This window comes from Scyliorhinus torazame, chromosome 13 (assembly GCF_047496885.1).
Source record: "Scyliorhinus torazame isolate Kashiwa2021f chromosome 13, sScyTor2.1, whole genome shotgun sequence".
NCBI classification, from domain to species: domain Eukaryota; kingdom Metazoa; phylum Chordata; class Chondrichthyes; order Carcharhiniformes; family Scyliorhinidae; genus Scyliorhinus; species Scyliorhinus torazame.
The window spans coordinates 92,423,688-92,712,045 of NC_092719.1; the positions used below are offsets into that span (position 1 = coordinate 92,423,688).

The following is a 288,358-nucleotide window of genomic DNA, read 5'->3' on the forward strand; positions in this document are numbered from 1 at the left end:
AGCATTATGAGTTTTGTGTGGGCTGGGAAGACCCCGAGAGTGAGGCGGGGATTCTTGCAGCGTAGTAGGGACACTACCGAGCCTAAGTGAGTACTACTGGGCCGCCAATGTTTCAATGGTGTGTAAGTGGATGGGAGAAGGGGAGGGAGCGGCGTGGAAGAGATTGGAGAGGGCGTCCTGCAGGGGGACTAGCCTGCAAGCAATGGTGACGGCGCCGTTGCCGTTCTCACCAAAGAAATACACCACAAGCCCGGTGGTGGTGGCTACATTGAAAATTTGGGGGCAGTGGAGATGGCATAGGGGAGGGACGGGAGCTTCGGTGCGGTCCCCGATAAGAAACAATCATAGGTTCGTCCCGGGGAGAATGGATGGGGGACTTGGAGCATGGCAAAGAGCTGGGTAGTACAATTAAGAGATCTATTTGTAGATGGGACGTTTGCGAGTCTGGGAGCGCTGACGGAGAAATATACGTTGCCCCAAGGGAATGCATTTCGGTATATGAATTGAGGGCTTTTGCGAGGCAACAGGTGAGGGAATTCCCGCAGCTCCCGACGCAGGAAGTGCAAGAAAGAGTGATCTCAGAGACATGGGTGGGGGACGGTAAGGTGGCGGACATATACAGGGAGATGAGGGACGAGGGGGAGATCATGGTAGATGAGCTGAAAGGGAAATGGGAAGAAGAACTGGGGGAGGAGATTGAGGAGGGACTGTGGGCGGATGCCCTACGTAGGGTAAACTCATCGTCCTCGTGTGCCAGGCTAAGCCTGATACAATTCAAGGTGCTACACAGGGCGCATATGACTGGAGCACGGCTTAGTAAATTTTTGGGGGTAGAGGATAGGTGTGCGAGATGCTCGAGAGGCCCAGCGAATCACACCCACATGTTCTGGTCATGCCCGGCACTACAGGGGTTCTGGGTGGGGGTGGCAAAGGTGCTTTCGAAGGTGGTGGGGGGTCCGGGTCGAACCAAGCTGGGGGTTGGCTATATTTGGGGTTGCAGAAGAGCCGGGAGTGCAGGAGGCGAGAGAGGCTGACGTGTTGGCCTTTGCGTCCCTTGTAGCCCGGCGCAGGATATTGTTAATGTGGAAGGATGCCAAACCCCTGGGTGTGGAGACCTGGATAAACGATATGGCAGGGTTCATAAAGTTAGAACGGATTAAGTTTGTGTTAAGCGGTTCGGCTCAGGGGTTCACCAGGCGGGGGCAACCGTTCGTCGACTACCTCACAGAAAGATAGAGGGAATGGAAAAGAAGTAGATAACAGCATCAACCCAGGGGGGGAGGAATCAGACGGACTCTCAGGGATGTTATTGTATATGTATAGGTATTTGGTATATGTTATTGTATATTGGATTGTTGGATTGTATTTTTGGAGTGTATTTATTTTGGACAAGGCAGTTGCCATTTAGTTTTGTTTTTTGCTTTTGTTTATATATTACTTATTTATTTGTTTAAAACTGGCCACGGTTATTTATACTGCTTTATTGTTGTGTAAAAGAAACACTACGTATTGTTATGTTTGGCCAAAAAACTTGAATAAAATATATTTTTTAAAAAAAGATTCCGGCCAGAGTGTGGAAACCAAACCATTAACTGGAACAATATTTATTTTACCTACTATAATACAGCTCCTGAAGGGTCTCCTACACCTGGCCCACACTTGGACCTGGGTATTTATGTCCCATGGGGCCCTTGACTTAAGGGTGTAGCTCTGCCCCCCAATCTGTGGCGATCAGATTCAGGTGAGCCACAAAGGCTCTGATGTTGCCGAAGCCGTAGCCTCTGGTCGGATATAACAGGGACCCTTCTCCTAACTTCCTTCTGAAAACGTATTTATTGAACAACTCATCTAAATTAGCAGCTTTAAATGAGGAGCACCTTGGCAACACCCCCCACCCCAAACCTCTCCTACCCACCACAAATGTTTTGTTGCCCCCTGCTGTTCTGGGTGGCACGGTGTGGAAGTCACCACTGTTGTATTATATTGTATATATGGGTATTACGGTAAGGCCCCTGTACTACAGGTACGGGGGTATATCCCTGCCTGCTGGCTCCGCCCAGTAGGCGGAGTATAAATGTGTGTGCTCTCTGAACAGCAGCCATTTTGTAAGCTGCTGTAGGAGGCCACACATCTCTGTGTAATATAGCCTTGATTACATTCTACTCTCGTCTCGTCATAATTGATAGTGCATCACATGGCAGCACAGTGGTTAGCACTGTTGCTTCACAGCGCCAGGTTCGATTCCTGGCTTGGGTCATTGTGGCTTCCCTGCTTGCGGAGTTTGCACGTTCTCTCTGTGTCTGCGTGGGTTCCTTCCCTGTGCTCTGGTTTCCCCCCTCACGTCCTGAAAGACACGCGGTTAGGTCATTTGGACATTCTGAATCTCCCTCCATGTACCCAAACAGACGTCGGAATGTGGTGACTAAGGGCTTTTCACAGAACCTTAATTGCAGTGTTAATGTAAGCGGACTCGTGACAATAAAGATTATTATTATTCTTAACCAATATAACCAATCTGACATTCAAACTATAGAATCCATCAATTAATCCAATTATCTCAAATAATTCCAGTACGTGGGAAACATGGGACGCGATTCTCCACTCCCACGCCGAAGTGGCCGCGCCGTCGTGAACGTCGTCGAGGTTCACGACGGCGCGGAACGGTCCCGGTCTCGACCGATCAGGCCCTGACAATGGGCCAGTATCGGGGCCGCGTCAGCTACACGCGCCCGGTCTTGTCGCCCGCGTAAAAGCGGCGCTGCATAGATGACGCGGCTGGCGCTGCATAACGGACATCATCTGCGCATGCGCGGGTTGGCCGGCGCCAACCCGCGCATGCGTGGTTGTCATCCTGTCTAAAGCCGCCCCGCAAGAAGATGGGGGACGGATCTTGCGGGGCCGCGGAAGGAAGGAGGTCCTCCTTCAGAGAGGACGGCCCGACGATCGGTGGGCACCGATCGCGGGCCACCCCACATTCCAGGTGAAGCCCGGTGCAGGATCCCCCCTCGCCCCCCCCACAGGCCGCCCCCCCAGCGTTCACGCACCGTCCACGACTGCAGCGACCAGGTGGGTGTGGATGGCGCCGGGGGGGAACCCGCCGTTTTGGCCTGGCCGCTCGGCCCATCCGGGCCTCAGAATAGCGGGGGTGCCGGAGAATCGCCATTTTGGGTGTCTCCGGCAATTCTCCGGCCTGCGGCCCGCGAAACTTGACCGGGCCGTTCCTGCCGCTTGGGAGAATTGCCGGAGGGCGTCGGACCGGTGTCCCTGGAAATTTTGGCGGCCCAGGCGATTTTCCCAACCGGCGTGGGAGTGGAGAATCGCGCCCAAGATTCTGCAATGTCTTTTCTGAAGCTTTCCAAGAACCAGGTTAACCAATTTTCACCCATATTTCACGATAATGTCAAAATGTGCTTTAATCCCATTGAAAATGGTAAAAAAATCTTGAAATTTGGACCTGATTGTTAACACAGTGTATAAAAGAGAAGCAAGAGCTGGATATCAAAACCTGCTCCTTCACAGAGTTACAACTAGTTACATAGCCACTCCATTGCCAAGACACAATCTCACAACCAATCGTATTCGCTCCATCACTTGAGTTGCTATCATTCACAGTTACATCCTGCCATAGACTGTTCTTTGATCACTGTGAACAAACGTCAGACTGGGCACTTCATTTTGCCAAGCCTCAACTTTATATCACTATTTTTATTACTTTTTTTAAAACCAGAAAACCATGCGCAAAGGTCACAGACTCATGTGGATTGACAATGAAGGCCTGTATAACTTTGATTTTCTGGGGCGAGATTCTCCGACCCCCCGCCAGGTCGGAGAATCGCCGGGGGCTGGCGTGAATCCCGCCCCCGCCGGTTGCCGAAGTCTCCGGCACCGGATATTCGGCAGGGGCGGGAGTCGCGCCGCGCCGGTTGGCGGGCCCCCCCCCGTGCGATTCTCCGGCCTGATGGGCCGAAGTCCTGCCGCGAAACAACAACAAAGAACAAAGAAATGTACAGCACAGGAACAGGCCCTCCGGCCCTCCAAGCCCGTGCCGACCATGCTGCACGACTAAACTACAATCTTCTACACTTCCTGGGTCCGTATCCCTCTATTCCCATCCTATTCATGTATTTGTCAAGATGCCCCTTAAATGTCACTATCGTCCCTGCTTCCACCACCTCCTCCGGTCGCGAGTTCCAGGCACCCACTACCCTCTGCGTAAAAACCTTGCCTCGTACATCTACTCTAAACCTTGCCCCTCTCACCTTAAACCTATGCTCCCTAGTAATTGACCCCTCTACCCCGGGGAAAAGCCTCTGACTATCCACTCTGTCTATGCCCCTCATAATTTTGTAGACCTCTATCAGGTCGCCCCTCAACCTTCTTCGTTCCAGTGAGAGCAAACTGAGTTTATTCAACCGCTCCTCATAGCTAATGCCCTCCATACCAGGCATCATTCTGGTAAATCTCTTCTGCACCCTCTCTAAAGCCTCCACATCCTTCTGGTAGTGTGGTGACCAGAATTGAACACTATACTCCAAGTGTGGCCTAACTAAGGTTCTATACAGCTGCAACATGACTTGCCAATTCTTATACTCAATGCCCTGGCCAATGAAGGCAAGCATGCTGTATGCCTTCTTGACTACCTTCTCCACCTGTGTTGCCCCTTTCCGTGACCTGTGGACCTGTACTCCTAGATCTCTTTGACTTTCAATACTCTTGAGGGTTCTACCATTCACTGTATATTCCCTGCATTTGACCTTCCAAAATGCATTACCTCACATTTGTCCGGATTAAACTCCATCTGCCATCTCTCCGCCCAAGTCTCCAAACAATCTAAATCCTGCTGTATCCTCTTACAGTCCTCATCGCTATCCGCAATTCCACCAACCTTTGTGTCGTCTGCAAACTTACTAATCAGACCAGTTACATTTTCCTCCAAATCATTTATATATACTACAAACAGCAAAGGTCCCAGCACTGATCCCTGTGGAACACCACTGGTCACAGCCCTCCAATTAGAAAAGCATCCTTCACTTGCTACTCTCTGCCTTCTATGACCTATCCAGTTCTGTATCCACCTTGCCAGCTCACCCCTGATCCCGTGTGACTTCACCTTTTGTATTAGTCTACCATGAGGGACCTTGTCAAAGGCCTTACTAAAGTCCACATAGACAACATCCACTGCTCTACCTGCATCAATCATCTTAGGGACCTCCTCGAAAAACTCTATCAAGTTAGTGAGACACGACCTCCCCTTCACAAAACCACGCTGCCTCTCACTAATACGTCCATTTGCTTCCAAATGGTAGTAGATCCTGTCTCGAAGAATTCTCTCCAGTCATTTCCCTACCACTGAAGTAAGGCTCACCGGCCTGTAGTTCCCTGCATTATCCTTGCTACCCTTCTTAAACAGAGGAACAACATTGGCTATTCTCCAGTCCTCCGTGACATCACCTGAAGACAGTGAGGATCCAAAGATTTCTGTCAAGGCATCAGCAATTTCCTCTCCAGCCTCCTTCAGTATTCTGGGGTAGATCCCATCAGGCCCTGGGGACTTATCTACCTTAATATTTTTTAAGACACCCAACACCTCGTCTTTTTGGATCTCCATGTGACCCAGGCTATCTACACACCCTTCTCCAGACTCAACATCTACCAAGTTCTTCTCTTTGGTGAATACTGATGCAAAGTATTAATTTAGTACCTCGCCCATTTCCTCTGGCTCCACACATAGATTCCCTTGCCTATCCATCAGTGGGCCAACCCTTTCCCTGGCTACCCTCTTGCTTTTTATGTACGTGTAAAAAGCCTTGGGATTTTCCTTAACCCTATTTGCCAATGACTTTTCGTGACCCCTTCTAGCCCGCCTGACTCCTTGCTTAAGTTCCTTCCTACTTTCCTTATATTCCACACAGGCTTCATCTGTTCCCAGTCTTTTAGCCCTGACAAATGCCTCCTTTTTCTTTTTGACGAGGCCTACAATATCTCTCGTTATCCAAGGGTCCCGAAAATTGCCGTATTTATCCTTCTTCCTCACAGGAACATGCCGGTCCTGAATTCCTTTCAACTGACACTTGAAAGCCTCCCACATGTCAGATGTTGATTTGCCCTCAAACATCCGCCCCCAATCTATGTTCTTCAGTTCCTGCCTAATATTGTTATAATTAGCCTTCCCCCAATTTAGCACATACATCCTAGGACCACTCTTATCCTTGTCCACCAGCACTTTAAAACTTACTGAATTGTGGTCACTGTTCCTGAAATGCTCCCCTACTGAAACATCTACCACCTGGCCGGGCTCATTCCCCAATACCAGGTCCAGTACCACCCCTTCCCTAGTTGGACTGTCCACATATTGTTTGAAGAAGCCCTCCTGGATGCTCCTTACAAACTCCGCCCCGTCTAAGCCCCTGGCACTAAGTGAGTCCCAGTCAATATTGGGGAAGTTGAAGTCCCCCATCACCACAACCCTGTTGTTTTTACTCTTTTCCAAAATCTGTCTACCTATCTGCTCCTCTATCTCCCGCTGGCTATTGGGAGGCCTGTAGTAAACCCCCAACATTGTGACTGCACCCTTCTTATTCCTGATCTCTACCCATATAGCCTCACTGCCCTCTGAGGTGTCCTCCCGCAGTACAGCTGTGATATTCTCCCTAACCAGTTGCGCAACTCCGCCACCCCTTTTACATCCCCCTCTATCCCGCCTGAAACATCTAAATCCTGGAACGTTTAGCTGCCAATCCTGCCCTTCCCTCAACCAGGTCTCTGTAATGGCAACAACATCATAGTTCCAAGTACTAATCCAAGCTCTAAGTTCATCTTACCCGTAATACTTCTTGCATTAAAACATATGCACTTCAGGCCACCAGACCCGCTGTGTATTGCAACTTCTCCCTATTCCCTAGTTCTCCCTCAATGCTCTCACCTTCTGACCTATTGCTCCCGTGCCCACCCCCCTGCCATACTAGTTTAAATCCTGTCTTTTAACTTTCTGCCTAGCTCCCTGAACTCCTGCTGCAGGACCTCATGCCCCTTCCTGCCTATGTCGTTAGTACCGATATGTACAACGACCTCTGCCTGTTTGCCCTCCCCCTTCAGGATGCCTTCTACCCGTTCGGAGACATCCTGGACCCTGGCACCAGGGAGGCAACATACCATCCTGGAGTCTCTTTCACGTCCACAGAAGCGCCTATCTGTGCCCCTGACTATAGAGTCCCCTATTACTATTGCTCTTCTGCGCTTTGACCCTCCCTTCTGAACATCAGAGCCAGCCGTGGTGCCACTGCTCTGGCTGCTGCTGTTTTCCCCTGATAGGCTATCCCCCCCAACAGTATCCAAAGGGGTATACCTGTTCGAGAGTGGGACAACACTGACTGCCTGCCCTTTCTGGTGGTCACCCATTTCTCTGCCTGCACCTTGGGTGTGACCACATTTATATAACTGCGATCTATGACGCTTTCCGCCACCTGCATGCTCCTAAGTGCATCCAATTGCTGCTCCAACCGAACCATGCGGTCTGTGAGGAGCTCCAGTTGGGTGCACTTTCTGCCGATGAAGCCATCCATGACGCTGGAAGCCTCCCGGACCTGCCACATCTCACAGTCAGAGCACTGCACCCCTCTAACTGACATTGCGTCAATTAATTAAAATTAATAGTTTAAAAAAATATTTTATATTATTAAAGACATTTTTTTTTTTTTAAATTACTGTTAACTATCTGTTTCCTCACACTAGATTTCTAATATAAATGCGAAAGCTAAATATAGTACTCTCCGATCTCTGGCTTAGATACCCCTCTAAATTATAATTAAGTAATTATGTTTAATTAGTTACCAATGCTTAATTTTTTTAATTTCGTGTAGATACCCAACCAGCCACTCAGGTCACAGCTTTTCTGTTTCCCCCGACACACACAATTTGAAAAAGGTGTAAAAGTAAAAATGAGTAAAAATCATTTACTTACCTTCTTACCTTCTTAGATGTTCTCAGGTTCTCTCCCTGACAGAGACTGCTCCTCCTCCTCCGAATGCCTGTCACGCCGGCGTAGATTAAACCACCTACCTTACCGGCGGGACAAGGCGGCGCGGGCGGGCTCCGGGGTCCTGGGGGGATGCGGGGCGATCAGGCCCCGGCGGGTGTCCCCACGGTGGCCTGGCCCGCGATCGGGGCCCACCGATCCGCGGGCGGGCCTGTGCCGTGGGGGCACTCTTTCCCTTCCGCCTCCACCACAGTCTCCACCATGGCGGAGGCGGAAGAGACCCCTCCACTGCGCATGCGTGGGAATGCCGTCAGCGGCTGCTGACGCTCCCGCGCATGCGCCGCCCGGAGATGTCATTTCCGCGCCAGCTGGCGGGGCACCAAAGGCCTTTTCCAACAGCTGGCGGGGCGCAAATTCGTCCGGCGCCGACCTAGCCCCTTAAGGTTGGGGCTCGGCCCCCAAAGATGCGGAGCATTCCGCACCTTTGGGGCGGCGCGATGCCCGACTGATTTGCGCCGTTTTGGGCGCCAGTCAGCGGACATCGCGCCGTTTCCGGAGAATTTCGCCCTGTTTCGCATTTGAATATTTACCATCCACACAGAACGCCGGAGTTGTTTGGTGTAAATTAGGACTTCCCAATTGATTAATTTTCGGAGTTGATGTGAATGTTGATGAAGTTGAAGTTGTCAATGAAGTTGACATCTTTCAGAATAGACTCTGAACTACTGTGATGTGTATTGTCAGTGCTTCTCAGTGGATCATTCAATGGAAAACAATGAAGTTTGAAAATAGCAATGTGAAGTTAAATTTTCACCCTTATCAGCAAGGCTCTTTCTAAGTTGTGTTACTAAATTTGCTGATTCTTTCTCACTCTCATTTAATCATCCTTTTTCCTCACTCCAGTCCAATCAAGATAATCAGTTTATTTTCTGTTTACTTAATCTGATTTCTTTCCCCTGTCATAAAACAATGGGTATTGCTGAGAGATAGTTCAATAAACGGTGACAAACTCCATCCTCACATTTTGAATAGCTAACCTCAAATCTCAATTGAAATATGTTTGCGGTTAATTATTACAATTTGAATGGAAAAGGTTTGTGCCTAAACACTATAAAAGAGTTTCACTTAAAGCCTCCTCAGAATGCATCCTCACCTGTACTGATTGGGAAACCACAGGTAACATCTTTTGATATACTATGGGATGATTTCAGTCTGCAGAATGTATATACCCCGATATATATATTATTACTTTAAACTGGATGTGAAACATTATTTTGTAGCAGAAATTTAAAATCTCACAGAATGTTATTTATTTACTTATATGCTGAATTCCTACCTGTTTGTTCTTCAAAGAGCCCGTTGTAAATGTAAACAAATGAAATGCTGACAGCACAAGTTTCAATGTGATTGAGTAGTATGGAGAAGGGCAAGGGAGGGTTCAGGATCAGAGTTGCCGTTGATATGGCCATGAGTGCCGGCACAGGTGAAGAGATGGCATGTGGAGGGAAATGGTAATAGGTTCTAGGGTATTCTGATCATTAACCACCCCCCCCCCCCCCCCCCCCCATTATCCTCCCACATGCTTTGGTTTGTTTCCATGACTCATCCCGTGAGAACTTCTAATATCCGACAATGACCTCTCGACCTACCCCCATACTGAATGCCACTTCGCCATTTGGCTGCGGCTATTCCCTCTGCTAGCCAGCACCCTCAATTTAATCTTCAGGACCTCCATCTCGGGGGGGCAGTGGTGTAGTGGTATTTTCACTGGACAAGTAATCCAGAGGTGATGCTCTGGGAATCGGGTTCAAATCTCACCATGGCAGTTGGTGAAATCTGAATTCAATGAAAATCTGGAATTAAAACTCTAATGATGACCATGAAACCATTGTTGATTGTCATAAAATCCCATCTGAATGTCCTTTCGGGAAGGAAATCTGCCATCTTTGCCTGGCCTACATGTGGCTCCAGACCCACAGCAATGTGGTTAACACCTAAATACCCTCTGAAATGGTCGAGCAAACTGCTCAATTCAAAGGCAATTAGGGATGAACAATAAATATTAGCCCAGCCAGCAAGTCGCACATCCTGTGAATGAATGAAAAAAATTGACAGTACTGACTCTGGCCTTTAGGCCCTTCACCTCCTTTCAGGATCACCGCAACCAGAATGTTAGGCCCTTCCCTCCTCCACACCTCCCTGTACGCAAGCTTCAACTTTCGAACACCCACTGCCTTGTGACATAGAAACATAGAGCATACGAGCAGGAGGAGGCCATTTGGCCCATTAAGCCTATTCCCCCATTCACTATGATCATGCCTGATCCTCTGTCTTGACACCCGCACGCTATTCATACCCCTTGACGCCTTTAGAGTCTAGAAATCCATATATTTCATTCTTAAATATATTCAGTGATTTGGTCTCCACAGATTTCTGTGGTAGAATATTCCACAGGTTCACCACCCTCTGAGCGAGGAGGTTTTTCCTCATCTCAATCCTAAATAGCCTACCTCGAGACCATGACCCCTTATTTTAGACCCCTCCCAGCCAGAGCAAACAACATCCCTTCATCCAGTCTGTCCAGCCCTGTCAGAATTTTATACATTTTAATTGGATCCCAGTGAATTCCAGTGAATACAGGCCCAGTCGACCCAATTTCTTCTCGTATGACAATCCTGCCATCTCAGGAACCAGTCTCATGAATCTTCGCTGCACTTACTCGATGACAAGTTTCTTAGGATACCTAAACTACACACAATACTCCAGGTGTGGTCTCATCCAAAATCCTGTACAGCTGCTATAAGACATCCTTACTCCTGTACTCAATTCCTCTTGTAATGAAGGCCAACAAACCATTTGCCTTCTTAAGTGCTTGCTGTGCCTGCATGCTTGCTTTCAGTGATTGGTGTAAAGGACACCCACATCCCTTTATACATCAACATTTCAATCTATCACCAATTAAATAATACTCTACCATTCTGCTTTTCCTACAGAAGTGGATAACTTAATATTTATGCATGTTTTGTTTAATCTATCATGTATTTGTCCACTTACTCAGCTTACTTAGGTCTGCTTTGGTCTGCTTTAAAAGCCAGCAATTTACCCAGTGAGCTAAACCAGCCCCTATAGCTTCAACTGAATGGGTCCAATCAATTTCTCACTTTTATTGAAAGTTTTTCCAATTTAGTTTTGGAGACAGGTGAGAGATTGTTTGTTCCAATTGCAGAGGCTAGAACAGTACCCTTCCCTGCTTTCATGGTTGGTTAATAAATGGTTTACACTCCAGCTATTTTGAAAGAGAAATGAAATATTTGAATGATGTTGAGCAATATGCAATCATTAAAACCACAAGAGTGATTTTCAGAACTGGGGCGAAATTCTCCGGAACGGCGCGATGTCCGCCGACTGGCGCCCAAAACGGCGCAAATCAGACGGGCATCGCGCCGCCCCAAAGGTGCGGAATGCTCCGCATCTTTGGGGGCCGAGCCCCAACCTAAAGAGTGCCCCCACGGCACAGGCCCGCCCGCGGATCGGTGGGCCCTGATCGCGGGCCAGGCCACCGTGGGGGCACCCCCCGGGGCCAGATCGCCCCGCACCCCCCCCCAGGACCCCGGAGCCTGCCTGCGCCGCCTTGTCCCGCCGGTAAGGTAGGTGGTTTAATTTACGCCGGCGGGACAGGCATTTTAGCGGCAGGACTTCGGCCCATCCAGGCCGGAGAATCGAGCGGGGGGCGCCCGCCAACTGGCGCGGCGCGATTCCCACCCCCGCCGAATATCCGGTGCCGGAGAATTCTGCAACCGGCGGGGGCTGGATTCACGCCAGCCCCCGGCGATTCTCCGACCCGGCGGGGGGTCGGAGAATCTCCCCCCTGATTTGTGATGGGCACTGTTATATAATTTGCTTAGGAATCAATTCCGTATTTTACAACTATGCAATTATTCAGCAGGACGAGGACTAAGGTTTCCTGTTTGTCAGTTTTTGGAGTATAGTGTTCTGTTTTTGGAGTATAGTGTTCAATTCTGGTCGCCACACTACCAGAAGGATGTGGTGGCTTTAGAGAGGGTGCAGAAGAGATTTACCAGAATATTGCCTGGTATGGAGGGCATTAGCTATGAGGGGCGGTTGAATAAACTCGGTTTGTTCTCACTGGAACGAAGAAGGTTGAGGTGCGACCTGATAGAGGTATACAAAATTATGAGGGGCATAGACAGAGTGGATAGTCAGAGACTTTTCCCCGGGGTAGAGGGGTCAATTACTAGGGGGCATAGGTTTAAGGTGAGAGGGGCAAGGTTTAGAGTAGATGTACGAGGCAAGTTTTTTACGCAGAGGGTAGTGGGTGCCTGGAACTCGCTACCGGAGGAGGTGGTGGAAGCAGGGACGATAGTGACATTTAAGGGGCATCTTGACAAATACATGAATAGGATGGGAATAGAGGGATACGGACCCAGGAAGTGTAGATGATTGTAGTTTAGTCGGGCAGCATGGTCGGCACGGGCTTGGAGGGCCGAAGTGCCTGTTCCTGTGCTGTACATTTCTTTGTTCTTTGTTCTTTGTTCTAACCTGGGGTTAAGCAGGTCATGGGACATTAATGAAACCTTAAGCAGGTCATGGGACACTTATGAGATGTGGAATGCCCCACTTAGGGTCAGGGTGCAGCCTTCACAGGAAGGCCATGAACTATGAGTGGCCTCCTGTAGTAAAGTAACTTCTCTATACTCTTGTTCTGCTGCATTATAAACCATTTCCTTTTGATTCAACCTGTCCGACTTGGTGTGGGCCCCTTTCTGACCTCATAATACTGTTAATAAGAGTAATTCTTTTCCATGTGTTGTTGAGTTATTCCCTCAGCCAGTAACTTGCTTTGCAGTAAATCAATTGGAATTGGTGAACAGGATCCTGCTCAGATTAAAACCTGTCACAGGTTACAGGTCAGAGGCCAACATGCATTCTGGGAACCAGCATTACATTGTAGCTCGACCAGCCTACTCTGAGGTCAGCTTCAAAGAACAAAATCAACAAGTGGAGAGGTGCCACAAAACAGCCCAGGACCATTTGAGGAGTTATTTTAGGTAAGTGATGTGAATTAACTGTACTGTCTTACAAAAAGGTCAATCCAATCTTGTATCATTTGCAGGTCATCAGAACACTTATAAAAAAGCACAGGAATTATTAGATAAGAAAAGACCAAAATTCAGTGATCAATTAGCAGTCATTTGCTATCAATTAATTTATAACAGATCCAGAAAGGGGTGAGGAAACAATCAATGATGGAAAACTTTGCTTACAGCTCGCAAGGGCCCCAACACTTGTAGATCATGTTAGGACACATATAAATCTATTTCCCTTCAGTTATCTGGTGCCATGATGCACGATCAATTGCACAGAGACGAGAGTTGAATACAACTGTGGCTTTATTACTCGAAGATGTGTGGCCTCCTACAGCAGCTGGCGAAATGGCTGCTGTACGAGGATCGCACATATTTATACTCCGCCTACTGGGCAGAGCCAGCAGGCAGGGACTACCACCGTACCTGTAGTACAGGATCTTATCACACATCTTCTAATATGTACAACAGTGGTGATTACCACATTCACCCCCTGTTAAAATTGAGTCCGGCGGGGGTGGTGGAGAACTACATACAGAGCAAGTTTAATATACAGAAGCGAAAAAAAAAAAAATCACATCGGGGCCTTGATGTGGTGTTGGGAGCGACGCAGTGGTGGCGGCGATTTACTGCAAAGCAAGTTGGTCTGGTCCTCGGTGACTCCGGGAGTGGGGCAAAATCCTCTTCATCCTCGGGCGTGGGCAGGGGGAGGACGGATGGTCCTGGGGGGGTTGCTGCTGGGTGCGCCGGGGGAGGGGGTGGTGGAGCCGGGCCGGAGGGGTGTGTGTGTGTGTGCAACCTGCTGGTGCCAGGTCCCTGAGGGAGACAGTGTCTTGGCGGCCGTCGGGGTATGCTACGTAGCCATACTAGGGGTTAGTGTGGAGTAACTGCACCTTTTCAACCAATGAGTCCGCCTTGTGCAGTCAGACGTGCCTACGGAGGAGTACAGTTCCAGGAGCTGAGAGCCAAGTCGGGAGCGACACCCCAATGTGGACTTCCTGGGGAAGGCAAAGAGACGTTCATGGGGTGTGTCGCTAGTGGCGGTGCATAGTAGCGACCGAATGGAGTGCAGCGCGTCGGGGAGGACCTCCTGCCAGCGGGAGGCCGGGAGATTTCTGGACAGTAGCGCCAGTTGGACGGCCCTCCAGACCGTCCCGTTCTCCCTCTCCACCTACCCGTTGCCCCGGGGGTTATAACTGGTCGTCCTGTTGGAGGCGATACCCCTGCTGAGCAGGAACTGATGCAGTTCATCACTCATGAATGAGGATCCCCTGTCACTGTGGATGTAGGCGGGGAAGCCAAACAGAATGAAGATTGGGTTGAGGGCTTTGATGACGGTGGCAGACGTCATGTCGGCGCATGGGATGGCGAAGGGGAATCTGGAGTATTCATCGACCACACTGAGGAAATACGTGTTACGGTCGGTGGAGAATCCACGCTGAGGCGTTCAAAGGGGCGGGAGGCCTTCACCAGACGTGCGTGGTCCGGCCGGTAGAAGTGCAGTTTGCACTCCGCACAGACCTGGCAGTCCCTGGTGATTGCCCTGACTTCCTCGACGGAGTAGGGCAGATTGCGGGCCTTAATGAAATGGTACAACTGTGTGACTCCCGGATGACAAAGACTGTCATGCAGGGTCCGGAGTCGGTCTACCTGTGTGCTGGCACATGTACCTCTGGATAGGGCCTCTGGGGGCTCGTTGAGCTTACCGGGGCGATACAAAATCTCGTAATTGTAGGTGGAGAGCTCGATCCTCCACCTCAAGATTTTATCATTTTTGATCTTACCCCTCTGTGTTATTGAACATGAAGGCAACCGACTGTTGGTCAGTGAGGAGAGTGAATCTCCTGCTGGCCAGGTAGTGCCTCCAATGACGCACAGCTTCAACGAAGGCTTGGGCCTCTTTTTCGATGGAGGAGTGCTGAATTTCGGAGGCATGAAGGATTCGTAAAAAGAATGCCACGGGCCTGCCTGCCTGATTGAACGTGGCGGCTAGGGTGACGTCTGATGCGTTGCTCTCTACTTGAAAGGGCAGCGTCTTGTCTACTGCGTGCATCCCGGCCTTGGCGATATTGGCTCTAATACAGTTGAAGGCCTGTTGAGCCTCGGCCGTCAGGGAGAAAAGGGTGGACTGGATGAGTGAACGGGCCTTGTCCGCATAGTTTGGGACCCACTGGGCGTAGCATGAAAAGAACCCCAGGCAGCGTTTGAGGGCCTTGGGGCAGTGGGGAATGGGGAGCTCCTTGAGGGGGCGCATGCGGTCGGGGTCGGGATCGGGCCCCAGAACTCCGTTCTGGACCACATAGCCGAGGATGGCTAAGCGGTTCATGCTGAATACGCACTTCTCCTTGTTATAGGTGAGGTTTAGGAGAGTGGCGGTGTGGAGAAATTTGGCAAGGTTGGCATCGTGGTCCTGCTGATCGTGGCTGCAGAAGGTGACATTGTCGAGGTACGGGAAGGTAGCCCGTAACCCGTACCAGTCGACCATTTGGTCCATTTCCCTTTGGAAGACCGAGACCCCGTTGGTGACACCGAAGGGAATCCTAAGAAAATGGTAGAGGCGGCCATCTGCCTCAAAGGCAGTGTATGGGCGGTCCGCCTTACGGATGGGGAGCTGGTGGTAGGTGGATTTGAGGTCTACAGTTGAGAAGACACGGTACTGTGCAATCTGATTGATCATATCAGATATGTGTGGGAGGGGGTACGCATCAAGCTGCGTGTACCTATTGATGGTCTGGCTGTAGTCCACGACCATTCTGTGTTTCTCCCCAGTTTTCACCACTACCACTTGGGCTCTCCAGGGACTGTTGCTGGCCTCGATGATGCCTTCCCGAAGCAGCCGCTGGACCTCGGACCTGATGAAGGTCCTGTCCTGGGTGCTGTACCGTCTGCTCCTGGTGGCAATGGGTTTGCAATCTGGGGTTAGGTTTACGAATAGGGAAGGTGGGTCGACCTTTAGGGTCATGAGGCCGCACACAGTAAGGGGTGGTAGGGGCCCGCCGTATTTCAAGGTTAGGCTCTGGAGGTTACACTGGAAGTCCAGGCCGAGTAGCAAGGCAGCGCAGAGGTTGGGGAGGACGTAGAGGCGGAATACGCTGAATTCTACGCCCTGCACCATGAGTGTGACTGTACAGTACTCCCGGATCGCCACGGATCCTTACCATATCTGGATGGATGAAGCTTTCAGTGCTCCCGGAGTTCAGCAGGTAAGAGGTCTCATGCCCATTGATCTTCACGCTTGTCGAGGCGGTGGCTAGATTGTGCGGGCGAGACTGGTCGATTGTGACCGAGGCGAGTCGTGGCTGGTCGTCGCTGGTGTCGAACAATGGGGTGCCTGGGGGTGCATGGGTCCTGGAACAATGGTAGTGCCCATGTGGCGGAGGGAAGACAAGATGGCGGCGCCTGATGATCTTGGGGTGGACAAGATGGCGGCACCCACGGGACGCACGTGGTGGGGATTGAAAAAGATGGCGGCGCCCATGGGCCGCACGTGGTCCGAGAAGGGAAAGATGGCGGCGCCCACTGGCCACGTGTGGTCTGCGGGGGAGAAGATGGTGGCGCCTACTGGCCACCCGTGGTCTGAGGGGGCGAAGATGGCAGCGCCCACTGGCCGTGCGTGGTCCCGGGAGGTGAAGATGGCAGTGCCCATTGTCCATACACGAAGGGGGTCGGGGCAATAGTGGTGACTGAGCGGGCTTGGCACACCACAGCGAAGTGACCCTTCTTGCCGCAGGCCTTGCAAAGGGCGATGTGGGCCAGGCAGCATTGGCGGGGGTGTTTCTGTTGCCCACAGAAGTCACATCGGGGGCCCTGGGGTTGGCTGGCTGGCGCCTGGCACAGGCGTATTGGCTGGGTGAGGCCCCCGGTGTGGCAGCCGTCTGTGGAGTCCACGATGTGTAGGAGGGGTGGGCTGCGCAGCTGGGGGTGTAGGCCTGAATATTGCGCGAGGCGACCATCATCGATAACGGCAGTTTTTTTGTTGCTGCGAGGTCGAGTGTGGCCCCCTCTAAAAGTCGCTGGCGTATGAGGTCTGACCCTATCCCCGTAACGAAGGCGTCCCGCATGAGGAGGTTCGAATGTTCCGTGGCCGTGACGGCCTGACAGTCACAGTCTCTGACCAGGGGAATTAAGGCATGCCAGAAATCTTCTATGGACTCACCAGGGAGTTGACTGCGAGTAGAGCGTCCGTGTCTGGTGAAGAGCATGTTCGTCTACTGGGCGTAATTCTCGTTCAGTAGCGCCATGGCTTCATCATAGTTCGGTGCATCCTGGATCAGAGGAAAGACGTTGGAGCTCAGCCGCAAGTAGAGTATCTGGATCTTCTGAGCTTCCGGGATCGGGTCTGGTACAGACCTGATGTAAACTTCGAAACAAGCTAGCCAGTGTTGAAAGTCCTTTTTGGTGTCTTTTGATTGCGGATCCAGCTGCAGGCGATCCGGCTTGATGCGGAGGTCTATCTTCTGAAAATCTTTGAGTAATAAATTGATGCACGATCAATTGCACAGAGACGAGAGTTGAATACAACCGAGGCTTTATAATCTAAGATGTGTGGCCTCCTACAGCAGCTGGCAAAATGGCTGCTGTATAGGGAGCGCACATATTTACACTCTGCCTACTGGGCGGAGCCAGCAGGCAGGGACTACCACCGTACCTGTAGTACAGGGTCTTACCACACATCTTCTAATATGTACAACAGTGGTGATTACCCCATGCCAATTTAGACAGGTTCCTGGAAGTGTCATCACATGACCTTCTGTCACAATATCCTCATAATTAGTCCCTCTGACATGCCTGCCTAGGACTCTTTAATATCTGTTTTAAACTAATTCCTGGGATGTGGACATGCCGGGCTAGGCCAGCATTTATTATCACTCCCCAGTTGTCGGTGAAAAGGTGGTGAGCTGCCTTCCAGAATGTCTGCGGTCCTTATGTAGGAACGTCTACAGTGCTGTTAAGAAGGAGTTCCAGGATTTTGACCCAACGACAGAATAGTGATATATTTCCAAGTCAGAATGGTGGTTAGTAGGATGGAGAGGAACTTGTGTTCCCACATGCCCCTTGCCAATCCACCTACCCTGTCCATCTTTGGGTTGTGGGGGCGAAACGCACACGAACACAGGGAGAATGTACAATGTGCAAACTCCACATGGACAGTGACCAGGGCCTGGATTGAACCTGGGACCTCAGCGTCGTGAGGCACCACCGTGCTGCCATTATTCCATCACGCTCCTGTCTTGTGCCTTATAGATGGTAGACAGGCTTTGGGAAGTCAGGAAGTAAGTTACTCTCTGCAAGATTCCTAGTCTCTGACATGTCCTTTAGCCACCATATTTATATGTCTGGTCCAGTTCAATTTCTGGGCAATAGTCCAGTTCAGTTTCTGGTCAATGGTCACCCTCAGGATGTTGATAATGTGGGATTCAATGATGGTAATATCAATGTTTGATGGTTAGATGCTCTCTACTTGTCTGATGTGAATGTTACTTTGCACTTTCAGCCCAAGCATATATGTTGGCCAGGTCTTGCTTCATTTGGACATAGACTCAGATATTGATCTGAGGAGTTGTGAATCGTGCTCAACATTGTGTAATCATTAGTGATTCTGCCCTTGTAAATGGAGGGAAGGTCATTGATGAATCAACTGAAGATGGTTGGGCCTAGGACACTGCCCTGAGGAACTCCTGCAGTGATGTCCTGAGACCGGAATGCTTGACCTACAACAAGCTATTGACCTTTCTGTCGGTATGGCTCCAACCAGTGGAGAGTTTTTTTTTCCAGTTTTCTCACAGCAATGTTCCAGAGATTGAATTTTAATTGCTGGAGACTTCCAGGCAATTCTGACGGGTTGGAGCCTTAGTTCAGGGGACATCAATTTGGTGAATGAGGTTTGAAACCCTTTTCTCGCTTAATTTCAGTAATGGAGCAAATTCTTTTTGATACTCGTCCACTATCTCACACTCAGTTTTAAAAAGAAGAAGCTGTCGCAATATCATGATAGGGCACACCTTGTTACAATGGTTACAACGTTGTGATCCTGAACTGGTTCACCTGCATTGCATATTTATCTACGTGCAATATATATATATGAATAAAGTACTTGATGTTCACGTAACCCCAAACATGTCACCAGACGAATGTGACAATTTGCTTCTGGTCATTGACAATGTGAGGTATGTGATAAGTCAAAAGGTTATACCTGAACAACAGGAAATTACAATGTCATCCACATTTTCATGAGGACTTTATTAATGCCATACAGATGGCAATGAAGATAAATCCCAATTATTGTATTCTTTGAATTATTGTGCCAGGACTGCTACTCATAGTTAAAGCTTCAGCAGACATTATTAAATGTAAACTGGCATAAAATTCATGCAATAATCCATACATAACTACATCAAAAGCTTTTACACGATCCTCCTCAAAAGCAGCTTCATGTTATTTCATACTTCAGACTATGTTGGTAATACAACTGTTTTAGTCAGACATAAATATTGGCATAAAATTATTTTATCAAAGAAAATATAAAGAATGAATCTTATGACGTTTTATTCAATGCAATGAGCAGTTTGCTTTTGGTTTTTGAGTAATCTTTTCTCCTCTTGTGACCCTTGTGGTAGGTAGCATAGAAGTGCCCATTTTTCACATGGCAACAGGATATTTGAGTTTTTGGGGACTATGAAACTTTGAGGGCCGTCGCTGCCTCACTCCATCCAACACCATAGACACACAAACTGCTAACAGAGCCTGCAGGGTAGACTCACAGCTGAATTGAGGGCAGTGAAGGTGATTGTAACTCACGATTACTGCCTATTCAGCACCGAACGAGAACTATATAAGAAAACTTTCTGTTTGGATACCTCACCGACTGAACTAAAATATGTTAGTACTTAATAAACAGCGGCCAGATCTGTTCACCACTCAGTCTTGAACTTGAAGTTGCCCAGTCATTAGCACTGCTGCCTATGACGCTGAGGACCCGGATCCGTCCCGGCCCTGGGTTCGATCTCGGCCCCAGGTCACTGTCCATGTGGAGTTTGCACATTCTCCCCATGTGTGCTTGGGTTTCGCCCCACAACCCAAAGATGTGCAGTTCAGGTGGATTGACCATGCTAAATTGCCCCTTAATTGGAAAACAATAATTGTGTACTCTAAATTTTAAAAAAAGTCTTGAACTTGAAGTGAAAGACAACTTAATTGCAGCAACACAGGTTTGTTTGAAAGAAACTTTGCTCTATAATGAGGATTAACCAAGCGGCACAGTGGTGCAGTGGTTATATATAATGAGGATTAAACCAATAACTAACTAGACTAACTCAGGATGGAGAACCTGAAAGTGAATCTGAAATAATTTCAATAATGTTACTGACCATACAAAATGTAATGTGGCTCAATTTATTTCTTGGTTTTCTAAGAGGCTGTCTCTCTTTCAGATGTTCAAAGGCAAAGGCAAAGAGGATCTTTTACACATTCCTTCCCATCGCATCTTGGCTGCCAGGGTATAATGTGAAAGAATGGCTTCTGAATGATATTGTGTCTGGTGTCAGTACTGGACTTGTGAGTGTTCTACAAGGTACTCCCTGCTGCAGATTAACCCAATTATAACTCAATCTACTGCAAATATTGTTGCAGAAAATAATATTTTAATACAATGTTCTCAAAATCTAGGTCTATTATTTCCAGTCCAATTGGAAAGGTGATGGTAAAGGGTTAAAATCCTTTCAACATGGTTAGTTTTATTTATATCATAAACTGATAAGCAATGACCTTCAAGGATCCACAAATTGTTCTTTGTCTTATCTCTTCAATATCTATATCTAAGTTTCAAAGATCACTTTGTCTTAAGTAAAAAACATTAAACAATGGATCTGGGATGACAGCAATAAAGTTAAACTGATAGGAAACTTCCTGAGTTATCTTTAGCCAGTCTATAATTAGGCTGCTCATGGAATCATGAAATCACATGCTACAGAATAGTGTGAGTGTGACAGTGAATGTGAGTGGCACATTGCCTCTGATTTGCCACGCTGCCTATCTGACCCTATATTAGAGGAGACAAAATTTTCCCCAACTAAATATTGAAAGGATCAATGGTCCCCACCAAAAACATTTTTCCTGAGCCACTGACTCCGTCCTTCCTCCTGGCCATTGCCTGACTGTTCGTAAACTTGGCATGCTATGTGACTCTGATCTGGACTACCACCAACCCATAACATCAGGCTTGCATCATCAAGGCCATCTATTTCCACTTCTGTTATCTGATTCTGCCCTATCTCAGCACATCTACTGCTGAACCCTTCACTCATGTCTTTCTTACCTCCAGGCTTGACCATTTTATTATACTCCTGGCTGATCTCTCACATTCTGCCTTCCATAAAGTTGAATACATCCAAAGTTTGATGCCCATATCTAACTTGCACATTTGCTTCTGGTCCAGAAGTTGCTCAATTTTGGAATTCTGATTCCTGTTTATAAACCCCTTCATGACCTTGCTCCTCTAACCCTCCAATCTTCGAACATATCTGCGTTCTTCGAATTACTCCATTATTTCCGATTGTGCCTACGTTGCCCACCCCCTAATGTCTGGAATTTCCTCCCTACCTTTCTTGCCTCTCTTTGATCACCTGTCATAAAGTTTAATTCCATCGTTCATTGCTCTGTGAAGTACCTTTAGGTGTTCTACTATGTTAAAGTAAAGGCATATCTAAATTCATATGATTATTGTTCATTCATCAGGTTAGCAGAGCAATTAACTGCAAAATGCTCATGTTAGCTGCATGACCTTGAGAACATGAGGGCATAATCTTAAAATGAGGTCATTTAGAGATGATGCTGGGAAAGATATTTCTCTGTTGCTTCACAGCGCCAGGGATCCGGGTTCGATTCTTGGCTTGGGTCACTGTCTGTGCAGAGTCTGCACGTTCTCCCTGTGTCTGCGTGGGTTTCCTCCGTGTGCTCCGGTTTCCTCCCACAAGTCCTGAAAGACGTGCTTGATAGATGAATTGGACATTCAGAATTCTCCCTTGCCTGAACAGGCGCCAGAATGTGGCGACTCGGGGCTTTTCACAGTAACTTCATTGAAGTGTTAAAGTAAGCCTACTTGTGACACTAATAAAGATTATTATTATTATTATTACAAAGGCTAATGGAATTCTGGAACTCTCTCCACCAAAAAGCTGCTGAGACTGAAAATCTCAATGTTGAGATTGATTGCTTTTTGGTCGGCTTGGGTAATAAGGATATGAAATCAAAGCGGACAGATGAATTTAAGATGGAGACCAGCCATGATCTAAGTGATTCGTGAACAGGATTCGAGGAGCTGAATGGCCTCCTCCTGTTATAGGCCCTCTGTAATTATTGACTCCTTTTTCCCCATGTTGTTTGTAAATAGTAAAATAAACAAAAAGAATGTTGCTCCAACCTGTGAATATGATCATTTTAAGTGCCATGATTTTAGCTCTTGTCTGGATAGAGAGGAGATGCAGCCTGACTCCATCAACTCCAAATTGACGCCAACCCACTCCAATTAATTCAACCTGATACCACTGATCACAAGTTAATTCCAGCAACTAGTAGCCAACGCTCTCAATCCAACCCTAAGCCTATCAATGCAAACCCAACCCCCTCAACAAAACCGCAACCCAAACCCAACCTTATCAACCCAAATCCCATCATCCCAGCCCCAGTCCTATCAATGCAAACTCAACCCTGTTATCCCATCCCAACTTCTATCATCTCAACACAACTTACCAACCCAACCCAACCCTACCAACCCAGACTCAACACCATCAGCCCAAACACAAGCCTATCAACTCAAATCAACAGCCCCGAACCCAACCTGACCAGCCAACCACAACCTTGTCAAACCAACTACAACAATTTCAACCAAACCACAACCATATCAGCCCAGCCCGATCAACCTTCTCAGGCATCAGCCCAACCAATCAATCCGAAGTCTACCCTATCAATCTAACTCCAAACTTATCAACCCAAATGCAACCTTATAACCCAAAATCAACACCATCAATCCAAACTCAACCGTAACATATCATCCTCAACCCTATTTGTCCAAATACAAGGCTTTCAACCCAAATGCCAACTCTATCAAGCCACAACATTATCAACCCAACCTGAGGCCTATGAACCCAAACCCAATCCTATCAATCCATACTCAACCCTATCAAACCAAACTCAGCACCAACAACCCAAAAACAACCCTATTATCCCTACCCCACTCTATCAGTCCAAAAATAACCATATTAACCCCAGCCCATCAACCCAACATCCATTTCAACCCAACTGCAACCCTAGTAACCCAACCGCAGCCATAGCTATCGAACCAAACCCCAACCCCAGCAACCTATGGTAATGATAAGGGGAGTGGGCGAGTTCACAGGGAGTTATTTATTCAGCTTTACTTTGGCACATACATTGGGCTCAGTTGGATTGGATTTGTTTATTGTCACGTGTACCGGGGTACAGTGAAAAGTATTTTTCTGTGAGCAGCTCATCAGATCATTAAATACATGGGAAGAAAAGGGAATAAAAGAAAATACATAATAGCGCAACACGTGGTATACAATGTAACTACATAAGCACCTGCATCGGGTGAAGCATACAGGGTGTAGTGTTAATGAGGTCAGTCCATAAGAGGGTCATTTCGGAGTCTGGTAACAGCGGGGAAGAAGCTGTTTTTGAGTCTGTTCGTGCGTGTTCTCAGACTTCTGTATCTCCTGCCCGATGGAAGAAGTTGGAAGAGTGAGTAAGCCGGGTGGGAGGGGTCTTTGATTATGCTGCCCGCTTTCCCCAGGCAGCGGGAGGTGTAGATGGAGTCAATGGATGGGAGGCAGGTTCGTGTGATGGACTGGGCGGTGTTCACGAGTCGTTCAGAGAGTCTCTGAAGTTTCTTGCGGTCCTGGGCCGAGCAATTGCCATACCAGGCTGTGATGCAGCCAGATAGGATGCTTTCTATGGTGCATCTGTAAAAGTTGGTAAGGGTTAATGTGGACGTGCCAAATTTCCTTAGTTTCCTGAGGAAGTAAAGTGCTTTCTTGGTGGTAGTGTCGACGTGGGTGGACAAGGATAGATTTTTGGAGATGTGCACCCCTAGGAATTTGAAACTGCTAACCATCTTCACCTCGGCCCCGTTGATGCTGACAGGGGTGTGTACAGTACTTTGCTTCCTGAAGTCAATTACCAGCTCTTTAGTTTTGCTGGCATTGAGGGAGAGATTGTTGTCGCTGCACCACTCCACTAGGTTCTCAATCTCCCTCCTGTATTCTGACTCGTCGTTATTCAAGATCCGGCCCACTATGGTCGTACATCAGCAAACTTGTAGATGGAGTTGGAACCAAATTTTGCCACGCAGTCGTGTGTGTACAGGGAGTAGAGTAGGGGGCTAAGCATGGAGGCCCCAGTATTGAGGACTATTGTGGAGGAGGTGTTGTTGTTCATTCTTACTGATTGTGGACTGTTGGTCAGAAAATCGAGGATCCAGTTGCAGAGTGGGGAGCCAAGTCCTAGGTTTTGGAACTTTGATATGAGCTTGGCTGGGATTATGGTATTGAAGGCGGAGCTGTAGTCAATAAATAGGAGTCTGATGTAGAGTCCTTGTTGACAAGATGCTCTAGGGATGATTGTAGGGCCAGGGAAATGGCGTCTGCTGTGCGCTGGTTGCAACGGTATGCGAATTGCAGTGGATCAACTCATTCTGGGAGTATGGAGGTGATGCGCTTCATGATCAACCTCTCAAAGCACTTCATTACAATTGAAATCAGGGCCACCGGACGGTGGTCATTGAGGCACGTTGCCTGGTACTTCTTTGGCACCGGTATCATGGTGGTCTTCTTGAAGCAGGTGGGTGTAGTGATCTCTATGTGTGTATGTACACAAGGGCTAATGTGTAATCAGTAGCACCACATGATCACTAGAGGGCCGGACCAACAGGGGTATAAAAGGCAGCCACATTGGGTCTCTCTCTCTCTCTCTTGGGTGCACTGTGATCAAAGCAACAGCAGACTAGTTTAGATGGGCAGTGGAGTTACGTATAGTTACCATAGTTAGATCTTGTTAACCTCATCACTAATATCAAAGTTAAAGTAAAGAACTCATATAAATATTGTTGTAGTTACTCAATAAACCTTTTGTTACTACTGGAAGAGTTCAAATCTTCTTCATCGGGATGCTGAATACCTCATCACTAACCAAGGATTGAGTAGCTCATGTTACCTACCACACAGGTAACAAAACATTGCGCTTCATGATCAACCTCTCAAAGCACTTCATTACAATTGAAGTCAGAGCCACCGGACGGTAGTCATTGAGGCATGTTGCCTGGTTGTTCTTTGGCACCGGTATGATGGTGGTCTTCTGGAAGCAAGTGGGGACCTCGGAGTGGAGTAGGGACAGTTTAAAGATGTCCGCGAACACTTCTACTAGCTGGTCCGCGCAGGCTCTGAGTGCACGATCCGGGATCCCGTCCAGGCCCGTCACCTTCCGAGGGTTCACTTTTAGGAAAGCCGATCTGACTTCGGAAGCTGTGATGGTGGGTATAGGTGAGTTCTGGGATGCTGGGGAACTCGACAGCGGATTGTGGGTTACCTGCTCGAACCGAGCATAGAATGCATTGAGTTCATCGGAGAGAGGTGCGCTGCTGCCAGAGATACTGCTCGGCTTCGCTTTGTAGCCCGTTATGTTGTTTTGTCCTTGCCACAATCGCCGAGAGTCTGTCTATGACTCTAGCTTAGTTTGATATTTTCTCTTGGCATCTCAGATGGCTTTGCGGAGGTCGTACCTGGATTTCTTGCATAAGTAAGGGTCGTCTGACTTGAATGCCTTAGATCTGTCCTTCAGTAGGGAGTCAATCTCGCGATTGAGCCATGGTTTCCGGTTGGGGAACGTATGCACTGCTTTCTTCGGCATGCAGTCGTCCACACATTTGCTGATGAAGTCTGTGGCGGTGGTGGCATACTCATTTAAGTTGGTCGCTGAGTTCTTAAATATGGACCAGTCCACTGTCTCTAAGCAGTCACGTAAGAGCTCTTCTGTTTCCTTGGACCAGCACTGCACAACCTTCTTAGCTGGATTCTCCCGCTTGAGTTTCTGCTTGTATGCCGGGAGAAGGAGCACTGTCTTATGGTCTGATTTCCCAAAGTGCGGTCGGGGGATGGAACGGTAGGCGCCCTTGATTTTTGAGTAGCAGTGGTCAAGAGTGTTGTCGCCCCTGGTGGCACAGGAGATGTGCTGGTGGAATTTTGGCAGTACACTTGAGGTTGGCCTTGTTGAAGTCTCCAGCCATGATGAACAAGGCCTCCGGGTATTCTGTTTTGTTTATAACTGTGTACAGTTCGTCCAGCGCCTTCCTCACTTCTGCTTGGGGTGGGATGTAGACCGCTGTGATAATGGCTGAAGTGAACTCCGTGGAAGATAGTATGGGCGGCACTTCACAGTCAGGTATTCCAGGTCTGGCGAGCAGTAGGTCGCCAGGGTCGCCACATCCAAGCACCAGGAGGAGTTGATGAGGAGGCAAACCCCTCCACCCTTCGCTTTGCCTGATGATGCCGTGCGGTCTGCCCGGTGAATTGAGAAGCCTTCAGGTTGTATGGCACAGTCCAGTGAGGCGGGGTTGAACCATGTCTCTGTGAAACAGAGCACACTGCAGTCTCTTACTTCCCTCTGAGGGGTAAGTCTGGCGTTATGTTCATCCAGCTTGTTTTTGAGCGCTTGGGCGTTTGTCAGGAGTCTGCTGGGGAGAGGAGTCTTGAAATCGCGTTGCTTCAGTTTAACCTGCAGACCACCGCGTTTCCCTCACTTCCTCAGTCGGCGGCTGCGGCTGGCTGATCCTGGGATCCAATAGGAGAAGTCTGACCTTGTGGAAGGTAGGTGGTTACGTCTGGCGGGGTCCAGGGTGCTGGCAGGGACCAGGGCACTGGTTACGTTTCCGGGGTCGCGTCTGACAGGGTCCCGGGCACTGGTTGAGGTAGACGGGTTGTTAGGGGGGCATGTTTGCGATCCGGGTTGGTCCCGGCGTTCTGCAGGCACGGGAATACCTGGCAGCGCGTTCGGGTCCTCGCGCGGGTCTCCGCCATTTCAGGGGTCCGGGATCATGGGCAGGGGCTTCCTGAGGCAGGTTGGGCTGAGTCCGTGGCCTATTCCCTCCCTGGACGCTCCTGGGGTCGGGCCTTGAAGTAGGCCCAGTCGGGCCTCCAAGTGGATTTTTCTTTCTTCCATCTCCCAGGTAGGTCGGGTTGCTGGGCGGGCCTCTCCGGGTCGGTCGCTGGGCGGGTCTCTCGAGGTCATGTTGGGCTGGGTCTCATCGTCGGGGGTTGGGTCGGGAGCTCCGGGGACTGGGCCGGGTGATTGAAGGACTGGTGTCGGTTGTTAGGCCGGGTTGGGAGCTTCGAGGTCCGGGTCTGCTCCAAATCGAGGTTGGGGCTTCACTTCCGGTTTGGGCCTGATCCACTTCCAGGTCGTGGAGGTCAGGTCGGGTCAGGTCAAAAGGTCTTCACTGACCGCAGAGGATGTTCAAGCCTGCAAGAAAAGATAAAAGAGAGAGTTTATTAATAATGTTAGTCTTAGAATTAAATTTTAAAAGATTAGAACGAGTATAAGTTAAGTAAAAAGTGGATCTGTTGGGGAGAGCTCGCAGAGAGTCACCTCGCTCCAGCGCCATCTTTTGCAAGTTGTACATTAGAGTATTGTTTGCAATTCTGGTCACCACATTATCAGAAGGACGTGGAAGCTTTGGAGAGAATGCAAAGAAGGTTCACTAGGATGTTGCCTGGTCTTGAGGGTGTTGGCTATGAGGATATGTTTTCACTCGAAAGATGGAGGCTGAGGGGAGATCTGATAGGGGTCGACAAAATTGAGAGGCATAGACCGGGTGGACAGTCAGAGGCTTTTTCCAAGGGTGGAAGTGTCAATTACAAGGGGGCACAGGTTCAAGGTGAGAGGGGCAAGTTTTAAGGGAGATGTGTGGAGTACGTTTTTCAGGCAGAGAGTGGTGGGTGCCTGGAATGCGCTGCCAGAGTGCGTGGTGGAAGCAGGTACATTAGCAACAGAGGCTCTGGATGGGTACATGAATAGGGAGGAAATAGAGGGAAACGGACCGTGTAATGGCATAAGTTTTTTTAAAACTCGGGTCAAAGGCTTGGAGGGCCAAGGGGCTTGTTCCTGTGCAGTACAGTTCTTTGTTCTTTGTTCTAACCCCAACCCCGTCGCCCCAACCCCGTCGCCCCAACCCTATGAAAAAAAAAATCAACCCTGTCATCCCAACCCAACAATATCTACCCAGACAGCCCGATCACCCCAAATCTTAAGCCTATCATCCCGAGGCCCAACCCTCCCATCACCCCAAGCCCAACCCTCTAATCACTTCGAGCCCAACCCTCCTATCATCCCGAGGCCCAACCCTCCCACCACCCCAAGCCCAACCCTCTAATCACCTCGAGCCCAACCCTCCTATCATCCCGAGGCCCAACCCTCCCATCACCTCGAGCCCAACCCTCCTATCATCCCGAGGCCCAACCCTCCCATCACCTCGAGCCCAACCCTCCTATCATCCCGAGGCCCAACCCTCCCATCACCACGTGCCCAACCCTCCCATCACCTCGAGCCCAACCTTCCTATCATCCCGAGGCCCAACCCTCCCATCACCCCGTGCCCAACCCTCCCATCACCTCGAGCCCAACCCTCCCATCATCCCGAGCCCAACCCTCCCATCATCCCGAGCCCAACCCTCCTATTATCCCGAGCCCAACCCTCTTATCATCCCGAGACCAACCCTCCATTTATCCCGAGCCTAACCCTGTCAACTCAACCCAAATGCAAACTTATAAACCCAACTTAAACCATATCAACCCAGCCCCAACCTTACCAACCCAAACTGGACCATAGCAGCCCAACCCTATCAACACAACCCTATCAACCAAAACCCAAACCTATCAAACCAAACGCCTGCCCGATCAACCAAGACCTAATAAAAACACTCTAAACCCAAACATACCAACCCAACCCAACACTATCTACCCAATTCTATCAACCAAGCCCCAAACATATTACTCCATCCTCAACGCTACACGCACAATCTCAACCCATTCAAACTATATCACTCCAACCACACCCCTACAAACACTATGACAACGCCAACATTTCAAGCCAACCCTATCGATCCAACCAGATCAATCCAACCCCAACTCTACGAATGCATCAGCTACCCAAAAGCAACCCCAGCATCTCCAACCCAACCCGATCAACCTAACTTTTGGCTGCAAATGAGACTCCAGGATGGTGTGTTGCATCCCTGGTGCTAGGTTAAAAGACGTTTCGGAGTGGTTATAGGACATTCTGGAGGGGCAGGGTGAACAGCCAGTGATCATGGTACACATTAGTACAAATGACATAGGTAGAAAAAGGAATGAGGTCCTGAAAGCAGAATGCAGGGATTTCGGAAGAAAGTTGAGAAGTCGGATCGCAAAGGTACTGATCTCAGGATTACTACTAGTGCCATTTCTAGTCAGAATAGTCAGAGGAATACGTGGCTGAAGAGATGGTGTGAGGGAGATGTTTCAGATTCCTGGGGCACTGGGACTGGTTCTGAGGGAGGTGGGACCTGTACAAACTGGACCAGAATTGAGATCCTTGCGGTGGGTACTTGCTCGAGCGATTGGGGAGGGTTTAAACCAATATGGTTGGGGGATGGGGGTATTCAGAGCAGATGAAATCAAGAACAAGAGAAAAAGACAGCGAGGAGAATAAGAAAATTGATAGGCAGAGAAACCAAGGGCCAGTATCCTATAATGACACTGAAAAATAGTAGGGACCAGTCAAGGAATGTTAAAAAGCCTAGCGTGTATGCTCGGAGCATTTGAAATAAAATGGATGAATTAGTTGTTTGGATACATATAAAGAGGTATGATATAGTTGGGATTACGGAGACATGGCTCCAAGGTGACCAAGGATGGGAACTATACATTGAGGGCTATTCAGTTTTTAGGAAGGACAAACAGCAAGGAAAAGTTGGTGAAGTTGCATTGTTGATTAAAGAAAATAAAGATACAGGAAAGATATTAGCACTGGTGGTGTGGAATCTCTATGGGCTGAGTTACAAGACACCATAGGGCAAAGGCATTCGTAGGGGTGGTATATATATATATACCACTAAATTGCAGTGGTAATGTTGGGAATAGCATTAGACAGGAAATCAGAGATGCATGTGTTCAAGGAACATCTGTGATTGTGGGTGACTTTAATCTATGTATAAATTGAGTGAGTCAAATTTGTTACCGTACAATAGAAGAGGAATTCCTGGAGTGTGTACGGGTTGGTTTTCTGGACCAGGGGGTGGGATTCTGTGATCCTGAGGGTAAGTGTTGACGCCGTCGGAAACGCCGTCGCGTTTCTTGACGGTGTCAACACGGCCTCAGGATCAGCAATTCTGCCCCCTACAGGAGGACTAACAAGGGAACAGGCCATCTGGGACTGGGTGTTGTGCAATGAGAAAGGATTAGTTGTCTGCCCAGTTGTGACAGAACCTTTGGGGGCGAGTGATCATAATATGATAGAATTCTTTATCATGGTGGATCGTGAGGTCGCTGATTCTAAGACAAGGGTCCTGAATCTCAATAAAGGTAACTATGATAATATGAGACATGAGCTGGCTATGACGGACTGTGAAACATTACTGAAAGGAAGGACAGCGACAGAAAATGGCAGGCATTCCAGTAACGAATGGGTGAACTCCAAAATATGTTTATCCCTATTTGCTGCAGGAGGAGAAAGGCTTACAAGGGAAATTAGGGACAGTATTAGATTCAAAGAAGAAGCATATAAGTTAGCCAGAAAATGCAATAGACCTGAGGAATGGGAACAGTTTAAAAGTCAGCAAAGGTTGATTAAGAAGGGAAAAATACAATGTGAAAGTAAGCTAACCGGGAACATAAAAACTGACTGTAAAAATTTCTACAGGCATGTAAAGAGAAAAAGATTGATAAAAACGAATGTAGGCCCCTTTCAGTCAGAAACAGGGGAATTCATAACGGCGAACAAAGAAATGGCTGAGGAACTAAATTCGTACTTTGCTTCTGTCTTCACAAAGCAAGACATGGATAATGTACTGGAGGTGCTGAGAAACACAAGTTTTCGTGAGGAGCTGAAGGAAATTAGTATGTGTAAGAAAAATGGCTTTTGAGAAATTAATGGGATTGAACAAAGAACAATACAGCACAGGAACAGGCCCTTCGGCCCTCCAAGCCTGCGACGACCATGGTACCTGCCGAAACTAAAACTGTCTGCACTTACGGAGTCCGGATCCTTCCATTCACACTCTATTCATATATTTGTCTAGATGTCCCTTAAATGCTACTATCGTACCTGCTCCCACCACCTCCCCAGGCAGCATTTTCCATATATTTACCACCCTCTGTGTAAAAAAAACTTGCCGCGCACATCCGTTCTAAACTTTTCCCCAAGCACTTTAAACCGATGTTCCCTAGTATTTGACTCTCCTACCCTTGGAAAGTCAATCTGACTGTCCACTCTGTCCATGCCACTCATAATCTTGTAGACCTCTATCAGGTTGTCTCCCAACCTCCTTCGTTCCAGTGAGAACAGACCAGGTTTATCTAACCTCTCCTCATAGCTAATGCCCTCCATACCAAGCATCATCCTAGTGAACCGTTTCTGTACTCTCTCCAAAGCAGTCACATCCTTCTGGTAGTGTGGCGACCAGAATTGTACACAATATTCCAGTTCTACCATTTATTGTGTGATTCCTACATGCATTGGACCTTCTAAAGAGCATTCCTCACACTTGCCCGGATTAAACTCCATCTGCCATTTTTCTCCGCCCAAGATCACTTTATATCTTACTGTATCCAATGGGTGTCAATAACCCCCCCTTAGCACCCTTCCAGACTGGGACTACAACCCCCCCCCATTTAGCATCCACCCAGACATGGTCAATCAATTTGCCCCCCCCCCCCCCATCCTTTCAGGGATGTTAATAGAGGTTTATAAGATAAACTAATGGCCACAACATCGTAGTCCCAAGTACCAATCCACGCTCCAAGTTCACCTACCTTATTCCGGATGCTCCTTGCATTGAAGTAGACACACTTCAACCCACCTTTCAGTCTGCCGGTACATTCCTGCGATCTTGATACCCTCCTCAGTACCTCAAGAATAGTCTTGACACTGGCTTCTGGACTACAGCTCGTTTTCCCAGCCCCCTGACAAATTAGTTTAAACCTGCCCGAAGAGCTGTAGCAAATTTCCCTCCCAGGATATTGGTGCCCCTCTGGTTCAGGTGCAAATCGTCCTGGCTGTACAGGTCCCACCTTCCCCAGAATGTGCTCCAATTATGCACGTACCTGAAACCCTCCCTTCTACACCATCCCTGCAGCCACGTGTTTATCTGCACTCCCTCCCTGTTCCTCACCTCACTAGCATGTGGCACCGGCAACAAACCAGAGATGACAACATGGTTTGTCCTGGCTCTCAGCTTCCACCCTAGCTCAAGCCATGTAATATGGGGTAAGCCATGGGGTACGTGCCTCTGGCACGGAGTCTGTCCCTCTTGCTCAGAAGGGAAGGGGGGAGAGGAGCAGAGCATTAGTAATTGGGGACTCGATAGTCAGGGGCACAGATAGGAGATTTTGTGGGAGCGTGAGAGACTCACGTTTGGTATGTTGCCTCCCAGGTGCAAGGGTACGTGATGTCTCGGATCGTGTTTTCCGGGTCCTTAGGGGGAGGGGGAGCAGCCCCAAGTCGTGGTCCACATTAGCACGAACGACATAGGTAGGAAAGGGGACAAGGATGTCAGGCAGGCTTTCAGGGAGCTAGGATGGAAGCTCAGAACTAGAACAAACAGAGTTGTTATCTCTGGGTTGTTGCCCGTGCCACGTGATAGTGTGATGAGGAATAGGGAGAGAGAGCAATTAAACACGTGGCTACAGGGATGGTGCAGGCGGGGGGGATTCAGATTTCTGGATAACTGGGGCTCTTTCTGGGGAAGGTGGGACCTCTACAGACAGGATGGTCTACATCTGAACCTGAGGGGCACAAATATCCTGGGGGGGAGATTTGTTACTGCTCTTTGGGGGGGTTTAAACTAATGCAGCAGGGGCATGGGAACCTGGATTGTAGTTTTAGGGTAAGGGAGAATGAGAGTATAGAGGTCAGGAGCACAGATTTGACGTCGCAGGAGGGGGCCAGTGTTCAGGTAGGTGGTTTGAAGTGTGTCTACTTCAATGCCAGGAGTATACGAAATAAGGTAGGGGAACTGGCAGCATGGGTTGGTACTTGGGACTTCGATGTTGTGGCCATTTCGGAGACATGGATAGAGCAGGGATAGGAATGGATGTTGCAGGTTCCGGGGTTTAGGTGTTTTAGTAAGCTCAGAGAAGGAGGCAAAAGAGGGGGAGGTGTGGCGCTGCTAGTCAAGAGCAGTATTACGGTGGCGGAGAGGATGCTAGATGGGGACTCATCTTCCGAGGTAGTATGGGCTGAGGTTAGAAACATGAAAGGAGAGGTCACCCTGTTGGGAGTCTTCTATAGGCCTCCAAATAGTTCTCGGGATGTAGAGGAAAGGGTGGCGAGGATGATCCTGGATAAGAGCGAAAGTAACAGGGTAGTTATTATGGGAGACTTTAACTTTCCAAATATTGACTGGAAAAGATATAGTTTGAGTACATTAGATGGGTCGTTTTTTGTACAGTGTGTGCAGGAGGGTTTCCTGACACAATATGTTGACAGGCCAACAAGAGGCGAGGCCACGTTGGATTTGGTTTTGGGTAATGAACCAGGCCAGGTGTTGGATTTGGAGGTAGGAGTGCACTTTGGGGACAGTGACCACAATTCGGTGACGTTTACGTTAATGATGGAAAGGGATAAGTATACACCGCAGGGCAAGAGTTATAGCTGGGGGAAGGGCAATTATGATGCCATTAGACGTGACTTGGGGGGGATAAGGAGGAGAAGTAGGCTGCAAGTGTTGGGCACACTGGATAAGTGGAGCTTGTTCAAGGATCAGCTACTGCGTGTTCTTGGTAAGTATGTACCGGTCAGGCAGGGAGGAAGGCGTCGAGCGAGGGAACCGTGGTTTACCAAACAAGTGGAATCTCTTGTTAAGAGGAAGAAGGAGGCCTATGTGAAGATGAGGTGTGAAGTTTCAGTTGGGGCAATGGATAGTTACAAGGTAGCGAGGACGGATCTAAAGAGAGAGCTAAGACGAGCAAGGAGGGGACATGAGAAGTATTTGGCAGGTAGGATCAAGGAAAACCCAAAAGCTTTCTATAGGTATGTCAGGAATAAGCGAATGACTAGGGAAAGAGTAGGACCAGTCAAGGACAGGGATGGGAAGTTGTGTGTGGAGTCTGAAGAGATAGGCGAGATACTAAATGAATATTTTTCGTCAGTATTCACTCAGGAAAAAGATAATGTTGTGGAGGAGAATGCTGAGCCCCAGGCTTATAGAATAGATGGCATTGAGGTACGTAGGGAAGAGGTGTTGGCAATTCTGGACAGGCTGAAAATAGATAAGTCCCCGGGTCCTGATGGGATTTATCCTAGGATTCTCTGGGAGGCCAGGGAAGAGATTGCTGGACCTTTGGCTTTGATTTTTATGTCATCATTGGCTACAGGAATAGTGCCAGAGGACTGGAGGATAGCAAATGTGGTGCCTTTGTTCAAAAAGGGGAGCAGAGACAACCCTGGCAACTATAGACCGGTGAGCCTCACGTCTGTTGTGGGTAAAGTCTTGGAGGGGATTATAAGAGACAAGATTTATAATCATCTAGATAGGAATAATATGATCAGGGATAGTCAGCATGGCTTTGTGAAGGGTAGGTCATGCCTCACAAACCTTATTGAGTTCTTTGAGAAGGTGACTGAACAGGTAGACGAGGGTAGAGCAGTCGATGTGGTGTATATGGATTTCAGCAAAGCGTTTGATAAGGTTCCCCACGGTAGGCTATTGCAGAAAATACGGAGGCTGGGGATTGAGGGTGATTTAGAGATGTGGATCAGAAATTGGCTAGCTGAAAGAAGACAGAGGGTGGTGGTTGATGGGAAATGTTCAGAATGGAGTTCAGTTACAAGTGGAGTACCACAAGGATCTGTTCTGGGGCCGTTGCTGTTTGTCATTTTTATCAATGACCTAGAGGAAGGCGCAGAAGGGTGGGTGAGTAAATTTGCAGACGATACTAAAGTCGGTGGTGTTGTCGATAGTGTGGAAGGATGTAGCAGGCCACAGAGGGATATAGATAAGCTGCAGAGCTGGGCTGAGAGGTGGCAAATGGAGTTTAATGTAGAGAAGTGTGAGGTGATTCACTTTGGAAGGAATAACAGGAATGCGGAATATTTGGCTAATGGTAAAGTTCTTGGAAGTGTGGATAAGCAGAGGGAACTAGGTATCCATGTACATAGATCCCTGAAAGTTGCCACCCAGGTTGATAGGGTTGTGAAGAAGGCCTATGGAGTGTTGGCCTTTATTGGTAGAGGGATTGAGTTCCGGAGTCAGGAGGTCATGTTGCAGCTGTACAAAACTCTGGTACGGCCGCATTTGGAGTATTGCATACAGTTCTGGTCACCGCATTATAGGAAGGACGTGGAGGCTTTGGAGAGGGTGCAGAGGAGATTTACCAGGATGTTGCCTGGTATGGAGGGAAAATCTTATGAGGAAAGGCTGATGGACTTGAGGTTGTTTTCGTTGGAGAGAAGAAGGTTAAGAGGAGACTTAATAGAGGCATACAAAATGATCAGGGGGTTAGATAGGGTGGACAGTGAGAGCCTTCTCCCGCAGATGGAAATGGCTGGCACAAGGGGACATAGCTTTAAACTGAGGGGGTAATAGATATAGGACAGAGGTCAGAGGTAGGTTCTTTACGCAAAGAGTAGTGAGGCCGTGGAATGCCCTACCTGCTACAGTAGTGAACTCGCCAACATTGAGGGCATTTAAAAGTTTATTGGATGAACATATGGATGATAATGGCATAGTGTAGGTTAGATGGCTTTTGTTTTGGTGCAACATCGTGGGCCGAAGGGCCTGTACTGCGTCTGTAATCCGTGAGTCTCTGTCGCTACCACAGAACCGTCTATTTGTCCCTTTAACTATCGAGTCCCCAATAACTATTGCTCTCCTGCTCTCCCTCTTTCCCTTCTGAGCCACGAGGATGGACTCAGTGCTGGAGATCCGTTCACCGTGACTTACCCCTGGTATGTCGTCCCCCTCAACAATATCCAAAACGGTATACTTGTTACTGAGGGGAACGACCACAGAGGATCCCTGCACTGACTACTTCCTCCCAGCCCCTCTCACCGTCACCCATCTACCTTGATTCTTCGGAGTAACTACATCCCTGAAGCTACTATCTATGACCACCTCTGCCTCCCGAATGATCCGAAGTTCATCCAGCTCCAGTTCCCTAACGCGGTTTCTGAGGTGCTGGAGATGGGTGCACATTTCACAGGTGAAATCAGCAGGGACACTGACGGCATCCCTCACCTCAAACATTCTGCAGGAGGTACATTGCACTGCCTTCCCTGCCATCCCCTCTAGATAAAAAAAGAAAGAACTCACCTGATATTCACTCAACCCCTTAGGTTGGAGGAGGTGGAAGGGTGGGAGACACTACAAGTGTAGTGTCTCGGGTTTAGCAACCGCCCAACTTATATACATGTACTAACAAATCTTCCCAGAAATCCCCACGGCCGACTTCCTGCAGCTATGGAGGTAAGTTTTTTAAAAATCTGAAGGCCGCTTCTCCTGCAAGGTAAGTTTTTAAAGGTTAAACTTACCTTCCCGACAGACCCCTGGCCACTACTCCCACCGGAAATCTGAAGGCCTCTTCTCCAGCAAGGTAAGTTTTTAAAGGTTAAACTTACCTTCCCGACAGACCCCTGGCCACTGCTCCCGCCGAAAATCTGAAGGCCGCTTCTCCTGCAAGGTAAGTTTTTAAAGGTTAAACTTACCTTCCCGACAATATAATACACTCTTGAATTAGATCTTCCAAAATGCATTAACTCGCATTTGCCTGGATTAAACTCCATCTGCCATTTCTCTGCCCAACTCTCCAATCTATCTATATTTTGCTGTATTCTCTGACAGTCCTCCTCGCTATCTGCTACTCCACCAATCTTAGTATCATCTGCAAACTTGCTAATCAGACCACCTATACCTTCGTCCAGATCATTTATGTGTATCACAAACAACAGTAGTCCGAGCACGGATCCCACTAGTCACCTTTCTCCATTTTGAGATACTCCCTTCCACCACTACTCTCTGTCATCTGTTGCCCAGCCAGTTCTTTATCCATCTAGCTAGTACACCCTGAACCCCATACGACTTCACTTTTTCCATCAACCTGCCATGGGAAACTTTATCAAACGCCTTACTGAAGTTAATGTATATGACATCTACAGCCCTTCCCTCATCAATTAACTTTGTCACTTCCTCAAAGAATTCTATTAGGTTTGTAAGACATGACCTTCCCTGCACAAAACCATGCTGCCTATCACTGATAAGTCTATTTTCTTCCAAATGTGAATAGATCCTATCCCTCAGTATCTTCTCCAACAGTTTGCCTGCCACTGACATCAAGCTCACAGGTCCATAATTACCTGGATTATCCCTGCTACCCTTCTTAAACAAAGGGACAACATTAGCAATTCTCCAGTCCTCCGGGACCACACCCGTGCTCAAGGATGCTGCAAGGATATCTGTTAAGGCCCCAGCTATTTCGTCCCTCCGCTTCCCTCAGTAACCTGGGATAGATCCCATCCGGACCTGGAGACCTGAATGCCTGTCCACCTGAATGCCTTTTAGAATACCCAAAACTTCCCCCTTCCTTATGCCGACTTGACCTAGATTATTTAAACATCCATCCCTAGCCTCAACATCCGTCATGTCCCTCTCCTTGGTGAATACCGATGCAAAGTATTCATTAAGAATCTCACCCATTTCCTCTGACTCCACGCATAAATTCCTTCTTTTGTCTTTGAGTGGGCCAATCCTTTCTCTAGTTACCCTCTTGCTCCTTATATACGAATAAAAGGCTTTGGGATTTTCCTTAACCCTGTTAGCCAAAGATATTTCATGACCCCTTTTAGCCCTCTTTATTGTACGTTTGAGATTTGTCCTACTTTCCCGATATTCCTCCAAAGCTTCATCAGTTTTAAGTCGCCTAGATCTTATGTATGCTTCCTTTTTCATCTTAGCTAGTCTCACAATTCCACTCGTCATCCATGGTTCCTAACCTTGCCATTTCTATCCCTCATTTTCACAGGGACATGTCTGTCCTGCACTCTAATCAACCTTTCCTTAAAAGACTGCCACATTTCAAATGTGGATTTACCCTTCAACAGTTGCTCCCAATCCACATTCCCTAGCTCCTGCCGAATTTTGTTATACTTGGCCTTTCCCCAATTTAGCACTCTTCCTTTAGGACCACTCTCGTCTTTGTCCATGAGTATTCTAAAACTTACGGAATTGTGATCGCTATTCCCAAAGTAATCACCGACTGAAACTTCAACCACCTGGCCGGGATTATTCCCCAATACCAGGTCCAGTATGGCCCCTTCCTGAGTTGGACTATTTACATACTGCTCTAAAAAACTCTCCTGGATGCTTCTTACAAATTCTGTTCCATCTACGCCTCCAACACTACATGAGTCACAGTACGAAGTCTTACAACAACAGGTTAAAGTCCAACAGGTTTGTTTCGATGTCACTAGCTTTCGGAGCGCTGCTCCTTCCTCAGGTGAATGCAGAGGTCTGTTCCAGAAACACATATATAGACCAATTCAAAGATGCCAAACAATGCTAGGAATGCGAGCATTAGCAGGTGATTAAATCTTTACAGATCCAGAGATGGGGTAACCCCAGGTTAAAGAGGTGTAAATTGTATCAAGCCAGGACAGTTGGTAGGATTTTGCAGGCCAGATGGTGGGGGATGAATGTAATGCGACATGAATCCCAGGTCCCGGTTGAGGCCGCACTCATGTGTGCGGAACTTGGCTATAAGTTTCTGCTCGGCGATTCTGCGTTGTCGCGGGTCCTGAAGGCCGCCTTGGAGAACGCTTACCCGGAGATCAGAGGCTGAATGCCCTTGACTGCTGAAGTGTTCCCCGACTGGAAGGGAACATTCCTGCCTGGTGATTGTTGCGCGATGTCCGTTCATTCGTTGTCGCAGCGTCTGCATGGTCTCGCCAATGTACCACGCTTCGGGATATCCTTTTCTGCAGCGTATGAGGTAGACAACGTTGGCCGAGTCGCACGAGTATGTACCGCGTACCTGGTGGGTAGTGTTCTCACGTGTAATAGTGGTATCCATGTCAATGATCTGGCACGTCTTGCAGAGATTGCCATGACAGGGTTCTGTGGTGTCGTGGTCACTGTTCTGAAGACTGGGTAGTTTGCTGCAAACAATGGTTCGTTTGAGGTTGCGCGGTTGTTTGAAGGCAAGTAGTGGGGGTGTGGGGATGACCTTGGCAAGATGTTCATCGTCATCAATGACGTGTTGAAGGCTGTGAAGAAGATGATGTAGTTTCTCTGCTCCGGGGAAGTACTGGACGACGAAGGGTATTCTGTCGGTTGTGTCCCATGTTTGTCTTCTGAGGAGGTCGGTCCGGTTTTTCGCTGTGGCGCATTGGAACTGTCGATCGATGAGTCGAGTGCCATATCCCGTTCGTACGAGGGCATCTTTCAACGTCTGTAGATGTCTGTTATGCTCCTCCTCGTCTGAGCAGGTCCTGTGTATACGGAGCGCTTGTCCATAGGGGATGGCTTCTTTAATGTGTTGAGGGTGGAAGCTGGAGAAGTGGAGCATCATGAGGTTATCCGTGGGTTTGCGGTAAAGGGGCAGCACGGTAGCACAAGTGATTAGCACTGTGGTTTCACAGCGCCAGGGCCCCAGGTTCGATTCCCCGCTGGGTCACTGTCTGTGCGGAGTTTGCACGTTCTCCCCGTGTGTGCGTGGGTTTTCTCCGGGTGCTCCGGTTTCCTCCCACAGTCCAAAGACGTGCAGGTTAGGTGGATTGGCCATGCTAAATTACCCGTAGTGTCCATAAGGGTTGGGAGGGGTTATTGGGTTGCGGGGAAAAGGTGGAAGTGAGGGATTAATGTGGGTCGGTGCAGACTCGATGGGCCGAATGGCCTCCTTCTGCACTGTATGTTCTATGTAATCTATGTAAAGCGACGTGCTGAGGTGACCGTCCTTGATGGAGACAAGTGTGTCCAAGAATGCAACTGATTTTGGAGAGTAGTCCATGGTGAGTCTGATGGTTGGATGGAACTTATTAATGTCATCGTGTAGTCGTTTCAGTGATTCTTCGCCGTGGGTCCAAAGGAAAAAAATGTCATCGATGTATCTGGTGTATAACATCGGTTGAAGGTCCTGTGCGGTGAGTAGGTCCTGTTCAAACTTGTGCATGAAGATGTTGGCGTATTGGGGTGCGAATTTGGTCCCCATGGCTGTTCCGTGCGTCTGGATGAAGAACTTGTTGTCGAAGGTGAAGACGTTGTGATCCAGAATGAAGCGGATGAGTTGCAGAATTGCGTCTGGAGATTGGCAGTTGTCGGTGTTGAGTACTGAGGCTGTTGCACCAATGCCGTCGTCATGGGGGATGCTGGTGTAGAGTGCCGAGACGTCCATTGTGACGAGGAATGTTCCTGGTTCAACTGGTCCATGGGTGCTGAGTTTCTAAAGGAAGTCTGTCGTGTCGCGACAGGAGCTGGGTGTACCTTGTACGATGGGTTTCAAGATGCCCTCGATGTAGCCAGAGAGGTTCTCATACAGGGTCCCATTGCCTGAAACGATAGGGCGGCCTGGTGTGTTGGCCTTATGTATTTTCGGGAGGCAGTAGAGATCTCCAATGCGGGGAGTACGTGGGATGAGAGCACGTAGGGTGCTCTGAAGATCTGGATCCAAGGTCTTGATCAGTCTGTTAAGTTGGCGGATGTGTTCCTTGGTCGGATCTGCGGGTAACTGTCTGTAGTGTTCTTGGTTGTTCAGTTGTCGGTATACTTCTTTGCAGTAGTCCGTTCTGTTCAGTACGACAGTGGCCCCCCTTTTGTCTGCTGGTTTGATGACGATGCTGCGGTTGGTCTTGAGAGCGCGGATGGCATTGCGTTGTGCTTGGGTGACGTTCGGGGCTGTCTTGTGAATGCGACTGATGAATCTGGCATTGACACGACTCCTGACGGCTTGAGCATACATGTCGAGTCTAAGGCAGCGGCCTTCCGGAGGGGTCCAATTCGACTCTTTCCTCTTCGGTTGCCGCACCGCAGATCTCTCGGTCTGCTGTTCCGGTTCATTGGTAGTCTGCTTGGGATCGCTGTTGACCTCTTGGGGTCTGTGGAAGAATTCCCGGAGCCTCATTCGCCTGATGAATTCCTCCGTGTCTGCCGCGAGACTGATGGGGTCCATTTTGGTGGTGGTGCAGAAATTGAGCCCTCTGCTGTTTTTAATTTTTAATAACAGGCATCTACAGATTAATTTCGATTTCGTCTGGTTGAAGGGTGTAGTCTGACAAGTTGACAATAGATTTCCCTGTATTGTTTTCTACTGTGACACCGGGGGTGGCTTGGTTGCTGCTGGTGGTGATGCCAAGTTTCTCAAGCTTTCTGTTCTTGGTATGCATATAGGTGGCATAGTATTGTTGTCTCATCTGTTTGGCAGTGTTCCGCAGCTGGTCTGCTGCATCCTAAGCGCAAGTTGAGAATATGGCCTCTATCTTGGTTTCCAGGTCATGGTTACATGAGTCACATTCAATGTTGGGGAAGTTAAAATCTCCCATCACGACCACCCTATTGCTCCTACACTTTTCTATAATCTGTCTACATATTTGTACCTCTACTTGACGCTCGCTTTTGGGAGGCCTGTATTAAAGTCCCAACAATGTTACTGCACCCTTCCTATTTCTTAGCTCTACCCATATTGCCTCAGTGCTCAAATCCTCCGTCGTGCCCTCCTTAATCACAGCTGTGATATCATCTCTGACCAGTAATGCAACTCCTCCACCTCTTTTACCTCCCTCTCTATCCCTCCTGAAGCATCTATACCCTGGGATATTTAGTTGCCAGTCTTGCCCTTCCCTCAACCAAGTCTCAGTAATACCAATAACATCATATTCCCAGGTACTAATTCAAGCTCTAAGTTCATTTGCCTTACCTGCTACACTTCTCGCATTAAAACACATGCACCTCAGACGTCCTGTCCCTTTGCATTCATCTTCTCTTCCCTGTCTACTCTTTCCCTTAGTCACATTGAGTTTATTCTCTAGTACCTTACTGGCTTTAGTTGCTGCCTCTTTACTGACCTCTAACTTCCTAATCTGGTTCCCATCCCCCTGCCACATTAGTTTAAAACCTCCCCAACAGTGTTAGCAAAAGCACCCCCAAGGTCTCCTAAGCAAACCCCAACACTTTGGTTACATCATGGGACTGCATATTGGAGTGAGACCAGCTGTCTCATTCTAATATGCATATTTGCCGAAAAGTGATCCGCCCACAATGTGCGGGATTCACATTGTGACGGTCTTGTGAGATTGCATTAGATCTTGCGAGGCGTGGCGAGCCAGTTAGACCCCGGAAGAGGGATCTACTGGCTGCACCATGCTACCTTTCACACGTAACGCGGCTGGTAGATAGCACCCTGGATTTATTAATTGAGTTTAAATTCCACCAGCTGCTGTGGTGGTATTTGAACCTATGTCCCCAGAGGATTAGCCTGGGCCTCTGGATTATTTGATCAGTAACATTACCAGTACGTCACTCTCTCCCCTCAAGTTCTTTCCAGAGCTCTGTCCTGAGCTTTATTAGACTGTTAGAAGTTAATTTTGTTAACCTATTCTTGGCTTCTGTGGTCCACCTAGATTGGATACTGGATGAGTGGCTATGGAGGATCCATGGGTGTGGTAGGCATGGAGCTGTCATGGGGTTATGAGGACATTGAGGTTGATGGCACATGGGAAATATAGGGAGTATAGGGTCATAGAGCAATCATCGGCGCACAGAGATGTTTTGCAGTATGAGGGGGCATAGAGGTCATATCGAGGGGTGAGTGATGTCAGGGGTGGGGCTGCAGGGTGAGGGTTTGACGATTTGACATTCATTGTTAAAACTGGGCTGGTGTCCCAGTAAATGGAGACTGTCGCCATGGTCATCCACCTGCCTCTGTTATTGCCTCAGGCATCCACTAGAGGCACAGACCTGACTCCCTGCACAGAATTAAAATATGGTGAACAGCTGCCTTTTCAAAGGAGTTTGATCTGTTGGGTAAGAAGGTGCTTCCTGACTTTTCCACAAAAATCTGATCCAGAATCTCTTTGCACCTCTACTCTTTCTAGGCTTTCACCATTTAAATAATATTTGGCTCAGAGTAAATCAACTCATGTGTTTAAATTGAAATCCATTTACCACTGCTTTATCCACTTTCTCAATCTATCAATGTCAGCTTTCAATTTTACATCTCATTTGGCTATTTTTAAGAATCAGTCATTGTGATTACCAATAAAATAATAAATTGCAACTATAACCACGACTAACACTATACTGTAATGCAAAAACTAGTTCATGCGGTGAAAATGATGCTATGTACAATCATTCAGATGTAATATCCAGTCTGATATGCTGACCTTGCTTGATCTTTATGTTTTTTTGTAGGGTTGGCCTTTGCTCTGCTAGTGTCAGTCCCTGCTGGCTATGGGCTATATGCAGCCTTTTTCCCCGTCTTGACATACTTTTTTTTGGGAACGTCAAAACATTTATCAGTTGGTGAGAATTTCAAATTTCAATAGATTTTCTGAATGACTAAAATTGTGAATTTAGTTTCCCACCATGAATATTTCTCATTGTCACCAGGTCCCTTTCCAGTGGTGAGTTTGATGGTAGGTACAGTGGTGAACAGGCTGGTGACTGATGGTGAAACCGATATGAATTCTACTCTTTTCCCGACTGAAATGAGTAAAGAGGACAGGCAAGTCTGGGTCGCAGCATCTGTTACTTTCCTCACTGGGATTTTTCAGGTTCGTATCATTCTAGGGTTGAAAAAGGAACGATTATTTTAAAAACACATACTCTTAAAAGTTACAAAGGATTTTTCCCATTTCCAGCTGGGTCTTGGATTACTTCAAGTTGGCTTTATTGTCATTTACCTGTCGGATCCAATGATTTCAGGCTTCACCACAGCTGCTGCCATTCACGTCCTTGTCTCTCAGCTCAAGTTTGTCTTGCAGTTGAGTGTCCCAGGATTCAGTGGGCCACTTTCCGTCATTTATGTAAGTCTAAGCAAAAGGCTATTTTCAGAAACTTGCATATCTAATCCTTAAAATCTAAACTTATAATTATTTGTGTTTTAAATATGAATTTGCTGTTTGTCTATTTATTTATTTATTCGTTAACAGGGTGTGGGCTTGGTAGGCTGGGCCAGCATTTATTGCCCATCTTTAATTGTCCTTGAGGGGGCAGTTAAGAGTCAACCACATTGCTGTAGACCTGGAGTCACATGTAGGCCAGACTGGGTAAGGACGGCAGATTTCCTTCCCTAAAGGACATTAGTGAACCAGATGGATCATTACAACAACCAGCAATGGTTTCATGGTCATCATTAGACTTTTCATTCCAGATTTTAATTGAATTCAAATTTCACCATCTGCCGTGGTGGGATTTGAACCTGGATTCCCACAGCATTACTTTGGGTCTCTGGTATACTAGTCCAGTGACAACCACTATGCCACCACCTCCCCATATTTAATCAAGTAGGAAGAGATGACTAAGTAAACAAATTATAATTGTAACTTAAAGCATTATGTTTGTAAATTAAACAAAATATATATGTTATGCTCTTTTAGACACTGAAGTACATTATCAATCATATAACGGAGACAAACATCGCTGACCTCGTCATTTCACTCATCATTATGGCAGTTGTATTTATTGTGAAAGAAATAAATGATCGATTCAAGTCAAAGCTCCCTGTGCCAATCCCTATTGAGGTTATAATGGTGAGTAGGGAGCATTTGATCCACAAATATGTTGTAATACAAAGGGACTCTTGATCCCATTGATAGGTATGAAAACGAGGAGATCACGCAGCATTCAAGACGTCTCATGGCACAGTAGGGAGCATCCCTGCCTCTGAGCCAGAAGCTCTGGTTCGAGTCCTTCCCCAGGACTTGATGGCCAAGGAATGTGCGCTTATAATGTGGACAAATAGGCTGTGTATCAACCTGAAAATCCTTCCAACAGACCAATGGCGGGTGGCAAGAATGGGAGAGACAACCGGTCACCTATGCTTGATCTGGAGATACGCCCCTCAAGCTGAGAGTCTCGAGTGACCTGTTCCAGGATTAATCAGTTGTGGAAAGATATCACAGTGGTGAGCACTGTTGCTTCACAATGCCAAAGTCCCAGGTTTGATTCCCGGCTTGGGTCACTATGTGTGTGGAGTCTGCACGTTCTCCCCGTTTCTGCATGGGTTTCCTTCGGGTTTCCTCCCACAGTCCAAAGCTGTGCTGTGAGGTAATTTGGACATTCTGAATTCTCCCTCAGTGTACCCGAACAGGCGCCGGAATGTGGCGACTAGTGACTTTTCACAGTAACTTCATTGCAGTGTTAATGTAAGCCTACTTGTGACAATAAAGATTGTTATTATTATTAAATGGACTAAACACTGCCTTAGTGAAACCACTAGGTACGAGAAGAGAATTGGATGGATTGGATACAGCATTCAGGACGATCATGGCTGATCTCTATCTTATTCCATTAACTTTCAAATGTTCTGTAACCTTTATTACTCTTGTTTAACAAAAATCGAGCTATTTCAATGTTGCAATTTTCAACTTGACCACCAGTTTTTTGGCAGGAGCTCGACTGACATTTCTGTGACAAAGTATTTTTTGATATCGCCCCTGAACTAACTAACCCCCAACGAGACAAGATAGCATCCACCCTATCAAATCCTTTAATCATCTTAGACATCTCAATTAAACCATCCCTTAACCATCTAATACTAAAGGGAATAGAAACATTATGCAATGTCTTCATAATTTGAATATTTAAAACACTGTATCATTCTGATCAATCTGCACACACTCCAAGGGCTTCCTGAGGTGCAGTGTTCCAGTTAGGGTTCAAATAGAGCTCTGTACGAATAGAATTAAACTCCCATCCCTTTGTACTCCAGCCCCCTTGAGATAGGTGAATCCGAGATTGATGGGGCTCTGACAGAGATGTTTAAATGTTCACTGGTGCCAGATGACTGAAGGATAGTTAATGTGGTACTTTTATTCAAGGAGGATATTGATCAGCTAGGGAAGTGGACTGAGAAATGGCAAATGGAGTTCAATATAGATAAGTATGCAGTGTTACATTTTGGAAAGTCAAATCAAGATAGGACTTTCATGGTGAATAACGGTAGGACCTTAGGGAGTATCGTGGAACAGAGGGATCTTGAAGTTCAGGTGCACGGTTCTCTAAAGGTGGAGTCACAGGTAGATCGAGCAGTGAAGAAGGCTTTTGACATGCTGGCCTTCATCAGACAGGGCATTGAGTATAGAAGTTGGGAAGTTATGTTGCAGTTGTACAAGACATTGGTGAGACTGCACCTGGAGTATTGTGTTCAGGTTTGGTCGCCTTGCTATAGAAAATATGTTATTAAGCTGGAGAGAGCAGAAGAGTTTTACAAGGATGTTGCCAGGACTCAAGGGACTGAGTTATAGGGAAAGATTGGACAGGCTGGGATCTTTTTTCTTTGGATCCTAGGAGATTGAGGGGTGATGTTATAGAGAAGTATAAGATCGTGAGAGGCATGGATAGAGTGAATGCACTCAGTCTTTTTCAAAGGGTTGGGGAATTGAGAACTAGAGGGCATTGGTTTAAGTTAAGGGGGAAAGAATTCATGGGAACCTGATGCGCAACATTTTATGTGGAATGTATGTGGAATGAGCTATCGGAGGAAGTAGTTGAGGCTGGGACATTGACAACATTTAAAAGGCATTTGGATAGGAAAGGTTTAGAGGGATATGGGCTAAATGCAGGCAAATGGGGTTGACTTAGATGGGCTTTTCGGTTGGCATGGACCAGTTTGGGCCGAAGGACCTGTCTCCGTGCCGTAGATTCTATAATGTGGAGATGCTGGCGTTGGACTAGGGTGGGCACAACACCAGGTTAAAGTCCAATAGGTTTCTTTGGAATCACTAGCTTTTGGAGTGCAGCTTCTTCCTCAGGTGAATCACCTGATGAAAGTGCTGCGTTCCGAAAGCTAGTGATTCCAAATAAACCTGGTAGATTCTATGATTCAATGAGGTCAGCAGGGATAAGCCAGGTAATTACAGACCAGTTAGTCTAATGTCAGTGATAGGGAAATTCTTGAAAACATTTATTTTTTAAAGTATTTTTCCAATTAAGGGGCAATTCATATCTTTGACACATCCAGAGTGGGAATTGGAACTTGGTAATTTGATGCAGTGAGGTAATTCGGTGTGGAGTGGGAGAAGGTGCTTTTTCCCTACCGTTTTGTTCTCTTTCTTCTGGGCTGTAACTGTTAATCTGCAGGGAGAGAACCAGAGAGCATCCTGAGAAGGTAAGTGATTTTTATTTTATTTTTATTACCGTTTTAAATTGTGCGTGTGTGTGGGGGGAGGGGGGACTGTAAGTGACATCACAGTAAAGCTGTGACCTGATTGGCTGGTTGGGAATCTGTTAAATTTGAAAAAAAAGTAATATTGCAAAAAAAAAAATCTAATTGATGAACTAGATAGGGGAGTAACTAAACCTGAGAGCAGAGATCGGTATTTAGCATTTAATGTTACAGTAAAAATCATCTAGCGTCAGGGCCATATAGTTAATTGTAACTCAATCTACCAATAATTCAAGTGTTTATTTTAAATTAATTAACTAATGCTTAAAATAAACACTTGAATTATTGGTAGATTGAGTTACAATTAACTATATGGCCAGCGGGAGACGGAGGAGCAGACAGATTTTGGAAAGGAGTAAAAGGTTGTTGTGATAGGAGACTTTAACTTCCCCAATATTGACTGGGACTCACTTAGTGCTAGGAGCTTGGATGGGGCAGAGTTTGTAAGGAGCATCCAGGAGGGCTTCTTAAAACAATATGTAGATAGTCCAACTAGGGAAGGGGCTATACTGGACCTGGTATTGGGGAATGAGCCTGGCCAGGTGGTAGAAGTTTCAGTAGGGGAGCATTTTGGGAACAGTGACCACAATTCAGTAAGTTTTAAAGTGCTGGTGGACAAGGATAAGAGTGGTCCTGGGTGAATGTTCTAAATTGGTGGAAGGCGGAGATTTAAAAAGAGCGGGAGCTGCGAGTCGGAGCGGAGATTTAAAAAGAGCGGGAGCTGCGAGTCGGAGCGGAGACTTAAAAAGCGCAGGAGCTGCGAGTCAGAGCGGAGATTTAAAAAGAGCGGGAGCTGCGAGTCTGAGCGGAGATTTAAAAAGCGCGGGAGCTGCGAGTCGGAGCGGAGATTTAAGAAGATCGCGGCCTCGTTTTGGGAGCCGTTCGGAGGAGGAGCAGTCTCTGTCAGGGCGAGAACCTGAGAACATCTAAGACCCTCAGAAGGTAAGAAGGTAAGTAAGTGATTTTTACTCATTTTTACTTTTATTACCTTTTCAAATTGTGTGTGTGGGGGGGGGGGGGAAACTGAAGTGACATCACAGAAAAGCTGTGACCTGAGTGGCTGGTTGGGAATCTACACTAAATTTAAAATATTAAGCATTGGTAACTAATTAAACATAATTAATTTAGAGGGGTATCTAAGCCAGAGATCGGAGAGTACTATATTTAGCTTTCACATTTATAGTAGAAATCTAGTGCTAGGAAACAGATAGTTAACAGTAACCTTTAAAACACATTGAGGACGGTGAACTTGACCTCATCCTGTGCGAGGCTGAGTCTCATCCAGCTGAAAATGGTGTTCCAGGTACACCTCGCGAAGGCTAAAATGAGTTTGATTTTTTGAAGGAGTGGATGATAGATGTGATCGGTGTCTGGGAGGCCTGGCACATCATGTTCTGGTCATGTTCGATGCTGGCCGACTTGTGGAGGTTTTTTTTGAGACAATGTCGGCAATCCTGAACATTGGGTAGGAGCCTTGCCCATTGGTGGCGGGTTTAGGGTTTTGGCTGTGCCGGAACTCCGGATGCGGCGGGGGACAGACATCCTGGCCTTTGCCTCACTAGTGGCAAGGAGGCGGATCCTCATGGGATGGAGGTTTGCTCCACTGCCAATCACTCTGGTGTGGCTGGGTGACTTAGAACATAGAACATAGAACGATACAGCGCAGTACAGGCCCTTCGGCCCACGAAGTTGCACCGAAACAAAAGCCATCTAACCTACACTATGCCATTATCATCCATATGTTTATCCAATAAACTTTTAAATGCCCTCAATGTTGGCGAGTTCACTACTGTTGCAGGTAGGGCATTCCACGGCCTCACTACTCTTTGCGTAAAGAACCTACCTCTGACCTCTGTCAAGAAGGCATACGGCATGCTTGCCTTCATTGGCCGGGGCATTGAGTATAAGAATTGGCAAGTCATGTTGCAGCTGTATAGAACCTTAGTTAGGCCACACTTGGAGTATAGTGTTCAATTCTGGTCGCCACACTACCAGAAGGATGTGGAGGCTTTAGAGAGGGTGCAGAAGAGATTTACCAGAATGTTGCCTGGTATGGAGGGCATAAGCTATGAGGAGCGATTGAATAAACTCGGTTTGTTCTCACTGGAACGAAGGAGGTTGAGGGGCGACCTGATAGAGGTATACAAAATTATGAGGGGCATAGACAGAGTGGATAGTCAGAGGCTTTTCCCCAGGGTAGAGGGGTCAATTACTAGGGGGCATAGGTTTAAGGTGAGAGGGGCAAAGTTTAGAGTAGATGTACGAGGCAAGTTTTTTACGCAGAGGGTAGTGGGTGCCTGGAACTCACTACCGGAGGAGGTAGTGGAGGCAGGGACGATAGGGACATTTAAGGGGCATCTTGACAAATATATGAATAGGATGGGAATAGAAGGATACGGACCCAGGAAGTGTAGAAGATTGTAGTTTAGTCGGGCAGTATGGTCGGCACGGGCTTGGAGGGCCGAAGGGCCTGTTCCTGTGCTGTACATTTCTTTGTTCTTTCTTTGTTCTTATATCTATTACCCCTCAGTAACTTGATAGGAGTTTTTGCACCGCAAAGGTTAAGTTTACCATGAGAGGGTCAGTGGAAGGGTTTTACCGCATTTGGATGCTATTTATATTGTACTTTAAAGGGCTGGTCACTGTCAGCTGTAGGAAATGGGGGAACAGGGTCGGTGGGTGGGATTCAGTAACTAAGTTTTATTGTTGTAAAGGAAGGGAGAGTGGGGAGGGACTCTTACTGTTTAATTATTATTCTGTGTTTTTATAGGTTTTGGGTTAAAATTGTTAAAGTTTTTTAATAAAAATATATTAAGGGGCGCTATCTGATGGAAACGTTTCTAAGTGTAATTCGTGGCTGGTTTTGTTGGGAGTTTCCCGCCCATTCTGCCGGCAATTTCCCCACCTCTATCTAATGACACTTGGCACGTGATTTAACGGCTGTGTTGCTTGAGTGAGAGCACAAAGCAGCCGTTAGATCACAGGTGAGGTCAAAATCAGGAACCGCGCCGGGCATCAATTGATTTGTGATCTAACCGGCCTGCTCCCGTTGACTAAATCAGGATCCCGCCATGGCTTGAAAACAATAATCACCATTTAAAGACAACCTCCATACAAATAACAGAACGCCTATCTAACAGCCTCCCATGATCTAACCGCCTCTCCAATTGCAGGCGCAAACTACAACTTTTAAAAAAAGGTGGACCTGGTGGAATGGCTGCTGCAGGGGTCCAAGGAGGTGAATAGCCATCTTCGCTCCCAGGCAATGAGCCCAGGGGCACTGGGGTTGCTGTCCCAGTGCTCGGGGTGGGGGCGGGGGAGAAGAGAGTGGGAGAGCCCGAGGGAAGGGGACACCCTCGGTCGGGGAGGGCCACAATTGGTGGGGGGTCACCCCTGGGTTGGGAGGGGGTGGGTGTCTTGGCGCCCGTGGGCCTGCCATGACAAGGGCAACCCCAGACCCTACCTGTCTGTCCCACCGACCACTCATAACTCCCACTGACCGTGGAGGCTTCTGGCTGTGTGACTGAAGGCAATTGCTCATAGGGAAGTGACAATTGTAGATAAGTGAGCACTTCACACATCCCAAGTGGATTCCCGTGGGTAGGCGTGCCATGTAGTATTTGAGGGTTATTGCTGGGCATCCCAAACAGACCGTGTTTGGGGTTTCCACTCCCTAAACATCCAGCTCCTGGGCGACCACCACATGAAGATCATGCACATGTGTGTGCGCTTCCCATGGAGTGTGCACGACAGCTACATCCTGGAGCAGTCAGACATCCCCGGCCTCTTCGAGGACCACCCCAGGATGGCCAGTTGACCGTTGGAGGATAAGGAGTACCCGCTGAGGACCTGGCAAATGTCGCTAGTATGGAGGACGGAGACCAATGCGGAGGCCAGGTACAACAAGGCCCATGTGGCCACCTGAGCTCTCATTGAGCAGTGCATCGGACTGCTCAGAATGCGGTTCCAATGTCTCGACTGCTCTGGTGGTGCCCTGCAGTACACCGCCCGGAGGTTCGCTCGCTTTGTGGTGGTCTGTGGTGCCCTCAACAACCTGGCGCAGCAGTGGGGCAACATGCTGGAGGTTCAAGAAGAGGAACTTGTGGCTATCTCCAATGAGGACGGGGAGGCGCCGGACCAGGAGGGGCTAGAGGACAAGCCCAGAGAGGATATGCAGGACCAGACAGAGGATGTGGCAGCGATTGAGGGTCCGGCAAGCCCAGAGGGCCAGGGAGGCCCTCATCCTTGTCTGCTTCACATAGGACGTGACCTCCATTCCCCTTCAACCCTGTTCCCATGGGTAGGCGTTCCATGTAGTATTTGGGGGTTATTGCTGGGCATCCCAAACAGACCGTGATGCCTGGACACTGCAGGAAGCAACATCACGGACGCAGCAGTCCATATCCGAACACCCAGGGGCTAGGCCTCAGGCTGGGGACATTTCCGCGGCCAGAGGGTGTATGTGTGCAGTGGGGAGGGGACCTGCGCCTGGTCTAGGTAACGTCACGTGCGGGTGTCTGGGGTCTGGTGACCAGGGTCCCCCGCTGCAGCTTGGTGTGTATGGGCAGGGCATGTTGGATGGTAGGAGATGGGGAGGGGGGGAGCAATGGGGGAATGGTGGGTCCAATGGTGGAAGGCACCATTGGTTGTCAGTCTCACACCCGCTCCAATTCTTGATAGATATTGCACAGGATGGATGGTATCCTGGACCCTGCAGAAAATGCCGTTGTGGTGCTGCTGGCAGGCCTGGTAGCCAGACGTCGGAGAAGTCTGCGGCAGCAGTATCAACAGAGACTCAAGGCGGCGGCCCATGTGCAGAGCCCTGCCCCACACACTGACGACCCAGCCACCCATCGGGCCAGGAAGGCTGGCGACAGCCAAAGGTGTATAGGTATCACCGGTCTTTCGAACAGACTACGGACAGTGTGTGCCGCAGGAGACTGCGCATCAACAAGGGAATGGTGCAGCACCTGTGCTATATCCTTGCAGATGTGGAGGAGAAGGATACCTGCTCCCGGTGGCCGTCAAAGTCACAGCAGCCCTGAACCGTTACACCTCTGGATCATTCCAGGACTCGAGTGGGGACTTGTGTGGCATTTCACAAGCTACAGCCCACAAGCGTATCCGAGAAGTCATGGACGCCCTTTTTGCCTGGGCAGCGAACCAAATAAACTTTGTAAGAAGTCTTACAACACCAGGTTAAAGTCCAAAAGGTTTGTTTCAAATCACTAGCTTTCGGAGCACTGCTCCTTCCTCAGGTGAATGAAGAGGTATGATCCAGAAACATACATATCGACAAAGTCAAAGATGCAAGACAATGATTTGAATGCGAGCATTTGCAGGTAATTAACTCTTTACAGATCCAGAGATAGGGGTAACCCCAGGTTAAAGAGGTGTCAATTGTCTCAAGCCAGGACAGTTGGTAGGATTTTGCAAGCCCAGGGCAGATGGTGGGAGGGTGAATGTAATGCGACATGAATCCAAGGTCCCGGTTGAGGCCGTACTCATGTGTGCGGAACTTGGCTGTAGGTTTCTGCTCGGCGATTTTGCGTTGTCGCGCGTGCTGAAGGCCGCCTTGGAGAACGCTTACCCGGAGATCAGAGGCTGAGTGCCCTTGACTGAACAAAGAACAAAGAAAAATTACAGCACAGGAACAGACCCTTCGGCCCTCCAAGCCTGCGCTGATCCAGATCCTCTAAAACTGTCGCCTATTTTCTAAGGATCTTTATCCCTCTGCTCCCTGCCAATTCATGTATCTGTCTAGATACCTCTTAAATGATGCTATCGTGCCCGCCTCTACCACCTCCGCTGGCAATGCGTTCCAGGCACCCACCACCCTCTGCTTCAAGAACTTTCTACACATATCTCCCTCAAACATTTCCCCTCTCACCTTGAAGACCCATTATTAAGACTCACGAGACCCCTAGTAATTGACCCCTCTACTCTGGGGAAAAGCCTCTGACTATCCACTCTATCTATGCCCCTCATAATTTTGTGGACCTCTATCAGGTCGCCCCTCAACCTCCGTCGTTCCAGTGAGAACAAACCGAGGTTATTCAACCGCTCCTCATAGCTAATGCCCTCCATACCAGGCAACATTCTGGTAAATCTCTTCTGCACCCTCTCTAAAGCCTCCACATCCTTCTGGTAGTGTGGCGACCAGAATTGAACACTATACTCCAAAAACAGAACACTATACTCCAAAAACTGACAAACAGGAAACCTTAGTCCTCGTCCTGCTGAATAATTGCATAGTTGTAAAATACGGAATTGATTCCTAAGCAAATTATATAACAGTGCCCATCACAAATCAGGGGCGAGATTCTCCGACCCCCCGCCGTGTCGGAGAATCGCCGGGGGCTGGCATGAATCCCGCCCCCGTCGGTTGCCGAATTCTCCGGCACCGGATATTCGGCGGGGGTGGGAATCGCGCCGCGCCAGATGGCGGGCCCCCCCCGCTCGATTCTCCGGCCTGGATGGGCCGAAGTCCCGCCGCTAAAATGCCTGTCCCGCTGGCGTAAATTAAACCACCGACCTTACCGGCGGGACAAGGCAGCGCGGGCAGGCTCCGGGGTCCTGGGGGGGTGCGGGGCGATCTGGCCCCGGGGGGTGCCCCCACGGTGGCCTGGCCCGCGATCGGGGCCCACCGATCCGCGGGCGGGCCTGTGCCGTGGGGACACTCTTTCCACCATGGCGGAGGCAGAAGAGACTCCCTCCACTGCGCATGCATGGGAAGCTGTCAGCGGCCGCTGATGCTCCCGCGCATGCGCCGCCCGGAGATGTCATTTCCGCGCCAGCTGGCGGGGCACCAAAGGCCTTTTTCGCCAGCTGGCGGGGCGGAAATTCGTTCGGCGCCGACCTAGCCCCTTAAGGTTGGGGCTCGGCCCCCAAAGATGCGGAGCATTCCGCACCTTTGGGGCAGCGCGATGCCCGTCTGATTTGCGCCGTTTTGGGCGCCAGATGGCGGACATCGCGGCGTTTCCGGAGAATTTCGCCCCAGTTCTGAAAATCACTCTTGTGGTTTTAATGATTGAATATTGCTCAACATCATTCAAATATTTCATTTCTCTTTCAAAATAGCTGGAGTGTAAACTATTTATTAACCAACCATGAAAGCAGGGAAGGGTACTGTTCTAGCCTCTACAATTGGAACAAACAATCTCTCACCTGTCTCCAAAACTAAATTGGAAAAACTTTCAATAAAAGTGAGCAAACATGCCCTTCCCTCAACCAAGTCTCTGTAATAGCAATAACATCATACTCCCAGGTACTAATCCAAGCCCTAAATTCATCTGCCTTACCTACTACACTTCTTGCATAAAACAAATGCACCTCGGACCACCAGTCCATTTGCGTTCATCATCTGCTCCCTGCCTACTCATCCCCTTAGTCACGCTGACTTCATGATCTAGTTCCTTACAGGCTTTAGCTATGAGGAGCGGTTGAATAAACTCAGTTTGTTCTCACTGGAACGAAGTAGGTTGAGGGGCGACCTGATAGAGGTCTACAAAATTATGAGGGGCATAGACAGAGTGGATAGTCAGAGGCTTTTCCCCGGGGTAGAGGGGTCAATTACTAGGGGGCATAGGTTTAAGGTGAGAGGGGCAAAGATGTAGATGTACGAGGCAAGTTTTTTACACAGAGGGTAGTGGGTGCCTGGAACTCGCTGCCGGAGGAGGTGGTGGAAGCAGGGACGATAGTGACATTTAAGGGGTGTGGTGGTATGTATTAGGGGTAATACGGTACATCATGAATGCCGAGGAGCTATTGGAGGACAGATGCTGGGTCCCGATTGGATCTGCCGCCTACTGGGCTCCACCCAGATAGGCGGGGTATAAGAACCCGTTTTACTCCCCGCAGCTGCATTCTGTGACTGAGCTGCTGGGGAACAAGTCTGAACAAGTCTGCTCAATAAAGCCTCGATTGAAGTTCTTTACGTCTCGCCTCGTGTGTGATCGATGGTGCTACAATTTATTGAGCAGACTTAAAAAGGAATATGGAGCTCCGGATCGCCCGGAGTGCCTGCAAATCGGCCCCCAAGCAGCTAACGCAACATCGGCGTTTAAGCACTGGCTGGCGTGCTTTGAGGGATACCTCCGAAAGGCCCCGGCAGACCAACAGAAGACCAGAATATGCAGGTCCTGCATTCCAGGGTGAGTCCCGAAATCTACTCACTCATCGAGGGCGCGGAAGGATTCCCAGCGGCGATCAACTTGCTGAAGGAGATCTACATTAGGCCCGTCAACCAGGTCTACGCATGCTACCAGCTCGCGACGATACGACAAATCCCCGGGGAATCGCTAGACAAATTCTTCAATGCTCTAACGATCCTTGGACAAAACTGCAACTGCCCAGCGGTTACGGCGAGCGAACATACGGACCTCCTGATCAGAGACGCTTACGTAGCAGGTTTGGCATCGTCACAAATTCGCCAGAGATTTTTAGAGAAAGACTCTCTCGGACTCACAGAGGTACGGGCCCTTGCAGCCTCCCTCGACGTGGTCTCCCAAAACACCCGCGCCCATGCCCCCGACCGCGCTGCAGCCCCTTGGGCTCCGTAGACCCCCGCTGCGACCGACCCCCCGGCACCCCCCACCCCACCGCAAGCGTGCGCAGCCAGAATCCCAGACCACCCGGGGGGGCCCCGCTGCTATTTTTGCGGGCAGCCAAAACACCCCCGCCAGTGCTGCGCGGCTCGCTCGGCCACCTGCAAAAGCTGCGGTAAAAAGGGGCACTACGCAGCGGTGTGCCAGTCCCGCTGGGTCGCTGCTATCTCCGGGGAAAAAACGGGACCACGGACTCAACCCCCCCAGCGACCCACGGGCGGCCAACGGGCGCCTCCATTTTGGGCCCCGGACACCACCAGGGGGGGGGGCGGGCGCTGCCATCTTACTACCCACGGGCCGCGTGCGATCCACGGGAGCGGCCATTTTGTCCACCTCCGGCCACGTGCGACCCATGGGAGCGGCCATTTTGTCCACCCCCGACCGCGTGCGATCCATGGACGCTGCTATCTTGGCTGACAGGCAAGGACCCCAGCATGGACGGCTCCACACTGCCTGAAGACAACGATCTGATGCACCAACCACGTTTGGCATCGGTGACCCTCGACCAGTCGCGGCCCCGGACGCTCCAGACGACAACGACAAAGGTGCTGGTGAATGGGCACGAGACGCCGTGTTTGATTGACTCGGGGAGCACGGAGAGTTTTATTCACCCGGACACGGTAAAACGCTGTTCCCTTGTAATTCGGCCAAGCACCCAAATATTTTTCCTGTCGGCGGTGTCCCACTCCGTTGCAATCAAAGGGTTCTGCATCGCAAACCTAACGGTGCAGGGGAGAGAGTTCAAAAATTACCGGCTGTATGTCCTTCCCCACCTCTGCGCTCCCACCCTCCTGGTGTTGGACTTCCAATGCAACCTCCAGAGCTTAACATTCAAATTTGGCGGCCCTATACCCCCACTGACTATCTGTGGCCTCGCGACGCTCAAGGTCGAACCACCCTCCTTGTTTGCGAACCTCACCCCGGATTGCAAACCCGTCGCCACTAGGAGTAGACGGTACAGCACCCAGGACCGGATGTTTATCAGGTCCGAAGTCCAGCGGCTGCTGAAGGAAGGCATAATCCAGGCCAGCAATAATCCCTGGAGAGCCCAGGTGGTAGTAGTGAAGACAGGGGAGAAGCAAAGGATGGTCGTAGACTACAGTCAGACCATCAACAGGTACACGCAGCTAGATGCGTACCCTCTTCCCCGCATATCCGACATGGTCAATCGGATTGCACAGCACAAGGTCTTCTCCACCGTGGACCTTAAGTCCGCCTACCACCAGCTCCCCATTCGCCCCGGTGACCGCAAGTACACTGCCTTCGAAGCAGACAGGCGGCTATACCACTTCTTAAGGGTTCCATTCGGTGTCACGAACGGAGTCTCGGTCTTCCAACGGGAGATGGACCAAATGGTCGACCAGCACGGTTTAGGGGCCACATTCCCGTACCTCGACAACGTCACCATCTGCGGCCACGATCAGCAGGACCACGACGCCAACCTCCGCAAATTCCTCCAGACCGCTAACACCCTCAACCTCACCTACAACGAGGAAAAATGCGTGTTTAGCACCGACCGTCTAGCCATCCTTGGCTACGTAGTGCGTAATGGAGTGATAGGCCCCGACCCTGAACGCATGCGCCCCCTCATGGAGTTCCCTCTCCCCCACTGTGCCAAAGCCCTGAAATGCTGCCTGGGCTTCTTTTCTTATTACGCCCAGTGGGTTCCTCAATACGCAGACAAGGCCCACCCACTAATCCAGTCCACTACTTTTCCCCTGTCGACAGAGGCCCGCCAGGCCTTCAGCCGCATCAAAGCGGATATCGCAAAGGCCACGATGCGCGCCATCGACGAGTCCCTCCCCTTCCAAGTCGAGAGCGACACTTCCGACGTAGCTCTGGCGGCCACTCTCAACCAAGCGGGCAGACCCGTGGTTTTTTTCTCCCGGACCCTCCACGCTTCAGAAATTCACCACTTCTCAGTAGAAAAGGAGGCCCAAGTCATAGTGGAAGATGTGCGACATTGGAGGCATTACCTGGCCGGTAGGAGATTCACTCTCCTCACTGACCAACTGTCGGTAGCCTTCATGTTCGATAATGCACAGCGGGGCAAGATAAAAAACGACAAGATCCTGCGGTGGAGGATCGAACTCTCCACCTACAATTATGAGATCTTGTATCGTCCCGGAAAGCAGAATGAGCCGCCCGATGCCCTATCTCACGGGACTTGTGCCAATACACAAGTGGACCGTCTCCAAGCCCTCCACGAGGATCTCTGCCACCCGGGGGTCACTCATTTCTATCACTTCATAAAGGCCCGCAACCTCCCGTACTCCGTTGAGGAGGTCTGTACAGTCACCAGGAACTGCCAAATCTGCGCAGAATGCAAACCGCATTTTTTCAGGCCAGATAGAGCGCACCTGATAAAGGCTTCCCGTCCCTTTGAACGCCTCAGTTTGGACTTCAAAGGCCCCCTCCCCTCCACCGATCGCAACACGTACTTTCTTAACGTCGTTGACGAATACTCTCGTTTCCCCTTCGCCATCCCCTGCCCCGACATGACCGCGGCCACGGTCATTAAAGCCCTATGCACCATCTTTACACTGTTCGGTTTCCCCGCCTACATCCATAGCAAGAGGGGGTCCTCCTTCATGAGTGACGAGCTGCGTCAATTCCTGCTCAGCAAGGGCATAGCCTCGAGCAGGACGACCAGCTACAACCCCCGGGGGAACGGGCAGGTCGAGAGGGAGAATGGAACGGTCTGGAAGACCGTCCTACTGGCCCTACGGTCTAGGAGTCTCCCAACTTCCCGCTGGCAGGAAGTACTCCCGGTTGCCCTTTATTCTATCCGGTCCCTGCTGTGCACCACCACGAACCAAACGCCGCACAAGCGCCTCCTTGTCTTCCCTAAGAGGTCTGCTTCTGGAACGTCACTTCCGACCTGGCTGGCAGCCCCTGGACCCATTCTGCTCCGGAAACATGTGCGGGCGCACAAATCAGACCCACTGGTGGAGAAGGTACATCTACTCCACGCAAACCCGCAGTACGCCTACGTGGCGTACCCAGACGGCTGACAGGACACGGTCTCTCTGCGGGACCTGGCGCCCGCCGGAGCTTCCCACACACCCCCAACACCACTCCCGCCGGTGCACCCCACAGCCACCCCCTTCCCGGGGGGATCGGTTCTCCTCCCAGGCCCGTCCAGGAGTAAGGAAACAGAAGGGGACAGCGCGATGCTCCCAGAGTCGACCGGACCCGAGCCAGCACCACCACCACCACCCGGGCTGAGACGATCGGAAAGGGCGACCAGAGCACCATCTCGACTCATCGAATCGACTAAGATGTATATAATTCAGTGGCCCAGTAAAGCGGCATTGTTGTAAATAGTTAACGCTGCTAATCGGGTGAAATGTGAATAATTCAGTGGCCCAGTAAAAGCGGCATGATTGTATACAGTTCAATGGTTAAGGCACCGACCCTGTAAACCCATACCATCCACCACCCCGCCGGGTTCTTTTTTAACAAGGGGAGAATGTGGTGGTATGTATTAGGGGTAATACGGTACACCATGAATGCCGAGGAGCTATTGGAGAACAAATGCTGGATCCCGATGGATCTGCCGCCTACTGGGCTCCACCCAGATAGGCGGGGTATAAGAACCCATTTTACTCACCGCAGCTGCATTCTGTGACTGAGCTGCTGGGGAACAAATCTGAACAAGTCTGCTCAATAAAGCCTCGATTGAAGTTCTTTACGTCTCGCCTCGTGTGTGATCGATGGTGCTACAACTGGCATCTTGACAAATACATGAATAGGATGTGAATAGAGGGATATGGACCCAGGAAGTGTAGAAGATTGTAGTTTAGTCGGGCAGCATGGTCGGCACAGGCTTGGAGGGCCTAAGGGCCTGTTCCTGTGCCGTACATTTCTTTGTTCTTTGTACTGTCCAATAACCTCCTGATTTGGTTCCCATCCCCCTGCCACATTAGTTTAAACCCTCCCCAACAGCGTTAGCAAGGACATTGTCAAGGACATTGGTCCCAGTCCGGCCCAGGGATAGACCATCCAATTTGTAGTAGTCCCACCTCCCCCAGAACCGGTCCCAATGTCCCAAAAATCTGAACCCCTCCCTCCTGCACCTTCTCTCAAGCCACGCATTCATCCTGCCTATTCTTTCATTTCTACTCTGACTACCACGTGGCACTGGTAGAAATCCTGAGATTACTAACTCTGAGGTCCGACTTTTTAACTTAGCTCCTAACTCCCTAAATTCTGTTTGTAGGACCTCATCGCATTTTTTACCTATATCATTAGTGCCTATATGCACCATGACAACTGGCTGTTCACCCTCCTCCTTCAGAATGTTCTGCAGCCTATCTGAGACATCCCTGACCCATGCACCTGGGAGGCAACATACCATTCGGGAGTCCCGTTTTCGACCACAGAACCACCTATCTACTCCCCGTGTGTGCTCGACTCATCGATCGACAGTTCCAACGCGCCACATCAATAAACCGCACCGACGTACTTAGAAGACAAACACTGGACACAACCGACAGAGTATCCTTCGTCGTCCAGTACTTCCCCGGAGCGGAGAAATTACAACATCTTCTTCGCAGCCTTCAACACATCATCGATGAAGATGAACATCTTGCCAAGATTATCCCCACACCCCCACTACTTGCCTTCAAACAACCACGCAACCTCAAACCATTGTTTGCAGCAAACTACCCAACCTTCAGAACAGCGACCACGACACCACACAACCCTGCCATGGCAATCTCTGCAAGACGTGCCAGATCATCGACATTGGGACATAAGAACATAAGAACTAGGAGCAGGAGTAGGCCATCTGGCCCCTCGAGCCTGCTCCGCCATTCAATGAGATCATGGCTGATCTTTTGTGGACCCAGCTCCACTTTCCGGCCCAAACACCATAACCCTTAATCCCTTTATTCTTCAAAAAACTATCTATCTTTATCTTAAAAACATTTAATGAAGGAGCCTCTACTGCTTCACTGGGCAAGGAACTCCATAGATTCATAACCCTTTGGGTGAAGAGGTTCCTCCGAAACTCAGTCCTAAATCTACTTCCCCTTATTTTGAGGCTCCCTAGTTCTGCTTTCACCTGCCAGTGGAAACAAACTGCCCGCATCTATCCTATCTATAAGATCCCCCCTCATCTTTCTAAATTCCAACGAGTACAATCCCAGTCTACTCAACCTCTCCTCATTATCCAACCCCTTCAGCTCTGGGATTAACCTTGTGAATCTCCTCTGCACACCCTCCAGTGCCAGTACGTCCTTTCTCAAGTAAGGAGACCAAAACTGAACACAATTCTCCAGTTTTGGGCTCACTGACACCTTATACAATTGCAGCATAACCTCCCTAGTCTTAAACTCCATCCCTCAAGCAATGAAGGACAAAATTCCATTCGCCTCCTTAATCACCTGTTGCACCTGTAAACCAACTTTTTGCGACTCATGCACTAGCACACCCAGGTCTCTCTGCACAGCAGCATGTTTTAATATTTTATCATTTAAATAATAATCCCTTTTGCTGTTATTCCTACCAAAATGGATAACCTCACATTGTATTCCATCTGCCAGACCCTAGCCCATTCACTTAGCCTATCCAAATCCCTCTGCAGACATCCAGTATCCTCTGCACTTTTTGCTTTACCACTCATCTTAGTGTTGTCTGCAAACTTGGACACATTGCCCTTTGTCCCCAACTCCAAATCATCTATGTAAATTGTGAACAATTGTGGGCCCAACACTGATCCCTGAGGGACACCACTAGCTACTGATTGCCAACCAGAGAAACACCCATTAATCCCCACTCTTTGCTTTCTATTAATTAACCAATCCTCTATCCATGCATCTTTATCTTATGCAGCAACCTTTTTTATGTGGCACCTTGTCAAAGGCTTTCTGGAAATCCAGATATACCATATCCATTGGCTCCCCGTTATCCACCACACTGCTAATGTCCTCAAAAAATTCCACTAAATTAGTTAGGCACGACCTGCCCTTTTTGAACCCATGCTGCGTCTGCCCAATGGGACAATTTCCATTCAGATGCCTCGCTATTTCTTCCTTGATGATAGATTCAAGCATCTTCCCTACTACCGACGTTACGCTCACTGGCCTATAATTACCCGCTTTCTGCCTACCTCCTTTTTTAAACAGTGGTGTCACGTTTGCTAATTTCCAATCCGCCGGGACCACCCCAGAGTCTAGTGCATTTTGGTGAATTATCACGAGTGCATTTGCAATTTCTCTAGCCATCTCTTTTCTGGGATGCATTCCATCAGGGCCAGGAGACTTGTCTACCTTTCGCCCCATGAGCTTGCCCATCACTACATCCTTAGTGATAACAACCCTCTCAAGGTCCTCACCTGTCATAGCCTCATTTCTATCAGTCACTGGCATGTTATTTGTGTCTTTCACTGTGAAGACTAACCCAAAAAACCTGTTCAGTTCCTCAGCCATTTCCTCATCTCCCATTATTAAATCGCCCTTCTCATCCTCTAAAGGACCAATATTTACCTTAGCCACTCTTTTTTGTTTTATATATTTGTAGAAACGTTTACTATCTGTTTTTATATTCTGAGCAAGTTTACTCTCATAATCTATCATACTCTTCTTTATAGCTTTTTTAGTAGCTTTCTGTTGCCCCCTAAAGATTTCTGAGTCCTCTAATCTCCCACTAATCTTTGCCACTTTGTATGCTTTTTCCTTCAATTTGATACTCTCCCTTATTTCCTTAGATATCCACGGTCGATTTTCCCTATCTCTACCGTCCTTCCTTTTTGTTGGTATAAACCTTTGCTGAGCACTGTGAAAAATCACTTGGAATGTTCTCCACTGTTCCTCAACTGTTTCACCATAAAGTCTTTGCTCCCAGTCTACCTTAGCTAGTTCTTCTCTCAACCCATTGTAATCTCCTTTGTTTAAGCACAAAACACTAGTGCTTGAATTTCCCTTCTCACTCTCCATCTGTATTTTAAATTCCACCATATTGTGATTGCTCCTTCCGAGAGGATCCCTAACTATGAGATCATGAATCAATCTTGTCTCATTACACAGGGCCAGATCTAGGACCGTTTGTTCCCTCGTAGGTTCCATTACATACTGTTCTAGGAAACTATCGCATATACATTCCATAAACTCCTCCTCAAAGCTGCCTTGACCGACCTGGTTAAACCAATCGACATGTAGATTAAAATCCCCCATGATAACTGCTGTACCATTTCTACATGCATCTGTTATTTCTTTGTTTATTGCCTGCCCCACCATAATGTTACTATTTGGTGGCCTATAGACTACTCCTATCAGTGACCTTTTCGCCTTACTATTCCTGATTTCCACCCAAATGTATTCAATCTTATCCTCCATAGCACCGATGTTATCCCTTACTATTGCCCGGATGTCATCCTTAAATAACATAGCTACACCACCTCCCTTACCATCCACTCTGTCCTTCCGAATAGTTTGATACCCGTGGATATTTAACTCCCAGTCGTAACCATCCTTTAACCATGTTTCAATAACGGCCACTAAATCATAGTCATTCACGATGATTTGCGCCAACAACCCATTTACCTTATTCCGAATACTACGAGCATTCAGGTAAAGTACACTTATGTTGGCTTTTTTACCTCTGTTTTGATTCTTAACACCTCGATCAGTAACCTCTCCTCAGTTATATTTCCTCTTAACTTTTCTCCTAATTTTCCTTGTCGTTGAACCAATATCTTCATGTAGCAACCTGCCATGTTGCTTACCATTAATGTTTTTACTTCCCGTTTTATTCCTTTTAGTATTCCTGGTCCTATTCACTGAGCTCCCCACAGTCACTGTACCTTGTACTGTCGCCCTTTTTGATTTTTGACGATGGCTTCTCTGCCTTACACTTTCCCCCTTACTGCCTTTTGTTTCTGTCCCTGTTTTGCTACCTTCCAACATCCTGCATCGGTTCCCATCCCCCTGCCACATTAGTTTAAACCCTCCCCAACAGCTCTAGCAAAACGCCCGCCTAGGACATCAGTCCCATTCCTGCCCAGGTGCAGACCGTCCGGTTTGTACTGGTCCCACCTCCCCAGAACATGTTCCAGTGCCCCAGGAATTTGAATCCCTCCCTCTTGCACCATCTCTCGAGCCACGCATTCATCCTATCTATCCTGACATTCCTATTCTGACTAGCTCGTGGCACTGGTAGCAATCCTGAGATTACTACCTTTGAGGTCTTACTTTTTAGTTTAACTCCTAACTCCCTGAATTCAGCTTGTAGGACCTCGTCCCCTTTTTTTACCTATGTGCACCACGACAGCTGGCTGTTCACCCTCCCCAGCCAGAGTGTTCTTCAGCCGTTCCGAGACATCCTTGACCCTTGCACCAGGGAGGCAACATACCATCCTGGAGTCTCGATTGTGTTCGCAGAACTGCCTGTTTTGCTACCTTCCAACATCCTGCATCGGTTCCCATCCCCCTGCCACATTAGTTTAAACCCTCCCCAGGTTCAATCTTAAGGGGAATAGTCCCCTTACGATTGAGTCCCCTATCACTATAGCCCTGCCATTCTTCTTCCTGCCCAGCTGCGCAGCAGAGCCAGCCACGGTTCCATGAACCTGGCTGCTGCTGCCTTCCCCTGGTGAGCCATCTCCCTCAACAGTATCCAAAGTAATATATCTGTTTTGCGGGGAGGTGACCGCAGGGGACACCTGCACTGCCTTCCTACTCTTGCTCTGTCACCCATTTTCTATCTCCCTCAGTACCTTTCACCTGCGGTGTGACCAACTCGCTAAACGTGCTATCCACGACGTCCTCAGCATCACGGATGCTCCAAAGTGAATCCATCCACAGCTCCAGAGCCGTCAAACGGTCTAACAGGAGCTGCAACTGGACACACTTCTTGCACGTGAAGGAGCCAGGGAGAGTGGATGTGTCCCTGAGCTCCCACATCGCACAAGAGGAGCATGACATGGGTCTGAGATCTCCTGCCATGTCTTAACCTAAGGTAAACTTATACAACTACAATTCCAAAAAACAAAAGAAAAAATCAATAAATTAGACAATTAAAAGAAAAACTACTTACCAGTCACTAACCAGAGATAAAAAACACCTCCTCCCCCCCCAAGCTTCGAATTCCCACCTAGATTCAAATTCCCAAACTCACTCTTTGCTGTCTCACTCTGGCTGTGTCTTCTCTGGCTCACTGGGAGAATTCCCCATTACACTTGAGAAGACCACCCACCAGGTACGCGGTACATACTCATGCGACTCGGCCAACGTTGTCTACCTCATACGCTGCAGGAAAGGATGTCCCGAAGCATGTTACATTGGCGAGACCATGCAGACGCTGTGACAAAGGGTGAACGGGCATCGCGCGACAATCTCCAGGCAGGAATGTTGCCTTCCAGTCAGGGAACACTTCAGCAGTCATGGGCATTCAGCCTCTGATCTCCGGGTAAGCATTCTCCAAGGCGGCCTACAGGACGCTCGACAACGCAAAATCGCCGAGCAGATACTTATAGCCAAGTTCCGCACACATGAGTAGGGCCTCAAGCGGGACCTTGGATTCATGTTGCATTACATTCACCCGTGACTCTCCAAGCTCCTCAGGGAAACAGGGCACTCCTTCTGCACTCAACTGCAGCCAAAAATCGGGCCAAGTCGCCATCCTCGAATTGTGGGGCTGGTCTACTCGGTGGCACGGCTGCGAGCTGTGTGGGGTTTGTGATGATAAGTAGATCATCATCTGTATTATCATCTGTGTGTAAATAATAATATATGTATAACTGTTGTAGTTCCAGCATCCGACCACCAGGTGGTGTGAGTTTGCAGACACATGGCCCGGACACATCATGTGTTCCAGGAGAAGGTGTTGGTAAGGAGTTTGTAGTAGTCGCACATTTGAGTAGCTCTGTAGTATCTTAGTGTACGTTAGTGTGAGACCATTATTTCCAACTGTATTTTAGTAATTTGTTGGTGTAGTGTTGTAATAAGTAACTTTGTTTATAAAACCAAGTGTAATGTTCTTTGTTCACACTACAATATCCAGATTCAACATTAGCCCAATCAAAGAACATTACAGGGTTTGCTCTGCAGGATCGGTTTATGTTCTGCTCCCCCTTGTTGGCGGGGAGCTGGCGGGCGTGGTCCCAGTGAATCAGTCGGCGGGACGATCATTTGCGGTGTGAAGCCCAAGGGGCCTCGTTTCTCTTGCTTCGCCTCTGGAGTTCAGCTCTTGGTCCATGTTTGGACCAAGGCTGTAATGAGGTCAGGAGCTGAGTAACCCTGGTGGAATCCAAACTGAGCATCAGTGAGCAGGATATTGTTGAGTAAATACTTTTTGATAGAACATAGAACATTACAGCGCAGTACAGGCCCTTCGGCCCTCGATGTTGCGCCGCCCTGTGAAACCACTCTAAAGCCCATCTACACTATTCCCTTATCGTCCATATGTTTATCCAATGACCATTTGAATGCCCGTAGTGTTGGCGAGTCCACTACTGTTGCAGGCAGGGCATTCCATGTCCTTACTACTCTCTGAGTAAAGAACCTACCTCTGACATCTGTCTTGTATCTACCTCCCCTCAATTTAAAGCTATGTCCCCTCGTGCTAGACATCACCATCCGAGGAAAAAGGCTCTCACTGTCCACCCTATCCAATCCTGTTGTTAATGACACCTTCCATCACTTTACTGTTGACCGAAAGGGTGGTAATTGTTTGTGTTTCAATTGTCCTGCTTTTGTGTACAGGACATGCCTGGGCAATTTTTCACACTGTTGGGTTGATGCCAGTGTTGTCATGGTACAGGAAAATACTTAAACTGTCCCTAATTGCCCTTTGAGGGTTGTTAAGAATTATTGCTGTGGGTCAAAACCGGAAGGAATTTCCTTCCCTCAAGGGCAAGATGGGGTTTTACAACAAATGACAATAATTTCATGGCCACCATTACTGTGACTAGCTTTATATTCCAGCTTTCTAAATTGAATACAAATTCCACCTGTTGTCAAGGTGGGAGTTGAACCTATTCCCCAGAGCATTAGTCTGGGCCTCTGGATTACTATTCCAGTGGTATTGCCAGAACATGATTATCTCCCAAAATTTATATATAATTTAAATTGAATATTGTTCGTTCTTCCCCTTGATTTATTTGTTTTTGTACTTCTATTTGATCCTCATTTCTACTGTCGAGAGAGCAGGCATTTTGGTTTGGGACAATCAATTCTTATTGAGGTTATTGGGAGTCAGGGCCACTCAATTGCATTGTAATAACTTCAAGGTGTGGTAGTTTCCTGGTGGTAGGTTCTTTTTGCGTTCGTAACTGATATATAAAAGTAGTATAATTATAAATAATGGTTACATAAGTTCACCACAATCAATTATTTTATAACAATTGGAATTGGCAATGCTGAAAATTGTTTTATTCAGTATCGACAAAGTACATTGTTCACACCACATTTCCCAATGCGGTTCATGTGATATTTTGCCTTGACTAACTTTGTGGGTACAAATTCCAATTGGAAATGAACGCACTTGGATTAAAATTCTCCCTCTGCTATCTGAGAGCTGCATTAACCCATTAATTTAATATTGTTTGGTGCCTCTGATAAAAGTGAGGAGAGGGGGAATCACTGTGGGCAGCATGGTGGCACTGCTGTCTCACAGCACCAGGGTCCTGGTTTAATTCCAGCCTTGGTGACTGTCTGTGTGACTGTCTGTGTGAAGTTTGCACTTTCTCCCCATGTCTGCGAGGGTTTCCACCGGTGCTCCGGTTTCCTTCCGCAGTCCAAAAATGTACAGGTTAGGTGGATTGGCCATGCTAAATTGCACTTTAGTGTACAAAGCTTAGGTAGGGTTAAGGTGGGGTGCTCTTTCAGGGGGTCGGTAGAGATTTGATGGGCCAAATGGCCTCCTACTGCACTGTAGGGATTCTATGGGTATTGAAGTGAAATATTCACTACCCCAATATAACACATTGAAAGCTCATATCTCAGCCATTGGGAACATTTTATTAGCTTCAAACAGTTGCCAAACCTGAGAGTATTGGACCAAATATGAGAACTCAAACACCTTTGATTGCCAATATTTGCTGTTTGTTGACTTTCTCTACAGCTGCTCTGTGCCTTGGTGATCAGAAGCCAGCGTCATTTTCTAGACACAAACTTAACAGAGTGTTATTTCCCAGTGGCCTCCTCACATTGCACCATCCCATCAGGTTTGCTATCAGTTTGGATTGAGTTTGGGGATTGGAGAGGGTGGGACTCTTCTCCTTGGAGAGAAGAAGGATAAGAGGAGATTTGATAGAGATGTTCAAAATCATGAAGGGGATGGACAGGGTAGATAGTGAAAATCTGTTGTCACTCATAAAAGAATCAGGGATGAGGGATGAGAGGGCACAGATACAAAGTGATTTGGGGGCCTTGGGGAGAAGCAAACGTGATGTGAGAAAACCTTTCCAAACAGCAAGTAGTTGGGTTTGGAATGCACGGCTTGTAAATGTGGTGGAGGCAGGATCATCGAGGCATTCACAAGGGCATAATATGATTGTTTTGTGCAGAGGTTCAAGGAAAAGGCAGGGGAATGGCACTAAGACATATTTTTCATTTTGAGAGCTAGTACCATCACGATGGGCCGAATACCTCCTTCTGCACCATAATAATTCTGTTTATGAATCCATGCCACAGATATAAAATGGAAGTAAACATGGGGCTGGATTCTCCATCAGCGGGATCCTCCGTTTTACCGGCAGCGCATTCACGCCGCGGATTTGCCAACGGCGTGGGGGTGTCCACAATGGGAAACCCCATTGGTCGGTTGCTGGTATAGAGAATCTCACTGCCGGCAGGGGCGTGTCACACCAGAAAACAGGTGCAGCGGGATGGAGAAACCTGCCCATTATCCTAATACTTTGCACTGGATTCTAGAAAGTGGAGAAATAGCCTTGAGCTTGTCTTGTTGCTCATACATTTGTTAACCCTTCTTCTAGTTCGATTATAGTTTATTGCTGAAATATAGTTATCTCTAACTTCACTTTTGTATTGCTTGACATGTTGTTATCAGAGGGGAGTTCATTTCAACACTCATTGTCTGCACTTCTTGTAGATTCATTTTCTATATAAATACATCAGAAACATTGGGCGTCATTCTCCGCCGGCGGGAGTCTCCGTTCTGCCGACGCCCGGGGGTTTCCCGACGGCGTGGGGCTGCCCCACAATGGGAAACCCCATTGACCGGCCGGTGTTACGGAGACTCCCGCCGGCCGGTCGGCGCAGAAATGTGGCGGGGCGGGTAGGAGAATTTCGCCCATTGTCTGTAACTTCAATAAACAATAAAGCTGTTGTACAACTTGTGGAGACTAAACTAGATATATCAATAAAACTAGAAGAGTAAATTAGAATTGTTGACTTTTCTTCATTATGTTCACAGACAATAATTGCAACAGGTGTCTCGTATGGATTCAACTTCAAAGAAAAATATAATGTTGACATTATTGGAAACCTAACGAGTGGGTTAGTGCTTTGTTTCTAACTTTTATTCCTCATTCTTTTAAGATTGAATCCTGACTTCCAAATTCAAGGATTCCTGCCTTGTGTGGGTCAGTTAGGTTTTTTGCCTCAAATATTACATAGAATTAACAGAACAACTATTTGGCCCAACTGGTCTCTTCTGGTGCTTATATGCTACACAGGCCAACTTAATTCATCTCACTTTTCTCACTCTCTAACCCAGGGGTCATTGGACTGTGACCAGGAATAGAAACCCTGGCTGCTTTCCCCTCTTATGATTCAGTGGTATTAGAACAAAGAAAGGTACAGCACAGGAGCAGGCCCTTCTGCCCCCCAAGCCTGTGTCGACCATGCTGCCCGTCTAAACTAAAATCTTCATTGTTACTGGATTGGTGATCCAGAGACCCAGGGTAATACTCTGGGGACCCAGGTTCAAATCCTGCCAGGCAGGTGGTGGAACTTGAATAAAATAATTATCTGGAATTAAAGGTCTAATGATGACCACAAAACTATTGTCGATTGCTGTAAAAAATACATAGCTGGTTCACTAATAATTCTGTTGTCCTCACCTGCTCTGGCCTACACGTGACTTCAAGCCCACAGTAATGTGGTTGACTCTTAAATGCACTCTGAAATGGCTTAGCAAGCCATTCAGTTGTGTGAAAGCACTACAAAGCCAATAAAAAGGTTGAGCAGGAATACTGGATAATTTCCCCTCTCTCTAAATCATGGGTCACTGAACAGTGACAGTAGCTAATTTACACCTTCCAAACCTGTATGAGGTCAATTCTTGCTCTTGACTCCCTAAACCTCATGGAAAACAGGCTCCTACTGTGGGGCAGCTTGCTCTGCAGATAAGCGTTTATAAATTAAAACTATAGGGTGCCAGAAACGCAAGTAAGCTTCATTGAATCATTAAGGTGCTTTGCAGACAAAGTTGAAGTCAAATGGTGAATTGCTCTTTGTATCTGTTTCAGCTATCAAAGCCCGCTCACTCCCAATACTGCTGTCCTACAGCAGAGCTTTGCTGATGCCTTCTCAATCGCTATTGTTGGCTTTGCTGTTGCATTCTCTGTGGCCAAGGTCTATGCCATCAAACATGATTACATTCTAAATGGGAACCAGGTAAGTAATGAATGTGCAAGTCATACAAAACAACTGCGTTAAGAGTGTTGTTGGGTGAGGGAGCATAGGGTATATGGGAACGGGAGTTTTAAGGGGGAAGGGGGTTTTGTGGAGGAAGGGGGCTTTGTGGGGGAGTGGAACTTGAGGGAGGGGAAGATGTAAGTAGCAGTGCTCAACGTTTAGAGAGGTGAGGCTGTTGAGGGACCTCGGGTAAGAACAAAGATTTGTGGCTGGATATAGTTGTCTGAATCACAGTGAAATTGTCAGCATCATCGTCATTGCTCCTCTAAAACTAACAGCAGGTTTTGGAGTTTGCACAAATGCATGTGGTAATTTTGCATATATAATGGGTGTCATTCTCCGACCCCCCGCCGGGTTGGAGAATCGACGGGGGCTGCCGTGAATCCCGCCCCCGCCGGTTGCCGAAGTCTCCGGTACCGGATATTGGGCGGGGGCGGGAATCGGGCCGCGCCAGTTGGCGGGCCCCCCCGCTGGATTCTCCGGCCGGATGGGCTGAAGTCCCGCCAATAAATTGCCTGTCCCGCCGGCGTGGATTAACCCACCTTTTGAACGGCGGGACAAGGCGGCGTGGGCAGGCTCCGGGGTCCTGGGGGGGGCGCGGGGTGATCTGGCCCCGGGGGGTGCCCCCACGGTGGTGTGGCCCGCGATCGGGGCCCACCAATCCGCGGGCGGGCCTGTGTCGTGGGGGCACTCTTTCCCTTCCGCCTCCACCATGGTCTCCACCATGGCGGAGGCGGAAGAGACTCCCTCCACTGAGCATGCGCGGGAAATTGTCAGCGGCCGCTGACGCTCCCGCGCATACGCCGCCCCGATATGTCATTTCCGCGACAGCTGGCGGGGCAACAAAGGCCGTTTCCGCCAGATGGCGGGGCGGAAATCCCTCCGGCGTCGGCCTAGCCCCTCAATGTTGGGGCTCGGCCCCCAAAGATGCGGAGCATTCCGCACCTTTGGGGCGGCGCGATGCCCGTCTGATTGGCGCCGTTTTGGGCGCCAGTCGGCGGACATCGCGCCGTTTGGGGAGAATTTCGCCCAATATTCGCTCAAAGGATGTTGGTGTTGCTAGAAGAGTCAGCATTTATTGTCCATCCCTAATTGTCCTGGAGAAGGTGGTGGTGAGCTGCCTTCTTGAACTGCCGCAGTCCCTGAGGTGTAGGTACTTTTAACACCCAACTCATCGTTGACTTCAAAGAAAGCTGCTGCCAAAAATCTGTGTGGTGTGGATTTCCCCTTTCCCATTTCCAGACATCCAGCAACAGTGGTATCATCAGCAGGGTAAGCAGCCAATCACATTGAAGTATTGTCACAGACAGGAATTAATAAAAAGTAATAAAAGGCAATTAAAATAGAAAATGCTGGAAATACTCAGTAGGTTTGACAGCATCTGTAGAGAGAGAAACAGAATTAATACTTTGGATCATAACCTTTCAACAGAATTCATTGCTTTTCCTGCATTTTTGTTACGATCCCAGCTGCTGTTAATATGGATAAGTCAGATCACAGAGCAAAACATGTATTTTATTTTTAAACTATGGAGGAACAACTTCATTGGAGTTGCTGATGAACCTATAATCCCCCAAAAATCTACAATATTTGTTAAAACAATAAAAGTGAATGATCTTATAGCAAGCAAAAAGGTTGGAAAGATCTCAAAACAGACACAAGAAAATGATTCCGATCACACTATTCCTTTACTCAGTTATGGACATATAAACCGGTGAAGAGTTACCACTAACTTGACACTTGGCTTCTTGCTTAGGATTGGCACAAGTGCAAATTATTTTATTCCGGGGAATTCCAGAGTATTCACTAGACGTTTTTCATCCAATTCCTATCTCTCCCCAAGACACCCAAGATGTCCAAGGCCTGGGACACTCTGTGCGGGCAGTGGTTGAGGCACATGACAGGGCAGTCCAGGGCCACCTGGACATTGCAGCAGCACTCCAGAGCTTGGCCCAGTCACAACGGGTCTTGGATGCAGGCGTCGACAGCATTGCCTGAGCGCTGGCTTACCTGAGCCAGTCAGAAAGGGACTTGGCACAGTCCCAGAAGGAGATGGCCCAGTCCCTGTGCTCCATGGCTGTGAACATTGAGACCTTGGTTGAGACGAGAGCTTGCTCCTGTTATACCCACACCCCAAGAACTAGCCCAGTTGCCATCGAGCACCCTAAAGGAGGAGGAGGTGATGGGGCCCTTGCTGGTGATTCCGCAGGGGAGGTGGTGGAACCTCAGACTTCCGACGCCTGTTCCTGGAGCATCCGATGGGCAACGGGCAGAACAGGTTGGCACCACACCACCTGGGACACCCGAGAGACTGCTGGGTCCATTCAGGCCCAGTTGCTCCAGAGGACAGCCACTAAAGGGGACCCAGGTCACAGGCCAGGAATAGCAGGTCTCCTCCATCCCTGATGCACTGCCTGGGGATCTACCTGGATGGAACATTACGGCCCGTAAGGCCAGAATGTTAGACATCAGTTAAGTTTACACGGGTGCAACGCATTGGATAGCGATAGGGGCTGGGGCACAAACTTGCAGAAACATGTTCACCTGTTCACAAACATTCCAACCTGCCTCTGTGCTCTGTCAGAAGGGTGTGAGGGATGGGCTGAGCTGGATGGGGGGGATGATGGGCAGCCGTTGGAGGTTGGCACGGGTCTGGGCCTCCAGGTCAGACACCGTACATTGCTCCCTCTCCCCGCCACCCCAAGGGTTAGGGTTCGGGTGGAATGGCCAGCTCACATGCAGGGATTACCCAGACGGACAATGGAAAGTGCTGCCTGTTATGTTTGTGTACTATGATAACAAATGAATCAGTGTACAACAAAACATCTAGTTCAACACTAGATAGTTTTTTAATGTTGAATAAACTGTGGGTGAACTAAACTATTGCTAACCAAACTGTGGAGCTTCTAACCATGATAATAACAGCTCCCGTTACGCTGATCAAGACTGTTTTTTTCCTATTCCGGTTCCACTGTCCTATTCCTCTTGGGCAGGCACGGTAGCACAGTGCTTAGCACAGTTGCTTCACAGCTCCAGGGTCCCAGGTTCAATTCCTGGCTTTGGTCACTGTATGTGCAGAGTCTGCGTGTTCTCCCCTTGTCTGCGTGGGTTTTCTCCGGGTTCTCCGATTTCCTCCCACGTTCCAAAGATGTGCAGGTTAGGTGGGTTGGCTGTGCTAAATTGCCCCTAGTGTCCAAAAGGTTTAGGTGGGGTTACGGGAATTGGGTGAAGGTGTGGGGAGAGGGTGGAGGGTGGCTTGGCTAGGGTGCTCTTTCCAAGCGTCGGTGCAGACTCGATGGGCCGAATGGCCTCCTTCAGCGCTGTAAATTCTATGATTCTCTTGCATGACATTTAGTGGTCAGAGGCCATATGCACGTGCTATATACACTTGTTATATACACTATTACTGCATATCATTACACTACCGTGGGCTGGAGTCAAACGTTGTCAAACAATGCAGAGCACCAGAGGCTCATCGCAGAGCAGGTTCTCCTCAACCTCCATCTCATGGACAAGACCTGCTGTCACTGCCAACTCAGGGCCTGCACCCTGTAGTGAGGCAGGTACGAATCATGGAGTGTGATGCAAGTGAAGAGAAACCGGGTCTGGGGGGAGTGGGGGAGGGTGCTGCAGGGTGCGTGGACATGGGAGGGTGTGATCGGCGACCGGGGTTGGGTGGGAAGGAGGGTTTGGGACAGGATGTTCATGTCACCATTGGTCAGTTCCCCTAGTCATTGAACATGGAGGCGATTAGAGTGTCCAGTGCGCGGCAGCCCTGGTTGCCCATGCAGCATGCCCTGAACATCCTTGCCCTCCTCTGCATCCTCCTCGTCGGATGAGACCTGGTGTTCATCCTCCTCCTCTAGCACGCCACCCCTCTACTGCGTGATTGTTTGGAGGACGCAGCAGGCCATCACAATGTGGAGCAGGCCATCACGATGTGGGACACTGTCCAGCACGGTGCAGGAACCTGAACTGCTTCTTCAGGTCACCGATGCATTCTTGATCATGGGTCTGGTCGCTGCATGGACGTCATTGTAGTAGGTCTCCACATTGGTTTGTGGTCTCCGGATACATGTCATCAGCCATGACCGCAGGGGATAATCCCTGGGATAATCACCCAAGAGACAAACTCTCACCTGGGGGTGTGCCTCGAATGAGTCAGGAACTGTTCAGTGTGCCAGGGTGAGGGCGTCGTGCAAGCTGCCTGGGTATCGGGTGCAAACATGCATGATGTGCAGTTCATGGTCACATGGTGGGGCAGCACGGTAGCATTGTGGATAGCACAATTGCTTCACAACTCCAGGGTCCCAGGTTCGATTCCGGCTTGGGTCACTGTCTGTGCGGAGTCTGCACATCCTCCCCGTGTGTGCGTGGGTTTCCTCCGGGTGCTCCGGTTTCCTCCCACAGTCCAAAGATGTGCAGGGTAGGTGGATTGGCCATGGTAAATTGCCCTTAGTGTCCAAAATTGCCCTTAGTGTTGGGTGGGGTTACTGGGTTATGGGGATAGGGTGGAGGTGTTGACCTTGGGTAGGGTGCTCTTTCCAAGAGCTGGTGCAGACTCGATGGGCCGAATGGCCTCCTTCTGCACTGTAAATTCTATGATAACACATCTGCATTTTGATGGGGTGGTACCCCTTTCTGTTTATGAAGGCCAGCCCCTCATGCACTGGTGATTGTAGGGGGATATGAGACCCGTTGATCACCGCTTGGACCTGGGGCACCCCACGATGGTGACGAACCCCACTGCCCGGACACCCTGGTGGGTTTAGTCCACATTGAAGCTGATATATTGTGCTGACCGGGCATACAGAGCCCCTGCGAGATCCCAGACAGGCCCCCACTCAACATCTGGAAGGAGCCTGTGGTGGAAAAGTTCAAGGCGACCATCACCTTGATGGCCACCGGGAACAGGTATCCTCTCCCATACCCCTGCGGTTCCAGGAGCGCCATGGTCTGGTAGGCATGCCGTATGGTTCATCTGCTCAGCTGGAGTCTTTGATGACACGCCCAGTCCGGCAGGCCCTCGAAACACAGGCACTAATGCGGCACCTCCTTCCCACCACCTCCTCAGGCTGTTGGGCAGCCGACTCTCTATCCTCATCAGCTGGTGCCTGTTCCTCTGTGGCAAACTCCACTGCTGCAGGGCCCTCCCCGAGCAGCTCCTGCTCATATAGCCTCAGTGTATTCGCCAAGGCTGATGCCAACCAATCCTGGTTGGATACCAAAATCCATTGTCTGCAGGGGTAAAAGGCAGACATGCTAGTATGGTGCATACCCCCGTGCCCAAACAAGTCCAATGGGCTAAACGGTGCACTGCAGCTGCTGTCCCCAACCATTCCCCCTGGCCGTCTACACCACACCCCTGCCAGCAGGGGTACCAGTGGCTGGCCCTATCCATGCCAGCGGTAAGCTGTGCGGCATCCATCCTGTGTCTTCGGGTGGGCTGGGGGAAGGCACATTTTGCAGAAATGAGAAGGAACTTAGCTGAGGTGGACAGGCCAGCACTTCTAGAGGATAAATCTGTGGAAACCAGTGTGAGACACTAAAAAGTGAGATCCTAAATGTACAAGTGAGACATGTCCCCTCCAAAAATAAGAGTGGCACTGCCAAATCTAGACCCATCCTGGTTGTCTAAAGGAATACAGGGGAAGATCAAATTGAAAAAGAAGGCATATGATAGGCAAAAAGAACTTAGTAGTGCAGATAGCCGAGACGAATGTAGGAAGTGCAGAGATGAAGTCAAAAAGAGAATAAGGAAATCGAAGAGAGGGCATGAAAAAGATTATCAAGTAAAGTTAAAGAAAACCCAAAGATGTTTTACCAATATATTAATGGTAAAAGGTTATTTAAGGAAAAAGTGGGACCTATCAGAGATGAAGAAGGGAATTTGTGTGCAGATGTAGAGGCTGTGGGAAGGGTTTTAAATGAACATTTTGTCTCCATGTTTGCAAAGGAAATGGATGATGCAGATATAGTAATCCAGGAGGAACACTGAGATGTTGGATGGGATAATCATAAAGAGGGAGGAAGTACTCAAAGGGTTGAAATCCTTGAAAGTTGGTAAATCGCCAGGGTCAGATAGATTGTTTCCAAGGCTACTGAAGGAGGTCAGGGAGGAAATAGCAGATGTCCCCTTCCTCTTCCCCTGGGTCTGCCTCGTACCGTAACACTCCCTAAATGTTTTGTTTATCTTCCCCGACTGCGACACCACACCCCCAGCCCCAGTCCGTATCTTCAATATTTCCCTGGCCAGCCTCCTCAGCTGGTGCGCCAGCATGTGGTTCACCTTTTCCCCATACTCGTATTGCACCCCTCTTGCTCTAGGCAGTTGCCCTACCGCCCTCCCCATTGTCAACCTGTCAAACTGCCCCTGCAACATTTTCCTTCTTGCCAGTCCCACCGCGGTGGGCACCCTCGAATACTCCCTGTCCGCCTCCATTATCTCGCTCACTAGACGGTCATGTTCCTCTGTCCTTTTACTATCCACACGAACCTTAAACAAAATAATTTCACCCGGACTACTGCCTTCAGTGCATCCCAAAAAATGGTCGCCGACACCTCCCCATTTTGATTCAACTCCTTAATCGCCGCCCACATCTTATCACAAAAACCTCCACCCATCAACAACCCTGAACCAAACCTCCACAACGGCCTCTGCTCTCGTCCCGATCTAAACCGAATCTCTAGCCAGTGGGGTGCATGGTCCGAGATAACTATCCCCGGGTCATAGATAGCAGCTTCAGGGAATTAGTTACACCAAAGATTGGAGATAGATGGGTAACTGTAAGAGGGACTGGGAAGAAGCAGTCAGTGCAGGGATCCACTGCGGTCGTTCCCCTGAGAAACAAGTATACCGCTTTGGATACTTGTGGGGGGGGAGGCTTAAGCCATGGGGTACGGGCCTCTGGCACGGAGTCTGTCCCTGTTGCTCAGAAGTGAAGGGGGGAGAGGAGCAGAGCATTAGTAATTGGGGACTTGATAGTCAGGGGCACAGATAGGAGATTTTGTGGGAGCGTGACAGATTCACGTTTGGTATGTTGCCTCCCAGGTGCAAGGGTACGTGATGTCTCGGATCGTGTTTTCCGGGTCCTTAAGGGGGAGGGGGAGCAGCCCCAAGTCGTGGTCCACATTGGCACTAACGACATAGGTAGGAAAGGGGACAAGGGCGTCAGGCAGGCTTTCAGGGAGCTAGGATGGAAGCTCAGAACTAGAACAAACAGAGTTGTTATCTCTGGGTTGTTCCCCGTGCCACGTGATAATGAGATGAGGAATAGGGAGAGAGAGCAATTAAACACGTGGCTACAGGGATGGTGCAGGTGGGAGGGATTCAGATTTCTGGATAACTGGGGCTCTTTCTGGGGAAGGTGGGACCTCTACAGGCAGGATGGTCTACATCTGAACCTGAGGGGCACAAATATCCTGGGGGGGAGATTTGTTAGTGCTCTCTGGGGGGGTTTCAATTAATGCAGCAGGGGCATGGGAACCTGGATTGTAGTTTTAGGGTACGGGAGAATGAGAGTATAGAGGTCAGGAGCACAGATTTGACGTCGCAGGAGGGGGCCAGTGTGCAGGTAGGTGGTTTGAAGTGTGTCTACTTCAATGCCAGGAGTATACGAAATAAGGTAGGGGAACTGGCAGCATGGGTTGGTACCTGGGACTTCGATGTTGTGGCCATTTCGGAGACATGGATAGAGCAAGGACAGGAATGGATGTTGCAGGTTCCGGGGTTTAGGTGTTTTAGTAAGCTCAGAGAAGGAGGCAAAAGAGGGGGAGGTGTGGCGCTGCTAGTCAAGAGCAGTATTACGGTGGCGGAGAGGATGCTAGATGGGGACTCATCTTCCGAGGTAGTATGGGCTGAGGTTAGAAACAGGAAAGGAGAGGTCACCCTGTTGGGAGTTTTCTATAGGCCTCCAAATAGTTCTAGGGATGTAGAGGAAAGGATGGCGGGGATGATCCTGGATAAGAGCGAAAGTAACAGGGTAGTTATTATGGGAGACTTTAACTTTCCAAATATTGACTGGAAAAGATATAGTTCGAGTACATTAGATGGGTCGTTTTTTGTACAGTGTGTGCAGGAGGGTTTCCTGACACAATATGTTGACAGGCCAACAAGAGGCGAGGCCACGTTGGATTTGGTTTTGGGTAATGAACCTGGCCAGGTGTTGGATTTGGAGGTAGGAGAGCACTTTGGGGACAGTGACCACAATTCGGTGGCGTTTACGCTAGTGATGGAAAGGGATAAGTATACACCCAGCAAGAGTTATAGCTGGGGGAAGGGCAATTATGATGCCATTAGACATGACTTGGGGGGGATAGGTTGGAGAAGTAGATTGCAAGTGTTGGGCACACTGTATAAGTGGAGCTTTATCAAGGATCAGCTACTGCGTGTTCTTGATAAGTACGTACCGGTCAGGCAGGGAGGAAGGCGTAGAGCGAGGGAACCGTGGTTTACCAAAGAAGTGGAATCTCTTGTTAAGAGGAAGAAGGAGGCCTATGTGAAGATGAGGTGTGAAGTTTCAGTTGGGGCAATGGATAGTTACAAGGTAGCGAGGACGGATCTAAAGAGAGAGCTAAGATGAGCAAGGAGGGTACATGAGAAGTATTTGGCAGGTAGGATCAAGGAAAACCCAAAAGCTTTCTATAGGTATGTCAGGAATAAGCGAATGACTAGGGTAAGAGTAGGACCAGTCAAGGACAGGGATGGGAAGTTGTGTGTGGAGTCTGAAGAGATAGGCGAGATACTAAATGAATATTTTTCGTCAGTATTCACTCAGGAAAAAGATAATGTTGTGGAGGAGAATGCTGAGACCCAGGCTATTAGAATAGATGGCATTGAGGTACGTAGGGAAGAGGTGTTGGCAATTCTGGACAGGCTGAAAATAGATAAGTCCCCGGGGCCTGATGGGATTTATCCTAGGATTCTCTGGGAGGCCAGGGAAGAGATTGCTGGACCTTTGGCTTTGATTTTTATGTCATCATTGGCTACAGGAATAGTGCCAGAGGACTGGAGGATAGCAAATGTGGTCCCGTTGTTCAAAAAGGGGAGCAGAGACAACCCCGGCAACTATAGACCGGTGAGCCTCACGTCTGTAGTGGGTAAAGTCTTGGAGGGGATTATAAGAGACAAGATTTATAATCCTCTGGATAGGAATAATATGATCAGGGATAGTCAGCATGGCTTTGTAAAGGGTAGGTCATGCCTCACAAACCTTATTGAGTTCTTTGAGAAGGTGACTGAACAGGTAGACGAGGGTAGAGCAGTTGATGTGGTGTATATGGCTTTCAGTAAAGTGTTTGATAAGGTTCCCCACGGTAGGCTATTGCAGAAAATACGGAGGCTGGGGATTAAGGGTGATTTAGAGATGTGGATCAGAAATTGGCTAGCTGAAAGAAGACAGAGGTGGTGGTTGATGGGAGATGTTCAGAATGGAGTTCAGTTGCAAGTGGAGTACCACAAGGATCTGTTCTGGGGCCGTTGCTGTTTGTCATTTTTATCAATGACCTAGAGGAGGGCGCAGAAGGGTGGGTGAGTAAATTTGCAGACGACACTAAAGTCGGTGGTATTGTCGACAGTGAGGAAGGATGTAGCAGGTTACAGAGGGACATAGATAAGCTGCAGAGCTGGGCTGAGAGGTGGCAAATGGAGTTTAATGTGGAGAAGTGTGAGGTGATTCACTTTGGAAGGAATAACAGGAATGCGGAATATTTGGCTAATGGTAAAGTTCTTGGAAGTGTGGATGAGCAGAGGGATCTAGGTGTCCATGTACATAGGTCCCTGAAAGTTGCCACCCAGGTTGATAGGGTTGTGAAGAAGGCCTATGGAGTGTTGGCCTTTATTGGTAGAGGGATTGAGTTCCGGAGTCAGGAGGTCATGTTGCAGCTGTACAGAATTCTGGTACGGCCGCATTTGGAGTATTGCGTACAGTTCTGGTCACCGCATTATAGGAAGGACGTGGAGGCTTTGGAGCGGGTGCAGAGGAGATTTACCAGGATGTTGCCTGGTATGGAGGGAAAATCTTATGAGGAAAGGCTGATGGACTTGAAGTTGTTTTCGTTGGAGAGAAGAAGGTTAAGAGGAGACTTAATAGAGGCATACAAAATGATCAGGGGGTTAGATAGGGTAGACAGTGAGAGCCTTCTCCCGCGGATGGAAATGGCTGGCACGAGGGGACATAGCTTTAAACTGAGGGGTAATTGATATAGGACAGAGGTCAGAGGTAGGTTCTTTACGCAAAGAGTGGTGAGGCCGTGGAATGCCCTCCCTGCAACAGTAGTGAACTCGCCAACATTGAGGGCATTTAAAAGTTTATTGGATAAACATATGGATGATAATGGCATAGTGTAGGTTAGATGGCTTTTGTTTCAGTGCAACATCGTGGGCCGAAGGGCCTGTACTGCGCTGTATCGTTCTATGTTTTATACACTGCCCCCTCCACCCGCACCAAAATCTCCTGACTCACTACAAAGTAATCAATCCTCGAATACACCTTTTAGACGTGTGAAAAGAAGGAATATTCCCTTCGCCTTGGGTTCTGAAAGCGCCATGGATCCACCATACCCATCCTCTCCATAAACCCCCCCAGCTCCCTTGCCATGCATACCCTACCCATGACCTCCATCTCGACCTATCCACCATCGGCTCTAGGACACAGTTAAAATCTCCTCCCATGACCAACTGGTGCATGGCCAAATCTGGAATCACTGCCAGCAACCCCCTCATAAAACCCACATCATCCCAATTTGGGGCATACATATTTACCAACACCACCGCCGCCCATCCCAATACCCCACTCATGATCACATGTCTGTCACCCTTCACCTCCTTCGCACTCACAAATCCCATATTCTTACTCATTCAAATCGGCATTCTATTCAATTTTGAATCAAACCCCGAGTGGAAAACCTGCCTGACCCACCCCTTCCTTAACCTAACTTGGTCCTTCACACGGAGATGCATCTCCTGCAGAAAGACCACCCGCGCTTTCAAACTTCTGAGGTGCATGAATACCTGCGGCCTTTTAACCAGCCCATTCAGTCCCCGGACGTTCCACGTTACCAGTTTACGCCTCCAGTCCCCTCTACTGTCAGTCATTTTCCCCACTTAACCCCAGATGGCCCCCTTCTCCGCCCCTGACCATGTCATCTCTCAACCCCTGCCACGTTGCAACAACCTCCCCCCCCCGCCCACGGCCACCCGTCTCAGCCTTCTCCCCCACCACTTAACTTCCGTTCGCCAGCATCTCCTGCTGGTGTGACAGCCCCTGTCCAAAGGCACCTCCCCAATGACCTCTCCTTCCTCAGCTCAAGGAAGATAGCTTCCCGCTGACCTTATCCTACCCCACCCAAAGACCTCTCAAAAGAAAACACACAAATGCTGAACACAAACAGTCCCATAAAACAGGAGGGGGAGATGGGAACATCCATCCTGATGTGCCATCAATTCTAACAAAGACGAGTTGTGGAATAAAACTGTGGCTTTAATAAGCTAAATGAGAATCTGCTGGCAACTGATCCCGAACTGGGGCAGGGCCAGAGGTCGGCCACCTTTATACAGAGCCTGAGGGGAGGAGCTACTGGCGGAGCCAGCAGAGGCAACAAACAATATATACAATACAGTAACAGTGGTTTCCCACAATATATATAATACAGTAAGTGGTTTACCACAATATATATAATGCAGTAACAGTGCTTTACCACAAATCCCCACATACATTTTTCAGCCCTACAACCGCTTACAATCCCAACAATAAACAGCAAACCCTCCCCCCTCCACAATGGGCCCCCTCCAAACCAGAGGGGGTGAAAATCCCCCAATCCCTACCCCCACTTCGACCATGTTCCCAACTATTACAAAGTGCCAGCTCCCTGGTTCCCAAGCATTGTCCACTTAGTTTACCCCCAGTCTATGCTCCTTAATGAAGTCTTCGGCCACTTCTGTGGTCTTGAAATAATACTCCCGACTTCCGAACGTCACCCATAATTTCGCCGGGTAGAGTACAAAGAACAAAGAACAAACAAATGTACAGCACAGGAACAGGCCCTTCGGCCCTCCAAGCCCGTGCCGACCATGCTGCCCGACTAAACTACAATCTTCTACACTTCCTGGGTCCGTATCCCTCTATTCCCATCCTATTCATGTATTTGTCAAGATGCCCCTTAAATGTCACTATCGTCCCTGCTTCCACCACCTCCTCCGGTAGCGAGTTCCAGGCACCCACTACCCTCTGCGTAAAAAAACTTGCCTCGTACATCTACTCTAAACCTTGCCCCTCTCACCTTAAACCTATGCCCCCTAGTAATTGACCCCTCTACCCCGGGGAAAAGCCTCTGACTATCCACTCTGTCTATGCCCCTCATAATTTTTTAGACCTCTATCAGGTCGCCCCTCAACCTCCTTCGTTCCAGTGAGAACAAACCAAGTTTATTCAACCGCTCCTCATAGCTAATGCCCTCCATACCAGGCAACATTCTGGTAAATCTCTTCTGCACCCTCTCTAAAGCCCCCACATCCTTCTGGTAGTGTGGCGACCAGAATTGAACACGATACTCCAAGTGTGGCCTAGCTAAGGTTCTATTACAGCTGCAACATGACTTGCCAATTCTTATACTCAATGCCCCGGCCAATGAAGGCAAGCATGCCGTATGCCTTCTTGACTACCTTCTCCACCTGTGTTGCCCCTTTCAGTGACCTGTGGTACTGTACTCCTAGATCTCTTTGACTTTCAATACTCTTGAGGGTTCTACCATTCACTGTATATTCCCTACCTGCATTAGACCTTCCAAAATGCATTACCTCACATTTGTCCGGATTAAACTCCATCTGCCATCTCTCCGCCCAAGTCTCCAAACAATCTAAATCCTGCTGTATCCTCTGACAGTCCTCATCGCTATCCGCAATTCCACCAACCTTTGTGTCGTCTGCAAACTTACTAATCAGACCAGTTACATTTTCCTCCAAATCATTTATATATACTACAAACAGCAAAGGTCCCAGCACTGATCCCTGTGGAACACCATGGGTCACAGCCCTCCAATTAGAAAAGCATCCTTCCATTGCTACTCTCTGCCTTCTATGGCCTAGCCAGTTCTGTATCCACCTTGCCAGCTCACCCCTGATCCCGTGTGACTTCACCTTTTGTAGTAGTCTACCAGGAGGGACCTTGTCAAAGGCCTTACAGAAGTCCATATAGACAATATCCACTGCCCTACCTGCATCAATCATCTTAGTGACCTCCTCGAAAAACTCTATCAAGTTGGTGAGACACGACCTCTCCTTCACAAAACCATGCTGCGTCTCACTAATACGTCCATTTGCTTCCAAATGGGAGTAGATCCTGTCTCGAAGAATTCTCTCCTTTAATTTCCCTACCACTGAAGTAAGGCTCACCGGCCTGTAGTTCCCTGGATTATCCTTGCTACCCTTCTTAAACAGAGGAACAACATTGGCTATTCTCCAGTCCTTCGGGACATCCCCTGAAGCCAGTGAGGATCCAAAGATTTCTGTCAAGGCCTCAGCAATTTCCTCTCCAGCCTCCTTCAGTATTCTGGGGTAGATCCCATCAGGCCCTGGGGACTTATCTACCTTAATATTTTTTAAGACACCCAACAGCTCGTCTTTTTGGATCTCAATGTGACCCAGGCTATCTACAGACCCTTCTCCAGACTCAACATCTACCAATTTCTTCTCTTTGGTGAATACTGATGCAAAGTATTAATTTAGTACCTCGCCCATTTCCTCTGGCTCCACACATAGATTCCCTTGCCTATCCTTCAGTGGGCCAACCCTTTCCCTGGCTACCCTCTTGCTTTTTATGTACGTGTAAAAAGCCTTGGTATTTTCCTTAACCCTATTTGCCAATGACGTTTCGTGACCCCTTCTGGCCCTCCTGACTCCTTGCTTAAGTTCCTTCCTACTTTCCTTATATTCCACGCAGGCTACGTCTGTTCCCAGCCTTTTATCCCTGACAAATGCCTCCTTTTTCTTTTTGACGAGGCCTACAATATCTCTCGTTATCCGAGGTTCCCCAAAATTGCCGTATTTATCCTTCTTCCTCACAGGAACATGCCGGTCCTGAATTCCTTTCAACTGACACTTGAAAGCCTCCCACATGTCAGATGTTGATTTGCCCTCAAACATCCGCCCCCAATCTAGGTTATTCAGTTCCCGCCTAATATTGTTATAATTAGCCTTCCCCCAATTTAGCACATTCATCCTAGGACCACTCTTATCCTTGTCCACCAGTACTTTAAAACTTACTGAATTGTGGTCACTGTTACCGAAATGCTCCCCTACTGAAACATCTGCCACCTGGCCATACCCCAAACCTGATCTGCCGCTGGTACAGCACCGGCTTGACCTTGTTGAACCCTGCCTGCCGCTTTGCCAACTCGGCTCCAATGTCCTGATAAATTCGGACCTTGTTCCCTTGCCACACACAGGTGCGCTTCTCCCTGGCCAAATGCAATATCTTCTCTTTCTCCACATATTTTTGGAGCCTCATGATCACCACCCGCAGCTTCTCCCCAGCTCTAGGCTTCTGCCTCAGGGACCTATGTGCTCGGTCCACTTCAGGGGCCTTATCTAGCACCCTTTCCACCACCAGCCCACCAGCATCTTCGAGACATATCTCGTGGCACTCATACCTTCCACTTCTTTAGGCAGGCCCACTATTCGCAGCTTCTGCCTTCTCTAGGTATTCTCCTGCTCCTCCACCTTTGCTCTCAACATTTTATAAAAGGTCCCCTAGGAGCTCCACCTACACCTCCAGAGCCACCACACAATCTCTGTGGTCCGATATCACTCCTTCGATCTCCCGAATCTGCGATCCCTGCACCTCCAAACACTTCTCCACCCGTTCCATCAAACTCTTCAGGGGTGCCACAGCTCCTTCGATGGCCTTCGAGCGATCCTACTTCGATGGCCTTCGAATGATCCTCCTGTATTTCCTTCCTCTGCTGGCAGAATTCCTCCTTAATAAAAGCCATCAACTGCTCTATCTGGGGCTTTCCGCCTTGTAGCAGTCCTTCCCTCGCAGCCATCCTTGCACTGGCTGCTGCTGCACCACAGGCCTCCTCCAACTCTTTCACCTGGTCTCTCACCGTCTTCTGCTGGGTTTGGTAACCAGCGGACATACTACTCTCAGGGAAACTACTCCTCCAGCCTTCACCTATGCCTTTTCATCAAAATTCCACCCAATATCAGGTAAAAAGAGCACTTTTCTGTGCCTTCAAGCAGGAGCTGCCGTATGTGCAACCATTCACACTATGGCTGCCACCAGAAGTCCACCATCATTTCAATGTCGTGGTTTATCCATGGCCAATAAACTGCATCCCTGGCTCTATGCTTGCACTTTTCCATTCCCAAGTGCCCTTCATGGAGTTTTGATAGGAGTATTAACTTTAATGCCTTTGGGATCACAATTTGTTGTTTCTGCAAAAATCCATTCACATCACTTAATTTTGCTCGTACATTGTAAAAAATTGAGCAGGAACCTTGGGGCCATCCGTCGTGGAGATATCTCCTCACCTTCTGCAAGACAGTGGGTGGGATTCTCCGACCCCCCACCGGGTCGGAGAATCGCCGGGGGGCGGCGTAAATCCCGCCCCCACCGGCCGCTGAATTCTCTGGCACTGAAAATTCGGCGGGGGGGAGGAATCGCGCCGCACCGGTCGGCCCCCCCCCCCCCCCCAAGCGATTCTCCGGCCCGGGATGGGCCGAAGTCCCACTGCTGTCATGCCAGTCCCGCCAAGGTGAATCAAACCACCTACCTTACCGGCGAGACTGACGGCACGGGCGGGCTCCGAGGTCTTGCGGGGCGATCTGGCCCCGGGGGGTGCCCCCACAGTGGCCTGGCCCGCGATCGGGGCCCACCGATCCGCGGGTGGGCCTGTGCCGTGGGGGCACTCTTTTCCTTCCGCCTCGGCCACAGCCTCCGCGATGGCCGATGCAGAAGTGACCCCCCTATGCGCATGCGCGGGGATGACGTCTGCAGCTGCTGACTCTCTCTCGCATGCACGGAGATCCGCCTCGACTGGCATGGCGCCAAAGGCTCTCCAAATGAGATTGTTGACGTAAAGTTGCCCCTTAGTCTGTCTGATTTCCAGTCCAATATATTTAAATGCACCTGAAGCGTGACTTCCAACCCTGAATTCTTTCCTCAACCTAGAGCTTACAATAGCTTCGAAATCACTAGTCCCACCCCACAAAACATCATCGACATGCATCATAAAAATACCAGAAAGATTTCCATTATGGTGCCAGTAAAACATTGCTGGATCTGCTTTCAACTGTCAACAGCCTTACTTCAACAAAACTGACCTTACTCTAGACGCATCATTTAATCCATATACACATTTGTTCAACTTCCAGAGTACCCCTTCTGTGTTAGCTGCCTCTTTAGGAGGGCGGAGAAAAATGTCTCTCTGAAGCTGATGCCCCTGTAAAAAGACAGCTTTTATATCTATAGATTTGCATTTCCGTGCCTTTGTGGCTAGCAGAGCCAAGAAGATCTTTAAAATAACCTTTCCTGCTGCAGGTGAATTTACCCTTAAATCCTTCTAAGTTTTCTTCAAATCCCCTTGCCATAAGCCTGGCCTTTGCATCTGGAAGAACCTTCTCCATGCAAATCCATCTGTGGGATGGAGCTCTTTGTCCCCTATCCGGTACTTCCGTGTATACCCCAAATTCACTCCAACTGTATACCCCAAATTCACTCCAACTATGCAGTTCTTGCTGTTTGGCATCTTTGATAACTTTTACATCTAATTTATTGGAGGCCTTCAAAATCTCACGTGCATGTGGACTTCTACTCCTAGTAGCATTCATAGTCTTACCCATGTTCCCAAGTCTTGACAAACTACGTTCCCTATCCCGCCTGGTAGCTCGTTCTGTACTGCTGCTGCTTGATCTTTCCCTTCTGCTGTGGGATGTCCTCTCAATAGTTCTCAACCTTTTCCTGTGAACCTGTTCACTATCCGATATACTATCTGAACTGGCACTGCGTTTCTGTGCCCTCCATTTTTGAACCTTGTGTTCCCAATCCATTGTCGTTACACCCTCCCCTGTGTGCTGTACATTCAACCAGTGTTTACACGGTCCAGTGACCTTCCCTGCTCTACTAATACCATTTGCATCCTTCCAATGACTAGACCCTTCAGGCAAGTATGTCACTTTTGTACTAACTATTGGCAGTTGTCCTTTTGGAAAAATGACCTGTTCTAATTCATCAGAAGTATTGTGTTCCTCTACAGAAACTCTGTCCATATCAGTTAACTGGTCCTCATAGTTCTATAACATGTGCGTACCAGATGACCCTGGTTCCTTATCATGTCCGTCTGCTCGGTCTAAACTTGAAAATTTGTAATCTGTACCTATTATCCTTGATGAATATACCCTAACAGTCTGATTGCCATGTTTGCCATCTATGCCTACGATCTTCCCTGGGCCTTTCCATTCATTAATATTGTCTCTGTTATAGTATACTATGTCTCCTTGCTGAAAAACGGTATTTGATGGCCGTACATTATGCCTTAAAGCTCTGCGAATTCTTTCAGAGATTTCTGCTTCCAAAAAAGCTTTTCTCCTGCTATGTTATGCATTTAAATGCTCAGCAAAGGCAGAGCTAATTGTAGTCCCTTCCCAAGCTGGAGGCTGGTCATCCAAAATGGATGGAATTTTAGGATTTCTACCAAACACTAATTGATAGGGAATATAGCCCCCAACCATCTGCAACAAATTCTTTGCATGTACCGCCCATGCTAAGGCTGAATTTAACTTGCAATCTGGTCCATCTGCCAAAGTTTTCCAGAGCATGTCATCTATTACAGCATGGTTTCTTTCACGCACACCATTACTAAATGGGCTTTCCACAGCCATATTCATAACTGTGATATTTATGTTTTCACATATATCCCTAAACTCATCATTAGCAAATTCTCCCCCATTGTCCATAAGGAATTTTGCCGTTGGGCCCATTCCTGTCCCTATCCATTTTTCCACAGATCGGATCCAGGGTTACTCTCTTTTCTTTACTTCGTACAATGGTTAACTGACTAAATCTGGTTGCTAAATCTACAAAATGCAAAACAAATATATTGTTAGCTTTACCCCAGTTCGGCAGCATGGTGGCACAGTGGGTTAGCCCTGTTGCCTCACGGTGCCGAGGTCCCAGGTTCGATCCCGGCTCTGGGTCACTGTGCGTATGGAGTTTGCACATTTTCCCCGTGTCTGCATGGGTTTCGCCCCCACAACCCAAAAGATGTGCAGGCTAGGTAGATTGGCCACGGTAAATTGCCCCTTAATTGGAAAAAATGAATTGGGCACTCTAAATTTATTTTTTAAAAACTTTACCCCAGATCTTAAGGTCCATGGCCACAATGTCGTTAAAATCCCTGACCAAAGGTAGTGTTACCTTCTGTACTTTCTACAAACCTCACAGCGATCACTAACCTGTTTATCAGCTTAGTATAGTCTTCATCCCTTACCTTCATCTAGGGTTGTAATCTTGGGATTACTCCCTGTGCCACGTGCCAGTGAGGCTAGAAATAGGAAGGTAGAGCAGCTAAACACGTGGCTAAACAGCTGGTGTAGGAGGGAGGGTTCCTGTTATCTGGACCACTGGGTGCTCTTCCGGAGCAGGTGTGATCTATATAAGAAGGACGGGTTGCATCTAAACTGGAGAGGCATACATATCCTGGCCGCGAGGTTTGTAGTGTCACACGGGACTCCTCTATCTTTGGGCAAAGATGTTGACTATCTACTTTATCTATGCTCCTCATTATTTTATAGACCTCCATAAGATCACCCCTAAGCCTTCTACGCTCCAGGGAAAAATGTCCCAGCCTATCCAGCCTCTCCTTTTAACTTAGGCCATCAAGTTCTGGTAGCATCCTCGTAAATCTCTTCTGCACTCTTTCTAGTTTAACAATATCCTTATTATAATAGGTAGCATTACTGAAAGCAAAAGTGAGGGTCCTGGCAACTTCTCAGCGATAATACTGGAGATGAGCACTCCAGAACTAGCCACGCCCCTCACCAAGTTGTACCTGTACAGCTGTCATCCACTGGCAATGTAGAAAATTGATCAAGTTTTGTTAAACTTCTTCCAGCCAGTTGGTGAAGGAAAAGATGTGGGCTGGGATTCTCCGAACTCCCGGCCAAGTGTTGACGCTGGCGTAAACACCGGAGTGTCCTGGCCCAGCAATTCAGCAGCACTCAGGGCCAGCATGGCGCTGGAGTGCTCCACGCTGTTCTGGTGCCGATACGCAGCCCTGCATTGCAGGCACAGGTCCTCGCATGCGCGCGACGGCTGTCTCCGCGACGGCGCAGGCGCGCGACGGCTGTCTCCGCGACGGCGCATGCTCGTGGTGGCCGTTTCCGCACCAGTGCCGTGCAACATGGCGGAGCCCTACAGTGGTCCTACGCGGCCCTGCATTGCAAGCGCGGGTCCTTGCATGCGCGCGTCGGCTGTCTCCGCGACGGCGAATTTGCGCGACAGCTGTCTCCGCACTGGTGCATGCGCGTGGTGGCCGTTTCCGCACCGGTGCCGTGCAACATGGCAGAGCCCTACAGTGGTCCCACGCGGAAGCAGGTAGGTCCCCTCCAGATCGCAGGCACCCACTGATCAGTTGCCCTCGATCGCAGGCCTGGACAATGTGGAGACCCCCCCCGGAGTCTGATCCCGCCACCCCCCCACCAGGACGGCCGCGGGTCCGAGCTCCCACCATGTGTTACCAGGTTGGAACCATGCCGGCGGAACTCGGCGGGAATTCAGACGGTCGACCGCGGAGAATCGCTGCAGGGGCCTTTTTCAGCGGCGGGAATTTCCCGCGTCACCGGCGATTCTCCGACCCGGCGCGGGCTCGGAGAATCCCAGCCGTGAAGCCAATTTTTTTTCAGCTTTATATTTATTGATGACAGTAGACATGACAAATGTGTCGCTCCAAATTCTATAATGAAGCATGTGTCAAAAATTGTCTCTTTGTACTCTTATGAGTGAAAGCAAATAAACTAATTAACTGATGAACCATCCCCTAAATGAGCACCTTAACAAAAGCACAAAACTTTAAAGAAACTTAAGAAAATTAACTGAAAATAATATTGGTGATACACTGCAGGCCCTGCAGCTTCCACCGTTCTTGGAAGGCCTCAATTGTAGCAAGGGATGCTGTTGCTCCCTCTCCAAGAAGCCTGTGTGCAGACGGAACCATGAAAGAGGCCGGCAGGTGGGTCGAACAACTCCCTTAACTACCTGGTGCCTGGACCTATTTATGGTCAGCTTGGCCAGGCCCAGAGGCAGACCCACAAGCAGATCCTCCACCCTGTCTGTCCCCCTCCACAACAGGTGGCCAAAGTTCAGGAGTGTGGCGTTAGAGTGCAACCAAAAAGGGCAGCACAGTGCTCACAGCATCAGGGACCCGGGTTCAATTCCAGCCTTGGGTCACTGTGTGGAGTTTGCACGTTCTCCCTGTGTCTGTGTGGGTTTCCTCCGGTTTCCTCCCACAGTCCAAAGATGTGCAGGTCAGGTGGATTGGCCATGCTAAATTGCCCCTCAGTGTCCAGGGATGTGCAGGTTAGGTTGTGGGGTTACAGGGATGGGGCGGGGTGGACGGTGGAGTGTAAATGGGTACCTCATTTGAAGGGTCGGTGCAGGGTCGGTTGGCCGAATGGCCTGCTTCTGCACTGTAGTGATTCTATGAAAACCTGAGGAGAAGTCCCCTTGGGTAATGAAACGGGCTGTAATCTCTCAAATTCTCTGTCAAAGTGGACTCCTCAAGGTTGCAGAAAATACAGGGAGCTTGGGAGCCACCTTTTTTACAAGGGACTGTTGTGTGCGACACCCTCACACTGGGGGTCTCCACCATCTCCAGACAGCAGGGTGGCATGCCATGGTGTGTCTGGACAGCCATGGAGGTGAGGACCATTGTGCAACATGAACCCGTACAGGAAATCTCACGGCACAGAGTAGAATGGCAGTGGGGAATTTCCATAAGACGTCTCAAATTCTGGAGGGAGGTTTCGGAACATGAGGCCGATATGAAATTCCATCTGAATCAGGCATCAGTTCAGATGGGGGTTCACTGCACATTTGAGCCAACTTCACCACTGTGAGTGCAGTCTGGCAGAGCACCATGGGTTTAAGGGTCTGAATGGCTTTGGCCACAAGCTGGAAATCCATAGATATATTCTATGTTCCAGACTTTGATCAGTTTCTTGCAAAAGACAAGAAGTTACTACAAGGAGGCACAGAGACCTTGCGAACCCACGCACCAGTCCCTTAAAGATCTTGCAGTCTTTTTACTTCTTCACTCCTCCACTTTGCCAGCATAAACCTGAGCACCAAACTGTTTATTGCATTTAGAATACTGCAAAGGCTATGCGCCATGACAATATCCTGGCAATAGTACTGAAGACTTGTGCTTCAGAACTGGCCACACCCGAGCCAAGCTGTTCCAGTACAGCTACAACATGTCTGGCATGTCCCCAGAAATGTGGAAAATTGCCCAGGTGTATCCTGTACACTAGAAACAGGACAAATCCAATCTAGCCAATTAAACAGTACAGCCCAGTACAGGCCCTTCGGCCCACGATGTTATGCCGACCACTTATCCTAATCTAAGATATAGAACATAGAACAGTACACAGCCATATCAACTCTCCATCATCAGCAAAGTGATGGAAGGAGTCATCAACAGTGCTATCAAGTGGCACTTACTCAGCAATAACCTGCTCACAGACGCTCAGTTTGGGTTCCGCCTGGGCCACCCAGCTCCAAACCTCATTACAACCTTGGTTCAAACATGGATAAAAGAGCTGAATGCCAGAGGTGAGGTTAGAGTGACTGGCCTTGACATCAAGGCAGCATTTGACCGAGTGTGGTATCAAGGAGCCCTAGCAAAACTGGAGTCAGTGGGATACAAGAGGAAAACTCTCCATTGGTTGGAGTCAAATCTGGCACAAAGGAAGATGGTTGTGGTGGTTGGAGGTCAATCTCCAGGACATCACTGCAGGAGTTCCACAAGGTAGGAGCCAATCTGGAGGAATTGGTGGCATGGTGGACTCCTAATCTCGTGCCCCAAGGTAATATTCTGGGGACCCAGATGAGAATTCCACCATGGCACGGGTTAGAATTCCACCAAGGCAGGTGATGAAATTGAAATCATAAAAATCGCTATTAAAAGTCTAATTATGACCATGAAACCATTGTTGATTGGCATTCAAAACCCATTTGGAATGTGTAACAAATGCTGGGCCACATCCCATGAATTGAGCCCATGGCCTCACTGAAAGATTTCCTCAGGGGAGGTCGAAGGTTGAATCATCTTCATTTGCTTCATCAATGACCTCCGGTCCATAATCAGGCCAGAAGTGAGGATAATTGCACAATTTATGACTCCTCGAGTACATATCCAGATGCAGCAAGACATGGGTAGCGTTGGCCTGATAAGTAACAAATAACATTTTTGGAACACAAGTGAATTTAATTGTCGCTTCTGACATTTAAGACCATTGCTGAATCCCCTACATCCTGGGGTTATCATTGACCAGAAACTGAACTGGACTAAATACTGTAGTTACAGGAGCAGCTCAGAGACTGAATTCTGTGGAAAGTAACTCACTTCCTGCCTTCCCATAGCCTGTGAACCATATCAAGGCACAAATGTGTTGGAATAATTACTTGCATGAGTGCAGCTCCAACAATACTCCAGATGCTAACCAGAATAAAGCAGCCTGCTCGATTGCACCGCACCTTAACTTTCCACTCTTTCCACCACTGGCACATATGGTAGCCATGTGTACCATCTACAAGATGCTGTGCAACATCTTTCCAAGGCTCCTTCAACAACACCTTCCAAACCCATGACCTCTGCCACCTTAAAGGACAGAAGACACATGGGAACATCACCCTCTGGAAGTTCCCCTCCAAGCCACTCACCATATATTGCCGTTCCTTCACTTGCTGAGTCAAAATCCTGGAACTTCCTGTCATACATTATGGGTGCACCTATACCAGATGGACTGCATAGTTCATGAACAGGGCTCACCATCCACTTTTTCAGGACTAGGCAATAAGAGCTCACCTTGCCAGTGTAGCCCACACTCAGTGAATGAAAAAAAAGGAAACTAGTATGGAGAAATGGGAAGTGTAGAATCACCAAATATTGTAAAGTATGTATGAATGTTTGCTGTTTTCTGAACAGGAATTAGTGGCTTTTGGAATCAGTAATATGTTTTGTGGAGCATTTCGTGGCTTTGCTGGAAGCACGGCACTGTCTCGAACCGCTGTTCAAGAAAGCACAGGAGGTAAAACACAGGTACGGTATTTAAAGTTTAGTAAGTTGTTATTAATCACCCGACCTGTACTATCCTGGGTGAGCTGACAGAACGTTTTAGAGGAATACAGCACACATGGGCAGCACGGTAGCACAGTGGTTAGCACTGTTGCTTCACAGTGCCAGGGTCCCAGGTTCGATTCCCAGCTTGGGTCACTGTCTGTGCGGAGTCTGCACGTTCTCCCCGTGTCTGCGTGGGTTTCCTCCCACAAGTCCCTAAGGATGTGCTTGTTAGGTGAATTGGACATTCTGAATTCTCCCTCAGTGCACCCGAACAGGCGCTTGAGTATGATGACTAGGGGTTTTTCACAGTAACTTCATTGTAGTGTTAATGTAAGCCTACATTTCACAATAAATGATTATTATATATCATTAAGACCCAATACCATCAGATCATTTGAATTATTGAAATCATCTTTTACCCACAATACTATGCAAATGCTTTTAATTTCAAGCTCAAGTCAGTTTTCAAATTCTAAATTTGATTTTGTTTGTGCGAATAGAGTATCTTTAATTGAGTGAAGTTGAAATCTGTGGAATTAATTTAAAAACTGAGTGTGGACAGCACAGTGGCACAGTGGTTAGCACTGCTGCCTCACAGTGCAGGGGACCGAGGTTCAATTCCGCCCCTGTGTGGAGTTTGCACTTTCTCCCTGTGTCTGCATGGATTTTCCGGGTGCTCTGGTTTCCTCCCACAGTCGAAAGATGTGTAGGTTAGGTGGATTGGCCATGCTACATTGCCCCTAAGTGTCCAAAAATGGATGTGTAAGTTAAGTTAACTGGATATTGGGATCTCGCGGGGCAGTGAGCTTGATGGAGCACTCTTCAGACAATTGGTGCAGACTTGATGGGCTGAATGGCCTCCTTCTGCACTGTAAAGATTCTATGATATAAAACTCATTGATGTAAAACTGTATATTACAGATATTTCCGCTCTGGTTTGTAATGATTGTTACTTTCATCTCTTACACCATTGGGAGAATAAGTAAGGAGAAAGACTAAAACATTGATAAAATAATTTGCCATCAACTGCTATTTACCATCATGCATAAAATCATCTTTCCAGGCTGTTGGGTCTCAGCCCACAATGCGTGACTCTTCCACCTGAACCATCAAGGTCACGGTGGCATTCAATTTTTATGTCTCCAGGTTATTCCAGGAATTAACTGTGGACCTGGATGTCACCTCTTCACAAATCAGGGGCGAAATTCTCCGTTATCGGCGGAAACTCCGCCGATCGGCGCAAAAAACGGCGCAAATCCCACTTGCGTCACGTCATAAAAATGGGCCGATAGTCTGCGGCCCGAAATGGGCTAGCAGCGACGTAACGGGATCCGCGCTTGCGCAGTGGTTCACGCCGTGCAGCGTCATACGCGCTGCACGGCGTGACGGCTCATAAGGCCGCGCAGCTCCCCCCCCACCCGACCGGAACAGCCGACCGCAACACCCGACTTGATGGCTGGCCGTCGCTCAGCCCCGAGGTTCGAGTCACGCGATGTGGAGGCGCTCCTGGATGCGGTGGAGCAGAGGAGGGACGCCCTGTATCCCGGGCACGGCCGCAGAGTTGCCCCACGCCACAGCCGGCGTCTGTGGAGGGAGGTGGCAGAGGCCGTCACCGCTGTGGCCCTGACACCACGGACAGGCACCCAGTGCCACAAGAAGGTGAACGACCTCGTCAGAGCAGGCAGGGTGAGCGTCCCCCATATCCCCCATATCCCCTCTCCCCCAAATCCCCCCCTCCCCCATATCCCCCATATCCCCCCTCCCCCATATCCCCCATATTCCCCCCTCCCCCATATCCCCCCCTCCCCCATATCCCCCATATTCCCCCCTCCCCCATATCCCCATATCCCCCCTCCCCCATATCCCCCCTCCCCCATATCCCCCCCTCCCACATATCCACCCTCCCCCATATCCCCCCTCCCCCATATCCCCCATATCCCCCCTCCCCCATATCCCCCCCTCCCCTATATCCCCCCTCCCCCATATCCCCCATATTCCCCCCTCCCCCATATCCCCCCTCCCCCATATCCCCCCTCCCCCATATCCCCCATATCCCCCCTCCCCCATATCCCCCCTCCCACATATCCCCCATATCCCCCCTCCCCCATATCCCCCATATCCCCCCTCCCCCATATCCCCCCTCCCCCATATCCCCCATATCCCCAAGTGAATCCAGCCCTAACCTTAACCTCTGCAATGCACGCGCAACCGATGGCGTGCATTCATATACCTGCCTAACACTGTTGCCTTTTACCCCTGCCACCACCCCCCCCCCCCCCCCCCCCAGGAGAAGCGCGCACACAACAATAGGGAGCATGTGAGGACTGGAGGAGGGCCCGCTGATGAGAGGCCACTGACCGTACACGAGGAAAGGGCCCTGGAACTGGCTGGCGGACCTGACGACCGGGAGGTTGCTGATGCAGAGGTCGGGGCCCCACGAGCAAGTGAGCCACCAACAGCCCGTCCCCATATCCCCCCTCCCCTATATCCCCCTCTCCCGTATCACCTGATCACTGCCTGATGTCTAACCATGCATGCTTCATTGTGTATCGCAGGACCAAACGTCCAGGCACCCATCCCCGCAGATGCAGACCGCCCGCAGGATGCCCCTCGGAGACCACGGGAGACGGAGAGACCCGAACCCTCCAGCATGCGACGCCCGCAGGATGCCCCTCGGAGACCACGGGAGACGGAGAGACCCGAACCCTCCAGCATGCGACGCCCGCAGGATGCCCCTCGGAGACCACGGGAGACGGAGAGACCCGAACCCTCCAGCATGCGACGCCCGCAGGATGCCCCTCGGAGACCACGGGAGACGGAGAGACCTGGAGCAACAGGGAGACGACACCCCCGTCACGTGCGGGAGCGACCACCCAGCGATGAGGGGGGCAGCCACAGGCCCCCGTCACATCCGAGCCAGGACACCACTACCCAGGACACCACTATCCAGGACACCCCTACCCGGGACACCACTACCCAGGACACCCCTACCCGGGACAGCACTACCCGGGACAGCACTACCCAGGACACCCCTACCCGGGAAGACGAAATACCGGACAGTGACTCAGAGTGGATGGGTGGAGACGAACCCCCACCCCAAAGTGCCATGGACTCAGAGTGGGACGAAGAGCACGACACAACGCCACTGCTGTCACCAACACCCTCCACCATCGCAGAAACACTCACCACGGTTGGGCACTTTAGTGATGAGGCGTCTGGTACACTCACTGGTGCGCACAACACAGCCGTCCCGGTACAGCAGGTGGAGGTAGGAGCAGCAGAGGGACCGGGCGGTCGGAGGGCAGCCCAGGCCAAGCGAACATCTGCCGCCCAGATGGATCCCGGGTTCCTGCAGTTACCACACCCACACATAGATCCGATGCAACCACCGACACGGAGACGAGCGAATAGGGTGACGGGTGGCTTGCGGCGGCTGCGGTCGCAGGTGGAGGAGTCCACCCGCGTCCAGGAGCTGGGAGTGGTCCCGGTCATGCGTGCCACCCAGGCTGACACCGCACGGGTGGCGTCCGCGGTGGAGGCAATGGGTGCGACGGTGTCAGACATGGGGAACGGTTTGCGAGGCCTGGGGCCTTCCGTGCAGGCGGCGTCTGTGGCCCAGGAAATGGCTGCCCTCTCACAGGAGGCCATGAGCCAGTGCCAGCGCCAGATGGCAGAGGCGCTCAACGCCATAGCCCAGTCTCAGCAGGCCATGGCCCAGTCTCAGCAGGCCATAGCCCAGTCTCTGCAGGCCATGGCCCAGTCTCTGCAGGCCATGGCCCAGTCTCAGCAGGCCATCGCTGAGGGCATCGGCGCCAGTGGCCATGTGCGAGCTGGCGTCGCACTGTCGCAGACAGGGTTCGACAACCCCCTGGGCTCCATGGCTGCAAACCTGCAGACCCCTGTCGATACCAGCACGGGCCTCCAGGACTGGCAGCGCCAGATGTCGGGGGCGCGTCGGATGGCCAGTCCGTTCGCATCCCCCACCCATGTAGAGGCCTGGGGGCCATCGGGCACCCCGAGGGAGGAGGAGGTGGTGTGGTCCATCCCGGCTCCCTCTGTAGGGGAGGTCCCGGTACACCGCGACACCTCGGACTCCCCCCCTTCCGTCCCAGGTGCATCGGGTGGGCAACGGGCAGGACAGGCTGGCAGCTCGCCATCCCAGTCGCCCGGGCCGCAGCCTGGCCCATCTAGGCCAGGACGCCCCAGGAAACGGCCGCCAAAGGGATCCAGTGTCAGAGGGCAGGAATCACAGGAGTCCACCTCCAGTTCTGCTGTACCGTCTGGGGAACCACGTAGACGTAGTCAAAGGGCCCGTAAGGCCAAACAATTAGACACTGAGTAAGTTGGCACGGGTGCAGGGCACAGATGAGTTTTAGGCGCTAGGGCACGTGCATGAACTCCTTTGGTTATTAAAGTCAATGTTACACCTACCGAAGCTGCCTTTATGCTCTGTCCAAAGTGTGCGGGGGTGTCATGTACGTTGAGCGCAAGTGTGTGTGTGAGGGGTGGTCTTACCTCAGCCCCAGGTGAGTCTGCCCCCTTCCCCCTGGGCCGCCATCAACATCCCCCGGGCAGAGGACGGGACCGTGCGCTGCAGTATCACAGCCGCATGCAGGGATGGTCCGGGTGGATGGTGGTACTGTGGCCATGGGTCAGACATAGTCCAACGATGTAGAGCCAGGAGCTCATCGGAGGCGGGCTGTCATCATTCTCCATGGCCTGCGATAGACACGCGTCCACCCGCAACTGGGTGAGCCCGGCCCGTTGTGCCGCCGGTGGATCGGCAATTGGGAGTGGGGGGGTGGTGTGCATGCGGGTGGGGTGTGTGGGGTTGGGGAGGGGGGTGATGGTGCTGGGTGGATGGATGGGTGGGGGGTGTGGGTGGTCGGCTGTTGTCATGGTGTGCGGTCTGTGGCCATACTACCCGATTCCCACGCCCATCTAGTCAGTGAAGCGGGCGTCTATCAGTCTGTCCCGTGCCCGCTGGGCCAGCCGGTAACGGTGGACAGCCACCCGTCTGTGTCTACCCCGTCTGCCCTGACCATTGCCCCCATCCCCCTCATCTGGGGAGGACTGGGCCTCTTCCTGCTGCTCCTCCACTCCGCCCTCCTCTGCCTGCGGCACATCGCCCCTCTGCTGGGCTATGTTGTGCAGGACGCAGCACACCACAATGATGCGGCCGACCCTATCTGACCGATACTGGAGGGCGCCCCCAGAGAGGTCCAGGCACCTGAAACGCATCTTCAGCACGCCAAAGCACCTCTCGATCACTCCCCTTGTCGCTACATGGGCATCATTGTAGCGGTTCTCCGCCTCATTGCGTGGCCTCCGTATAGGCGTCATCAGCCACGATCGCAATGGGTAGCCCCTGTCGCCCAGCAACCAGCCCCTCAGCCGGGGATGGCGTCCCTCGTACATGCCGGGGATGGATGACCGCGACAACACGAATGAGTCGTGTACACTGCCTGGGTAACGGGCGCAGACGTGCAGGATCATCATGCGGTGGTCGCAGACCACCTGTACGTTCATCGAATAGGTCCCCTTCCTATTAGTGAACACGGCCCTGTTATCTGCAGGTGGCCGCACGGCGACGTGCATCCCATCGATCGCGCCCTGGACCATGGGGAACCCGGCAATGGCAGAGAAGCCCACGGCCCGGGCATCTTGGCTGGCCCGGTCCACGGGGAAGCGGATGTAGCGGTGCGCCATGGCATAAAGGGCATCTGTCACTGCCCGGATGCACCGATGCACCGATGTCTGCGATATGCCGGACAGGTCCCCACTCGGTGCCTGGAATGACCCCGTTGCATAAAAGTTCAGGGCCACCGTAACCTTGACGGACACGGGGAGAGGGTGTCCCCCGCCAGTGCCACGCGGTGACAGGTGTGCCAGCAGGTGGCAGATGTGTGCCACGGTTTCCCGGCTCATCCGGAGTCTCCTCCTGCATTCCCGGTCCGTGAGGTCCTGGTATGACTGCCGGGGCCGGTACACACGGGGCGCCCTCGGGTGCCTCCGTTGCCGTGGGGCCGCGACGTCCTCCTCCCCCTCCTCGTCCTGTCGGTCAGGTGTCCCTCCAGCCTGGGCGGCTGCCGCCTGCCCCTCTGCGGCAGCCTGCGCCGCCTCTCTGGCACGCTCCTCCTCCTCCTCCTCCTCCTCCTCCTCCTCATCCAGGGCAACATAGACATGAGCGGCTGCCACCACGGCGGCCAACATCGCTGGATGATCTGAAAACATGACGACCTGGTGGGGGGGAGGGGAACGACGACATGTCATCATTGCCCATATCCCCTCCTCCCCCCAGCCAGGTGGCATGGACCGCATGGGTCCAACTGTTGGAGGCTGGCACCTGGCCAGGTGGACCAACTCATTTGCCCTCCCATCACCCACCCCGGCACGGACCCCCCCCCGCCCCAACCTCCACCCCAGCACGGACCCCCCCCCAACCTCCACCCCGGCACGGACCCCCTCCCCAACCCCCAACCTCCACCCCAGCACGGACCCCCCCCCCCCAACCTCCACCCCGGCACGGACCCCCTCCACAACCCCCAACCTCCACCCCGGCACGGACCCCCTCCACAACCCCCAACCTCCACCCCGGCACGGACCCCCTCCCCAACCCCCAACCTCCACCCCAGCACGGACCCCCCCCCCCCAACCTCCACCCCGGCACGGACCCCCTCCACAACCCCCAACCTCCACCCCGGCACGGACCCCCTCCACAACCTCCACCCCGGCACGGACCCCCTCCCGGCACTCCCCCGGAGCCCAGCCTACTCTAACCACCCCCCCCCCCCCCGCCGCACACACACACAAGCCGAGACACACCTCTTCTCAGGCAATCAGTCTGCGGCCACGCCATTTCCTGCCCAGAGCCAACCCCCCAGGCCGTCACTCACCTCCTCGCTGGTCGGCGTGAGCCTGGAGCACCGGGTCACGCCGATGAAAAGGAGGTTTGATTGACGTCGACGTGAACGGTCATCACGTCGACGGGACTTCGGCCCATCCGGAAGGGAGAATATCGGCAGGCCGAAAATCGGCTGCCTTGCGCAGGCCCGTGACATTCTCCGCGGCAGCGGCGCCATTAACGCCCCGCCGACTTTTCTCCCTTCGGAGACTTCGGCGGGGGCGGGGGCGGGATTCACGGCGGCCAACGGCCATTCTCCGACCCGGCGGGGGGTCGGAGAATGACGCCCCAGGAATCTGCTCTGAATGTCCTATCTGGAGGGTGTGGGATTACATCTATTCTGAAAGAAGTGGGCTATTGTGGGCAGCGAGGGCAATGGGGGTTTGCTGCCAACAATGGGTTTTCTCAGGTTCAGAGGATCATTGATTACACACACAAAGCCATTGACAAATCCATAGAATCCCTACAGTGCAGAAAGACCATTCGGCCCAACGTGTCTGCACCGATCCTCTGAAGGAGGGCCCACTCCCCCGCCCCTATCCCTGTAAACCCGCACACTAACCTGGCCAATCCAACGAACCTGGACATCCTTCGACTGTGGAAGGAAACTGGAGCACCTGGAGGAAACGCACGCAGACACAGGGTGAAGGTACAAACTCCACACAAATAGTCACCCAGATCCCTTGTACTATGAGGTAGCAGTGCTAACCAATGTACCACCGTGCTGCTCACAGCTATGAACTGGCCAGCCAGATTCCTGAACAGGAAAGGATATCACTCACTGAATGTGCAGTTTGTCTCTGGCCACAGCATGTGCATCTTACAGGGCTGTACTTGGTTCTTGAGCAGCTTGGTTCTGACCTAGGACATTAGACAATGCCAACACCAGCATGCCCTCATGTACCATCTCCTCAGCAAAACAGCACTTTTAAAAAGGCACTTTGTTATTAAATCCCACCTGCAGGCTGATCAAGCGTCAAATTCACCTATCGTCCAATGAGGGCCTTTGCATTTAAAAATCTCATTATATCGCTGACATAAATGCAACAAAGAGACAGGATCTGGAAATATTCTCCAGATGCAATAATAGAATCTTACAACATAGAAATCTATGCCTGCTCTTTGGTAGAATTAACGCTGTAAATCTTTCCCTTTCAAGAATTAATCCACTTTCCTTTAACATAGAAATATACATAGAAAATAGAAACAGGTGGAGGCCATTCGGCCCTTTGAGCCTGCTTCGCCGTTCATTATGATCATGACTGATAAATACCCTGATCCGGCCTCCCCTATCCCCAATCCCCACCCCCACCCATATCCCTTGGTCCCTTTAGCCCCAAGAGCTATATCTAATTCCTTCTTGAAATTACACACATTTTGGTCTTAACTCCATTCTGTGGTAGTGAACTCCTCAGATTCACCATTCTCAGGGCCATGAAATTTCTCCTCACCTCCGTCATAAAAAGATTGACCCTTGTCCTCAAACTATGATCCTCAGTTCTGGACTCCCCCACCATCAGGAACATTCTTTCTGAATTTACCATACCTAATCCTGTTAGAATTTTGTAAGTTTCTATGAGATTCCCTCTCACTCTTCTAAACATCAATGAATATAATCCTAGCCGATTTAATCTCTCCTCATATGACAGTCCCGCAATCTCAGGAATGACCTGGTAGACCTTCGCTGCACTCCCTCCATAGCATGAACATCCTTCCTCAGATAAGGACACCAAAACTGCACACAATACTCCAGGTGTGGCCTCACCAATGCCCTGTACAATGGCAATAAAACATCTCTGTTCCTACACTCAAATCCTCTTGCTATGAAGGTCAGCATATCATTTGCCTTCTTTATTGCCTGCTGTACCTACGAGCTTACTTTCAGCAACTGACGTACGAGGACACCAAGGTCTCACTGAGTATCCACTTCTCTCAATTTACACCAATTCAAATAATAATCTGCCTCCCTATTTTTGCTACCAAAGTGGATAACCTCACATTTATCCACATTATACTGCATCTGCCATGCCTATGCCCACTCACTAAGTTATTATTGATTCGCCATCCATCATCTTTTCAAGTTCATAACCACTCGCGTCATAAAAAAAAAATCATCCTCATCTTCTACCCCAGATTTCTTGACTTTTGAAAAAAAAAATCTATATCTAAGACACACAGTGATTTGACCTCGACAGCCTTCTGCGGCAAAGAGTTCCACAGATTCACCACCCTCTGGCTGAAGAAATTCTTCCTCATCTCTGTTTTAAAAGATCGTCTCCTTAGTCTGAGATTGTGTCCTCTGGTTCTAGTTTTTCCTACAAGCGGAAACATCCTTTCCATGTCCACTCTATCCAGGCCTCGCAGTATCCTGTAAGTTTTAATAAGATCCCCCCTCATCCTTCTAAACTCCAATGAGTACAGACCCAGAGTCCTCAACCATTCCTCATACGACAAGCTCTTCATTCCAGGTATCATCCTTGTGAACCTCCTCTGACCCTTTCCAATGCCAGCACATCCTTCCTTAGATACGGAGCCCAAAACTGCTCACAATACTCCAAATGGGGCCTGAGCCTTATATAACCTCAAAAGTGCATCCTTGGTCTTGTATTCTAGCCCCCTCGCCATGAATGCTAACATTGCATTTGTCTTCCTAACTGCTGACTGAACCTGCATGTTAACCTCGAGAATCTTGAACAAGGACTTCCAAGTCCTTCTGTGCTTCTGATTTCCTGAGCATTTACCCATTTAGAAAATAGTATATGCCTCCATTCCTCCTTCCAAAGTGCTTAACCTCACACTTTTCCACATTGTATTCCATCTGCCACTTCTTTGCCAACTCTCCTAGCCTGTCCGAGTCGTTCTGCAGCCCCCCTACTTCCTTGATACTACCTGTCCCTCTCCATATCTTTGTATAATCTGCAAACCTAGCAACAGTGCCTTCAGTTCCTTCTTCCAGATCGTTGATGTTTATTGTGAAAAATTGTGGTCCCAGTACTGACCCCTGAGGCACACCGCTAGTCACCGGCTGCCAAAAAGGGCTGAAAAATACCCCTTTATCTCCATTCTCTACCTTCTGCCAGTCAGCCGATCCTCTTTCCATGCCAGGATCTTACCCTAAACACCATGGGCTCTTAACTTATTTAACAGTCTCCATGCGGCGCCTTGTCAAAAGCCTTCTGGAAATCTAAATAAATCCCGTCCACTGGTTCTCCTTGGTCTAACTTCCTTGTTACCTCCTCAAAGAACTCTAACAGATTTGTCAGACATGACCTCCCTTTGACGAACCCAGGTTGACTCAGTCCTATTTTGTCATGCACTTCCAAGTACTCCGCGATCTCATCTTTAATAATGGACTCTAAAATCTCACCAATGACCAAAGTCAGGTTAACTGGCCTATAATTTTCTGTCTTCTGCCTCCCTCCCTTCTTAAACAGTGCTGTTACATTAGCCACTTTTCCACTTCCTGATTCAGGTGATTCCTGAAAGATCACCACCAATGCCTCCACAATCTCCTTAGCTTTCTCTTTTAGAACCCTGGGGTGTAGTCCATCCAGTCCAGGTGATTTATCCACCTTCAGACCTTTCAGTTTTCCCAGAACCTTCTCCTTAGTGATGGTCTCTGCACTCACTTCTGCCCCCTGATTCTCCTGGAGCTCTGGCATTCCACTGGTGTCTTCCACAGTGAAGACTGATACAAAGTAACTATTCAGTTCCTCTGGCATTTCTTGGTTTCCCATTATTACGTCTACAACCTCATTTTCCAGTGGTCCAATGTCTATATTTGCCTCTCTCTTACCTGTTATATATTGAAAAACTCCTCCTATCTTATTTTATATTACTAGCTAACTTACATTCATATTTCATCTTCTCCCCCTTATTGCTTTTTTAGTTGTCCTCTGCTCGCTTTTAAAGGCGTCCCAATCCTCTGGCTTCCCACTAATCCTCATTATGATCCCTTTAGCCACAGGGGCCACATCCAGCTCCGTCTTGAATATATCTAACAAACTGGCCTGAAATGCTTTCTGTGGTTTACATCAATTAAAGCTGAGAATGCCACAATTTCACAACTCTCTGAGAAAAGAAGTTCTTCCTCATCTCATTCCTGAATGGCTTACCCCTTATACTTATACTTAGAACCTCTAGTTCTTAATGTCCCCAACATTGGGAACATTTTCCCCACATCTAGACTGTTCAGTTCCATCAGGATTTTATTGTTTCTATGAGATCCCCTCTCATTCTTCTAAACTCCAGTGAGTACAAGCCCACTTGATCCAGTCTTTCTTCATATGTCAGTCCTGCCATCCCAGGAATTAGTCTGGTGAACCATCGCTGGACACCCTCGATGGCAAGAATGTCCTTCCTCAAACTAGGGGACCAAAACTGCACACAATACCCAAGTGCACAATACTGCACAATATCATTCAGAACAGTTCCTCCCTATCTATTCCATCAAATCCCTCTATTTTGAATATACAGTGGCACAGTGGGTAGCACTGCTGCCCCACAACATCAGAGTTCGACTCTGACCTTTGGTGACTGTCTGTGTGGAGTTTGCACGTTGTCCCCGAATCTGCTTGGGATTTCTCCGGCTGCTTCAGTTTCCTCCCTCAGTCCAAAGGTGTGCAGTTTAGGTGGATTAGCCATGATCAATTTCCCCTTAGTGTCCAAAAACGGATAAGTGAAGTTACTGGGTTACGGGGATAGAATGGAAACATGGGCCTAGGTAAGGTGCTCTTTCAGAAGGTCAGTGCAGACTCGATTGCCTGAATGGTCTCATTCTGCACTGTAGTGATCTTTCTATGATTCTATCTTCCTCTAATCTTTTCTGCTCTGAGGAGAACAATCCTAGCTTCTCTTCCCTCTTTCCTGGTCTCACCTCAGTAAATCTTCTCCGCACCCTCCAAGGCCTTGGTATCCTTCCTAAAAGTATGGTCAAGCATTCAGGAATTGATCAACCAGGCACTGGGTATTTGGGAACCTCACAACTATGAAATATGTTATTGCACAAATGAGGTGCTGAAAGGAGAGGGAAATAGGAAAGGGTATATAAGAGAACAGTTTTAATTGATGTAAACCATTCAATTTTGATGCAGGTTGCTAGTCTAATATCTGCCATAATGGTGATGATTGTAACATTGGCCATTGGGTTCCTGCTTGTCCCTCTACCCAAGGTAGGTAATCACATATCACTCCTTTGTCTGAGTATTCTGTACTTTAGTTATGTTCTTTTATTAACTGTTATGAACATGGCCACAGAATCATTGAAAGCTGCACATGTATTTGGTTGTTTTTCATGCACATATTACACTTCTCTATTTCAATGACAGTCAATTGTTTAACCAGATAGAAAAAAATAATACTTTGGTCTATCTTATAAAACCCATTTATTTAATTTTTGTCAATGGTCAATGAAGGGTCAGAAAGCCATTTGTTCCAAAAAATCTTGGAATTTTACAGAAGGAGGCCATTCAGCCCATCGGTTCTGTGGAGCCTCTTTGAAAGATCTGACCAATTATTTTCAAATTTGTTCTTTCCAATAAACCTGTATTTTTCCCTTCAAGTATTTTTGCCATTTATGGGATGTGGGCATCGCAGGTTAAGCCAGCATTTATTGCCCATCCTTAGTTAACCTTCAGAAGGTTGTGGTACGCTGCCTTCTTGAACCGCTGCATTCCCCGAGGGTAGGTACACTTACAATGCTGTGAGGGAGCAAGTTCCAGGATTTTGCCCCTGCATCAGCGAAGGAACGGCGATATATTTCCAAGTCAGGGTTCCAGGAGGTGGGGTTCCCAGGTATCTGTTACTCTTGTCCTTCTAGATGGAAAGAGTTGCTTGTGGGGAAATCTGCAGAAGAGCATTAGTTAAAAAAAAAATGGGGAGGGTACATGCCCAACATCTTCCCTCCAGGGTAATAGGAAAGAGTAATAAGCCCAGAGTGCCATGGATGACCAGAGACTTGCAGGATACGATGAGAAGTGAAAGAGAGCCTTTTAGCAAATACAGGGGGAGCAAATCAACGGAGGTATTAGTGGAGTACAAAAAGTGCAGGATGGAGTTTAAGAAAGCAATTAGGAGAGCAAAGAGGGTTATGAGAAAGTTCTGCTGTAAAATTGGGAAATTCCCAAGATATTCAATATAAATGGGGAGAGGATAACCACGGAAAGAGTAGGGTCCATTAGGGACAAACAGGGAAACCTGTGGGTGGAGCCAGAGGAGATTGGTATGGTTTGAACGGATACTTCATATCTCTCTTCATCCAAATGAAAGAGGAGGGAGATATAGAACTTGGGGAGAGAGACTGTGAGGTTCTTGAGCAAATTGTCATAGGCAGTGATAAGGTATTGGAGGCTTAAAAGTGGACAAATCACCAGGTCTGCATGAATTGTGTCCCAAGATGCTGTGGGAAGCAAGGGAGGGACTCTGACCCAGATTTTTAATTAACCGGGTGCTCCGGTTTCCTCCCACAGTCCAAAGATGTGCAGGTTAGGTGGATTGGCCATGCTAAATTGTCCTTGGTGTCCAAAAAAGATTAGGTGGGTTGACTGGATTATGGGGATAGTGTGGAGGTGTGGGCTTAAGTAGGGTGCTCTTTCCAAGGGCCGGTGCAGAGTCGATGGGCCAAATGGCCTCCTTCTGCACTGTAAATTCTATATCCATCTATAAGGAAGTGGAGAGTATTCCATTACACTCCTGACTTGTGCCTTGCAGATGGTGGACAGGCTTTGGGAAGGGGGAGTTAGGAGGTGAGTAACTCACCTTAGGAGTGAGAATTGGGCAAGGCCAATTTTGATGGTATCAGACAGGAACTTGCAGAGGTAGATTGGGGGAGACTGTTGGCAGGCAAAGGGACGGCTGGTAAATGGGAGGCTTTTAAAAATGTGTTAACCAGGGTGCAGGGTAAGCACATTCCCTTTAGAGTGAAGGGTAAGGCGGGTAGAAGTAGGGAACCCTGGATGACTCGAGATATTGAGACTCTGGTCAAAAAGAAGAAGGAGGCACATGACGTACATAAGCAACTGGGATCAAGTGGATCCCTTGAAGAGTATAGAGATTGTCGAAATAGAGTTAAGAGGGAAATCAGGAGGGCAAAAAGGGGACATGAAATTGCTTTGGCAAATAATGCAAGGGAGAATCCAAAGAGATTCTACAAATACATAAAGGGGAAAAGAGTAACTAGGGACAGAGTAGGGCCTCTTAAGGATCAACAAGGGCATCTATGTGCAGAGCCACAAGAGTTGGGTGAGATCCTGAATGAATATTTCTCATCGGTATTCACGGTGGAGAAAGGCCTGGATGTTAGGAAACTAGGGGAAATAAATAGTGATGTCTTGAGAAGTGTGCATATTACAGAGGAGGAGGTGCTGGAAGTCTTAAAGCGCATCAAGGTAGATAAATCCCCGGGCCCTGATGAAATGTATCCCAGGGTGTTGTGGGAGGCTAGGGAGGAAATTGCGGGTCCCCTAACAGAGATATTTGAATCATTGGCAGCCACAGGTGAGGTGCCTGAAGATTGGAGAGTGGCGAATGTTGTGCCCTTGTTTAAGAAGGGCAGCAGGGAAAAGCCTGGGAACTACAGACCGGTGAGCCTAACGTCTGTAGTAGGTAAGTTGCTAGAAGGTATTCTGAGAGACAGGATCTACAAGCATTTAGAGAGGCAAGGACTGATTCGGGGCAGTCAGCATGGCTTTGTGCGTGGAAAATCATGTCTCACAAATTTGATTGAGTTTTTTGAGGGGGTGACCAAGAAGGTAGATGAGGGCAGTGCAGTTGACGTTGTCTACATGGACTTTAGCAAAGCCTTTGACAAGGTACCGCATGGTAGGTTGTTGCAGAAGGTTAAAGCTCACGGGATCCAGGGTGAGGTTGCCAATTGGATTCAAAATTGGCTGGACGACAGAAGACAGAGGGTGGTTGTGGAGGGTTGTTTTTCAAACTGGAGGCCTGTGACCAGTGGTGTGCCTCAGGGATCGGTGCTGGGTCCACTGTTATTTGTGATTTATATTAATGATTTGGATGAGAATTTAGGAGGCATGGTTAGTAAGTTTGCAGATGACACCAAGATTGGTGGCACAGTGGATAGTGAAGAAGGTTATCTAGGATTGCAACGGGATCTTGATCAATTAGGCCAGTGGGCCGACGAATGGCAGATGGAGTTTAATTTAGGTAAATGTGAGGTGATGCATTTTGGCAGATCGAATCAGGCCAGGACCTACTCAGTTAATGGTATGGCGTTGGGGAGAGTTATAGAACAAAGAGATCTAGGAGTACAGGTTCATAGCTCCTTGAAGGTGGAGTCGCAGGTGGACAGGGTGGTGAAGAAGGCATTCGGCATGCTTGGTTTCATTGGTCAGAACATTGAATACAGGAGTTGGGACGTCTTGTTGAAGTTGTACAAGACACTGGTACGGCCACACTTGGAATACTGTGTGCAGTTCTGGTCACCCTATTATAGGAAGGATATTATTAAACTGGAAAGAGTGCAGAAAAGATTTACTAGGATGTTGCCGGGACTTGATGGTTTGAGTTATAAGGAGAGGCTGGATAGACTGGGACTTTTTTCCTTGGAGCGTAGGAGGCTTAGGGGTGATCTTATAGAGGTCTATAAAATAATGAGGGGCATAGATAAGGTAGATAGTCAACATCTTTTCCCAAAGGTAGGGGAGTCTAAAACTAGAGGGCATAGGTTTAAGGTGAGAGGGGAGAGATTCAGAAGGGCCCAGAGGGGCAATTTCTTCACTCAGAGGGTAGTGAGTGTCTGGAATGGGCTGCCAGAGGTAGTAGTAGAGGCGGGTACAATTGTGTCTTTTAAAAAACATTTAGATAGTTACATGGGTATAGAGGGTTATGGGCCAAGTGCGGGCAACTGGGACTAGCTTAATGGTAAAAACTGGGCGGCATGGACTGGTTGGGCCGAAGGGCCTGTTTCCATGCTGTAAACTTCTATGATTCTATGATTCTAAGTTCCACATTTCACTTGTGTCCTTCCCTGACAGCCTATGTTCCCAACTTTTGCACTTCAATTCTTGTCTGACAACATCATATTTACCCTTCCCCCTATTGTAAACCTTGCCCTGTTGCACGCACCTATCTCTCTCCATTACTAAAGTGAAAGTCACAGAATTGTGCTCACTATCTCCAAAATGCTCCCCCACTAACAAATCTATCACTTGGCCTGGTTCATTACCAAGTACTAAATCCAATATTGCCCCTCCTCTGGTCGGACAATCTACATACTGTGTTAGAAAAGCTTCCTGGACACACTGCATAAACACCACCCCATCCAAACTATTTGATCTAAAGAGTTTCCACTCAATATTTGGGAAGTTAAAGTCACCCATGACTACTACCTCTGCACCTTTCTAAAATCTGTTTCCCAATCTGTTCCTCCACATCTCTGCTACTATTGGGAGGCCTATAGAAAACTCCTAACAAGGTGACTAACCTAACCTACACCCCTTCAATTTACTGCTGTCCATGTGCCTGTCCAAGAGTCGCTTAAATGTGCCTAATGACTCTGACTCGACCACCTCTGCTGGCAGTGCATTCCACACACACACCAACCTCTGTGTAAAGAACCTACCTCTGACATCTCCCCTATACCTTCCTCCAATCACCTTAAAATGATGTCCCCTCGTGACAGCCATTTCCACCCTGGGGAAAAATCTCTGGCTATCCACTCCATCCATGCCTCTCATCACCTTGTATACCTCTATCAAGTCACCTCTCTTCCTTCTTTGCTCCAGTGAGAATGCCCTAGCTCCTTCAATCTTTCTTCATAAGTCATGCCCTCCAGTCCAGGCAGCAATCTGGCAAATCTCCTCTGCACCCTCACAAAGCATCCACATCCTTCCTTTAATGAGGCAACCAGAACTGGACACAATATTCCAAGTGTGGTCTAACCAGGGTTTTAAGAAGCTGCAGCAAAACCTGGCGGCTCTTCAACTCAATCCCCCTGTTGATGAAAGCCAACACACCATACGCCTTCTTAACAACCCTATCAACCTGGGTGGCAACTTTGAGGGATCTATGTACGTGGACCCAAGATCCCTCTGTTCCTCCACACTTCCAAGAATCCTGCCTTTAACCCTGTGTTCAGCATTCAAATTCGACCTTCCAAAATGAATCACTTCACATTTATCAAGGTTGAACTCCAGCTGCCATTCTCAGCACAGCTCTGCATCCTGTCAATGTCCTGTTGCAACCTGCAACAGCCCTCAACACTATCTACAACTCCACCAACCTTTGTGTCACCGACAATCTTACTAACCCACCCTTCCACTTCCTCATCCAAGTCATTTATAAAAAACACAAAGACAGACATCCCAGAATAGATCCTTGCGGGTCACCACTGGTTACCGACCTCCAAGCGGAATACTTTCCATCCACTACCGCTCGCTGTCGTCTTTCAGCCAGCCAATTCTGTATCCAAACAGCCAATTTTCCCTGTATCCCATGCCCCCTAACTTTCTGAATGAGCCTACCATGGGGAATCTTATCAAATGCCTTAATGAAATCCATATACACCACATCCACTGCCCGACATTCATCAATGTGTCTCGTCACATCCTCAAAGAATGCAATGTGGCTTGTGAGGCATGACCTGCCCCTCACAAAGCCATGCTGGCTGAAGTGTCTGTAATTCTCAGGGATTTTCCTATTCCCTTTCTTGAACAGGGGAACAACATTCGCCTCCCTCTAATCATCCGGTACTATTCCAGTGGAGAGTGAGGACGCAAAGATCATCGCCAACGGAGCATCAATCTCCTCCCTCGCTTCCCGTAGTACCCTTGGGTATATCCCGTCCAGCCCAGGACACTTATCTATCCTTTTCAAAATTTCCAGCACATCCCCCTCCTTAATATCAACCTGTTCGAGTCTATTAACCTAGTTCACACTGTTCTCGTGAGCAACAAGGTCCCTTTCGCGAGTGAATACTGAAGCAAAATATTCATTTAGGGCCCCCCTCATCTCTTCAGCCTCTAGGTACAAGTTCCCTCCACTGTCCCGACTCTCAATCTTATCATCCTCTTATTTCTCACATAAGTGTAGAACGCCTTGGGGTTTTCCCTAATCCTTCCCACCAGGACTTTTGCATGCCCCCTTCTAGCTCTCCTCAGTCCACTTTTGAGTTCCTTCCTGGCTACCTTGTAACCCTCTGGAGCCGAGTCAGATCCTTGCTTCCTCAACCTTATGTAAGCTTCCTTCATCCTCTTGACTAGAAGCTCCACTTCTCTTGTCATCCAAGGCTTCTTCACCTTACCAGTCCTTCCTTGTCTCAGTGGGACAAAACAATTCAGCACTCGCAGCAAGTGCTCCTTAAACAATCCCCACATTACTGTTGTGCATTTCCCCAAGAACAATTGTTCCCACTTTATGCTCTTCAGCTCCTGTCTAATAGCAGTATAATTTCTCCTCCCCCAATTAAATACGTTCCCATACTGTGTGTTCCTCTCCCTTTCCATGACGATGGTAAAGGTCAAGGAGTTGTGGTCACTGTCACCGAAATGCTCTCCCATCGAGACATCTGAAACTTGGCCTGGTTCGTTGCCGAGCACCAAGTCCAATATGGCCTCCCCCCTAGTCGGCCTATCTCCATATTGAGTCAGGAAACCTTCCTGTACACATCTGATAAAATCTGCTCCATTCAAACCATTTGCAGTAAGGAGGTTCCAGTCAATATTAGGGAAGTTGAAGTCACCCATGACAACAACTATGTTACTTCTGCACATTTCCAAGCTCTGCCGCTCAATCTGTTCCTCTATCTCGCTGCTGCTATTGGGAGGTCTATAGAAAACTCCCAATAAAGTGACTGCTCCTTTTTTGTTTCTGACTTCCACCCATGTCCAAATGTTCCAAATGTGCAAACTCAGGAGACAAACCATCCGCAACTACCTCCTTTTCTGTAGCTGTGATGCACTCCCTAATTAACAGTGCCACGGCCCCTGCTCTTTTACCTCCCTCCCTATTCTTCTGAAAACATCTAAACCCCGGAACATCTAACAACCATTCCTGCCCTTGTGAAATCCATGTCTCCATAATGGCCACAACATCGTAGTTCCCAGTGCTGATCCTTGTTCTAAGTTCACCTCCCTTATCCCTGAAACTCCTTGCATTGCAACAGACACACTTTAACCCATTCCACTGAGTGCAACTTTACCCTATCAACTGTCTATCCTTCCTCACAGACTCGCTGCATACCATTTCTGCCTGTTCAACTCCCTATCCTCTGATCCATAGTTCTGGTTCCCATCCCCCTGCCAAACTAGTTTAAACATTGTGACAACAGTTTTTTTTAGACAGAATCTGTGCAATATGTTCTTTCCTGCAATGGACCATCCACACAAATGACACATTGCTCTATCAGAATCAATGAAAATAGATTGGAATTTGTATAACAAACATGTTGACAGTTATTAACTTTATCTTTTTCTTCTCACAGTCAGTCCTCGGAGCTCTAGTTATCATTAATTTGAAAGGAATGTTATTGCAGTTCCGAGAAATTGGAATTCTCTGGAAGAAAGACAAGTATGATTGTGTAAGTGCCAATGAGATCCAGTCCATGTCAGCATCTTCACCATCCACTGTTACATAGAACATAGAACATAGAACAGTACAGCACAGTGCAGGCCCTTCGGCGCACGATGTTGTGCCGACCATTTATCCTAATCTAAGGTCAACCTAACCTTCAATTTACTGCTGTCCATGTGCCTGTCTAAGAGTTGCTTAAATGTCCTAATGACTCTGACTCCACCACCTCTGCTGGCAGTGCATTCCACACATCCACCACTCTCTGTGTAAAAAACCTACCTCTGACATCTCCCCTATATCTTCCTCCAATCACCTTAAAATTATGTCCCCTCATGACAGCCATTTCCACCCTGGGGAAAAGTCTCTGGCTATCCACTCTATCCATGCCTCTCATCACTTTGTACACCTCTAACAAGTCACCTCTCTGCCTTCTTCGCTCCAGTGGGAAAAGCCCTAGCTCCCTCAATCTTTCTTCATAAGACATGCCCTCCAGTCCAGGCAGCATCCTGGTAACTCTCCTCTGTACCCTCTCCAAAGCATCCACGTCCTTTCGATAATGAGGCGACCAGGACTGGACACAATATTCCAAGTGTGGTCTAACTAGAGTTTTATAAAGCTGCAGCAAAACCTGGCGGCTCTTAAACTCAATCCCCCTGTTGATGAAAGCCAACACACCATAGGCCTTCTTAACAACCCTATCAACCTGGGTGGCAACTTTGAGGGATTTATGTACGTGGACCCCAAGATCCCTCTGTTCCTCCACACTTCCAAGAACCCTGCCTTTAACCCTGTATTCAGCATTCAAATTTGACCTTCCAAAATGAATCACTTCACATTTATCAAGGTTGAACTCCACCTGCCAATTCTCAGCCCAGCTCTGCATCCTGTCAATGTCCTGTTGTAACCTGCAACAACCCTCAACACTATCTACAACTACACCAACCTTCATGTCATCGGCAAACTTACTAACCCACCTTTCCACTTCCTCATCCAAGTCATTTCTAAAAACCACAAAGAGCAGAGGACCCAGAACAGATCCTTGCGGGACACCACTGGTCACCGACCTCCAGGCGGAATACTTTCCATCCACTACCACTCGCTGTCTTCTTTCGGCCAGCCAATTCTGTATCCAGACGGTCAAATTTCCCTGTATCCCATGCCCCCTAACTTTCTGAATGAGCCAACCATTGGGAACCTTATCAAATGCCTTACTGAAATCCATATACACCACATCCACTGCCTGATCTTCATCAATGTGCCTCGTCACATCCTCAAAGCATTCAATGAGGTTTGTGAGGCATGACCTGCCCCTCACAACGCCACGCTGACTATATTTAATGTTTTTCTAAATGAATATTTTCATAAATCCTGGGCGGGATTCTCCGCAATCGGCGCGATGTCCGCCGACCGGCGCCAAAAACGGCGCGAATCAGTCTGGCATCGCTCCGCCCCAAAGGTGCGGAATCCTCTGCATCTTGACGGCCGAGCCCTAACCTTAAGGAGCTAGGCCCGCGCCGGACTGATTTCCGCCCCGCCAGTTGGCGGGAAAGGCCTTTGGTGCCCCGCCAGCTGGCGCGAAACTGACTTTGCCGTGCGCGCATGCGCGGGAGCGTCAGCGGCCGCTCACGGCACCCCGCGCATGTGCAGTGGAGGGGGTCTCTTCCGCCTCCGCCATAGTGGAGACCATGGTGAAGGCGGAAGGAAAAGAGTGCCCCCACGGCACAGGCCCGCCCATGGATCGGTGGGCCCTGATCGTGGGCCAGGCCACCGTGGGGGCACCCCCCGGGGCCAGATCGCCCCGCGCCCCCCCCCAGGACCCCGGAGCCCGCCCGCGCCGCCTTGTCCCGCCGTTCTAAAGGTGGTTTGATTCTATCCGGCGGGACAGGCATTCCAGCAGCGGGACTTCAGCCCATCGCAGGCCGGAGAATCGCCGGGGGGGGGGGGGGCCCGCCAACCGGCGCGGCACGATTCCCACCCCTGCCGAATATCCAGTGCTGGAGAATTCGGCAACCGGCGGGGGCGGGATTCACGACAGCCTCCGGCGATTCTCCGACCCGGCGGGGTTCGGAGAATCCCGCCCCCTATCTCTTAGAATTCTTTCTAATATTTTGTTCACCAGAGACGCAAGACTGATGGGTCTGTAATTCCCAGGGATTTCCCTATTCCCTTTCTTGAATAGGGGAACAACATTCAGCTCCCGCCAATCACCCGGTACTAATCCAGTGGAGAGTGAGGACGCAAAGACCATCGCCAACGGCGCAGCAGTCTCCTCCCTCGCTTCCCGTAGTAACCTTGGGTATATCCCGTCAGACCCAGGGGACTTATCTATCCTGATGCTTTTCAAAATTTCCAGCACATCCTCCTTCTTAATATCAACCTGTTCGAGTCTATTAACCTGGTTCACACTGTTCTCATGGGCAACAAGGTCCCTCTCTCTAGTGAATACTGAAGCAAAGCATTCATTTAGGGCGTCTCCCATCTCTTCAGACTCTAGGCGCAAGTTCCCTCCACTATCCCTGATCGGCCCTACTCTCACTCTGATCATCCTCTTATTTCTCACATAAGTGTAGAACACCTTGGGGTTTTCCCTAATCCTTCCCGCCTGGGCTTTTTCATGTCCCCTTCTAGTTCTCCTCAGTCCATTTTTGAGTTCCTTCCTGGCTACCTTGTAACCCTCTGGAACTGTGCCAGATCCATGCTTCCTCAACCTTACGTTAAGCTTCCTTCTTCCTCTTGACTAGAAGCTCCACTTTTCTTGTCGTCCAAGGCTCCTTCACCTTACCATTCCTTCCTCGCCTCAGTGGGACAAAACAATTCAGCACTCGCAGCAAGTGCTCCTTAAACAATCCCCACATTACTGTTGTGCATTTCCCCAAGAACAATTGTTCCCACTTTATGCTCCTGAGCTCCTTTTCCCCTCCCCCAATTAAATACGTTCCCATACTATGTGTTCTTATCCATGACTATAGTAAAGGTCAAGGAGTTGTGGTCACTGTCACCGAAATGCTCTCCCACCGAGACATCTGACACCTGGCCTGGTTCGTTGCCAAACACCAAATCCAATATGGCCTCCCCCCTAGTCGGCCTATCTACATATTGAGTCAGGAATCCTTCTTGTACACACCTGACAAAATCTGCTCCATCCAAACCATTTGCACTAAGGAGATTCCAGTCAATATTAGTGAAGTTTGAAGTCACCCATGCCAACAACTCTGTTACTTCTGCACTTTTCCAAGATTTGCCGCCCAATCTGTTCCACATCTCTCTGCTGCTGTTTTAAAGGATTTGACACCAGAAAAAAACCTGAACATCTTGGAAGCAGTTTTCCTGATTTGGGCCTTAGAGTGAGAGCAGAGGAGGCAAGATAGCAAAGAATAAGCTGAATATGCTCAAACAGCTCCTTCTGTCTTTTATTTCAAAGCAAAGTAATCCTGATGGGAACACATTTAAAAAAATTAAAAAAAAATTTTGAGTACCTAATTCATTTCTTCCAATCAGTGTGGCCAATCCACCTACCCTGCACATCTTTGGGTAGTGGGGGCGAAACCCGCACAAACACGCGGAGAATGTGCAAACTCCACGCAGACAGTGACCCAGAGCCGGGATCGAACCTGGTACCATGGCGCCATGAGGCAGCAGGGCTAACCACTGTGCCACCATGCTGCTCTCTGATGGGAACACATTACTGGGGAAAACTATACAGATTCAATTTCTGGGACTTGCCAGCCATTCAGGATATTGCTTAATATATTTCTTTATGAATATTTTCACTAATTGGCAGTTGGACTGGGATGAATTTTAAAGAAATTGATGAAGTTTCCTTGTAAAACACCTTTGATTGCTTCAACCAGCGTTTGGCACCTGAAGAACACTCCAAAATGATATAGCGTGATCATACAGCTATTTGCCTATTTGTTAATGGTGGGTTCTCTTTTTAAATATAGAACATAGAACATAGAACATATCATCCATATGCTTATCCAATAAAATTTTAAATGCCCCCAATGTTGGCGAGTTCACTACTGTTGCAGGTAGGGCATTCCACGGCCTCACCACTCTTTGCATAAAGAACCTACCTCTGACCTCTGTCCTATATCTATTACCCCTCAGTTTAAAGCTATGTCCCCTCGTGCTAGCCATTTCCATCGGCGGGAGAAGGCTCTCACTGTCCACCCTGATCATTTTGTATGCCTCGATTAAGTCTCCTCTTAACCTTCTTCTCTCTAACGAAAACAACCTCAAGTCCATCAGCCTTTCCTCATAAGATTTTCCCTCCATACCAGGCAACATCCTGGTAAATCTCCTCTGCACCCGCTCCAAAGCTTCCACGTCCTTCCTATAATGCGGTGACCAGAACTGTACTCAATACTCCAAATGCGGCCGTACCAGAGTTCTGTACAGCTGCAACATGACCTCATGACTCCGGAACTCAATCCCTCTACCAATAAAGGCCAACACTCCATAGGCCTTCTTCACAACCCTATCAACCTGGGTGGCAACTTTCAGGGATCTATGTACATGGACACCTAGATCCCTCTGCTTATCCACACTTCCAAGAACTTTACCATTGGCCAAATATTCCGCATTCCTATAATCTGAACGTGCGTAAGTTAAACACTTTTTCCAGTACATTTTATGGTGTCTCCCAGAAGTCTAAACAATCCTGAATAGCCTTTTATCAAATTCTTCATCAGTTATCAATATTTGTACCTTCCCATCAGCTCAGCTCTCTCTGTGATCTCTTCCATAGTCGCAAAGTTACTTCAAATAAATTTGGTTTCATCTTCAGTGTCAAACATCCCCTCTCACTTCAAAACTCTTAAAGCTCAAATTCCAGGCACAGCCTTTCCTTCCATTCTCTGGGAGACTGGTCCATCTTATGCTCAGACACTTGGATAAGAAACAGGATTTAGCTTTCCATCTTCAACACTCAATATATTGCTTCCTCTTCCTCTGTCATAGAGTCATGGGGCTGGATTCTCCGGTTGCCAATGCCGAAATCGTGTTCGCTGATTGGCCGGAGAATCAAAGTTCCTGACCAAATTGGGGACGGCGCCGCTTTCGCGGTGCTCCACTTATCCAAAGCAACGTATTCTAAGGGTATGCCATGCCACCTATCGACAGCCTCAGGACACTGCCTGAGGCCTGCCCCCGACCGGCCGGATTCCCGATGGTAAACCTTTGTGTGGTCTCATCCGTCGGGAACTCGGCGTGGACTCTGCCATAGATGGATTATTTATCACTCATTTTGCTCTTATGGCTTTGTGGGGCCCTTGTTAGTCTCTCCCTGGGTACCCTCCTGGCGTTTCCTTGGGCCTCTCCGCCATTCACCCCTCGCCCCCTTTCTATCTGTTAATAGCTTCAAACAGATCTTGGAACCGGCTGATGAATTGCCTCCATGCTTTGTGGAAGCCATCTTCTGACACTCGGATGGTGTATTTGATTTCTGCAGATGGAGAAATTCTGACAGGTCTGCCAGTAGTCTGCAGCGGTGGGTGGTAATGCTGATCGCCAGACGAGCAGGATTTTCCAGTGAGCGGTTAAGGAAGCAAATGCAAGGGCGTCGGCCCTCTTCCCCATATGAAGATCTGGATGGTCTGATACCCTGAAGACTGCCACTTTGAGGCACGGCTCCACCGTCACCTCCACAACCTTGCACATCACCTCAAAGAAGGCTGTCCTGAACCCAACAAGCCTAGGGCATGCCCAGAACATGTGGGTTTGTTGGCCGGGCCTCCTTGGCATCGTTCTCCACCTCTGGGAAGAACCTGCTCATTCGGGTTCTGGTTAGGTGTGCTCTGTGCACCACTTTAAACTGCATGAAGCATAATCTTGTGCAGGAGGAGGTGGAGTTGGCCCTACTTAGTGCTTCACTTCAGAGTTCCTACCCTACTTCCGTCTCTAGTTTATCCTCCCACTTCTGCCTTGCTCCATCCAGTGGTGCTCTCGCCCTCTCTAAAAGTAATCCGTCTGTATCCCTGCAGTTCCCTTTCTCCAAACTGTCTGCATCCAGTAGCTCCCCCAACATTGTGCCCTCCGGTACCTCGTCGTCTCCTTGTGGAGAAAGTTTTTGACTTGTAAACGTCAGAGTTCCTGTCCATTCGGTAGTTAGATGCATAGATACATATAAGATAGGAGGAGGCCTTTTGGCGCTTCTATGTATCTACGTAATTTGAAAAGGACCCATTAATTCCTACTCTTTCCTACTCTTCCCCCAATCCCATGCGCTTTAATTTTGCACAATAATCTCTTATACGGGACTTTGTCAAACGCCTTCTGAAAGTCCAAGATCGACTGGCTCCCCCTTGTCAACTGTACTGGTTACATCATCAAAGAATTCCAACAGATTTGTCAAGCATGATTTCCCCTTCATAATTCCATGCTGACTCTGACTGATACTGCCACTGCTTTCTAAATGTTCTGCTATAAATTCCTTGATAATGGATTCAAGAATTTTTCCCACTATCGATGTTGGGTTTACTGGTCTATAATTCCTTGTTTTCTCTCGACCTCCCTTTTTGTATATTGGAGTGACATTACCTACCCTCCAATCTGCAGGGACTGTTCCAGAATCTATAGAATCCTGGAAGATGATCATCAATGCAGCCACTATTTCCAGAGCCGCCACCTTAAGCACTCTGGGATACAGATTATCAGGCCCAGGGTATTTATCTGCCTTGAATCCTATCAATTTTCCTAGCACCATTCCTTACTAATATTGATCTGCCTCAGTTCTTCCCTCTCACTAAACTTTCATTTGCCAACATTTCTGGTATCTGATCTGTGTCCTCTTTTGTGAAGACAGAACAAAAGTTCTGTTGCTCAGCTATTTCTTTGTCCCTTATTATGCATTCCCCTCTTTCTGTCTGTAGGGGGCCTACATTTCTCTTTCCCAATATCTTTCTCTTTGCATATCTGTAGAAACGTTTAGTGTCAGTCTTTATGTTCACTGCAAGCTTACTTTCATACTGTATTATCCCCTTCTTAATCAATCCCTTTGGCCTTCTTCACTGAATTCTAAACTGCTACCAATCATCAGACCTATTATTTTTCTTGGCCAATCTGTATGCTTCTTCCTTGGATCAGTTACTAGTTCTAATTTCCTTTGTAAGCCATGGATTGGCCCTCTTACCCATTTTGCTTTTGTGCCAGACAGGAATGAGCAGTTGCTGCAGTTCCCCCATGTGTTCCTTGAATGTTTGCCACTATCATCCCTTTAAGTAACTCTCCCCATCTATCAAGGTCAACTCATGCCTCATATCTTCATAGTTTCCTTTATTAAGATTCAGCAAGGTAGTCTCCGAATCAACTACTTCACTCTCCACCTTGATAAAAAATTCTATCATGTTATGGTCGCTCATCCCCAAGGGGTCTCGCACAACCAGATTGGCAATGATTCCCTTCTCATTACACAGTACCCAGTCTAAGATGGCTTGCTCTCTAGTTGGTTCATCCACATATTGGTCAAGAAAACCATCCTGTATACACTCCAGGAATTCCTCCTCTACCACATTGTGGCGAATTTGATTTGCCCAATCTATGTGAAGATTAAAATCACCCATGGTCACTGATATTCCCTGATTACATGCATCTCTAATTTTGTTTTTAATGCCATTCCCAACATCAGCACTGCAGTTTGGGGGTCTATATATGACACCCACTAATATTTGTTGCTCCTTGGTATTTCTCAAATCTACCCATACAGATTCCACATTGACAGAGCTAATATCCTTTCTCACTATTGTGTTAATTTCCTCTTTAACCAGCAGTGCCACGCCACCACCTTTTCTTTTATGCCTGTCCTTCCGAAATACTGAATACTCTGGGACATTCAGTTCCCATCCCTGGTCACCCTGCAGCCATGTCTCCGCAATCCCAATTATATCATACCCATTTATATCTATCTGCGTGATTAGTTCATCCACTTTGTTGAAAATGCTCCGTGCATTAAAGCACAGAGCCTTTAAGTTTGTCTTTTTCACATGGTTTGTCTTGCTCCCAATATTTTTCTCTTTTATCCTGTTTGAATTTTGCCGTTGGTTTCTCCACCTTTCACTTTTCTTATTCCCTTTCTATCTTTTGTTTTTGTCCTTGCTCCCTCTTTCTCTGATTCCTTACATAGGTTCCCATCTCCCTGACATATTAATTTAAACCCTCCCCAACCATTCTCGCAAATACCCCTTAGGACATCAGTCCCAGTCCTGCTCAGGTATAGCTCATCCAGTTTGTACAGGTCCCACCTCCCCAGAACCGGTCCCAATGCCCCAGGAATCTGAAACCCTCCCCCTGACACTATCTCTTCAGCCACGTATTCATCCAATATATCCTGTCATTTCTGCTCTGACTAGCACATGGCACCGATAGTAATCCTGAGATCACTATCTTTGAGGTCCGATTTCTTAACTGCCTTCCTAGCTACATGTATTCTGCTGTTAGGACCTCATCCCTTTTTTTTACCTATGTCGTTTGTATCGCTGTGTACCACGACCACTGGCTGTTCACTCTCCCCCCTCCAGAATGTCTGTACCCGCTCCAAGACATCCTTGACCCTAGCACCAGGGAGGCAACATACCATCCTGGAGTCTTGTTTGCAGCCACAGAAACGCTTGTCAATTGAATCCCCTATAACTATTGCACTGTCACACTTATTACCCCTCCTCTCTGCAGCAGAACCAACCGTGGTGCCATGAGTTTGGCTGTTGCTATTTTCCCCTGGTAGGCTATTCCCCTAAACAGTATCCAAATCGGTATAGAGAAAATTCTGGAAAATCTCAGCAGGTCTGGCAGCATCTGTAGGGAGAGAAAATAGCTAACGTTTTGAGTCCAGATGACGGTCAAACCGTAATTTGCTTTTATCCAGTCCAAAATGGTATATCTGTTCTGCAGGGGAATGGCCACAGGAGATTCCTGCACTACCGGCCTCGCTCTCTTGTTCTGTCTGGTGGTAACCCATTCCCTTCCTGCCTGCGGAGCCTGAGCCTGCGGTGTGACCACCTCTCTATACGTGCTATCCACGATGCTCTCCGACTCGCGGATGCTCCATAGTGTCTCCAGCTGTTGCTCCAGCTCTGAAAGTAGAGCTTCCAGGAGCTGTAACTGGAGACACTTCCTGCACACATGCTGACCCTGGGGACTGTAACTGTTTCCAGCTTGACACATGGAGCAAGAGGAGGAAACTATGGCTTGGAGCCCTCCTGACGTATCTTATCCCCTTAAATTAAACTTCTAAAATTAAACTTTTGAAGGATGTTTTTGTGTCAGATTATATCTAAAGTCTCCTTTACTATTTATTTAGCTTTTTTAAAAAAATTGAGTATTTATCCTTCTTGATCTGAAATCAAATTAAAAATAGTAATTCAAATCAGTAACTCAATAGATTTTCAAATTTAGTCCAGTCTCCCTTTCAGCCAAGCGGCTCTTCTCCGCTCCCGGAAGGTAGTTCTTGTCTCTCTGTCAGCTCTTCTAAGGTCGCAAGTCTGTCCCCCGTGTAGAAGTTCCTAATCGCTAGTGTCCCCCCATCCTGTCTCCACCTCTTAAAGGTGGCATATAGCATGGCTGGTGGGAATCTGTGGTTGCCGCAGGTGGAGGCCATGGTGGACACATCGGTTAAGCTGAAGTGTTGTCTCATCTGGTTCCAGGTTCTTAGCATTGCTACCACCACTGGTCTGGATGTGTGTTTTGCTGGTAGTGTTGGAAGCGCTGTTGTGGCGAGGGCTTGGAGGGTTGTTCCCTTGCAGGAGGACTCCTCCAACCACACCATTCCGTGTTCGATTCCCTTACCAATCCCCTTACCCTCTCGGCTGTGGCTGCCCAGTGGTCGTATTGCAAGTTCGGGAGGTCCAGGCCGCCCATGCTTCTCCTCTGCAGTTTTGTCTTGGGGTTCTTGGATTCTTCACGCACACATGCACATGCACAAATCATAATCATTTAATCTATTCTTTGGAAAAAGGCCTTGGGGAAGAAGATCAGTCTAGATCCGAACTGGAAAAGGAACCTTGGCAGTACGTTCATATTGATCGCCTGCACCCTCCCCGTCAGGGAATGGGGGAGTGCATCTCATCTCGGCAGGTCCTTTTTAACTTCCTCCACCAGACCGGTGAGATTCCGCTTAGAACATAGAACATAGAAAATACAGCACAGAACAGGCCCTTCGGCCCACGATGTTGTGCCGAACCTTTGTCCTAGATTAATCATAGATTATCATTGAATTTACAGTGCAGAAGGAGGCCATTCGGCCCTTTGAGTCTGCACCGGCTCCTGGAAAGAGCACCCTACCCAAACTCAACACCTCCACCCAACACCAAGGGCAATTTTGGACATTAAGGGCAATTTATCATTGGCCAATTCACCTAACCTGCACATCTTTGGACTGTGGGAGGATTGTGGATCCGCTTGTGGATCCGTGTTCAGTCATGGGCTATCTGAATCCCCAGGTAGTGGAATTCGTTTTGGGCTATTTTAAATGGGTGACCGTCGAGCTCTGTGCTCCCCCTTCCACCTCCCCCCAACCCCCACCCCAGTACGGGTTCACCGGGAAACCTCACTTTTGCCCAGGTAGCCCCGAGAAGGATCCAAACTCTTCCAGGCACTTCATGATTTATTTTTAGCCGTTCTGCAGGTACGAAATGTAGAGGAGCAGATCATCTGCATTGAGTGTGACTCTGTGCTCTCTGCAGCCTCTTTGGATACCCTTCCAGCCCCTTGCACCTTGCAGGGTGATCACCTGGAGTTCAATTGCTAGTGCGAACAGGAGCGGGGACAGCGGGCATCACTGCCTGGTGCCTCTGTGCAACTGGAAATATTCCGAGCTCATGGTGTTGATCAAATGTTCGCCTTGGGGGCATTTACAGGAGTTTCACCCATGAGGTGAATCCCGTCCATAGCCCAAACCGCTCCAATACCTCAAAGAGGTACTTCCACTTGACTCTGTCGAAGGCCTTTTCTGCGTCCAGGGAGACGCTCACCTCTAGTGATCTGGTCAGTATCACATTCAGCAGCCGTCTGATGTCCGCAGTTAGCTCTCTACCCTTGAGAAAGCCTGTCTGGTTCACTGTGACCACCTCTGGTGCTCAGTGCTCCAGTCTGTTGGTCAGGACTTTCACGAGTATTTTTGCATTTATGTTCAGCAGCAAAATTAGTCTATTTGTTCAGCATTCCGTCAGGTCTTTATGTTTTTTGGGTATCAGCAATATGGTGGCCTGTGTTAGCGTTGGAGGTAGGGTGCCCCTCGCTAGTGAATCTGTGAATATATCCCTCAAGTGCAAGGCGAGAGCTAGTGCAAATTTTTTGTCAAAGTCCTTCAGGAACCTGTCTGGTCCCAGTGGCTTCCCCGCCTGCATGGAGTTGATACTCTCCATGGCCTCACCCAGTCCTATTGGTATTTCCAGCTCCCTCCGTCTATCATCCCCCACGACTGGCATGTCCAGTCCATCGAGGAACCGTTTCATCCCTAAGTCCCTGTTGGGGGCTCGGATGTGTACAGTCCCCGTTAGAAGGCCTCAAATGCTTTGTTGATTTTTTTTTGTTCGGCTACCTGTCTGCCTCTCTGTCCTTTACCTGTGCTATTTCCCTCGTGGGCTGCCTGCTTTCTCAGATGGTGAGCCAACAGGCAGCTAGCCTTCTCTCTGTGTACATAAAAGGTCCTCCGTGTCTGGAGAGTTGGTGCACTACCTTCCTGGTGGATAGCAGGTTAAAGTCCATTTGTAGCTTTTTCCTCTCTGCCAGCATCTCTATGGTCGGGGCCGCAGAGTATCTTCTGACGACCTCCAGGAAGGAGTTGATCAGTTTCTGTCTGGCTACCCTCTCTTCCTTGTCCCAACAAGCCTTGTAGGCTATCATATCTCCCCTAATCACCACCTTCATAGAATCATAAAATCCCTACAGTGCAGAAGGAGGCCATTCAGCCCATCAGGTCTGCACCGATCCTTTGAACAACCACACTACCTCGGTTCAAACCCCCGGCCTATTCCCACCCTAACGTGCAATTTAGCAAGGCCAACCAGCTAACTTGCACATCTTTAGACAGTGGAAGGAAACTGGAGCACCCAGAGAAAACCCACACAGGCACAGGGAGAATGTGCAAACACCGCACAGGCAGTGACCCGAGGTCGGAATCGAACCCAGGTCCCTGGCACTGTGAGGCAGCAGTACTAACCACTGTGCCACGGTGCTGCCTTCAGTGCCTCCTAGAATGTGGAAGGTGAGACTTTTCCATTCAGGTTGTTAGTGATGTACTCGCCTATGACCTGTGATGTTTTCTGAATGAAGTCCTTGTCAGCCAAGAGGTTTTGTCCAACCTCCATGTGGGACGTTGGGCACAGCCCGTCTCCAAATCTCAAGTCCATGTAATGTGGAGCGTGGTCGGAGATGACTATCATGGAGTATTCCGCTCTGATTATTTCTGGAAGCAGCGATTTCCCCACAGCAAAGAAGTGAGAAGAATGAGAATTCCTTCTCAATGGGTGCAGGAACCGCCATGGATCCACTGCCTCCATCTGTTCCATAAATGTTCCTATTTCCCTAGCCATGCCTGTCTTTTTCCTCGTTCTGGAGTTTGATTGGTCTGTCAATTGGTTCTGTACGCAGTTAAAGTCCCCCCATGATCAGTCGGTATGTGTCAATGTCGGGGATTTCGGCCATGGTCTTCTTTAAAAAATCCACGTTGTCCCAGGTGGGTATCAAATATCAGTCCCACCTTTGCCAGGACTACCAGTGCCCCGTCCAGACCACCGCTGACCATGACATACCGTCCCCCTTGGTCCGTAACCGTCTTTGTCGCCGTAAACACCGTCCTCTTGCTTATCAAAGTAGCTACCCCCCTAGCCCTCGTCCCATAGCAGGAATAGTAGGTCTGTACATCCAGCACTTCCTTACCTGCAGTCGGTCCTTCTCCCTCAGGTGTGTCTCTTAGAGGAAGATAATATCGGCTTTCCAACTTCTCAAATGGGCAAAGACTCTGGATCTTTCACCTAGGCCATTAAGTCCCCTGACATTCCAGGTTATAATCCCCCCCTTTTGTCCCCCCTTTCCTGCGGGATCAACCATACTTAGCTGGTGGACGCACCCCTGGGGTTTCCCTTTGTTAGGGGGTCGTCGAAAATGGCCGTGGTCACCGTTCTCACCATGAGGCTGGGCCCCTGCAATTCGGGGTTTCCCTTTGTCCAAGGGGAACCCAACATGGTCTCTACTGTATGTATGCCACGTGGGTACGCCCCTGCACAACAGGGTTTCGTTTTGTTTAGGGACCCTCCAAAGTGGATGCTAATGGTGCCCTCTTGTTCCCTCAACCTGAACCTTACCTGCTGAAGCCAATCTGAAATAATTCCCTTCCTTCTCATTGTGTTCCCCTCGTGGTTCCCTACCCTGCTCTGTCCCTCGTTCTACTCCCCCCCCACCGCCCCCCCCCACCCCACCCCCACCGTGCCGCCCTCCTAATTTCCGACCCTTATATTCTCCATCCCCATCCCTGTGGCTTCCCCTCCCCCCTTGCCAAATACTAACTCCTGCCGGGAGATGCGCCGCGGCCTCCCTTACTTTCATGCTTCCTAGCTCTAGCATTCCCCTCTATTACAGTCCCTCAGTATCAATGTGACTCTGTCCCTCAGTATTAATATGACGATGTCCCTCAATAATACACTGATTCAGTATTAATCTGACTCTGTCCCACAGCATTGCAGTGACTCTGTCCTGCAGTATGACAGTAATATTATAGTGACGGTGTTCCTCGGACCCTCAATATTACTGTGAATGTGTCACTCAGCATTGCACTGCCCCTGTACCTCTGTATCAAAGTGATTTTGTCCTTCAGCATTACTGTGACTCTGTCCCTCAGCGTTACACCGACTCTGTCCCTCAATTTTATTGAGGTTGTCCCTCAGTATTACAGTGACGTGTCCCTGAGTATTAGTGACTCTGTCCCTCACTGTTACTGTGCCTCTGTCCCTCAGTGTTCCTGTGATTTTCTCCCTCAGTAAACTGCTCACAGTGACTCTGTTCCTTGGTCCATTGGTATTACTGTGAATCTGTCGCTCTGCATTGCTGTGACTGTCCCTCGGTATTACTGTGACTGTCCCTCGGTATTACTGTGACTGTCCCTCGGTATTACTGTGACTGTCCCTCGGTATTACTGTGACTGTCCCCGGTATTACTGTGACTGTCCCTCGGTATTTTAGTGGCTCTGTCCCTGAGTATTAAAGTGACTCTCTCCCTAAGTACTAAAATGACTTTGTCCCTCAGTATTACTGTTACTCTGCCCCTCAATGTTACTGGGATTCTGTCCATAAGTATTGAAGTGGCTCTGTCGCACAGTTTACTGTGATTCTGTCCCACAGTATTACATTTACTCTATCCCTCAGTATTACAGTGAGGCTGTCCCTCGGTATTACAGTGACTCTGTCCTTAAGTATTGAAGTGATTCTGTTCTTAAGTATGGAAGTGATTCTGTCCCTCAGTATTACTTTGACTGCAGCATGGTAGCATTGTGGATAGCACAATTGCTTCACAGCTCCAGGATCCCAGGTTCGATTCCGGCTTGGGTCACTGTCTGTGCGGAGTCTGCACATCCTCCCCGTGTGTGCGTGGGTTTCCTCCGTGTGCTCCGGTTTCCTCCCACAGTTCAAAGATGTGCATGTTAGGTGGATTGGCCATGATAAATTGCCCTTAGTGTTGGGTGTGGTTACTGGGTTATGGGGATAGGATGGAGGTGTGGACCTTGGGTAGGGTGCTCTTTCCATGAACCGGTGCAGACTCGATGGGCCGAATGGCCTCCTTCTGCACTGTAAATTCTATGAAATCTATGTTCCTCAATATTACTGTGACTCTGTCCCTCAATATTACACTGACTCTGACCCTCAGTATTAATCTGACTCTGTCCAGCAGCATTACAGTGACTAAGTCCCACAGTATTACTGTTCCTGAGATCCTCAGTGTTAATGTCACTCTGTTCCTCAGTGTTACAGTGATTGTCCTTAAGACCATAAGGCATAAGAGCAGAATCAGGCCACTCGGCCCATCGAGTCTGTTCCGCCATTCAATCATGGCTGATATTTTTCACATCTCCATTCTCCTGCCTGTTCTGTGCTGTATTTTCTATGTTCTATGTTCTATGTTCTCCCCATATCCCCTGATCCCCTTATTGATCAAAAACCAATCTATCTCAGTCTGAAAGACACTCAGTGATTTGGCCTCCACAGCCTTCTGCGGCAAAGAGTTCCACAGTTACCACCCTCTGTCTGAAGAAGTTTCTCCTCATCTCTGTTTTAAAGGATCGTCCCTTTAGCTTGAGATTGCGTCCTCTGCTTCTAGTTTTTCCTACAAGTGGAAACATCCTCTCCACATTCACTCTCCACTCTAACCAGGCATCGCAGTATCCTGTAAATTTCAATAAGATCCCCCCTCATCCTTTGAAACTCCAACAAGTACAGACCCAGAATACTCGACCGTTCCTCATACGACAAGCTCTTCATTCCAGGGATCATTCTTGTGAACCTCCACTGGACCCTTTCCAAGGCCAGCACATCCTTCCTTAGATATGCTCACAATACTCCAAATGGGGTCTGATCAGAGCCTTATAGAAACATAGAAACATAGGCAGTAGGAGGCTATTCAGCCCATAGAGTCTGCACCAACCCACTTAAGCCCTCACTTACACCCTATCCCCGTAACCCAATAACCCCTCCTAACATTTTTGGTCACTAAGGGTGACCAAAATCATGGCCAATCCACCTAACCTGCACATCTTTGGACTGTGGGAGGAAACCGGAGCAGCCGGAGGAAACCCTCGCAGACATGAGGAGAACGTGCAAACTCCACACAGACAGTGACCCAGCAGGGAATCGAACCTGGGACCCTGGCACTGTGAAGCCACTGTGCGATTCACTTGTGCTACCGTGCTGCCCCAGAAGTACATTCCTGGTCTTGTATTCTAGCCCTCTCAACATGAATGCTAATATTGCACTTGCCTTCCTAACTGCTCACTGAACCTGCACATTATAAGAGAATCATGAACTAGGACTCCCAAGTCCCTTTGTGCTTCTGATTTCCTAAGCATTTCCCCATTTAGAAAATAGTCTATGTCTCCATTTTCCTTCCAAAGTGCATAACCTCACACTTTTCCACATTGTATTCCAACTGCCACTTCTTTGCTCACTTTCCTAACCTGTCCAAGTCCTTCTGCAACCCGCCTGCTTCCTCAATATTACCTGCACCTCTACAGATCTTTGTATCATCCGCAAACTTAGCAACAGTGCCTTCAGTTCCTTCTTCCAGATCATTAATGTATATTGTGAAAGTTGTGGTCCCAGCACAGACCCCTGAGGCACACCACTAGTCACTGGCTGCCATCCTGAAAAAGACCCCTTTAACCCCACTCTCTGCCTTCTGCCAGTCAGCCAATCCTCTATCCATGCCAGGATCTTACCCTAAACACCATGGGCTCTTAACTTATTTAACAGTTTCCTGTGCTGCACCTTGTCAAAGGCGTTCTGGAAATTTAAATAAATCACGTCCACTGGTTCTCCCTTGTCTAATTTCCTTGTTACTTCCTCAAATAACTCTAACAGATTTGACAGACATGACCTCCCCTTGATGAAGCCATGCTGACTCAGTCCTATTTTACCATGCACTTCCAAGTACTCATCTTTAATAATGGACTGTAAAATCTTACCAATGACCAAAGTCAGGCTAACCGGCCTAGAATTTCCAGTCTTCTGCCTCCCTCCCTTCTTAAACTTGGATATTACATTAGCCACTTTCCAGTCCTCTGGGACCCTTCCTGCCTCCAGTGATTCCTGAAAGACCACCACCAATACCTCCACAATCTCCAGCTATCTCTTTTAGAACTGTGGGGTGTAGTCTATCTGGTCCAGGTGATTTATCCACCTTCAGACCTTTCAGTTTCCCCAGGACCTTCTCCTTGGTAATGGTCACTGCACTCACCTCTACCCCCTGGTTATCGTGGAGCTCTGGTATCCCACTGGTGTCTTCCACAGTGAAGACTGATGCAAAGTTTCTATTCAGTTCATCTGCCATTTCTTTGTTTCCTATTATTACTTCTCCAGCCACATTTCCAGTGGTCCAATGACTATATTTGTACCTTTTATACATTGAAAAAAACTCTTCCTATCTTCCTTTATATTACTAGCTAGCTTGCACTCATACCTCATCTTCTCTCCCCTTATTGCTTTTTTAGTTGTCCTCTGCTTGCTTTTAAAAGCTTCCCAATTCTCTGGCTTCCCACTAATTAGCCTTCTGGATGCTTTGGATGATTTTTCTTCAGCTTTTATGCTGTCCTTGACTTCCCCTGTTAGCCATGGATGCCTTAGCATGTTTTCTCCTCATTGGGATGAATTTCTGTTGTGCCTCCAGAATAACCCCCAAAATCTGCTGCCGTTGCTGTTCCGCTGTCTTTTCTGCTAGGCTCCTTTTCCAATCAACTCTGGCCAGCTCCTCCCTCATGTCTTTGTAATACCATTTCATCTGATTGCAGCTTCTCCCTCTCAAACTGCAGGGATTTACCAATTCTATCACGTTGTGATCACTGCTCCCTAAGGGTTCCTTCACCTTAAGATCTCTAATCAAGTCTGCCTCATTATACATCACCAAATCCAGAATTGCCAGCTCCCTGTAGGCTCAGGCACAAGCTGCTCCAAAAAAATATCTCTTAGACATTCCACAAATTCCTTTTCTTGGGATCCACTACCAACCTGATTTTCCCAGTCCACCTGCATATTGATGTCCCCCATGATTATTGTAATATTGCCTTTTTTACATACATCGATACATAGAAGATAGGAGCAGGAGGAGGCCTTTTGGCCCTTCGAACCTGTTCCACCATTCATCACGATCATGGTTGATCATCCAACTCAATAGCCTAATCCTGCTTTCTCCCCATAGCCTTTGATCCCATTCTCCCCAAGTGCTATATCCAGCCGCCTCTTAAATATATTCAAAGTTTTAGCATCAACTACTTCCTGTGGTAATGAATTCCACAGGCTCACCACTCTTTGTGTGAAGAAATGTCTCATTATCTCTGTCCAAAATGGTTTACCCTGAATCCTTAGGCTGTGACCCCTGGTTCTGGACACACCCATCATTGGTAACATCTTCCCTGCATCTACCCTGTCTCATCCTGTTAGAATGTTATAAGTCTCTATGAGATCCCCCCCTCATTCTTCTGAACTCCAGCGAGGACAATCCCAACCTAGTCAATCTCGCCTCATATGATTGTCCCGCCATCCCTGGAATCAGTCTGGTAAACCTTCGCTGCACTCCCTCGAGAGCAAGAACACCCTTCCTCAGAGAAGGAGACCAAAACTGCACACAAGTTTTTACATTCCTTTTCTATCTCCTGATTTATTTTCTGCCCCACATCCTGACTGCTGCTAGGAGGCTTGTACATAATTCCCATCAGAGTCTTTTTACCTTTACGATTTCTCAACTCTACCTACAGAGATTCTATGCCTTCTGACCCTATATCGCTCCTTGCTGTTGATTTAACTTCATTCCTTTCTAACAATACAACCCCGCCCCCTTTGCCCATCTGCCTGTCCTTTCGATAGGACACATATCCTTGGATATTTAGCTACCAGCCCTGATCCCCTTGCAGCCACATCTCTGTGATGCCCACAACATCGTACCGGCCAATTTCAATGTGCGCAACAAGCTCAGTTACTTTGTTCTGTATACTGCGCGCATTTAGGTACAACACCCTCAATCCTGCATTGACCACCTCCCATTTCACACTTGTCACCTTTTTTGCTCTGACTGAGGGTGATGTTGTTCTTTTATTTTGGTTCTCTATTTCCCCTTCAGTTATTGCACCTTCTAATCTTATATTCTGGATCCCCCCACCACCTCGACCTCGCGCCCCTCCGCAGACATCATTATTACATTTAAGAGCCGCCTAATGTTGGATGTCCGGTGTCGTCCCTTCACAAATCCCATTTGGTCCTCCCCTATTATCACCGGAACACAATCCCCCATATGCATGGCCAAGATCTCATCTACATTTAACAGGGCGATTGGCCTATAAGACCCACAACTCTCCATATCCTTATCCCGCTTCAAAATAAGGGAGATCAATACCTGCGATAACGTTTGGGGGAGCACTCCCAGTTCCTTTTACCAGGAGAGGCAGCATGGTGGTTAGCACAATTGCTTCACAGCTCCAGGGTCCCAGGTTCGATTGTGACCCAATCTGTCTATAACCTCCCCAAGCCCAATTGGGGCTCCCAAATCCTCCACCAACTCCTCATCTATCCTCTAACTCCAGCCCCGCCAGAAATCACTTCATACCCTCCTCCCCGGTTGGGGGTTCCGATTTATACAATCCACTGTAAAATACCCGAAACACCTGCCGGATCCAAAACCACCTTCCCCCCTGTATCTCTTACTTTTCCAATCTCTCTCGCGCCTCCTGCTTCCTCAGCTGATGCTCCTGCTGGCTTTTCCCCCATATTCATAGAACGCCCCCTTTACCCGCCTCAGCTGTCCCTCCACCTTACCTGTGGACAGGAGCCCAAATTCCAGCTGCAGTCTCTGACACTCCTCCAGAAGCCCGTCATCTGGATACTCCGCATACCTCCTGCACACCTGTAAAATTTTGCCTACCAGCCTGTCTAACTCCGTCCACTCGGCCTTCTCCTTGTGGGCCTGAATTCCCCTCTAATAACCGCCTTCAGTGCCTCCCACACCACCCTGGCCGAAAACTCACCTGTAAAGGATCTTTCTTTATCCTCGAATGACCTCCCTCACTCACTCGCACACCTCCTCCTCTGCTAACAGCCCCACATCTAACCTCCACTGTGGGCCTTTCCTTTGTTAACTTGCAGGTTTACCCAGTGTGGGATGTGGGCTGACACCACAACTGCTGAATATTCACCTCAGCCAGCAGTGTTTTGTCCAACACAAAAATCTATCCGGGAATACTCCTTGTGCACATGGGAGTAGAATGAAAACTCCCCACTCCTTGGCCTCCCAAATCTCCACGGATCAACCCCCCCCCATGTGCTCCATAAGCCCTCGCAGGTATCGATCCTTGCTGTGATCTAATTAAGATTTTGCTCATTGTGAATTAAGTTTCTTTTTCTTTCAGTTGATTTGGATAATCGCTTTTGTTGCTGCCGTTCTACTTGGACTTGACATTGGACTTGGTGCAGGTGTAGGTTTTGAGCTGCTGACTATTGTTTTCAGAACACAGTTGTGAGTACAATAATACCTGCTGAGTGCCATTTAGCAGCTGGCTCGATTTGAGAACCGTAAAATCAAATGTTTGCAGGATTAAAGGGCAGTAAGTGGGGATGAGGCTGTGATGATATCAGTGATGATTGTATTGAATGGCAGAGCAGGCTTGAGGGGCTGAATTTCCTACTATTGCTCCTCTTATGTTCTGCAAGAACAACTCAGCTCAGTTGATTTGTTCACCTTTTCTCCATCCTCCAGCTATTTGTTTCTCTTCAGATAATTATGCAATTCAACCACCCCATTCCCAAGTTGTTTATTCCTGATCCTAACCACTCATTACATAAAACTATTTTTCAAAGAGCTGTTGGTATTATTGTCATTCTGTTGAAGTCCTCTAGATCTCAGCCCACCAATGGGAACAGTTTCTCCCTTTCTACTCTGTCCAGACCCCTCATGATTTTGCTTACTTCTATTAAAACTCCTCCCAGCCTTCCCTTCTCCAAGGAAAACAGCCCCAACATCTCCAAACTATCCGTGCCACTGAAGACCCTCATCCCTGGACCCATTCTTTTGAATTTTTTTTGGCACCTTCTCTAAATCCTTCACATCCTTCTTAATATGTGGTGCCCAGAATACTCCAGTTGAGGCAAAACCAGCGTGTCGTGGTGCAAGGTAACAGGATTCGGCCGGGTTAAATCACAACAGTGATTTATTAACTTTGGAAGAACCTTATATATACAGATCAACACATTCCAACACATGTCTAGACCCACTATCTCCAGGTTTACTCTGATGATTTCCCCAGCTCCGTGCCCTGGCACCCAATATGCCCAGGTTTGCACACCATCCCCATCGGTTCCGGGTGGATCTTTGGCCCATGAAGGATTGGCCCTGAAAAGGACCAAGCTATCAGACAGTTCTTTATAAAAGTTTTGCATAAATTCCTTGCTTTTATACCATATTCCGCTATTTATAAAACCTTTGTAACCACTTTCTCATCCTGCCACCTTTAATAATTTATGCACAGATATTCCAAGGCTCTCTGCTCCTGAACCCCCTTTAGAATTGTACCCTTTAGTTTATATTATCTCTCCATGATATTGCGACCAAAATTAATGGGTACATTTCTGAAGGGGTCAGGTGCAGAGGGATCCAGATGTATGTATGTATTGATCATTGAAGGTGGCAGGACAGGTGGAGAGAGCAGTTAATAAAACATAAAGTATTCTGAGCTTTATTATGAGGGGAATGTAGTTTATGTTGAATTTGTCAAGGTCACTAGTTTAACCTTAGCTGGAGTATTGTATCATCATGTAGAGGTGATGGCGCATTAGGATTATCATTAGTATTCCGGGAGCTCAGGACAATGCCCTGGGGACCCGGGTTCGAATCCTGCCATGGCAGATGATGACATTTTAATTCAATAAATGTCTGGAATTTTAAATAAGTCTAACTTCAATTGTTGTAAAAGCCCATCTGGTTCACTAATGACCTTAGGAAAGGAAATCTGCCATCCTTACCTGGTCTGGCCTGCATTTAACTCCAGACCACGGCAATATGATTGACTCCTAAATGCCCTCTGAAATTGCCGAGCAAGTCACTCAGTTCAAGGGCAATTAGGGATGGGTAATAAATGTTGCATCAGCCAGTGGCTTCCACATCCCGGAATGAATTAAAATCTAAATCAAGTTCTGGGCGGAGCACTTTAAGATGATGTGAAGGCATTAGAGACTGTGCAGAAAAGATTCACAAGATTCCAGGGATGAGGAACCTCAATTAAATCGACAAATTGGAGAAGTTAGGACTGTTTTCCTTGGAGAAAAGAAGGATAAGAGTTTTGATAGAGGTGCCTGGACAGAGTAGATAGAGAAAAACTGTTCCTGCTCATAAAAGAATTGCCAACAAGAGGAACGATTTATAATAATTAGTAAAATAAGTAATAGTGTTATGATGAGAACTCTTTTTATAGTGAGTGATGAATGAAAGCAAAAGATAAAAGCAAATTACTGCAGATGCTGGAATCTAAAACCAAAGAGAAAATGCTGGAAAATCTCAGCAGGTCTGGCAGCATCTGTAGGGAGAGAAAAGAGCTAACATTTCGAGTCCAGATGGCCCCTTGACAAAGCTTTTTTAAATTTAATGTACACAATTCTTTTTTCCAATTAAGGGGCAAGTCTTTCCCTATCTCAATAACCAACTCCAGCTCGACAACCCCCAAGACCTCAGTGCTTTTCCAATGTTGGCCTCTCATGCATCACAGATTTTCATCATTCGCTCTTGGCGACCACAATTTCAGCTGTTTGGGAATTCCCTCCCCAAACCTGTCTACCTCTCTAATTTTCCTGACTTTCAACTGCTCCTTAAAATCTACCTTGTTGATCAAAGTTTTGGTCATCTGTCCCTACATCTCCTTATGTAGCCTGTGTCACTCCTGTGAATACTTTGAGATGTCTCACTACATTCAGCCACCCACACCCCCTCTCATTGTGCCTACAAACTGAGGAGTATGGGCAGCACGATAGCACAAGTTGGTCGCACTGTGGCTTCACAGCACTAGGGTCCCAGGTTCGATTCCCCGCTGGGTCACTGTCTGTGCGGAATCTACACGTTCTCCCCGTGTCTGAGTGGGTTTCCTCCGGGTGCTCTGGTTTCCTCCCACAGTCCAAAGACATGCAGGTTAGGTGGATTGGCATGATAAATTGCCCTTAGTGACCAAAAAGGTTAGGAGGGGTTATTGGGTTACGGGTGATGTGTTGGGTAGGCTGGGTCGATGTGGACTGCACTTGATGCAGTATAGCGAGAGACAGACCTCCAACACTTGATAAGATACAACACGATTTTATTTAACATCTAAACTATTATACATGTTCAACTGTGGGTTGACACTATGCTGATTTGACTGGAGACCTGATACTAGCCTAACCAGACTTACTAGCTACCACATGGTGTTTGCACTGGCCAGCTCACTAACTCTGACTGTCTCAGAGGCTGGGTCCCGAGAGAGTGGGAAAACAGGTGCCCTCTGGCTTTATAGTGGTCATATCCTGTCTGGTGATTGGCTTCTCTGTTCTGTGTGCTTACTGGTCATCCTGTGTGTCAATCACTGCCTGTCTGCACTCCATTGTATACATAAATGACATCTCCCCCCCGTTTTTTTTGGTGGCCTCGTGGTAGGGCACGTCCGGAGGAAGCATTGTGTGAGGTGGGACATCATGGTTAGGTGGCGGGCGTGGAACTCTGCGCAGCGCCCATCTGTTGCGTTGTAGGAAGGAGCCATCAGCCATGCGGACGAGGAACAATCTCGGGGCCACTTGCTTGACCACCACAGCTGCGGCGGACCAGCTGCCGTCAGGCAACTGCACACGAACACAATCAGTTGGGACCAGCTCGGGGAGAGCCGTGGCATGAGCGTCGTGTGCTGATTTCTGTTGGGCCCGAGACTGCTGCATCTTTTGTGTGACCGTGAGGTGGTCAAGGTCTGGAACATGGATGGCTGGAACCGTGGTTCGCAGAGTGTGATTCATGAGCATCTGCGCGGGAGACAACCCAGTGGACAGTGGGGATGCTCTGTATGCCAGCAGCGCCAGGTTGATGTCGGAGCCTGAGTCTGCAGCCTTGCATAGTAATCTCTTGACGAATTGGACCCCTTTTTCGGCCTTCCCGTTTGACTGTGGGTGGTGGGGGCTGGAGGTTATGTGACGAAAGTTGTATAGGCGGGCAAAATCAGACCATTCCTAGCTGTAAAAACAGGGACTGTTGTCACTCATCACCGTGAGCGGTATCCCACGCCTGGCAAACATTTCTTTGCATGCTTTAATCACCGTTTTCGACGTGATGTCGGACAGTTTCACCACTTCAGGGTAATTGGAGAAGTAGTCGACCAGGAGGACATAGTCACGCCCCCTGGCGTGGAAGAGGTCGACACCGACTTTGGACCATGGGGAGGTCACTATCTCATGTTGCTGCAGAGTTTCTTTGGGTTGAGCTGGCTGAAACTTCTGACATGTGGGGCAGTTGAGGACCATGTTGGCAATGTCCTGGCTGATGCCCGGCCAATAGACTGCCTCTCGAGCTCTGCGTCAACATTTCTCGACCCACAGGTGACCCTCATGGAGTTGGCCGAGCACCATAGCTCGCATGCTCTGCGGAATCACAATCCTATCGAGCTTCATTAGGATGCCGTCCACCACCGTTAGGTCATCCTTGACGTTGTAAAACTGGGGACACTGTCCCTTCTGCCAGCCATTCATGAGGTGCTGCATCACACGCTGTAGCAGAGGATCCTTGGCCATTTCCTCACGAATTTGGATGACCCTCTCATCAGTGGCCGGAAGGTTGGAGGCACACAATTGCACCTGCGCATCGATTTGGCAGACAAAGTCAGTTTGTTCACACGGTGTGGTGATAGACCTGGAAAGGGCATCTGCAACAATGAGTTCTTTGCCTGGCGTGTAGACAAGTTCAAAGTCATAGCGGCGTAGCTTGAGAAGGAGTTGTTGTAACCGAGGCATCATGTCATTCAAATCCTTCTGGATTATGTGGACTGGTGGCCTGTGGTCCGTCTCAACCGTGAATTTTGGGAGGCCATACATATAGTCGCGAAATTTGTCGATTCCCATTAGGAGGCCCAGGCATTCCTTCTCGATACCCTCCATCATCTGTTCCACGATGCAGTGAAATACCTCTGAGGCAGAGATGATGCCAAAAGGCATCCGGTTGTAGCAGTAGCGACCGAACGGGGTATTGAATGTGCACAGCTTGCGACTGGATGCACCCAGCTGTATTTGCCAGAACCCCTTGGAGGCGTCCAGCTTCGTAAAGAGTTTGGCATGAGCCATCTCGCTGGTCAACTCCTCTCGTTTTGCTATCGGGTAATGTTCCCTCATGATGTTGCGGTTTAAATCCTTGGGGTCGATGCAGATTCGAAGCTCCCCTGACGGCTTCTTGACGCAGATCATCGAGCTGACCCAGTCCGTGGGTTCTGTGACCTTTGATATGATGCCCTGGTGCTGGAGGTCCTGTAACTGCTGCTTGAGGTGGTCCTTAAGGGGTGGCGGCACCAGACGTGGTGCGTGGATCACAGGGGTGGTGTTTGGTTTGAGCCGGATTTTGTATCGGTATGGGAGTGTGCCCATTCCATCGAACACGCTGTGGTACTGCGTGATAATGTCATCAATTTCAGCCTGGAAGTTCTCATCAGGTGAGGCCGTCGCCTGTGAGGATGACATGGTGTGGACTCACTGAACCAAGTTCAGGAGTTTGCAGGCCCGAGCACCGAGCAGGGATGCTCTGTCAGGTCCCACGATCTCAAATCGCTTTAAATGACTTATTGGAAACTCCGAGTTGGCATGAGCCACAGGCAGCTATGGCATTGCCATTGTAGTCAAGGAGCTGGCAGGCCGGTGGAAGAATGCGGTGGAAGATGGTGTCGAGATCGGATTTGGAGATGAGGTTCGCCGATGCGCCGGTGTCCAGTTTGAACCGGATGCGAGCCTTGTTGACTGTGAGGACAGCACACCACTCATCGTCAGGATCCACTCTGAGGATAGGGAGGTGTTTCGCTGCCTTGGAGAAAGGCAGCGCATGCTTCGTAATGATGCCCACCCGGTATGGAGATTTGAGGCACGCAGCATCAGGATTTTTGGGCTGTCGGAGTTTGGCATGGCCTGCTGTATTGAACGGACGCTTCTGCACCGTGGCTGGGATCGCTGGATGCTGGGCAGGGGAGCAGATCTGTAAAGGGCTGCGTAGTGGCCAAGCTTGCCACACTGTAGACACCGTAGTGATTTTGCAGGACATTGCCGCTTTAAATGGGCGGAGCCACAATTCGGACACGTCACGACGCCAATGTCAGCGAGTTCCGTGTGCCATCGCGCATGCGCAGTGCAGTTGAACGATGTACGCACCTGCGCAGTCTGGTCGTCGGTCTCGCCGTCCCCTCGGTCGTGGCGCGCATGCGCAGGGGCCCGGGAAAAGCGCGCAGAATGGCCACTCTCGTCGATACTTAGGCCCTGCATTTGTGCGATGGCCTGCACCCGTTCCACCTCGTGGGAGGTTAGCTTTGCCGTTTCTGCCGCCCTGATGTGGGAGTACCGATTGTTAGCATGTTCGTGGGGAACGCACGTTTCGATGGTGATGGTGAGGTGCTTGACTTTCAGGAGCTGCTGGCGAAGGGAATCGGAGTGGACCCTGAAAACGACCTTATCCCGGATCATAGTTACATGACTGCGCGAGGATGCGGAGATGGGTCAGAAAGGATTGAAAAGGTTCATCCTTACCCTGAAGCCTCTGCTGGAAAACGTACCGTTCAAAGCTCTCATTACCTCAATGTCGCAGTGGCTGTCGAACTTCAGTAGGACTGTTTTAAATGTCGTCGTCTTCGCCGTCAGCGAATGTAAGGGAGTTGTAGATGTGGATGGCGTGGTGCCCAGCTGTGGAGAGGAATAGTGCGATCTTCCTGGCGTCCAATGCGGCCTCGAGGTCGGTGGATAGAGTTGGAACTTTTGTTTGAAGATCTTCCAATTCCAGGTTGCCGGCGATGTGGAGCTGCAGAGGAGCGCAGACGTTTTCCATGTCACCGGATGGCTGTTTACTGGTCGACGCTGATTCACTCAAGGTAGGTCTGTCTGTTTGCTGGTCAACGCTGATTCACTCAAGGTAGGTCCGTCAATTTTCCGCATCACTCACTGGTACCATGATGTGTTGGGTAGGCTGGGTCGATGTGGATGTAGCAAGAGACAGACCTCCAACACTTGATAAGATGCAACACGATTTTATTTAACATCTAAACTATTATACATGTTCAACTGTAGGTTGAAACTATGCTGATTTGACTGGAGACCTGATACTAGCCTAACCAGACTTACTAGCTACCACATGGTGTTTGCACTGGCCAGCTCACTAACTCTGATTGTCTCAGAGGCTGGGTCCCGAGAGGGCGGGAAAACTGGTGCCCTCTGGCTTTATAGTGGTCATATCCTGTCTGGTGATTGGCTTCTCTGTTCTGTGTGCTTACTGGTCATCCTGTGTGTCAATCACTGCCTGTCTGCACTCCATTGTATACATAAATGTATATTATGACAACGGGGATAGGGTGAAAATACGGGTTTAAGTGGGTCGGTGCAGACTCGATGGGCCGAATGGCCTCCTTCTGCACTATATGTTCTATGTTCTAGTACACTGTAATTGTGATTATCTGTGTGCATCTGATATTGAGAAATATATTTCTGACACTAAACAAACAAGAAGGACACAGGAAGATTTTACCTGGTTCCCACACAAATGTTTGACTTGATGACATTGTGACTTTGCAGGTTGGAAGATCAATTGTCTGGATTTGAATTTTTGGCATGATTACATGAGTTGTTTGCATCCTCCACATTGTACAACTTTGTACTTGTGACTTTGTTTTATCTTGTGAATTGTGATAGATTGAAAGGGACAGTTTAGTGTTCAAGGCTTTGAGTGCTCTGTATCCACAATCAAGAATACAACCTTTCAGAAAATCAATCAATTACTCCTCCCCACTCAGCCTCCACCTGTAAGGAAACAAGGCAGAGAAAAACTTCAGCGATTGGAGGGGAAGTGGCTGAAAGTGAGGTTGTGTAGGACAGAATGTAATCGCAGTTTAATTTCTCCAATATCCAGCTGCCATGGGTGAATAAAGCTGATAGATCTAAACACTGAGGATGGGCTCTTCCTGCACTGCCGATGGCGATCCCACACAATGGGTTTCCTAGCGATGGGCGGACAAGCCACACACAATGCTGTAGACTTCGACAGGTCTGGAAGATACCGCTGGTAGTCAATGGTGACCCACCTCCGCCATGGGAAAACATGCAAGGGTGTGAAAAATCCAGGCCGAAGCTTCAGTTTGCATGTCTAATTGACCATTGGCTCCAGGGTCTGTTCCGGTCATGCTGTATATTCCAGACCCCAACCACTCGTGTGTTTTCTCACCACATTTGCTTCTTTTGTAAATCACATTAAATCTGTTCCCTCTTGTTCTTGAACCTTTTACAAGTTAAAACAGTTTCTCCCTATCTACTCTGTCCGGCCCCCTGCTCATTTTTAACATCGCTATCAAATTTCTTCTTAGCCTTCTTCTTTCCAAGGTGAGCCTCTCCAATCTATCCTTATAACTGACGTTTCTCAACCCTAGAACCATTCTTGTAAACCTCCTCTTCACTCTCTCCAATGTGTTCACATCCTTCTTATATTGTGGCACCCAGAACTGTACACAATACTCTAACTAGTGTCTTGCATAACTTCCTTGCTCTTATACTCTAAGCCCCTATTAATAAATCCCAGGATACTGTATTCTTTATTAACTGCTCTCTCCACCTGTCCTGCCACCATTAATGACAAGCTCATAGTCACCCAAGTCTCTTCACACCCGAACCCCTCTAGAGTTGTACAGCTGATTTGATCTATCTCCCCAATGTTCTTCCTACCAAAAGGAATTACCTCACACTACTCGGCATTGAAGTTCATCTGCTTTATTCGTTCATGGGATGTTGACTTCGCTGGCTGAGCAAGTATTTATTGCCCATCCCGAAGGGCATTTAAGAGTCAACCACATTGCTGTGGATGTGGGCCAGACCAGGTAAGGATGAGAGATTCCTTCCTTAAAGGACATTAATGAACCAGATGATTTTTTTAAACAATCAACACTGGTCACATTAAACTTTAAATTACAGATTTTTATTGAATTCAAATTTCACCATTCGTCATGGCAGGATTCGAACCCTGGTCCTCAGAGCATGACTCTGGGTCTCTGAATTACTAGTCCAGCAAAAATACCACTACACCACTGCCTCCCCCTGCTACCTATCTATCCACTCCACCAACTCGTCTCTGTCCTTTTGAAGTTCTACACTGCCCTCTTCACAGTTTACAATACTTCCAGGTTTTGTATCAGCTGAAAACTTTGAAACCAGCCCCTGCACACCAAGATCTGGATCATTAATATACTTCAGAAAATGCAACGGTCCCAATACCAGCCCCAAGGGAACACCAGGACAATCCTTTCTCCAGCCCGAAAAATATCCATTGAACTCTCTGCTCCCTATTATTCAGCCAATTTTGTATCCACATTGTTATTGTCACTTTTATTCCATGAACTATAACTATTCTTACAAGTCTGTTGTTGCATTATCCTCATTGACCCTTTCTGTTACCTCATCAAAAAACTCCAGCAAGTTAGTTAGGTTCTCCGGCCGTTGGGATTCTCTGTTCCCGTCAGCTGTGCAACCCGACCATGGATTCTCAGCAGCGTGGGGTGTCTTCAATGTAAAATTCCATTGAGAGCAGCGGGAACAGAGACTCCCACCACCAGAGAACGCCGTGCCGCCGGGAAACACACGGCTATGGGACTGAAGAATTACCTCCTCCAACAACGAGGAGGATGGTGTCACCGGAAACGTCGGGAAAATCTTCATTGCATAATCCCGCACCTGCATACAGGTTCTTGATTAATAAGGGGATCAGGGGTTATGGGGAGAAGGCAGGAGAATGGAGATGAGAAAAATATCAGCCATGATTGAATGGCGGACCAGACCTAATGGGCCGAGTGGCCTATTTGTGCTCCTATGTCTTATGGTCTTATGGCCCTACCCCAACCCCGCATCTTCTCGGCATTCATCGCCCAACAATAATACATCAGATTCAGCAGAGCCCTCTCTGAAGCACCATTTTCTGAATCTCCGCTACCTTATCTGCCCAGACAAATGACAATATCAACCATTCCTAACTGCCTTCCTCCGTGGAATCCCAAACTTCTTTGTCAACTTCACCAAGCTCGCAAACTGACCCTTCCAGAAATAAGTCCTTCATTTCCACCACCACCCCCTTCTCCTAGCCCCGAAACCTAGCATGCAATCTTGCTGGCTCAAACAAAATGATTATCTCGGATCGGCATCACCTTCATCCATGCCCCTAACTTAAAATGTTGCCAAATTTGCCTCCATATCTTCAGTGTGGCCACCACCACCGGACTACCCAAAAATTTCCCTGGGGCAAATGGGAGTGGCGCAGTTGCCAGCGCCCACAATCATGACCTCCTACCAGGACCTGCCTCCAACTTCACCCACATTGCCTCCGGCTCCCTACCCCAACCCCGCATCTTCTCGGCATTCGTCGCCCAACAATAATACATCAGATTCGGCAGAGCCCTCTCTGAAGCACCATTTTCTGAATCTCCGCTACCTTATCTGCCCAGACAAATGACAATATCAACCATTCCACCCCTACAAAAAATATTTTTGGCAAGAAAACCGGTAAACACTGGAAGAAAAATTTAAACTGTGGCAAAACATTCACCTTCCCTGACTGTACACGGCCTGCCACTGATAGAGGGAGGCTTTCCCACCTCAACAACCTTGACCCTACCCATCAGGCTCATAAAATTCAATTTACGGAGCTGGGCCCAATCCCAAGGCATACCCAAGTACCTGAAATGAGTAGTCGCCACACGAAACGGCAATTCCCCCAGGCCAGCTCGCTCCCCCGGAGAGGAAACCAAAAAGCACTTGCTCTTCTCCAAATTCAGTTTGTATCCCGACAAAGCCCCAAGTCGTATGAGCAGCCACGTTACATCCCCCACCGTTGGAACTGGGTTGGAAATATGCAACTATATGCTTCGGCATATAGGGACACCCTATGCTCAACCCTCATCCCCACTTATCCAAGCTCCTCGGCACAATGGCCAAGGGCTCTATCACCAGCACAAATAATAGGGGGGGCATGGGACATCCCTGTCTCGTTCCACTCTGCAGCTGGAAATATCCCGAATTCACCTCATTTGTCCAAACACTCGCTTTTGGATCCTTATGTAACAATTTGATCCATGCCACAATCTTAGGCCCAATCCCAAACCATTCCAACACCACAAATGGGTAACTCCACTCCCCTGATCAAACGCCTCTCTGCAACCAGTGCCACAACCACCACCTGCTCCCCCCTTCTGATGAGGAGAGCACACATTAAGCAAGCACCGCACATTCGAGGCCTACCCTTTCAAACCCGGTCTGATCCTCCCCAACCATCTGAGGGAGGCACTCCTCCAGCTTAAGCGGCAAAAGCTTGACACAAAGCTTGGCATCCACATTTAACAGGGATATTGGCTGGGATATTATCTTTTTTGAGCAAAAGCAAAATAGATGCCTGTCCCATCCTCTCTGGAAGTGCACTCTCAGCTATTGCATCCTCAAACATCTCCACCAACAACGATGCCAGCCTGTCCGAAAACTTCTTATAAAATTCCACCGTGAACCCATCCGGCCCTGGGCTTTAGCCATTTGCATTTTCCCAATCGCCGTCTGAACCTCCTCAATCCCCACTGGCTCCTCCAACTCTACCCTATCCTCCTCTTCCACTACGGGACTCTTCCACTCCAGCCCCTCCAAAAACACCCTCATATTTGACTTTTATAAAATTCATCAAAAGCCCTATTCACCTGCTCGGGCGCCGTCACTAGCCCCCTCAACCCCATCCTGGATCTGAACAATCTCCTGGGAGGCCACCTGTTGGTGGAACTGTCCTGGCAGCAAGCGATTGGTCTTCTCCCCACACTCATGCATCACTGCCTTTGCCCCTCAACTAGTGTACCACTTTTCCAGTGGACAAAAGATCAAACTGCATTTGCAGTTCCTCTCTATTGGCCCAAAGTTCCGGAGTGAGATCTTCCACATACTCCCCACAATTTCCAAAATGTTGTCTACCAGCCGTTGACGTTTCTCTCTTGCCTTCCTATCCACCTATGCCTTATACAAGGTGATCTTGCACCTTACCACCACCTTCAATGCTTCCCATACCTCTGACGGTGAGACCTCCCAATTTTTATTATACCCAAATAATCATCAATCACCTTTGCCATCCTCAGACAAAAACTAGGATCCGCAAGCAGCCCCACATCCAACCTCCACTCCGACTTCTGTGCAGGCCCCTTCTCCAAGACCACATCCACCAGGTTCAGTTGTGTAGGACATTGGTGAGGCTACACCTGGAGTATTGCGTGCAGTTTTGGTGTCCTTATCTGAGGAAGAATGTTCATGCTGTGTAGGGAGTGTAGCGAAGGTTTACCAGGCTGATACCTGGGATGGCGGGACTGTCACATGAGGAGAGGCTAAGTCGGTTAGGATTATTCTCACTGGAGTTTAGAAGAGTGAGAGGGGATCTCATAGAAACTTTAAAATTTTTAACAGTATTAGATAGGGGAGATTCAGAAAGAATGTTCCCGATGGTGGGGAAGCCCAGAACTAGGGGTAATAGGTTAAGGGGTAAAGAGGTGAAGAGAAATTTCTTCTCCCAGACAGTGGGGAATCTGTGGAGTGTGCTACCATTGAATGTAGTTGAGGCCAAACGTTGTGTAATTTCAGGAAGGAATTAGACACAGCTCTTGGGGCTAAAGGGATCAAGGAATATGGGGGGGGGGGGGGGGTAGGTGAGATCAGGATATTGAACTTGGTCAGCCATGAGCATAATTAATGCGGAGCAGGTTCAAAGGGCTGACTGGTCTCCTCCTGCTTATGATTTCTATGTTTTTATTGTTTTGGGAGAGGTGTTTTCAGAACCCCAAAATGTATCATGGAGTTCAACCAACCTCCCCCTTTAATGCAATTTGTTGCTTTTCCGAGCACACGGCTTGTTCTCCAGGTGTGATATTACAATTATGGACACGTGGGTTTTTAAACACAAAACAATCTTTATTCCATGAACTCAACTTAACCTCTTAAATAATCATTGGATCTCTTAACACCCCTTACTTCAAAGATAACCCTGAAAATATTACAACACTAAATAATCCTTCAGTTATTCCTTTCAACATCCATGAGAGTTAACACCTTTAAACAGAAACACATCAGGTTAAAGGCTTTACTATTATGAGTTTAAATGACCCAAATGATCCAGAGATAGTTTTTCATGGCAGAGATCACAGCAGATCCAGCTCACTGTAAACACAGACACACACCCAAGCTCTTTTCAAACTGAAACTAAAAAAAAACTGCAAAATGGCTGATCTAAAGCACAGCTCCACCCACACTCTGACATTTCTTAAAGGTACATTACTTAAACATCCATTTCTTAAAGGCACCTTCCCATGACACCTTCCCCCAAGAAAAAAAAATGAACCATCAACTTCAAGATGGTTTCATTTTTCACTTTTGCACCATCCACTAAGAAATGTACACAGTAAATATACCTTCTTGTTTTTAAAAAAAAAACAACACATGCAAACAGGTATAATAATATAGTCCATTTTTCTTTGTTCTTCTTCCTCCAACCGAAATCCTTCTCGATTGACAGTCTCTTTGAACAAAGTCTCTGCACGATCCATCCATTCCTCTACTCCTCAGCATTTCTCTTTAGAATCAGATACTTTAGTTCAATCTGACCACAGAGTCCCTTGCAATTCTCCAATACAGGAGCATTGGTGATCACAGCTTTCAAGCAGTCAAATGCCTGTTGAAAGTCCGCTGTCTATTGAATTTTTTTAGCAAGTTTCTTCAGCAAGTCCATCAGTGGAGCAACCACGCTACAAATCATTTGCACAAAGGGTCGATCAAATTCATTCATGCTAAGAGATTGGATTATTTCTCTTCGTCTTGAAGGTATCGGAAACTCCGCAAGGAAAGTGATTCGGGCTTCTCCAAATTCACTTTCGGCTAGGGTCATCGCTAAACCCGTCTCCTGAAGTCGATCGAAGAACTCCATACGATGTTTTAAATGTTCCTGCCATGTCTGGAAGTTGTAAATAAAAGCAGATTGTCCCAATTTCTCAATACAATCCTTCAAACGTGGGAGAGGATAAGAGTCCGTTCTTGTAACTGCATTCACCTTTCAATAGTCACACACAACCGTTTGGTACCATCTGGTTTAGGTACCATCACTATGGGTGAGTTCCATTGGCTGCAACCCACTTCAATTATGCCATTCTTCACCATACTCTCAATCTCTCTGTTAACCTGTGCCAATTTTAAAGGATTAAGTCTATATGGATGTTGTTTGATAGGAACAGCATTTCCCACATCTACATCATGTGTTAGGGGGATAGATAGGAGATTCTGTGGGAACGACAGAGACTCGCGGTTGGTGTGTTGCCTCCCAGGTGCCAGGGTGCGTGATGTATCGGATCGTGTTTTCGGGATCCTTAAGGGGGAGGGGGAGCAGCCCCAAGTCGTGGTCCACATAGGTACCAACGATATAGGTAGGAAAAGGGATAGGGATGCAAGGCAGGAATTCAGGGAGCTAGGGTGGAAACTTAGATCTAGGAAAAACAGAGTTATTATCTCTGGGTTGTTACCCGTGCCCCATGATAGCGAGACGCGAAATAGGGAGAGAGAGGAGTTGAACACGTGGCTACAGGGATGGTGCAGGAGGGAGGGTTTCAGATTTCTGGATAATTGGGGCTCATTCTGGGGTTGGTGGGACCTCTACAAACAGGATGGTCTACACTTGGACCAGAGGGGTACCAATATACTGGGGGGGAAATTTGCTAATGCTCTTCGGGAGGGTTTAAACTAGTTCAGCAGGGGCTTGGGAACCTGAATTGTAGCTCCAGTATACAGGAGGTTGAGAGTAGTGAAGTCATGAGTAAGGTTTCAAAGTTGCAGGAGTGTACCGGCAGGCAGGAAGGTGGTTTAAAGTGTGTCTTCTTCAATGCCAGGAGCATCCGGAATAAGGTGGGTGAACTTGCGGCATGGGTTGGTACCTGGGACTTCGATGTTGTGGCCATTTTGGAGACATGGATAGAGCAGGGACAGGAATGGTTGTTGCAGGTGCCGGGATTTAGATATTACAGTAAGCTCAGGGAAGGTGGTAAAAGAGGGGGAGGGGTGGCATTGTTAGTCAAGGACAGTATTACGGTGGCAGAAAGGACGTTTGATGAGGACTCGTCTACTGAGGTAGTATGGGCTGAGGTTAGAAACAGGAAAGGAGAGGTCACCTTGTTAGGGGTTTTCTATAGGCCTCCGAAAAGTTCCAGATATGTAGAGGAAAGGATTGTAAAGATGATTCTGGATAGGAACGAAAACATCAGGGTAGTTGTTATGGGGGACTTTAACTTTCCAAATAGTGACTGGAAACGCTATAGTTCGAGTACTTCAGATGGGTCCGTTTTTGTCCAATGTGTGCAGGAGGGTTTCCTGACACAGTATGTAGATAGGCCATCGAGAGGCGAGGCCATATTGGATATAGTACTGGGTAATGAACCAGGACAGGTGTTAGATTTGGAGGTAGGTGAGCACTTTGGTGATCGTGACCACAATTTGATTACGTTTACTTTAGTGATGGAAAGGGATAGGTATATATCGCGGGGCAAGAGTTATATCTGGGGAAAAGGCAATTATGATGCGATGAGGCAAGACTTAGGATGCATCGAATGGAGAGGAAAACTGCACGGGATGGGCACAATGGAAATGTGGAGCTTGGTCAAGGAACAGCTACTGCGTGTCCTTGATAAGTATCTAACTGTCAGGCTGGGAGGAAGTGGTCGAGCAAGGGAACCGTGGTTTACTAAAGCAGTCGAAACACTTGTCAAGAGGAAGAATGAGGCTTATGTAAAGATGAGACATGAAGGTTCAGTTAGGGCGCTCGATAGTTACAAGTTAGCTAGGAAGGACCTATCGAGAGAGCTAAGAAGAGCCAGAAGGGGACATGAGAAGTCTTTGGCAGGTAGGATCAAGGATAACCCTAAAGCTTTCTATAGATATGTCAGGAATAAAAGCATGACTAGGGTAAGAGTAGGGCCAGTCAAGGACAGTAGCGGGAAGTTGTGCGTGGAGTCCGAGGAGATAGGAGAGGTGCTAAATGAATATTTTTTGTCAGTATTCACACAGGAAAAAGATAATGTTGTCGAGGAGAATACTGAGATTCAGGCTACTAGACTAGAAGGGCTTGAGGTTCATAAGGAGGAGGTGTTAGCAATTCTGGAAAGTGTGAAAATTGATAAGTCTCCTGGGCCGGATGGGATTTATCCTAGGATTCTCTGGGAGCCGAGGGAGGAGATTGCTGAGCCTTTGGCTTTGATCTTTAAGTCATCTTTGTCGACAGGAATAGTGCCAGAAGACTGGAGGATAGCAAATGTTGTCCCCTTGTTCAAGAAGGGAAATAGAGACAACCCCGGTAACTATAGACCAGTGAGCCTTACTTCTGTTGTGGGCAAAATCTTGGAAAGGTTTATAAGAGATAGGATGTATAATCATTTGTAAAGGAATAATTTGGTTAGAGATAGTCAACACGGTGTTGTGAAGGGTAGGTCTATCCTCACAAACCTTATTGAGTTCTTTGAGAAGGTGACCAAACAGGTGGATGAAGGTAAAGCAGTTATGTGGTGTATATGGATTTCAGGAAAGTGTTTGATAAGGTTCTCCACGGTAGGCTACTGCGGAAAATACGGAGGCATGGGATTCAGGGTGATCTAGCCGTTTGGATCAGAATTTGGCTAGCTGGAAGAAGACAAAAGATGGTGGTTGATGGGAAATGTTCAGACTGGAATCCAGTTACTAGTGGTGTACCACAAGGATCTGTTTTGGGGCCATTGCTGTTTGTCATTTTTATAAATGACCTGAGTAAATTTGCAGATGACACTAAAGTCGGTGGAGTTGTGGACAGTGCGGAAGGATGTTACAAGTTACAGAGGGACATAGATAAGCTGCAGCGCTGGGCTGAGAGGTGGCAAATGGAGTTTAATGCAGAAAAGTGTGAGGTGATTCATTTTGGAAGGAATAACAGGAAGACAGAGTACTGGGCTAATGGTAAGATTCTTGGCAATGTGGATGAGCAGAGAGATCTCGGTGTCCATGTACATAGATCCCTGAAAGTTGCCACCCAGGTTGAGAGGGTTGTTAAGAAGGCGTATGGTGTGTTAGCTTTCATTGGTAGACGGATTGGGTTTCGGAGCCATGAGGTCATGTTGCAGCTGTACAAAACGCTGGTGCGGTCGCATTTGGAGTACTGTGTACAATTCTGGTCGCCACATTATAGGAAGGATGTGGAAGCATTGGAAAGGGTGCAGAGGAGATTTACCAGAATGTTGCCTGGTATGGAGGGAAGATCTTATGAGGAAAGGCTGAGGGACTTGAGGCTGTTTTTGTTAGAGAGAAGAAGGTTAAGAGGTGACTTAATTGAGGCATACAAGACGATCAGAGGATTGGATAGGGTGGACAGTGAAAGCCTTTTTCCTCGGATGGTGACGTCTAGCACGAGGGGACATAGCTTTAAATTGAGGGGAGATAGATATAAGACAGATGTCAGAGGTAGGTTCTTTACTCAGAGAGTAGTAAGGGCGTGGAATGCCCTGCCTGCAACAGTAGAGGACTCACCAACACTAAGGACATGCAAATGGTCATTGGATAGACATATGGATGATAAGGGAATAGTGTAAATGGGCTTTAGAGTGGTTTCACAGGTTGGCGCAACATCGAGGGCTGAAGGGCCTGTACTGCGCTGTAATGTTCTATGTTCTCTGGCCATTTTAGTACTTCACAATTTATCTCTACAAACTTGCCCATGTGATATCAGTAACTCTTTCAGGTCAGTTTGTTTTTTCTCTGGAAGGTAACTTAACAATTCATCCCAATTTTTAAGAACATCCTCATTTTCCAATTTAATTTGAGGTATGTCAAATTCAATCATCTGGATTTGGTTCGTCATTTTGAGTTAGAATCATTAAAACCTCCTTTTTCTCTCCTTCCCTTTCAAAGTACCTTTGAAGCATATTCACATGACACACTCGGTATGTCATGTGAATATGACACTTCCTTCTCTCTGGTGTTGTTACCACATAATTCACCTCACTTAATTTCCTTTCAATCTGATACGGTCACAAAACCTAGCTTTTAAAGGCTCACCTATCACTGGTAACACACTAAAACTTTATCTCCACTGGCAAAACTACGAACTTTGGATTTCTTGTCCGCTACCCGTTTCATCACATTTTGTGCAACTTTCAAATGTTGTCTAGCCAATTCACCTGCTCTATTTAATCGTTCCCTCAAATTTGACACATAATCCAATAGTGTAATTTCCGATTTCTCACCCACCAATTTTTCCTTAATCAATTTAAGTGGTCCTCTTACCTCATGACCAAAAATTAGTTCAAAAGGACTAAATTTGGTAGACTCATTAGGTGCATCCCTAATTGCAAAACAATACGAATGGGATTCCTTTAACACAATCCTCTGGATAATCTTGACAATACGCCCTCAACATTGTCTTTAATGTCTGATGCCACCTTTCTAACGCTCCCTGCGATTCTGGATGGTACACCGTTGATTTAAATTGTTTTATTCCTATGCTATCCATAACTTCTTTGAATAACTTTGAAGTAAAATTTGATCCTTGATCCGATTGAATTTCTGTGGGTAGTCCATATCGAGTAAAGAATTTAAGTAACTCCTCCACAATCCTTTTAACTGTAATATTCTGTACTGGAATGGCCTCTGGAAACCTAGTAGACACATCCATAATAGTCAAAAGATATTGATTCCCACTTTTTGTTTTCGGAAGCGGTCCTACACAATTAATTATGACCCCCGTAAAAGGTTCCTCAAATGCTGGAATAGGTATTAAGGGTGCTGGTTTTGTCACTGCTTGAGGTTTCCCTATCACTTGACATGTGTGACATGATTGACAAAATTTAACTACATCTTTATGTAGTCCAGGCCAATAAAAATGTTTCTGGATTTTAGCTTGAGTTTTCCTTATTCCCAAATGACCTCCCACTGGTACCTCATGTGCAACTCGCAACACCTCCTTTCTATACCCTACCGGCAATACTACTTGATGAACTTCTGCCCACTTTTCATCTGCCTGCATATGTACAGGTCTCCATTTTCTCATCAAGACATCCCATTTACGGTAATAACACTCCGGTATACTCTCAGATTCCTCTTCCGTATATGCTTTCTGATATATCCGTTTTATTTCTACATCTTTCTGTTGTAACTCCGTCAATTTTCGTGAGCTAAAAATATCCGCCTCATCCTCTACCTGTTCTTGTTCTTTTTCAACCATCTGATCAAAAATCGTTTCTGATAATTGCACTTCAACTTCATTTTCACTCTTTGGTTTCTCCTCTTGTCTTAACCTGTGACTTTGCGACCTTGTTACTACACAATCTGGAAAAACCTCAGGATATTCGTCCTTCAACACTTCAGTTGGCTGATTTTCCACTAGCTTATCAACCACAATAGGCATCACTCCCACCTGCGATTCAGCTATATCATTACCCAAGATAAACTGCATTCCTGGACAAGATAGTGTATCTATTATTCCTACTACCACTTCACAACTCTTCACTGGACTTTCCAACCTTACCTTATATAATGAAACGCTAATCCTCTCACCCTCAATTCCACATATCATCACCTTTTCTGGCAACATTCGTCCCAAACTACATAATTCCTCATCTCTTACCATTAAAGATTGACTAGTCCCTGTATCTCTTAAAATTGTGACTTCTTTACCTGCTCCTCCTGATACACATGAGTAAACTTTATCCACACAGGTAAATTCTTTAAAGACATCTGGCACCTTCTTAACAATTACTTCTTGAACAGGCTGTACAATCGTTTGCACCTCCTTCACTTCCCTTGGGCTTTCCTTTACCACTCTAACAAACCCCACTGTCTTATCCTGTTTTACCACATCAGCCTTTTCAGTGCTTTTCTTCAACCACCAGACTGGATTCGTTAAGGGCAGGCAACTTAATGCTAATGTGCGGAGGCTTTTAAATATTGTTATGATGCCCCCAGAAAGAGAGGAAGCCGAAGTTGTGGCAGCGATGGATGCAGAGAAAGCTTTTGACCGGGTGGAGTGGGAATACCTGTGGGAGGCACTGGTTGGGTTTGGGTTTGGTGAGGGCTTTATCCGGTGGGTGCGATTGTGTACCAGGCGCCTGTGGCAAGTGTGCGCATGAACCGGCTTGGGTCGGAGTATTTTAAATTGCACCGGGGGACAAGGCAAGGGTGTCCCCTTTCCCTGTTATGATTTGCTCTAGCCATTGAGCCACTGGCCATAGCGTTGAGAGCTTCAAGGAACTAACGCGGGTGGGGTGGAGCATCGGGTCTCGTTCTACACGGATGATCTCCTCCTGTATATCGCGGACCCACTGGAGGGAATGGGAGAGGTCATGCGGATCTTAAGGGAATTTGGCAGTTTCTCGGGGTATAAATTGAATGTGGGGAAGAGTGAGTTGTTTGTGATCCAGGCTAAAAGACAGGAGAAGAGACTGAGGGAGCTGCCGCTGAGGAGGGTAAAGAAGAGCTTTCGTTACCTGGGAATACAGGTGGCCCGGAAGTGGGATTTGTTGCAGAAGCTCAATCTGACCCGGCTGGTGGAACAAATGGAAGGGGACTTTAAAAGATGGGACATAATCCCGCTGTCACTGGCGGGGAGGGTACAGACCATGAAAATGACAGTCCTCCCCAGGTTCCTATTTGTATTTTAGTGCCTACCCATCTTCATCCCTAAGGCTTTTTTCAAGCGGGTTAATAAGATCACCTCGGGATTTGTGTGGGCGAACAAGACCCCGCGAGTGAAGTGAGTGCTGCTGGAACGCAGTCGGGGGGAGGGTGGGCTGGCGCTGCCGAACTTTTGCAACTACTACTGGGCGGCCAACATTGCCATGATCAGGAAGTGGGTATTGGGGGAGGGGTCGGCATGGAATGGTTGGAGGTGGCGTCATGCAAAGGCACCAGTTTGGGAGCGCTGGTAACGGCACCTCTGGCGTTCTCGCCGGCCTGCTACTCCATCACTATCGTCCCTGCTTCCACCACCTCCTCCGGCAGAGAGTTCCAGGCACCCACTACCCTCTATGTAAAAAAAACTTGCCTCGTACATCTACTCTAAACCTTGCCCCTCGCACCTTGCCCCCTACTAATTGACCCCTCTACCCTGGGGAAAAGCCTCTGACTATCCACTCTGTCTATGCCCCTCATAATTTTGTAGACCTCTATCAGGTCGCCCTTCAACCTCCTTCGTTCCAGTGAGAACAAACCGAGTTATTCAACCGCTCCTCATAGCTAATACCAGGCAACATTCTGGTAAATCTCTTCTGCACTCTCTCTAAATCCTCCACATCCTTCTGGTAGTGTGGTGACCAGAATTGAATGCTATACACCAAGTGTGGCCTAACTAAGGTTCTATACAGCTGCAACATGACTTGCCAATTCTTATACTCAATGCCCCGACCAATGAAGGCAAGCATGCCGTATGCCTTCTTCACTACCTTCTCCACCTGTGTTGCCCCTTTCAGTGACCTGTGGACCTGTACTCCTAGATTTCTTTGACTTTCAATACTCTTGAGGGTTCTACCATTCACTGTATATTCCCTATACATTGGCTCACTGGCCCAATTGACCAAGATCCCGTTGCAATCCAAGATAACTTTCTTCACTGTCGACTATGCCACCAAACCTGGTGTCATCTGCAAAATTCTAAATTCTCCTAAATGCCTCCTAAATTCTCATCGAAATCATTAATGTAAATAACAAATCACTGTGGACCCAGCGCAGATCCTGAGGCACACCGCTGGTCACAGGCCTCCAGTTTGAAAAACAACCCTCGACAACCAATCTTGACGTCTTCTGCCGTCAAGGCAATTTTGTATCCAATTGGCTACCTCACCCTGGATCCCGTCAGATTTAACCTTATGGAACAAACTACCATGCGGTACCTTGTCAAAGGTCTTGCTAACGTCCATGTTGACAACGTCGACCATACTGCTCTCATCTACCTTCTTGATTATCCCTTCAAAACACTCAATCAAATTCGTGAGACATGCGGCGGAATTCTCCGTTCCGCCGCGCCACATTTCTGCCTCACCCCAGCGGCGGGATGCTCCATTACGTTAGTTGGTCAATGGCGTTTCCAATTGTGGGGCAGCCCCACGCCTTCGGGAAACCCCAGGGCTGCCGGCAAAACGGAGCATCCGGCCGGCGGAGAATTCCACCCATGGTTTTCCACTAAAAGCCATGCTGACTGTCCCTAATCAGTCCTTGCCTCTCTAAATGCTTGCAGATCCTCTCTCTCAGAATACAGTTTGACAACTTGCCCACCACAGACCTTAAGCTCACTGGTCTGTAGTTCCCAGGCTTTTCTCTGTGGCCCCTCTTAAACAAAGGCACAACATTTGCTACCATCCAATCTTCAGGCACTTCACCTGTGGCTGTCGACAATTTAAATATCTCCGCAATTTTCTACCTAGCCTCCCACAATGTTCTGGGATACATTTCATCAGGTCCTGGGGATTTATCTACCTTGATGCGCTTTTAGACTTCCAGCACCTCCTTCTCTGTAATATGTACACTCCTCAAGACATCACTATTTATTTTACCAAGTTCCCTAACATCCATGCCTTTTTCAACAGTAATCACCAATGAGAAATATTCATTTAGGATCTCATCCATCTCTTTTGGATCTGCACATAGATGACTTTGTAGATCCTTAAGAGACCATACTCGCCCCTCGTCACTTGTTTGCCCTTTATGTATTTGTAGAAGCTCTTTGGATTCTCCTTTGCCTTATCTGCCAACACAATCTCTTGTCCCCTTTTTGCACTGCTGATTTATGCCTTAACTTTACTTTGACAACCTCTACACTCTTCAAGGGATCTACCTGATCCCAGCTGCTGATTTATGTCATATGCCTCCTTCTTCTTTTTGACCAGGACCTCAATATCCCAAGTCATCCATGGTTCCCTACTTCTACCAGTCTTGCCCTTCACTTTAAAGGAATATGCTTACCCTGAACCCTGGTCAAAACATTTTTGAAAGCCTCCCACTTATCAGCCATCCCTTTGCCTGCAAAAGACTCCCCCAATCAACTTTTGAAAGTTCCTGTCTAATACCATCAAAATTGGCGTTGCCCAATTTAGAATTTTAACTTTTAGGCCAGACCTATCATTATCCATAGCTATCTTAAAACAAATGGAATTATGGTCACTGGTCCCAAAGTGATCCCTTACTAACACTTCTGTCACCTGTCCTTACACATTTTCAAAGAGGAGGTCACGTTTTTCCTCCTCTCTAGTCGGGCCACCCACATACTGAATGTGAAATTCCTCCTGAATACACTCAACAAATTTCTCTCCATCAAAGCATCTAATGCTTTGGCTGAGTTTCCTGCCACAATCCAAAGATATACGTTTGGTGGGGTGGTCATGCTAAATTTCCCCTTCGTGTTCAAAGATGTGTAGGTTAGATGGGGTTATGGGGTCTAGGTAGGAGGTTCTTTCCGAGGGTTGGTGCAGACTCGATGGGCCGAACAGCCTCCTTCTGCATTGTAGGTATTATATAATATGGGATAAACTCCTGCTGAGCATCATGAACCAGCTGTTTAAATATCTGTCACTGCTGGTACATCTTAGGTTGTCTACCCAGTCTTCTTCTTGTCCAACCAATATACAGATTAAAATATCCCATGATAATCGTAGTTCCCTTCAAACGTGCCCTTACTATTCCACATTTAGTGCATCCTTTCTTTTTGGATTGGACACATATTGCTGCAGAAAATTCTCCTGAACACAATCTAAGAACATATGTCTCACTGTCTACTGACGTACATCTTAGGTTGTCTACCCAGTTCGCCTTAGACAGCTCCTCCGTCATACCATTACAATTGCCCTTATTACAACTCCCGTACCAGCTGAGAATTCTGAATTCTCCCTCTGTGTACCCGAACAGGCGCCAGAACGTGGCGACTAGGGGCTTTTCACAGTAACTTCATTGCACTGTTTAATGTAAGTCTACTTGTGACAATATTTTTTAAAAGATTATTAAGTTGAAGACACTGGTTATGGACCAATGGTATTCGCCCTCAAACTATACCTGGAATTCTATCATATTGTGGTCAGTACGCCGCAGGGGATCCTTAAACCCTATTAGTCCAAAGACTTGCAGGTCAGGTGGATTGGCCATGCTAAATTGCCCTTAGGTGGGATTTCTGGGTTACGGGGATAGGGTGGAGATGTGCGCTTAAGTAGAGTTCTCTTTCCAAGAGCCAGTGCAGACCCGATGGGCCGAATGGCCTCCTGCTGCACTGTAAATTCAATGTTTCTATGGATCCTTCTTTATTACTCAAAACAAAATCTAAAATAGCCCGTTACAGGGTAAGTTCCACAGCATGCTGCTCTAAAATGAAATCCCTGATGCACTCCATAAATTCTTCTTCTTCTTGTCCAACCAATATGCAGATTAAAATATCCCATGATAATCGTAGTTCCCTTCAAACGTGCCCTTACTATTCCACATTTAGTGCATCCTTTCTTTTTGGACTGGACACATATTGCTGCAGAAAATTCTCCTGAACACAATCTAAGAACATATGTCTCACTCCACCCCTTACACTACCACTGTCCCAGTCTACATTTGGGTAATTAAAGTTCTCCATTCAAACTACTCTATAATGTTTGCATCTCTCTGTAATTTCCCTGCAAAGTCTTCTTCTACATCCTTCTCACTAGTTGGCGGCCTATAGGTACAGCCGACAATATAATCACACTCTTTTTGTCCTTAGCGCCATGCAAATTGATTCTGTCCTTGAATTCTCTGGGATATTCTCTTTCTCAACTACTGGAATGTTCTCCCTTACAAGTACTGCCACCCCTCGCCCTCTTCTTCCTTTCCTTTTTCTTCCTTTCCTATCTTTTCTGAACAATTTGTACCCAGGAGTATTTAACATCCAGTCCTGCCCTTCCTTGAGCCAGGTCTCTGTTATCACCAAAATATCATGGGCAGGATTCTCCGTTGGCCGATGCCGAAAATGAGACGTATGATTGGGCGGAGAATAGCTCCCGACACCAGCAGGCGCCGGTTTGACATCCGCCTCCCCGAAAACAGCGTCAATGCGATGCATGCCGCGTGTAGTTGAAACACTGTTTGCATATCATTCGTGGGTCCACCCGCGATTCTCCGCCTCCGATGGGCGGAGTTCCCGACGGCGGGGTCCACGTGTGCTCTCACAAATTGTGAACCTGGCGTGGAGTCACAGTGGACGGGTATGCAACAACATTAGCGCAGCAAAGCAAGGCAACCATGAAATGAAATGAAATGAAAATCGCTTATTGTCACAAGTAGGCTTCAAATGAAGTTACTGTGAAAAGCCCCTAGTTGCCACATTCCGGCGCCTGTTCGGGGAGGCTGGTAGGGGAATTGAACCGTGCTGCTGGCCTGGTCTGCTTTCAAAGCCAGCGATTTAGCCCTGTGCTAAACAGCCCCTTGTTTAGCCCACTATGTTAAACTAGTCCCTGGTGGTTGTACATGCTGCTGACAGCCCACTTTAAACTTGGTGCCACGGGTCGTATAGGCGATCCCTCTCCCCCGGGGTACCCCCCTGGGTGCCCTCTGGCTCCAGTCGGCCCATCAGCCCTATAGGCGCTCCAGCACAACCTGTCCCATCTTTTCGGCCCCGATCAGTGTGTGTGTGGAGGGTGTATTGTTTAAGCATGGCTGCAGCTTGTCAGCCCTGCGACAGTCCATCATGGACCCGCGATTCCCGCACCGTTTTCGTGGGTTTCGATGGTGTTCCACATGGCGCCGGTGCTGGTCCTTCACGGGTAGCAGTATCGGTGCAGGTGTGGCATCAGCACCTAGACTCATCTGCCACCATATTTACGCATGACATTCTGCACCTGTAACTTCACTCGCAGTCAGGGGTCTGGGAACAGTGTCATCACAGTCAGCATCACAGTGAAGTGGTCTGGGAACAGTGACTTTGCAGTCATTGTTGCAGTGAAGTGGTTGTGATTTTAAAAAGTGTTTTACTTTTGGAAGAAAGGAATAATTGAGAAACAGCACAAATAAGTGGAAGCCACGGTAATTACAATAAAGTAATATAAGTAAGCAAAGTAGGGTAAGGGAAGTAAAGTTAGGAGGTAAGTTTAATAATATTCTTTAAAAAAATAATTTTTTGTTAAAAATGGGAGTAAATAAGGGGCTTAAGGGTAGTCATGGCAGGAGAGCTCACATCCATGATATGCTCCTCCTATGCTATGTGGCAAATCATGGAAGGTTCTGTTGTCCCTGGTGACTTACGTGTGCAGGTAGTGTGTTCAACTGCAGCTACTGGCTAACCACATTTCGGAGCTGGAGGTGAGGACGGGTTCACTGTGGAGCATCCACGATGCTGAGCAGCTCATGGATAGCGCATTCAGTGAGGTGGTTACACCGCAGGTGAGGATTGAGCAGGCAGAAAGGGTGACCACCAGGAACTGTTGGGAGAGATGACTGTGTAGGGGAAATCAGAGGCAGATACGTCATGGCACCATGAGTGAGTCTGCTGCACAAGAGAATTAACATAGAATTAACAGTGCAGAAGGAGGCCATTCGGCCCATCGGGTCTGCGCCAGCTCTTGGAAAGAGCACCCGACACAAGGTCCACCCTATCCCCATAACCCAGTAACCCCACCCAACACTAAGGGAAATTTTGGACACTAAGGGCAATTTATCATAGCCAATCCACCTAACCTGCTCATCTTTGGACTGTGGGAGGAAACCGGAGCACCCGGAGGAAACCCACGCACACACGGGGAGAACGTGCAGACTCCACACAGACAGTGAGCCAAGCCGGGAATCGAACCTGGGATCCTGGAGCTGTGAAGGAATTGTACTATCCACAGTGCTACCGTGCTGGTAGAGGAACAACAGCATGGCTATAGTGGTGGGGATTTCAATTGTAAGCACAGTAGCACAGTGGTTAGCACAGTTGCTTCACAGCTCCAGGGTCCCAGGTTCGATGCCTGGCTGTGTGGGGTCAGTACGTTCTCCCCGTATCTACGTGGGTTTCCTCCGGGTGCTCCAGTTCCCTCCCACAGTCCAAAGAGCTGCAGCTTAGGTGGATTGGCCATGATAAATTGCCCTTGGTGTCCAAAAAAGGTTGAGTGTGTTTACTGAGTTACGGGGATAGGGTGGAGGCGTGGGCTGAAGTGGGATTTTCTTTCCAAGGGCCAGTGCAGACTTGATGGGCTGAACAACCTCCTTCTGCACTGTAAATTCTATGAAATATTATGTAAGGGGAACAGAAGTTGTCTGTTGCCGTTGCAAATGAGACTCCAGGATGGTACGTTGCCTCCCTGGTGCCTAGGTCAGGGATGTCACTGAATGACAGCAGGGCATTCTGAAGGGGGAGGGCAAACAGACAGATATCATGGTACATATTGGTACCAATGATATAGGTTTAAAAAAAAAAGGATGAAGTCCTGCAAGCAGAATTTAGTGAGCTAGGAAGTAGATTAAAAAGTAGGACCCAGAAGGTCATAATCTCTGGATTACTTCCAGTGCCCAATGGTAGTGAATATAGAAATAGGAGGTTAGTCCAGATGAATGTCTAGCTGGAGGTATGGTGCAGCAAGGAGGGCTTTAGATTTCTGGGACATTGGGACCATATTTGGGGATGGTGGAACCTGTATCGACGGCCTCAGAATGTTGTCTGAGGCCCGCCCCCCGATGCTCCGCCCCCGACAGACTGCGTACCCGACTGCGTGGGTCTTTCATGGTCTCACCCGTTGGGAAGTTGGCGTGGCAGCTGCGGACTCAGCCCAGCGCCGCCACAGTCGGGGGAGGGCTGATCCGCAGGCATGGGGGACTTTATGTGGGGCTGGGAACACTGTTGGGGAGTGGTCCAGGGCGCGCGAGCCGGCCAAATAAATTTTTTGCAAGCCAGGTCCGCGAGTGGCCGCCACCATGTTACACGGACCCGTAGAGCCGGGTGCTAGCTCCCAGCTACACGGTGGATCGGTGGCTGTTTTGCGCTGAAGTGTCGGGTGTAAAATTCCATCGTTCCCATGCCGGCATGAGGACATAGCCTCACAATCGACGAATCCAGCCCAGGATCTTCAGGCAAGATAGGGAAGGGGGTAAAAGAGGAGCAATTGTGTCGCAGTTTTGATCAGGGAATCACTTCCTGCAGTAAGGAAGGACAACACTTCAGAAGGCTCTTCAACTGAGGCTATATGGGTAGAACGTAAGAACCAAAAAGGAGCAATCACAAAGCAGAAATGTGTGCAAATTTCTGAGCAGTGTAAAAGTAATAGGGTAGTGATAGTTGGGGATTTCCCTGCTCCAATATTAAATGGGGTAGTCAGAGTGTGAAAGGTTTAGAGGGCGGCACAATTGCACAGTGGTTAGCCAACTGCCTCACAGCGCCAGGGAACTGGGTTCGATTCTGGCCTTGGGTGACTGTGTGTGGTTTGTGCATTCTCCCCATATTTGCCTGGGTTTCCTCCGGGTGCTCTATTTTCCTCCCACAGTCCAAAGAAGTGCAGGTTTGGGGGATTGGCCATGCTAAATTTCCCCTTAGTGTTCAAAGATGTGAAGGTAGGGTTACGGGAATAAGGCAGGGGAGTGGGCCTAAGTAGGGGTCCTTTCAGAGGGTCAGTGCAGACTCGCTGGGCCGAATTGCCGCCTTCTGTAGAGATTGTATGAGTCATAGAATTTACAGTGCAGAAGGAGGCTCTGCACCGGCACTTGGAAAGAGCGCCCTACTTAAGCCCACACCTCCACCCTATCCCGGTAATCTAGTAATCCCATCTAACCTTTTGGACGCTAAGGGTCAATTTAACTTGGCCAATCCACCTAACTTGTACCTCTTTGGACTGTGGGAGGAAACCAGAGTACCCAGAGGAAACCCACGCAGACACTGGGAGAAATTGCAAACTTTCTTTGGATTCTATGGTTTCTTAAAATGTGTCCAGTACATAGAAGGACCTACAAGTGATGGGGTGGTCCTGGACTTGCCAGGCAAGTGGTTGAAGTATCATTGATTGAGCATTTAGCAGACAGTGATCATAACTGTCTTTGATCCAAGGTTTTTATAGAAAAGGACAAGGATAGGTCTGACTTGAAAGTTATGAACTGGGGGAAGGCCGATTTTAATGAGATCAGATATGATTTGGTCAGACTGGGGGCAGCCACCTTTTGGTAAATCTGTGACAGAACAGTGGGACGTATTCAAGAAGGAAATAGGGAGAATCCTGATCCTGCTAAAGTGTAACATGTACGGCTTAATGCCTCAAAAATCTGATGCCCTCCCTTCTACACCAATTCTTCAGCCACATGTTCAAACACACAATCCTCCTGTTGTTATGCTCACCAGCACATGGCACTGGGGGTAATTCTGAGATTACTACTCTTGAGGTCCTGCCTTTTAATTTCCTTCCTAACTCCCTAAAATGTGCTTTCAGGATCTCCTCCCTCTTACTACTGTTATGGGTGAGGCGTTTTCAGAACCCAAAAATGTATCATGGAGTTCAACCAACCTCCCTCTTTAATGCTACTGTTGCCTTTCCAGCACACGGCTTGTTCCCTAGGTGTGGGATTACAATTATGGACATGTGGGTTTTTAAACACAAAACAATGTTTATTCCATGAACTCAACTTAACATCTTAAACAAACATTGGATCTCTGAACACCCCTTACTTCAAAAATAACTCAGAAAATATTATCTTTTTCCCTGATCTGTATCTCACTTTCTTTTTCTTTTTGTTCTGCTGGGGCTATTTTTTCTTTTCTCCTTTCTTCCCTCTCCTTTTCTTTTTCCTCTCTCTCTCTTTCTCTTTCTTTTTCCTCTGTCTCTCTTTCTCTTTCTTTTTCCTCTTTCTCACTCTCATATTCAAGCCGCTTTAATTCTTTCTCATGTTCCATTTCTTTAATTTTCAACTGAATTTTTGCCATTTCCAATGAGTCAAACTCTATCTCAGGCAACTTTAAATGCTTAACCACTGCCATAATTACCTCACCTTTTCGCATTTTGTCAGGTAATGTTAACTGCAATGTCTTGCCAAATCTAACAGTCTGCTTTTTGTTTCTGTCCGTAAAGTGTGACATTCTCCACCCCCAAAAACTTCTGAGCCTCTGAAAGAGCCATTGTTCACAACACTCTCCCCACTTAAACTAAAATACCACACCGGAAAAGCAACAATCCTTCACTGTCTTTAAGTTCACAAAAGTCAATCCAATAGATAGACTTTAATTCCCCTCGTGCCCTCAATTGTTATGGGCGAGGCATTTTCAGAACCCCAAAATGTATCATAGAGTTCAACCAACCTCTCCCTTTAATGTATTTGTTGCTTTTCCTAGAACACGGCTTGTTCCTTAGGGGTGGGATTACAATTATGGACACGTGGGTTTTTAAACACAAAATAATGTTTATTCCATGAACTCAATTTAACATCTTAAATAAACATTGGATCTCTTAACACACTTCAAAGATAACTCAGAAAATATTGCAACAGTAAATAATTCCTTAAAATGTTCCTACAAACTTCCAAGAGACTTAACACCTTTAAACAAAATCACATCAGGATAAAGGCTTTACTATTATGAGTTTAAATCACCCAGAGATAGTCCAGAGATCCAGAGATAGTCTTTCAGCACGGTAGCATAGTGGATAGCACAATTGCTTCACAGCTCCAGGGTCCCAGGTTCGATTCCCGGCTTGGATCACTGTCTGTGCGGAGTCTGCATGTTCTCCCCGTGTGTGCGTGGTTTCCTCCGGGTGGCTCCGGTTTCCTCCCACAGCCCAAAGATGTGCAGGTTAGGTGGATTGGCCATGTTAAATTATCCTTAGTGTCCAAAATTGCCCTTAGTGTTGGGTGGGGTTACTGGGTTATGGGGATAGGGTGGAGGTGTGGGCTTCGGTAGGGTGCTCTTTCCAAGAGCCGGTGCAGACTCAATGGGCCGAATGGCCTCCTTCTGCACTGTAAATTCTATGAAATCTATTCATGGCAGATATCACAGCAAATCCAGCTCACTGCAAAACACAGACACTCCCCAAGCTCTTTTCAAACTGCAAAACTAAACTGTAAAATGGCTGATCTGACCTCAGCTCCACCCACTCTCTGACATCACTGTTTTCTTAAAGGTACATTGCTTAAACATCCATGTCTTAAGGTACTCACACATGACACCTCCCCCAAGAAAAAAAATAAACCATCAACTTCAAGATGGTTTCATTATTCACTTTTGCACCATCCACTAAGAAATGTACACGGTAAATATACCTTTTTGTTTAAAAAAAAAAACAACACATGCAAACAGGTATAATAATATAGTCCATTTTTCTTTGTTCTTTTTCCTCCAACCGAAATCCTTCTCGATTGACAGTCTTTTTGAACAAAGTCTCTGCACGATCCATCCAGTCCTCTACTCCTCGGCATTTCTCTTTAGAATCAGATACTTTAGTTCAATCTGACCACAGAGTCCCTTGCAATTCTCCAATACAGGAGCATTGGTGATCCCAGCTTTCTGGCAGTCAAATGCCTGTTGGAAGTCCGCTGTCCATTGAATTTTTTACGTTTCTTCAGCAATTCCATCAGTGGAGTAATCACGCCACAAAGCTTTTGCACAAATGTTCGATCAAGTCCACTCATGCTAAGAAATCGCATTATTTCCCTTCGTCTTGAGGATATCGGAAACTCCGCAAGGGAAGTGATTTGGGCTTCTCCAAATTCACTTTCGGCTAGGTTCATCACCAAACCCGCCTCTTGAAGTCGATCGAAGAACTCCATACAATGTTTTAAATGTTCTTTCCATCTCTGGAAGTTGGAAATAAAAGCAGATTGTCCCAATTTCTCAATGCAATCCCTCAAATGTGGGATAGGATAAGAGTCCGTTCTTGTAACTGCATTCCCCTTTCTGTAGTCCACACACAACTGTTGGGTACCGTCTGGTTTAGGTACCATCACTATGGGTGAGCTCCATTGGCTGCAACCCACTTCAATTATGCCATTCTTCAGCACACTCTCAATCTCTCTGTTAACCTGTGCCAATTTTAAAGGATTAAGTCTATATGGATGTTGTTTGATAGGAACAGCATTTCCCACATCTACATCATGTATAGCCATTTTAGTACTTCCCAATTTATCTCTACAAACTTGCCTATGTGATATCAACAACTCTTTCAGGTCAGTTCGTTTTTCCTCTGGAAGGTAACTTAACAATTCATCCCAATTTTTAAGAACATCCTCATTTTCCAATTTAATTTGAGGTATGTCAAATTCACAGTCATCTGGATTTGGTTTGTCACTTTGAGTTAGAATCAATAAAACCTCCTTTTTCTCTCCTTCCCTTTCAAAGAACCTTTTAAGCATATTCACATGACACACTCGGTGAGTCTCCCTTCTATCTGGTGTTTTTACCACATAATTCACCTCACTTAAATTTCCTTTCAATCTGATATGGTGCACAAAACCTAGCTTTTAAAGGCGCCCCTACCACTGGTAACACACTAAAACTTTATCCCCACTGGCAAAAAAACGAACTTTGGATTTCTTGTCCGCTACCCGTTTCATCAAATTTTGTGCAACTTTCAAATGTTGTCTAGCCAATTCACCTGCTCTATTTAATCATTCCCTAAAATTTGACACGTAATCCAATAATGTAATTTCCGATTTGTCACCCACCAATTTTTCCTTAATCAATTTAAGTGGTCCTGTTACCTCATGACCAAAAATTAGTTCAAAAGGACTAAATTTGGTAGACTCATTAGGTGCATCCCTAATTGCAAACAGTACGAATGGGATTCCTTTATCCCAATCCTCTGGATAATCTTGACAATACGCCCTCAACATTGTCTTTAATGTCTGATGCCACCTTTCAAACCTCCCTGCGATTCTGGATGGTACGCAGTTGATTTCAAGTGTTTTATTCCTAAGCTATCCATAACTTCTTTGAATAACTTTGAAGTAAAATTCGTTCCTTGATCCGATTGAATTTCTGTGGGTAGTCCATATCTCGTAAAGAATTTAAGTAACACCTCCACAATCCTTTTAGCTGTAATATTCCATGCTGGAATGGCCTCTGGAAAGCTAGTAGAAACATCCATTACAGTCAAAAGATATTGATTCCCACTTTTTGTTTTAGGAAGCGGTCCTACACAATTAATTATGACCCCCGTAAAAGGTTCCTCAAATGCTGGAATGGGTATTAAGGGCACTGGTTTTATCACTGCTTGAGGTTTCCCTATCACTTGACATGTGTGACATGACTGACAGAATTTAACTACATCTTTATGTAGTCCAATAAAAATGTTTCTGGATTTTAGCTTGAGTTTTCCTTATTCCCAAATGACCTCCCACTGGTATCTCATGTGCAACTCGCAACACCTCCTTTCTATACCCTACCGGCAATACTACTTGATGAACTTCTGCCCACTTTTCATCCACCTGCATATGTACAGGTCTCCATTTTCTCATCAAGACATCATTTTTACGGTAATAACACTCTGGTATACTCTCAGATTCCTCTTCTATATATGCTTTCCGATATATCCGTTTTATTTCTACATCTTTCTGTTGTAACTCCGCCACTTTTCCTGAACTAAAAATATCTGCCTCATCCTCCACCTGTTCTTGTTCTTTTTCAAACATCTGATCAAAAATCATTTCTGATAATTGCACTTCAACTTCATCTTCACTGTTTGATTTCTCCTCTTGTCTTAACCTCTGACTTTGCGATCTTGTTACTACACAATCCGGAAAAATCCCAGGATATTAGTCCTTCAACACTTCAGTTGACTGATTTTCCACTGGCTAATCAACCACAGTAGGCATCACTCCCACCTGAGATCCAGCTATATCATTACCCAAGATAAACTGAATTCCTGGACAAGATAGTTTAACTATTAGTCCTATTACCACTTCACCACTCTTCACTGGACTTTCCAACCTTACCTTATATAATGGAACGCTACTCCTCTCACCCTCAATTCCACATATCACCACCTTTTCTGGCAACATTCTTCCCAAACTACATAATTCCTCATCTCTTACCATTAAAGATTGACTTGCCCCTGTATCTCTTAAAATTGTGACTTCTTTACCTGCTCCTGCTGATACACATGAGTAAACTTTACCCACACAAGTAAATTATTTAAAGACATCTGGCACCTTCTTAACAATTACTTCTTGAACAGGCTGTACAATCGTTTGCACCTCCTTCGCTTCCCTTTGGCTTTCCTTTACCACTCTAACAAACCCCACTCTCTTATCCTATTTTACCACATCAGCCTTACCAGTGCTTTTCTTCAACCACCAACACTGTGACTTTACATGGCCTAGTTTATTACAGTGAAAACATCTGAAACGTTTCATTTCTTTTCCAACTTCCTGGATTTCTTTTTCAATCTGAGGTACACTCTCTTTATTGTCTCGCTTCAGATCACCTTTACCTTTACCACTTGAGTATTTCTCATGTCCCCAGTTTCTATCCCTCACTGGCTGAAACTGATGTCGGAAACCAATCATTGATTTATGAACTAATTCATAATCATCTGCCATTTCCGCTGCTAATTTCGCTCTGTTTTAACCCTCTGTTCTTCCACATGAGTTCTCACTCCATCAGGAATTGAATTTTTAAACTCCTCCAAAAGTATAATTTCTCTGAGAGCTTCATACGTTTGGTCTATTTACAAAGGCCTTATCCACCTATCAAAATTACTCTGTTTGAGCCTTTCAAATGCTTGACCAAATTCTTTCCTTAAATTTCTAAACCTTTGTCTGTAAGCTTCAGGCACTAGCTTATATGCACTTAAGATGGATTTCTTCACCTCCTCATACGTTCTAGATACCTCCTCCGGTAGTGACGCAAACACTTCACTAGCTCTTCCTACCAGCTTTGTTTGAATCAGTAACACCCACATGTCCTGTGGCCATTTCATCTGTTTAGCTACCTTCTCAAATGAAATGAAAAAGGCTTCCACTTCCTTCTCGTCAAACCTTGGCAATGCTTGGACATATTTAAATCGATTTGGGGCATAGACAGAGTGGATAGTCAGAGGCTTTTCCCCAGGGCAGAGGGGTCAATTACTAGGGGGCATAGGTTTAAGGTGAGAGGGGCAAGGTTTAGAGTAGATGTACGAGGCAAGTTTTTTACGCAGAGGGTAGTGGGTGCCTGGAACTCTCTACCGGAGGAGGTAGTGGAAGCAGGGACGATAGGGACATTTAAGGGGCATCTTGACAAATATATGAATAGGATGGGAATAGAAGGATACGGACCCAGGAAGTGTAGAAGATTGTAGTTTAGTCGGGCAGTATGGTCGGCGCGGGCTTGGAGGGCCGAAGGGCCTGTTCCTGTGCTGTACATTTCTTTGTTGTTTGTATTCCCACCAAGCCTTCGACTATGACGCTCTTTCTCACTATCCTCATCAGTATCATCCAACTGTACGTTTCCCTTTACGTCTGCCAATTTTAACTGATTGTCATGTTTCATGGCCATTTTCTGAAGTTCAACTTCCTCTCTTTATCTTTTTCCCTGATCTGTATCTCCCTTTCTTTTTCTTTTTGTTCTGCTGGGGCTATTCTTTCTTTTCTCCTTTCTTCCCTTTCCTTTTCTTTTTCCTCTCTCTCTCTTTCTCTTTCTTTTCCCTCTGTCTCTCTTTCTCTTTCTTTTTCCTCTTTCTCACTCTCATATTCAAGCCGCTTTAATTCTTTCTCATGTTCCATTTCTTTAATTTTCAACTGAATTTTTGCCATTTCCAATGAGTCAAACTCTATCTCAGGCAACCATAAATGCTTAACCACCGCCATAATTACCTCACCTTTTCGCATTTTGTCAGGTAATGTTAACTGCAATGTTCTTGCCAAATCTAACAGTCTGCTTTTCGTTTCTGTCCGTAAAGTGTGACATTCTCCACCCCCAAAAACTTCTGAGCCTCTGAAAGAGCCATTGTTCACAACACTCTCCCCACTTAAACTAAAATACCACACCGGAAAAGCAACAATCCTTCATTGTCTTTAAGTTCACAAAAGTCAATCCAATAGATAGACTTTAATCCCCCTCGTGCCCCCAATTGTTATGGGCGAGGCATTTTCAGAACCCCAAAATGTATCATGGAGTTCAACCAACCTCTCCCTTTAATGTATTTGTTGCTTTTCCTAGCACACGGCTTGTTCCTTAGGGGTGGGATTACAATTATGGACACGTGGGTTTTTAAACACAAAATAATGTTTATTCCATGAACTCAATTTAACATCTTAAATAAACATTGGATCTCTTAACACACTTCAAAGATAACTCAGAAAATATTGCAACAGTAAATAATTCCTTAAAATGTTCCTTCAAACTTCCAAGAGACTTAACACCTTTAAACAAAATCACATCAGGTTAAAGGCTTTACTATTATGAGTTTAAATCACCCAAATGATCCAGAGATAGTTTTTCATGGCAGATATCGCAGCAAATCCAGCTCATTGCAAAACACAGACACTCCCCATGCCCTTTTTAAACTGCAAAACTAAACTGCAAAATGGCTGATCTGACCTCAGCTCCACCCACTCTCTGACATCACTGTTTTCTTAAAGGTACATTGCTTAAACATCCATGTCTTAAAGGTACTCTCACATGACACTAGCTATGGCATTGGTATAAATGTGGGCCATGACCTCTGGCTATTCGCTCTCCCCCAGAAGAATATTGTGCAAATGCTCTGTGACATCCTTGGCATTCACACCAGGGAGGCAATACAGCATCATGGAGTCATGTTTACAATCACAGAAACACCTGTCTGACCCTGAAGGAATCTTAAATTTATCGGATCTTAACCTGTCGAACTACGCCAAGTTTGGGGGAAGCTTAGTTGATGAATCAAGTCCTGGCGCAATACGACAAGTTGTAAGATTTGTACTATTTGTAGACTGTGTTAAGTTGTTCGATTCCTTGTATTATTCGACTGTGTATAGTTGAAGGAATTTATATAATCTCTGCTATTCGGTTATCAGTAGCACTTTGCGAATACTGGAACTCAGCAGAAATTTGCAGTATAAACTCCTCAGGTGCCAAAAAGAATTGTTTTATTTGTAGTCGCTTGATTACAATTTGAAAGTCATTTAAAAGGCAATTCGTAGACAATTCGAAGCTTTCAGAGAATTACAGACATTATCTTTCTTTGCTTAGGCAGACAGCTCGAATGTAACTTTTAAAAGGTCAAAGTCTGGCAATGAAACATGAAGAGAGAGAGAAAGCTAATCTTCAGCTAAACTCAAACTCAAAGTCAAAAGTGGACTAATATCACTGACACAGACTGTTAGACTGACATAACCCCCAAAGACAATAACCTAAAAACTAAAATGGAGACTATAAAGGACAAAACTGACTAAACTAACAGAAAGACAACACACACCCCCAAAGACAATACACTAAAATGGCGGGCGGAAACTTTTCAGTTATACACTTTCATATCTGTCTTAAGTCATCTAATCACACCCCAATATAATCCTAATTGGTTTGGGTTAGACTCAAACACATTTGATTTGATGGCAAGCCGTCCATCTTCAATGTGCAACATCAGCTTTTCTGACCTAGCTGTTATCTGCATTGTGAACAATGGTGCCTTCATGTTGCTGTGTATTCAGCCCTTGGCCTTGACAATTAGCACAAGCAGTGTCAAATTGTTTTGCAACTGTGCTGTTTTAATGTCACACTGTCTTTGAAAATATGCATTTGCCAGAACAACGGATCTCAGTAAAAGTGAATTATGCTGTATAAATGGGTATTTAAAACTGGGGCTCAACATTTATGCTTAAACAGCTATCTTTTACCTATACTAGTTGTATTCGAAATACCTGGCTTCTACAGTCGGCCCTTTGATAAATCGAAAAATTAAGTGAGATATATCAGAAAAGATTAAAATACATCATTAATGCAATAGGATAGGTAAAAGCGCAAATAATAACTCATTCATTTTGTCATTACAGTTTTAAACAATAAAATGGACATTAACATTGCAACAGGCATTTCAAAATAATTATTATAATTAATAAATTAATCAAATTTGATCACATTGGTAATTAATAAAAACTTCATGTAAAATGATTATACAATAAAAGTTGAACATATGATCTAGTAATAAATGGTAAAATGATTATCAAAATGGACATCCTCTGGATTATACACAAAAGCTTGTTGAAAGGGTTAATTTTCTTACAGAGACAAAAAGAGGCGTATAGCTTGGAATGATGCCATTCGCATCTTTAAACTTTTTTTGTCACTCAAATGGACTGGGAGTAAAAGTTGGATTGCTGCCAAATTCCCGTTATCAAATTTCTTTGAACGATATGTTCTTTTGGCTTTTAATCAAAGATTGTTGGTTTTTTTTTAAACCAGCTTCCACATTGTTTGAAGTTTTAATTTCCAGGCTAATTCCAAACATTTATTTTAAAATATCAAATACAATAACTTATTAAATATATAACTGAACCAATCTTGTGCTGTATCTTGATTTTCTGTAGATGAATTTGTCGATTCTGTTAAAGGAAACACAGCTAACAAGATATGTTAATTTCTTTAAATTAATAAATGAACGTTCAGAATAATGACAGTTTTCTTAAGTTGACAGTTCTTGGCAACTTTTTAGCGATACATTGAGGTTTCTTTATCTGCTTTGATGGCAGCCGTTCTGTTCTGAGTAAGTTCTCTTTTTCGTTTGGAAATTTTCTGTCCCAAGTAAACATCTTTCTGGGCAATTTGTGCTTTGTGAAAGCTAGCTTTGTGACTGTTAGTACTGGGGTGGTTCAAGACCATCCGTAAATCTTTGTCATGATCATCTTTATTGATGGAGGTTATCAGAACATCATCTTCATATTGGATAATGGTGGAAGGCCGAACAGGCAGTTGCCTGAGATGATTCTATAAAGCCATGTGGTAAACAGTTGGGCTATTATGACACTGTTGTTGATTAACTGTAAAAGCAAACCATGGTTGTAGTTGCTTAGCCAGTGTTGCTGACCAGAAGCCAAACTGGGTGTGTCTTGTTGGTACGTGTTACATGGTTGACCACGAGGTGGAAATGTATTGTAGTGAACATTGTCTACTTCATTATCATCTCTTGAATCCATCCGTTGTTTTTGATAGCATTTTGCCACCAATGTGTCCTACTCTACCACAGAAAAGACATTGTGGTATTTTCTTACATGATTTTAATGGAGCAAGGGTACATGTTTGTTCTAGAGCTGGTGGTGAAATTGTAGTTACTGCTGATATTCCTGCAGGTGCTGCAACAGCCGCCACTGGAGCAGCAGGTAACATGAGCTGGATTTGAGCAATAGGCTGCATTTGAGCAGCTGCAGTGTTAAAAGTTGCCTGATTGTGCAAACCACGATCTAACTGAATGCATCGGTCAACTATGTCTCGGTATGTGCCAGTTGTGGCCCAAGCTGGTAAAACCAAATTCAAGGCAGCAGAAACTCCAGGTTTAACACCGGCTATAAAAGCCGTTTTTAATGGACTTAAAGTGCTTGCATCCCATGTGTCATTTTCCTGGTCGAGTGTCATCCCTGAATATTCCATCCAAGTATGTAAAAATCTTTCCTCAAAATCCTGAATATCTTCATCATTTTTTTGAAAGCAAGCTGTGATCTTAGACCAATTGGTCCTCGGGGGGCGAAATTGTAATAGCCAATTCTTGATTGTTAGCCAACCAGCTTCTAAATTTTGCAAATCGTCTCCAAGGGCAACTTCTACTTCATTTCTAAGGGTTGAAATTACACGAGTACCTAGCATGATGGTCAGAATTTGTACTCCATCAAATGGGTGGAGACTGTAAATGGCTTGTAATCTGTGAATTCCATCCCATGTGGTCATACCACCCTTTTTAGGGTGTGGAAGACCCTTGGACCATTCGTCAATTTTAGAAGGATCAATTTGTTCATGAACCCATTGGTGGTCAAATATGTTTCTAGTGATAGTTTCACCATCTTCTTCTATTTTTTTGCTTCCAACTCTAACCCGTTTGAGTTTTAAAGGGGCTAGTCGAATTGCTTTAGTGTTTTGTATTGTAGGAACACTATCTTCGTCTGATTCATCCGACAGAGAAAATGATTTATGTTTAACAATTGATCTCGGCTGTGCAATTGCCGATTGTGCCACTAGGTGGGTGGCTTGGACTGCTTTCTGAGTTTGTTCAATCTTTTGTACAGAAAGCCTGTTTGTCAAAGAATTGCAGTGTTCAGTCACGCTGTTTATATTTCTTTCTAAAACAAATCTTTCTTTCATTAACTTGCAATTTTCAAGTTCAATTTGCTCAGTTTTTAATTGCAATTGTCGGTATTTTGACTCCACTTCAAAGACTTGATTTTGGAATTCTGTTATTTGAAAAGATAACTGCTGGAGTTCAGAGGTTTTGTTTTGCAAATCTGTTTTAATTTCATCATAATGCTCAAGTTTGGATTTTGCAACTCGTAAACCTGTTTTAATTTCATCATAATGCTCAAGTTTGGATTTTGCATCTTGCAATTCTTCAACAACTGAAATTAGGTGCTTTTTAGTGGACCTATACTCATCATCACTTCGCTCAGTAGTTAATTGCAACTGTTGGTATTTTGACTCCACTTTAAAAACTTGGATTTGAAATTGCTGGAGTTCAGAGGTTTTGTTTTGCAAATCTGTTCTAATTTCATCATAATGCTCAAGTTTGGATTTTGCAACTTGCAAATCTGTTTTAATTTCATCAGAATGCCCAAGTTTGGATTTTGCATCTTGCAAATCTGTCTTGATTTCATCATAATGCTCAAGTTTGGATTTTGCAACTTGCAAATCTGTTTTGATTTCATCAGAATGCTCAAGTTTGGATTTTGCATCTTGCAATTCTGTTTCAAGTTTGGATTTTGCAACTTGCAAATCTGTTTTAATTTCATCAGAATGCTCAAGTTTGGATTTTGCATCTTGCAAATCTGTCTTGATTTCATCATAATGCTCAAGTTTGGATTTTGCAATTTGCAAATCTGTTTTAATTTCATCAGAATGCTCAAGTTTGGATATAGCATCTTGCAAATCTGCTTCAAGTTTGGATTTTGCATCTTGCAATTCTTCAACAACTGCAATTAGTTGCCTTTTAGTAGACCTATACTCATCATCACTTAGTTCAGTATTTAATTGCAACTGTTGGTATTTTGACTCCACTTTAAAAACTTGATTTTGGAATTCTGACTCCACTTTAAAAACTTGATTTTGAAATTCTGCGATTTGAACATTTAACTGCTGGAGTTCAGAGGTTTTATTTTGCAAATCTGTTCTAATTTCATCATAATGCTCAAGTTTGGATTTTGCATCTTGCAAATCTTCAAGAACTGCACTTAGTTGGCCTTTAGTGGACTGAAGCTGATGATCACTTTTATTTTTAACAATGATCTCTTGCTGACTGTGTATCTGTCCCGTAATTACCAGGGACCATTTTACACGTTCTGCACCGTGTAATTGTGTGCATTTTCCCCATGCTCTCTTGATATTATTGAAGGACCACTGTCCTCTGGGGATATCATACTTTGATTCAATTTTTTTTGAGGTTTCACATAGGTTAAAATGTCTACGAGTGAAAGATCTACAATCCCCCAACATATCTTCAACAGAAACATCTGGTATTCCAGCACCCCCCCCTTGGATGTAGTGGGGAGTAATTTTCTGTCTGCTAAAGGCTCTGAATCTACACTTTGATTTGGATCAGCCATAACTTTTCTTGATCGCTGACTGCCGTTTTATTTTAGTTACTGCAGTGACTCATCTTCCAGTCACGTCTAATAGTCTGAACGACTGGCACTTGATTTATTTAACACAGTCTATAAAAAATGTTCTTTTCAAGGGTCGAAGTACTGAAGTACTGCGGCTTTAAGACTTTTAATGGGTGAAAAAGATATTTCTTACCCTAGTCTAGCCGTGGGTTCCGGCTGTCTTCTGGGCCTCCTCCGATTATCTCCGAAGCTTCCCGAAGGTTCCCGACCTCCTCTGATTATCTTCTAAGCTTTCCGTCGTCACCTGGGCCTCCGAAGGTCGTCCTCAGTACTCCCCTCTTCTGCCTGACTACGCCAATAAAAGGAAACTTTAATTTATAGGGATCAGTAAAAGTGAATTATGCTGTATAAATGGGTATTTAAAACTGGGGCTCAACATTTATGCTTAAACAGCTATCTTTTACCTATACTAGTTGTATTTGAAATACCTGGCTTCTACAGACCCCCTGACCATGGGAACCCCAATCACTATTTATCTTCCACTCTTCTTCCTCCTGTCCTGTGCAGTGGAGTCACCCATGGTGCCACAGATTTGTCTCTGGCTGCACTCCGCTGAGGAACCATTGCCCTCGCCAGTGTCCAAAATGGAAAACCCGATTCATAAGCAAGACACACTCAGGTGACTCCTGCACTAGCCTGCCTGGATCTCTTGGACTGCCTGTCAGTCATCCATTCCTTTGCATGCTCTTAACCTGCAGTGTGACTATCTCCTTAAACATGCTATCCATGTTTTCTGACTCACAGATGTACAACAGTGACTCCAACCACCGCTCCAGTTCTGAAACGTGGAGCTGAACCTTCTTCAGCTGGTGACACTTCCTACAGATGTAGGGATTGTATGGATTCTTAAATCTAGGACACACGGTGCACTCATGACTTCCCACACACCATAGGATGCACATTGTTCTTAAAAACATTTTTCCAATTAAGAGGCAATTTTCGTGTGGCCAATCCACCTACCCTGCACATCTTTGGGTTGTGGGGGTGAAACCCACAGAAACAGGGAGAATGTGCAAACTCCATACAGGCAGTGGGCTGGAACCAAACACGGGTCCTCGGTGCCCAGAAGCAGAGTGCTAACCACTGTGCATCATGCTACCTTTAGGATGCACCTTCTACTTGGAATCAGCATCAGTGGAAAGATAAGCGCAGTTAATATTTAAGGTCTGGATTCTTAACTGGCAAAAGTAAGGATATATAGGGTGGAATCACCACCGGTGAAATTTTCCACTTCTGCCGAAATCAATTAACCTCTGAATGACTTGCCACATTTTCCAGCTCACTCCTTCCGTGACCAGGCCATAAAATTCAGCCCATAGTGGTAAAATGGAACAGAAGTAAAAGAAAAGGAGTGCACACTTGTCTATGTGTGGGTCTGGTGTGCATCCTGTCTGTGTGTGTGTCTAGGTACGCATCCTGTCTGTGTGTGTGGCTGGGTACGCATCCTTTCTGTGTGTGTGTCTGGGTGTGCATCCTGTCTGTGTGTGGGTCTAGGTGCGCATCCTGGGTGGGATCCTCTGATCCCAAGGCTAAGTGTTGACGCCATCGCGTTTCCCGATGGCGTCAACATGGACATAGCCTCAGGATCAGCAATCAGGATCAGCCCCCTACAGGGGGCCAGCAAGGCACTGGAGTGGCCCACGCCGCTCCAGCTGCTGATCCGGGCGACAACTGGTGCTGCGGGGTCCGTCAAAGCGCAGTGGCACAAGCACCAACGTGCATGCGCAGTGGCACCGGTGCCAACGCGCGCATGCGCAGTAGCTCCCTTCTCCGCACTGGCCCCAACACAACATGGCGTAGGGCTACAGGGGCCAGCGCGGAACAAAGGAGACCTTCAGCCCAAGAGGCCGTCTCGCCGCTTGGTGGGCACCGATCGCGGGCCAGGCCACAATGGAGGCTCCCCACCCCCCCCCCAAAGGTTGGACCCCCCCCCCCGCACAGACCGCTCCCGGACCCTTCCACGCCGAGGTCCCGCCGGCTAAGAGCAGGTTAGAACGGTGCCGGCGGGACTTGAGGGTTTTTGTTATGGCCGATTGGCCCATCCCAGGCTGAGATTCGCCGGGGGGGGGGGCCATAGAGCGGCCCCAGGCCGGCGCTGCGCCGACGCCAATGGTGCCGATTCAAATTGCGTCCCTATCTGTGTGTGGGTCTGGGTGTGCATCCTGTCTGTGTGTGGGTCTTGTTAGCTGCTGGCTCCTTTGAGTAAAGAGTCAAGAGTTCTGCTTCTTTCCCAAACACCTTTATTTTCCTTGAACATACTCGATACAAAACTCTATCACCACCACAAGTGCCTCCTGCAACCCTTTACATATCAGTGTCAATTATTGGATACTTAACATCAATTTGAATGTCTCTTAACCCATTCCTAACAGGTCTGGGTGTACATCCTGTCTTGCATGTGGGTCTGGGTGTGCATCCTGTCTGTATGCGGGTCTCAGTGTGCATCCTGTCTGTGTTATAAGAACATAAGAACATAAGAACTAAAAGCAGGAGTGGACCATTTGGCCCCTCGAACCTGCTCCACCATTCAATGAGATCATGGCTGATCTTTTGTGGACTCAGCTCCACTTTCCGGCCTGAACACACCCTTTATCCCTTTATTCTTCAAAAAACTATCTATCTTTATCTTAAAAACATTTAATGAAGGAGCCTCTACTGCTTCACTGGGCAAGGAATTCCATAGATTCACAACCCTTTGGGTGAAGAAGTTCCTCCTAAACTCAGTCCTAAATCTACTTCCCCTTATTTTGAGGCTATGCCCCCTAGTTCTGCTTTCACCCGCCAGTGGAAACAACCTGCCCGCATCTATCCTATCTATTCCCTTCATAATTTTATATGTTTCTATAAGATCCCGCCTCATCCTTTTAAATTCCAACGAGTACAGTCCCAGTCTACTCAACCTCTCCTCGTAATCCAACCCCTTCAGCTCTGGGATTAACCTGGTGAATCTCCTCTGCACACCCTCCAGTGCCAGTACGTCCTTTCTCAAGTAAGGAGACCAAAACTGAACACAATACTCCAGGTGTGGCCTCACTAACACCTTATACAATTGCAGCAGAACCTCCCTAGTCTTAAACTCCATCCCTCTAGCAATGAAGGACAAAATTCCATTTGCCTTCTTAATCACCTGTTGCACCTGTAAACCAACTTTTTGCGACTCATGCACTAGCACACCCAGGTCTCTCTGCACAGCAGCATGTTTTAATATTTTATCATTTAAATAATAATCCCTTTTGCTGTTATTCCTACCAAAATGGATAACCTCACATTTGTCAACATTGTATTCCATCTGCCAGACGCTAGCCCATTCACTTAGCCTATCCAAATCCCTCTGCAGACTTCCAGTATCCTCTGCACTTTTTGCTTTACCACTTATCTGAGTGTCGTCTGCAAACTTGGACACATTGCCCTTGGTCCCCAACTCCAAATCATCTATGTAAATTGTGAACAGTTGTGGGCCCAACACTGATCCCTGAGGGACACCACTAGCTACTGATTGCCAACCAGAGAAACACCCATTAATCCCCACTCTTTGCTTTCTATTAATTAACAAATCCTCTATCCATGCTACTACTTTCCCCTTAATGCCATGCATCTTTATCTTATGCAGCAACCTTTTGTGTGGCACCTTGTCAAAGACTTTCTGGAAATCCATATATACCACATCCATTGGCTCCCCGTTATCTACCGCACTGGTAATGTCCTCAAAAAATTCCACTAAATTAGTTAGGCACGACCTTTCTGAACCTATGCTGCGTCTGCCCAATGGGACAATTTCCATCCAGATGCCTCGTTATTTCTTCCTTGATGATAGATTCCAGCATCTTCCCTATTACAGAAGTTAAGCTCACTGGCCTATAATTACCCGCTTTCTGCCTACCTCCTTTTTTAAACAGTGGTGTCACGTTTGCTAATTTCCAATCCGCCGGGACCACCCCAGAGTCTAGTGAATTTTGGTAAATTATCACTAGTGCATTTGCAATTTCCCTAGCCACCTCTTTTAGCACTCTGGGATGCATTCCATCAGGGCCAGGAGACTTGTCTACCTTTAGCCCCATTAGCTTGCCCATCACTACCTCCTTGGTGATAACAATCTTCTCCAGGCCCTCACCTGTCATAGCCTCATTTCCATAAGTCACTGGCATGTTATTTGTGTCTTCCACTGTGAAGACCGACCCAAAAAACCTGTTCAGTTCCTCAGCCATTTCCTCATCTCCCATTATTAAATCTCCCTTCTCATCCTCTAAAGGACCAATATTTACCTTAGCCACTCTTTTTTGTTTTATATATTTGTAGAAACTTTTACTATCTGTTTTTATATTCTGAGCAAGTTTACTCTCATAATCTATCTTACTCTTCTTTATAGCTTTTTTAGTATCTTTCTTTTGCCCCCTAACGATTTCCCAGTCCTCTAGTCTCCCACTAATCTTTGCTACTTTGTATGCTTTTTCCTTTAATTTGATACTCTCCCTTATTTCCTTAGACGTCCACGGTCGATTTTCCCTCTTTCTACCGTCCTTCCTTTTTGTTGGTATAAACCTTTGCTGAGCACTGTGAAAAATCGCTTGGAAGGTTCTCCACTGTTCCTCTACTGTTTCACCATAAAGTCTTTGCTCCCAGTCTACCTTAGCTAGTTCTTCTCGCATCCCATTGTAATCTCCTTTGTTTAAGCACAAAACACTAGTGCTTGATTTGACCTTCTCACCCTCTATCTGTATTTTAAATTCCACCATACTGTGATCGCTCCTTGTTCATCTGTGTTATTCATTCCTCTTTGCTTTGTTCTGTTCTTTTAATGATCCTTATATTCCGCTATCATCTCTCACTGCAGATGCGTTCAGATTAGAAGAGTGTTTTCAAAGGTTTCTCCTGATTGGGTGGGGTTACTGGGTTACGGGGATAGGGTGGGGGTGTTGACCTTGGGTAGGGAGCTCTTTCCAAGAGCCAGTACAGACTCAATGGGCCGAATGGCCTCCTTCTGCACTGTAAATTCTATGATTATGGCGAATTATTGGTTTTGTCAGTTATTGACTGGTTGATTGATTATTGAGAGATTGAGTTCCGGAGTCATGAGGTCATGTTGCAGCTGTACAAAACTCTGGTACGGCCTCATTTGGAGTATTGCGTACAGTTCTGGTCACCGCATTATCGGAAGGACGTGGAGGCTTTGGACAGGGTGCAGAGGAGATTTACCAGGATGTTGCCTGGTATGGAGGGAAAATCTTATGAGGAAAGGCTGATGGACTTGAGGTTGTTTTCGTTGGAGAGAAGAAGGTTAAGAAGAGACTTAATAGAGGCATACAAAATGATCAGGGTGTTAGATAGGGTGGACAGTGAGAGCCTTCTCCCGCGGATGGAAATGGCTGGCACGAGGGGACATAGCTTTAAACTGAGGGGTAATAGATATAGGACAGAGGTCAGAGGTAGGTTCTTTACGCAAAGAGTGGTGAGGGCGTGGAATGCCCTACCTGCAACAGTAGTGAACTCGCCAACATTGAGGGCATTTAAAAGTTTATTGGATAAGCATATGGATGATAATGGCATAGTGTAGGTTAGATGGCTTTTGTTTCGGTGCAACATCGTGGGCCGAAGGGCCTGTACTGCGCTGTATCGTTCTATGTACCGATGTACAGCGAAAAGTATTTTTCTGCTGCCAAGGGAACGTACACAGTACGCACATAGTAGACAAAAGAATAATCGACAGGGTACATTGACAGTGGTACATCAACAAATAGTGATTGGTTACAGTGCAGAACATGAGCAAGAGCAGCATAGGACGTTGTGAATAGTGTTCTTACAGGGAACAGATCAGTCTGAGGGAGAGTTGTTGAGGAGTCTGGTAGCTCTGGGGAAGAAACTGTTCCTATGTCTGGATGTGCGGGTCTTCAGACTTCTGCATCTTCTGCCTGATGGAAGGATCTGGAAGAGGGGTCTCTGACAATGCTGTCTGCCTTCCTGAGGCAGCGGGAGGTGTAGATGGAAGGTGTAGTCGGTGAGAATCAATGGGAGGATGGCAAGCTTGTGTGATGCTTTGGACTGAATTCACCACACTGCAGTTTCTTGCGATCTTGGGCCGAACAGTTGCCATACCAAGGTGTGATGCAGCCGGATAGGATGCTCTCTGTGGCATTTCTGTTGAAGTTTGTGAGAGTCGATGCAGACATGCCAAATTTCTTTTGCTTCTGTCGGAAGGAGAGACGTTGTTGGGCTTTCTTGACTGTTGCATCAACGTGAGTGGAACAGGACAGACTGTTGGTGATGGTGACCCCCAGGAACTTTAAAGCTATCGACCATCTCCACTTCGGAGCCATTGGTTTGTGTCTTGCTACACTTCCTGAAGTCGATGATCAGTTCCTTGGCTTTTGAACATTTGGAGAGAAGTTGTTTTTGGTACACCATGCAGCCAAGTGATCTATCTCCCTTCTGTAGTCTGATTCGTCGTTATTTGAGATACGACCCACCACAGTCGTATCATCTGCAAATTTATAGATCGAATTGGAGTTTAATCTTGTTGCCAAACAGTTGTGTGTGTATAGGGAGTACAGTAGAGGACTGAGCACAGATCATTGCAGGGCCCCAGTGTTGAGGACTATTGTGGAGGAGGTGGTTGCGGTCTGTTGGTGAGGAAGTCAAGGATCCAGCTGCACAGGGAGTGTTGCAGAGTTTGGTTATTAGTCTTGTCGGGATAATGGAGTTTAAGGCTGAGCTGTAGTCTATGAACAGCATAGCTTGTAGGGCCAGAGAGATAGCATCTGCCGTGGATTGGTTGCCAAACTGCAATGGATCGAGACCGTCTGGGAGGCTGGCATTGATCAGTTTCATGACTAGCTGCTCGAAGCATTTCATGATAACAGACATCAGGGCCACTGGTCGGTAATCGTTGAGGCACACTACCTTGTTCTTCTTTGGTACTGGTATTATGGTGGTCTTCTTGAAAACAGGTGGGGACCTCGGAGCGGAGAAGTGAGGTGTTGAAGATATCTGCGAATACACTCACCAGCTGGTCAGCTCAGGCTCTGAGTGCTCGTCCACATGCTCTGTCCGGGCCCGTCGCTTTCCGTGGGTTTACTTTCAAGAAGGCAGCTCTTACCTCCGAGTAATAGTGGGTATGGGTGTGTCCAGGGCTGTTGGGGCATCTGGAAGTCTGCGTTTGAAACAAGATCTCTGGTAATGAAAGATGATCTCACAGCTGGAATTTGATTGGGTGACCATGGCCTGGACTTTCACCACCGAGGTTGGAAGTGCAGTCGAGAAAATTCCAAACTTGGGCTGGACCCCTCCGCAAGCAAAGTTGGAATCTCCATTGCCAGGGCCAATTGTGGGCTGGGGGCAGGCCAATCGAATCAGGGAAAAGGTCGGAGTCAGTCACAGAGGCACTGGGTGTGGAGGTGGGTTGTTTAAAAAGCCGACCCAGTTATCCGTGACCTCTCACACCCCTTCAACCCTCAAACACCTCAAAGCAATGCCAGCCCATGGAACGAACACAGGTGCTGAGGAGCATCAACTACGTAAATGAAATGAGAAAGGACGCTTCTACATTGCAAAATGTCGGCCAGAGTAGGCAAGATGAGCACACCAGTGCAACAGAAGAGAGGAAGATTCATTCTTCATCGATATCGGAATGATTCTACGAGATAGAAGAATTGGGAACAGGCTAGGTAGACAATTGGACAATGCAGTTAAGGATAAATCAAACCAGCACATTCATCAAAATGGATAGTGGTGCCTGAGCAAATTTAATAAATGAGGCAGACCTCAAGGAGATGTGCATTCAGCCACACATTCAGCCAGACAGTCTCACAGACTATCACGGTGCACGAATTAAGACGCTTGAAAAATACACTCTGAAAGTAGAGGTTAATGAACAATCATATTTGGTGGAATTTGCGATTGTAGAGGTGGAAAAGAGATCACTGCTAGGTGCAACAGCATGTGAAGCCCTACAACTAGTCCAGCGACTATACGATGAAGACAGCGATTTCTTTGAACTCGGCAAATTACTCAGCGACTATGCAATCGCTTCTTCAGAAATTCAAGACACTGACTGACTACGTATTGATAGTGCCAACGGCCATAGATGAAAAGATACAACAGATGCCGGAGAACAAATCCAAAGCTCAGGCCGCAGCTCTGCTCAGAATGAAGCACTGACAAGCTGCCACCGAAAGCATAATGGGCCCAGAAGACACGTTTGTCTCCGAGAACATGCAACAACACACTGACTGAAACCGTGAGTCAAATGAGATAATAAACACAATGCAACGCATATCTCAGCAAGAACAAGTAAACCAAAATGAAAGAATCATAGAAAACAATCAGCTAAGATAACATGCAACAACTGAGATAACTGCCCTTGCAGTACATGGACACCAGCCGACATTGAACAGCACAACGGTGAGCCCTGGTATAGCAAACAAATCCCTGCAGCTCACCACCCAGGTCCAGAAAGCTCCTCGTGTGGAACAAGCTATCGAAGTGTTAACACTATCAAGTCAGGCAGTTGAACTGATGGCAAAAGACCGTGAGATAATACAATTAGTTGGGGATGTACAGAGGTTGCAGGCACACCTAACCAAACTCAGTGAAACCTCAACAAGTTAGGTCTCACAACTAGAGCAGTTCACCGTCAAGAAAAATGTAGATCAAGATGCGTATAGATACCAAGCTTGTCTTAGAACATAGAACATTACAGCGCAGTTCAGGCCCTTCGGCCCTCGATGTTGCGCCGACCGGTGAAACCACTCTAAAGCCATCTACACTATTCCCTTATTGTCCATATGTCTATCCAATGACCATTTGAATGTCCTTAGTGTTGGCGAGTCCACTACTGTTGCAGGCAGGGCATTCCACGCCCTTACTACTCTCTGAGTAAAGAACCTACCTCTGACATCTGTCTTATATCTAACTCCCCCTCGTGCTAGACATCACCATCCAAGGAAAAAGGCTCTCACTGTCCACCCTATCCAATCCTCCGACCATCTTGTATGTCTCAATTAAGTCACCTCTTAACCTTCTTCTATCTAACGAAAACAGCCTCAAGTCCCTCAGCCTTTCCTCATAAGATCTTCCCTCAATACCAGGCAACATTCTGGTAAATCTCCTCTGCACCCTTTCCAATGCTTCCACATCCTTCCTATAATGCGGCGACCAGAATTGCACGCAATACTCCAAATGCGACCGCACCAGAGTTTTGTATAGCTGCAACATGACCTCATGGCTCCTAAACTCAATCCCTCCACCAATAAAAGCTAACACACTGTACGCCTTCTTAACAACCCTCTCAATCTGGGTGGCAACTTTCAGGGATCTATGTACATGGACACCGAGATCTCTCTGCTCATCCACAATGCCAAGAATCCTACCATTAGCCTAGTACTCAGTCTTCCTGTTATTCCTTCCAAAATGAATCACCTCACACTTTTCTGCATTAAACTCCATTTGCCACCTCTCAGCCCAGCGCTGCAGCTTATCTATGTCCCTCTGTAACTTGTAACATCCTTCCGCACTGTCCACAACTCCACCGACTTTAGTGTCATCTGCAAATTTACTCACCCATCCTTCTACGCCCTCCTCCAGGTCATTTATAAAAATGACAAACAGCAGTGTCCCCAAAACAGATCCTTGTGGTACACCACTAGTAACTGGACTCCAGTCTGAACATTTCCCATCAACCACCATCCTTTGTCTTCTTCCAGCAAGCCAATTTCTGATCCAAACTGCTAAATCACCCTAAATCCCAAGCCTCCGTATTTTCTGCAGTAGTCTACCGTGGGGAACCTTATCAAACGCTTTACTGAAATCCATATACACCACATCAACTGCTTTACCCTCATCCACCTGTTTGGTCACCTTCTCAAAGAACTCAATAAGGTTTGTGAAGCATGACCTACACTTCACAAAACCGCGTTGACTATCTCTAACCAAATTATTCCTTTCCTGATGATTATACATCCTATCTCTTATAAACCTTTCCAAGATTTTGCCCACAACAGAAGTAAGGCTCACTGGTCTATAGTTACCGGGGTTGTCTCTACTCCCCTTCTTGAACAAGGCGACAACATTTGCTATCCTCCAGTCTTCTGGCACTATTCCTGTAGACAAAGATGACTTAAAGATCAAGGCCAAAGGCTCAGCAATCTCCTCCCTAGCTTCCCAGAGAATCCTAGGATAAATCCCATCCGGCCCAGGTGACTTATCTATTTTCACACTTTCCAGAATTGCTAACACCTCCTCGTTATGAACCTCAAGCCCTTCTAGTCCAGTAGTCTGAATCTCAGTATTCTCCTCGACAACATTGTCTTTTTCCTGTGTGAATACTGACGAAAAATATTCATTTAGCACCTCTCCTATCTCCTCGGACTCCAAGCACAGCTTCCCACTACTGTCCTTGACTGGCCCTACTCTTACCCTGGTCATTCTTTTATTCCTGACATATCTATAGAAAGCTTTAGGATTATCCTTGATCCTACCTGCCAAAGACTTCTCATGTCCCCTCCTGGCTCTTCTTAGCTCTCACTTTAGGTCCTTCCTAGCTAACTTGTAACTCTCGAGCGCCCTAACTGAACCTTCATGCCTCATCTTTACATAAGTCTCCTTCTTCCTCTTGACAAGTGTTTCGACTGCTTTAGTAAACCACGGTTCCCTCACTCGACCACTTCCTCTCTGCCTGACAGGTACATACTTATCAAGGACACGCAGTAGCTGTTCCTTGAACAAGATCCACATTTTCATTGTGCCCATCCCCTGCAGTTTTCCTCTCCATCCGATGTATCCTAAGTCTTGCCTCATTGCATCATAATTGCCTTTCCCCCAGATATAATTCTTGCCCTGTGGTATATACCTATCCCTTTCCATCACTAAAGTAAACGTAATCGAATTGTGGTCACTATCACCAAAGTGCTCACCTACCTTCAAATCTCACACCTGTCCTGGTTCATTACCCAGTACGAAATCCAATATGGCCTTGCCTCTCATTGGCCTATCCTATATACTGTGTCAGGAAACCCTCCTGCACACATTGAAGAAAAACAGACCCATCTAATGTACTCGAACTATAGCGTTTGAATCCTATAGAGGATGAATACGTGCCTCGAGAGATGGTGCAAGAGGGAGGGATTCAAATTCCTGGGACATTGGAACCGATTCTGGGGGAGGTGGGACAAGTACAAACTGGACGGTCTGCACCTGGGCAGGACTGGAACCGATGTCCTAGGGGGGGTGTTTGCTAGAGCTGTTGGGGAGAGTTTAAACTAATGTGGCAGGGGGATGGGAACCAATGCAGGAAGTTGGAAGGTAGTAAAACAGGGACAGAAATAAAAGGCAGTAAGGGGGAAAGTGTAAGGCAGAGAAGCCATAGTCAAAAATCAAAAAGGGTGACAGTACAAGGTACAGTGACTGAGGGGAGCTCAGTGAATAGGACCAGGAATACTAAAAGAAATAAAACGGGAAGTAAAAACATTAATGGTAAGCGACGCGGCAGGTTGTTACAGGAAGATATGGGTTCGACGACAAGGAAAATTAGGAGAAAGGTTAAGAGGAAATATAACTTAGGAGAGGTTACTGATCGAGGTGTTAAGATTAAGAACAGAGGTAAAAAAGCCAACATAAGTGTACTTTACCTGAATGCTCGTAGTATTCGGAATAAGGTAAATGAGTTGATGGCGCAAATCATCGTGAATGACTATGATTTAGTGGCCATTACTGAAACATGGTTAAAGGATGGTCACGACTGGGAGTTAAATATCCGAGGGTATCATACTTTTTGGAAGGACAGAGTGGATGGTAAGGGAGGTGGTGTAGCTCTGTTATTTAAGGATGACATCCGGGCAACAGTAAGGGATGACATCGGTGCAATGGAGGATAAGGTTGAATCCATTTGGGTGGAAATCAGGAATAGTAAGGCGAAAAAGTCACTGATAGGAGTAATCTATAGGCCACCAAATAGTAACATTATGGTGGGGCAGGCAATAAACAAAGAAATAACAGATGCATGTAGAAATGGTACAGCAGTTATCATGGGGGATTTTAATCTACATGTTGATTGGTTTAACCAGGTCGGTCAAGGCAGCCTTGAGGAGGAGTTTATAGAATGTATCCGCGATAGTTTCCTCGAACAGTATGTAATGGAACCTACGAGGGAACAAGCGGTCCTAGATCTGGTCCTGTGTAATGAGACAGGATTGATTCAGGATCTCATAGTTAGGGATCCTCTCGGAAGGAGCGATCACAAAATGGGGGAATTTAAAATACAGATGGAGGGTGAGAAGGTAAAATGAAGCACTAGTGTTTTGTGCTTAAACAAAGGAGATTACAATGGGATGAGAGAAGAACTAGCTAAGGTAGACTGGGAGCAAAGACTTTATGGTGAAACAGTTGAGGAACAGTGGAGAACCTTCCAAGTGATTTTTCACAGTGCCCAGCAAAGGTTTATACCAACAAAAAGGAAGGACGGTAAAAAGAGGGAAAATCGACCCTGGATATCTAAGGAAATAAGGGAGAGTATCAAATTGAAGGAAAAAGCATACAAAGTAGCAAAGATCAGTGGGAGACTAGAGGACTGGGAAATCTTTAGGGGGCAACAGAAAGCTACTAAAAAAGCTATAAAGAAGAGTAAGATAGATTCTGAGAGTAAACTTGCTCAGAATATAAAAACAGATAGTAAAAGTTTCTACAAATACATACAACAAAAAAGAGTGGCTAAGGTAAATATTGGTCCTTTAGAGGATGAGAAGGGAGATTTAATAATGGGAGATGAGGAAATAGCTGAGGAACTGAACAGGTTTTTTGGGTCAGTCTTCACAGTGGAAGACACAAATAACATGCCAGTGACTGATGGAAATGAAGCTATGACAGGTGAGGACCTTGAGAAGATTGATATCACCAAGGAGGTAGTGATGGGCAAGCTAATGGGGCTAAAGGTAGATAAGTCTCCTAGCCCTGATGGAATGCATCCCAGAGTGCTAAAAGAGATGGCTAGGGAAATTGCAAATGCACTAGTGATAATTTACCAAAATTCACTAGACTCTGGGGTGGTCCCGGCGGATTGGAAATTAGCAAACGTGACACCACTGTTTAAAAAAGGAGGTAGGCAGAAAGTGGGTAATTATAGGCCAGTGAGCTTAACTTCGGTAGTAGGGAAGATGCTGGAATCTGTCATCAAGGAAGAAATAGCGAGGCATCTGGATGGAAATTGTCCCATTGGACATACGCAGCATGGGTTCATAAAGGGCAGGTCGTGCCTAACTAATTTAGTGGAATTTTTTGAGGACATTAACAGTGCGGTAGATAACGGGGAGCCAATGGATGTGGTATATCTGGATTTCCAGAAAGCCTTTGACAAGGTGCCACACAAAAGGTTGTTGCATAAGATAAAGATGCATGGCATTAAGGGGAAAGTAGTAGCATGGATAGAGGATAGGTTAATTAATAGAAAGCAAAGAGTGGGGATTAATGGGTGTTTCTCTGGTTGGCAATCAGTAGCTAGTGGTGTCCCTCAGGGATCAGTGTTGGGCCCACAACTGTTCACAATTTACATAGATGATTTGGAGTTGGGACTAAGGGCAATGTGTCCAAGTTTGCAGACGACACTAAGATAAGTGGTAAAGCAAAAAGTGCTGAGGATACTGGAAGTCTGCAGAGGGATTTGGATGGGCTAAGTGAATGGGCTAGCGTCTGGCAGATGGAATACAATGTTGACAAATGTGAGGTTATCCATTTTGGTAGGAATAACAGCAAAAGGGATTATTATTTAAATGATAAAATATTAAAACATGCTGCTGTGCAGAGAGACCTGGGTGTGCTAGTGCATGAGTCGCAGAAAGTTGGTTTTCAGGTGCAACAGGTGATTAAGAAGGCAAATGGAATTTTGTCCTTCATTGCTAGAGGGATGGAGTTTAAGACTAGGGAGGTTATGCTGCAATTGTATAAGGTGTTAGTGAGGCCACACCTGGAGTATTGTGTTCAGTTTTGATCTCCTTACTTGAGAAAGGACGTATTGGCACTGGAGGGTGTGCAGAGGAGATTCACTAGGTTAATCCCAGAGCTGAAGGGGTTGGATTACGAGGAGAGGTTGAGTAGACTGGGACTGTACTCGTTGGAATTTAGAAGGATGAGGGGGGATCTTATAGAAACATATAAGATTATGAAGGGAATAGATAGGATAGATGCGGGCAGGTTGTTTCCACTGGCGGGTGAAAGCAGAACTAGGGGGCATAGCCTCAAAATAAGGGGAAGTAGATTTAGGACTGAGTTTAGGAGGAACTTCTTCACCCAAAGGGTTGTGAATCTATGGAATTCCTTGCCCAGTGACGCAGTAGAGGCTCCTTCATTTAATGTTTTTAAGATAAAGTTAGATAGTTTTTTGAAGAATAAAGGGATAAAGGGTTATGGTGTTCGGGCCGGAAAGTGGAGCTGAGTCCACAAAAGATCAGCCATGATCTCATTGAATGGTGGAGCAGGCTCGAGGGGCCAGATGGCCTACTCCTGCTCCTAGTTCTTATGTTCTTATGTTCTTATGTTTCCAGTCAATATTTGGAAAGTTAAAGTCCCCCATAACAACTACCCTGTTGCTTTCGCTCCTATCCAGAATCATCTTTGCAATCATCTCTGGAACTTTTCAGAGGCCTATAGAAAACCCCTAACTCCTTTCCTGTTTCTAACCTCAGCCTATACTACCTCAGTAGACGAGTCCTCATCAAATGTCCTTTCTGTCCTTGACTAACAATGCCACCCCTCCCCCTCTTTTACCACCTTCCCTGATCTTACTGAAATATCTAAATCCCGGCACCTGCAACAACCATTCCTGTCCCTGCTCTATCCATGTCTCCAAAATGGCCACAACATCGAAGTCCCAGGTACCAACCCATGCCGCAAGTTCACCCACCTTATTCCGGATGCTCCTGGCATTGAAGAAGACACACTTTAAACCACCTTCCTGCCTGCCGGTACACTCCTGCAACTTTGAAACCCTACTCATGACCTCACAACTCTCAACCTCCTGTATACTGGAGCTACAATTCAGGTTCCCAAGTCCCTGCTGAACTAGTTTAAACCCTCCCGAAGAACATTAGCAAAGTTCCCCCCCCCCCAGAATATTGGTACCCCTCTGGTCCAGGTGTAGACCATCCCGTTTGTAGAGGTCCCACCGACCCCAGAATGAGCCCCAATTATCCAGAAATCTGAAACCCTCCCTCCTGCACCATCCCTGTAGCCACACGTTCAACTCCTCTCTTTCCCTATTCCTCGTCTCGCTATCACGTGGCACTGGTAACAACCCTGAGATAATAACTCTGTTTGCCCTCGATCTAAGTTTCCACCCTAGCTCCCTGAATTCCTGCCTTACATCCCCATCCCTTTTCCTACCTATGTCATTGGTAACTATGTGGACCACGACTTGGGGCTGCTCCCCTTCCCCCTTAAGGATCCTGAAAACACGATCCGAGACATCACGCACCCTGGCACCTGGGAGGCAACACACCAACCGTGAGTCTCTCTCGTTCCCACAGTATCTCCTATCTATCCCCCTAACTATGGAGTCTCCAATGACTAATGCTCTACTCCTCTCCCCCCTTCCCTTCTGAGCAACAGGGACAGACTCTGTGCCAGAGACCTGTACCCCATGGCTTAACCATGGTAAGTCCCCCCCCCCCAACAGTATCCAAAGCGGTATACTTGTTACTAACGGGAATGGCCACAGGGGATCCCTGTACTGACTGCTTCCTCCCAGCTCCTCTCACCGTCACCCATCGGAGTAACTACATCCCTGAAGCTTCTATCTATGACCAACTCTGCCTCCCGAATGATCCAAAATTCATCCAACTCCAGCTCCAGTTCCCTAACGCGGTTTCTGAGGAGCTGGAGATGGGTGCACTTCCCACAGATGAAATCAGCAGGGACTCAAACATTCTGCAGGAGGAACATTGCACTACCTTCCCTGTCATCCCCTCTAGATAAAAAAAAAGAAAGAAAGAGCTTACCTGTTATTCACTCCCCTTCTTAGTAAGCAGTCACTCAGCAACCTCTGTGCCCCACACGATAACACCTGAGGGAAAATAAAATAAAAACTACTGACCAATCACCAGCCAATCCCTTACCTGCAGGCTGTGACATCACGGTTCAACATTCCCCTTCTACCTGCCGTCGAGCCTTCCTCTTGATCCTTACAGCGGGTGTTTTTTTTTGGTTAGAGGAGGGGGTAGGGAGGGAAACACTGAAGAAGTGTTTCGGGTTTAAGTGTCACTTAACAAGAGCTCCTCCACAAACCACCTCCAAGTTAGGGTGAGCAAATTTGCATACGGACGTATGCAAATTTCCCCTGCAACGGCCAATCAGCAGCTCCGCTCTTCTGCGCTCTGCTGGATGCTTGTCTTCACTTGAACAGCTAGGGCTTCTTGTTCAGGTACACCTCCAAGTTAGGGTGAGCACACGGACGTATGCAAATTTCCCCTGCAATGGCCAATCAGCAGCTCCGCTCTACTGCCCTCTTGAGAGAGAAAACAGAAAAGAACAAGAGGATCTTTCAAGAAGCAAGAAGTCAAAGGTTCTTCAAAAATAGAGCAAAGAAAACAAGAAGTCAACACACATTTCAGGACAACAAACACAGGAAAAAGACCACTTAAGGCAACAAAGGCGGTTCAACAGCAGAATCAGTCGGAAGCCTGATCGATTAAATCCTGTGAACAGCACAAGCCTGATACAGACTTTTTAAAATGAAGGACATTTAAAATTTGCTTGCATACGATTTGATCAATTTAAAATTCATGTATCCTTAAATAGTTTATATGTGCATGTCAATGATTTAACAATCATCTTGAAAAAGAGGAGGATGTGATGATATGTGAACTATCACCTGTGTATATAACATAATAACCAAACTGGATATAAACATTAGTGGGTGTAGCGCACAAAGACTCACGAGAGACGAATAGAGAAGAAGTCGATGAGGCTTTATTAAGCGTGACTTGTTCCCCGCAGTTCAGTAACAGACTGGCCTGTGGGGGAGAACTCCTGGTTCTTATACTCCGCCTTCAGGGCGGAGCTAGAGGTCAACAGCCAACCAGGACCCGGGATCTGTCAGCCAATGACATCACGGCTTCACAGTCCCACATGACCCCTAATGCATACTACCACATTCACCCCTTGTTAAAAATGAACCCGGCGGGGTGGTGCTTCGCATGGTGGTAGAGGTTTACAAGGCTGGTCCTGGGAGGAAAAACTTTTGCATGTCATCACAGTATGTGCAGGGTTTTTTTTTGTTTTGAACTATTTACAGTATTCGTAAGAGGGAAAAAGGGGAAAAGAAAAAAATTCTCGTTAAAGTCCACAACATTCTAGTGTTACACCGATGTCACAAGTCGGTCGGGCGGTCTGGTCGTCCTTGTCAATCGCCTCAGCCCTGGTGGTGGTGGTGCTTGTTCCAGTGTTGTCGCCTCCGGGAGCTTTACGGTTTCTGCTTCAGCTTCACTTCTGGTCGGACCTGGGAGGAGGACCGATCCTCCCGGGAAGGGGGCTGTCGCGGGGTGCGCCGGTGGCAGGGAGGGGGTGATTGGTGTCGGGGGGGGTGTGCGTGTTGCCGGTGGGCGCCAGATCTCGCAGGGAGACCGTGTCCTGTCGGCCATCGGGGTACTCCACGTAGGCGTACTGCGGGTTCGCGTGGAGGAGGTGAACCCTCTCGACCAACGGGTCCGACTTGTGCGCCCGCACATGTTTCCGGAGCAAGATGGGTCCTGGGGCCGCCAGCCAGGTCGGCAGTGACGTTCCAGAGGAGGACTTCCTGGGGAAGACAAGGAGGCGCTCATGAGGCGTTTGGTTAGTAGTGGCCGGATGGAGTGGAGGGCGTCCGGGAGGACCTCCTGCCACCGTGAAACTGGGAGATCCCTGGACCGTAGGGCCAGTAGGACGGTCTTCCAGACCGTGCCGTTCTCCCTCTCTACTTGCCCGTTCCCCCGGGGGTTGTAGCTGGTCGTCCTGCTCGAGGCTATACCCTTGCTGAGCAGGAACTGGCGCAGCTCGTCACTCATGAAGGAGGACCCCCTGTCGCTATGGACGTATGCGGGGCAACCGAACAGTGTGAATATGGTGTTAAGGGCTTTAATGACTGTGGCCGCTGTCATGTCAGGGCAGGGGATGGCGAAGGGGAAACGGGAGTACTCGTCCACCACGTTCAGGAAGTACGTGTTGTGGTCGGTGGAGGGGAGGGGCACTTTGAAATCCAGACTGAGGCGTTCAAAGGGACGGGAGGCCTTGATCAGGTGCGCACTATCCGGCCTGAAAAAATGCGGTTTGCACTCTGCGCAGATGTGGCAGTTCCTTGTGACTGTACGGACCTCCTCCACGGAGTAGGGGAGGTTGCGGGACTTTATAAAATGGTAGAACCGAGTGACCAGAGGTCCTCGTGGAGGGTTTGGAGACGGTTAATTTGTGCGTTGGCACATGTGCCGCGGGATAGGGCATCGGACGGCTCGTTCAGCTTTCCGGGACGGTACAAGATCTCATAGTTGAAGGTGGAGAGTTCGATCCTCCACCTTAAGATCTTGTCATTTTTAATTTTGCCCCGCTCTGCATTATCGAACATGAAAGCTACTGACCGTTGGTCAGTGAGGAGAGTGAATCTCCTGCCGGCCAGGTAATGCCTCCAATGTCGCACAGCTTCCACTATGGCTTGGGCTTCCTTTTCCACTGAGGAGTGGCGGATTTCTGAGGCGTGGAGGGTTCGGGAGAAAAAGGCCAAGGGTCTGCCCGCTTGGTTAAGGTGGCCGCTAGAGCTACATCGGAGGCGTCGCTCTTGACCTGGAAGGAGAGGGACTCGTCGATGGCGCGCATCGTGGCCTTTGCGATATCCGCTTTGATGCGGCTGAAGGCCTGGCAAGCCTCTGTCGACAGAGGGAAGGTCGTGGTCTGTATTAGGGGGCGGGCCTTGTCTGCGTACTGGGGGACCCACTGGGCGTAATATGAAAAGAACCCCAGGCAGCGTTTTAGGGCTTTTGAGCAGTGAGGAAGGGGAAATTCCATGAGGGGGCGCATACGTTCGGGGTCGGGGCCTATTATCCCATTGTGCACTACATATCCCAAGATGGCTAGCCGGTTTGTGCTAAAAACGCACTTGTCCTCGTTGTGTGTGAGGTTCAAGGCTTTAGCGGTCTGGAGGAATTTTTGGAGGTTGGCGTCGTGGTCCTGCTAGTCGTGGCCGCAGATGGTTACATTGTCGAGATACGGGAACGTGGCCTGCAACCCGTGTTGATCAACCATTCGGTCCATCTCTCGTTGGAAGACCGAGACCCCGTTTGTGACGCCAAATGGGACCCTTAGGAAGTGGTATAATCGCCCGTCTGCCTCGAAGGCTGTGTACTTGCGGTCACTTGGGCGGATGGGGAGCTGATGGTAGGCGGACTTGAGGTCCACGGTGGAGAAGACCTTATATTGGGCAATCCGATTGACCATGTCGGATATGCGGGGGAGAGGGTACGCATCTAGCTGTGTGTACCTGTTGATGGTCTGGCTATAGACTATGACCATCCTTTGCTTCTCCCCTGTCTTTACTACTACCACCTGTGCTCTCCAGGGACTATTGCTGGCCTGGATTATGCCTTCCTTCAGTAGCCGCTGGACTTCGGACCGAATGAATGTCCGGTCCTGGGCGCTGTACCGTCTGCTCCTAGTGGCGACGGGTTTGCAATCCGGGGTGAGGTTTGCAAACAAGGATGGGGGCTCAACCTTGAGGGTTGCGAGGCCGCAGATAGTGAGTGGGGGTATTGGGCCGCCGAATTTGAAAGTTAGGCTCTGCAGGTCTAATCCCAGTAACGTGGGCGTGCAGAGTTGGGGAAGGACGTAGAGCCTGTAGTTTTTAAACTCCCTCCCTTGCACCGTTAGGGTCACTATGCAGAAGCCTTTGATCTGTACGGAGTGGGATCCTGCAGCTAGGGAAATCTTTTGCGCACTGGGACGGATGGTCAAAAAACAGCGTCTTATCGTGTCGGGGCGGATGAAGCTTTCTGTGCTCCCGGAGTCGACCAGGCATGGTGTCTCGTGCCCGTTGATCAGCACCGTTGTTGTCGTCGTCTGGAGCGTCCGGGGCCGTGCTTGGTCCAGCGTCATTGAGGCCAGACGTGGTCGTAGTGCTTCAGCGTCTTCCTCGAACCCCGTTGAGCCATCAATGCTGGGGTCCATTGTTGCCGTCCAAGATGGCGGCGGGGTTGAACAAAATGGCCGCCCCCATGCATCGCACATGGCTGGGGGCTCACAAGATGGCGGCGGGGGTGGACAAAATGGCCGCCCCCATGCGTCGCACAGGGCTGGGGTGTCCCAAGATGGCGGCGCTCCTCCTCCCCTTGTGGTGGCCGGGACCCAAAATGGCGGCGCCTGCGGGTCGCATATGGGGCGCTGGGGGTTTGGGGAGCGTTAGAAACGCGCAGGACTCCTTCCTCTCCTGGGACAGTGGCGACCTCCCGGGACCGGCACACAGCCGCGAAATGACCCTTTTTTCCGCAGCTCTTGCAAATCGCTGCGCGGGCCGGGCAGCGCTGCCGGGGGTGTTTCGCCTGGCCACAGAAATAGCAGCGGGCCCCCCCGGGACGACTTGGCGTCTGAACCACGCAAGCCTGTGGGGTGGGGGGGGGTATGCTTCGAAACAAGTCTGCCAGTGTTTAAAAACTGCTGCTGAGTTCACTGCGTGGGGCTGATCCTCAGGCATTCCGGGATGATCCTGAGCTCCATAGTCCTTTAAGCACGCTTAATAAATTGTAGCGCACAAAGACTCACGAGAGACGAATAGAGATGAAGTCGATGAGGCTTTATTAAGCGTGACTTGTTCCCTGCAGTTCAGTAACAGACTGGCCTGCGGGGCAGAACTCCTGGTTCTTATACTCCGCCTTCAGGGCGGAGCTAGAGGTCAACAGCCAACCAGGACCCGGGATCTGTCAGCCAATGACACCACGGCTCCACAGTCCCACATGACCCCTAATGCATACTACCACAGTGGGTTAGGATTTGTTTGCTATACTAGGGCTCACCGTTGTGGTGTTCAATGTTGGCTGGTGTCCATGCTGGTGTCTATACTGGATGTATAGATTACAATTCTAGCATCTGACTACAGGTGGTGTGGTGACAGGAGAACGTTACTGGAACACAGACACATGTGAGGCAGAATGTGGATAGCAGGTGTAGATTTCAGTGGCATATTGAGTAGCTCCTTAGTCAATAGTAATTAATACTAGTTAATCATAGTTATTTTTAACTAACCTAGTATCCAACTGTAATCATAGTAGACATCATATAAACCCTTTCGTGTTTTAGTTAGTTACTAAACAGTTTTGTTCATTTACAAACCCTTATGTTCTCAAAGACATTGTCATCCATGCATACACCACGTGGGCACCCTGGCAGTGTCATAGTTTGTTTAGAATCTTTATTAGTGTCATAAGTGGGCTTACATTAACACTGCAATTAAGTTACTGTGAAAATTCCCACACTACGGCACCTGTTGAGGTGCACTGAGGGAGAATTCAGAACGTCAAATTCACCTAACAAGCACATCTTTCGGGACTTGTGGGAGGAAACCGGAACACGCGGAGGAAACCCACGCAGACACAGGTAGAATGTGCAGACACCGCACAGACAGTGACTCAAGCCGGGAATCGAACCGGGGTCCCTGGCACTGTGAAGCAACAGTGCTAACCACTGTGCTACTGTGCCACCCTTAGAGTGGCCAATCCACCTAACCTGCACGTCTACCAGGACTTGAGTTATAAGGAGAGGCTGGATAGGCTGGGACTTTTTTCCCTGGAGCATAGTAGGCTTAGGGGTGAACATATAGAGGTTTTTAAAATAACGAGGTGCATAGATAAGGTAGATAGTCAACATCTTTTCCCAAATGTAGAGGAGTCAAAAGGGCATAGGTTTAAGGTGAGGGGGAGAGATACAAAAGAGACCAAGGTGAAATTTCTTCACACAGAGGGTGGTGAGCATCTGGAACAGGCTGCCAGAGGCAGTCGTAGAGGCAGGTACGATTTTGTCTTTTAAAAAGCAGTTAGACAGTTACATGGACAGGGTGGGTTTATAGGGATATGGGCCAAATGCGGGCAAGTGAGATTAGCTTAGTGATAGAAACTGGCGGCATGGACAAACTGGGACGAAGGGCCTGTTTCCATGCTGTAAACATCAATGACTCTATGACTATATCTTTGGTTTGTGGGAATGAAATCCATGCAGACAAGGGGTGAACTTGCAAACTCTTCACAGACACTGACCCGGGGCCGGGATCGAACCTAAGTCCCCCACTGCCATACACAGCTGTGCTAACCACTGCACCACCGTGCTGCCCTTGAGGATAAGGGGTAAAGCTTTTAGAACAAAATTGCAGCACAGGAACAGGCCCTTCGGCCCTCCCAGCCTGCGCAGATCCAGATCCTTTATCTAAACCTGTCACCTATTTTTCAAGGATCTACCACCTCCGCTGGCAAAGCATTCCAGGCACCCACCACCCTCTGCGTAAAAAGCTTTCCATGCGCATCTCCCTTCAACTTTCCCCCTCTCACCTTGAAATCGTGACCCCTTGTAATTGACACCCCCACTCTTGAAAAAAGCTGTCCATACCTCTCAGAATTTTGTAGACCTCAATCAGGTCCCGCCTCAACCTCCGTCTTTCCAACGAAAACAATCCTAATCTACTCAACCTTTCTTCATAGCTCGCACCCTCCATACCAGGCAACATCCTGGTGAACCTCCTCTGCACCCTCTCTAAAGCATTCACATCCTTCTGGTAATGTGGCGACCAGAACTGCACACAGTATTCCAAATGTGGCCTCACCAAAGTCCTATACAACTGTAACATGACCTGCCGACTCTTGTACTCCATACCCCGTCCGATGAAGGCAAGCATGCTGTATGCCTTCTTGGCCACTCTCTGCGTAACCTGTGTTGCCACCTTCAGGGTACAATGGACCTGAACTCCCAGATCTCTCTGTACATCAATTTTCCCCAGGACTCTTCTATTGACCGTATAGTCCGCTCTTGAATTAGATCTTCCAAAATGCATCACCTCGCATTTGCCTGGATTGAACTCCATCTGCCATTTCTCTTCCCAACTCTCCAATCTATCTATATTTTGCTGTATTCTCTGACAGTCCTCCTCGCTATATGCAACTCCACCAATCTTAGTATCATCTGCAAACTTGCTAATCAGACCACCTATACCTTCGTCCAGATCATTTATGTATATCACAAACAACAGTGGTCCAAGCACGGTTCCCTGTGGAACACCACTAGTCACCTTTCTCCATTTTGAGACACTCCCTTCCACCACTACTCTCTATCTCCTGTTGCCCAGCCAATTCTTTATCCATCTAGCTAGTACACCCTGAACCCCATACGACTTCACTTTTTCCATCAACCTGCCATGGGAAGCTTTATCAAACACCTTGTCCATGTATATGACATCTACAGCCCTTCCCTCATCAATTAACTTTGTCACTTCCTCAAAGAATTCTATTAGGTTTGTAAGACATGACCTTCCCTGCACAAAACCATGCTGCCTGTCCCTGATAAATCTATTTTCTTCCAAATGTGATTAGATCCTATCCCTCAGTCTCTTCTCCAACAGTTTGCCTACCACTGACGTCAAGCTCACAGGCCTATAATTCCCTGGATTATCCCTGGTACCCTTCTTAAACAAAGGGACAACATTAGCAATTCTCCAGTCCTCCGGGGCCTCACCCGTGCTCAAGGATGCTGCAAAGATATCTGTTAAGGCCCCAGCTATTTCGTCCCTCGCTTCCCTCAGAACCTGAGATAGATCCCATCTGGACCTGGGGACTTGTCCACCTTAATGCCTTTCAGAATACCCAAAACTTCCCCCTTCCTTATGCCGACTTGACCTAGAGTATTTAAACATCCATCCTTAGCCTCAACATCCGTCATGTCCCTCTCCTTGGTGAATACCGATGCAAAGTACTCATTAAGAATCTCACCCATTTCCTCTGACTCCACGGATAAATTCCCTCTTTTGTCTTTGAGTGGGCCAATCCTTTCTCTAGTTGCCCTCTTGCTCCTTATATACAAATAAAAGGCTTTGGGATTTTCCTTAACCCTGTTAGCCAAAGATATTTCATGACCCCTTTTAGCCCTCTTTATTGCGCGTTTGAGATTTGTCCTACTTTCCCAATATTCCTCCAAAGCTTCATCAGATTTAAGTCGCCTAAATCTTATGTATGCTTCCTTTTTCATCTCAGCTAGTCTCACAATTCCACCCGTCATCAATGGTTCCTAATCTTGCCATTTCTATCCCTCATTTTCACAGGGACATGTCTGTCCTGCACTTTAATCAACCTTTCCTTAAAAGACTCCCACATTTCAAATGTGGATTTACCCTTAAAGAGCTGCTCTCAATCCACATTCCCTAGCTCCTGCCGAATTTTGTTATACTTGGTCTTTCCCCAATTTATCACTCTTCCTTTCGGACCACTCTCGTCTTTGTCCATGAGTATTCTAAAACTTACGGAATTGTGCAAAATCTTGGAAAGGTTTATAAGAGATAGGATGTATAATCATCTGGAAAGGAATAATTTGATCAGAGATGGTCAACACAGTTTTGTGAAGGGTAGGTCGGGCCTCACAAACCTTATTGAGTTCTTTGAGAAGGTGACCAAACAGGTGGATGAGGGTAAAGCAGTTGATGTGGTGTATCTGGATTTCAGTAAAGCATTTGATAAGGTTCCCCACGGTAGGCTACTGCAGAAAATACATGGGATTCAGGGAGATTTAGCAATTTGGATCAGAAATTGGCTAGCTGTAAGAAGACAAAGGGTGGTGGTTGATGGGAAGTGTTCAGACTGGAGTCCCGTTACTAGTGGTGTGCCACAAGGATCTGTTTTGTGGCCACTGCTGTTTGTCATTTTTATAAATGACCTGGAGGAGGCCTAGAAGGATGGGTGAGTAAATTTGCAGATGACACTAAAGTCGGTGGAGTTGTGGACAGTGCGGAAGGATGATACAAGTTACAGAGGGACATAGATAAGCTGCAGTGCTGGGCTGAGAGGTGGCAAATGGAGTTTAATGCAGAAAAGTGTGAGGTGATTCATTTTGGAAGGAATAACAGGAAGACAGAGTACTGGGCTAATGGTAAGATTCTTGGCAGTGTGGATGAGCAGAGCGATCTCGGTGTCCATGTACATAGATCCCTGAAAGGTGCCACTCCGGTTGAGAGGGTTGTTAAGAAGGCATACGGTGTGTTTGCTTTTATTGGTAGAGGGATTGAGTTTCGGAGCCATGAGGTCATGTTGCAGCTGTACAAAACTCTGGTGCGGCCGCATTTGGAGTATTGCGTGCAATTCTGGTCACCGCATTATAGGAAGGATGTGGAAGCATTGGAAAGGGTGCAGAGGAGATTTACCAGAATGTTGCCTGGTATGGAGGGAAGATCTTATGAGGAAAGGCTGAGGGACTTGAGGCTGTTTTCGTTAGAGAGAAGAAGGTTAAGAGGTGACTTAATTGAGGCATACAAGATGATCAGAGGATTGGATAGGGTGGACAGTGAGAGCCTTTTCCCTTGGATGGTGATGTCTAGCACGAGGGGACATAGCTTTAAATTGAGGGGAGATAGATATAGGACAGATGTCAGAGGTAGGTTCTTTACTCTGAGAGTAGTAAGGGCGTGGAATGCCCTGCCTGCAACAGTAGTGGCAGTAGTGCCAACACTAAAGGCATTCAAATGGTCATTGGATAGATATATGGACGATAAGGGAATAGTGTAGATGGGCTTTAGAGTGGTTTCACAGGTCGGCGCAACATCGAGGGCCGAAGGGCCTGTACTGCGCTGTAATGTTCTATGTTCTATGTGATCACTATTCCCAAAGTAATCACCAACTGAAACTTCAACCACCTGGCTGGGATCATTCCCCAATACCAGGTCCAGTATGGCCCCGTCCCGAGTTGGACTATTTACATGCTGCTCTAAAAAACTCTCCTGGATACTCCTTACAAATTCTGCTCCTACAACCTCCAACACTACATGAGTCCCATTCAATGTTGGGGAAGTTAAAATCTCCCATCACGACCACCCTGTTGCTCCTACATTTTTCTATAATCTGTCTACATATTTGTACCTCTACTTCACGCTCGCTTTTGGGAGGCCTGTAGTAAAGTCCCAACAATGTTACTGCACCCTTCCTATTTCTTAGCTCTACCCATATTGTCTCAGTGCTCAAATCCTCCATCGTGCCCTCCTTAATCACAGCTGTGATATCATCTCTGACCAGTAATGCAACTTTTCCACCCCTTTTACCTCCCTCTCTATCCCTCCTGAAGCATCTATACCATGGGATATTTAGGTGAGGAGAAATTTCTTCACCCAAAGAATGGTGAATCTGTGGAATTCACTACCACAGAAATTAGTTGAGGCCAATACGCTGTGTGATTTCAAGAAGGAATTTGATATAAGACCATAAGCAGAATTAGGCCACTTGGCCCATCGAGTCTGCTCCACCATTCAATCATGGCTGATAATATAGCTCTTGGGGCTAAAGAGATCAAGGGATATGGGAGAAAGGCAGGGTCAGGGGATTGAAGTTGATGATCAGCCATGAGGACAAAGAATGTGGGAGCCGGCACGAATGTCTTAATCCTGCTTCTATTTTCTCTATATGTATGACACCCTGGCACTGCAAGGGTGTGCTGGTTACACTACCATGCTGACAGGGACACTGCCATGCTGCTAGTCTGGCAATGCCAAGGGGCCTGGTGCCAGGTTGCCCATGCCAGGGATCGAGCCCAGGGGTGGCTTGCCCTTAACAGGTGGGGTGAGGCAGGACTAGAAGAACCCGTAAGAGGTAAGTTGGGTGCAGTGGGGGAGTCCTGGGCTCGTGGTGGGGATGCTGAGGGGGTCGAAAGATCGGGGCGGCATTTAACAGTGTCGCCCGATCCTCAAATACTCTTCCTGCACTGGCAGGAAATCATGTCAGTGCAGCCTCAAATGGACGGAGGCTGGAAATAGCAGTGTCGTACTCGGCGCTGCAGACATCGAGAAACACCCCACTAAATATGCCCAATATTTCTGCCGCGTTAAAGGGTTCGATTTAATGGAAATGTTTCTAAGTGTCATTTCAGGCGGGTTTGGCTGGGACTTTCTCTCGGCTCTGTCAAAGAACACAGAACAGTACAGCACCTTCGGCCCTCCAAACCGGCACTGACCATGATGCCCGTCTAGACTAAAACCTTTTGCATTTCCCGGGTCCCTATACCTCTATTCCCATCCTATTCATGTATTTGTTAAGATGCTTCTTAAACATCACTAACGTCCCTGCTTCCACCACCTCCCCTGGCAGCACTTTCCAGGCACTCACTACCCTCTGCGTAAAAAACATGCCTCGCACATTTCCTCTAAACTTCCACCTTTGCACCTTGAACCTATTTCCCCTAGTAATTGTCTTTTCCACCCTGGGAAAAAGGTCTGACTATCCACTTGGTCTATGATACTCTTAATTTGGTAATTAGGCGGTGAGGTGTTTGAAGGAACCTGAACCTAGGGCCAAGGCAGGGGAATCAATTATGGAGCAATTAGGAACATAGAGAGGAACATAGGAACAGGCGTCGGCCAATCATCCCGTCGAGCCTGCTCTGTCATTCAATAAAATCATGGCTGACCATGATCATGGCCATTTTCCCTATGCACTCCCCGTAGCCCTTTAAGCTATTGTTAATCAAACATTTCTCAATCTCAGCTTTAAACACACTGAATGACTGAGCTTCCACAGCTGTCTGGGGTAGAGAATTGCAAAGATTCACAACCCTCTACATGATTGGCCAGGCTAAATTGCCCCCTCGTGTCCAAACGCTTGGTGTTGTTACAGGGATAGGGCAGGGAAGTGGGTCTGGGTAGGGGTCGGTGCAGACGTGATGGGCTAAATAGCCTCCATCTGCACTGTAGGGATTCTATGATTCTATGATGGAAGGTCCCAGTATATGGGAGGACTAGTATGTAGGAATAAATTGTACATAGAAGTGTGGGGATATCCGGTACATGGGTGCTTCCAGTATGTGGGGATATCCGGTACATGGGTGCTTCCAGTATGTGAAATATCTGGTACACAAGAGTTTCCAGTGTGTGGGAATATCTGATACTTGGGAGTGACTAGTATGTGGGAATATCCAGTATATGGGACTGACCAGTATGTGGGAATATGTGATATATGGAGTTTCCAGTATGTGGGAATATCTGGTAAATGGGAGTTTCCAGTATGTGGGAATATCTGGTGCATAGGAGTTTCCAGTATGTGGGAATATCTGGTGCATAGGAGTTTCCAGTATGTGGGAATATCTGGTAAATGAGAGTTTCCAGTATGTGGAACTATCTGGTGCATAGGAGTTTCCAGTATGTGGGAATACCTGGTACATAGGAGTTTCCAGTATGTGGGAATATCTGCTAAATGGGAGTTTCCAGTATGTGGGAATATCTGGTAAATGGGAGTTTCCAGTATGTGGGAATACCTGGTACATAGGAGTTTCCAGTATGTGGGAATATCTGCTAAATGGGAGTTTCCAGTATGTGGGAATATCTGGTACATAGGAGTTTCCAGTATATGGGAATATCTGGTACATAGGAGTTTCCAGTATGTGGGAATATCTGGTAAATGGGAGTTTCCAGTATGTGGGAATATCTGATACTTGGGAGTTTGCAGTATCTGGGACTATCTGATACTTGAGAGTGACCAGTACATTTTGCTTTATTTTCAGTCCATTATGTTCTGTTTTGGCAAATATTAGTGGAACAGACATCTACAGAAATAGGAAAGACTTTGTCAATGTAAGTAAATGACTTGATCTTCATTCAACACCATTGGGTTTTCTTTAATCGATCTGTACATTTACCAATCTAACTCGTTTTCACCACAGATTTATGAGCCGGAAGGAGTAAAAATCTTCAGATGCCCTTCACCAATTTTCTTTGCAAATGTAGACTTCCTTAGGAACAAGCTTATTGATGCTGTAAGTTGTCATTTATAATGTAATTTCTTACACCATCCTGGTTACCTTGTTTTATCAATGCAAGTCTGTTTAAAGCTGAAGTTTCTTAATTCCGTCTGATTATTTTTAATTTCAGTGAAATTAAAATTCCAAAGATTGAATATTTAAACAGTTCCATAAATTCTGGAGTCAACTGGAATCATTCACCAGTTGACAAGATTTAATTGATTCTATTTGACCAATTGTGAGATTTCATTCTGAAAACAAATGACCCTCTAATGGACTGAACTGATCGCTCGACGCATCTTCTCTACTGTTGTAGCACGACAGTCCGTATGCTTCACCCAATGTCTATGTATTTACATTGGGTATTTATTGTATCCTATGTTTTTTTCATATATGGAACAATCTGTCTGGACTGTATGCAGAACAACATTTTTCACTGTACCTCGGTACATGTGAAAAATCTAAATGAATTAAAAATTTAATAAAATCTGTTTCTACAGATTGGGTTTAATCCACTCCGAATCCTCCGTAAAAGGAATAAAGCTCTACAGAAGATTAAAAAAATGCTGCAAAAAGGAGAGTTGATGGTCACATCAGTAAGTTCAGTAAAAAGTCTAGAGTGTCGAAATGTAAAGTATTTCAAGTTACCCAAAGAGCAAAGAATGCAGTTACTATCAAAATAAATGAATCCGAATTTAAGAGAACCAGTACTCCAAACTCCTGCATTACTATATCCAAATGCAGTACAATACTATATAGTTTACACTGAGTGCTGAATTTGGATGCATTTGAGTGCTAAAGTGAGAGTTTGGTGACTGAGGGAGTTAGGTGAGGAGGGAGTAAAGTGCTCCTTTCATTTAATTTCCTATACTTCCTCAAAGAGCATGAAGGGAGCCAGGGGTTTACAGAGAGTGCAGCAGACTGGGAGCAAAGTCGGAGGGCAGAGTTCCAGTTGGTTCACAGCGCAGCTACATTCTGTAAGATCAGAGGAGATGGAGGCTTGGGCAGTTGCATGCTCCTCCTGTAGGATTTGGGTGGTGAGGGATACCACCGGTGTCACCGCTGACTACACCTGCGGGAAGTGCACCCAACTCCAGCTCCTTGGAGACCGCGTTAGGGAACTGGAGCTGGATGAACTTTGGATCACCTGGGAGGTAGAGGGGGTGATAGAAAAGAGTTCCAGGGAGGTAGCATTGTGGATAGCACAATTGCTTCACAGCTCCAGGTTCGATTCCACCTTGGGTCACTGTCTGTGCGGAGTCTGCACATCCTCCCTGTGTGTGCGTGGGTTTCCTCCCACAGTCCAAAGATGTGCAGGTTAGGTGGATTGGCCATGATAAATTGCCCTTAGTGTCCAAAATTGCCCTTAGTGTTGGGTGGGGTTACTGGGTTATGGGAATAGGGTGTTGACCTTGGGTAGGGTGCTCTTTCCAAGAGCCGGTGCAGACTCGATGGGCCAAATGGCCTCCTTCTGCACTGTAAATTGTATGTATGTATGTAGCCACATCCAGGAAAAGAGTAACTGGGTTACAGTCAGGGGAAGGAAAATGACGGGGCAGACAGTGCAGGGATCCCTCGTGGCCCACCCCTTCAAAACAAGTATACCGTTTTGGATGCTGTTGGGGGGGGGGTGACCTACTGGGGCAAGGCCCTAATGGCCAGGTCTCTGGCACTGTGCCTGGCTCTGTAGCTCAGAAGGGAAGGGGGGAGAATAGAAAAGCAATAGTGATCGGAGACTTAATGGTTAGGGGAATGAATGGGAGATTCTGTGGTCGCGAACGAGACTCCCAGAAGGTATGTTGCCTCTCGGGTGCCAGGACCAGGGATGTCTCGGATCGAGTCTGCAGGGTTCTTAAGGGGGAGGGAGAACAACCAGAACAACCAGAACTCGTGGTGCACATAGGCACTAATGACATCGTTAAGAAAAGGGATGAGGATCTAAAAAGTGATTTTAGGGAGTTAGGTTGGAAGCTAAAGAACAGGACAAGCAGAGTAATGATCTCTGGATTGCTACCGGTGCCACGTGCAAGTGAGGCAAGGAACAGAGAGCAAGTGCAGCTGTGAACGTGGCTACAGGGCTGGTGCAGGAGGGAAGGCTTCAGATATGTGGATCATTGGGATATCTTCTGGGGAAGGTGGGACCTGTGCACGAAGGACGGATTGCACCTAAACTGGAGGGGCACCAAAATCCTGGGTGGGAGGTTTGCTAGAGCTCTTTGGGAGGGTTTAAATTAGTTTGGCAGGGAGATGGGAACCAGAGTTATGGATCAGAGGATAGGGTAGCTGTTGAACATGCAGAAATAGTATGCAGCAAGTCTGTGAGGAAGGATAGACAGTTGATAGGGCAAAGTTGTACTCAGTGGAATGGGTTAAAGTGCATCAGTTTCAATGCAAGGAGTGCCAGGAATAAGGGAGATGAACTTAGAGCATGGATCAGTACTTGAAATTAAGATGTTGTGGCCATTACGGAGACATGGATTTCACAGGGGCAGGAATCATTGTTCGATGTTCCGGGGTTTAGATGTTTTCAGAATAGGGAGGGAGGTAAAAGAGGAGGGGGAGTGGCACTGTTAATTAGGGAGTGCACCACAGCTGCAGAAAAGGAGGGTTTGTCTACTGAGTCAATATGGGTGTACGTCAGAACCAAGAAAGGAGCTGTCACTTTATTGGACTCCCCAAGCAGCAGAGAGGTAGAGGAACAGATTGGGTGGCAGATCTTGGAAAAGTGCAGAAGTAACAGAGTTGATGTCATGGGTGACTTCAACTTCCCTAATATTGACTGGAACCTCCTTAGTGCAAATGGTTTGGATGGAGCAGATTTTGTCAGGTGTGTACAGGAAGGATTCCTGACTCAATATGTAGATAGGCCGACTAGGGGGAGGCCATATTTGACTTAGTGCTCGGCAACGAACTAGGCCAGGTGTCAGATATCTCGATGGGAGAGCATTTTGGTGACAGCGACCACAACTCCTTGACCTTTACCATAGTCATGGAGAGGGTTAGGAACAGACAGTATGGGAAGGTATTTAATTGGGGGAGGGGAAATTATACTGCCATTAGACAGGAGCTGAGGAGCATAAAGTGGGAACAATTGTTCTTGGGGAAATGCACAACAGTAATGTGGCGATTGTTTAAGGAGCATTTGCTGCCAGTGCTGGATAGTTTTGTCCCACTGAGACGAGGAAGGAATGGTAAGGTGAAGGAGCCTTGGATGACAAGAGAAGTGGAGCTTCTAGTCAAGAGGAAGAAGGAAGCTTACGTGAGGTTGAGGAAGCAAGGATCTGGCAGAGCTCTATAGCGTTACAAGGTAGCAGGAAGGAACTAAAAATGGACTGAGGGGAGCTAGACGGGAGCATGAAAAAGCCCTGGCGGGAAGGATTAGGGAAACTCCAAGGCGTTCTACACTTACGTGAGAAATAAGAGGATGATCAGAGTGAGAGTAGGGCTGATCAGAGACAGTGGAGGGAACTTGTGCCTAGAGTCTGAGGAAGTAGGGGAGGCCCTAAATAAATATTTTGCTTCAGTATTCACTAGAGAGAGGGACCTTGTTGCTCATGAGAACAGTGTGAACAGGTTAATAGATTCGAACAGGTTGATATTAAGGAGGATGTGCTGGAAATTTTGAAAAGCATCAGGATAGATAAGTCCCCTGGGCCTGACAGGATATACCCAAGGTTACTACGGGAAGCGTGGGAGGAGATTGCTGCGCCATTGGTGATGATCTTTGCGTCGCCATTCTCCACTGGAGTAGTACCGGATGATTGGAGGGAGGCAAATGTTGGGCGGGATTCTCCGACCCCCCCCGCCGGGTCGGAGAATCGCCGGGGGCTGGCGTGAATCCCGGCCCCGCCGGTTGCCGAATTCTTCGGCACCGGATATTCGGCGGGGGTGGGAATCGCGCTGGTTGGCGGGCCCCCCCGGCGATTCTTCGGCCCACGATGGGCCGAAGTCCCGCTGCTGGAATGCCTGACCCACCGGCGAGAATCAAACCACCTCTCTTACCGGCGGGACAAGGCAGCGCGGGCGGGCTCCGGGGTTCTGGCGATCTGGCCCCGGGGGGATGCCCCCACGGTGGCCTGGCCCGCGATCGGGGCCCACCGATCTGCGGGCGGGCCAGTGCCGTGAGGGCACTCTTTTCCTTCTGCCTTCGCCATGATCTCCACTATGGCGGAGGTGGAAGAGACCCCCTCCACTGTCCATGCGCGGGGATGCCGTGAGCGGCCGCTGACGCTCCCGCGCATGCGCCACATGGCAAAGTCATTTCCCACCAGCTGGCGGAGCGGAAATCAGTCCAGCGCGGGCCTAGCCCCTCAAGGTGAGGATTCGGCCCCTCAAGATGCGGAGAATTCCGCACCTTTGGGGAGGCGCGATGCCGGACTGATTCGCGCCGTTTTTGGCGCCGGTCGGCGGACATCACGCCGATTGCAGAGAATCCCACCCGTTGTTCCCTGTTCAAGGAAGGGAAATCCCTGGGAATTACAGACCCATCAGTCTAACGTCTATAGTGAGCAAAATATTGGAAAGAACATAAGAACATAAGAACATAAGAACTAGGAGCAGGAGTAGGCCATCTTGCCCCTCGAGCCTGCTCCGCCATTCAATGAGATCATGGCTGATCTTTTGTGGACTCAGCTCCACTTTCCGGCCCGAACACTATAACCCTTAATCCCTTTATTCTTCAAAAAACTATCTATCTTTATCTTAAAAACATTTAATGAAGGAGCCTCTACTGTTTCACTGGGCAAGGAATTCCATAGATTCACAACCCTTTGGGTGAAGAAGTTCCTCCTAAACTCAGTCCTAAATCTACTTCCCCTTATTTTGAGGCTATGCCCCCTAGTTCTGCTTTCACCCGCCAGTGGAAACAACCTGCCCGCAACTATCCTATCTATTCCCTTCATAATCTTATATGTTTCTATAAGATCCCCCCTCATCCTTCTAAATTCCAACGAGTACAGTCCCAGTCTACTCAACCTCTCCTCGTAATCCAACCCCTTCAGCTCTAGGATTAACCTAGTGAATCTCCTCTGCACACCCTCCAGTGCCAGTACGTCCTTTCTCAAGTAAGGAGACCAAAACTGAACACAATACTCCAGGTGTGGCCTCACTAACACCTTCTACAATTGCAGCATAAACTCCCTAGTCTTAAACTCCATCCCTCTAGCAATGAAGGACAAAATTCCATTTGCCTTCTTAATCACCTGTTGCACCTGAAACCAACTTTCTGCAACTCATGCACTAGCACACCCGGGTCTCTCTGCACAGCAGCATGTTTTAATATTTTATCGTTTAAATAATAATCCCTTTTGCCGTTATTCTTACCAAAATGGATAACCTCACATTTGTCAACATTGTATTCCATCTGCCAGACCCTAGCCCATTCACTTAGCCTATCCAAATCCCTCTGCAGACTTCCAGTATCCTCTGCACTTTTTGCTTTACCACTTATCTTAGTGTCGTCTGCAAACTTGGACACATTGCCCTTGGTCCCCAACTGCAAATCATCTATGTAAGGATGATTCTATCATATATTCTTATAGAAAGGATTCTGAAAGATAGAATTTATGATTATTTTGAAAAACAGTTTGATTAAACATAGTCAGCATGGCTTTGTGAGGGGCAGGTCATGCCTCACAAGCCTTATTGAATTCTTTGAGGATGTGACGAGACATATTGATGAAGGTCGGGCAGTGGATGTGGTATATATGGATTTCAGTCAGGCATTTGATAAGGTTCCTCATGGTAGGCTCATTCAGAAAGTTAGGGGGCATGGGAAACAGGGAAATTTGGCTGTCTGGACACAGAATTGGCTGGCCGAAAGAAGACAGCGAGTGGTAGTGGATGGAAAGTATTCCGCCTGGATGTCGGTGACCAGTGGTGTCCCGCAGGGATCTGTTCTGGGACCTCTGCTCTTTGTAGTTTTTATAAATGACAAGATGAGGAAGTTGAAGGGTGGGTTAGTAAGTTTGTCGACAACACAAAGGTTGGGGGAGTTGTAGATAGTGTTGAGGGTTATTGCACGTTACAACAGGAAATTGACAGGATGCAGAGCTGGGCTGAAAAGTGGGAAATTATCAACATTGATAAATGTGAAGTGATTCATTTTGGAAGGTCGAATTTGAATGCTGAATACAGGGTTAAAGGCAGGATTCTTGGAAGTGTGGATGAACGGGGAGATCTTGGGGTCCACGTACATAGATCCCTCAAAGTTGCCACCCAGGTTATTAGGTTTGTTAAGAAGGCATATGGTGTGTTGACTTTAAGTGTGAGTTTAAGAGCCGCGAGGTTTTGCTGCAGCTTTATAAAACCCTAGTTAGACCACACTTGGAATATTGTGTCCAGTTCTGGTCACCTCATTATAGGAAGGATGTGGATGCTTTGGAGAGGGTACAGAGGAGATTTACCAGGATGCTGCCTGGACTGGAGGGCATGTCTTATGAAGAAAGGTTGAGGGAGCTAGGGCTTTTCTCACTGGAGCGAAGAAGGCAGAGAGGTGACTTGATAGAGGTGTACAAGGTGATGAGAGGCATGGATGGAGTGGATAGCCAGAGACTTTTCCCCAGGGCGGAAATGGCTGTCACGGGGGGATATAATTTTAAGGTGATTGGAGGAAAGTATAGGGGAGATGTCAGAGGTAGGTTCTTTACACAGAGAGTGGTGGGTGTGTGGAATGCACTGCCAGCACTCCAGATGGAGTCAGAGTCGTTAGGGACACTTAAGCAACTCTTAGACAAGCACATGGACAGCAATAAATTAAAGGGGTGTAGGTTAGGTTGATCTTAGATTGGGATAAATGGTCGGCACAACATCGTGGGCTGAAGGACCTGTACTGTGCTGTACTGTTCTATGTTCTATGTTCTATACTTGCAAACCTTATACTACTGTACTCCAAACCCTTACAATATCATAGTTGCAAACCTTTACACTATTGTATCCCAAGCCCTTACACTGCCAAACCCAATCATATTCTTGTTTCTGTGCAGCAAGGCTATATTCAAACTACAGATGGAGGTCATGAGAGTGACTCAGAAAATGAAGATAACAACAGCATTGAAGACCTTGATAAAGCAACGGATATGAAAGAGATACCAATGAAGATAGATTGGAAATCTCTCCTTCCAGCTGGTGTTCACGTTCCCAGTGTGGAAATACATAGCATTGTCCTTGACTTTGCTGCAGTATCTTTCCTGGATGTGTCTGCTATGAAAGGCTTGAAATCGGTAAAAACTAGTTCTATTTGTAGAATAAGGGAAAAGGAAGGACGGAATGGAATGGAAAGAAAGGAAGGAGGAGGAAGAAAATTCTGCTCCTATAGCTTGTGGTCGTATGATGAAATGAAATGGAAATCGCTTATTGTCACAAGTAGGCTTCAAATGAAGTTACTGTGAAAAGCCCCTGGATCTGAAAGAAAGAAAGGAAAGAAAAGAAGAACAGAAAGGAGAAGAAGAAAGGAAATAATAGAATGGAAAGGAAGAAAAAGTGGCATTTATATAGCGCTTTCCATGACCACTCGATGTCTGAAAGCATTTACAGCCAATGAAGTACTTTCTGAAATGTAGTTACTTTTATAAAATGTAGGAAACACGGCAGGTATTTTGCGCTCAGCAACCCCCCACCCAAACAGCAATGTGATAATGTGATCATTTGTTTTTTGTGATTTCGATTGAGAAATAAATATTGACCAGGACACCGGGGATAACTCTTCCTGCTTTTCTTCAAAATAGTGCTGTGGGACAGCAGCAGGAATTCCCCGCCCATTGTGATTCACTGTTCCCACTGGCAGCCTGTGGGTTTTCCAGCCCATGTGGCTTCATTTGGAAATCCCATTGACGAGCGGGAGGATAGAATCCCGCCGCCAGAGAACAACGCGTCGCCGAGAAACACACAGTTGGGGGGACCGGAGTATCCCCTCCAGCACCTCCACCGGCGCATAGCTCCCTCAGTCAGCTTGATATTTGAGCCAAAGCCCTGGAGTGAGACTTAACCTTATCATTCAGAGGTGTGTGTCTTACTGAGACTGAGCCATGGCTAATATGTATGGAATATGGTCAGCAAAGTTTAGTAATCTGCACAGTTTATTCTCGTTGTTAATCTGGCAGTTCCAGTTGAGATTCACTTATGTTCTTTATGTAATTGACGTTGATGTATGATGCAGAATAGATGGTGTTCCGATATTCAATCACCCATGGTAGGGAGAGGGTATTATAGAATCATACAGTACAGAAGAGGCCATTCAGCCCATCAAGCCTGCACTGACAAAAGACTACTGTAATCTACATTAATCCCACCTCCCAGCACTTGACCCCATAGCCTTGCAGGTAATGACATTTCAAGTGTTCGTCCAAACACTTTTTAAAGATTGTGAGGTTTCCTGCCTCAAATACCCTCCCAGGCAGTGCATTCCAGACTCCCACCAACCTCTAGGTGAAAATAATTTTCCTCAAATCCTTTCCAAACCTCTTGCTTTTCACCTTAAAATTATGTCCCCTTGTTATTGAACCTTCAACTAAGGGGAACAGCTGTTATCTATCCACGATGTCCATGCCCCTCAATCTGAAACACCTCAATCAGGTCCCCCCTCTTCTCTAAAGAAAGCAATCTGAGTTTATCCAGCCTCTCTTCATAGCTCAATTGGTCCAACCGAGGCAACATCTTGGTCAACCTCCTCTGCATCCTCTCCAGTGCAATCACATCCTTCCTATAGTGTGGTGAGCAGAACTGAACACGGTAGTCCAGTTGTGGCCTAACCAAAGTCCTGTATAGCTCCTACATAATCTCCCTGCTCTTATAATCTATGATTCTGTCCTGACCAATATTCATGCAGTGAACCTTTTAGGTGTGTCAGTATACACTGACTGAAAGCAAGACTATTTTCGTCTTTGTACTCTGGAGACTGTAACTCTGTTCCCAGTGCTGCCAGTCAGATAGACTTCTCACAAATAGAGGATCGGTCATATCAGAATCATAAATTTTGCATGTTGCCATCACAATCTTAACAAGTTGCATCAGCGTTTGCCTGGCTTACTTGAAATAATTTGTCAAAATGTCTAAAATATACCGTATCACACCAATTACACACCATTCCTAATATTCAAACTTCTCTAGGAGAAACTACGAAGAAAATATAAATAATTTAAATCTAATTAACCATTTTAGAAAGTAATCTCTCTATCCTTCACTCACACAGATCTTGAAAGAATTTGTCAGGATTGAGATTGATGTCTACATTGCTGCTTGTGATAGTAAGTTTCCTTCTCATTAAACCTTTTACCAATTTTAAAAAAATAGACAATATCCATTTCAAGAATTTGTTATTCACAATGCACAAATCAGGAATGTGATGGATTATGATGTACCTGCCTGCATGGGTTCAACTACAACTGTCAAAGCTCAACAAATCCCAGAGGAAAACTTGATCAAGCTAACACTCATGCTAGAAATCTCATAAAACTTCCAGTTTTGTTGCAGGCACTGGGAATTTTATTACTTGCATTTCTCATGGGGCCACCTGATCATGTCCAATGGTGTGACCTAAATATGTAACTTACGCTTTCACAAATTCATGAGCTGATGAGCCGGCGTCGCTGAGATGCCCCGGTCCAGAGGGTGATCAATGGGATGCATGTCACCCCATGAGCACCAGCAGATGACAGGCCGATCTCCACAAACCGAAAGGAGTTCCACTCGATGAACGTGCAGCTGGTGCATCAGCTGTGCATCATGCACGTCTACGCCCAATACCTGGGCAGTGAACACGATGCCTTCATTCTGGCACACTCAATGGTTCCAGGCCTCTTTGAGGCACGCTGATGGCTAGGGGTTGGCTCCTGGGCAACAGGGGTTATCCACTCTGTCTGTGGCTGATGTCACGTATCTGGAGCCGCAGATCAATGCAGAGACCCGCTACAATGGCACCCATGACCAGGGGCGTGATCGAGTGGTGCTTTGGCATCCTGATGATGCACTTCAGATGCCTGGACCGTTCTGTAGGGGCCCTCCAGTAAAGTGCTGGGAGGGTTGTCCACATCATGGTGGCCTGCTGTGTCCTCCACAACATCGCGACGTGCTGGAGGAGGATGAATGTCAGTCCTCGTCCAACGAGGAGGATACGGAGGAGGGCAAGAATGGTCCATTGCGGAGGGGCACCAGACCTTGGTCCAGCCACAGAGGGCCATTAAAACAAATCCATCAGTGAGACCCTCAGTGACAGACATCCTGCAATGACTGCTCCACCACTCAAGGAACCCTTCACCGTGTCTCTGTTCCCCCCCTTTGGAGCTGTGAGACAAAGGCCTGGGTCCCGGATGCTCACTCAGACATGAGCCCCCGATCCTCACTCCGACATGAGCCTCTGACCCTCACTCAGATATGAGCCCCTGACACTTTCTCAGACATGAGCCCCTACACTCTCTCAGACATGAGCACCCGACCCTCACTCAGACATGAGCCCCTGACTCTCACTCAAACATGAGCCCCTGACACTCCCTCAGACATGAGCCCCTGACAATCCCTCAGACATGAGCCCCCGACCCTCACTCAGACATGAGCCCCCGACCCTCACTCAGACATGAGCCCCCGACCCTCACTCAGACATGAGCCCCTGACTCTCACTCAGACATGAGCACCTGACACTCCCTCAGGCATGAGCCCCCGACCCTCACTCAGATATGAGCCGCCGACCCTCACTCAGACATGAGCTCCCGACCCTCACTCAGACATGAGCTCCTGACCCTCACTCAGACATGAGCTCCCGACCCTCACTCAGCCATGAGCCCCCGACCCTCACTCAGACATGAGCTCCCGACCCTCACTGACATGAGCCCCCGACCCTCACTCAGACATGAGCCCCCGACCCTCACACAGACATGAGCACCCGACCCTCACTCAGACATGAGCTCCCGACCCTCACTCAGACATGAGCTCCCGACCCTCACTCAGACATGAGCTCCCGACCCTCACTGACATGAGCCCCCGACCCTCACTCAAACATGAGCTCCCGACCCTCACTCAGACATGAGCCCCCGACCCTCACTCAGACATGAGCCCCCGACCCTCACTCAGACATGAGCCCCCGACCCTCACTCAGACATGAGCCCCTGACTCTCACTCAGACATGAGCACCTGACACTCCCTCAGACATGAGCCCCCGACCCTCACTCAGATATGAGCCGCCGACCCTCACTCAGACATGAGCTCCCGACCCTCACTCAGACATGAGCTCCCGACCCTCACTCAGACATGAGCTCCTGACCCTCACTCAGACATGAGCTCCCGACCCTCACTCAGCCATGAGCCCCCGACCCTCACTCAGACATGAGCTCCCGACCCTCACTGACATGAGCCCCCGACCCTCACTCAGACATGAGCCCCCGATCCTCACTCAGACATGAGCACCCGACCCTCACTCAGACATGAGCTCCCGACCCTCACTCAGACATGAGCTCCCGACCCTCACTCAGACATGAGCTCCCGACCCTCACTGACATGAGCCCCCGACCCTCACTCAGACATGAGCTCCCGGCCCTCACTCAGACATGAGCCCCCGACCCTCACTCAGACATGAGCCCCCGACCCTCACTCAGACATGAGCCCCGACCCTCACTCAGACATGAGCCCCCGACCCTCACTCCAACAACAGCCACGGATCCTCACTCAGGCATGAGCCCCCGACCCTCACTCAGACATGAGCCCCCGAGCCTCACTCAGACATGAGCCACCGACCCTCACTCAGACAAGAGCCACGGATCCTCACTCAGACAAGAGCCACCGACCCTCACTCAGACATGAGCCCCCGACCCTCACTCAGACATGAGCCCCCGACCCTCACTCAGACATGAGCCCCTGACACTCTCTCAGACATGAGACCCCAGCCCTCACTGAGACATGAGCCCCCGAACCTCTCTCAGACATGAGCCCCCGATCCTCACTCAGACAATGACACCAGATCCTCACTCAGACATGAACCCCCGACCCTCACTCAGACATGGACCCCTGACTCTCACTCAGACATGAGCCCCTGGCACTCCCTCAGACATGAGCCCCTGACACTCCCTCAGACATGAGCCCCCGACCCTCACTCAGACATGAGCCCCCGACCCTCACTCAGACATGAGCACCTGACACTCCCTCAGACATGAGCCCCCGACCCTCACTCAGATATGAGCCGCCGACCCTCACTCAGACATGAGCTCCCGACCCTCACTCAGACATGAGCTCCCGACCCTCACTCAGACATGAGCTCCTGACCCTCACTCAGACATGAGCTCCCGACCCTCACTCAGCCATGAGCCCCCGACCCTCACTCAGACATGAGCTCCCGACCCTCACTGACATGAGCCCCCGACCCTCACTCAGACATGAACCCCCGACCCTCACTCAGACATGAGCACCCGACCCTCACTCAGACATGAGCTCCCGACCCTCACTCAGACATGAGCTCCCGACCCTCACTCAGACATGAGCTCCCGACCCTCACTGACATGAGCCCCCGACCCTCACTCAGACATGAGCTCCCGACCCTCACTCAGACATGAGCCCTCGACCCTCACTCAGACATGAGCCCCCGACCCTCACTCAGACATGAGCCCCCGACCCTCACTCAGACATGAGCCCCCGTCCCTCACTCCGACAACAGCCACGGATCCTCACTCAGACAGGAGCCCCCGACCCTCACTCAGACATGAGCCCCTGACCCTCACTCAGACATGAGCCACCGACCCTCACTCAGACAAGAGCCACGGATCCTCAATCAGACAAGAGCCACCGACCCTCACTCAGACATGAGCCCCCGACCCTCACTCAGACATGAGCCCCCGACCCTCATTCAGTCATGAGCCACCGACCCTCACTCAGACATGAGCCCCTGACACTCTCTCAGACATGAGACCCCAGCCCTCACTGAGACATGAGCCCCCGAACCTCTCTCAGACATGAGCCCCCGATCCTCACTCAGACAATGACACCAGATCCTCACTCAGACATGAACCCCCGACCCTCACTCAGACATGGACCCCTGACTCTCACTCAGACATGAGCCCCTGGCACTCCCTCAGACATGAGCCCCTGACACTCCCTCAGACATGAGCCCCCGACCCTCACTCAGACATGAGCCCCCGACCCTCACTCAGACATGAGCCCCCGACCCTCACTCAGACATGAGCCCCCGACCCTCACTCAGACATGAGCCCCTGACTCTCACTCAGACATGAGCACCTGACACTCCCTCAGACATGAGCCCCCGACCCTCACTCAGATATGAGCCGCCGACCCTCACTCAGACATGAGCTCCCGACCCTCACTCAGACATGAGCTCCTGACCCTCACTCAGACATGAGCTCCCGACCCTCACTCAGCCATGAGCCCCCGACCCTCACTCAGACATGAGCTCCCGACCCTCACTGACATGAGCCCCCGACTCTCACTCAGACATGAGCCCCCGACCCTCACTCAGACATGAGCACCCGACCCTCACTCAGACATGAGCTCCCGACCCTCACTCAGACATGAGCTCCCGACCCTCACTCAGACATGAGCTCCCGACCCTCACTCAGACATGAGCCCCCGACCCTCACTCAGACATGAGCCCCCGACCCTCACTGACATGAGCCCCCGACCCTCACTCAGACATGAGTTCCCGACCCTCACTCAGACATGAGCCCCCGACCCTCACTCAGACATGAGCCCCCGACCCTCACTCAGACATGAGCCCCGACCCTCACTCCGACAACAGCCACGGATCCTCACTCAGGCATGAGCCCCCGACCCTCACTCAGACATGAGCCCCCGACCCTCACTCAGACATGAGCCACCGACCCTCACTCAGACAAGAGCCACGGATCCTCACTCAGACATGAGCCCCCGACCCTCACTCAGACATGAGCCACCGACCCTCACTCAGACAAGAGCCACGGATCCTCACTCAGACATGAGACCCCAGCCCTCACTGAGACATGAGCCCCCGATCCTCTCTCAGACATGAGCCCCCGATCCTCACTCAGACAATGACACCAGATCCTCACTCAGACATGAACCCCCGACCCTCACTCAGACATGGACCCCTGATCCTCACTCAGACATGAACCCCTGACCCTAGCTCAGACATGGACCCCTGATCCTCACTCAGACATGAACCCCCGACCCTCACTCAGACATGAGCCACCGACCCTCACTCAGACATGGACCCCTGACCCTCACTCAGACATGGACTCCCGATCCTCACTCAGACATGAACCCCTGACCCTCACTCAGACATGAACCACTGACCTTCACTCAGACTTGAACCCCCGACCCTCATTCAGACATGAGCCCCCGACCCTCACTCAGATATGATCCCCCGATTATCCACGACCCCTCCGGATGTAAAGCCTGCCTTGCCAGCCAAGAGCAGCCGCTGACCCAGGAAGAGGGGAAAACACACTGGCCTGAAGGTGAAACATAAATTACGCGGCTTCAAGACTCCTCTCCCCAGCGTACTCCTGGCGAACGTCCAAGCGATTGAGAACAAGCTGGATGACCTCAGTGCTAGACTTACCTCCCAGAGGGAAGTGAAGAACTGCTGTGTGCTCTGCTTCACCGAGACATGCGGGATCAACGATACTTACCTGTTGGACGACCCTGTACACGGGGGTTTCCCTTTGTTAGGGGTCATCCAAAATGGCCACGGTCACCGCTCTTACCATGAGGCCGGGCCCCTATGCTCTGGGGTGTCCCTTTGTCCAGGGGGCACCCAACATGGCTGCCAACTATGTGTACGCCACGTGGGTGCGCTGCTGCACTCTGGGGACCCTCCAAAGTGGCTGTTTGTGGCGCCATCTTGATTTCTTGGCCTGTGTCTGTCTTGCTGCCAATCCTTTCCTATCTTTCTGCCACCTCTCCTGTGAGTACCCCCGTCCCTGTCCCAGTCCCCACTGTCATGATATGCAAACAATGAACACTCAGAATAGGACACAACCAATGGGCAGTCAGGACACTCAGAGGTGGCATCACCACAAGGGGGCATGACATAAACACTATAAAAGGGATGAGGCACTCACACCCTGCCTCTTTTCACAGACAGACATCTAGAGAGTTAGATTTAATTCTAAATTTGTAACCTTCTCTGTAATTTTGAAAATAATTTGTATGTATATAGTTTTCCACTACCCCTGCTGGACTCATTTTTAACAGGGGGTAAATGTGGTTGTCACCATAGAATCATAGAAGTTTACAGCATGGAAACAGGCCCTTCGGCCCAACCAGTCAATGCCGCCCAGTTTTTACCATTAAGCTAGTCCCAGTTGCCCGCACTTGGCCCATAACCCTCTATACCCATCTTACCCATGTAACTATCTAAATGCTTTTTAAAAGACACAATTGTACCCGCCTCTACTACTACCTCTGGCAGCCCATTCCAGACACTCACTACCCTTTGAGTGAAGAAATTGCCCCTCTGGGCCCTTCTGAATCTCTCCCCTCTCACCTTAAACCTATGCCCTCTAGTTTTAGACTCCCCTACCTTTGGGAAAAGATGTTGACTATCTACCTTATCGATGCCCCTCATTATTTTATAGATCTCTATAAAATCACCCCTAAGCCTCCTACGCTCCAGGGAAAAAAGTCCCAGTCTATCCAGCCTCTCCTTATAACTCAAACCATCAAGTCCCGGCAACATCCTAGTAAATCTTTTCTGCACTCTTTCCAGTTTAATAATATCCTTTCTATAATAGGGTGACCATAACTGCACACAGTATTCCAAGTGTGGCCGTACCAATGTCATGTACAACTTCAACAAGACGTCCCAACTCCTGTATTCAATGTTCTGACCAATGAAACCAAGCATGCCGAATGCCTTCTTCACCACCCTGTCCACCTGCGACTCCACCTTCAAGGAGCTATGAACCTGTACTCCTAGATCTCTTTGTTCTATAACTCTCCCCAACGCCACACCATTAACTGAGTAGGTCCTGGCCTGATTTGATCTGCCAAAATGCATCACCTCACATTTATCTAAATTAAACTCCATCTGCCATTCGTCAGCCCACTGGCCTAATTGATCAAGATCCCGTTGCAATCCTAGATAACCTTCTTCACTATCCACTGTGCCACCAATCTTGGTGTCATCTGCAAACTTACTAACCATGCCACTGTTGTATTATATTGTATATATGAGTATTACGGTAAGACCCCTGTACTACAGGTACGGGGGTAGATCCCTGCCTGCTGGTTCTGCCCAGGAGGTGGAGTATAAATGTGTGTGCACACCGAACAGCAGCCATTTCGTTAGCTGCTGTAGGAGGCAACACATGTCTGTGTAATAAAGCCTCGATTACATTCTACTCTCGTCTCATCGTAATTGTTAGTGCCGAAAACCGCACTGCGCAGGTGCAGACGTCCGAGAACCGCACCACGCATGCGCAACAACGCACTGAGCTTCATGATGCCGACGTCATGACTTGTGCGAACTGCAGCACCACCCATTTTTTATTTTAAAAAACTGCCCTGCAAGTGATAAATGCTGTTTAAACTGTGGGAAACAAAACCACTATGCAGCCCAGTGCAGATCTGCACCACCAGTCAGGAGCCAGCGCTCCCAATTCCGACAGCGGCGCATCAGAAGTGTGCAACACCGAATGCATGACTCTGATCTAGGCAGTGCGACGGATCCAGATGATGAATACCTGGACAACACTTACCGAGTGGGCATTATTACAAACTGCGAATACGCCACACCGGACACATCGCGAGTCCAATCAATCCTGGCCGTGGATTTCGAGGACGAATGGCATGCAGTGATGAAGGTCAACCACTGCCCCATCCAGTTCAAACTGGACACAGGTGCCTCCGCCAACCTGATTTTGCAGGTGGACTTCAAGAGAATCAAGAAGCCCCCCACAATCCTTCCAGCTGCTTGCAAACTCCTGGACTACAATGGAAACGCAATCAAGTCACTGGGGTCCTGCCATCTGTAGGTGTTCAGTCGACACACACAAGCAAGCTTACGCTTCGAGACTGTTAAACCAGACAGGGCATCCCTGCTAGGTGCGCACACCGGCAAGCAACTGAACCTCATTCAAAGGATCTACACCACAACGCCGTCCCATTCGGATCTTCAGGCCAACATCGACGACATCCGAACCCAGTACCCAGATGTATGAAATGAAAATCGCTTATTGTCACAAGTAGGCTTCGAATGAAGTTACTGTGAAAAGCCCCTAGTCGCCACATTCCGGCGCCTGTTCGGGGAGGCTGGTACGGGAATTTAGCGGTATTTAGCGGGATGGGCACGCTGCCGTACGAGTACAAGATTCTACTGCGGCCTGATGCCAAGCCAGTGGTCCACGCACCACGACGTGTCCCTGCTCCACTGAGAGAGCGCCTGAAGGCAGAGCTCACGAGTCTACAACAAAAAGGCATCATCTCCAAGGTCACTGAACCAACTGACAGGGTCAGCTCGATGATGTGCGTAAAGAAGCCTTCGGGGGACCTACGCATCTGCATTGACCCCAAGGATCTAAACAAAAACATTATGCGGGAACAATACCCCATCCCGAAGAGGGAAGAAATCACGAGTGAGATGGCACACGCGCGCTTCTTCACAAAATTGGAATCATCCCACGGATTTTGGCAAATCCAACTTGAAGAATCCAGCAGAAGGCTCTGCACCTTCAACACGCCTTTGGGCAGATTCTGCTACAACCGAATGCATTTGGCATCATCTCGGCATCAGAGATTTTCCATCGCATCATGGAGCCGATGATGGAGGGAATAGAAGGGGTTTGTGTCTACATTGACGATATTATAATCTGGTCCACAACCCCAGAGGAACATGTGTCGCGACTCAAGAAAGTATTCCTACGCATACATGAACATGGCCTCAAGCTAAACAGGTCCAAGTGCTGTTTTGGGACATCCACGCTGAAGTTCCTGGGCGATCAGATTTCGCAACACAGTGTGCGCCTGGACGCAGCCAAAATTAAAGCCATCTAGGCAATGAAAGTCCCCAAGGACAAGAAGGCAGTACTGCGCTTCCTGGGAATGGTCAATTTCCTTGGCAAGTTCATCCCGAATTTGGCCACATACACCACGGCCCTACGCAAGGTGAAAAAATCAACTGCCTTTGAGTGGAAGGCTATCCCCAGCAGACACGGTCAGGATCAAGATACCGGATGGTGAGTGGTCTGCTCCAGCTGTCGTTGTTCGATCCTATGTCATACGTATGGTTGATGGCTCCATTGTGCTAAAGAATCGAAGGGCACTGCGAAAGGTTGCTTGCCCACAACCACTTTCCCCTCCATTTCCACGTGTCGAATTGCCACCTCCAGACACCTCTGGGTATTACGGTAAGGCCCCTGTACTACAGGTATGGGGGTAGATCCCTGGCTGCTGGCTCCGCCCAGGAGGCAGAGTGTGCACTCTGAACAGCAGCCATTTCGTCAGCTGCTGTAGGAGGCAACACATCTCTGTGTAATAAAGCCTCGATTACATTCTACTCTCGTCTCATCGTAATTGATAGTGCATCATTAGACAGGCTTGATCAGCAGCATCACAGCCCAGCACGTGTTTCGAGCAAGCTGGTACAGTTAGACTGAGTTACTGCAGTTAGATTAGCAGAAAGTCGAACTCATTTGAGAACTGTGTTAATAGTTCAATAAACACGTTGAACTCATTTCAGAATCTGGAGCATCCTTTAGTTAAGACTGCATCAAGTGGACTTCCGGGTGCGGCGATGACCAGCTGAGTCGCATGTTTCGGCACCTCCCGTTGGAACGGACTTTTGGGCTCTTATTAGGAGCCCCAACGGCAATTTTAACGGCAAAAATCACTGTGCGGTGAAATAGAAGGGAATCCCCCCGGATATATATGGAAAAAGGAGAGGATAGCGGCCAGATTGCAGTGGATCCTTTGGAGCAGCGGCAAGGAAGGGAAGCTCGAAGCAAGATGGCGTCGGAAGGTGGCCGTTTGGTATGGGGCCCGGAGCAACAAGAGTTCCTGCGGCGCTGTGTGGAAGAGCTGAAGAAGGAGGTGTTGGCCCCGATGCTACAGGCGATTGAAGGGCTAAAGGAGGCGCAGAGGACCCAGGAGCTGGAGCTTCGGGTCGTGAAGGCAAAGGCTGCTGAAAATGAAGATGAAATACAGGGCCTGGTGGTGAAGACAGAGACGCACGAGGCACAGCACAAAAGGTGTGGAGAGGTTGGAAGCCCTGGAGAATAATTCGAGGAGGAAGAATTTAAGAGACCTGGGTCTTCCTGAAGGCGCAGAGGGGGCGGACGTCGGGGCATATGTGAGCACGATGCTTCACTCGCTAATGGGACCGGAGGCCCCGACGGGCCCTTTGGAGGTGGAGGGAGCTTATTGAGTTCTGGCGCGAAGACCAAAGGCTGGAGAAATACCTCGAGCCATAGTGGTGAGGTTCCACCGCTACAACGACAGAGAGATGGTCCTAAGATGGGCGAAGAAAACTCGGAGCTGTAGGTGGGAGAACGCGGTGATCCGCGTATACCAGGATTGGAGTGCGGAGGTGGCGAGAAGGAGGGCAAGTTTCAATCGGGCTAAGGCGGTGCTTCACAAAAAGGTTAAATTTGGAATGTTGCAACCGGCGAGACTGTGGGTCACACACCAAGGGAAGCACCACTACTTTGAGACGGCAGAAGAGGCGTGGACATTCATTGTGGACGAGAAGCCAGAATAGTCTGGCGAGAGAAAGAGCTTCTGGGATAAAGTGGTGGGGTGATTATGTGGGGTGAGGAGGGGGAAGGGGAAGGGAAGGGGGGGGGATGATTTTTCAATTTGTTAATTTTACAATCCTGTAACTTTTCTCTCTTCCCCTCATTGGGGGTGGGGGGGGGGAGTATGAGGAACTGTGGGCGCCGGTGGGAAGGAAAGGGGAAGGAGAAGGGAACTGCGCCATTAGGGGCAGGGCCGAGTGGGAAACGTGGGAGTTGCTCCCGCGCTAGGGTAATTATGGCAGGAACAGGGACGCAGGAAGGTGGGGGCCTCGCACAGTGAGAGGCCGAGGGCAAACGGGGAAGCCGAGGTCAGCCAGAGTTCGCTGACTTCTGGGAGTAACATGGGGGGTGTAGTTACGCTAGAGGGGGATCTAGCGGAGGGGGGGGAGGGAGTTAACTGGGTTGCTGCTGCTAAGGGGAAGGGGGAGCTGTTATGGGGCGGGGTGGTTGAGACGGGAGGGCACCGTCGGTGGGATATACGGGTATGTGGGAGCTGTAAGGAGCTGGTTAAAAAAGGGGATGGCTAGTCGACAAGGGGGAGGGGTAAAGAGCCCCCCAACCCGGCTGATCACGTGGAACGTGAGAGGGCTGAATGGGCCGATTAAAAGGGCACGGGTACTCGCACACCTAAAGAAATTAAAGGCAGATGTGGTTATGTTGCAGGAAACGCACCTGAAACGGACAGACCAGGTTAGACTATGTAAAGGATGGGTGGGACAGGTGTTTCATTCAGGTCTAGATACGAAGCATAGGGGGGTGGCTATTTTAGTGGGGAAATGGGTACTGTTTGAGGCAAAGACCATAGTGGCGGACAGTGGGGGTAGATACGCGATGGTGAGTGGCAGATTGCAAGGGGAGGCGGTGGTTCTGGTGAACGTATATGCCCCGAACTGGGATGATGCAAACTTCATGAGGCGTATGTTGGGGAGTATCCCGGACCTGGAGGCGGGAAAGTTGGTAATGGGGGGAGACTTCAATGCGGTGCTTGCTCCAGGGCTGGACCGGTCGAGGTCCAGGACCGGGAGGAGGCCGGCAGCAGCCAAGGTGCTTAAGGACTTCATGGAGCAGATGGGAGGAGTAGACCCCTGGAGATTTATTAGGCCTAGGAGTAAGGAGTTCTCATTTTTCTCCCATGTTCACAAGGTATATTCACGGATAGACTTTTTTGTCCTGGGAAGGGCACTGATCCCGAAGGTGACAGGGACGGAGTATACGGCCATAGCCATCTCGGACCATGCTCCACATTGGGTAGATCTGGAGGTAGGAGAGGAAAAAGAACAGCACCCACTCTGGAGAATGGATATGGGCTTATTGGCGGATGAGGGGGTATGTCTAAGGGTGAGGGGGTGTATCGAAAGGTACTTGGAGCTTAATGACAATGGAGAGGTTCAGGTGGGAGTGGTCTGGGAGGCGTTGAAGGCGGTGGTCAGAGGGGAACTGATATCCATAAGGGCACATAAAGGGAAGCAAGAGAGTAAAGAAAGGGAGCGATTGTTGAGAGAACTTCTGAGGGGGGACAGGCAATATGCAGAGGCACCGGAGGAGGGACTGTACAGGGAAAGACAAAGGTTACATGTGGAATTTGACCTGCTGACCACGGGTAAGGCAGAGGCACAGTGGAGGAGGGCACAGGGCGTACAGTATGAGTATGGAGAGAAGGCGAGCCGGCTACTGGCCCAACAATTGAGGAAGACGGGAGCGGCGAGGGAACAAAGAACAAAGAACAAAGAAATGTACAGCACAGGAACAGGCCCTTCGACCCTCCAAGCCCGTGCCGACCATGCTGCCCGACTAAACTACAATCTTCTACACTTCCTGGGTCCGTATCCCTCTATTCCCATCCTATTCATGTATTTGTCAAGATGCCCCTTAAATGTCACTATCGTCCCTGCTTCCACCACCTCCTCCGGTAGCGAGTTCCAGGCACCCACTACCCTCTGCGTAAAAAACTTGCCTCGTAAATCTACTCTAAACCTTGCCCCTCTCACCTTAAACCTATGCCCCCTAGTAATTGACCCCTCTACCCTGGGGAAAAGCCTCTGACTATCCACTCTGTCTATGCACCTCATAATTTTGTAGACCTCTATCAGGTCTCCCCTCAACCTCCTTCGTTCCAGTGAGAACAAACCGAGTTTATTCAACCGCTCCTCATAGCTAATGCCCTCCATACCAGGCAACATTCTGGTAAATCTCTTCTGCACCCTCTCTAAAGCCTCCACATCCTTCTGGTAGTGTGGCGACCAGAATTGAACACTATACTCCAAGTGTGGCCTAACTAAGGTTCTATACAGCTGCAACATGACTTGCCAATTCTTATACTCAATGCCCCGGCCAATGAAGGCAAGCATGCCGTTTGCCTTCTTGACTACCTTCTCCACCTGTGTTGCCCCTTTCAATGACCTGTGGACCTGTACTCCTAGATCTCTTTGACTTTCAATACTCTTGAGGGTTCTACCATTCACCGTATATTCCCTACCTGCATTAGACCTTCCAAAATGCATTACCTCACATTTGTCCGGATTAAACTCCATCTGCCATCTCTCTGCCCAAGTCTCCAAACAATCTAAATCCTGCTGTATCCTCCGACAGTCCTCATCGCTATCCGCAATTCCACCAACCTTTGTGTCGTCTGCAAACTTACTAATCAGACCAGTTACATTTTCCTCCAAATCATTTATATATACGACAAAGAGCAAAGGCCCCAGCACTGATCCCTGTGGAACACCACTGGTCACAGCCCTCCAATTAGAAAAGGGAGATAGGTGGGGTGAGAGATGAGGAGGGAGAGATGGAACGGGGAGTGAAAGGGGTGTTCAAGGCATTTTATGAGAGGTTGTATAAGGCACAGCCCCCGGAAGGGAAGGAGGGAATGATGCATTTCCTGGATCAGCTGGAATTCCCGAAGGTGGAGGAGCACGAGAGGGCGGGACTGGGAGCACAAATTGAGGTGGAGGAGGTGATAAAGAGGATTGGGAGCATGCAGGCGGGGAAGGCCCCGGGACCGGATGGGTTCCCGGTGGAATTTTATAGGAAATATATGGACCTACTGGCCCCGCTCTTGACGAGAACCTTTAATGAGGCCAGGGGAAGGGGGAGGAGAAGGGAACTGCGCCATTAGGGGCAGGGCCGAGTGGGAAACGCGGGAGATGATGACTATGTCGGAGGCGACGATATCGTTACTTTTGAAGAAGGAAAAAGACCCGCTGCAGTGTGGGTCCTACAGGCCCATTTCCCTTTTGAACGTAGATGCTAAGCTCCTGGCCAAGGTGATGGCGACGAGGATAGAGGATTGTGTCCCGGGGGTGGTCCACGAGGATCAAACTGGGTTCGTTAAGGGGAGACAGCTGAACACGAACATACGGAGGCTGCTAGGGGTGATGATGATGGGGGAGGCAGAGATAGTGGTGGCGATGGACGCCGAGAAAGCATTCGACAGAGTGGAGTGGGACTACCTGTTGAGGAGATTTGGTTTTGGAGAAGGGTTTATTGGATGGGTACAGCTGCTATATTGGGCCCCGGTGGCAAGTGTGATCACGAACAGGCAGAGGTCTGACTACTTCCGTCTTTATAGAGGGACGAGGCAGGGGTGTCCCCTGTCTCCATTACTGTTTGCATTGGCAATTGAGCCCCTGGCCATAGCATTGAGGGGCTCCAGGGAGTGGAGGGGAGTAATCAGGGGAGGAGAAGAACACCGTATCTTGTATGCAGATGATTTATTGCTGTATGTTGCGGACCCAGTGGAGGGGATGCCTGAGATAATGCAGACACTCAGGGAGTTTGGGGAATTCTCGGGGTACAAATTGAATATGGGGAAGAGTGCGTTGTTTGTGGTGCACCCGGGGGAGCAGTGTAGGGGAATAGATGATTTACCGCTGAGGAAGGTAACCAGAGATTTCCGGTACTTAGGGATTCAGATAGCCAGGAGTTGGGGAACCTTACATCGGCTAAATCTAACACGATTGGTGGAACAGATGGAGGAGGATTTTAAGAGATGGGACATGGTGCCCCTGTCACTAGTGGGTAGGGTGCAGGCGGTCAAAATGGTAGTCCTCCCGAGATTCCATTTTGTGTTTCAGTCACAAAGTCTTTTTGATGGTCACGAAGGCTTTTTTCAAGAAAATCGAGAAAAGTGTCATGAGTTTTGTGTGGGCTGGGAAGACCCCGAGAGTGAGGAGGGGGTTTTTGCAGCGTAGCAGGGATAGGGGGGGACTGGCACTACCGAGCTTAAGTGAGTACTATTGGGCCGCCAATATCTCAATGGTGTGTAAGTGGATGTGAGAAGGGGAGGGAGCGGCGTGGAAGAGATTGGAGATGGCGTTCTGCAAAGGAACCAGCCTACAAGCACTGGCGACGGCGCCGTTGCCGTTCTCCCCGAAGAAATACACCACAAGTCCAGTGGTGGTGGCAACACTGAAAATTTGGGGGCAGTGGAGACGGCATAGGGAAATGACGGGAGCCTCGGTGCGGTCCCCGATAAGAAATAATCATAGGTTTGTCCCAGGGAGAATAGATGGGGGATTTAGAGCATGGCAGAGAGCTGGGATTGTGCAACTGAGGGATCTGTTCCTAGACGGGACGTTTGCGAGTCTGGGAGCGCTGACGGAAAAATATGGGTTGCCCCAAGGGAATGCATTTCGGTACATGCAACTGAGGGCTTTTGCGAGGCAACAGGGGAGGGAATTCCCGCAGCTCCTGACGCAGGAGATTCAGGATAGAGTGATCTCAGGGACATGGGTGGGGGATGGTAGGGTGTCGGATATATACAGGGAAATGAGAGACGAGGGGGAGATCATGGTGGATGAGCTGAAGGGCAAATGGGAAGAAGAGCTGGGGGAAGAGATTGAAGAGGGGCTGTGGGCAGATGCCCTACGCAGGATAAACTCTTCGTCCTTGTGCGCCAGGCTTAGCCTGATACAATTCAAGGTTTTGCACAGGGCGCATATGACCGGAGCAAGGCTCAGTAAATTTTTCGGGGTAGAGGATAGGTGTGGGAGATGCTCGAGGAGCCCAGCAAACCACACCCATATGTTTTGGTCATGCCCGGCACTGCAGGGGTTCTGGGTGGGGGTGGCGAACGTGCTTTCGAAGGTGGTAGGGGTCCGGGTCGAGCCAGGCTGGGGGTTGGCTATATTTGGGGTTGCAGAAGAGCCGGGAGTGCAGGAGGCGAGAGAGGCTGATGTTTTGGCCTTTGCGACTCTAGTAGCCCGGCGAAGGATATAGCTTATGTGGAAGGAAGCCAAACCCCCAAGCGTGGAGACCTGGATAAACGACATGGCAGGGTTTATAAAACTAGAACGGATAAAGTTCGCACTAAGGGGTTCGGCTCAAGGGTTCACAGGTGGTGGCGGCCATTCATTAACTACCTCGCAGAACGCTAAAGGAAATGGGAAGGTAACAGCAGCAACCCGGGGGGGCAACCCGGGGGGGGGGGGGGGCAACCCGGGGGGGGGGGGGGCAACCCGGGGGGGGGGGGGGCAACCCGGGGGGGTGGGGAATTTGTACTTGGTTATGTATATTGGATTGCTTGATTTTATTATTTGGGAGAGTTATTATTTTTGTTATGGCAGTTGCCATTTAGTTTATATATTATTTATTTATTTGTTAAAAACGGTCACTGTTATTTATATTGTTTTATTGTTGTAAAAAGGAGAAAAACCTTTGTACTGTTTTGTTTGGCCGAAAAATTTGAATAAAATATATATTTTTTAAAAAGACTGCATCAAGTGGCAGCCTGTGTTATCCGAAGCAGCATAATGCAACACCTTCTACCTGTCCCCACCCTTCTCCCTACCTCCTGCCCTGCACCCCCCCCCCCCCCACCCCTTGTCCAGACGCTCCTTCTCCCCTGAGAGGTGTGCCGCAGCCCCCCTTACTGCTTGTCTTCCCGTGCTTGTCCTCCCTCCCTGGGCTGATTTAGCCTTGTCTCCGTTCTGTCTGCCAGTCTCCTTTCCGTTCCTCACCCCCTCACCTGCTTCCCCTGTTCTTGCTCCCTTCTCTCTGTCTTCGAGCTTTAAACTGAGGTCAAGGCAGCACAGTCCCGCGCAAACACCGAGTCCACACATCTGTTCCTGGTCCCATTCTGTCTTCCCCTTGCAATCCTTTTTTCCTGCTGCCCTCTCCAGATTGTTCGCTTTTATAAACTCGTCGGCTTCCGCTAGGGTGCCAAAGTAGTATTCCTACCCCTGGGAAGTAACCCAGAGTCTGGCCGGGAACAGCATGCCAAAACTCCCCCCATTCTTTTAGAGCGCTGATTTTGCCGTATTGAACTTGGCCCTCTTTTTAGCAAGGTCCGCCCCAATGCCCTGATAAATCCTGATTCTATGTCTTTCCATGAGCATGACTTTGTTTGTCGGGCCCACCTCAGGATCTTTTCCCAGTCCTCTTTTGGGACATCTCCCTTTTCACTCTTCCTCTCCCCTGAACTCTACTCCCGGGTTTTCCTGCCATTTTTCCACTTGCCCAGTCCCGTTATGCACATATACAAAAGGTCCAATGTCCATTGGGAATTGAAGCAGCTGATCTCACTCTCAATGTTAAGGCAAGTATAGCTTTCATTGCACATATGACCAGCAGACATTGTTCAGAGAAGCTTTCAGTTGAGCGAGAAGCATGTGGTGTGAAGAAGTTCCAGTGTAATTTCATGTTAACAATAGCTGTTGAATCTTATAGTAAATCTGTCTGCTAAGACATCCTATGTTATATCGTAAACTAAACCGAACCTACATTTAGTTTATCAGCCCTGTGTGGGTTGGGAATTTTGTATTTAGCAAACAGAAACACAACACTTTGAGCACAGGTTTTTTTATCTGAAGTAGAAGTTGCAACACGGTCAGAGATTGGGATTCAGAGATTCCTCAGCAAATAATGTGCTCTTTATGGTTGCTTCAAATTAAAGATTTGGAAATATAAATATTTGAACGTATAATTATTTTGTTTCCTATCAGATTTAATCCTGGAAAAATTAGGAAGATGTGGATTTTTTGATGATGAAATCACTCCAAAAATATTCTTCCTTACAATACATGATGCTATGCTCTGCATATTGAATAAACATGATCCCAGTAATTCTGTGAACTTCATATGTGACAAGGTATGTTTGTGAATATGGTATTTATAGAGCCAGAATCGTACCTAAAATATTTAAAGCACTTGGGTATAGAAAGGGACAATTAGAACAAGGACGGTCATAATTGCATTTATACAGCACCTTTCATGATTCAAGGATTGTTCAAAGTTTGCATAGCACCGTCGGTCATCATAAAATACTTTTAAGTGCTTTAAGTGTAGTCACTGCTGAAATGCACGAAATACAACAGCCAATTAACTCAGAGCAAGGTTTTACAAACAGTAGCGTGACGTTATCTGTTTCTGTGATGTTGGGATAATGTTGATCTGTACATGAGCCCGCAAAATATCTCTGTTCATGCATTGTTCTGACCTTCTGGTCATTTAGAAAATACCCTGATTTTAACTGTTCAGTCCAAAGTGATGAGCTTGCACTTCCCAAATTGAACTGCACCAACTACAGGTTTTCTCTTCACTTCATCTATCAATGTCCTTTTCTAATGTTTCCATCTGAACTGTTGACTGTGGTACGTTGTTGTGGTGGATGATTTTAACTTCCCCTATATTGACTGGGATTCACTTAGTCTAGGGGTGTGGATGGGGCAGAGTTTGTAAGGATCATTCAGGAGGGCTTCTTGAAACAGTATGTAGATAGTCCAACTAGAGAAGTGGCCACTGCAAAGAAGTCGATACGGGTGTATACCTTGTGTACTTGTGAAAAGAACGAGAATTCCTTTTCTCCCGGGGATAGGAACTTATCACGAGTGCATTTGCAATTTCCCTAGCTATCTCTTTTAGTACCCTAGGATGCATCAGGGCCAGGAGACTTGTCTACCTTTAGCCCCATTAGCTTGCCCATCACTACCTCCTTAGTGATAACAATCGTCCCAAGATCCTCACCTGTCATAGCCTCATTTCAATCAGTCACTGGCATGCTATTTGTGTCTTCCACTGTGAAGAGCGACCCACAAAAACTGTTGAGTTCCTCAGACATTTCCTCATCTCCCATTATTAAATCTGTCTTCTCATCCTCTAAAAGACCAATATTTACCTTAGCCATTCTTTTTTGTTTTATATATTTGTAGAAAATGTTGCTCTGTTTTTTTATTCTCAGCAAGTTTACTCTCAAAATCTATCTTACTCTTCTTTATAGCTTTCTGTTGCCCCCTAAAGATTTCCCAATCCTCTAGTCTCCCACTAATCTTTGCCACTTTGTATGCTTTTTCCTACAATTTGATACTCTCCCTTATTTCCTTAGATGTCCACGGTCGATTTTCCCTCTTTCTACCGTTTTCCCTTTTTCCCCGTGTTTGTTTGGATTTTATGGGATAAATCAGGGAAGAGTGAGACAGTAAGGAGAAATCCCCCTCCAGTGTATAGAGAATTGGACCAGAAGTGGCCGTGTGAGATGACAAAGTCCTATAAGGGAGACGCAAGCAGAGCTGGTAACACGGGACAGCATGGCGGGGCAGCAGGGGGGCCATGGGGAGACGACACAGTGGTCGACGGAGCAGCTGGTGAAGTTTTTCGAGGATTGCTTCGTCAAGCTGAAGAAGGACTTGCTGGACCTGATTAAGGCTTCGATTGATGAAGTGGCTCAGAATCAGGAAACCCACGGGAGAGCGATCCAGGAGGTGGAACAAATGTTGTCCAAGCACGAGGAGTATATAATCGTGGTGGAAAGCAAGGTGGGGATGATGAACGGCCGCCAGAAAAGAATGCAGGAGAAGCTGGAGGACCTGGAGAATAGGTCCAGGAGGCAGAATCTCAGAATTGTTGGCCTCCCTGAAGGCAGTGAGGGATTGGATGTGTTGGACATGTTGGAGACGTTGATGGGGGCTGGGGCGTTCCCTCGGCAAAATATGTGCAAAATATGTTTCCCTTCATGTAACTAAAATTAAATCTGCTTTAACTTGAAAGACCGGCATCAGTTTTACATCTTGAGCTGTCACAAGCTGTTTTCTTAACGCCTGTTTGATAAAGGCTATCTGCATTTCAAACTTCTTTTGCTGAATACTATTAACCCTTCATGTTTTTAGTGTGTTTTTAGCATGGATTTAGTAAGGGGAGGTCGTGCCTGACAAACCTGTTAGAGTTCTTTGAAGAGATAACAAATAGGTTAGACCAAGGAGAGCCAATGGATGTTATCTATCTTGACTTCCAAAAGGCCTTTGATAAGGTGCCTCACGGGAGACTGCTGAGTAAAATAAGGGCCCATGGTATTCGAGGCAAGGTACTAACATGGATTGACGATTGGCTGTCAGGCAGAAGGCAGAGAGTTGGGATTAAAGGTTCTTTTTCGGAATGGCAACCGGTGACGAGTGGTGTCCCGCAGGGTTCAGTGTTGGGGCCACAGCTGTTCTCCTTATATATTAACGATCTAGATGACGGGACTGGGGGCATTCTGGCTAAGTTTGCCGATGATACAAAGATAGGTGGAGGGGCAGGTAGTATGGAGGTGGTGGGGAGGGTGCAGAAAGATTTAGACAGTTTAGGAGAGTGGTCCAAGAAATGGCTGATGAAATTCAACGTGGGCAAGTGCGAGGTCTTGCACTTTGGAAAAAAGAATAGAGGCATGAACTATTTTCTAAACGGTGACAAAATTCATAATGCTGAAGTGCAAAGGGACTTGGGAGTCCTAGTCCAGGATTCTCTAAAGGTAAACTTGCAGGTTGAGTCTGTAATTACGAAAACAAATGCAATGTTGTCATTCATCTCAAGAGGCTTGGAATATAAAAGCAAGGATGTACTTCTGAAGCTTTATAAAGCATTAGTTAGGCCTCATTTAGAATACTGTGAGCAATTTTGGGCCCCACACCTCAGGAAGGACATACTGGCACTGGAGCGGGTCCAGCGGAGATTCACACGGATGATCCCAGGAATGGTAGGCCTAACATACGATGAACGTCTGAGGATCCTGGGATTATATTCATTGGAGTTTAGGAGGTTGAGGGGAGATCTAATAGAAACTTACAAGATAATGAATGGCTTAGATAGGATGGATGTAGGGAAGTTGTTTCCATTAGCAGGGGAGACTAGGACCCAGGGGCACAGCCTTAGAATAAAAGGGAGTCACTTTAGAACAGAGATGAGGAGAAATTTCTTCAGCCAGAGAGTGGTGGGTCTGTGGAATTCATTGCCACAGAGGGCGGTGGAGGCCGGGACGTTGAGTGTCTTTAAGACAGAAGTTGATAAATTCTTGATTTCTCGAGGAATTAAGGGCTATGGAGAGAGAGAGGGTAAATGGTGTTGAAATCAGCCATGATTGAATGGTGGAGTGGACTCGATGGGCCGAATGCCTTACTTCCGCTCCTATGTCTTATGGTCTTATGGTCTCCATGGGATTTTTTTCCCTACATTTTCTCATGTACCCTCAGGTTCTGCCAGACTTCCATGTTTCAAATGACATATTTTCCCATTTTTACTTTACAGGGACAATTTAAAAATCAATCAATTGCCTGTTGAAATAGTTAACTTCTGTGATCCAATTTATTTTTCTATATCCCTTTTTTTCCCTTTCAGCCGATTTCAATTTACTTAAATTGTTATTTATCAAAATTTGAAAGAAATCTTAACTTGTAACTTGTTCTGAAGAATTCAAATTGGATCACTGCCAAACTGCGAGCGATAATCCTGACCTTGACTAGACAATACAAGTTTGTATTTCTCTTGTCTGGATCTGTTTGGACAGTACTTTCAATTGGTCTTTCATCTGTGTTGTTTACCCCAGACCCTTTTAATATCTTCCAAGGATTTCCAGCTACCATTTCAATTCCGAAATAGTATTTTCTAACTCCGAGCATCAAGTCGTAGATTATTCTCTAGTCGAGGGAATTGTAATCTATATATCTATAACGCCGTATATACATATATACCATCTTCAGGCGCCTGTCTGTTACTGCAACTTGAGCAAATTTGAACCCGGACATGGTCATAAGGAGTACGTAGGAGGTCACTCGACTCGGCTGCAGATGTGAGGGTCTCGTTCCCGGTTCTGCCGATCTGCTGCCCGATGCTGCATTGTGGTGTTTGGTCTCTTCTTTTTAGCCGTTGTGGCTGACACACCAAATTGTAGGATCTCTTATTTTATCTTCTAATGAGAGCCGATAGTCCGATTGATTGGACGTGTCAAAAATACAACTTTATTGCTAATTATTCACTTGAAGACACTAGAATAAGAACTGAATCAAAACTTAGAAACTAAATATCAAACAATACACATAAGGGTCAAACACATGACAAAAAAAATCATTAAACATAAAAGCATAAAGAAATTACTTTAAACACAAACAAACAGATAGATGATTCAAGAATTCAGGAAGGCAGGAATTTAGGAACGGAAACTTGACCATGAGGTCTTACTTTTAAGGGAATTCCTATCTATGGTATAATCCCTCATTTACTCTCATTGGTTTCTGATTCTCAGCTGAGACCTGCTGATTTGTTCAAATAGATGTCTGTTACTTAAGAGTACAATTTATTAATCAAACATTGGCCATTACGTAAGATTGACTGGTATCAATCAGAAATAATTCAGTGTCTACATGCGCCACCTCATGTGAATAGGTTTTCTCAAGCCACTGCTGGCCACAGACCTTGCTGTAACTAATTATTTGATACATTCTTATTACTAAATGCACTGAAATACAATGGCCTACATTCATTGAAACAATGTCTGAATTGTTGTGTTCTCTATTTTGCTTTACCTGAATGGCTCGGATGCGTAGTGTTGAATAAAGAACACAAAGCTTTGTTAACAAACAAAACTATATATTTATTACACTACTAACTAAGATTCGATCACGTTCCTAAAGCAGAAAGTTTCTCGATGAAACTATGCTATCTCTAACTAGCAGGCTTTCTCAAATACAACTGCTCTCTCTCTCATGCCTCACTATCTCTCCTAACTCGTGATTCCCAGAATCCTTTCCCTCTAGTGGTAAGAAGCATTATCATTAACGTGTTAACTCTTTACATCCCAGTCACTACCATTACATTAATTTCTACAGACATGAACTTAAAGTTCAACAGTTAATTCAATATCTGAAACAATGACTATCTTTTCACAATCATGGCATACTCAATCAGTACCTAAAGACACCAATAAATCAATGAATCAACAAATCAATAACCTATCATAAAGCTACTGCAATAATGAACATTGAAAGTGTAACACTATAAAACAACAAGTTTTAGTCATCTTCATTGTTATTACAATATTGAGCACATGTGGAGTCATGCACTTAACAAAATGGAACAATAGAAGAGTGCTGATACAATCAGATTACAGTTTCCTTTAATATTGCCTGTAGGTAAACGAGACTAAGGAAATGTTAAATTCTGAAGGAGAGTTAAAAAAGAGGACCTGTTTGGTGAGTTGGAAACATATCCTTCATATGTTTTAGTAGACAAATATTATTTTTTCCAAGTTAATGCCTCCATTATCTGTTTTATCTTCAGGTGCAATTGGATACACAGTTCTGATTGGCTGAGTCTTTAAATATGAATAGAAAACTAATGCAACAAGTGTGTGAAGCACATTATTAAAAACTAAGCAATATCTGGAAAGGACCATCACTTCAGATTAATTTATGTGCTGAATTTGTTCCACATACACTGCTACAATGATGGATTAAATTGAAACTTTAGCTAATCAATGTATATTTGTAATTGTAAGACAAAGATTTGACATTGTTTCTTTATTGCTTTGTGATGTACAAGGACCTGATAAGGAATTTGTCTCCTACGAGTGACCCACCACAGCCCGTATGAGGTCGGTTCATAAAGATATCTGTAACAGTTCTAATATAATTGGACCCATTAATATGAGACTGGTCTACTCATACACTTCCTATTGTGCTCCAATATCTACATCAACTCCGTTTAGTAATGTCATTTTTTCATTCTTCCTCATCCATGCCGCATTGTAAAAAAACACACTACATACATTTGTAAGGTTAATCAACAGAAAGCTATTTATGGAAGGAATTTCTGTTGGTCGGAGATGGCCAATCATCTTTCTTGATCCAGGTCAAAATTCTAGGTAGGAAAGCTTCAAGGTAGGTTAGCTCTCCAGAGGCCAAAGGGCAACATGGCAAGATATAAAACTGAATTTAACTAATCTGAATATTATCCAGAAATTATCCTGAAATCTGACATTCATATCCTGTTTACAAATAATATCATCCTCTGTGGTTGATCATTGCCAACGGCTCTGCAATTTCATCTCTTTCTTCCCATAGAATCCTTGAATATATCCCGTCAGGCTCGGGGGACTTGTCTATCCTCAAGTTTTTCAAAATGCCCAACACATCTTCCTTCCTAACAATTATCTCCTTGAGCTTACCAGTTTGTTTCACACTGTCCTCTCCAACAATATCGCCCCTCTCATTTGTAAATATTGAAGAAAAGTACTCGTTCAAGACACCTCCTATCTCTTCAGACTCAAAACACAATCTCCCGCTACTGTCCTTGATCGGACCTACCCTCGCTCCAGTCATTCCGATATTTCTCACATATGTGTAAAAGGCCTTGGGGTTTTCCTTGATCCTATCCGCAAAATATTTTTCATGCCCTCTCTTAGCTCTCCTAACCCCTTTCTTCAGTTCCCTCCTGGCTATCTTGTATCCCTCCAGCGCCCCTGTCTGAACCTTGTTTCCTCAGCCTTACATAAGTCTCCTTCTTCCTCTTAACAAGACATTCAACCTCTCTTGTCAACCATGGTTCCCTCACTCGATCATCTCTTTCCTGCCTGTCAGGGACATACGTAGTATCTGTTCCTTGAACAAGTTCCACATTTCAATTGTGTCCTTCCCTGACAGCCTATGTTCCCAACTTATGCACTTCAGTTCTTGTCTGACAGCATCGTATTTCCCCTTCCCCCAATTGTCAACCTTGCCCTGTTGTACGCAGCTATCCCCCTCCATTATTAAAGTGAAAGTCACAGAATTGTGGTCACTATCTCCAAAATGCTCCCCCACTAACAAATCTATCACTTGCCCTGGTTCATTACCAAGTACCAAATCCAATATGGCCTCCCCTCTGGTCGGACAATCTACATACTGTGTTAGAAAAGCCTCCTGGTCACACTGCACAAACACCACCCCATCCAAACTATTTGATCTAAAGAGTTTCCACTCAATATTTGGGAAGTTGAAGTCACCCATGACTACTACCCTGTGACTTCTGCATCTTTCCAAAATCTGTTTCCCAATCTGTTCCTCCACATCTCTGCTGCTATTTGGGGGCCTATAGAAAACTCCCAACAAGGTGACTGCTCCTTTCCTATTTCTGCCTTCAACCCATACTACCTCAGTCGGCGGATCCTCCTCGAACTGCCTTTCTGCAGCTGTTATACTATCGCTAATTAACAATGCCACCACCCACCTCTTTTACCACCCTCCCTAATCTTATTGAAATATTTTTAACCAGGAACCTTCAGCAAACATTTCTGCCCTCTTCTATCCAAGTTTCCGTGATGGCCACCACATCGTAGTCCCAAGTACCGATCCATGCCTTACGTTCACCCACCTTATTCCTGATGCTTCTTGCATTGAAGTATACACACTTCAACCCATCTCCGTGCCTGAAAGTACTCTCCTTTGTCAGTGTTACCTTTCCCACTGCCTCACTACGTGCTTTGGCGTCCTGAACATCGGCTACCTTAGTTGCTGGACTAAGTTGGTTACAAATGCGGTTCCCATTCCCCTGCCAAATTATTTTAAACCCTCCCGAAGAGTACTAGAAAACCTCCCTCCCAGGATATTGCTGCCCCTCTGGTTCAGATGCAACCCGGCCTGCTTGTACACGTCCCATCTTCCCCAGAATGCCCCAGACATGTAGATTAAAATCCCCCATGATAACTGCTGTACCATTTCAGTTATTTCTTTGTTTATTGCCTGGCCCACCGTAATGTTACTATTTGGTGGCATAGAGAGTCCTTCTATCAGTGACATTTTTGCCTTACTATTCCTGATTTCCATCCAAATGGATTTAACCTTATCCTCCATAGCACCGATGTCATCCATCACCACTGCCCGGATGTCATCCTTAAATAACAGAGTTACACCACCTCCCTTACCATCCACTCTGTCCTTCCAAATAGTTTGATACCCTTGAATATTCAACTCCCAGTTGTTATCATCCTTTAAGCATGTTTCAGTAATGGCCACTAAACCATAGTCATTCATGATGATTTGGGCCATCAACTCATTTACCTTATTCCGAATACTATGAGCATTCAGGTAAAGTGGGTATGTTGGCTTTTCAACCTCCGCTTTCAATCTTAACACCTTGCCTTCATTGGCCGGGGCATTGAGTATAAGAATTGGCAAGTCATGTTGCAGCTGTATAGAACCTTAGTTAGGCCACACTTGGAGTATAGTGTTCAATTCTGGTCGCCACACTACCAGAAGGATGTGGAGGCTTTAGAGAGGGTGCAGAAGAGATTTACCAGAATGTTGCCTGGTATGGAGGGCATTAGCTATGAGGAGCGGTTGAATAAACTCGGTTTGTTCTCACTGGAACGAAGGAGGTTGAGGGGCGACCTGATAGAGGTCTACAAAATTATGAGGGTCATAGACAGAGTGGATAGTCAGAGGGGTCAATTACTAGGGGGCATAGGTTTAAGGTGAGAGGGGCAAGGTTTAGAGTAGATGTACGAGGCAAGTTTTTTACACAGAGGGTAGTGGGTGCCTGGAACTCGCTACCGGGGGAGGTGGTGGAAGCAGGGACGATAGTGACATTTAAGGGGCATCTTGACAAATAGAACATAGAACATAGAAAATACAGCACAGAACAGGCCCTTCGGCCCACGATGTTGTGCCGAACCTTTGTCCTAGATTAATCATAGATTATCATTGAATTTACAGTGCAGAAGGAGGCCATTCGGCCCTTTGAGTCTGCACCGGCTCTTGGAAAGAGCACCCTACCCAAACTCAACACCTTCACCCAACACCAAGGGCAATTTGGACATTGAGGGCAATTTATCATTGGCCAATTCACCTAACCTGCACATCTTTGGATTGTGGGAGGAAACCGGAGCACCCGGAGGAAACCCACGCAGACACGGGGAGGACGTGCAGACTCCGCACAGTCAGTGACCCAAGCCGGAATCGAACCTGGGACCCTGGAGCTGTGAAGCAATTGTGCTATCCACAATGCTACCGTGCTGCCCTTGAGAACAAATAAATCTACACTATATCATTTAACCGTAATCCATGTACCTATCCAATAGCTGCTTGAAGGTCCCTAATGTTTCCGACTCAACTACTTCCACAGGCAGTGCATTCCATGCCCCCACTACTCTCTGGGTAAAGAACCTACCTCTGATATCCCTCCTATATCTTCCACCTTTCACCTTAAATTTATGTCCCCTTGTAATGGTTTGTTCCACCCGGGGAACTGTCTACTCTATCTATTCCCCTGATCATCTTATAAACCTCTATCAAGTCGCCCCTCATCCTTCTCCGTTCTAATGAGAAAAGGCCTAGCACCCTCAACCTTTCCTCGTAAGACCTACTCTCCATTCCAGGCAACATCCTGGTAAATCTTCTTTGCACCTTTTCCAAAGCTTCCACATCCTTCCTAAAATGAGGCGACCAGAACTGTACACAGTACTCCAAATACATGAATAGGATGGGAATAGAGGGATACGGACCCAGGAAGTGTAGAAGATTGTACTTTAGTCAGGCAGCATGGTCGGCACGGGCTTGGAGGACCGAAGGCTGTACATTCCTGTGCTGTACATTTCTTTGTTCTTTGTTCTAGTAACCTCTCCTAAATTATTTTTCCTTTTAATCTTTCTCCTAATTTTCATTATCGTTGAACCCATATCTTCATGTAATAACCTGCCGCGTCGCTTTCCATTTATGTTTTTACTTCCCGTTTTATTCCTTTTAGTATTCCTGGTCCTATTCACTGAGCTCCCCTCAGTCACTGTACCTTGTACTGTCGCCCTTTTTGATTTTTGACTGTGGCTTCTCTGCCTTACACTTTCCCCTTACTGCCTTTTGTTTCTGTCCCTGTTTTACTTCCCTCCGACTTCCTGCATCGGTTCCCATCCTCCTGCCACATTAGTTTAAACTCTCCCCAACAGCACTAGCAAACCCCCCCCATATTCCATATTCCAGTCCTGCCCAGGCGCAAACCATCCGGTTTGTACTGGTCTACCTCCCCAGAACCGGTTCCAATGCACCAGGAATTTGAATCCCTCCCTCTTGCACCATTTCTCGAGCCACGCATTTCATCCTATCTATCCTGACATTCCTACTCTGACCAGCTTGTGGCACTGGTAGCAATCCTGAAATTACTATCTTTGAGGTCCTACTTTTTAGTTTGACTCCTAACTCCCTGAATTCAGCTTGTAGGATCTCATCCCATTTTGTACCGATACCGTTGGTGCCTATATGCACCATGACAGCTGGCTGTTCACCCCCCCCCCCCAACACACACACACACACACACACTCCCATACAATGTCCTGTAGCCGCTCCAAGACATTTCTGACCCTTGCACCAGGGAGGCAACATACTATCCTGGAGTCTCGATTGTGTCTTCAGAACCGGCTGTCTATTCCCCTTATGATTGAGTCCCCTATCACTATAGCCCTGCCGTTCTTCTTCCTTCCCTCAATTACAGCAGAGCCAGCCACGGTGCCATGAACCTGGCTGCTGCTGCCTTCCCGTGGCGAGCTATCTCCCTCAACAATATCCAAAACGGTATATCTGTTTTGCAGGGAGATGACCGCAGGGGACACCTCATTGCCTTCCTACTCTTGCTCTATCTTTTGGTCACCCATTTTCTATTTGCCCCAGTAATTTTCACCTGCGATTTGACCAACTTGCTGAATGCGCTATCAACGACATCCTCAGCATGCTCCAAAGTGAGTCCACTCAGAGCCGTCAAGCGATCTGACACGAGCTGCAGGTGGGCGCACTTCCTGCACGTGAAGAAGTCAGGGACACTGGAAGGGTCCCTGAAACCCCACATCGCACACGCGGGGCATGGCACAGTTCTGAGTTCTCCTGACATGTCTTAACCCTTAAATTAACTTATATATTATCATTATTATTTTATAAAACTTATTTTTATATCCCTCCTTATTATACCGATTTGGTTTTGAAACTTTAATTTTGAAACTTTAAATTCTTACCTTCACATACCACTTACCTTCACATTCACCACAGATGCCAAGGTAGGTTTATATATCACCTATCTTCCCAGGATGCTCCCTGGTTTTCTCGCTGCTGATGCAAAAGTTGCAAAACAGAAGGAGAAACAATGGGAAAAGCACATCTTTCCTGTCTACACCGAATTCTCGCTCTGCTTCAAATTCCTAAGGTTTGACTTCACTCTGGCTGTCTCACTCTGCATGTGTGCAAGCTCCTTTCTCTCTGACACTCCCCATTTGCAAATCATCTCACTCAAACATCATTCAAAATAACATCATGCATGGACTTAATATATTCTCCAGCTCTCCAAATTGTCTGTACCTGGTCCTTACTTGTTCTTATCCAAATAATTTACCTTGTCACATCAATTGTGCTCATTTCGACAGGTATTAGTGTGTTTGTTTCTATCCCAATTATTTTAAAGTCAGTTTCTCTATGGAATATGTGTCAGTACCTTGATCACTTCATGATGTTGCATCACTCTGTTGGCCCGATTGGCCATTTCCGGTCATGCTGTTTGTCAAGTAGTGTGCATGCATGGGGCCTGCTCTTCAATGCATAAAGGCAAGGAGTTTCAAACTTTAACAAGCATTTATTGTGAACTGGTTTCCTGTCTGCATGGTAACATAATGGTTAGTACTGTGCCTTCACAACTCCAGGGTCCTAGATTCGATTCCCGGCTTTGATCACTGTCGGTGTGGAGTCTGCACGTTCTCCCAATGTCTGCGTGGGTTTCCTCCGGGTGCTCCAGTTTCCTCCCTCAAGTCCCAAATGACATGCTTGTTAGGTGAATTGCACATTCTGAATTCCACTGTGTGTACGCAAACAGGCGCCGGAATGTGGCAACGAGGGGCTTTTCACAATAACTTCATTGCAGCGTTAATGTAAGCCTACTTGTGACAATAAAGATTATCATTATCTTCATTATTAGTTACTTCACACGTAACTCATTTGCACACATACGCAATGCCCCAATATCATACCGCACATTCTTGAACCTTGTGTGATCTTATCAAAAGATCTCAAAGTTTTTGCTTATCTCTCCACATATGGGACTTCCGCTGGTGGCCATGGAGGAGTAGGTCGCACATTTGATAGCTCCCGCCTGTAACGGACTTTTGGACCTTTTTCCCCTGTGTTTTTTGGATTTTATGGGATAAATCAGGGAAGAGTGAGACAGTAAGGAGAAATCCCCCTCCAGTGTATAGAGAATTGGACCAGAAGTGGCCGTGTGAGACGACAAAGTCCTATAAGGGAGACGCAAGCAGAGCTGATAACACGGGACAGCATGGCGGGGCAGCAGGGGGGCCATGGGGAGACGACACAGTGGTCGACGGAGCAGCTGGTGAAGTTTTTCGAGAATTGCTTCGTCAAGCTGAAGAAGGACTTGCTGGACCCGATTAAGGCTTTGATTGATGAAGTGGCTCAGAATCAGGAAACCCACGGGAGAGCAATCCAGGAGGTGGAACAAAAGTTGTCCAAGCACGAGGAGTATATAATCGTGGTGGAAAGCAAGGTGGGGATGATGAACAGCCGCCAGAAAAGAATGCAGGAGAAGCTGGAGGACCTGGAGAATAGGTCCAGGAGGCAGAATCTCAGAATTGTTGGCCTCCCTGAAGGCAGTGAGGGATTGGATGTGTTGGACATGTTGGAGACGTTGATGGGGGCTGGGGCGTTCCCTCGGCCCCTGGAATTGGACAGACAGAACGCACAGAGCCCTCGCGAGGAAGCCCAGAGCGAACGAGCCGCCGAGGGCCATGGTGGTACTTTGCACCGTTTCATGGACAAGGAACAACTTTTGCGGTGGGCCAAGAAAGTTTTGCGGTGGGCCGTAACAGCAAGTGGGAGAACTGTGAGTTGCGCATCTATCACGATCTGGGAGCGGATTTGGCCAAGAGGCTAGCTGGGTTCAATCGGGCAAAAACGACTATTTTAAGAAGGGGGTGAAGTTCGGGATGCTGTACGCAGCCCGTCTGTGGGTCACACATGAGTAACGGGACTTCTACTTTGAAACGCCAGACAAAGTATGGCGTTAGGTTATTAAAGTAATGAAGCTGGAGGTGAATTAAAAGACACTTAAGCCTTGGAGAAGTACTGTGGCGGCGATTTGTGGTGCTGGATTGTATAAATTTAAGTAGCTCTATGTGAAATAATGGGTTGTGTGGATGGTTAAAGGTTGGTTTGTCTTGCAGGGGATGGGCTTTGAATTTGGTTCTGCTTTTTGATGACTATTTTTCTAAAGTGACTGTTTCTTCACTGTTTTTTCTGATGTTTGTTTACAGGGGAATGTGATGCTTTTAAAATGTGTATTCATGTGGGGGGGAGAGAGGAGAGAACAATAGGGATACAGACAGCTTGGTGCCAGGGGCGGGAGCTACCGAGTCAGCATGGGTCAGCTAACTCTCGGAAGCGCAGTGGGGGGTGAGCAGGTGTTAAGCTGGAGCTTGACTTGGGGGATTGGGTTTCTAGTGTTATTGCTAGGGGGGGAGGGAGGGCGGGAGATGCTTTGCTGACAGCAGAGGAACGGTTACTAGGGGACAAATGGGAGGTCGGGAACGGCGACAGCCCGTGTGGCGACTCGAGAAAGCGGAGGGGGGGGGGGGCTGGTGGTGGTTAGAGGGGTTGGGCGGGGGGGGGGGGGGTTGGAAGCTCCCCGTCCAGGCTGATCACATGGAATGTGAAAGGACTGAATGGGCCGGTCAAGAGGTCTCGCGTGTTCGCGCATTTGAGGGAACTGAAGGCGGACATGGCAATGCTACAAGAGATGCACCTAAAGGTTACAGGCCAGATGAGACTGAGGAAAGGGTGGGTTAGCCAAGTGTTCCACTCAGGACTGCACTCAAAGGCCAGGGGGGCAGCGATCTTGATCAGCAAACGAGTGACATTCGAGGCAGGGAGAATCGTGTCAGACAAGGGGGGGTAGGTACATAATGGTGAGTGGGAAGTTGGAGGGGGTGCGAGTGGTACTTATGAACATATATGCTCCGAATTGGGACGATGTGGAATTTATAAGGCGGGTGTTAGGTAAGATCCCAGACTTAAAGTCACATAACCTGATTATGGGAGGGGACTTCAATACAGTCATTGATCCGGAATTGGACCGGTCAAAATCTAGGACAGGCAGCAGGCCAGCTGCGGCAAAGGAATTGAAGGGTTTTATGGAACAGATAGGGGGAGTAGACCAATGGAGGTTTGCAAGGCCGAGGACAAAGGAGTTTTCCTTTTTTTCACACGTCCACAAGGTATACTCTCGCATTGACTTTTTTGTTCTGAGCAGGGCGCTAATACCGAAGTTGTGGATACTGAGTACTCGGCAATTGCAGTGTCGGATCATGCCCCGCACTGGGTGGATCTACGGGTTAGTGTGGAGAGAGGGCAACGCTCGCTGTGGAAACTGGATGTGGGGTTGCTAGCAGACGAAGCGATCTGTGGGCAGGTTAACAAGTCCATCCAGAACTACCTGGAAACAAATGATACGAGGGAGGCCTCTGCAGCGACGGTCTGGGAAGCTTTGAAGGCAGTAGTCAGAGCGGAATTAATCTCGATACGGGCCCACAGGGTAAAGGTGGAACGGGCTGAGAGGGATAGATTAGTGGAGGAGATACTCCAGGTGGCCAGGAGATACTCAGAGGCCCTGGACGCGGGGCTACTGAGGGAGTGGCGGAGGTTACAGGTGGAGTTTGGGCTGTTGACCACGGGGAAAGCACTGGAACAGTTGAGGAAGACAAGGGGGGCGATCTAGGCGTAGGGGAAAAGACAAGCAGAATGTTAGCGCACCAGCTCAGGAAAAGAGAGGCGGCCAGAGAGATAGGTAAAGTAAAGAGTAGAGAGGGGAATACTGTCCTGGGCCCAGTGGGGGTGAATGAGGTGTTTAAGGACTTTTATAGTAAATTATATGAGTCGGAACCCCCGGCTGGGGTGGAGGGGATGAGGCAGTTTCTGGATCAGTTGAGGTTCCCGAGGGTGGAGGAGGAACTGGTGGAGGGGCTGGGAGCCCCAATTGAGATTGAGGAAATAATCAAGGGGCTGGAGGGCATGCAGTTGGGCAAGGCCCCGGGGCCTGACGGCTATCCGGTGGAATTCTATAAGGCGTTTTCAGAGATATTGAGCCCACTGCTGGTGAGGACATTTAACAAAGCGAAAGAGAAGGGAGTCTCTCCCCCCCCCCCCCAAGCAATACCACAAGCCTCGATTTCATTGATAGTGGAGGGCTTGAAGACCATGCAGTCGGTTAAGGCCCCGGGACCGGATGGGTACCCAGTTGAGTTCTATAAAAGGTTCTCCAGGATATTGGGACCGGTGCTGTTGAAGGTGTTTAACGAGGCAAGGGAAAGGAGGGGTTCTGCCCCAGGCCACGATTTCACGGAGCTATGTGGGTCTTACAGGCCGATTTCCCTGTTGAACGTAGACGCCAAACTGGTGGCCAAAATTTTGTCATCCCGGGTTGAGGACTGTGAACCGAACGTTATTGTGGAGGATCAGACGGGGTTCGTTAAGGGCAGGCAGCTGGTGGCCAATGTAAGAAGGTTGTTAAACATGATCATGATGCCCCCCGGAGAGTAGGGAGGCGGAGGTAGTGGCCGCGATGGATGCGGAGAAAGCTTTTGACCGGGTTGAGTGGGATTATTTATGGGAGGTTCTGGAGCGGTTCAGATTTGGAAGGGGCTTTATTGACTGGGTCAGGCTGTTGTACCAGGCTCCTATGGCAAGTGTACAGACGAACAGGACGCGTTTGGGCTATTTTAGACTGCACCGGGGGACGAGACAGGGATGCCCCCTCTCCCCACTGCTGTTTGCGCTGGCTATAGAGCCGCTGGCAATTGCTCTGAGGGCCTCAAGGGGATGGAAGGGGCTGGTCCGGGTGTGGGTGGAGCACAGAATCTCACTGTATGCGGACGACCTGTTTCAGATCCAATGGAGGGGATGGAAGAAATTATGGGAATTTTAGGGGAATTCGGCCGGTTTTTGGGGTATAAACTTGGGGAAGAGCGAGATGTTTGTGGTCCAGGCGAGGGGTCAGGAGAGGCGACTGGGGGAACTGCCGTTTAGAGTGATAGGGGACAGTTTCAGGTGTGAGGGCGCTGGAGGAGAAGTTTGCGTTGGCGGGGGGAAACAAAGTTTGATATCTGCAGGTGTGGGACTTTCTGCGTAGGCAGGTACCAAGCTTCCCAGGTGGTCACCCAGGGTGGTCACCCAGATCCCACGTCCCTTAACCTGGTCAACCCGGTCACACCTTGATGTCCCCCCCATTCTCATCTCCCCCCCCCCCCTCCCCCACCCCCTCTTGGGCCTGGCAGACATCTCTCCCTCCCCTCCACCAGCCAGTCCTGCCAATGGGGACCGCAGCCCATGCCTCTGCATGCCCGACCTCTCTCTCCCTCATCAGCCACGGCGCCTGTTTCCCGATGTTTGAAACCACAAGTGAAATTCCTCCGGGTGGAGGCGGGGTATACCGGGTCAGGCTCGCTAATGATGTGTGAATGCCGTTTACTGCACGTGCAGAGTAGAGCGCATTGACGCTGCTGTCGAGGCACTGGAGCATTGCATTCTGGTGTACATCCAGTGCCCACCATGATTTTGGCATCACGACTAAATGAATACTTTGCATCAGTATTCACCAAAGAGAAGGAATTGGTGGATGTTGAGTCAGGGATGTCTTGCTGCAATTATACAGTGCCTTGGTGAGGCCACATCTGGAATATTGTGTGCAGTCCCTATCTGACGAAGGATGCTCTTGCCCTAGAGGGAGTGTAGCGAAGGGTTATCAGACTGATTCCTGGGATGGAGGTGGCGGGACTGACATAGAGAACCATATCATAGAATATACCGTGCAGAAGGAAGCCTTTTGGCCCATTGAATCTTTACCGGCTCGGTATATGAAGAGAGATTGAATTGGTTAGGATTGTATTCGGTGGAGTTCAGAAGAATGAGGGAATCTCAGAAACCTAGAAAATTCTAACAGGAAAAGACAGGATATAGGCAGAAAGGATGTTCCCGATGGTGGGTGTGTCCAGAACCAGGGGAACGAAGAAGGGAAGTGGGTAAAGTGACAGCTGGCGACCATATCGGGGATAGTAATCACAATTCAGTTCGATTCAGTATTAGAACAAAGAACAATACAGCAGAGGAGCAGGCCCTTCGGCCCTCCAAGCCTGTACAGGTCATGATACCACCCTTGGTCAAAACCCTCACCACTTCCTAATGCAGTAACGATGCCATACCCATCGTATCGGTGTGTTTATCGAGATGCCTTTTGAACACCGTTAACGTATCTGCTTCCCCTGACAGCGCGTTCCAGGCATTCATCACCCTCTGTGTAAAACACCTGCTTCACACTTCTCCTCTAAATTATACCCCACTGACCTTAAAGCTGTGCCCTCTAGTGACCAATCCCTCCACCATGGGAAAGTGTGCCTGCCCATCCACGCTATCCATGTCTCTCATAATCTTGGAGACCTCTATCAGGTCACCCCTCAACCTCTGTTGTTCTAATGAAAACAGTCTGAGTTGCAATGCTACCAGAAGTTTGTGGAGGCTTTGCAGAGGGTGCAGAGGAGGTTTACCAGGATGTTGCCTGGTCTGGAGGGTGTTAGCTATGTGGAGAGGCTGAATAGACTCGGACTGTTTTCATTAGAACGATGGAGGTTGTGGAAACAGACACATTAACAGTGTTCAAAAGGCATCTTGACAAACACAGGATAGGATGGGTATAGAGGGAAATGACACAAGGAGGTGCTGAGGGTTTGGGAAAGGTTGGTATCATGACCAGTACAGGCTTGGAGGGCCAAAAGGGTATGTCCTGTGCTGTATTGTCTTTGTTTGTCCAAGCTTACAACCCCGTCAAGCCCGAAAAGTTTTAAAGGTTTGCTAACCTCCTTGCTCCTCTTCAACAGCAAAGACATCCAGCTTGTAAATACTTGCACCAAATCACACCCATGTGACTCCCACCTGTGAGGGCTGGGAGCATAACAGGGGGTGGGGGTGAGGGGGAGGGGGGGGGGGTGGTCCAGGCTTCCAGCCATTTGTCAGATTTAAGTACATGCAAATCATAGTTTTGCATGGTGCCAGGTTAACATCATAATATCTCCGCACAGTTAACATCCTCCAGACCTTCAAAATCCTGGTAAACCTCCACTGCAATCTTTCCAAAGTCTCCACGTATTTCTGGTAGTGTGGTATATAAATGACTTGGAAGAAAATGTAGCGGGTCTGATTAGCAAGTTTGCAGATGATACTAAGATTGCAGGAGTTGCGGATAGTGATGAAGTTTGTCAGAGAATACAACATGATATAGATCGGCTGCAAAATTGGGCAGAGCAATGGCAGGTGGAATTTAATCCGGACAAATGCAAAGTGATGCATTTTGGTAGATCCAATTCAGGTGGGAGCTATAAAATAAATGGCAGAACCATCAGGATCATCGAAATTCAGAGAGATCTTGGCGTGCAGGTCCACAGATCCTTAAAAGTGGCAGCACAGCTGGAAATCGGGATAAAGAAAGCATATGGCATGCTTGCCTTCATAGGATGGGGTATCGAGTATAAAAGCTCGAAAATTATGTTACAGTTATGTAGAACATTGGAAAGGCCACATTTGGAATACTGTGTCCAATTGTGGTCACCGCACTGCCAGAAGGACGTGGAGGCTTTGGAGAGAGTACAGAAAAGGTTTACCAGGATGTTGCCTGGTATGGAGGGTATTAGCTATGAGGAGATATTGAATAAACTGGGATTGTTCTCCCGAGAGAGATTGAGGCTGAGGGGCGACTTGATAGAAGTTTATAAAATTATTAGGGGTATAGATAGGGTGAACAGTTGGAGGCATTTTCCAATGCAGAAATAACAATTACAAGGGGGCACAAGTTCAAGATAATTGGGGAAAGGTTCAGTGGAGATGTGCGGGGGAAGTTATTACACAGAGGTGGCCTGGAATGCACTGCCAAGTGAGGGTGGTTGAGACAGATACATCAGTAACCTTTAAGACTTATCTGGATAGATACATGAACAGACAGGTGTAGAAGGATAGATAGTTGGTCTAGATAGAACACGTGATTGGCGCAGGCTGGGAGGGCTGAAGGGCCTGCTCCTCTACTGTATTATTCTTTGTTCTTTGTAGTGTGGCGACCAGAATTGTACACAATATTCCAAATGAGGCCTAACTAAGGTCCTGTACAGCTGCAACTTAACTTGCCAATTTTTCTATTCAATGCCCCGACCGATGAAGGCCAGCATGCCGTATGCCTTTTTGACCATCTTGCCACTTTCAGTGATCGGTGGGCATGCGCGCCCAGGCTCTCTGCCTGTCAGTACTCACATGAGTTCTACCATGCATTCCTACATGCATTGGACCTGATACGTGGTACCACTGTTTAAAAAAGGATCAAAGGAAATGCTAAACAATTATAAGCCAGTTAGACTTACGTCATTGGTAGGTAAATTAGTAGAATCAATCCTGAGAGATAGGATTAACTATCATGTAGAAAGGCATGGATCATTTGATTTCATTTCCTACATTTCCTCAAAGAGTGTGAAGGGAGCCGGGAGTTTACAGAGAATGCAGCTGACTGGGAGCAGAGTCGGAGGACGGAGTTCCAGTTGGTCCACAGGGCAGCTATATTCTGTAAGGTAAGAGGGGATGGAGGTTAGGCCAGTTGCATGCTCCTCCTGTAGGATGTGGGTGATGAGAGATACCACCGGTTTCCCCGCTGACTATACCTGCGGGAAGTGCACCCAACTCCAGCTCCTCAGAGACCGTGTTAGGGAACTGGAGCTGGAGCTGGATGAGCTTCGGATCATCCGAGAGGCAGAGGGGGTAATAGAGAAGAGTTACAGGGAGGTAGCCACATGCAAGGTACAGGACAAGAGTAGCTGGGTTACAGTGAGAGGAAGGAAAACAAACGGGCAGACAGTGCAGGGATCCCTCGTGGCCGTTCCCCTTCAAAACAAGTATACCGTTTTGGATGCTGTTGGGGGGGGGGGGGGGTGACCTACCGGGAGAAGGCCCTAGCGGCCAGGTCTCTGGCACTGAATCTGGCTCTGTGGCTCAGAAGGGAAGGCGGGAGAATAGAAAAGCAATAGCGATAGGAGACTCAATGGTTAGGGGAATAGATAGGAGATTCTGTGGTCGCGAGCGAGACTCCCAGAAGGTATGTTGCCTCCCGGGTGCCAGGGCCAGGGATGTCTTGGATCGAGTCTACAGGATTCTTAAGGGGGAGGGGGAGCAACCAGAAGTCGTGGTGCATATAGGCACCAACGACATAGCTAAGAAAAGGGATGAGGATCTAAAAAGTGATTTTAGGGAGTTAGGTTGGAAGCTAAAGAGCAGGACAAGCAGAGTAGTGATCCCAGGATTGCTCCCGGTGCCACGTGCAAGTGAGGCAAGGAACAGGGAGCGAGTGCAGCTGAACATGTGGCTACAGGGCTGGTGCAGGAGGGAAGGCTTCAGATATGTGGATCATTGGGATATCTTCTGGGAAGGTGGGACCTGTACATGAAGGATGGATTGCACTTAAGCTGGAGGGGCACCAATATCCTGGGTGGGAGGTTTGCTAGAGCTCTTCGGGAGGGTTTAAACTAGTTTGGCACGGGGGTGGAAACCAGAGCTATGGATCAGAGGATAGGGTAGCTGTTGAACAGGCAGAAATAGTATGCAGCAAGTCTGTGAGGAAGGATAGACAGTTGATAGGGCAAAGTTGCACTCAGTGGAATGGGTTAAAGTGTGTCTGTTTCAATGCAAGGAGTGTCAGGAATATGGGAGGTGAACTTAGAGCATGGATCAGTACTTGGAACTACGATGTTGTGGCCATTACGGAGTCATGGATTTCACAGGGGCAGGAACGGTTGTTAGCTGTTCCGGGATTTAGATGTTTTCAGAAGAATAGGGAGGAAGGTAAAAGAGGAGGGGGAGTGGCACTGTTAATTAGAGAGTGCATCACAGCTGCAGAAAAGAAGGTAGTTGAGGAGGGTTTGTCTACTGAGTCAGTATGGGTGGAAGTCAGAACCAAGAGCAGTCACTTTATTGGGAGTTTTCTATAGACCCCTCAATAGCAGCAGAGAGATAGAGGAACAGATTGGGCAGCAGATCTTGGAAAAGTGCAGAAATAACTGAGTCGTTGTCATGGATGACTTCAACTTCCCTGATAAGTTGGTCTGATGAGTAAGTTTGCGGAAGACACAATGGTTGGTGGAATTGCGGATAGCGATGAGGACTGTCAGAGGATACAGCAGGATTTAGATCGTTTGGAGACTTGGGCAACAAGATGGCAGATGGAGTTTAACTTGGACAAATGTGTGGTGATGCATTTTGGAAGGTCTAATACAGGAAGGGAATATACAGTGAATGGTAGAACCCTCAAGAGTACTGACAGTCTGAGAGATCTTGGTGTACAGGTCCACAGGTCACTGAAAGGGGAACACAGGTGGAGAAGGTAGTCAAGAAGGCATACAGCATGCTTGCCTCCATTGGCCAGGGCATTGAGTCTAAAAATTGGCAAGTCATGTTGCAGCTGTATAAAACCTTAGTTAGGCCACACTTGGAGTATAGTGTTCAATTCTGGTCGCCACACTACCAGAAGGATGTGGAGGCTTTAGAGAGGGTACAGAAGAGATTTACCAGGATGTTGCCTGGAGGGCTTTAGCTTTGAGGAGAGGTTGAATAAACTTGGTTTGTTCTCACTGGAACGAAGAAGGTTGATGGGCGACCTGATAGAGGTCTACAAAATTATGAGGGGCATAGACAGGGTGGATAGTCAGAGACTTTTTCCCAGGGTAGAGGGGTCAATCTCCTATCTATTCCCCTATTGACAAATACATGAATAGGATGGGAATAGAGGGATCCGGACCTCGGAAGTGTAGAAGATTTTAGTTTAGATGGGCAGCATGGTCGACGCAGGCTTGGAGGGCCGAAGGGCCTGTTCTTGTGCTGTACTTTTCTTTGTTCTTTGTTCTTTATTCTAAACTGGATAAACTATATTGACTGGAACCTCCTTAGTGCAAATGGAGCAGATTTTGTCAGGTGTGCACAGGAAGGATTCCTGACTCAATATGTAGATAGGCTGACTGGGGGGAGACCATATTGGACTTGGTGCTCGGCAACGAACTAGGCCAGGTGTCAGATGTCTCGGTGGGAGAGCGTTTCGGTGACAGTGACCACAACACCTTGACCTTTACCATAGTCATGGAGATGGATAGGAACACACAGTATGGGAAGGTATTTAATTGGGGGAGGGGAAATTATACTGCTATTAGACAGGAGCTGAGGAGCATAAAGTGGGAACAATTGTTCTTGGGGAAATGCACAACAGTAATGTGGGGATTGTTTAAGGAGCACTTGCTGCAAGTACTGAATAGTTTTGTCCCACTGAGACGAGGAAGGAATGGTAAGGTGAAGGAGCCTTGGGTGACAAGAGAAGTGGAGCTTCTCGTCAAGAGGAAGAAGGAAGCTTACGTAAGGTTGAGGAAGCAAGATCTGACTCGGTCTAGAGGGTTACAAGGTAGCCAGGAAGGAACTCAAAAATGGACTGAGGAGAGCTAGAAGGCGCATGAAAAAGCCCTGGTGGGAAGGATTAGGGAAAACCCCAAGGCGTCCTACACCTATGTGAGAAATAAGAGGATGATCAGAGTGAGAGTAGGGCCGATCAGGGATAGTGGAGGGAACTTGTGCCAAAAGTCTGAAGAGATGGGGGAGGCCCTAAATTAATATTTTGCTTCAGTATTCACTAGGGAGAGGGACCTTGTTGCCCATGAGAACAGTGTGAACCAGGTTAATAGACTCGAACAGGTTGATATTAAGAAGGAGGATGTGCTGGAAATTTTGAAAAGCGTCAGGATAGATAAGTCCCCTGGGCCTGACGGGATATACCCCAGGTTACTTTGGGAAGCGAGGGAGGAGATTGCTGCGCCATTGGCGATGATATTTGCGTCCTCACTCTCCACTAGAGTAGTACCGGATGATTGGAGGGAGGCAAATGTTGTTCCCCTATTCAAGAAAGGGAATAGGGAAATCCCTGGAATTACAGACCCATCAGTCTTATGATTGTGGTGAGAAAAATATTGGATAGGATTCTGAGAGATAGGATTGATGATTATTTAGAAAAGCATAGTTTGATTAAAGATAGTCAGCAATGCTTTGTGAGGGGCAGGTCATGCCTCATAAGCCTCATTGAATTCTTTGAGGATGTGACGAGACACATTGATGAAGGTCGGGCAGTGGATGTGGTGTATATGGATTTCAGTAAGACATTTGATAAGGTTCCCCATGGTAGGCTCATTCAGAAAGTTAGGGGGCATGGGATACAGGGAAATTTGGCTGTCTGGATACAGAATTGGCTGGCCGAAAGAAGACAGTGAGTGGTAGTAGATGGAAAGTATTCCGCCTGGAGGTCGGTGACCAGTGGTGTCCCGCAAGGATCTGTTCTGGGACCTCTGCTCTTTGTGGTTTTTATAAATGACTTGGATGAGAAAGTGGAAGGGTGGGTTAGTACGTTTGCCGATGACACGAAGGTTGGTGGAGTTGTAGATAGTGTTGAGGGTTGTTGCAGATTACAACAGGACATTGACAGGATGCAGAGCTGGGCTGAGAATTGGCAGATGGAGTTCAACCTTGATAAATGTGAAGTGATTCATTTTGGAAGGTCGAATTTGAATGCTGAATACAGGGTTAAAGGTGGGATTCTTGGAAGTGTAGAGGAATAGAGGGATCTTGGGGTCCACATACATAGATCCCTCAAAGTTGCCACCCAGGTTGATAGGGTTGTTAAGAAAGCATATGGTGTGTTGGCTTTCATTAACAGGGGGATTGAGTTTAAGAGCCGCCAGGTTTTGCTGCAGCTTTATAGAACTCTAGTTAGACCACACTTGGAATATTGTGTCCAGTTCTGGTCACCTCATTATAGGAAGGATGTGGATGCTTTGGAGAGGGTACAGAGGAGATTTACCAGGATGCTGCCTGGACTGAAGGGCATGTCTTATGAAGAAAGGTTGAGGGAGCTAGGACTTTTCTCACTGGAGCGAAGAAGGCAGAGGTGTACAAGGTGATGAGAGGCATGGATAGAGTGGATAGCCAGAGACTTTTCCCCAGGGTGGAAATAGCTGTCACGAGGGGACATACTTTTGGTGATTGGAGGAAGGTATAGGGGAGATGTCAGAGGTAGGTTCTTTACACAGAGAGTGGTGAGTGTGTGGAATGCACTGCCAGCAGAGGTGGTGGAGTCAGAGTCATTAGGGACATTTAAGCAACTCTTAGACAGGCACATGGACAGCAGTAAATTGAAGGGGTGTAGGTTAGGTTGATCTCCGATTAGGATAAATGGTCAGCACAACATCGTGGGCTGAAGGGCCTGTACTGTGCCCTATAGTTCTATGTTTTATGGATCAGGGATAGTCAGCATGGATTTGTTAAAGGAAGGTCACAAATTTGATTGACTTCTTTGAGGAAGTGACACGAAGGGTTGATGAAGGTAGATGTTGTGTGCATGGATGGGGCATTTGACAAAGTCCCACATGGCAGATTGAACAAGAAAGTGAAAGCCCATGGGGTCTGGCCCATGGTCTGTGCCCATGGGCAATGTGGCACACTGGGTAAAAAGTTGGCTTAGTAACTCGATGGCTGCCCTTGCAATTGGAAAGTTGTTTCAAGTGGGATTCCACTGAGCTTGATGTTGGTACCCTCACTGTTTGCGTCATATATGAACAATTTGGACGTGAACGTGGGGAGCATTGTTGGGAAATTTGCAGATGACACAAAGATTGGTCAAGTGGTGGACAGTGTAGAGGAAAGCTATAATCTCCAAAACGATATAGATGGATTTGTGGAATGGGCGATGTAGGAGTGTTTCAGGGACTGAGTATTGAGCTAGCTTTTATGTGGGCTTCCTCCCTCTTAGTTACAGCTCAGCTAAACACACAGACTGTAGACGCTCAACTTTGGTTAAGATGGCTTTATTTTTCCAAGCTTGGTCCACGTACATGGGAGAGAGATCTGAATAAATGCCAAAACCATTCTACCTGACACCTCAATTATACAGTTTTCCAAAAATCAGCAATAACACTGTCAGCTCATTAAACATTCTTATCAGCGGTGGAGCGGTTCATGCTGCTCCAGCCACCTTTTGCGCCAAATGGGCCACGCCAACCTGCGCATGCGCGGGGGACTTCTTTAGCGTGCCGGCCCCGACTCAACATGGCATCGGTGTTCAGGGGCCGGCCACGCCAGAAAGTAGGCCCGGGGGGGGGGGGAGAGGCCGGCCCACCGATCAGTGGGCCCCGATCATGGGCCAGACCCCATTGGAGGCCCACCCCCCTGTGAAAGAGCCCCCCTCCCCCCCCTACAGGCTGCCCCCGACCGTTCGCGCAGAGTTCCTGCCGGCAGCGACCAGGGTGAACGGCGCCGGCGGGTCTCTGTCATGTCGGCGCGGCTCTCGGCGCATCCGGCCGGAGAATCGGCGGCCCCGCCGATTCCAGTGGCCCACGGCCGTCGCTGCGCCAAATGCTGCGGCGCAAATGCTGCCGTTTCTCCGCACCTCGGAGAATCGCGCACCGGCGTCGGGGTGTCGTGGCACACTTGCAGCGATTCTCTGGCCCGGCGCGGAGCCCGGAGAATCGCCCTTCCTTTTTGTCTGAAAAACACGGGAAAGTTAGCTAGCTTAAATCCCATCATGGATTATGGCCACTGCTTGTAGCAAGAGTTTGAATGCTTATTACTGCTATGTCCTAAAAATAGATGTTTAATGGTTAATAATGATAACTGGGTATGTTTTGAGATGACCTGAGGTTATGAGAGTGTTGAAATCCTTAATTTATAATGGCCTAAATAACTATCCTCTACCTATTAGGTGTGTCAGGAAACAGTTGACCTCCACATATACCCATACGACCCGTGGCATTAAGTTCACAGTGGGTAGTCAGTGGCGTGCTGCATGGCTGCCTTGCTGGCTGCAGCAATGGTGCTCCCTGCCCATCCACTCCGGCCCCACAGCCCACCTTCTGGCCAACACCTGCTTCTCCCCGCAGCCCTGGCAGAAGTCTCCTGGCCAGCGACACGATTGTCAGCAAACTATGGCGATGTTGGACACTTTCCATACCCCCTCTCTCTCCCTCAACAGCCTGTTTCACCATTTTCCAAAGCACAAGTGAACCTCGCCATTGGGAATCCACCCCAGTGGAGGTGGAGCATCGCAGAGGCTCCAGAGAATACTTGGTCAGGTCCGCTAATGATATGCCAATGGCGTTTACTGTAAATACGTTCTGGAATGTATTGAAGCCACTATCGAGGCACTGGAGAATTGCGATATGGCGTGAAACCAGCGCATGCCACGATTTTGGCGTTAAAACCGATTCTCTGCCCAATCGCGTTTCCTGGTTCCAGTGTCAGCTGATGGAGAGTCCCGTCCTTAGTCTCTGCAACGAAGAATCCTGCCCTCTTTCTTTGGCTGATTTGCTCTGAATATTCTGCCACACTCTAAAGACAGACTGTAATGATATGGCGGCACGGTAGCACAGTGGTTAGCAAAGTTGCATCACAGCTCCAGGGTCTCAGGTTCGATTCCCGGCTTGGGTCACTGTCTGTCCGGAGTCTGCATGTTCTCCCCGTGAGTGCGTGGGTTTCCTGCAGGTCCAAAGATGTGCCGGTTAGGTGGATTGGCCATGATAAATTGCCCTTAGTGTCCATAAAGGGTTACTGGGTTACGGGGACAGGGTGCTTGTACCTTCCAGAGTGAAGTGGGAAACTGCTGTGTGCTCTGCTTCACTGAGACATGGCTCACTCCGGCCACAACGGACTGCGCCATCCAACCCGAAGGTTTTTCAATCCACCGAATGGACTGCACGATGGCCTCAGGTAAGTCGACGGGCGGGGGTGTTTGCCTCCTGATCAACACCTACTGGTGCTCGGATGTGGTGTCCCTAGCGTGCCACTGCTCCCAGACCTAGAATACCCAACCGTGAAGTGTCACCCCTTCTACCCCCCACATGAATTCACCTCTTTACTCATCACAGTAGTCTACGTCCCACTCCAGGCACAAGTGAAGAAAGCACTTGACGAACTACATTCCACCATCAACAACCAAGAAACAAATCACCCTGAAGCCTTGACAATCGTGGCTGGAGACTTCAACCAGGCCAACCTCAGGAATGTCCTACCCAAACTCCATCAACATATCTCCTGCCCCACCAGAGGTGCAAACACCCTGGACCACTGCTACACGAGCATCAAACATTCCCAACTCCCCATTCCCCGATCACACTTTGGCAAATCCGACCACAAGTCGGTATTCCTACTTCAGGCTTACAAACAGCAACTCAAGCGTGCTGAGCCATTCAAGACAACCGTGCAGTGCTGGTCCGAGGAATCTGAGGACATACTCCGCGACTGCTTGGAGTCTGATCCATATACAAGGCCGCGGCAACTAACCTGGATGAGTACGCAACCATCGTCACAGACTTCATCAGTAAGTGTGTCGAGGACTGTGTACCAAAGAAGACAATATAAGTATTCCCCAATCGGAAACCCTGGCTCAACCAAAGGATTCGCTCCCTGCTGAAGTTCCGGACAGGGGTGACCCTGACCTATATAAGAAATCCAGGTACGACGTACGGAAAGCCATCAGGGATGCAGAAAGCCAATACTGCATCAAACTAGAGTCCCAGGCCAATGACACTAACCCACGATGACTATGACAAGATCACAGGCTACAAAGCAAGGCCAGGCAGAATATTTGGGGCTGGAGCATCCCTACCCGATGATCTAAACAAGTTCTATGCCCTCTTTGAGCAGTCAACCAATGCATCAGTGCCACCTGCCCCAACAGCCCTGGACACACCCATACCCACTATTACAGCCTCAGAGGAAAGAGCTGCCTTCTTGAAAGTGAATCTGCGGAAAGCGACGGGTCTTGACGGAGTCCCTGGGTGAGCACTCAAAGCCTGCGCAGACCAGCTGGCGAGTGTATTCGCAGATATCTTCAACACCTCTCTCCTCCGCTCTGAGGTCCCCACCTCCTTCAAGAAGACCACCATAATACCAGTATCAAAGAAGAACAAGGTAGCCTGCCTCAATGACTACTGACTGGTGGCGTCCAGGACAGCAAAACTGGACTGGACCGATTCAGCGACCATTGAGGGGCCAGTTATCAGTGACGTCTGTTATCATGAAATGCTTCGAGCAGCTAGTCATGAGATGGATCAATGCCAGCCTCCCAGATGGTCTCAATCCACTGCAGTTTGCCTATTACCACAACTGGTCCACAGCAGATGCTGTCTCTCTGGCTCTACAATCAACACTCAAACACCTCGACAACAAGCGCACCTGTGTAAGACTGCTGTTCATAGACTACAGGTCAGCCTTCAACACCATTATCCCGACAAGACTAATAACCAAACTCTTCAATCTTGGACTTGATTCCTCCCTGTGCAGCTGGGTCCTGGACTTCCTCAACAACAGGCCACAATCTGTCGGGATAGGCAACAGCATCTCCTCCACAATAGTCCTCAACACCGGGGCGCCGCAAGGATGTGATAAGATAAAGATAAATATCCTTCATTGGTTAATGTCAGCCTACTTGTCCTCTACTGTACTCCCTATACACACATGACTGTGTGGCTAGATTTAACTCCAACTCAATCTATAAGTGTGCGGATGATACGACTGTGGTGGGCCGTATCTCAAACAAAGATGAATCAGACTACAGGAGGGAGATAGATCACTTGGTTGCATGGTGTATCGAAAACAACTTCTCTCTAAATGTCAGAAAGACCAAGGAACTGACCATCGACTTCAGGAAGCATAGCACGACACACACTCCCATCTGCATCAATGGCTCCGAAGTTCCTGGGGTCACCATCACCAACAGTCTGTCCTAGTCCACTCACGTTGATGCAACAGTCAAGAAAGCCCAACAACGTCTTTACTTCCTACGGAAGCTAAAGAAATTTGGCATGTCTGCATCGACTCTCACAAACTTCTACTGGCAACTGCTCGGTCCAAGATCGCAAGAAACTGCAGAGTGTGGTGAACTCAGCCCAACGCATCATACAAGCTTGCCACCCCCACATTGATTCTGTAAATACCTGTCTCTGCCTCAGGAAAGCAGACAGCATTATAGAGACCCCTCCCATCCAGGCATTGCCTTCTTCCAGAGCCTTCCATCAGGTAGAAGGTACAGAAGTCTGAAGACCAGAAAACCAGACATAGGAACAGCTTCTTCCCCACTGCTTCAAGACTCCTCAACGACTCCCCCTCGGACTGATCTGTTCCCTGTAAGAACACTATTCACACCCTATGCTGCTCTTGCTCATGTATTTGCTTTGTTTGGCCCCTTGTTCCGCACTGTAACCAATCACTGTTGATGTACCATTTGTCAATGTTCTCTGTTGATAAGTCTTTTTGTCTACTATGTACGTACTGTGTACGTTCCCTCAGCCACAGAAAAATACTTTAACCCATACTTCGGTACATGTGACAATAAATCAAATCAAATCAAATCAAAATCAAAATCAACAATCTTTCCAAGGGCCGGTGCAGACTCGATGAGCCGAATGGCCTCCTTCTGCACTGTAAATTCTATGATATTGACTGGGATGTAAAGAGTTAACAAGTTAATGATAATGATTCTTACCACTAGAGGGAACCACAGAAAAATCATATATATCATGTGACTTTGGTGATTCTGGGATTCGAAGATGATTAGATGATTAGGAGTTAAGAGTGAGGAGAGAGCTGGAAGAGTGTCAGGCGTAGAGAGTAGTTGTATACTTGAGAGTTCTGTAAGTCAGAGATAGCATAGTTTTATATAATAACCTTCTGCTTTAGGAATTTGACCAAATCTTAGTTAGTAGTGTAATAAATTTATAGTTTATTTGTTAACAAAACTTTGTGTTCTTTATTTAACACTACACATCCGAGTCATCCGGGTAAAGCAGAATAGAGAATACAACACAGACAACCTGCACTCCTTGTCCACAATTGTGTCCTTAAGTTTGACAATCTCCCTTTCACAATTTTGAAAATCATCAATCAGTCGGGTTCTCTTTTCCAAACAGCTCAAATTAAGCTGTTCTAGCTCATCATTTGTCTGTTTGAGTTCCTGCCATAGAGTTTCCAGTGCGATATCCTGAGTTCTTGTATGCAAACTTGTAGTTTCTTATACTCTTAATTCTCAACCATTTGAAACTCATCGAAGCATCTCAATCTCCCAACCTTATTCTTCCAGCAACAAATGGTTAGTCTCCGCTTGAGTCCAATTGGCTTCTTGGTCGGCCTGTATTGTTGGTCAAGTTGTTAGTATCAGGACTTCCACTATTGAACTGAGTTATCCATGATTACCCATAACCAAGCCCCACATTCTCTGCCAATGCAACGTCATCAGGGGCTGGGTGGTGCGATAGGTGGGGTGCCTTCTCTCAGTTCATTAACTCAGTTGTCCAGATACAATATAACAGTGAAGGTTTATTTACAGGTCTACAGACACACACCAAAACAGAATAATAGGTTCTCTACAGTGCAGAAGGAAGCCATTAGGGCCATCAAATCTTCACCAACCCTCTGAAAGAGCATCCAATCCCCACTCTATCAATGTAACCCCCCACCTAACCTTTGAACACTTAAGGGAATTTAGCATGGCGATTCATAAATTCAGAAGTTATAGGAACAGAATTGGGTCATTTGGCCCATTGAGTCCGCTCCGCCATTCAATCATGGCTGATCTCATCCTGGCCTTAACTCCACCGTTCTGCCTGTTCTCCATAACCCTTCAACCTGTTACCAAATAAAAATCTGCCGAACTCCTCCTTAAATTTACTCACTGTCCCAGAATCCACCATATTCTGATGTAGTGAATTCCACAGATTCACAACCCTTTGGGAGAAGTAGTTTCTCCTCAATTCTGTTTTAAATTTGCTACCTCTTATCCTCAGGTTCTAGAGAGCACCACAAGAGGAAGCATCTGCTACACGCCTACTTTATCCATATCTTTTACCATCTTCTATAACTTAATATGATCTCCCCCTCATTCTTCTAAACTCAGTATAGGCCTAAACTGTTCAATCTCTCTTCATACAACAAACTCCTCATCTCCAGACTCAACCCAGTGAACTTCCTCTGAACTGCCTCCAACATCTTTCCTCAAATAAGGGGACTAAAACTTTGCACAATTGGTGTGGTCCACCAATGCCTTGTACAGTTGCAACAACACCTCCTTACATTTACACTCTATTCCTTTAGCTATCAATTCCAACATTCCATTTGTTTCCTTTATTATCTACTGTACCTGCATGCTAGTTTTCTGTGATTCATGAACATGGACCCCAGATCCCTCTGCAAAGGAGCATCCTGAAATCTCTGCGCATTTAAATAATTGCTTTCCAATTTTTCTGACCAAAATGCATGATCTCACACTTACACCTAACCTGCATATCTTGGTGTGTGGGAGGAAATCGGAGCACCCGGAGGCATCCCTTGCAGAATGGGGAGAAAGTGCAAACTCCACGCAGACAGTCACCCAAGGCAGGAATTGAATCTGGGTCCCTGGGCGCTGTGCGGCAGCAATGCTAACCATTCTGCCACTGCGCCACCTTGGGAAATGAAAAGGGAAATGAACATCTAGCTCTTACTTGAGCTGAACTTTACACATAGTTCCACACACAGCTAGCCCCTCCACTCTCCAAGGCAGCCTCCTCTAATTCACACAGTGGCCTTCTCCTTCGCAAGAGTCAGTACTCTGCTTATATAGTCTGATCAGGCTGCCCAGTTGATCTTGATTGCATCAATTCACCATCAGTTTGTCATGTGACTTCCTATGACCATCTTGGTGGAAAGCTCTTGTCCAGAAACTGGAGAAAAGTCCTGTCCTTCCAGCACACAGCCCCTGATGACACCACAACACATTTATATTTCTTCCTGCCATCCGGCCTGGACACTTAAAAAAACCAAACTTACCAAATAATCCCAATGAAGAAACTTTTGGAACTTTATAACAAAACCATAAATTAAACATGAATTGGCAGACAAATTGTATTCAAGATAAACTATAAATTACATTTTAAACAACTGATGCAACAAATATATATCTCATGGGGCGTGGGCACTTCATGCTCGCATGGGCAGATGGGGGGAGGCAGGGAGTGTCAGCACTCGGTGGACTGCTGGAGACCAGAACGATGCTGATTCTGAGGCAGATGATAAGCCTCTGGAGTCGTCCATAAAGCAGCTAATACTGGATGTCCAGTGGCTTGGACAGGAAGATATGGAAGAGATCCTTGAGATTCTGCGTGCCACAGAGGAGACCTTGCAAAGCACTAGCGTGGCAGTGACCCTGAGCTCCAAGCGCACAGCATCATCCATTGAGGGATTGGTGACTCTCATGGAGAGGTAGCTCCAGAAACACAATGACACGCTACTGGGGTTGCAATCAGAGCTGCAAGCCCTCCCACAGGTATTGACCTCAGGGGCACTGCCAATGTGGGAGAAGAGGGTGTCAACCAGTGCTAGCCATGGTTGCGCTTACTTCATTGATGAGCCGGGAGGTGAGAACACACCTCAGAATGGTGGATGAGGTGGCTGTGGAGTCCTCTCATAGAGCCCAGGGCGAGGGCACACAGATTCCCTGAACAAAGGAATAAAGCAGGAATTATACTTTTAGTTCATTTACAAGTGATTTGCATACGGCAATTGAAATTGTACACTTTTTTGAAGATAATATCAAATCCCAACTAATAGTTTTAATTACTTCATCGGTTTTGCATGGTAGTATCTGACCAATTTTAGGAAAATCTACACCTGCCTAATTCCAGTATCTAATGGTTAACAAGGCACGTACACATAAAAAGATGTCTATGTTTCTTGAGTATTTGGCCCCTGAGGAGTGAGTTATTGCCTCTATTCACATTTGTAGTACTGTGTTGTTATCTGAAAGCAGTTATTACATGTGATTACAGCCCTTACGTGGGCCATCAAAAAGGCCCCTTGTTCATAGAATTTACAGTGCAGAAGGAGGCCATTTGGCCCATCGAGTCTGCACCGGCTCTTGGAAAGAGCACCCTACCTAAACCCACACCTCCACCCTATCCCCATTACCCAGTAACCCCACCCAACACTAAGGGCAATTTTGGACACTAAGGGCAATTTAGCATGGCTAATCCACTTAACCTTACTTCTGTTGTGGGCAAAATCTTGGAAAGGTTTATTAGAGATAGGATGTATAATCATCTGGAAAGGAATAATTTGATTAGAGATAGTCAACATGGTTTTGTGAAGGGTAGGTCGTGCCTCACAAACCTTATTGAGCTCTTTGAGAAGGTGACCAAACAGGTGGGTGAGGGTAAAGCAGTTGATGTGGTGTATATGGATTTCAGTAAAGTGTTTGATAAGGTTCCCCACGGTAGGCTACTGCAGAAAATACGGAGGCATGGGATTCAGGGTGATTTAGCAGTTTGGATCAGAAATTGGCTAGCTGGAAGAAGACAAAGGGTGGTGGTTGACGGGAAATGTTCAGACTGGAGTCCAGTTACTAGTGGTGTACCACAAGGATCTGTTTTGGGGCCACTGCTGTTTGTCATTTTTATAAATGACCTGGAGGAGGGCGTAGAAGGATGGGTGAATAAATTTGCAGATGACACGAAAGTCGGTGGAGTTGTGGACAGTGCGGAAGGTTGTTACAAGTTACAGAGGGACATACATAAGCTGCAGCGTTGGGCTGAGAGGTGGTAAATGGAGTTTAATGCAGAAAAGTGTGAGGTGATTCATTTTGGAAGGAATAACAGAAAGCCAGAGTACTGGGCTAATGGTAAGATTCTTGGCAGTGTGGATGAACAGAGAGATCTCGGTGTCCATGTACATAGATTCCTGAAAGTAGCCACCCAAGTTGAAAGGGTTGTTAAGAAGGCGTACGGTGTGTTAGCTTTTATTGGTAGAGGGATTGAGTTTCGAAGCCATGAGGTCATGTTGCAGCTATACAAAATTCTGGTGAGGCCGCATTTGGAGTATTGCGTGCAATTCTGGTCGCTGCATTATAGGAAGGATGTGGAAGCATTGGAAAGGGTGCAGAGGAGATTTACCAGAATGGTATGGAGGGAAGATCTTATGAGGAAAGGCTGAGGGACTTGAGGCTGTTTTCATTAGAAGAAGGTGAAGAGGTGACTTAATTGAGGCATACAAGGTGATCAGAGGATTGGATAGGGTGGACAGTGAGAGCCTTTTTCCTTGGATGGTGATGTCTAGCACGAGGGGACATAGCTTTAAATTGAGGGGAGATAGAGATAAGACTGATGTCAGAGGTAGGTTCTTTACTCAGAGAGTAGTAAGCGCGTGGAATGCCCTGCCTGCAACAGTAGTGGACTCGCCAACACTAAGGGCATTCAAATGGTCATTGGATAGACATGGACGATAAGGGAATAGTGTAGATGGGCTTTAGAGAGGTTTCACAGGTCGGCGCAACATCGAGGGCCGAAGGGCCTGAACATGTTCTAATGTTCTAACCAGCACATCTTTGGACTGTGGGAGGAAAACGGAGCACCCGGAGGAAACCCACGCATACACAGGGAGAACGTGTAGACTACGCACAGACAGTGACCCAACGAGGAATTGAAACTGAGACCCTGGAGCTGTGAAACAATTGGGCTAACCACAATGCTACCGTGCTGCACCTTGTTATTGTAGCTGTGGACCAGTTTCACAGGAATTTAGTTGCAGTCAATGATTTTTAATGCCATCAGGAACTGCTGAAAAATGTGTCTAGATCTTTGAAAATGATTCAGAAACAAAGGTAAAGTAGATATAGTAAGAATCTTACAACACCAGGTTAAACTCCAACAGGTTTGTTTCGAGTCACCAGCTTTCGGAGCGCAGCTCCTTCCTCAGGTTGCAATGCTTCGCTGCTTTGCTGCTGACCTCAGCGAACTACCCGCCCTGGCACCATGCAAAACCAAGATTTGCATGTATTTAAATCTGACAAATGGCTGGAAGCCTGAAATCTCCACCCCAGAAAAGGTGGTAATATGTGGAATTCAGGGTGAGAGGCGTAGTGTTCAATTATATAAGGTAAGGTTGGAAAGTCCAGTGAAGAGTGGTGAAGTGGTAGTAGGAGTAATAGAGAAACTATCTTGTCCAGGAATACAGTTTACCTTGGGTAATGATATAGCTGGATCTCAGGTGGGAGTGATGCCTACTGTGGTTGATAAGCCAGTGGAAAATTAGGCAACTGAAGTGTTGAAGGACGAATATCCTGGGATTTTTCCGGATTGTGTAGTGACAAGGTCGCAAAGTCACAGGTTAAGACAAGAGGAGAAATCAAAGAGTGAAGATGAAGTTGAACTGCAGTTATCAGAAACAAATTTTAATCAGATGGTTGAAAAAGAACAAGAACAGGTGGAGGATGAGGCGGATATTTTTAGTTCAGGAAAATTGGCGGAGTTGCAACAAAAAGATATAGAAATAAAATGGATGTATCAGAAAGCGTACACGGAAGAGGAATCTGAGTGTATACCAGAGTGTTATTACCGTAAAAGTAATGTCTTGATGAGAAAATGGAGACCTTTACATATGCAGGCGGATGAAAGGTGGCCAGAAGTTCATCAAGTAGTATTGCCGGTATGGTATAGAAAGGAGGTGTTGGTACCAGTGGGAGGTCATTTGGAGATAAGGAAAACTCAAGCTAAAATCCAGAAACATTTTTATTGGCCTGGACTACATAAAGATGTAGTTAAATTTTGTCAATCATGTCACACATGTCAAGTGATAGGGAAACCTCAAGCAGTGATAAGTCCAGTGCCCTTAATACCCATTCCAGCATTTGAGGAACCTTTTACAAGGGTTCTAATTGATTGCGTAGGACCGCTTCCAAAAACAAAAAGTGGGAATCAATATCTTTTGACCATAATCAATGTGACTACTAGGTTTCCAGAGACCATTCCAATATTACAGCTAAAAGGATTGTGGAGGAATTACTTCAATTCTTTACTAGATATGAACTACCCACACAAATACAATCGGATCAAGGATCAAATTTTACCTCCAGGTTATTCAAAGGAGTAATGGATAGCTTAGGAATAAAACAATTTAAATCAACTGCGCACCATCCAGAATCGCAGGGAGCATTAGAAAGGTGGCATCAGACATTAAAGACAATGTTGAGGGCCACCCCACCCAGGTTCCACACCTCCACCCTATCCCCATAACCCAGTAACCCCACACAACACGAAGGGCAATTTTGGACACTAAGGGCAATTTATCATGGCCAATCCACCTATCACATGGGCAAGTTTGTAGAGATAAATTGGGAAGTACTAAAATGGCTATACATGATGTAGATGTGGGAAATGCTGTTCCAATCAAACAACATCCATATAGACTTAACCCTTTAAAATTAGCACAGGTTAACAAAGAGATTGAGAGTATGCTTAAAAATGGCATAATTGAAGTGGGTTGCAGCCAATGGAGCTCACCCATAGTGATGGTACCAAAACCAGATGGTACCCAACAGTTGTGCATGGACTATAGAAAGTTTAATGCAGTTTCAAGAACGGACTCTTATCCTATCCCACGTTTGGAGGATTGCATTGGGAAATTGGCACAATCAGTTTTCATTTCAAAACTGGATTCACTTAAAGGTTACTGGCAGGTACATTTATCCTAAAGGGCGAAGGAGATTTCTGCTTTTGTGACTCCAGGTGGTATATACCAATTCAAAGTTAAGCCATTTGGCATGAAAAACATCCCAGCCACATTTCAACGGTTAACTAACAAAGTTGTTTCAGGATTACCCAATTGTGTGGTATACATCGACGATCTGGTAATTTTCAGCCAGACATGGAAAGACCATTTAAAACAACTGATGGAGTTATTCGATCGACCTCAGGAGGCGGGTTTGGTGATAAACCTAGCCAAAAGTGAATTTGGAAAAGCCCAAATCACTTTCCTTGAGGAGTTTTTGATACCCTCGAGACAAAGGGAAATGATGCGATTTCTTGGCACGAGTGGATTTGATCGAACATTTGTGCAAAAGTTTTGTAGCGTGATTGCTCCACTGATGGACTTGCGTAAGAAACGTCAAAAATTTCAATGGAGAGCGGACTTTCAACAGGCATTTGAAAGCCTGAAAGCTGTGATAACCAATGCTCCTGTATTGGAGAATTACAAGGGACTCTATGATCAGATTGAACTAAAGTATCTAAATTTAAAGAGAAATGCCGAGGCGTAGAGAAATGGATGGATCGTGCAAAGACCTTCTTGTTCAAAGCGTCTGTCAATCGAGACGAATTTCAGTTGGAGGAAGAAGAAAACAAATGGACTCTATTATTGTACCTGTTTGCGTGTGTTGTTTTTTGAAACAAAAAGTATATTTACTGTGTGCATTTCTTAAAGGATGGTGAAAAGGTGAAAAATGAAACCATCTTGAAGTTGATGGGGTTTTTTTTTTTAGGGGGGTGGGGGGAGAGGTGTCATGAGAGTACCCTTTCAGAAATGGGTGTTTAAGAAATGGAGCTGTTCATGTTACTGGAGTGATGTCAGAGTGTGGGTGGAGCTGAGCTCCACTTCTGCTTTTTAGTTTCAGTTTGAGAAAGCTTGGGGTGTGTTCTTTCAATGAGCTGCACTGCTGTTGATCTCTGCCACGCAAAGACTATCTGTGGATCATTTGGCGAACTCAGAATTGTAAAAAGGTCTCAGTATTAAATGCAACCCTAATGTGTTCCTGTTTGAAGGTTTGTTAAGTATTTTGGATGATAAAAGGACAGCATACAGGTTACTTGGTGTTGTAGTCTTTGGGGGGTGTATTTGATTTACTGGTTGCTAAGATATTCACTGTTTGTTTTACAAAGGTTAACATGAGTTCATAGAATAAACATTGTTTTGTTTTAAAAACCACTGGTCCATTTTCTGCTGTACCATACCTGTAGAGTAAACCGTGTGCTCCTCATACCACAATCTATTAAAAGTTGTGGGTCAGGTGAACTCCATGATACACTTTGGGATTCTCTAAACCCTGGCCCATAACACTATATATCCTGTCATTTCTACTCTGACTAGCACGTGGCACCGGTAGTAATCCTGAGATCACTACTTACGAGGTCTGATTTCTTAACTTCCTTCCTAGCTCCCTGTATTCTGCATTTAGGACCTAATCCCTTTTTTTACCTATGTCGTTTTTACCGATGTGTACCACGACCACTGGCTGTTCACCCTCCCCCTCCAGAATGTCCTGTACCCGCTCCGAGACATCCGTGACCCTAGCACCAGGGAGACCACATACCATCCTGGAGTCTCGTTTGCGGCTACAGAAATGCCTGTCTATTCCCCTTACAATTGAATCCCCTATAACTATTGCACTGTCACACTTATCACCCCTCCCCTCTGCAGCAGAATCAACCGTGGTGCCACAAGTTTGGCTGTTGCTGTTTTCCCCTGAGAGGCCATTCCCCTCAACAGTATCCAAAGCGGTATATCTGTTCTGCAGGGGAATGGCCACAGGAGATTCCTGCACTACCTGCCTCGCTCTCTCTGGTGGTCACCCATTCCCTTCCTGCCTGCGGAGCCTGAGCCTGCGGTGTGACCACCTCTCTATACGTGCTATCCACGATGCTCTCCGACTCGCGGATGCTCCACAGTGTCTCCAGCCGCCGCTCCAGCTCTGAAACCCGAGCTTCCAGGAGCTGTAACTGGAGACACTTCCTGCACACATGCTGACCCTGGGGACTAGAACAGTCCCCAGCCTGCCACATGGAGCAAGAGGAGCAGACCACACCTTGGAGCTGTCCTGCCATGAATTTTTCCTTTAAATTAAACCTTTAAAATTAAACTTAAGATGTTTTAGTGCCAGATTAAATCCAATCCCCATGTACTATTTAATTAGCTTTATCCCTGAGTATTTATCTTGCTTGATCTTACAATAAATTAAAGTTATTTAATTGAAATTTAAAAAGTTATTTAATTAATATTAAAAAAGGTATTTAAATCAACTTAAAAATAGTAATTTAAATCAACCAAAAATAGTTATTTAAATGAGATTTACAATTTAAGAAATAGTAATTCAAATCAATTTAAAAATAGTAATCCAAGTCAAATTTTAAAAAATAGTAATTCAAATCAACTTAAAAATAGTAATTTGAATCAAATTAAATCTAGTAACTCCACAAATATTCAAATTTAGTCCAGTCTGCCTTTCAGCCAATCAGGTCACAGTCTCCTGCGACGTCACTTTACCGTTTTTCCCCCCAATTTTGCAGCTGTCCTACCTGCAGTGCAGTGTCCCGCGCAGGTCCGCTCCTCTCTATGAAGGCTTGAGACAGAAGTGAGGAGTGGGGCTGGAAGAGAGATCATGGACTGTGATTGTGGAGCTGGAAAATGTATAAATGTTATAACTTTCTTTTCATTGACCTGTTTTGTAACTTACTTGACTTCACATTGTTATAGAGTTTAAGTTTTTGTTTGGTTTTATTGGCATTTTTGTTCCTTTTTTTTTGTTGCAACAGTTATATGTTATTTTATTGAATTATATGGGTTAGATTGTTTTCTTTTTTCTTCTGGGTTGGTGGGAGTGGACGGTATGCCTTTTGGGGGGCACCCGTGCTAGCTAACTAAAGTCGGCAAGTGAACGGAAGTGAGATGAGAAGAGAGCTGCGGAGCCTGGTTAGCTGGTTTCCATAGGCCTACGAGGCGAGCAAGGGGGAGGGAGAAGATCGATACTGGGTGAGATTTCTTCAAGAGGAAGCGCGGGGGGGAATATTGGGGGGGGGGAGGGGGTTCGATGGTAATGATGGAAAGGGACAGGTCAGGCTCATGGGGCCGGTGGTATGATGATGGTGGGTGAGAGACCCCCAGTAAGGATAGTCATGTGGAACGTGAGGGTGTTGGGAGGCCCAGTCAAGAGGTCAAGCGTGCTTGTGCATCTTAAAAGTTTGAAGGACGATGTAGCAATGCTGCAGGAGACTCACTTGTGGGTGAAGCATCAAGTGAGACTTAAAAAGGGCTGGGTTAGTCAAGTGTTTCACTCTGGATTTGAAGGAAGGGCTTGAGGGGTAGCGGTAATGGTCAGCAAATGGGTACCGTTCCAGATGGAGAAGGTGGTTGCAGATCAAGGGGGTAGGTATGTGATTGTGACAGGGACGCTGGAGGGGCGGCTAGTGGTTAGTGTACATGGTACCAATTGGAACGATGTGGGATTCACAAAGAAGGTGTGTGGGGCCATCCCCGACTTGGACACACATGAACTGATAGTGAGGGGGCACTGGAACTCGGTGCAGGAGCCAAGGTTGGACAGGACACAGCCACGGTCACGGGGGGTAAATGCGTTGGCTAGGCTAATGATGGAAATGGGAGAGGTGGATCTTGGCGGTTTCTGCCGAGGGAGCGGGGGTATTCGTTTTTCTCAGCAGTCCATAAGGTGTACTCGCGGATCGACCTTTTTCATGGTGGGGAAGGCGCTGCTGGCTGGGGTTATGGGGTCGGAGTACTCGGCAATTGCAATATCAGATCATGCTCCGCATTGGGTGGATGTGGTACTGGAGAAAGGGATGGTACAGAGACCAGGGTGGAAGTCAAATGTGGAACTGTTCGGGGACTGAGGGTTCTGTGACAAAATTGAAAAATTAATCGAGGAATATGTAGGTTTCAACTGCACAGGTGAGGTGTCGAAGGCGGTTGTCTGGGAGGCTTTAAAGGCGGTGGTGAGGTGTGAGGTGATCTCATTCAAGGTTAGGATAGACAAAGAGGAGAGCTTGGAGCATCAGAGGGTTATAGATGAGATGCTAGGGCAACACGATGCTAGGGCAGTGCTAACCACTAGGTGCAGTGGTTAGCACTGCTGCCTCACGGCGCCGAGGTATGATCAGGTTCGATCCCGGCTCTGGGTCACTGTCCGTGTGGAGTTTGCACATTCTCCCCGTGTTTGCGTGGGTTTCGCCCTCACAGCCCAAAGATCTGCAGGGTAGGTGGATTGGCCATGCTAAATTGCCCCTTAATTGGAAAAAATGAATTGGGCACTCTAAATTTATTTTAAAAATTGATGAGATGCTGGATAGGAGGTATGCAGAAGATGGGGACCCAGCGAAGTTGGAAAAGAGGAAGGAACTTCAGGTGAGCTTTGACCAATATCTACCAGGAAGGCGGTACGCCAATTGAGACGAGCAAGGGGGGCAGTTTACGAGCATGGCGAGAAGGCGGGTCAGCTCCGGAGGGAGGCCGTGGCAAGGGAAATCGTCCAGGTGTGGGACAGGGAAAGGAAGTTGGTGGTAGCTCCAGATCAGATTAACAAGGTCTTTAAGGAATTCTATGAGAGGTTGCGCAGGTCATAGCCACCTGGGGGAGGCCTGGAGATGCAGGAATTTCTAGATGGGCTGGAATACCCGAGGTTAGGGGAGGGCGACAGGGCTACATTTGAAGGGGCAATAGTGGAGCAGGAGATAAAAGATGCGATTGGGAGGATTCAGTCAATGAAGGTGGCAGGACCGGATGGGTTTCCGGTGGAATATTATAAAAAATTCAAAGACAAGCTGGTACCGCTAATGGTGGGGATGTTTGAGGAGGCGATAGGGAACAAGAACAAAGAACAAAGAACAAAGAAATGTACAGCACAGGAACAGGCCCTTCGGCCCTCCAAGCCCGCACCGACCATACTGCCCGACTAAACTACAATCTTCTACACTTCCTGGGTCCGTATCCTTCTATTCCCATCCTATTCATATATTTGTCAAGATGCCCCTTAAATGTCCCTATCGTCCCTGCTTCCACTACCTCCTCCGGTAGCGAGTTCCAGGCACCCACTACCCTCTGCGTAAAAAACTTGCCTCGTACATCTACTCTAAACCTTGCCCCTCTCACCTTAAACCTATGCCCCCTAGTAATTGACCCCTCTACCCTGGGGAAAAGCCTCTGACTATCCACTCTGTCTATGCCCCTCATAATTTTGTAGACCTCTATCAGGTCGCCCCTCAACCTCCTTCGTTCCAGAGAGAACAAACCGAGTTTATTCAATCGCTCCTCATAGCTTATGCCCTCCATACCAGGCAACATTCTGGTAAATCTCTTCTGCACCCTCTCTAAAGCCTCCACATCCTTCTGGTAGTGTGGCGACCAGAATTGAACACTATACTCCAAGTGTGGCCTAACTAAGGTTCTATACAGCTGCAACATGACTTGCCAATTCTTATACTCAATGCCCCGTCCAATGAAGGCAAGCATGCCGTATGCCTTCTTGACTACCTTCTCCACCTGTGTTGCCCCTTTCAATGACCTGTGGACCTGTACTCCTAGATCTCTTTGACTTTCAATACTCTTGAGGGTTCTACCATTCACTGTATATTCCCTACCTGCATTAGCCCTTCCAAAATGCATTACCTCACATTTGTCCGGATTAAACTCCATCTGCCATCTCTCCGCCCAAGTCTCCAGACAATCTAAATCCTGCTGTATCCTCAGACAGTCCTCATCGCTATCCGCAATTCCACCAACCTTTGTGTCGTCTGCAAACTTACTAATCAGACCAGTTACATTTTCCTCCAAATCATTTATATATACTACAAACAGCAAAGGTCCCAGCACTGATCCCTGTGGAACACCACTGGTCACAGCCCTCCAATTAGAAAAGCATCCCTCCATTGCTACCCTCTGCCTTCTATGGCCTAGCCAGTTCTGAATCCACCTTGCCAGCTCACCCCTGATCCCGTGTGACTTCACCTTTTGTACTAGTCTACCATGAGGGACCTTGTCAAAGGCCTTACTGAAGTCCATGTAGACAACATCCACTGCCCTACCTGCATCAATCATCTTAGTGACCTCCTCGAAAAACTCTATCAAGTTAGTGAGACACGACCTCCCCTTCACAAAACCGTGCTGCCTCTCACTAATACGTCCATTTGCTTCCAAATGGGAGTAGATCCTGTCTCGAAGAATTCTCTCCAGTAATTTCCCTACCACTGAAGTAAGGCTCACCGGCCTGTAGTTCCCGGGATTATCCTTGCTACCCTTCTTAAACAGAGGAACAACATTGGCTATTCTCCAGTCCTCCGGGACATCCCCTGAAGACAGCGAGGATCCAAAGATTTCTGTCAAGGCCTCAGCAATTTCCTCTCCAGCCTCCTTCAGTATTCTGGGGTAGATCCCATCAGGCCCTGGGGACTTATCTACCTTAATATTTTTTAAGACACCCAACACCTCGTCTTTTTGGATCACAATGTGACCCAGGCTATCTACACCCCCTTCTCCAGACTCAACATCTACCAATTCCTTCTCTTTGGTGAATACTGATGCAAAGTATTCATTTAGTACCTCGCCCATTTCCTCTGGCTCCACACATAGATTCCCTTGCCTATCCTTCAGTGGGCCAACCCTTTCCCTGGCTACCCTCTTGCTTTTTATGTACGTGTAAAAAGCCTTGGGATTTTCCTTAACCCTATTTGCCAATGACTTTTCATGACCCCTTCTAGCCCTCCTGACTCCTTGCTTAAGTTCCTTCCTACTTTCCTTATATGCCACACAGGCTTCGTCTGTTCCCAGCCTTTTAGCCCTGACAAATGCCTCCTTTTTCTTTTTGACGAGGCCTACAATATCACTCGTCATCCAAGGTTCCCGAAAATTGCCGTATTTATCTTTCTTCCTCACAGGAACATGCCTGTCCTGTATTCCCTTCAACTGACACTTGAAAGCCTCCCACATGTCAGATGTTGATTTGCCCTCAAACATCCGCCCCCAATCTATGTTCTTCAGTTCCCGCCTAATATTGTCATAATTAGCCTTCCCCCAATTTAGCACATTCATCCTCGGACCACTCTTATCCTTGTCCACCAGTACTTTAAAACTTACTGAATTGTGGTCACTGTTACTGGAAGGGGGTGTTACCACAAACTTTGGGGCAGGCATCGATTTCCCTGTTGGCTAAAAGAGGTAAGGATCTGACGGAGTGCCCATATCACTTTTAAACATGGATGCAAAGATATTGGCGAAGGTAATGGCAGGTAGGCTAGAGGAGTGCCTCCCGTAGATGATAGGTGAAGATCAGACAGGGTTTTTGAGAGGGAGGCAGCTCTTATCGAACATTAGGAGGGTATTGAACATGGTTATTGCACCGGCGGAGGGGAAGGAAACAGAGGTGGTTGTGGCATTGGATGCCGAGAAAGCATTTGACCGGGTAGAATGCGGGTACTTGTTCTGGAGCGATTTGGGATTGGACCATCGCGTTAAGGGAGTATGGAAAGGGATAGTGCCCGGGTGGGGGGGGGGGGGGTAGAGCATAGGGTATTCTTATATGACTTGTTATCATACGTGTCAGAACCAAGTGTGTCAATAGGGGGAATACTGGAGCTGCTTCAGGTGTTTGGGGTCTTTCTCGGCATACAAATTTAACCTAGACAAGAATGAGTATTTTGTGGTATCTCGGACGGGGGTGGGGGCAGGGGTGGAGGGGCTGCCATTCCGTAGGGCAGAGACTCACTTTAGATACTTTTAGGGGGTGCATGTTGCTCGGGATCGTGGGGGGGGCTTCGTAGGTACAACATTTCTAGTTTGGTGGGGAGGGTGGGAGGTCTCCCTCTGTCACTGGAGGGTCGGGTACAGACAGTTAAAATGAACAAGTTGCCGCGATTTCTGTTTATTTCCAATACCTGCCTTTTTTCCTGCCAAAGGCATTTTTTTAGAAAGATTGAAGGGATGATTACATCATTCATATGGTGAGGGAAGGTGGCCAGAATTAGAAAGATGCTACTACAGAGAGGAAGGCAGGCAGGGGGTTTGGGTCTTACGAACCTGATGTATTATTACTGGGTGGCGAATGTTGAGAAGGTGAGGAGCTGGGTCAGAGGGATTGACTCCCAGTGGGTCAGAATGGGGGAGAGTTTGTGCAGGGGGTCGGGATTGATGGCGCTAGCAACAGCACCACTCCTGATGGCCCCGGGGAAATACTCAGGGAGTCCGGTAGTAATAGCTTTGTTGAGAATTTGGGGGCAGTTTTGCCAGAACTTCGCATTGGGGGCAGGCTCAAGGGAAATGCCGATTCAGGGGAACCATAGATTTAAGCCAGAGAAGTGGGATGGAAATTTTCGGAGTTGGGAGAAGAAAGGAATTAGGACACTCGGTTTGCAGGATTGAACGAGCTGGGAGTGAAGTATGGGCTGGAGCAGGGGGAAATATTTAGATACATGCAGGTTCGAGACTTTGCCAGAGAGGGGATGGTGTCGGTGGTTTACGGGGCTATTTTGGAAGAGGAGAAGGCACCACTGGAAGGGATCAAGGCAAAGTTTGAGGAAGATTTGGGAGAGGGTATGGAGGAGGGGTCTAGTGTGAGGTGCTCCAGAGGGTGAACGGCTCCACCTTATGTGCGAGGTTGGGGCTGATACAGCTGAAGGTAGTAGATAGAGCACACCAGACAAGGGCAAGGATGAGGGGATAGAAGATGTGTGTGAACATTGCGGTGGGGGGGCCTGCAAACTACGTTCATATGTTTTGGTCCTGTCCAAAGCTGGCGGATTACTGGAAGGAGGTTTTTAGGGTAATCTCCAAAGGGGCAGCATGGTCGCATAGTGGTTAGCACTATGGCTTCACAGCGCCAGGGTCCCAGGTTCGATTCCCGCTTGGGTCACTGTCTGTGAGGAGTCTGCACATTCTCCCAGTGTCTGTGTGGATTTCCTCCTGGTGCTCCGGTTTCCTTCCACAAGTCCCGAAAGACGTGGTATTAGGTGAATTGGACATTCTGAATTCTCCCTTTGTGTACCTGAACAGACGCCGGAATATGGCGACTAGGGGCTTTTCACAGTAACTTCATTGCAGTGATAATGTAAGCCTACTTGTGACAATAATGATCATTATAAATTATAAAACGTGAAATTGGACCCAGGCCCTCGGGAAACCATATTCGGGGTGTCAGACTATCCGGGGTTGGAAACGGGCGCGGAGGCAGATGTTGTAGCCTTTGCCTCATTGATCGCCCGAAGGCGGATCCTGTTGGGATGGAGATCAATCTCTCCACCCTATGCGCTGGCGTGACGGGGGCACTTTCTGGAATTCTTGACTCTTGAGAAGGTCAAATGAAATGAAAATGAAATGAAAATCGCTTATTGTCACAAGTAGGCTTCAAATGAAGTTACTGTGAAAAGCCCCTAGTCGCCACATTCCGGCGCCTATTCGGGGAGGCTATTACGGGAATTGAACCGTGCTGCTGGCCTGCCTTGGTCTGCTTTCAAAGCCAGCGATTTAGCTCTGTGCTAACATTTGAACTGAGGGGAAGGATGGAGGGGTTCTACAATTCATGGGCGTTATTCATTGTGCACTTTCGAGAATTGGACTACATCAAACATTAGGGGGGGGTTGGGCGAGTTGGGGGGCGGGGGGTCGACTGTTTGTGTTAATGGCGACTTTGGGTGATTCCTGATTCCTTTTTGTTCTTTGTTTATGTTAACATGCGGGCTAATGTTTGGGGATTTGGTGGGAGAATGGGATTGTTGTTATTAATATGATGTGGAGATGCCGGCGTTGGACTGGGATGAGCACAGTAAGAAGTTTTACAACACCAGATTAAAGTCCAGCAGGTTTGTTTCAAACACTAGCTTTCCGAGCACAGCTCCTTCCTCAGGCTCCTTCATTCACCCGAGGAAGGAGCAGTGCTCCGAAAACTAGTGTTTGAAACAAGCCTGTTGGACTTTAACCTGGTGTTGTAAGACTTCTTACTGTTATTAATATGGGGATTGACATTGCATTCGTTACTGATTATTGTTTATTGTTGGGTGTAAATTTGGGAGAAAATGTGAAAAAGGAGAATAAAAATATATTTTTTAAAAAGAACATCGAACAGTACAGGCCCTTCGGCCCACGATGTTGTGCCGATCATTTATCCTAATCTAAGATCAACCTAGCCTGCACCCCTTCAATTTACTGCTGCCCATGTGCCTGTCCAAGAGTCGCTTAAATGTCCCCAATTACTCTGACTCCACCACCTCCGCTGGCAGTGCATTCCACACACCCACTACTCTCTGTGTAAAGAACCTACCTCTGACATCTCCCTTCAATCCAATCACCTTAAAATTATGACCCCTCGTGACAGCCATTTCCACCCTGGGGAAATGGCTCTGGCTATCCACTCTATCCATGCCTCTCATCACCTTGTACACCTCGATCAAGTCACCTCTGTTACTTCTTCGCTCCAGTGAGAAAAGCCCTAGCTCCCTCAACCATTCTTCAGAAGACATGCCCTAAATTCCAGGCACCATTCTGGTAAATCTCCTCTGCACCCTCTCCAAAGCATCCAAATCCTTCCCATAATGAGGTGACCAGGACTGGACATAATATTCCAAGTGTGTTCTAACCAGGGTTTTATAAAGCTGCAGCAAAACCTCACGGCTCTTAAACTCAGTCCCCCAATTAATGAAAGCCAACACACCATACGCCTTCTTAACAACCCTATCAACCTGGGTGGCAACTTTGAGGGATCTATGTACGTGGACTCCAAGATCATCTGTTCCTCCACACTTCCAAGAATCCTGCCTTTAACCCTGTATTCAGCATTCAAATTCGACCTTCCAAAATGAATCACTTCACATTTATCTAGGTTGAACTCCATCTGCCACTTCTCAGCCCAGCTCTGCATCCTGTCAATGTCCTGTTGTAACCTGCAACAGCCCTCAACACCATCTGCAACTCCACCAACCTTCATGTTATCGGCAAACTTACTAACCCACCCTTCCACTTCCTCATCCAAGTCATTTATAAAAACCACAAAGAGCAGAGGTCGCAGAACAGATCCCTGCGGGCCACCACTGGTCACCCACCTCTGGGTGGTATACTTTCCATCCACTTCCACTCACATCCCATGACCCCTAACTTTCTGAATGAGCCAACCATGGGGAACCGTATAAAATGCCTTATTGAAATCCATATACACCACATCCACTGCCCGGCCTTCATCACATCCTCTAAGAATTCAATGCGGCTTGTGAGTCATGACCTGCCCCTCACATAGCCATGCTGACTATCTTTAACAAAACTATGTTTTTTCTAAATAATCATAAATCCAATCTCTCAGACTCCTTTCCAGTATTTGGCTCACCACAGACTGACTGGTCTGTAATACCCAGGGATTTCCCTTTTCCGTTTCTTGAACAGGGGAACAACATTTGCCTCCCTCCAAACATCCGATACTACTCCGTGGAGAGTGAGGATGCAAAGATCAACGCCATCGGTGCAGCAATCTCCTCCCTCACTTCCCATAGGAACCTTGGGTATATCCCGTCTGGCCCAGGGGACTTGTCTATCCTGATGCTTTTCAAAATTTCCAGCACATCCTCCTTCTTGATAACAACCTGTCAAGCCTATTAACCTGGTTCACGCTGTTCTCATGAACAACAAGGTCCCTCTCTCTAGTGAACACTGAAGCAGTTAGGGCCTCCCCTACCTCCTCAGCCTCTAGGCATAAGTTCCCTCCACTATCCCTGATCGGCCCTACTCTCACTCTGATCATTCTCTTATTTATCCCATAAGTGTAGAATGCCTTGGGGTTTTCCCTAATCCTTCTCACAGAGCTCGGTGCACTGGTGCATCCGTGCAGTTGTGGAGGCCCTATATGTCCGTAGGGCACAATACATCCATCTCAACATGGACCGAGCCCACCAGGATACCCAGGCAGTGGGGTCCGTTATCATCACCAACATGCCCTGGACCAGGGGGTGGTCAATGGGTGCTTGACCCCTTACGGGCACCTGCAGATAACAGGCCGCTCTACTCAAACTGAAAGGGGTTCCAATTGATGAACATGCAGCTGATACGTGACTGCCCCCGATACCCGGGCAGTGTGCACAACGCCTTTATCCTGGCAAACTTCACGATTCCTGACATGTTCGAAATGGTCCCCTGGCTGGGGGGTGGCTGGGTGACAGAGGTTATCCACTGCAGTCATGGTTGATGACCCCAGTGAATGACCCCTGTCATCCAACAGCCAATCTGGGTCACTGTCTGTGCGGAGTCTGCATGGTCTCCCGGTGTCTACGTGGGTTTCCTCCAGGTGTTTCCTCCTACAGTCCAAAGATGTACAGGTTAGGTGGATTGGCTATGTTAAATTGCCCTTAGTGTCCAAAAAGGTTACTTGGGGTTACTGGGTTATGGGGATAGGGTGGAGCTGTGGGCTTAATAAGGGTGCCCTTTCCAAGGGCGGGTACAGACTCCATGGCCTCCTTCTGCACTGTAAATTCTATGATTCTATGACACCCATACAGCGACTAGGGGTGTGATCAAGCATTGAGCCGGTATCCTGAAGTTGAGGTTCAGGGTCGTGGACCACTCTGGACCACCAGTATGACACTGAGATAGTCGGCCACATTGCGGCAGCCTGCTGCATCCTCCACAACATCACACAGCAGATGGGTGACGTGCTGGAGGAAGGCCAGGCCTCGTCCAATGAGGAGGATGTGGGCGAGGCGAGGATGGGCAGGACATGGGGCCCAAGCAGACATGGGAGGCAGCATGACATGTGCGTCAGGGCCAACCTGCTCGGGATGCTCTAATCGCCTCCAGGATCACCGGCGGGGGGTTGGGGTGGGGTGAACTGGCCAGGGACATGGACACCACGTGCCACCCCCACACACCCCTCCCCACCTTGCCCTCCAGGTTAGCGCCCGCCTGCAACCCCCTCCGTGATGGATACCTGCCACACTACGGGGGTGCGAGCCCTGGGTTGGCAGTAACTCCATGGGATGGAGAATGATAACAACTCACTCTGTGATGAGCTCTGGTGCTCCGCATAGCTCGTTAATGTCTGACTCCTGCCCTTGGTAGCACTTTCCACCGTCCACCTGGGTGATCCCTGCATGCGAGCTGGCCATTCCATCACACAGTGCCATCGAATCCCTGGGGTGGTGGTGGGGTTGGGAGGGAGCCCAGCCCACCCACAACATTCACACCCCTGTGCCCCCTCTCTGGCCAGCCCACCCCTCAACTGATATAGCACCAAGGCAGATTGTAATAGCGTGAACAAGTGTTTAATGTGCACAAATATTTACAGATACTTGCCCCAGCCCCTATAACTAAACTGTGGTCTGTATCCGTGAAACTTAACAAGTGTCAACTTTCTGGCCTTACGGACCCTAACGCTAAGTCTGGGGTGATCTCCAGATGGTACATCAGGAGTGGAGGCAGCCTGCTGTGATTCCCGGCCTGCAACCAGGGTTCCCGTTGGCTGCCACCTTCTGGGGCGAGCAGGCCTGAATGGGCCCGGCTGCTGCTCGGGTGTCCCAGGTGGTGTGGTGCCGTCCTGTTCTGCCCACTGCCCACTAGGCCCGACAAGGAGAGGAGGAGTTGAGTCAGAGGTGCTGCGGTGTTCCAGCACCACCTCTACGGGAGTGACCGGCACGGGCCACATCACCTCCCCAATGGTCCTTCAGCTACTCCATGGGATGGGGTGTTGGCCGAGCTATCCCCTGAGGCTCCACCGCCACCTGGCGCTGTGAGTCCTGCAGGCCCACTCTGGTCTCGACCAGGGCCTGCATGCACACGGCCATAGAATGCAGGGGTGGATCATCTCTGTCTGGGACTGTGGCATATCAGCCAGTGGCTGCGCCATGCTGGCCAGCACCTGGGCAATGTCGTCGACATTCCCAGTCATGGCCTGTTGTGACTTTGCCACGCTCAGGAGCGCTGCTGCACTGTCCAAGTGGCTCTGACATATGGCTGCCTGTGAGATAGCAGCCCTGTCCTGTACCTCGGCCAGCGCCTGCATAGAATACCCCATGCCTTGGGCATGCTGATCTATAGTCAAAACCCTTGCCCCCAATGCCTCCACCGCGAATGCCACCCATGCGGGGTTGGCCTGGGTAGAATGCATGGTCGGCACCACCTCCTGCTCCTGTACGTGGTTGGACTTCTCCATCTGCGACTGCAGGTGCTGGATGCTTGCCAACAACTCCGCATGCAGGCGCTGGCTGTGCGACTGCATCTCCACAATAAATGGGACTGTCCGTTCCAGAAGCCCAAAACCTGTCTGGATGGCAGCTACTGGTTGGCCCACCCTCTGACCGTCCACCCCTGAAATTTTCTTTTTGGATGGCCTGATTTATATGACAAGAACACTTGTAGCTAAAGCCATAAACAATTTATTAACATTAACTGTGGGTAAACGATATACAAAACAACAAGTGACTAACAGTAAGATCAAGCACAAGCAACCTCTCTTCAGCTTCCTCCAGACAGTCTGAGAGGTCACCTGACTCTAACATTCACTTTTATACTAGTGAGACTCCTCATGGTCAGTCGCTGAATTACAACCATGATATCGCTACATCCCTTTTCCTTTAAAGGAATAAATTAATACATTATCATCAGTATATTTACATGTGATATTATGAGCCTATGAGTCCAACAGTATTTCTTTTTTTAATTTTTAAAACTGGTTTAGCAAATATATATATATATATATATATATATATACACAAGAAGAGCAAGCATAGCATGTACAAATAGCCCAAATCTACAAATTGAGTTGATCAGGTTTTTTTCTGACTCTGATTGATCATCTCATAGTTTGACCTTGCTGCTCAGAATTTGTAGCTTCAATTTTCTCCATGATATTCTCATGTTCAGGAACTGTTGAACTATCTGACACTGCAGCTGACGTTGATTCTGTCATGGGTTCGTCTTCCATCTTCTCTGGTTTTCAAGAGTGCGCAATGATTTCTTCTTAAAACCAACCCATCCCTGTCTGTACATTGTCAGAACGAGGTGCTACTTCTTCAAGCTTTTCTCGACCAATTGCCTGAATCTCCTACTCTCACTACTCAGAGGTGGTAAAGTTCTAGACACTCTATCATAGAGCTGCTTTTGTTTCCCTTTGACGTTTTGCATTTCCGGCAGTACCACTGCATTCTCCTCCTTTTCCAAGTATGGAAGTGTGGTTCATGAGTAACTGCTGGCAATCTACCGTGTGACAATGGTGACATTCTGTAACCCAATAGTGCGAGATATGGATCAGATTGCCTGTCCATTGCTTTCTTCAACAATTGCTTAACAATATGTACACCTTTTTCGGCTTTTCCATTGGTTTGAGGGTACAATGGACTCGACGTGGCGTGATTGAAATCATATGTGACTGCGAAGTGTTGCCACACTTTACAGCTCAAACAAGGACCGTTGTCACTCACGACGACTTGAGGAATTCTGTGTCTGGCAAGCATTTAATTGGTATGCAGTATTATACTGTTTGCTGTTATGCTGGAGAGTAGAGCCATTTTGGGCTAGTTTAAAAAATAGTCTATGATCATTAAATAAACTTTCCCTTGGATTTTGTCCTTGTCAGGTTCAATGCCCTGTGATGAGAGCTTGTCACCTAGGAATGTGACCTCAGTTACTCCAAATTGGCACTTTTGCTTGTTGAGCTTCAGCCCATTTCTCCTGATGCTTGTTAGAACTTTAAACAACTTTGTATCATGCTATTCTATGGTTGAGCCCCAAACAATGATATCATCCACGTACACCTTCTATGCCTTCGATTATGTGCTCCATGGCATGGTGAGAAATTTCTGGTGCCGAAATTATGCCAAATGGCGTATTAAAAGTGCAGTATTTTGGACTTTGTTCCTCTTGCTTCAGTTGCCAGAAACCCTTAAGATATGTCAAGGTTCATAAAGAATTGTGCACCAGCTATTTCAGATGTGATTTCCTCATGTTTTGGTATTTGGTAAAGTTCTCTTTTGATATTCTCGTCAAGCTCTTTAGGATCCATGCATATGCGAATATCGCCATTCTTTTTCTTTACACAAACCATGGAGTTTACCCAGTCGGTAGGTTCTTCTATCTTTCTGATTACTTTTAATTTTGTCAGTCTGTCTAGCTCCTTTTTGGGGCAATCCGGAAGAGGTGCAGGTACTCTTTGCGTGACATGTCTGTGAATAAGATTGTATGCAGATAGCAATGCGACCTCCGACCAGCTGTTGGCATCAGACCTTGGTCACGTGATATGGCAGACTCAGCAGTTGGTTGTAAGGCGTACACAAGGACAGTCGCACATTGGTTAGGTCCAGAGAAACCTAGTCTGTATAGCATTCTGTATGTTATACTTCCACATGTTAAATAATAAATCATTATTCAAAGTGACTCATCAACAGTTTTATGAATATCATTGCTACAGCAAGGCCACAGAAGACAACATGGTACCAGGGGTGCTGAACATTTAAGGAAACAGCAGAAAAGACAAAGGAAAACCGGCCGAAGAACGAAACAGAAATAAGAAGAAACTTCAACCGACCTGGTAAACTACGGTCTGTGGCGACTCAACGCAATAAACAATGGTGAAGTTCAAGATGGAAGGTGTAAAGGCACCCCACCAGTTTCAAGTATTGGGTAACATGGATGAAAATTGGTGCGTCCTCAAACAGCAGTTTAAGCTATATATTTCAGCTCTTGGCCTGCAATCATAGCCTGACGAGAGGCGCATTGCATTGCTGCTAATGGTAGCAGGTCCACAAGCTATTGAAATCTTTAATACATGTGCTTTCGATAGCGAAGAAGATCGCTATTGCAAATAATATTGCAAAAAAAATCTAACTGATTAACTAGATAGTGGAGTAACTAAACCTGAGAGCACAGATCGGTATTTAGCATTTAATTTTACAGTAAGAATCATCCAGAGTCAGTTAATTGTAACTCAATCTAACAATAATTCAAGTGTTTATTTTAAATTAATTAATTAATGCTTAAATGTCACTCAGCGGGGTGCAGTGCTCCAACTGTGAGATGTGGCAGATCTGTGACGCTTCCAGCGTTCCAGTCGACTACATCTGCAGCAAGTGTAACCAATGGCTGCTCCTCACAGACCGTGTGGTTCGGTTGAAGCAGCAATTGGATGCACTTAGGAGCATGCAGGTGGCGGAAAGCATCATAGATAGGAGTTATAGAGATGTGGTCACACCCAAGGTGCAGGCAGAGAGATGGGTGCCCATCAGAAGGGGCAGGCAGTCAGTGCAGGAATCCCCTGTAGTTGTCCCCCTCTCAAACAGGCATACCGTTTTGGATACTATTGGGGGGAATAGCCTATCGGGGGGAAACAGCAGCCAGAGCAGTGACACCACGGCTGGCTCTGATGTTCAGCAGGGAGGGTCAAAGCGCAGAAGAGCAATAGTCATAGGGGACTCTATAGTCAGGGGCACAGATAGGCGCTTCTGTGGACGTGAAAGAGACTCAAGGATGGTATGTTGCCTCCCTGGTGCCAGGGTCCAGGATATCTCCGAACGGGTAGCGGGCATCCTGAAGGGAGAGGGAAAACAGGCAAAGGTCGTTGTACATATTGGTACTAACGACATAGGCAGGAAGGGGCATGAGGTCCTGCAGCAGCAGTTCAGGGAGCTAGGCAGAAAGTTAAAAGACAGGACCTCTAGAGTTGTAATCTCGGAATTATTCCCGGTGCCACGCGCCAGTGAGGCTAGAAATAGGAAGATAGAGCAGCTAAACACGTGGCTAAACAGCTGGTGTACGAGGGAGGTTTCCGTTATCTGTACCACTGGGAGCCCGCCGGGGCAGGTGTGACCTGTATAAGAAGGACTGGTTGCATCTAAACTGGAGAGGCATAAATATCCTGGCCGCGAGGTTTGCTAGTGTCACAAGGGAGGGTTTAAGCTAGTATGGCAGGGGTTGGGTACCGGAGCAATAGGTCAGAAGGTGAAAACATTGAGGGAGAACTAGGGAATAGGGCCAGTATGGCTCTGAGGAAGAGCAGACAGGGAGATGTTGCTGAAATAAGCAGGCCTGAAGTGCATATGTTTTAATGCAAGAAGTATAACAGGTAAGGCAGATGAATTTAGAGCTTGGATTAGTACTTGGAACTATGATGTTGTTGCCATTACAGAGACCTGTTTGAGGGAAGGACAAGACTGGCAGCTAAACGTTCCAGGATTTAGATGTTTCAAGCGGGATAGAGGGGGATGTAAAAGGGGTGCAGACGTTGCGCTATGGTGAGGGAGAATATAACAGCTGTACTGCGGGAGGACACCTCAGAGGGCAGTGAGGCTATATGGGTAGAGATCAGGAATAAAAAGGATGCAGTCACAATGTTAGGAGTTTACTACAGGCCACCCAACAGCCAGCAGGAGAGAGAGGAGCAGATAGGTAGACAGATTTTGGAAAGGAGTAAAAGCAACAGGGTTGTTGTGATGCGAGACTTTAACTTCCCCAATATTGACTGGGACTCACTTAGTGCTCGGGACTTGGGCAGGACAGAGTTTGTAAGGAGCATCCAGGAGGTCTTCTTAAAACAATATGTAGATAGTCCAACTGGACCTGGTATTGGGGAATGAGCCTGGCCAGGTGGTAGCAGTTTCAGTAGGGGAGCATTTCGGGAACAGTGACCACAATTCAGTAAGTTTTAAAGTGCTGGTGGGCAATGATATGAGTGGTCCTAGGGTGAATGTGCTAAATTGGGGGAAAGCTAATTATAACAATATTAGGCAAGAACTGAAGAACCTAGATTGGGGCGGATGTTTGAGGGTAAATCAACATCTGACATGTGGGAGCCTTTCAAATGTCATAGAACATAGAACAATACAGCGCAGTACAGGCCCTTCGGCCCACGATGTTGCACTGAAACAAAAGCCATCTAACCTACACTATGCCATTATCATCCATATGCTTATCCAATAAACTTTTAAATGCCCTCAATGTTGGCGAGTTCACTACTGTTGCAGGTAGGGCATTCCACGGCCTCACCACTCTTTGCGTGAAGAACCTACCTCTGACCTCTGTCCTATCTCTATTACCCCTCAGTTTAAAGCTATGTCCCCTCGTGCTAGCCATTTCCATCCGCGGGAGAAGGCTCTCACTGTCCACCCTATCTAACCCACTGATCATTTTGTATGCCTCTATTAAGTCTCCTCTTAACCTTCTTCTCTCTAACGAAAACAACCTCAAGTCCATCAGCCTTTCCTCATAAGATTTTCCCTCCATACCAGGCAGCATCCTGGTAAATCTCCTCTGCACCCGCTCCAAAGCTTCCACGTCCTTCCTATAATGCGGTGACCAGAACTGTACGCAATACTCCAAATGCGGCCGTATCAGAGTTTTGTACAGCTGCAACATGACCTCATGACTCCGGAACTCAATCCCTCTACCAATAAAGGCCAACACTCCATAGGCCTTCTTCACAACCCTATCAACCTGGGTGGCAACTTTCAGGGATCTATGTACATGGACACCTAGATCCCTCTGCTCATCCACACTTCCAAGAACTTTACCATTAGCCAAATATTCCGCATTCCTGTTATTCCTTCCAAAGTGAATCATCTCACACTTCTCTACATTAAACTCCATTTGCCACCTCTCAGCCCAGCTCTGCAGCTTATCTATGTCCCTCTGTAACCTGCTACATCCTTCCGCACTGTCGACAACACCACCGACTTTAGTGTCGTCTGCAAATTTACTCACCCACCCTTCTGCACCCTCCTCTAGGTCATTGATAAAAATGACAAACAGCAACGGCCCCAGATCAGATCCTTGTGGTAGGCCACTTGTAACTGAACTCCATTCTGAACATTTCCCATCAACCACCACCCTCTGTCTTCTTTCAGCTAGCCAATTTCTGATCCACATCTCTAAATCACCCTCAATCCCCAGCCTCCGTATTTTCTGCAATAGCCTACCGTGGGGAACCTTATCAAACGCTTTACTGAAATCCATATACACCACATCAACTGCTCTACCCTCGTCTACCTGTTCAGTCACCTTCTCAAAGAACTCGATAAGGTTTGTGAGGCATGACCTACCCTTCACAAAGCCATGCTGACTATCCCTGATCATATTATTCCTATCTAGATGATTATAAATCTTGTCTCTTATACTCTCCTCCAAGACTTTACCCACAACAGACGTGAGGCTCACCGGTCTATAGTTGCCGGGGTTGTCTCTGCTCCCCTTCTTGAACAAAGGGACCACATTTGCTATCCTCCAGTCCTCTGGCACTATTCCTGTAGCCAATGATGACATAAAAATCAAAGCCAAAGGCCCAGCAATCTCTTCCCTGGCTTCCCAGAGAATCCTAGGATAAATCCCATTAGGCCCCGGGGACTTATCTATTTTCAGCCTGTCCAGAATTGCCAACACCTCTTCCCTACGTACCTCAATGCCATCTATTCTAATAGCCTGGGGCTCAGCATTCTCCTC

The 288,358-nt window shown here is 47.7% G+C and overlaps 1 protein-coding gene across 2 annotated transcripts; it reads left to right on the forward strand.

Moving 5' to 3' along the window:
• Window positions 1–12,853: 12,853 nt before the first annotated feature.
• On the forward strand, window positions 12,854–239,456 carry LOC140388192 (chloride anion exchanger-like). 2 transcript variants are annotated; one of them, XM_072471963.1, is made up of 20 exons: window positions 12,854–13,044; window positions 20,511–20,650; window positions 43,736–43,846; window positions 43,934–44,097; window positions 44,185–44,349; window positions 44,923–45,075; window positions 69,698–69,780; window positions 70,755–70,902; window positions 94,126–94,239; window positions 106,258–106,335; window positions 113,604–113,699; window positions 133,785–133,891; window positions 204,088–204,157; window positions 204,247–204,339; window positions 204,825–204,920; window positions 211,308–211,544; window positions 213,512–213,566; window positions 230,972–231,117; window positions 236,405–236,464; window positions 236,553–239,456. In XM_072471963.1, exons 1-20 carry the CDS (start codon window positions 12,917–12,919, stop codon window positions 236,574–236,576), a joined length of 2,268 nt encoding a protein of 755 aa, XP_072328064.1. In that variant the 5' UTR covers window positions 12,854–12,916; the 3' UTR covers window positions 236,577–239,456. The 2 variants fall into 2 exon arrangements, with proteins under 2 accessions (XP_072328064.1, XP_072328065.1); XM_072471964.1 differs by lacking the exon at window positions 211,308–211,544.
• Window positions 239,457–288,358: the final 48,902 nt, after the last annotated feature.

Coding starts and splice junctions, on each gene's coding strand:
- LOC140388192 (XM_072471963.1), top strand. CDS start 12,917: ATGCATTCTGGGAACCAGCATTACATTGTAGCTCGACCAGCCTACTCT. Junction 204,158..204,246: donor ATAGGAAAGACTTTGTCAAT/GTAAGTAAATGA, acceptor TTTTCACCACAG/ATTTATGAGCCGGAAGGAGT. Junction 213,567..230,971: donor CTACATTGCTGCTTGTGATA/GTAAGTTTCCTT, acceptor GTTTCCTATCAG/ATTTAATCCTGGAAAAATTA.